At 35.5% G+C, this 288,358-nt stretch overlaps 7 protein-coding genes across 20 annotated transcripts in view; 2 read left to right on the forward strand and 5 right to left on the reverse strand.

Annotated features, from left to right (window-relative positions):
- The first annotated feature begins 7,336 nt into the window (after positions 1 to 7,336).
- On the forward strand, positions 7,337 to 161,665 carry LOC129758503 (oxysterol-binding protein-related protein 9). Of its 2 annotated transcripts, XM_055756009.1 has the most exons (15): positions 7,337 to 7,573; positions 96,282 to 96,410; positions 96,518 to 96,751; positions 96,820 to 96,897; positions 96,963 to 97,013; positions 112,711 to 112,792; positions 112,902 to 113,009; positions 121,771 to 121,867; positions 146,236 to 146,813; positions 146,888 to 146,995; positions 147,062 to 147,236; positions 147,308 to 147,443; positions 147,506 to 147,723; positions 160,140 to 160,245; positions 160,312 to 161,665. In XM_055756009.1, exons 1-15 carry the CDS (start codon positions 7,466 to 7,468, stop codon positions 160,396 to 160,398), a joined length of 2,295 nt encoding a protein of 764 aa, XP_055611984.1. In that variant the 5' UTR covers positions 7,337 to 7,465; the 3' UTR covers positions 160,399 to 161,665. The 2 variants fall into 2 exon arrangements, with proteins under 2 accessions (XP_055611984.1, XP_055611985.1); XM_055756010.1 differs by lacking the exons at positions 7,337 to 7,573; positions 96,282 to 96,410; positions 96,518 to 96,751; ... (3 more) ...; positions 112,902 to 113,009; positions 121,771 to 121,867 and adding an exon at positions 135,862 to 136,983.
- Positions 25,535 to 48,126, reverse strand: LOC129758505 (elongation of very long chain fatty acids protein 7-like). Its single transcript, XM_055756012.1, has 5 exons — positions 47,660 to 48,126; positions 26,789 to 26,885; positions 26,572 to 26,665; positions 26,227 to 26,473; positions 25,535 to 26,155 (listed from the first exon to the last, which is right to left on the reverse strand). The coding sequence occupies exons 1-5, from the start codon at positions 47,724 to 47,726 to the stop codon at positions 25,845 to 25,847; spliced, it is 816 nt and encodes a 271-aa protein (XP_055611987.1). The 5' UTR covers positions 47,727 to 48,126; the 3' UTR covers positions 25,535 to 25,844.
- Positions 71,020 to 72,280, reverse strand: LOC129758504 (elongation of very long chain fatty acids protein 7-like). The gene is made up of 4 exons (XM_055756011.1): positions 71,924 to 72,280; positions 71,521 to 71,858; positions 71,324 to 71,463; positions 71,020 to 71,252 (listed from the first exon to the last, which is right to left on the reverse strand). Exons 1-4 carry the CDS (start codon positions 72,091 to 72,093, stop codon positions 71,037 to 71,039), a joined length of 864 nt encoding a protein of 287 aa, XP_055611986.1. The 5' UTR covers positions 72,094 to 72,280; the 3' UTR covers positions 71,020 to 71,036.
- On the reverse strand, positions 85,904 to 87,487 carry LOC129758507 (elongation of very long chain fatty acids protein 1-like). Its single transcript, XM_055756016.1, has 4 exons — positions 87,092 to 87,487; positions 86,654 to 86,991; positions 86,452 to 86,591; positions 85,904 to 86,393 (listed from the first exon to the last, which is right to left on the reverse strand). The coding sequence occupies exons 1-4, from the start codon at positions 87,262 to 87,264 to the stop codon at positions 86,202 to 86,204; spliced, it is 843 nt and encodes a 280-aa protein (XP_055611991.1). The 5' UTR covers positions 87,265 to 87,487; the 3' UTR covers positions 85,904 to 86,201.
- LOC129758506 (elongation of very long chain fatty acids protein 7-like) lies at positions 92,611 to 112,952 on the reverse strand. Of its 3 annotated transcripts, none has more exons than XM_055756013.1 (6): positions 112,581 to 112,952; positions 93,945 to 93,994; positions 93,690 to 93,880; positions 93,380 to 93,623; positions 93,163 to 93,305; positions 92,611 to 93,104 (listed from the first exon to the last, which is right to left on the reverse strand). In XM_055756013.1, the coding sequence occupies exons 2-6, from the start codon at positions 93,979 to 93,981 to the stop codon at positions 92,922 to 92,924; spliced, it is 798 nt and encodes a 265-aa protein (XP_055611988.1). In that variant the 5' UTR covers positions 93,982 to 93,994; positions 112,581 to 112,952; the 3' UTR covers positions 92,611 to 92,921. The 3 variants fall into 3 exon arrangements, with proteins under 3 accessions (XP_055611988.1, XP_055611990.1, XP_055611989.1); XM_055756015.1 differs by lacking the exon at positions 112,581 to 112,952 and adding an exon at positions 110,310 to 110,515; XM_055756014.1 differs by lacking the exon at positions 112,581 to 112,952 and adding an exon at positions 94,058 to 94,190.
- A 17,266-nt stretch (positions 161,666 to 178,931) lies between the features above and the next one.
- LOC129756460 (probable Ufm1-specific protease 1) lies at positions 178,932 to 197,121 on the reverse strand. Its single transcript, XM_055753351.1, has 2 exons — positions 196,761 to 197,121; positions 178,932 to 180,581 (listed from the first exon to the last, which is right to left on the reverse strand). The coding sequence occupies exons 1-2, from the start codon at positions 196,887 to 196,889 to the stop codon at positions 180,051 to 180,053; spliced, it is 660 nt and encodes a 219-aa protein (XP_055609326.1). The 5' UTR covers positions 196,890 to 197,121; the 3' UTR covers positions 178,932 to 180,050.
- An 8,215-nt stretch (positions 197,122 to 205,336) lies between these two features.
- The window catches only part of LOC129757811 (probable serine/threonine-protein kinase DDB_G0282963), a 106,307-nt gene continuing 23,285 nt past the window's right edge, over positions 205,337 to 288,358 (forward strand). For 3 of the 11 annotated variants that reach the window (XR_008739815.1, XM_055755116.1, XM_055755120.1), the window contains exons 1-17: positions 205,337 to 205,998; positions 233,363 to 233,939; positions 274,336 to 274,397; positions 275,676 to 275,749; positions 278,268 to 278,722; positions 278,798 to 279,043; positions 279,183 to 279,260; positions 279,378 to 279,596; positions 279,697 to 279,802; positions 279,892 to 280,602; positions 281,621 to 282,481; positions 282,821 to 282,921; positions 282,992 to 283,094; positions 286,735 to 286,853; positions 286,980 to 287,090; positions 287,173 to 287,266; positions 287,329 to 288,069. Coding sequence is in view for 10 of the 11 variants with exons in the window: in XM_055755116.1 (XP_055611091.1) it covers positions 233,862 to 233,939; positions 274,336 to 274,397; positions 275,676 to 275,749; positions 278,268 to 278,722; positions 278,798 to 279,043; positions 279,183 to 279,260; positions 279,378 to 279,596; positions 279,697 to 279,802; positions 279,892 to 280,602; positions 281,621 to 282,481; positions 282,821 to 282,921; positions 282,992 to 283,094; positions 286,735 to 286,853; positions 286,980 to 287,090; positions 287,173 to 287,266; positions 287,329 to 288,069 (4,159 nt within the window). In the remaining variant the exon portion in view is untranslated. The remainder of the gene's footprint in view (positions 205,999 to 233,362; positions 233,940 to 274,335; positions 274,398 to 275,675; positions 275,750 to 278,267; positions 278,723 to 278,797; positions 279,044 to 279,182; positions 279,261 to 279,377; positions 279,597 to 279,696; positions 279,803 to 279,891; positions 280,603 to 281,620; positions 282,482 to 282,820; positions 282,922 to 282,991; positions 283,095 to 286,734; positions 286,854 to 286,979; positions 287,091 to 287,172; positions 287,267 to 287,328; positions 288,070 to 288,358) is intronic. The other 8 variants (XM_055755121.1, XM_055755124.1, XM_055755125.1 and 5 more) reach the window with 8 other exon arrangements.

The raw sequence follows: 288,358 nt of genomic DNA on the forward strand, positions 1-288,358 counted from the left end.
TGTCTTAAAAATATCAAATGTTCTAGAAAAATGTGCCAAATAGAACAAAACAACAATGCTGTTGTCTCAACAAATTTAAAAAATTCTGTTTTTCTAGTTATTGAACTTTGTTCTAAAAATTTAACAAAATGTTATTTGAAGATCTTTGTTTATCACTTTATAATGATTCACACATGAAAAAATTATAATAAAAATATTTAGCCTAATATGTCAATCGTTAGAGTATAATACGAACTTCCTAATGCCATAATTACATTTTTTTTATTAAGGCTATGATCATTTAGTATCCGGGCACTTTATTTCGATGATAGCTACGTTATTAGAGCTCGGATATGCAAAACTTTAGCAGCGTTGTATTGGTTATGAAAAGGGCTATCTTGCCTATTTTTGCCAGATTATTAAATTAATGTGTGTTTGGGGTATTTACGATGCGAAAAGACATGGTTAAAATAATTTTGCACAAATTTGCGCCTTTTGCGCACTTTGCGCCTCGAAAACTCTTCATTTTCGACTTGAAAACTCATAAACTCTTGGTTTTTTCTGATTCTTTTTTGGACCGAATGGTTAAAAAGTATAAGGAACTACTCTAGAATCCACACGAAGTTCAAATCAAGCATCGGAATGGGGAACCCTTGATCTTTAATATGGTAAAAAGTCTATGGTCATTGGCGATAACTGAATGCAGACCCCTTGAATAATGCAATTGATCCATTTCCGTCAGTCAAAAAGTGTTTTCCGACTAGTAGACACCTAGTAAATAACTAATAGTGAACAGTTCCTTAGATTGCAACATGTGCAACCGGCTTTTACGCAATGTGACAGATGTGTCCTGATGGACGAAGAAATTTATGTTAAAACCGGATTTAGAGATCAAATTTTTCGAGTTGCCTACTAATGCAAAGGTTCCAACCAGATTCATATTGCTTTTTCCAGGTGAGTTAGTGTAAAATATCATGATTTTGCAAAGGTTTTACTTCTGTGGTAAAAATAATAGATCAATACATGACTGACACAAGTGTGCAAAGACAAAAAAGAGGTTTTATGAAAAAGTAAGATTATTTCTTGAAATCATCGATAAATATATTTTTTTTTATATTTTTATATTAAATGTCATATTAACACCTTCATTTCCTCCATAGAAAGTTTTTTGATCAAATGAATAGTTTTTAAAATATAATCGTTTGTAACTGCCCGGATACTAAATGATCATAGCCTTAGAAAAAGTTTTTCCAAATGTACATATATTATGGGTATAATTGATCCATAGAGTCCTTAAAGATATATTTATCATCTGGATGAATCTGTCCAAAAACTAATGTTTATCCAGTAACTATCTGTTAAAAATTACTAAAAATGCTGTATTTATCTAGAAACTAGAAAATGGCGCCTGAAGGTATGCAATCCCAAGTAACCAAAAGTTCCATATAACGGTCTCTTAGAAGCTTACTCAGCCCTGTTTTAGGGCTGTATAGCATTCTACTCAGCTTAAAATTTAAGTTCTTATCGATACTTTAAAGTTCCATAATCGAAGCTGAGTAGAAGGCTATTCAGCCATCGCATGAGACTTAAAAAAAAGGATTTTTTTCAAAAAGAATGGTAGGTATTTACTTTACCAGTCTTTCATTGAAATTCTATTCATTTAATTTTTATTATACTTTTCTCGTTACTCTTAATGAATTTTATACTTACTTGAACAATTTTCATGAAGATTTGAACCTGGACCTTTTTGGTGAAAACTCAACACGCTACCTCTGTGCCATAGCCAATGCTTTGATTGATGTTATCTAAAACTTCTATTTAAAGTTAACTCAGGTTTATCACCTTTTCCGAGTAGGCTTGGGATTTACAATGTAAACATTTGCATCCATCAAATTATGCATCCTTTATTCTCAAAGCGGACTCGCATGGTTCATGATAAAACGTAAGTTTTTAAATGTTTGATTTAGCTTTTTGTGAAATGTATGCCTTACTTTTTTCTTTCAAGTTCTAGTTTAAAAAAGAAGAACCCCATACGGTTGGATTACAAGTTTCTATTTTCAACAATCCGATAATGAAGTGCTGCGAGATCTCTTTCAAGTTGAAAAATTTCTGCAACAGCAAATGGAAAGCCAAATTGAGCTCGTAAACGAGTATGATTTTTTAAAATGAGTTTTATTTGTTCTGTGCCACTAACGATAATTTTTAATTTTAGATTCTTGTTGGGTGAAATAAAAAAAAACAGTTCTTCAAAATGGGCCTGAAAAAAATTCAGAAGGCGCACAGTTTTCAGTTTTTCTCATTTGAGTGCTTCTCGTGCAAGAATAAGCTTCTCCCGGTACAAACCAGTGGAGACCTTGCTTTAGGCTGCTCCGCTTCTTCTGTTACAGCTTCCCGCCATGAAGAAAATAAAGGAAAATTTAGAAACATAGCAATGTAAATGAGAAAATATGATTCGGTGTGAATATATACTATCATTGAAAACAAAATTTGAATAATAATTTGATTTTTTTGTTTGTTTGGCTCAAAAACTAAACTATGGATTATTAATGTTCCAAAAGTACAGAATTTGTGGAAAGCTGGTGCAGAAACTTATTTTGGATTTAGTAAAGTATTCGCTTAGTATCATTTACTTATGAACCTGGACTTTTCCATTTCAATGTTCTTTTCCTAACATCATTTTTGTTCCAATCGCCGACGGAGACAGTAAAACAAACCATTCTTTTATTTTTTGTTAATAATTTATACGTTTGCATTGAAGTTCTTAAGAAGTTCCTCATGGAACCAAAACGTTCGTAACAAGTTCTGCATGGAACTGAAAAGTTCGTAAGAAGTTCTTCATGGAACCAAAAAATTCGTAAGAAGTTCGTAACGAAGCACGATAGTCCAAATTGAATCCTGGATTTTTAAAGGTACTTGGAACGCACAAAAATGATCTATGCTACTTTTTTAGACTTTTTATGTTCGTTCAGAAGTCCGATTCAAGCTCTTATATTCAATTCTCTCGAAGACCTTTTACTCAGCCAAATGTGAACTTTTAATGCACAGGATTAAGTATTTATGAGACTTTTGGTTACTTGGGAATGGCTCTAGGGTAGTGGACAAACTTTTAAAATTCTCTTGGTCTGTTACTTACAAACTGTGAAATGAGAACTAATATGACAAAAAAGAGTTAACGGGCCTTTTATCTCCGAATTTAATTAGATTTTTGCCAAGGGTCAGGGCACCCTGGATTAAGGATCAAGTCTCCTCTAGTAAAGGGTCAAGTCTCCTGTAACTTAAAAAATATCACAATTTTTTTGGTTTCACGAAAATGCTTGTAGTTCATCTGCGAGTTCGTGTTTCTTTCTAATTTTTGGAACATATGAACTAAAAATACGCTGTCAGAAAATGTTAAGGATGGCAAGTTGCTAAATTTCCCCAAAAAGATATGATGAAAATAATAAAAGGGGATCAAGTATCCTCATTCTCCCCTATATGAAAAACTTTACCATTTATTTTATTTCAAATATTATTCAAATTTTGATTTAATGTTTAATGAAAGCTCATCAACGCCCATAAACACTACACATACCGACACTTTGTATACATATTTATACCGCCGGGGGTCAAATGACAAACACTTTTTCCGTTAAAACTATCTTTTTTCTCAACCGATTTCTACAAAATTTATAGTTTTGAAAAACTTGTAACGTGACTTAAATATGATTCTTAGACAATATTCAGCTAAAGTTATGTATTTTAAAGTTATTCGAAGTCGTAGATTTTTTTTTTTTTTGAAAAAACATACATACTTTGAGAAAAAGGCTGTAGATAAGTCAGTTATTAAGTTCTCAAAAAAAATCACTAAGTGCTTGAAAAAGCTGAAGTTAAAAGCTGTATGTTGCACATATGGAAATTTTTTTAAGATCATGGCCACAAAAAAATGTAATAAAGTGGTGCCAACGAAACCTGAATAAAGGATCGAGTTTCCTTTAACATTAAAAATGCTTCAAGTTCATCCACAGATTCACGTATTATTTTTATTTAAACCATTAAAACGACTATAATCGAAACAAAAGAATCACGTATCAATCTAACTTTTGAAGCATATAATCTTGAAATTGTATGCTAAATGCTACATTTATCTTAAAAGATATCATGAAAATAAAAAATGAGATCAAGTATTCCCATCTTCTCCAATTTACTGAGCTTAGGGAAAATAAACTTTATGTGATCGAAACCGAGAAGAAATGAAAATAAATCCTTCTTTTGTATTATCATATTAAACATATCAAATCATATCAAATTAAACATACGGGATTTTTGACGTAAACTCAGCCCTTGCTGCATCATATCGATTCTACGTAAGCTTGTAGTAGCTTACTATACTTCCATATAATAGACATATGAATTTCACGTAAAATCGACGTGGAAAGATTGAAATCCGTTTTTTGCAATTCTCTCAAGCGTGTGATAGTTACCCAAGCTACCAAAAGTGGCGTACTTTCTTAAACATGACACTCCTAAGTTCACATTTGGCTGAAAAAAGGATTTTCTCGATTTCTATGTACCTATAATCCGTAAAAGTTACCCTGGAACTTCCAGCGCCTTTTGAAAGGTATAAATACTGAATACGGAACTTCTAAGCGCTTTCTATGCGACATTTTTCAAGAAGGATCCAAACGTTCACTAAGCTCCTTCTAATGACCTATTCTTATGTGAAAAGGGTAGTCAGATGACTTGATGTTTTGCTGCGAGCATTTATTTAGCGTCGGAGGACGAGCAGTAGTCCACTCTGGACGTCCTACAGGACTCAAGGCAGCGTAAAGGTAACTAATGTTGTATTATTTCCCCGTCAAAATTTGATTTAAGCTTCGAAGCAACACGAGGAAAAACAGGGAGACGATTCCAATCAGGAAGATTTTGGAGGTGTCGGAGATTAATGCAGTCAAGCGGCCCCAGATAGGAGATTGTTGTTTACACTCGTACTCACTGGTACTCAATTTCGAATTTTCTACTGATCATAGCAAGGTGAATTATTTATCGTTTTGATCATTAAATTTTTATCATTGAATATTTTTCAATTTCTCCAGGATTCCTCCTACAGAACTCGGTGGCAAAAGGTCTCGAAATAAATATTCTTTTTTATAAGTGGAGTGGTGTGACAGTGTGACTAACAAAAGTTAAAGTAAATCTTATTTACGATGAAATTGAGATTATTTTCATTTTATTATCAATGGTAAAGACGAAATAAAATAATAGAGAAGATCCAAGTATAATTTCGATACTAAACACATTTCAGGTAGCTTTCATCCTCATGTCACGTGGAACACACTAAAAATTCACGTAATTTGCACGTGATGTTCAAGAAGAAAAAAATCCTATTAGGGGAACGTTTACTTATTTTATTCGTACAAGTTAAGTGAAAATCAATTGGATAAAAATTATGTAATTTTTTACGTATTAGTTAAGTGCAGATTATTTTGCGTGTGAAGATCGTATTGTTTAACTCCTCTGATTATTTATTTACCTACCAGTACACAAACAAAATCACTGTTTACTTTATCATCAGCACGATTCCATGCAACGATCATTTCAAACTACGATAGCGCTATTGCACACGGAAAAACTGAGTTATTCATTAAATGTATTGCGATTACACATTCAAAATAACTAATTGATTGTTGTTCAAAATTTGTATACCCCCAATTCAGTTTTGGGTAATTTTGGGTCACCAATATACAGAGGCAAACTAAAACTTTATTATTCAGCTCTGTATAAAAAGTTTGCTGTTGTTGGAAAGCTTTGAACGGGGATGTCGAAGCGAAAAAAGAAAAAAAACATGTGAATTTTTTGACGGAGCGGTGAAAAAACAATCCGAAATTTTTAACTGAAATACTTATAGAATGTAAATTTTGTTTCCAGAATACGTTGGTTGAGTTTGTTTGTGCTTCAGGACTATAGGTAGGTAAGTGTTAAAAATCTTTGTATACTTCAAATTGGTTAAACATTTTGTTCTTTTGTAGAACGGTACGAAACGAAGAATAACTCCCGGAACAGGAATAATTTGTCAGAAGAACGGGTCTGGTCTTCTCGGATAGCAATCGAAATTTGATGGAAGCAAATCATATAGGCTCAGTCGCCTTCGAAATACTTGTTCCCAAACTACCAACGCAAATCATCCGAATCACCATCAGATAACAAAGGAAGAGGACGAGAAAAGAATGGAACAAACTCGAGATTTGTTGGACAATCTTAACTAAAAAATTATAAGAGTAGTGCCAGGAAAAAATTTCGCTAGATCAGGTAAAATTAAACAACAACAACATTCTGATAAGGGCTTAATTGATAACTTATTTTTTCTATAGCTATTGGAATCGGATAAGAATGCGTAGTTTAGTGCTCAGGGTAAGTGCTCGTCAGAGAAAAATTACCTCTGGTAGAAGCTATCCATGGGCAACATAATGTAAAAACCGAGGGAATACGATTTTCAAATATTCCGTACTACATGGGCTGACGCCAGACGCCGGCTACTTACTTTTATTTGGTACGCATTTGGATTTGAATTCTGATCAACAAATAATGAGTATTTGTTATTTTTTTTTTAGTGGCGCTCCTGTATCCGATTACAAAACCTAGGCACTTAGCTAAGAAAACGACATTAGAGAATTTTCCCCTATCAGGTACTATGGAAACGGTCCAAGGTGGCGGTGTCGTGTGAGAAAGCGGTGGAACCCCCGTAAATTATCCTCCCGTATAAGCTTGCAGACGATGAGTGGCCACATTTTTGGGTTCTTCCATATGGAACGCGGAAATGGTCATATGTTCGATTGTCCCTTTCCGCTCTTTTCCAAGACAGTAAACCCAATTATAGCGATTGTCCTTAAGCAGGCAAATTGATACGTTTGATACGTTACGTTAAAATTCAGAAACTGGAAAGTTTAAGCTTTGACGCGTTTAAATAGTGTATATGTATAGCTCTAAATGATGTACTTTTACTAAATAAACAATTAATTTTCGAAAAAAGACTTTTTTTTCCAAAATATTCATTCCATTTTACTTTTGCAAAGAAAATTTCAAACTGCATGGGCATCCCCATGTCAAAATATACAGAATTGACTAACTGGATGAAAGCTCAAAATGAATAAAAGCTTTTTGCTCACGCTCTGCGTAAAGCGCCCAAACATAAAACTAAGTGGAGACACTTTTCCCGAAACTGTGTAGAATTTTATACAGAATAGAGTAACTTTGGTTACCGTGCACCAGCAAAGTTAATCAGCGTACTAGTTACCAGCACGACCCCCTCATTGGAAACGCGCCACTGCTAGTTCGACTTTCTGACAGGGGCAGTCACGGTCGGGTTTTTTGACAGCGATTTGTGTAATTTCTGTTCGGCAGTGCATCAAGTAGTGTTTTGCTGAGTCTGTTTTTGAAAATTTTGTACAATTTCATTGAGTATTTTCTGTGTCTTGTCGAATCTGTCGTGAATCAGTGCTCGATAATCGAAATGGCCATGCTCGAAGGAACACTTTCCAAGTGGACTAACGTCGTCAAGGGATGGCAATACCGCTGGCTGGTATTGGACGAATATGCTGGACTTCTGTCCTATTACACGGTATGTAACAACATAATTGCTTTATCCTTATCATTATCTCTTATCGACGGATTCGCGGCGAATTTCACTCACCGGAGAAGGTATTGTTGCTTTCGCTTGCCTTGAAATTCGCAAATATTCACTCAGAAGAAAAGCGTTATCATTTTGACAATTGAACTTTGGCCTTACGCTTGATGCCTTCCGTCAATGATTCAATGAAACAATCAATTCTCACAAAACTCCAGTTGTATGAGAATGACCCAAATGTGTTATTATCGGGGTTCCATCGTTTCAATGGACCATTTTTTTTCCTATTCACAAGCAAAAACTTACATCCGACTAACATTATATCTAATTTTAATTGTAATTTTTTTGAGTAACGATTTGCTTTCTTTAGTAATACATAAGGTTAAGGAGAATACAAGGAAAGTATTGCACAGAAGAATAAAGGTAATCACGATGCTGTTCCAAAATGATGCACCGTGCACTATGATACCCTTCCTGCTCGACGTGGTGTGCCTGGGAATTCAAGCTGAAATTTGGGACCCTGATTTTTAAATTGTAGAATAAATCATGTCCTAAGATCGTTTTGCGTACCTAGTATTGCTTGGAGCATCCCATCAAAAATACATGAAAAAGTCAATTAACCTTCCAATAAATAACATCAATTCCTCTAAATTTTTTAAAATAGAGTTTCAACTAATTATAAGGTGTACGTTATTGATACGAATGTTTCAATGATAAACTTTCATCAGTTGAAGAAAATATCAAAAGCAGATATACAAAACCGACCTCAGTCAAAAAATGAGAAATTTGAGCCTGTACTGCTACATAAAATTAACTTCTTTGACAATTTTCATAGAAAAAAAATACTTGATCAAATGATGCAAAAGAGTTTGATCTAGTACCTGGCCGTGTTTCATCAACATCAATCATACCCTGTTTGAAAATGAGTTTCATTTTCGCCCAACATGCGATTTCATTATTTTTTAAACAGATGTTTTATGGAAAATATCGTAAACTACCTTTCCTTATTGGAGTTTTATTTCAAATAATCGAAATGCAACACCAAAAATGTTGTAAATTGATAGAAACTAGAGATGAACCGAATAGTGGTATTCGGCGAACGGCCGAATACCGAATATTGACCTTTTCAACTATTCGGCCAAACGAATATTCGGTCGAATATTCTATTGAGTTTTAATGAAAAAAACCAAAGCGATTATTTCAATGCTTTCTATTTCTTCCATATTAATACCCCTCATGTTTTTTGTCGATTATTTTCAACCAGATGATATTATAGGGTGATGTATTACAAGATATTTTATAAGAAGAAGTCTTTCTGATAATTGAAAAGACATCAGATGACTAGTCGCTTTTAGGGCGTTTATCACCAAAGAGATTGCGTTCCTGTGAAATCTGGGATAAAACATGTCGAAACAGGTGCCAAGCTATTTGAAATTGCTTTTCTGATATTGAATTAGATGAAGGTCGAATTTGAGCTAAATATCTTCAAAAAAGTTGTTGAAAAGATAGATAATCTTTAACTTTAAGCATACCATATTTTCAACCACACGTATCCACACGATCATTCATTCAGGACGGTTGGTATGGGTATCCCAGAATATATTCAGAAAATCTGGAATAAACTATAATCAAAGTATAAAGCGATACCATTCAGCATTCTCCTGTACAATCTACAGTGAAAGATACGCGGATACACCTTAGATGTTTTGCTGGAACCATAAGTTTTTAATGGTTGTGTAACTTTTACAACATAACTTTTGGATATTTTATAAATTATCCAAAATAATTTGAAAAATTTACAAGTCTGTAGTAGATATTCGGCCTATTCGGCCGAATACTTAGCTCAACTATTCGGTGAGCCGAATATTCGGCTTAACGGTTTTTTGGCGGTATTCGGCGCCGAATATTCGGCCGACCGAATATTCGGTACATCTCTAATAGAAACTTTATTGCTAATGTGTTTGGAAATAGAAAATGTGTGAAAATTTCATAAAAAGAATGCTTCAAGTGATTTCATTCTTTTTTAACGCCACTGTACCTATGTAAGCTAAACTAAACATGTTTTTGATACTACTGTTTTAAAGCAAGTCATCAAAATATGAATGTAGCTCTTTAACTAGGAGAAAGGCGATTGAAAAATGACCTGAAACGAACACTGTTTAAAATTGTTGTTTTATCTCACCATGTAAAAGGGAAAGAATGGTAACTTACTTACCATGAGACTTGCGTTTGTCAGGTGGTAGAAAAAATACGTTCGTTCGAAATCCAGAATGCAATGTTTAGTTCGTAGTCACGACGGTACGTGAGAACTGAAAGCAGATTGTAAATCAATTCATTTTCCTTCATTCAGTCAAGAATTCAGATCTTGCCTAGATGTTCCTGTTTCAGAGATACAACAACGCTGTGAAAACATTAAATTCTTTAATTTTTAGAAATTTGAATAGATAAAATAACAACTTTTTCAGACATCATTTAAGAAAGTCATTTGATATTTGATATTAAAGATTTTATCAACTTTGCAGTCTTCACAACTATTAGACTTATATTTTTTTATATTTACGATTCAATTTAGTTTACATTTTCTTTAAAATTGTTTCAGAATTCCTTTTTTGCAGATGTGTAAAGGAAAGACAAAAAGAAAACGTCAATACCGTGAAAGCACCAATGGCCGCACACTTTCAACTTTAATCTTTATTTTCTCCGAAATTCAACAACGAAAATTTCCATGTTTCGCATTTTCTGATACCTACGCTAAGTATCTTTCACTTGCCATACTAGAAATAAATTTATTTTGCTTTTTGAGGTCAGGAAAAAATAAAAACAAACATCGTTTTTGCCGGATGCCATTTTGTCTGTTGTCCTCAGCAAAGTGAGCTCCTATTTTATAATTCAGTTTTTTGTGTTGAATTCGAGCACTTTGGCAAAAATTTTCGAAGGTAAGTTATTTGAGGCTGTATAATGAATCAATTGTGAAAAAAAGTGAACAGTTTGAAGGTTCTGTTGCGGAAAAAATGATAATTTTGTTGTGCACGGCCAGTGGTACACTTGATTTTTGAATGTTTCTATCGCCGCGCACGGAAAGTCTTCTAGTATTTATCAGCAGTTAAACATAGAGACGTTCACAAAGGTTGCATAAGATTCACAGGCAAGTTTTCAAATCAATGTTTTCCATCATATAACCGGCTGAAAAAACACAATTTTTGAAACAATATCAGAAGAAACGATCATCTAATGAAAATTTCTACAAAATGTTGGAAATTTGAGGTTAGATAGCAATTCGGATCTGTATAATTTTATTTTAGTTGGTCAGTTTCCTCGTGGATTTTCAGACAGCTCGCCGAATCTGTGATGTTGTTCCAATATACTGCCCCATAACAGTCCCATATGGATAGGAAACGCTAACAATATGGGACTGTTATGCGAGTAGGGGCAGTATATCTTTCGGCCAAATAATGCCATGAAAAATTGGCGTCTCATACTAATTTTGCTCCAGACTAGTTTCACAAAACAATGGAAACAAATCGTTGTTTGATGTGTAAATCTTGAAAATCCTTACCTGAGAATATTCGCAATGAGCCTGAGAGCCATGTAAACAACATTTTAAACTGTTTGGATACCTTATTCACTGTTTAAACCAAATTAAGAAGTGCGCGGCCATTGGTACACTTGTGAGCGGCGATTGGAACGTGCGCGGCCATTGGTACACCAACACTTTTTACAAATTCGCGTTTTTTGTGACGTTACAATGAAAAATCTCTCGCTTTTAAATTTTTCCCTTAAGTACGTAAGTTTTACTACGTGTCAGTGCCTTTCTTTTCAGAATCGCACAAAAACGATTTTTGCACGGCACAGAGAACATTCATCATAGCTTAAATGCGCGGCCATTGGTGCCTTCACGGTAACTTCTCTCTCAGAACTCAAAATTTCTCGCAGTCTTCGACAAAGTTGAACATTGATTTAAGACCTTTATTTTCAAAATATTGGTATTGTTGTATAGAATTTTAAAGATTTTCCAAAAATGTGTATTAATTTATTAAATTTTGATCTATTTTCAAAAGTTATTTAAAAAACAAGAGCTGATAAGAAAAAAAAACTAAATGGCTATTTAGAATCAGCAAGCCAAAATTATTTAAAATAAGCTCTTATATTATTTGCGCCTTGGAAAATGTTTACTTTATTGCCTTGTATATAATCATTGTGTCCTAAGTTCAATAACACAAAAAGATGAAATAACTCATCCACTCCAGAAGAGTTATTTGGCATTAGTCCAAGATACCAAAATCATCTGGTCTCACAGTGTTCGAATCGAGTTTAACGTTTATTTTATCCCAAAAATTTATGTAAATGTCTTAAACACGTTGCCAAAAATAAGACAAAAAATTAAGAACCCGGTGCATTCCCAACAGTCAGGAAGATCATAACTCCAAAAAGTTCATTGCCTCCACCGAGCAAACATTGACAGGAACCACAGGGAAGTAGCCAGGCCATTCGGGGTGCCATGCCTGCGCAATACTTATCGCGTTAAGACTCAGGACCGGCCCCCTATCAACGAAAGTCCATGCATTTTTCGCATATGCAAATCACTCTTTTTTTTTTTTAATATGTCTTTATTTGTATCAAATCATGATTACACTTATATTACATTATTGCATTAAACTAGGTGTTCAGCTCAATAATGAACTGTTCATAGCCCTATAAGTAACTAGATTATAAAAATTTATTTATAAGATTTAAATTTGCTGAGCGCAATCAAGTTTTTAATGTAGGAGAACATCCTGTAATAGCAAAAATATTTTATACTTAAAACTAAACACTTTCTTAAAATTAAACTAAACATAAAGAGAACGAATCTCTGCGATGGAAGACTGCATCGATTTGCCTCTGAAGTTGGAGATGATTTTGTTGGCCATCTCTTCGATAGATTCAATGCCTGCAATCCGATGAAGATCTTCGGTGCTGTGCCAAGGTGGAAGCCGCAAAATCATTTTCAGAACTTTGTTCTGAATCCTCTGGATGACTTTCTTCCTCGTCGCGCAGCAGCTAGACCAAATCGGAACTGCATACATGATCGCTGGTCGGAAAACTTGTTTGTAGATGAGCATCTTATTTCGCAGACACAACCGGGATTTCCTGTTGATGAGAGAATAAAGAGATTTAGTGTATTTATTACATTTAGATTGAATATCTTCAATGTGATTTTTAAAAGTAAGATTCCGATCAAGTGTAAGTCCCAAGTACTTCACGTGATCAGACCATTCTAATGAAACCCCATTAAAAGTTATGGAATGATTTTCATTAGGTTTTAAAAAATTTGCTCTTGGCTTATGGGGAAATAAAATAAGTTGAGTTTTGGAAGCGTTAGGAGAAATTTTCCACATTTTCAAGTAATTCAAAAAGGAATTTAAATTTTGTTGCAATCTACTGCGTACCACCCGTAAATTTCGACCTTTTGCTGAAAGCAAAGTATCATCAGTAAATAATCTTCTACCTTTTCCTTCTGGTACATTAGGAAGATCAGAAGTAAAAATATTGTATAAAATTGGCCCAAGTATACTGCCTTGAGGGACACCAGCTCTAATGGGTGTCCTTTCAGAGTATGAATTTTGATAGCTTACTTGTAAGGTTCGGCTAGTCAAATAATTTTGAATAATTTTGGTGAGATATACAGGAAAATCAAATCGAGCTAATTTAGCTACTAAACCTTTGTGCCAAACACTGTCAAAAGCTTTTTCAATATCAAGAAGAGCAACACCAGTTGAATAACCTTCAGATTTGCTAGCGTTAATCATATTAGTTACACTCAAAAGTTGATGTGTAGTAGAATGTCCATGACGAAAACCAAATTGTTCATCAGGGAAAATGGAATTCTGATTAATGTGAATCATCATTCTATTCAAAATAACTCTCTCAAATAGTTTACTTAAAGATGGAAGCAAACTAATTGGTCGATAACTTGAAGGCTCTGAAGCACTTTTTCCAGGTTTCAAAATTGGAGTTACTTTGGCATTTTTCCATTTATTGGGAAAATAGACCAAGTGAAAACATTTGTTGAAAATTTTAACTAAAAAATTTAAAGTGCTTTCAGGCAACTTTTTAAGAAGAATATAGAAAATCCCATCTTCCCCTGGAGCTTTCATATTTTTAAATTTTTTGAAAATCAATTTAAGTTCATCAATATTTGTCTCACAAGAACTTTCAAACACATTTTGCTTAGAAAGAATATCATCAAATTCTAGGGAAATTTGAGCATCAATTGGACTTACAACGTTTAAATTAAAATCATGAGCAGACTCAAATTGTTGGGCTAATTTTTGAGCTTTTTCTGAATTAGTTAAAAGAAGTTTATCCCCATCTTTCAAAGTAGGAATTGGCTTCTGGGGCTTTTTCAAAATTTTAGTTAATTTCCAAAATGGCTTTGAGTAGGGTTTTATGTCCTCTACTGCTTTAGCAAAATTTTCATTACGAATGAAATTTAAACGACGTTTGATCTCTTTTTGAAGGTCGCAATAAATTAATTTCAAATAAGGATCTCTAGTACGTTGATATTGGCGTCGACGAATGTTTTTCAGTCGTATCAAAAACTGAAGATCATCATCAATTAAAGGTTGATTGAATTTATGTTTAACTTTAGGTATTGAAGCGGCTTTAGCATTGACTATTGCAGTTGTCAAATTTTCTACAGCCAAATCAATATCTTCTATTGAATTCAGTGGAACGTTTACATCTAAATTACGTTCAATAAAATTCATATATCGCTCCCAGTTAGCCTTTTGAAAGTTAAAAGTTGATTTTAAAGGGTTTTCAATGGGACTTTGGGATAAAGAAAATGTTACTGGAAGGTGGTCTGAATCGAGGTCCGCATGAGTAACTAATTGACTACAATGCTCGCCTAAATCCGTTAGAACCAAATCAATTGTGGAGGGATTTCTAATTGAAGAAAAACAAGTATGCCCATTAGGATATTCAACAGTATAATAACCTGCAGAGCAGTCATTAAACAAAATATTCCCATTTGAATTTGATGAAATATTATTCCAAGATCGGTGTTTTGCATTAAAGTCACCAATAATAAAAAATTTAGATTTATTTCTGGTGAGTTTTTGTAAATCTCCCTTCAAAAAATTTTTCTGTTCACCGCTACATTGAAAAGGCAAATATGCGGCAACAATTATAATTTTCCCCATAGAAGTTTCTAATTCAATTCCAATTGTTTCTAAGACTTTTGTATTGAAAGAAGGAAGAAGTCTAAATTTGAGACGACTATTGATGACAATAGCTACACCCCCACCTTGTCGATCAAGTCGATCATTTCGTAAAATTTTAAAGAAAGCATTGCTTTTCAAGTTATTGTCTGGCTTTAAAAAAGTTTCAGTGATGGCAGCAATATGTATGTTTTGAGTTTTCAAAAATAAAAAGAACTCGTCTTGGTTAGCCAGCAAAGATCTAGCGTTCCAATTCATAATATTTAAACATCTATTTGGATCCATGAGGGAATCGTAAGGTCATAATAATTTTGTTAGCATAATTAAAAGAAGTTTGGAAAGCTTCAAACATTGAATTTGCTTTCAACATAAGTTGCATCATTTCCATTAAATTTTGATGCAAAAATTTTAATTTTTCCTCAGTAATCTCACCCAAATCAACAAAATTGATAGAATCAGAAGAGGAAGGAGAAGAAAAAGTATTTGAATTTCGGGGATTTTCCCAAGCCTTCGCATGAACGTTGAGACTTGGTTTTTTCCCATTTTTATTAGTTAAACCTGAAGAGGGCAACCCATTTTCAACCACCTCTGAGAACGATAAACAACGAGTCTGGGGCGCAGAATCAGCCCAGGTAACATTAAAGTCATTTCGGGTATTACCCAGCCGTGATTCCAATGTAGACCGAGGCTGAATGCGAACAGGCAGGTTGTTTGCCGGCCCGACGTGTGAAGACGAAAAAGAGGAAGGAGGAGAAGAAACTTTTCTGGAAACTTTGGGATTTTTCCTAGAAGCAATAATTTTTGCCCTGATGGGACAGTCTAGCGAATTCGAGGAATGATTACCTGCGCAATTTGCACACTTAAAAAATTCTGTTTTTGGCTTATCACCACCAAAAAGGCATTTAGATTTTTCATGATCGAATGAGCCGCAAAACATGCATCTGGCATTCATTCTACAATTTTTAGTGCCATGACAAAAAGCTTGACAACGACGACATTGCGTAATATTTTGAAGAAAATTGGTAGAAGATTTACGAAAAGGTTCGAATTTGACTCGACAATGAAACATAAGACGAGCCTTTTCAAGAATTTGCAAATTATTAACCTGATCCTTTTTAAAATGGATCAAATAAAGTTCAGGAGCAAAACCAACACTACTGATATTATTCGTGTTGGTTCTTTTCCTCATTTGAATTACTTGAATTGGAGAAAAACCTAACAAAGAATTTAATTCAGCTGTGATCTCATCCGGTGTCTGATCGCCAGTGAGACCACGAAGTACAACTTTAAATGGACGATCACTTCTAGTGTCGTACGTAAAAAATTGGTGTTTTTTATTATTCAAATAATTTAAAACCTTTTGAAAATCATTAAAAGATTCCGCCAATATACGAGCAGTTCCCCTTCGACCGATCTGAAAAGAAATCTTCACATCCTTGACGGAAGTGACGATTTCTTTTCGAAAGGCATTGAAGTCAGGAATCGTGACCGTTATTGGTGGAATCTTTTCGTTTTTAAGAGTATAAGAAGAAGGTTTCTTAGTACTCTTATCAGAATTAAATATGAATATTTCCTCATCACCGATGTTATGAAGGACATCGAATGAATTGGAAATTTCAACTTTTTTGGCAGATGGCCCTGGATTAGGTTCAGCAATCCGTTTTCTTCCGGCCCTTGAGCCGGCCGAAGACTTCCCCATGCTGGAAAGAAAAGAGAAAATATGAATAAAAGAAAATGAAAATAATTTTAGCACTGAAAAGTGCTGATTGAAATACAGGTAAGGAAAAATAAATAATGTAAAATGTTCCTGCAGGTACACAGCAACGATACGATGCTCCGGCGTACGTGTTGACGGCTCAACGGTACAGATGGAAGTGTGATATGCAAATCACTCGGCGACAAGTTTCGTATGCTGTGAAGCAGGATAGTCAGAATGAAAAGGTTATCGTGAATAACTTTTTTCATCTTGTGCATCATCTGCCTTCGGAGACACAATTAAGCTTAATAATATTGCAATTCCAAGTTGAATTATGGGCGTTAGGCAGCTGAATTCCAGAACATCGGGTTTAACAGAATTTTTCGTACATCACATTTCGGGCATTCATAATTCATGTGGAAAATGTTAAAGTTGGAACATGAGCGCTGTGATAATTTGAAAAAAAAAAATGGTCGGGCTTACGCCAGACCATAACCGACCGCAATAAAAATTTAATATAAGAACTTGAATTTCATGTTATTCTCATGCGACTGTGAATAAATTAATATGATCGATTATAATGACATACCTCCTTTTAGAGCCAACAAAAAGTGGATTTTGCCAGAACAAGTGATAACAAATTTCCATACCACTTAGAGTTAACCAATTGAGATGAAATAAATTTTCTATGACAACTTTTAAGGCCATTTTTAACCAAAAAAATCACTTAACTTTAGATTGCTCAACCTTGAATGTTAAGCACAGTTTTGTCCATCTTTGACAACCAGCCACCGACCGTGGCGTAGTAGATAGCGTTCAAGTCTTCTAAGCCAATAGTCATTCGATCGAATCTTGTTCACGGCAGACATAATAGTTTTTTTTTCTGTGGGCGAATAATATAATTAGAGTACAGGTTTGAAATTCAAAGTATCAATACATAATATGAATAGTAAAATTGAGATTGAAAAATTTTTCTATTTCATATCGATTTACTGTTCCGTATGTGATCTTAATATGATACTAGCTACGAACTTCGTTTCGCTAGCTGGGTTTAAATTCATTAGATTTTTTACGAATTTCCTAGATGAAATTAAAATACGTGGGTTTTCTATCTAATGGGGGAGATAAGGGCATAGTCCTCATGATTGCCCAGTTTTTCTCAATAGGGCGGAACTGGGGGCAGTTGGGTGAGATAAGGTTTTTCGGAACAAACTGGACCCTCGATAACGCGCCAAACGGTAATTCTGGGCAATTTCAGATGCAAACCACAATGGATTTTCTAAAAAACTGTGCAGATTTTTTTTCCTTTCGGTTTTTATGTTGATTGTTTGCAAATTACAGGCGATTTGCGGAATGTCAAAAATACATACGTGAAGCTGACAAAATTCCCGACACGTGAGCGCCAAGAATTTCTAAATCCGTCCACCAGGAGCGACACAATATGAGCAAAAGTTAGTTCCAATTCTGAATGAAGCAAGCTTTACTTACGGGAGGGAAACAGGATGGGATAAAGGGAAGGGAAATGAAGGGTAAGGAGAGGAAAAGGATTAAAAAAAAAGTGTTTGCGTATCTGATGCATGGAGCAATATGGTAGCGCATTAATCGAAGTGTGGCATTATAAAAGACTTTACGTAGACCAGAAAGTCATATGTCTGCTTATCCGAAGGAATACTCCATATCTCATGTCAATCTTCTTTATAGTGTAGTCCAGGCATGTCAAACGGGGGTTCGCCGCGTAGCCCCGTTTTAAATTGTCACAAAAACACCACTGATTTTTATGTAAAATATTACTGCAAAAAAAACTTAAGCTGAATGTACCGATTTAACTGATTTTGGCTGCGGCCCTTTACGTCAGAGAGAATTTTTAATGCGGCCCGCACACCTAAACGAGTTTAACATGCCTGGTGTAGTCGATGTGAGCTACGAAATTTTACTTTTCATCTGTTTGTATTCCTAGGTAGTTAACCTGATGTACTCTTTCGATTGCACAATAGGGTGTCCCAAAATTGCATAACTTCTGGGAATCTGGGGGCTCACCCTCCAAATGGTAGATTAGGATGTGCAGAACAAACTTTTGTATGGGGCTGACTAAAAAAAATCATGTTTAGAGGTTCCGCAAGCGTGATCTTTAAAAAAAAGTCCACTTTCAAAAGATTTGATTTTAAATAAATTCTGGGTCCAAAAATTTTCATAAAATTTATATATTTTATATTTTTTTAATTTTGTTTGAGTTTAATCAAGCAATCCAAGTGATCCATCCTTAAACCATCCAAGTGATAAATTGAATAAAAAATATCCTCAATTGTGATTTTTGTTAAGGGTTAAACCATGAATAGCTCTTAACACAATGATACAAACAATATATTTTGTTGAGCAAAGTTTAAGTGCACAAAAATCCGCATCTTTTGATGGCATTGGTATAAAAAATATTTTACGTTTGGTACACATTTTGCTCAGTTGAATCCAAAATTTTTGGACCAAAAAAATTTTTTTTCTTGGAAATAGCCTGCTTGTTTTACATTTTGATACAAATTTGGTTCATTTTTCATTTTTTACGTGTAGTATTAAACTCAAACAAAATTTTAAAAAAATATAAAATGTATAAATTTTATGAAAATTTTTGGACCCAGAATTTATTTAAAATCGACCGGCGAAGCTCCTACACATGGTCAAATTTCTCCTGAGAGTGACTGGCAAATTTCGTCACACTTCGATCGGCTGCTGACGACAGGTACAACTAATTGAACGACTTGCTGGCAGAGAGCAACAAAAGCAATAAAAAACTGAAAACGAGCTTGCTGGCAGGAGCAACAATAATAATGAATGCGTTTCTTTTTCGTCTTCAGTTCGGTCGACGACTCGTTCGAATGCGATTGGTCAATGCTGACTATAAAATTTTTTTAGCTTCAAACGACTGGGGGTTGAATGACTGGCAAACGAAGTGACTGGTCGTTAAGGAACAGTCAATTGAGTTTGACGGACCAAGAGACTCAACAGTCACAGTCATTTGACTAATGACGATGAATAATGCCTGAATAACCCTAGTACTCACCATTCCAATAGGACACTGAATCATCCGCAAAAAGTTTGAGGCGACCATAGCGTAGGTCATTTTTCATGTCGTTGATGTACAGTATGAATAATAAGGGATCCAATACACTGCCTTGGGGGACCCCTAGTTTATTTTCCCTGTATCGCGAGTAGGATGAACCATATTTTGTTCTTTGCATTCTGTTAAATAAGTAGTTTTGAAACCACTCGAGAACTGTTCCATTGGAACCAACTCTTCCCAATACCTTTATTAACTGTAGGAGATCGGTTTTAAAAAAAACTCTCTTGAAATCTAGAAACACCGCAGCTGTATGAATACCGTTTTCGATGTTAATCTTCCAATTTCGTAGTATTAAATTTACTGCAGATTCTGTTGAATACTGTTTTCTGAATCCAGACTGTTCGGCAATCAATATTTCTTTGGACTCAATAGAACGTAGCGACTGCCTTTTTACTGCTAACTCTAGCACTTTCTCTTGTATTTCCAACATGTTTATCGGACGATATGATTTTGCCTCTCGCATATTTTTCGCCTTTTAAATACAAATAACAGTCGAACACTTTCACGTATTTGGTATCAATCCTAATCGCAGACTCGTATTTATAATATGTCTCAATGCATTGGCTAAAACCGGTAATGAGTCTTCAAAAACTCTTAGACATACTTACATTATCAATCCCCGCTGTGGGTTTCATGTTTTTCACTATTTCGTCAATTCTTACTGTTTCTAATGAACTGAAATTTCCACTATCATAGATAATCTGATCCAAACAGACATTATTAGAACTTACCGGAATGCTATTATGAATTTCTATGACGCTATCAATAAACAAGTCATTAAACTTTTGTGCAATTTCAGATTCGTCGATTATTTCAATTCCGTTAAACGAGATCGAATTGAATTTGGAAGCATTTGAACTAATCAATCGTTTAATTGTTTTCCACAGCAGTTTTCCATTAGTTTGGTTTCTGCCCAATTCATCTTAATAGATTTGTTTTTAGCTTCTTTAATTTTTGGCGAATATTCATTTCTCACAGTTTTTTATCGATACCTAGGTTCTTTCGCATTTCGATCTTAAAAATTGCTAACATAATTTGTCTCTTCGTCTTTTCAGTTCTCTAAGATTTCGGGAGTACCATTTAGTACCAGGTTTTTTTAACGTTTCGTTGATCCACAAGTGTATTTACAATACCTTTTTATAATGAATCAGGCTTAGAGGATAGCATCCTTGTCTTCTAAGCCAACGTTAATGAGATCGAATCCCGGTCGTGAAATAACCTGGCACACATTGTATGATGAAGGTTGGCAGATTAAGCATTAGTGAAATGCTTGCAAGTACACCTTGAAATTGTACGCCTCAATGATGCAGCACATGCATGTGGATGGATCTTTCCAAGGGACCTTCAGGTATCAGAAAGGTTTTGGCTTAAAACAGCACGTTATCCAAACAATCGGGAAAATTGTGCCTAGCCTTTTTTTTAAAGTAAATCATCATTTAACTGTTTCATTAAATGAAAAAAAAAACAAAAAAAAAATTATATATAAATAGATATATGTATATTTGTTTTTTAGATCTATGGAAGGGTTTTATATTTATTAGTTTTCTCAAAAATATCAACATATTGTGTAGAATAATTAACTCGATACAAAATAAGTGCATAAATCCTGGGTTTATTTTAAATACTAAACAGTTTTAAGCATTTTTGTTTTTAACTGCAACATAGATACGCGATAATGAATAAAATATTTTGATGCTAGCTTTGGATAAAGCATCTATTGATTTTTCATCGAGTGCTAAGATCACCTGATGTTTACCGTTAACCCTTTCCTTCCCACGGGGTTTTTCACGTTTTAAAAATAGTTATATTGATTTACAGCTAAAGTTCTAGAACAAAAGATGCATAATTTAAGCCTACTTTAATGATCCTTTCGATAAATTTGGGTTTTGAGGTGGATCATATGTGCTCCATTGGGAAGACAACAACACAAAGGGTGCAAATGAAAAACAGGAAATTATTGCAAAAAAACATGGAATTTCATCACTTCATTGATCACAAACTAAAACAATCCTATTTGATAAAAAACTTCTTTGGTATACGCATCCCTCGAAAGTCTATTTATTGAAATATTTGAAATTTTCATTTTTGCATTGAACAATGGCCGCCATGACACTTTGCGCAAGGAAAACAAAACATGCTGTTTTTCGAGAAAATCACGAGCTTTTACAAATATTTCGAGACATGTGGTCATTTAAGCAGATGAAATAAGTATCCTGAAGCGAATTTTTTTGTTGACGAAATGATTTTTATGAATATTGATAAGAAGCTTCACAAGAAGAAAAGTACGTTTTGTTCCCAGTGTATCACCAGTGATCCACTTTACTTATCCAAAAATTTATATGTTTCAGTTGAAATATAAGTAAACCACCATTTGATTCTGCTTGCATATGCAACCTTCTGCACGTCAGTATTTTTTTTTGTAGGAAATTATGAAAACTTGTCGAGTTATTGAATAACAAATGACGACTTGATTTAAATTCGAAAAAAATCCGACTTTTTTGCAGCTTTTGATCTGCCAAGCAAAACCTAGCGAACTATTTTTCTTCAAATTTTGTGCAATGTTTCTTCACTCATATCTACACATTCGGTGAAAAAATGGTGTTGATCCAAAGCGCCCAGTTCAAATGCGAGCTGTGCAAAGTTGTGGATCACCTGTGCTACCATGGGAAGGAAAGGGTTAACTTTCGGACCAATTTTAATTACTTTCCAGTCAAAAACGTTGATGTTGGGGTTTTGTCTAGAAATGGTTTTGAGAAAAGCCTTGGCACCATTCCGATCCAATGGTGGACATGCCGGTACAGTATCAACCGCTCGACACAATGGCGGAATAGGCGTAAACGGTAGTATTACGAAGTTTCGTGTCGTCCGTTTCCTATTTATTTCGGCCAGAGCTGCCTTGAGCCATGCAAGGCTCGCACCATTTGCTGCATGAAACCAACCGGTACCCGAAAGATATCCTGACCCCATAAATTGAGGTTGGAAATTATCGGTCGGGATCTTTTGGATAATTGTAACGAGTTGGTACTCTACTCCGTCAAAGAAAGTTTGATCGGTTTCGAGACCAACACATTTAATCATCACCTTAAGATCATTTATGTCCGTCGTGCGTTGTTTTTTATCACCGTTTTCAACCGGTGATATCGCCTGGCGTTTCGCTCCAGAAGTAGTAGGGCTCTTTAACAGAGCTTCCTCGGTTGCCACATCCATGAAAAGGTCTACCAAAGCAAAAAATTTCAGCCTTAAAACTTAATCGGTTTGCGTTAGCACCGTATCAGAAATGCTTACCATTCTGAGCCATTGTAGGAACAAGAGCGGGTAGCCAAGATAGATTACACCAAACTGTCTTAGAAGAAATGTCTCGCGAAACTGGAAACGAAGAGCTAATCAAACCTCGTTTGAACCTAGACCGAACTTTCCAGATCAAAAATTTAATTGTTTTTGAGATAATAAATTCAATCTATACAATAAGACTTACACAGCATGCACCATAGAATAGAATAGCAAAGGTATATTGGTGCAACTAATCAATTTGGATTCAAACAAATTGATAGAAATAAGAAAGACGAAAAAAAATAATAATAAGAAAATCATTGTGTCAAACATTTTAACAAAATGTAAATTTGAATATTTCAAATTATCTTTGAATACAAAGATTTTTCAAAAATAGTATTAGCGGGTGATATTTTTATAACCATATTCTAAAATATCATTTGAGATTAATGACCCAATTTGGACGAATTATGCCTTAGTTTTCAGCTTCCAAAATCAGAATTTCTTTTGAGATACATACCTTAATAATAGCAGTATATGTGATAGGCGAAAACATCGCAACCGAATTTTCGGAAATAAGAACAAACGATTTTTTCAACGGTCACTCATTTATCCATATAGGCAATTTGTTTACGAGAGTGTACCTACATAAAACATGGGTAAGAACACACTGAAAGATGTACACACTTTAGTTGAACGATGATCTCGGATAAATTTTATAGCATCTGAGTAAAAAAAAAAAAAAAGACACACACCGTCTTAGCCGATCTAGGCTTTAGAGACTGAATAAATGACGTGGACAAACTTAAGATTAACATTTAACATCCAGTACCGAGATGGGAATCGAACCCATGCCATCAGTGGACCTAGCGATTACCGTCTTACCACGCTAACCACTCGACCACCGAGGCGTACTGATCTGAGTAACGTGCTTCTTCCAACGCATTACTTGTACGTAACTTAGTGGTAGAGGATGAATCCCATAAAGGTAGGACACTCATTGAGTCCTATTGTTTCAATGGCTACCTCGTACATTGCTAATAATCAAAACTGATTTCACTTTTTGTTATCAAAACTCCATGGATAGTAGAAGAATTATAAATTCTTCATGGTTCAAAGGAAACCCTAACTATAAACTTTCACTAAAACACTAATTTGACAAAAGTAGTCACATTTTACACTTATAAAATAACAAAAATGTTAAGCCACTATCAGCGCGTTGTGCGAACGTACACTTACGACGTTGACACAAGTGTATTTACAATACCTTTTCATAATGAATCAGGCTTAGAGGATAGCTTCCTTGACTTCCAAGCCAACGTTCATGAGATCGAATCCCGGTCGTGAAATAACCTGGCACACATTGTATGATGAAAGTTGGCAGATATAGCATTAGTGAAATGCTAGCCAGGTACACCTTGGAATTATACGCCTCAATGATGCAGCACATGCATGTGGATGGATCTTTTCAAGGGAACTTAGATTGCACTTGAAGATTCTACATATATATGTGTGTGCTCGTAGTGCTACCGGTAAACAACTGTAACTTCAACCAATAGTGCAGGGGTATCATGTAACATAGCAAAGTAAAAATAGTAACGCGGGGTAATACGGATGGTTCATTAGAATCACTTTTTTTGCACGTATATTCAAAATTCTAAAAAAACAGATTGATTTCCTCATTGCCATCTTTTTTCTGAACTTTTTTTGGACCTGTAAATCGGCTATCAATGTTTGAAAAAATCAACTTAAGGAAAGTTCACGAAAGAAAGGTGACACCTGATTTGTTTTAGAAAAAAATCAAAAACTCAGTAAAAAATATCGTAAAAATGGAACATTTCAACAGATACAGATGTTCGTGATTTAAAAAAAAATAGATTTGAAATAGTTTTGCACAACTTTGATTGCACTTATGGTAGCCATTTTTGATTTATAACTTTATATATAAGAAAAAAAAATTACAATATTTCTTTGAAGCTCATAATGTTTTATTTATTACCTGGATAAAGCTTTTTTTTCAAATTGTTTGCTGTATTGTGATGACTATAAGCTATTTTTTGGTAACGTCTTCGAAAAAATACGCGTATCTAGAATTTAGGAAGCAACCAGCAGATTCCTCCTTATTCCGGTTTCCTGATCTCTTGTTCCATCCAGATTTCGGTAGATCTTCAAGAAAATAAGCTTCTCTGAACACTTCAATTATTTAAAAAATGGGAAACTCGCACCCTTCCAAATCTCAATCCATTTATGGAATAATAACATTTTCGCACATTATTTGTGCAAAATTGATCCACTCAACCTTTGCCATCTTCAATCTAACTTTTTCAACATTTTAACACGTGTATTGCTTAAAGCAGAGTTTAACAAACCATTCAACTAAATTTTCACAATTCTAGCTATTATACTTACTGAATAACATTTAATAACCCGTGTCAACTTTCTTTCGTGAACAGTCCCTAGTACAGATGTAAACTGAAGTTGAACGATTAGACACATAGTTATCCACAATGTTTGCATAAACAGGATGTTGATTTACAAGTAGGAATTACTCACAAAGCAGACAAAAATCGAAGAGTACAGCAGATGGAATAATGTTTCTTTCGTTAAAGTCTATCTGGCATAACAACATCAAAAAAATAATTTGTTTGGTGAGATAAAATAAAACGAGTAAGCAATTAACTGGCATCAGGTAGTTCAATGTCATATATTGAGCGTTCTTAATCTTAATTACACTTGAAACATTCTTGACACGATATTACAAGTTGTTTACTCTATCCAACTTAAAGTATTAGTGTTTTTTTTCCTCTGTGATCTCACTACCCATCACTGCCTTTGATGTTACATCAGTCAAGTGCTAGTTGAAGTTCAAATATTAACTAGTAAATTTCACTTTTTCTTATTGACAAACATGCATAAAGCAATGTCACCGCCCTAGGAGAAACGCCAAACCACACCACAGCTAAACCATTTGAGAGGTTTTCGTCTTTAGCTTTGTTTGACGCGGCGTGTCTTCTTGATGTAGGTTTTCAGATAGAAGTTGGTGAACAGACTGATCAGGATGACGAGATTGATGGCATGCAGCGTGTAGATGAATTTGTTGGCCGTGCAAGTCGGTTGCAGTGCAGCATACACGTGGACCAGCATCGTTACTAGCTGAACGAGCTGAATGATGGTTATGAAGGGCTTCACTCGATTTGTAACAGGATGGAAAAATTTATACGACGACAGCAAGTAGTAGGAGTACATAATAATGTGGACGATCGAATTCAGAACCATGATTGACATCTCCTGGTAAGCTGTAATTGGATGATTGATAAAGTTATATTATGGAAACGCACTTTAAACGAATTTGTATCGTTCATCTTACAAAGGCTGAGCTTAAGACTCCACCAAACAATTAGGAAAGTGCTGATGTGATGATAGACGTGCAGTGCTGACACCTGGTTCTGTTTCTTGCGCAGAACAAAGAAGATTGTTTCAATCAGCTCGACCATTCGCAGGCACATCGCCAGCCATCCATAATAGACGGCGTCATAGCCATGTTCGATATCGTTGACGGACATTCTTGGCGTACATCTTCCGATGAAGCTGAATTTGAATCCTACCTTAATGTACTGTAAGGAGTGTCGAAAAAAGAAAATAATCAGCGACTGAATAGAAGATTTTTGTCGGAATAATCAGCGGCTGTTTAGTATTCGCCAAACATACTTACATTCATCACCAAATAAGAACAAGCCATGACTTGGAAGACGTTATAGGCGGCTATAACCAACTTCAAGTTGTAGGGTTTGCGATTTTCCATGTAGCTGAAAGCAATAATTAGCAACCTTTTGAAAGCGTTCGCTCTTTGTTATGCGCCAAAGCTACTGACTGCAGTTTTCGATTTTGGCCTTTTTTCAGGTTTTCTTCTGAACATAATCAATACTCACTTAGGACCCCATTTGTAGACTAAGTATAAGTAGATGGCAATAACGATTGAACTCGGCACCGGCGACGCCATCAATGGGAATTTGTCGATCGTGTCCTCTGAAAGCATAAAGAGTGTGGGTGAATAATGCGTATTGTGATTTCACTTCCTATTTGTTTGAAGCTTTTCGTATTTTTCTGAATACTGGGATAGATTTCTGATTTCAGACTTCAGGTAGATTTTAGATTTGAGATGTTTTTCTGGTATTACAATTAAATTCTGATTCCTATAGAGCCGAGTCGTAGAAAATTGAAATTCGATAACATATTTTTTTTTTCAATGTTCAATAATTTAAATACGCCACAAAAAATGTGTTTTGAAGCTTTTGGCTCAATTTAGATTTTTTAACCCTTATAACCCATGACCCATAAATCTCAAATTTTGAAGATTTTCAATCTTTCATCTGAAAGATCCGTGGTATTTGACAAATATATGCTTTCATGAACGAACATGTTTGCTACTGATAATGTTAGCTGAAAATATTCCAAAATTCAAATCGCAAAGCTTCATATAACTTTTTTAATGAGATTTCAAAGTTATAACCATATCAAAAAATATGTTTTCATTCGAAATCTTTTTTTAAACATAATACTGATAAGATCATGATGAAAAAATATCTTGATTTCGGTTCTCGTTTTACCACAGTGGTCCTTTTTCGAAAAATTTTCATTCATGTGGAGTAAAAATGACCCTCCGTAAACGGCTTATATCTCTGTTAGCGCAAAAAACGCAATTCAGCATGCATATTGGGTACTCAGAATAAAATTCCCTAGCATTTGAATATAAATGATAGTGACGTCTTTTGACGCAAATTTGTTCTGACTAGCTAAAGTTGAGCAATTTTTGTTGATGAAACTTACAAAAATAATGGTAAATACAGAGGTAGCTGTAAGACCAAAACGATTTTGTTGGCTAAAAAAATATTACACGACACGCATTGAGTTTAAATCTTCAACATATTCTTCACATGGGACACACCAGGTCATTTTTTTAATTTTGGGAACAAACTTCGACTAAAACCTGTTTTCTAGGTAAATTGGACCACGAAAAAGCGTTTTCCAGCGTTTTTTTTGTAGAACAAAGAATTTGAATTAGCTGCAAAACTTGTCAACTGTAAACAAAAGTCTCAAAAAATGTTTTTGTTTTCTAAAAAAAAAAATTCGAGCTTTCTTCAAGCCTCAACTTTGATCTTATGCTGTGCGTGTAGGAAACAAAATTAGATATGTCAAAAGCATGTTCGTTCATGAGACTCCAACCTATGTCCAATCGATTGGTAAAGTTGAATTTAAGGTTTCATAAAGTAACATTTTTAACTTTTGTCCACTGGTCACTGCACTGTGGGGAGGGGGGGAGGGTGTCTTAGGGGTTTTTACCCTTCCCACCATAAAGATTTTTTTCATGTATATTTTTCAGTTCAAAAAATAAATTTACCGTTGTAATGGGAAACTGCTTAATACAAAAAGGTATTAAAAATAAATGTTAACAAACATGCCAGAGAATAGTCTTGACTCCGTCGGAATTTAATCCTATATAACTCAGCCTTCCAGATTTCCCGATTTTATTGAGGTTTGCCCGGTTTTCGTGAAAATCTGCCTGGATATGGTTCGGATTTTTTAGGTTTTTTTTGCAAAACTAAGCTAGAAACTCGAATATAGTGATGGCAAGTTTTGATTTTTTGGTTCAAAAACGAAATTTTCACAGTGTTTAACACATTACTGACCGCAAAGAAATTTAAGCCAAGATTCGCAGAAATTCGGCATACTTTATTTCGAAATTCACTGGAACAAATTGTGTTCAATTTTGTAGACTAGAATTTTATCATAAAACTTTTAATATTTGAGTTATCTTTCTAAGAGTAGCACACTCACGGCAAGCGAAAAAAACGAGATTTTTCGTTTTTAGTCCGCAATATGTTAACTTTAATATAAAATTTAAAAAAAAGAATGATGTTAAATAACATGAAAATGAAGCTGATGAGCTTTGACAAAAAACGAAAATTGAAATGTTTTTCTTACATGTTTCTCATGTAATTTCTTCGAATAATGCTCGGATTTTGCTCAAATTTGTTCGGAATTTGCTTGGTTTTTGGATTGAAACATTTGAAATCAAATACGATTTTCAAAAGAATTGCCCGGAATAGACCGGCTCGGATACATGCTAGGTCAATTTCAGAATGTTTATATCACTCTAAGCCTGAGACATTTAATCTTACGATACTATATTACGTTCATAAATTGAACCTAATTTTGCAATTCCACAAACCTTTTGTATTGGAACTTAAATCATGATGCTCAATGCTCAAGATTTTTTTTAGAAGTCTATCTAATCCTGTTCAGAATTTGAAATCAACCATTTAAATTTAAAAATTCAATCATCAAATACTAATTTAACAAATCAGCAAGCTGGAAACCATGTGACAGGTAGCGACACTCAACAGAATAAGCGAGTTCAGGACGCCAAAATTTTCAAATCAACCATTGAAACAAAGGCATTAAAAATTATGTTCCCTTGAGTTATCTTTAAAATTTCATAAATAAGTTATAAAAATGGTAAGACCTTTTAAATTGAACAATTTTTTTAATGTTAAAAATCTTTGTATAATTGTAAAACAAAAAAAAAATCCGGCAATAACCGCACAACTCTGACCAAAATCCAGGTATTTTAATAAAAAGCTAAAGATAAGGTGAAAAATAAACAATCGAAACATGATTTTTAACCAAGGCACATCAGCAGTGTTCGAATCTTATCTTACAATTCCAAAAAATGTATGCAATTTATTTCGTTAAAACAAGTTAAAAGAAATAATTGATGCAAAAATCATATATCTCGTGAACTAAATTTGAGTTTCAGGTATGAATTTAGCTGAAATTGTGAAAAAATCCGGGCAAAATCCAAGTTTTTTCCCCCGATATCCAGGCAACCGGACCAGACCGGGTGATTCCATTTTTTTTTTAATCCGGCCAATTCCGGTTAAAACCTGGCAAACTGAAATGCTCACTTTACGCGATCCAATATTTCAATTGATGGCGACAAAAGATTCAGAGCTTGAAATTTAAAACTATTAAACCTGCGCTTGAAATTCCTTATTTTTTTTTTTTAATAATTTCTTATTGATTGTTCAAGAGACTAAATTTCTCAACCTATACTTTGTCAGATTAAGCTTTCAATGATGTATTATAAATATTTGAAGTTATTGTTGTGAACTTCAAAAATGAATGGCTCTCTCGAAACAAAGTTAAATATGTTCTTCTTTTAAGCAAATTAAATTCAATGATCAAAAATGTGTTTTAAATAAATTCTCTTAATTGCAATAGTTTAAACGAAGTTTTAATTCGTAATTTAATTTTAGTTCGTTTTCTGGTGTTTCAAAAATATTGTTTTCAAATTTGTAAACTAGATTGCTCAAAACTAATTTTCAAGTAAATTTCTAATTCAGAGTATAGAAAATCATTTTAAATAATTTATGATTGACTAACCAGAAAAACTATTGATTAGACGTTTTGATTCTGATTATTTATTAAGTTGAACCGATTGAGTTTGTTTGATGGGCGTAAGCAGGAAATTATTTTAGATATCAATTTGCCGTATTTACTGTGCATTTTTGGTATTGTTCCTAATACTAAAAAATCCCTACATGGAAGATTTTAAATTTAGCTGTTATTATAACAGAGATCACTTTATGAAGAAATAATAGTTTTTTTTTGGTTTTATATAAAAAAAAAGTCTTAGCAGACTGTTTAGTGTATTCTTTTACCCTATAAGTAAGATAATTTCCTCAAAAATTTTATATTTTGTCGAATAAAGAGAAAATAACTGTGTTTTTTTTATTTTAGTCGAGATTTCCGGCAATGTTTATCGGCCACAATGTGGTAGATTATCCAGGAAAAAAACAAAGTTGATCATTGATCTAAAACAGTGATTTTTTTAGTAGTCCCTACCGCCCCATGGGGGTGTTGAAAGCTTCCAGGGGACGGCGAGCTCAATTTTGAATTTTGGGGGGCATTGAAAGGGGTAAAATCGTATCAAAATTCACATTTTCACAAATTTCGGAAAAATTTATAATATAAATTTTTGCAATAAAAAGATGAAATCACGATTAACTGAAAACTAAACGCCACATTTAAGCCGTGCCAGACTGAATAAAAAAACGATTATTTTTGAATCTTGCACAACAGTTTTAAAATGTGTTCACGGCTTTTGGCAAGTTTGTCAAGCTTATTGAATACGTAGATGTAATTTTACAGAGCTTGTGAAAAACTTTTTTATACATATTTTTGTAAACTATCATAGCTTTCAAATATTTTTTGTGCTCAGTTAAATTTTGTGTTATGTTCAGTGAATCAAAAATCGCCTACTATCGAATGATAATGACATTGTCGCAACTTGAACTTTTCATGACAAAAAAATTTAAATCTTTGTCGTTGTCGTGCGCTCGCAACGATAAAGACAAATTTCTTTGCTGATGGATCCCGATAATATTTTTTCAGAACATTCGTTTGTTGCTATTGAAAAATATAAGGATAAGCGGTTCCGAAAATACCAACTAAAGGGTATCGGATCATAGCTTGCGAGATATTGGAAGAAAGCTCTTGGCCTCTTCATAAACGAAATCGCTAGGAGAAGCGATTCGGGGACACTAGGTCGTGGCCATGGCCAATCTGGCCGGTTCCGGAGCGAAATATGTCAAAGTTATCGGATCGAGACTTGCGGCATATCAATAGAAAGCTCTTGGTCTCCTCATAAAGAGAATCGATAGGAGAATCGAATCGGGGACACTGGGTCAAGGCCATGGCCAATCTAGCCTGTTCCGGAACGTAATGTGTCAAAGTTATCGGATTGAGACTTGCGACATATCAATAGAAAGCTCTTGGCCTCTTCATGAAGAGAATCGATAGGAGAAGCAATTTGGGAACACTGGGTCGTGGCCATGGTCAACCGCTTCTCCAATCGATTCCCTTCATGTTGAGGCGAAGAGCTTTCTATTGATATGCCACAAATCTCGATCCTATAACTTTGACATATTTCGTTCCGGGATTGGCCAAATTGGCCATGGCCACGACTCAGTGCCCCCGAATTAATTCCCCTATCGATTCCCTTCATAAAGAGACCAAGAGCTTTCTATTGATATGCCGCAAGTCTCGATCCGATATTTTTAACATGTTTCGTTCCGGAACTGGCCAGATTGGTCATGGCCACGACTCAGTGTCCCCAAATTGCTTCTCCTATCGATTCCCTTCATGACGAGACCAAGAGCTTTCTATTGATATATCGCAAGTCTCAATCCGGTAACTTTGACATATTTCGTTCCGGAACCGGACAGATTGGCCATGGCCTCGACCTAGTGTTCCCTGAATCGATTCTCCTATCGATTCCTTTCATGAAGAGGCCAAGAGCTTTCTATCAATATGTCGCAAGTCTCAATCCGATAATTATGACGTATTTCGTTCCAGAACAGGCCAGATTGGCCATGGCCACGACCCAGTGTCCCCGAATCGCGTCTCCTATCGATTCCCTTCATGTTGAGTCGAAGAGCTTCCTATTGATATGTCACTAGTCTCGATCTCTTAACTTTGACATTTTTCGTTCCGGAACCGGCCAGATTGACCATGGCCACGACCCAGTGTCCCCAAATTGCTTCTCCTATAGATTCCCCTTATGTTGAGGCCAAAAGCTTTCTATCAATATGTCGCAAGTCTCAATCTGATAACTTTGACGTATTTCGTTCCGGAACAGGCCAGATTGGCCATGGCCACGACCCCCTGTCCCCGAATCGATTCTCCTATCGATTCCCTTCACGAAGAGATCAAGAGCTTTCTATTGATACGCCGCAAGTGTTGATCCGATAACTTTGACATGTTTTGTCCGGAACTGGCCAGGCCATATTGGCCATGGCCTCTACCCAGTGTCCCTGAACCACTTCCAACATGGTTTCCCTTAAAGTTAGGCCAAGAGCTCTTCTCAGATAGGTTATGATCTGGTCACATAATTTTTCATTATTACGAAATCAGATAGATTACCCACATAAGCGAAGCTGATTGTCCCAAGTTTTAAATTTCAGGACAATTTCACATTAGAATTTGTCATTATCTTCTCAACGATGCGACAATCCTTGATTACCTTTTTCATTTTGTCATGCTACACATACGGAAGAGACAAAAGGTTGTCGCACAGAGAGAGAATAAAGACAAAACCACACGTCTACTTTGTCGCTTGTTTTAAGACAATATCAGGGACAATTTGATTCACTGGTTTTGTTGAAGATAAATAATAAAGAAATTCTTAAAATGTGGAAATTTTTTGAAAATTTTTAATTCTTTAAAAATACCCTTAAAATGTCAGCGTTCTATGAAATAAATATTATTATATGGAGAATGAAAATAGTACACAAGAAATTGTTCAACTGTACACAGATTTCTTGCTTGAAGCGTTAAAAATTTAAATTGCATTTAAAATTTGCATATTTTGTTCTCCTTTAGATTGTTTGAATTTTGTAAATTGGCCCCGAAAAAAAACTACTGATTCAAAACTTTCAATTTAAGTATCTTAGTATCTTAGTCCTTGTGTTATCCGCGAAGTTTTTTTTTCGACTATTTTTCGATAGATTATAATGAACCAAAAAAAAATGACATGTCAGTTATTCGTCATTCAGATGGTTAAGTTTTTTCTGGCATTTCTTGTATTGTATTGTAAAGGCAAAAGGCAAAAGTGCAATATTATTAATAGGCAAAAACTAATATTTGAGGCAAAAGTGCAATAGTATTAATAGGCAAAAATAATATTTGAGTTTTTTTTTTTCATTTAGATGACAATTTTTCCCTGATATTCATCTATCACCTAAAGTTTTATTAAAAAACATGAGCGGACCGGAAAAACCGAACAGAAACAAAAAAATTGGAAGAGTTCAGATTATTACAGGCATTTCTAAGCCTGTTGTTCAAATACTAGCAAATAAAACCATTAACAAGGGCACTATTTTTGTTCTTGAATATTGACAGCTCTTGTCGACATGGCCAACATAGGATTCTAATCAATATGACTCATGATCAAAACCTAAATGTGGTATGATTGAAGAAGTTTGGGACGACTTTTTCAGAAATTTCATGCCATCATGCCATCATGCCAAATCTTTTTAAGTTGTGTCATCTTACTTTTAAATTTGTCATCTTTCTTTATAATCCACATTATCTAAGTTAGATTAGCTTTTAATATCCGATCCCAGTGCTATCCGAATTTTATTAATAATATCCATGAAATCTGTAAAATTCATCTAAATTGAATATTGTAGTTTTTTCGAAATTCGTTTTCTAAATCAGTAAAGTTATGAATTTTCTTATAAGATCTTATTTAAAACTTAATGCAATGATCTTATCCGTTTGTAAGAAAAAATCTGTGCTTCGTACAAAAAATTCTCGAAAATAAGCACCGAAATGGAATTTTAAGTGAATAAATTTTAATAATTTCCAATTTTGAGGAACCAGTGATTTCTCTTCAAACTAAAAATATATTTTCACGCTATTTGCCATCGCTGTGGTATAGCTTCAAAATTTTCATAGTAAATTATGAAGAAAACAATCATCTGTTTGATAGAAAAAGAACTTGTCTCGAAAAAACGATTCAAACTGTTATACGAACCAAAAAAAAGCCTTTCGAATTTTTGTTTTTAATAAAATTAAAAGAGAAGCAAATAATGGTTATCCAGAAAGGGAAAATATAAGAATGCTTTAGGCTAAGGTAGCCGGATAGCCCGGCTTTATCCGGGTTTGCCCGGTTTTATTCGGTTTTACCCGGATATTTAATACCTAAAATTTTTTACAAATGTCCGGTCCAGCCCGGTAGCCCGGATTTTATTGAAAAAAGCCCAGATTTTGTCCGGATTTTGCCTTGATTTATTCACTTTATTTGCCAAAACCAACAAACAAGTGTGTAGTTATTTTTTTTATTTATGTGTCCACAGCGAATTTTTTAGCAAGTTTTATAAAAATAATCATAAGAAGCTCTTTGAATGTCTAAAATACGATTAAAAAACTGCTGATTGGAAAAAAATTCAAGTTTTTTTTTATTTGTGTTAAGTAATTCTTGGATCTTAACCAAATTTGCCCGGATATTGCCCGGATTTTTGGTCGACATTTTAAAATCAAATGCCCGCTGAAAAAATTCTGGCAACCGTACTTTAGGTACAATGGAAAACCCTCCTAATGGCGATAAAGTAACACTCAGGTTACTGGATGATGAGTTTTCTAATATAAAAAGTGTGGAGAATTTTACCTGGGATTGAAGAATTCAAGATTAAGAACTGGAATTTGGACTGAATTCGTTTGAAAATCTGTGAATTAGCTGAACTTTGCTCATTGTCAACGTCTAATTTTAAACGGAATTTGGAATTAAAAAATTTGGGTTTCACCGTTTGAAGCGAAAAATAAGGTCTTCGGGGAAGTATAAATTATACAAAAAGGAATTTAAGTGAATAAATTTCGATTCAACGTCTAACGCTAAAAAGAGAGTTGTTTCCAAAAGAAAAATATTTTTCTTTTAGGAATGATTGTTATTAGAAAACACTTCAAATTTTTTTTAAATATTACAAAGTGTTTGACAATTATTCGTGTTTGATAAAAAAAACGAATAAAAAAAAGATGTCTCTGTTTGGAAGAACTAATGTTTGCAAAATGTTAAAATCAATTTAAAAATTCCCATAAAAACTAACCAATTAGTAATGTACCTTAACAATTCCAGCTGGTATTGTCTGCTTTGCATTTGAAAAATTAATTTAAATTTATTTCAAACATTTCAAATAAACAATACACGAATTCGTTTTTTCCTTCCTTTTCAGTTTTTATTCGTAAAAAAATTGTTATCATTAAAAATCTATTTCTATTTAGTTTATTTATAGAGGATTTTAACCAGCTTGGTCATTCTTCCTCTATCATTAAAAATTACATTTAATTTTAACTATTCTCTGTAACTATTCATGAAGCTTTACAAATTGTAAGTAGATATGTGATATTTTTAAGGGCGGCTTGCCGAAAGAATTTTAAATTCGAATTCACCCGTTGGTTCAAAAGGTCGTTCAACCCTGTCCTAGACTAAAGTTGTTAAAAAAATACTAATAACACATTCCACCGTGACGTGAAATCGCTTTACCGGACTTTTCTGCACTGTTATCATTCTAGAAGTCTACCAATTTATTTGAAAATGAAAAAAAATTGTAGCAAACGGTCGCAAATTGAATTTCCTTCAAAATGAATATAATTTGGTCATTTTAAAATTTAAGTTGTTTTAATTGTGATTGACTACTTTTGTGACGTGAATTCACGCTAGAATTAACCATTTCGGACTTTAGTACTTACATCTTTGATTTCCTGTTCTCTCTGTGGAAATAGAATATCGGTGTCTTCGAATGAGTTGTAAAGAAAACAATTACCAACAATTTGATGTACAGAGCTTCTCGTTTGAATAACAACGAACGAAGTTATGCTTATTTGAAGTTGTGACGTGAATTCACTCAGTTCAAACAGAACAGGGTAGTTGACTGAATTCACGTCACGAAATATGAAGTTATACTGTGGTTATACTGAACCATTCTTTGGAGTCTTCAAATTTTATGTACACTTTCAAAAACGATATTTTGTTGTTCCGACTTTAATGTTAATGCCAAAAATTAAATAAGGACTTTTACAACCATAGATTTTCAGTATCTGCACCTAACTTTTTCCTTATTTTGATTGGCACTTGAATACCAACATATTGAGGGATCATATGTTAAAATTACTTATGTATTCATTTAAAGATTCACCAAATAAAACATTTTATTTTTTTTTTCAATCTTTTAATATTTTTATTTGAAAATAATGAACTAATTGAAAAAATCAACTAAATTATGCTCAATTTGTAAAAATCCGACCATCTGGAGGGTCAAAACAGCTTTCAGAGAACATTTTTCATATAAAATTTAACAAAAAATCAAATTTTGTGACGTGAATTCACTCATTCGCGCTGTTGTAACTCAGCTAGATTCCAACCGATTTCTATAAATTTTAAAGTTTTAGAATCGTCTTATCATTTTCAAAGAAAATCTCATTTTTTTATTTAAAAAAAAAAGTCAGAGTTTTCTCGTAAAATTGAAAATTTCCCTTTTTTTGTGACGTGAATTCACTCATTTGCGATTGTTTTTGTTCGCTTTTCAAACATTGGATATAATCAAATTCTTTTTTTTTTTACAGAATGAAGCCGTGTTTTTTTGGCTCTTGAACATACTAAAAATATTTCCATAAAAAATCATCTATATATTAAAATTCATGATTTTGTTAAAATCGTCAAAAACACCACTTTTTTCAACAAAAAAACTGATTTTCAAAATCATCTAAAACATGTGTAAAAAAACTTTTTTCTCTTTTTTCCGTTGGTTTTGTGTGATTTGAATTTATCAAAATTATAGACCATTTTGAGATTTTTTGATACGCGAACGGATAAAAATCACTTTTGAGCGGTACAAGCGCGTGGAATGTGTCTTATGCCATATTCGGGTTCTGTGCCCCCAAATTATTCAATATCAGGTCTCAAGTTCTTGGCACCTCGAAAAAGTCATTTTTAACCTTCCAAAGCCGTTCGCTAAATTTCCGTTTCGGGGAAATATGAGTTGTAATTTGATTTCGTTCTCCTAGCTGTAAATGTTAACCGATTTTGATGATATCATATTCATTGTGTAGGTAATTTATTCTAATTACTCAACATTTCAAAATAAAGTCGATATGTATTACCAGGTTTTCAGAAACTGGTTCAGAAAGTTAAAAGTCCGAAAAATCAATTTTATTTTTAAAATACTCATAACTTCTGACAGCTTTTCTGTATTTAATTATTTCATTGATGTTTGAAATTGTCAAGAATCCATCTATCCGACAATGTATAGATATGTTGGGGTCCAATGAAAGTTTTTACCGCTATGACAGATCTTCCGGTAGAAAAAAGTCTTACTTTAAAAAAACGACATCCGGTTTTGGCTTTGCTTAGCTGTATTTCATTTCTCAATGAACCGATTTTAAAAACTCAAATTTTAGTTTTTTGGCGTTAATTTGATCATTATTTTCATAGAACATACTTGGTCTGTCAAAACTACCAGTTCATCAGTATATTGGAATGATGATAAAGAAGTTTGAAATGTGCGCTTCGGGTCATATTGACCCGAACGGCTTTGGAGGGTTAACGGATTGTTCATAAATGCATACGAAAACCTTCAAAATCATGCAAAAAGATTATATTTATCATCATTAACAAACATTATTGATGTTATTCAATTTTGTTCAAAAAGTTAATTTGATCAAAAAATTGTATCAAACTTATGAATCATATATTTATCTATGTGAGAATTAAATGTAGGGGAGAGTGGGGTATTATGGGCCACTTTTTTTCTTTGTTTAATAACTTCTTTATTATAAAAGATAAAATGAAAAAAATAAATGGAAAGGTTTTCTATATTTTTGAGGAATCATTAGGCATTTTTTGTTATTTTTTAAATACATTAATTTCCCGAGTTTCGACTGTTTTGAAAAAAGTTATTTTTTTTGGATTTTGAAAAACTGTGGGGAAACGTGGGCCACCTAATCCAAATTGACTAGATAACGTGCAATGTTTATGAGTTGACCCAAAACTGAAATTTCATAATTCATTTAGTTATTTCAAAGCGATTTCAGATGAGGAAACTAAAAAGAGAGTTGTGTATGATCGAATAGATCCTAAAACCTGGCTCGCGAACGTCTCTGCAAAATTCCATATATAGGATTTTTGTTCGTCTCTATCGCATTAGAAAAAATTGACAAAACATTTTCCATAATTCTTCATTTGGCATAAGAATACTTTACAAATAGTAATAACTATTTTAAGTTCTGAACGTGTGAAAAAACACCAAAATAAAGGTGGCCCAAGATACCCCACAAAATGTGGCCCACGATTCCCCACAAGCAATGATTTGGAAATTGGTTGCGTTTGTGTGACCTATTTATGTTTCATCAAAATTCCTTCTCCATGTGAAAGAACATGACAAAACCAAGATCATAAGCGTTTGAGCATATTTTTGTTATGTACTTGAGGTCTCGCACGGATGCAATTTTGCGGGTGCTTGTTTAATTATGTAAGTACATTTTTCTAGGCTAGTTCCATAAAAGCAGCATATGATACGTACATAAGTCATCAATATATAGAAAAACATGCGTACGCAAAGCGATGATGATGACAGTTGGAGTGGGATTTTTATCTCAACACACAGCTGAGATATTTGAAGTGGCCCACGTTTCCCCATGGCCCACGTTACCCCACTCTCCCCTACATATTAAATTATAGGCCTCAATTTTGAAGCAATCACGAAAAATGGAATAAATGTGGGTGCCAATTCTCAAGTCGATCGTGGTAAATAGTTCTATTTTCACACCATCTAAACCATGCCAACCGTCGATCAAGTTACATAAAAACATCAGCCGAACGATTTTTCACTTATTGCTGGGCTATAAAAGTAAAACATACATGCTCCCAATTTAATCCATAAATACACCCACCAGTACACAGAGCTCATCAATTGTCCATCTATAAAATTTGATAACAGGTTTTACTTTCAACCAAGTCAAGGACGCTTGCCAAGAGATTTTCGGCCGTAATGAGGTTGACTACTACTGGCAATATTTCGTTACATACTTATAAATTTTGGATCTACGTTTCGGCACCTGAGATTGCACGCCTGCCAGAAAACAACTTTCCCATCGATGCACTCTCACGTTTCGAAGGGTAAGCCTAAGTGACGTAAACAAAAACTCTTTAATGCACTCGTTTTTAACTATCGTTTCGGCCCAAGGCTCATGAACCGTTGTGGTTGATCATTTTCGATTATTTCCAATGAGTTCTGATTTTTAAGTCAAAAACATCCATTGGTGAAGTTTAGAACAGTAAGGAGTTTAGATAAATAAAAAAATTTATCTCGACGAATTACCAATTTTTACCATTCAATCGTCATTCACTGGACATGACGTTGATTGTTATTTTCTCGCAAAACAGTATATAGAAAATGCAAATTTGTTTAATTGTTTTACATTTTTTAAACTCTCAACGAAATTTCCTTAGGAAATATTGAAACGTAGTAATGTTTGTTTCTTAATCAATTCCATCAATTGAATAATTGCTGCAATCGGCGTGTATTAAAGGTTTCGGTTTTTTTAAAGGTTTTCTAACATCAAATTTATTTTCAATATATTTATTACTGTTAAACTATTAATGCAGTTGAAATGTAATTGTTTATAAAGCATGGTTATAAAAAAACTTCCAGTCATCGTAAACAATCTGCAAACGTGCCCAACCACAGAAAATGCCGCCTTCAACAACTCGGCGTAGTTCTTCGAGGTTGTGTGTTGTGTACGGAAGTTGCTAATTCCAACGAAAAAAAAATTCAGCAATGCGTTCCTGTTGTTTCAATCGTCGACAAGCGGCTCTCGATTCTCGTGAATAAAATTAAATAGGTCATCGCTGGTAAGTGTATTCTAATGCTTCACTTTGTCAGACGATTGAACTTATTACGTCCGTCAACCTTCAAAAGAGCGAAAAACTAATCGTTAAGTTGACATTCGTGTAGACCTGTGGTCAATCGAAAAAATATCGTTTAAAAATTTTTCAATATACCAATTGATAATGGGGGATTATTCTTTATTCAAAACTATGTGAAATTTGAAAAGCTTACATTTATCGACTGCTCATATCCAATCACAAAATTACTAATTAATTATTTGTCTATTTTTTTTTACATACAACTGTATTCGGTGTTTTATCGACCTCGAATTCCTTGCCTTAGCGGCTCAAAAAGCCAGCACTCTACCAAATCAACTCTTACCTGAGCTACATAATAAACTTCATTAATTTTCCTAATCATTCAGTTTACAACTTCTAAACTGATGTTGGGTTAAAACTTCGTATTTCATACTTATCGAATTCCACTAAAAGTGATTAAAAAATACATTACACAATAACATTAATGCACGACTCAAACTCACAATAGTGTTCTTGGCATTGATCGTGGCATTATAAAAGAAGAAAAGCCAAAAATCGATACTGCTTCATGAGACGGTTTTAACAGCTTTTTTCCATGATAGCATTACTCAGGTTTCTGGAACTTTTTAATTCGAGCTTCAGGGTTGCTAGCGAACCAGGAATACCGCGAAAAACATTGGAATTTCATCGCGTCACCGGGAAACTGGGAAAAAATCTGAAATTTTGGCACATCACCGGCATTCCAAAAACATTTTTAAATTAATTTCTTGCAGATAGTTATACACTGAGGTTTTTTTTACGCGGGTTTTTTTACACGGTATTTTTTTACGCGGCTTTTTTTACGCGGATTTTCGAATTAACGCGGTTTTTCAGAGAAAATATTCTAAGACTTTTTCAAAGGAAAACACTTAGAATCTTTTTGTAGTTGGGAAAATCTTAGCTCTGAGACTAAGAACGTGATACATGAGATCTGAGACCTGAGACCTGAGACTTAAGACTTGAGACCTGAAACATGAGACCTTAGATTTGAGACCTGAAATATGAGACTCGAGATCTGAGACTTGAGACCTGAGACATGAGACATGAGACCTGAGACATGAGACATAAGACCTAATACATGAGACCTGAGACATGAGACATGAGACCTTAGACATGAGACATGAGACCTGAGACATGAGACATGAGCCATGAGACCTGAGACATGAGACATGAGACATGAGACCTGAGACATGAGACCTGAGACCTGAGACCTGAGACATGAGACATGAGACATGAGACCTGAGACATGAGACATAAGACATGAGACCTGAGACATGAGACATGAGACATGAGACATGAGACCTGAGACATGAGACCTGAGACATGAGACCTGAGACATGGAACATGAGACCTGAGACATGAGACATGAGACGATCTGAATTCCACACTGTCAAATAAGCCTCACTATATTCTACTATTTTATTAATCTAATTGATTTTGTTTTTTATCTTAAAAATAAACTATCATTGTTCGCAAATTTTTAAATAATCATGGTTCTTACGCGTTTTTTTAGTAACGTGCTTTTTTGCGCGAATTTTTTAATTAAAATGGATTTTTTACGTGGATTTTCGAATTCCGGGGTTTTTTTACGTGGATTTTCGAATTAACGAGGTTTTTTTTACGCGGATTTTCGAATTAACGCGGTTTTTTTTACGCGGGACGAAATACCGCGTAAAAAAAAACCTCAGTGTACCTCAAAAACATTTATTTTCGTATATTAGTAAACAAACAATGTTTTCATCGCTTTTATAAACCTTTTATGTTATCTAGTTTTCTAAAAAGAGTTTCAGTTGTCGGCGTCAAATGGTTCAATGTTCGATATACAGATTAAGCATTCCAGAATTATTTTCGCATGTAGCCGGGCCGGACAAATCCGGTCAAATGTTTTGAAAAATATGTTAAAAATGGGAAATTGATTTAAAATTTTCTACTGCAAAAACCGGACAAAATCCGGAAAATTCAGGCGAGCAAATTGCAAACAATAATTCAAAAAGTTAAAGGGTGACGAAGAATGATTTGAAAGTATTTTTTTTTTTTTTTTGTGAAAACACATCAGCAGTGTTCAATTCTTATTAAAGGTAAACGAAAAAAAAATTGGTTCATTTTAAAGAAACAAACTTAAACAAAACCGATTTTTGACGAAAAATTTAAAACCGGGTTTGATATTTTTGTTCAATTTTTCAAATTGTATGAATAAATCCGGGCTGTTTTCTATAATATCCGGGCATCCCGACCGAACCGGACTTTTCTCTAAAATTTCTTTTCAATCTAGGATGCTTTATTTATAAAGATGTTTCATAAATTATTTGATAAAAAAGCTGATATTTTGGCAGCGTGAAACCTTTTTAAAGCAGAGTTTCATTTTTCTAACGAAAGGAATATCTTTTTTTGCTACGAAAAGACATTGTTTGTCAATGTTGTTGTCGTTGTTATTGCTGTTGTGTGTTTTTGGCCTGAGAAACGATTCACTACGATTTCTACGTTAAGCTCCTGCTTAAAATTTCCTGATCTAAAAACTTGTCTTATGATAAAAATAAATTGAAACATGTCAGAAAGAACCGGATTTCCACAAATAAAAATATCGCAATCGCTCTGATATATGAAAAAACACTGAAAATATCTGAATATTAAGAAAATTTTTGTTTAAACACGTTAACGTAGAATTAGTAATTGATTTACAAATCAATTTAATTTCAACCTGTTTCACGACAGTCTTATACAATTTAAAATTAAACCAATCTGTGTTTTTCTCAACGAAATTTTCCTTTTTTTATTCCTGAATTTCTAAATCTTGATAATTAAATTAAAATAAAGTTTTCTCGTGCTTGCCCGACACTAATGAATAAAATAACCAGCAATTTTTTTACAATGAAATAAGGACGTACGTGTCCTACAATTCTTAAACCAATAAATTTCTATCAAAATGTGGTATAATATATAACCAGTTTGAGCGAAAAAGTTCAATAGACACATTGTACGCGCTTGTACCGCTTACAAGTGATTTTTCCGTATAATTCAAATGACACTAAACCATCGGAAAATGAAGATTTTTTTTAATGATTTTTATGATTTTGAATATGAAATTTTTGTGAGGACGAATTATCAAGCTGGTTAAAATACTTTATACATAAACAAAAATAAAATAGAATATAAAAAGTGTTAGTTTTGATAACTTTTACAAAATAATTAATTTAAAATATATGGATTTATATTTTACCTATTCATACAATACGTTTTAAAGCCAACAAATACTGCATAATTGTGTAGAAATTTATTTTTATATCCATTAGGTTGTTTTAAAATGCTACCATAAACAGTGAGTGAATTCACAAAAAAGGAAAAAAAAGGTTTAATAGGAGAATTTGACAATTTCTAACAAAAAGAATATACATCTATTTTAAAAAGACGAGACGATTCTGAAACACTGAATCTAATAGAAATCGGTTGAATTTTTTTTTTTGTAAAAATTTATAAGGGTAATATGCTGTAAAAAGCTGTCATATGGTCGAATTTTGTTTTAGTGAATATTAAAATATAGATTGGGAGAAATAGGAGTAATTTAAACGTATGATTCCTTATTCCTTCGTATGTTGTTTTGTGAGTTCGAGTCAAATAAAACAAATAAAAACAAATAAAAAAAATAAAAGTTAGTACTAATCAGAATAACATTATATCACTTTTTTAAGTGAACATAAAATTTGAAGTCTATAAAGAATAATTCAGAATAACTTGAAGTTTCGTAAAATGAATTAAATCCACGACATTTTTTTGTTAAAACTGAATAAATTCACATCTAAACTTTAAAGAGGAATGACCTGGTTTGTTATTCAATCAAAAACTTACACCCTCAAATCAAACTCTACTCCAATAATGAACTTCCATAGAGATGAAATTTTCGGCATAAGAGTCTACGACGGACCGGCATTAACAAGTTTTCTTCTATCTGGCATTGTCCTTCCAGTGCAACCGCATTTCATGTGTCTGAAAGAATCCAAAATAAAACATATCCCATATCCCTTCACAAGACAAAAGAGGATGGAAACAATCATCCAGCAAAGATATTGTCGAATGATGTACCGAGCGCTGTGTATATGTAAACAGGCATTAAAAAACGCATCTTTGTTTACAACTGACGGCTAAAAACCACCAGCCAAGATGCCACGCAGTAAACAGCTGTGTGTGTATGTAAAACCGAAATAGAAAACGGTCATTCTATTCACGAAGGAGAAGGCTAATGCAGTGCGTTAACCTGTTGATTGGCCGATGCAGAAAGACTATGACAAAAAAAAATCTTTGTCCGCTAACTGTCTCAGTTGGGGCACTGGTTAAGATATCGGACTGGCAAGTCGAAATAAGAATGATGCGTTGGGTTCGATTCTCATTTTATTTTGGAATAAATTATCCAATAAGTTGAAAATCCCATAACATGTTTTCTTGCTTAACTTGAACGTAGTGGTTCATCATTTTGGTTGGGAGCTCGAGTCTTTATACCAGTAGTGCTTTTCCAATCATATCGTCTTTGGTAAAGTACATTTTTCAGCGTATTTTTGGCATACGCATATTGCATTTCGCATTGAAATATTTCTAGAGTTTGTTTTGATTAGGTCGTATGAACCAATGTAAACAAAATTGAGTTATTGGCTGCAAACGATTGATAAATATGTGTTCTAAGTTATGTAGAAATTTGGTTTTATTCGAACAATGAATAACTTTGAAAAATTGATTTGAATTTAAGACGTATAATGACTTAATTATTTTTGCGTGCGATTTGGTTTTAACGACGTTTTGCGCTGCATTGAATTGTCGTGTAACCAAAGGTCGCAAAAACACTTTTCGGCGAAGTGGTTTTTACGACAATATGCATTTGCGCAGAAAGTACGTCGCCGAGTGTCCAAAAGTTGGAAAATTTGTACGAAAATGGTTTGTGAGCGTGCTTAAAGTCTAACTTCTTCGTTGCTGTTGCTAGGTAAGTTCAAAAAACATTTCTATCATGGTTGGAAAACTTTTCAGACTCGATTTTTTTTTAAATTACACTGCAGTGGCAGAGGGTGCTACCGCAATTATCGGGTTCATATATGAGGTCTATAGAGAGTAAACGTCTGTCCAGTCGGATATGGATACATTCCTGATGCACACCGACTTTCGCAGCACCGATTCTAGGCTGCTGCAGCGATGAAGAGGATGTAGGCTAGGCAGATTTAGATAATTAAGCAAGACCCGCTCCATAATTGTTGTGCAATTCGGATATTCTGCAGAGAGCATATCACCGCGGGGATCCTGATAACACTCCAGGTGTTCAAAAGTAAGTCCTGTTTCTTTTATTCTTTATATTGAAGTACTTTGAAAATTGGCACATCAAAAGTTCCTTCTAATCACATGTCAGTAATTGTGCAGATCTCCATAAGAATGTTAATAGTGGTACTTAGTAGTACTTGAAGATAGTTAGCAAGAATAAGTGAAGCTTTAGACAAATGAAATCGAATTTTAAGAGAAAATTCATCAACATGCAAAAAGACGTTTCAACCAAATACGCAACGCAAAAGGTTGTATGTACATGTTTACAGAAACAATCAAATCTATGCCTGTATTTAATACACGAGCGTATTTCCAATCTTTTTCTGCATTGTATACGAAATTTCGAAACAATTCTGAGCGATATTTTTAATATAAGAATTAAATATGTTTAGCAAATCTTTAACAGCCATTTTCTCGAAACACGGCAAGTGGCTCATACGACCTAATCAAGAAAAACTCTAGATTTCACCTCTTCTTGGGGTGTACTTACATAAAATTGTGGGTAAATTTTTGTCTACAACTTGTTTGAAAATACCGATATTTTATCTCCAAAAAGACAACTTGAAGATACAGTGATTTGTGCTGAAGTAAAAAATGAACAAGTTTAGCTTGAATTCATATAACAAAAGTAATCGACCCCAACACATACACTTAAAATTATATTTTGTCCGTATCATATACGTTTTAAAGGACATTCAATTTACGGCCGTTTGCTACTATTTTTTTTCTTTCAGAAATTGGTTGACATCGAGAATGATAACACTTCAGAAAAGCCTAAGTAAATTCACGTCATGGTGGATGGTGTTTTCAGTTGTTTCTTGTTGCAAACAATGAAGTCAACCCTCCAGGTTTTGTCTTGATCTTCTGCACCGTTTTTATCTTTCGTCAGAGACTATTATTGGTACAATTATTTTCATTTTTTTCAGTTTAGAATCAATATTAACAATCTGAGTGAATAATCAGAATGCAAAATTGAGAATCAAAATTTAGCATTTAGGTTCTGGATTTCAAATTAAATTTCTGAACCTAAATAAAAAAGTAGACTTCCAAGTTCGAAACTCAGCATTAGATTTCAGATCTACAACTAAGCAGCATTAACTTCTCTGATAATCTAACTTAAAAAAAAGAAATTACTAGGACTTAAGGTAAAGTCGTTAAAAATAGAGAATTCGGACGCAGAACTCTGATTCAAAATCAGATACTTTGCTGTGAATTTCTTTTTTGTTTTTTGGTTAAGCGTTTTTTTCAGCACTATAACGAACATTTTAGAATGACTGATTATTCAAACTTCATTCATGACACTACCTCAAACCTTCATGAAACAATAGACTCTGTCCTGGATGATTCAGACTCATTCAAATAAGTCGCAAATGTCGTGTTTTAAACTTATTTCTGCTAGGTTGTCCTTCAAAGATGTTTATTTATCTCAATTTTACTTTTTCAGTTTCAGTAACATGCTAGACAAACACTAGATTGAAAGCATTGACGCCCTTCCCAAGAATGATATTATTTATGGAGCGCCAAACTATGACTTTTTTCTTGAGATGCATTGTTTCTGCCAAGCTTCGTGACGAATTTCCAATATCTAATCGTGAACTAGAATAAATCATCATGTGTATGCGTACTATTCATGACACAATTTTCTCTTCTATTTGGATATCGTGCTGATGTTAATACATCACTTTTCGGAAGAGCTGTCACAAATGCGAATTTAATATCAAATATTTGACCCTTTGAGCCAAACTAAATTTTTAAATATACCTTTGCAATTCAAAACCTTTGCTTTACTTATAAATTAAAAGTTAATTGATGCTACAGCAAGTATATAATTGTGAATTTTTGATTAACGTTAATTCCAATGGTTTTTTTTTCATACATTGGAAATAAGGTGTTAAATGTACAAATCTACCACACACAAGCTAAATTAAACAAATAAAACCTATTTCATCAATTCACTTCTAGAACAAAAAGACTTTCTTACCTACGCCTTTTACGTTTATCAGATCGTAAAAGGTAAAATCCGTGAGATTCATCTGTAGAATATCCATTTTGGTGCTGTCTATATTTTTGTCTTCTACTCGATAACTTGCCAATAATTGTAATCTTACTAAATTACAATGTTAAGTATTGTTTTCAGACGATAGCTATAAACATTTCTCATGTACGCACACAAAGTCACTCACACGCACACACAATTAGACCAATTGATTATTTTTGGCACGGTGTGTGCTTAACGTCTACTTCCGGCGAAAGCGATCGACTAAATAAAACATCGCACCGTATCTGCTAAGCGACGAACCCTAGATTGTGCGATGATGACGCGACGCGACGCGACGCTAGTCTCAACTATCACCTACAACAACAACTGGTCACAACACATCTGCACTCGGCTCGTTTTTGATAAGTACTGACTTCGATGGCTGAGCCCGGATCTCCCAAAAGAGTCCGATCGACTGCCGTACGTTTTCCTGTGCCGGTTTGTCGAACTTATTGCCCAGAATGAAGCAGACAGGCAGGAAGGCAGGCAAGGTAGCTCATAAAGCGAACACGTCAAGTATTGGTAACTGAACCAAAGCGACGCGACGACCAACGACGGCGCAAACGCAAGTAGATTGCGGCCTAAGTGAGCGGTATGTGATCGGACTTTTTCTCCCGCGGGAATCCTGCTGCTGCTGCTTCTTGGGCCCATCAATCGTGTGACTACGTCAGCTGCTCGCTGAAAAGCACGCATCAAACACAGCACGTGCATATCGAGAGCCATTCGAATTAGCATTCAAAGAAGACACCCGAACGTTTTAGAACTGACTTGACAGCGGAATTATGAAGTCTCTCTCTATTTGTGCCAAATTTTAATTCAAAAACCTCAAACCGAGAATTGTTCTGATCATCGGAATTTCACATCCGTCAATCGAGCAGAATTATTAATTGCACGCCCTGAATTATCGATTCCGAGCCTGAAACATCCATACTCCATCAGACTTTAATTTGTCGTAAATTAATTGTAGTTCAATTTGATTGTGTGGTAAAAGCTAGGTAGCATTCACAGTCAATTATTTAAACTTAGAATTAATGCTTAAATGAACTACATCCTAAATATGTTAAGCGGGACAACTTCATATTTATAGAGTACTTCTGAAAATTCAAAACCAATGCATAGTTTCAAAACAGGGTCCTTTTAACTTTACAATTTACATCAAACAATCTTTTGAGGACATGACCATCACCTAAATATGATTCTTTAACGCTGAAGTGGTCGAGTGGCTGATGTAGCTAGGCTTATTGGGCTAAAAGTTGCCAGCCAAACAATGCGGGGAGGCCTAGTTGTGGAAGACATTTTTTTCTCCTTATTTACAGACAAATATTTATGCCAGTTCATATGAAGCTATTGCGTTCGGCTGCATTGGATATTTGTTGAATTATTTGTGTATTTAGTACTTAAGTGGATTGTTCTATTCTAACTATTGTGTGGCAGCCATAGGTACTACAATGTTCATAAGAATAGAATCCAAAGAGTTCAAAAACGATTTCTAAGGTACCCCTTGAGAAACCTTGGCTGGCCAGAACGTAATAAAACTGAATATGTCCAGAGAACAAATCAAAAATAGACTTAAGTTAGTTTTTTTCATAAATATATTGTAAACACCACTAAAGATAAAAGGCTGAAGTCTAGGATCTATCAATAGTAAATAAATAAAAAAATAAATAAATAAATAAGCGATGCAAGCAAACTGACGGTGAAAAATATGTGAAATTCAGAGATTTCACATATTTTTTTAAATTTTGCACATATTTCCTTAATAATATATTTTTAAGTCAATATAAATTTCAAATTTCTTACTTTGAATTAGCAAAAAATGATAAAATTGGTACATGTTAATAGATTTTTCTCAAGAAAAATTTCAAAAATAATAAAAATATGTTTAATGAAATTTTTTTTTTTTATGGCGTTTAAATAGCTCGGGGAGCTGACGCTGGAAATGAAAATTTGAATAATTTGGAGAAGAAAATTTAAAGTTTAGAGAAGGCAGCGTAGAATAGTAAGCGATCTTGAGACGTTGGTTAAACCATCAAGCACTTCATTATATCCATGGAATATGGATAAAATGCAGTTCAAGATAATAAACCAACCCCTCCCGATACCAGTTGGAGGAAGGACATGGGCGGGTTCGAGACTGGCCTCTACATACTCCCCACGCATCTAACTACATTTAATTTTTGTGTTATTAAAGGAATCATTTTAACTTATCTTATATGTTTTTCCTTCCTTCGTCGTCGTCTGTTGAACGTCTGCTTCGTGTCTCCGCCCCAATTCCACTGGTATGTGTGATGGGTTTCGTGATAGTTGTCTCGGGGTCCAGTCATCATATGACTCCGAATCGTATGCGCAGGGGTATATGAAAATAAAAGAAAGAGAAAAGGAGAGGAAAGAGAAATATAAAGGAAGGAATTAGTTCTTGCATGAAGTAATTGAAGTGTTATTTGCTGTTTTTCCCTAATTTTTTGCCTTTCATTTTCTAAATTTTGAAATTTTTGTTTTTCTTTTTAGAGTTTTTCCATTTCATTGCTAATCATACTATTTTACCAAAATATGGATGTGAGAGTTTGTTTTGCTTTTTGGAGCAAGCCTATTTCAAACTAATAAAAATTCTAGCTCAAATTAATAGTAGAAGTAAGCTACCTTATTCCTATCACAACATCACAAAATCATGAAAATTTACCAGAATATGGATATAAGAGCACATCTTACCGTACCCTACCTACCTCACATAGTTGAATGTTAAAATCCATCATAATTTACAAAAAATCTACATAGGGGTTCTATTAAAATATACCGCATGCCTATTGTAAAATGCTCGAAATCAGTAATTAGGACTACCTACTCATTGTTATTCTTCAAAACCGTACATTCTAATATATACTTCCATAGATGAATTTCAAACTAAACCGAAAAACGTAAAGATTTGCTAAAAATGAATAATTAAATAAAAAGCAAAAAAAAACGCTTTACCAAATGAAATATAACATTTTCCAACAACAGCATTCCCATCCAATGAGCCTCTAGTTCTTGTAAAATGCTTGATTTAAGAATAAGCCAACGAAATTCATAAACCGCAAATACACACTTACTAGAGCATTGGGGAGGCGAATACCATAACCTTTACCTAACATCGTAATACTTTTCACACGTTTTCTCTATTTTTAATTCTACAAGACTAAACCATCTAACTACCTAACCAAACGAATTATGCCCTATTGAAAGTATCAACTTTTATTATGGTAAATTGTGATACTTTCACTACCAAATGTTGCGATTGTTCTGCGGAAGGGAGGGCAAGTGTTTCAACTCCCATTCATCTTATCAACATGGATCATGAAAAAAAAATAGACATCTTTGAACCTACTGCTGAATTTAAACTAAATAAAGATGTCCAGCTCCTCTTCTAATTTAGGCCATATTATGACACCATGTTTAACAAGATTGTGTGTAACGACACTGTCAGGAAAATGATGGGTTGATCCATCATTTTCACAAACATACACACCGCAGCCGTTAACCCATTGCAACTTAGGGTACGGAATAAAAATATGTTTAATGACATTTGAATCAAAATATTTAAAATAAACATCACAAATAACATCACAGAATTTTTGGGTAGAATCACAGAAATTCAGAATTTTTAGCTTAGCTTAGCTTAGCTTGATTGACTACTCACATCCACCTTGAATCATTGAACCCGAAATGCTCCTTAAGATATCTGGATGAAGAATTTATAGGAATTATAGTATACTCTGTGATTGGTTCCTTAATTTGGATTAAATACAAGTCAATACATTTCGGATTCCAAGTTCGCAGGCGTGGCTCAGTAGAACAAGTTCCACATCGCCAATGGTTGCTACTCCGTGATTGACCGAGGCCATCAATTTTACTCAGAGGTCAAATTAACGGAACCTGGGATTGGCTACACATTCTCAATGCACAAAACTGATGCTCTCTCTTTAAACATCAATAACGGCGCCGGCCACGTCCTAGTAGTCAATTTATAGGATAGAAAAAATGAGAAAGGGATAAAAGAACAACTTTGTGCTTAAGGACCGAGGTCACCTCTGCATTCTTGCAAAAAAATTTTGTAGGGAATGTGGGGGAAAAGAAATAATAAGAAAACATTTTTGACTAGTGTTATACTGATAGCTTTTTCTCCTGAAATATAATTTATATTTATTAAAACATTTTAACCAGGTAAAAAACAACATTTTTGAAAGGTGATAATGACTAAAACACATTAGAAGTCAATCTATAAAGTTGATTTCCATTTTCATATCTCTAATAGTTGTTTTCCAATTATATGAAAATTTCGAAATGATATTCAAACTGATGTTTTAAATCATGTTTCGTAGGGATTTAAAAACCAATAAAAATGTAACAGTTTAAGTATTTTGGAGAAAAATTCCGAAAAAGATTGTAATAACTAAAATGATGAATAGAACCATATTTACCACTTTTTTCTAGAGAAATGGAGAGAATGTGATCACATATAAAAACATTAAATGTTGATTATTTAAAACAATTTCAATTGAAAAATTCAGGTAACGACTTTCCGCATTTGATCAGAAATATTAGGATTTAACGTGTTCCCTGTTTATGATTTAATCATGATATAAAAGAGTATCGATGAGTCTTCAAAATTTTGAACATTTGAATAAGGAAAAAATTTAAGAGAAATGTCAAAAGAAGTTATTTAATAAGTCAATCCATGTTTTAAACATTAAAAAGAACCAATTTCGTTGAAAATATAATTTGAATAACGATTGGTTTGAAAACATTGAAAATCATTTCATCAAAACAACGAAATGTTTTATTGTTACATTTTTAATTTGACAAAAATATTTGTGAATAGCTTTCCGCATTTAAAACATTGTAGTATTTAAGGTTGATTTACAGTTTTGACTAACTGACTATTAAAAAAAATGAGAATACTTAGCTTTAACGTTTTCCGGATACCAAACATGAATAGATGACTTCGAAAGTTTTAATCCTCGATAAGTATGATCTGCCGACCGCATTCCAGAAAGACAGGATAAATAAACATTTGAAATAAGGATTTGAGAGCACATGAAATTTTTTCCACGAAAACCAATCACAGAAATTCAGAGTTTTTTTTCGTAAAAACACAGAATATTTTCGGCAACCTTGCCGTTAAATTTGTAGGTTTTCAAACCGGAATAAAAAATGTCAAAAGTGTCAAAAATTTACGATTTGAAACTTTGGTTAAACGAACAAATAGCTAATCCATCTTGGCTGAACCTTTTTGAATTACGATGTATTTCGTTAATAAAGTTCATAATAACTTTCTTTTTGTTAACCGTAAATGTTCAAACTTGCCAAGGTCGTTTCAAATAAAGAAATTCCAAAAAAAAATTTAAATTACAAAATATTAGCATATTTCGATTAGGTTCACTGCTTTCAAGAAATAATTAGCATTTTAAACTTTTATTACTATTGAATTGAATTTATATTCTGAATTTTTCGCATTCTGAATTGTGATAGGTACCTAATTCTACTTCTGTCCCATGCTTTCTGCTGTGGATTTTGAGTGCAGATAAATTATCATCGGCTCTTTTACAACTACAACAAAAATCCAATATAAGTATTGAAGTTGTTTAGTGTATGATACAATTAGCTTAGCTTTAGCTCACATCCACCTTAAATCATTGAACTTGAAATGCAATAAGAAAAATGGTTTAAAATCAATAATCAATAATAATGCATAATAAGTTTTGTAAACTTTTTGATGTTGTTTTTTTATGATCGGAATTTTCATGTATTTAAAATTCCATGGTCACGGGCGTGGCTCAGTAGAACGAATTCCACATCGCCAATGACTTGCTACGCCGTGATTGACCGAGTCTATCAATTTTGTCCAGATGTCAAATGAACGATGCCTGGGATTGACAGCACATTCACAATGGACAAAACCAATGCTCTCTTTCTTTCAATATCAATAACGGCGCCGGCCACTTCGTCAATAAATAGAGGAAAATTAGAGAAAAGGTTGATAGAAAATATATACATGCTTTAAAGTCTGTTTCACATAGAATCTGGTCGCATCTTTTCATTTACTGCAGCGCCCCTATTGACAGTGTTTTGATCCGGATGGTTTGTTTACTTAGTGGTGAAAATTTCATCAAGATTGAAGCACTCAGTCAAAAGTTATCGACGATGGAAGGCGAAAGTTGAGAGAAAATTCTTCACACTCACGTAGAGAAACCGACGTGGTCAGGGGTAAAGATCGCTAAATTCCTGAAATATCCAAAATCGATTGTAAATTCGGTGCTGCAACATTACCGGGAGACCCTTGCGGTGGATCGAGCAAAACAAACCAGGCGTGAAAGTGGAACATATAACCGGAAGCTGCGAGCAAAGGTAATTCGATCAGTTCACAATAATCCTGGAATCTCCTCGCGTGATTTGGCGAAAAAGTTCAAGACGAACCACAGTACAGCTCGACGAATTTGTTTGCGAGAAAGCTTGCGGTCGTATCATGCAAGCAAACACCCCAACAGGACGCTGAAACAAAACGTGGTTGCCAAAACCAGGGCAAGGAGGTTGAACGAGAAGGTGTTGACCAAGTACAACGGATGCATTTTGATGGACGACGAAACTGACGTCAAAATAGATTTTGGACAAATACCCGGTAACAAATTTTATCTTGCGAACGTAAAGGGAATGTTGCGGGTAGATTCAAGTTTGTTTTCGCAGATAAGTTTGCTCGTAAGTTGATGATTTGGCAAGGGATCTGTAGTTGTGGGAAAAAGACTAAGATTTCCATCACTGGGGACACAATGAATGGAAATGTTTACAAAGAAGAATGTCTCCAGAAGAGGGTTTTGCCATTCATTCGGTCCCACAAAGGTCCGATGAAGTTCTGGCCGGACTTTAGCAAGCTGCCACTTTATAGTATTGAAAAATCTCTTGCTGATTTGAAAGGAGCTCACATAAAATTAATTTTCTTTGCTTTTAATGCCAACAAGCATTGATATAACTCGATTCTTCCTTGCCCCAAAAAGACTAAACGCAGACTCAACTTGACTAGCACATATAGAATAGCTGGAATTATATTAATAAAAGCAGAATATGCAAAAAAGCTTTGCATTGGTTAATACTAAATATTCCAATTTAGTTGATAGTGGATTGCAACGAGACGTTTAGGAGAAATTTCTTATTCGCACTTTACAAACTATTCAATACTGTTTCATTTCATTTTTAGTCCGTTTTGAAAAAAGATAGGATAATAAATTTTACGAAAATATATGCGAAAAAAATATCTTGATAGATAAGCAAGTCCTAGCAATTAAAATGGTTTTTCATATCTTAGAATATTTTGAATACAACAAGGACCATCATTCAATTTTCATGTCTCTTCCAACAATTGTGTAATTGTGTATCTCACATTCCACAACTACAAAACATCAATAGATTCCTTTATAAAGCTGAAATAATGCATCAAATTCTGATTAGGTATGAGTTTTGAATTCCAATTCTGAATTCTGTTTCTGAATTCTGTTTCTGAATTGTAATTATGAATTTAGATTTGAATCCTGATTCTTAATTGTGAAATCTGATTCAGAATTTTTATTCTGAATTCTGATTCTGAATTCCGATTCTGAAGGCTGGTTCTGAAATTTGATTCTACCGGATAAGTTTTTCAATGACTGTCCGCCAACTTCATCATTGATATAAGTCGCGAATGACATAAAGATGTTAAAAAACCGACTAGGTATAATCGCAACACACAAAAAATGTTTTGATCCGTGTAATCCAAAATATCAATGTTTTTGTTTGACAAAAATTTGTGTAAAACTACTTTTCACTGCTGCAGTGCAACATTGAACACCTCCGGCGAATCCGGCGCTGATTTATCGCTTCACCTGACCATCATCTTGGCCGGAGAAATTTCACAGAGTTCAAAGGATAAACAAAACTTCATAATTACCGCGCCCTTACCGTTGACTCGACGACTGGCTCGCGGATGCACTGACCCTGTTTTCACTTTCTTTTGAACAATTTCGCTCTTTATTGCACACTACTACATAATAGGTACGTGGTGTTGTGATGCTGTGTGCGAGTGCCGGTTGCCTCTTTCCCTACCGGGTATTATGTGGTAATACTTTTCGTTTTCCGCTAAGGGCATCTCAAAAGCTCAGTTGGTTGTTTTGTATTCCTGATAACTGGTTTTCCACTTTGACACATTTCTAAATATGCTTGCGAGGCAGCACAAAACCAGCTGCCGGTTCTATTGACACAAATGGGTTGCGCTTTTGGGTAGACAATCGAGAACCGATTCATGCCCCTGTCTCCAAAATAATGCCAAAGAATTCTAATTCGTGTGACCTAGACGTAAACCACTTTAGGAAGAAGAGAGTATTTGCGCTTTTGATATTATGTCTTTCTTTATCTGTTTAAGCAGTAGTTTTTCAAAATGAAATCCCAATTTCCTTGGGGAAGTTTTTATGCGATCGATTAATGAAATTTACAAACGTCTTTTTATGATGAAAACATTAATCGTGACAAAGAAAAACTTGTGTTGTCGTTTTTTTATACGAAATTTTAAAGTTGTAATTCAAACTAAAACATAACCAGCAATGATGCGACATATTTATAAACAAACGTTTAACAACAACAAGTACATGTTTTGCTATAGAAGTTTTGTTTTTAATGCAAAGAGTGAACCAGCAGAATTTGACGCATGTCGCTACCCAAGAAGCATTAGAACTCGAATCAACGCAATTAAATATTTTCCGGCTGCGACGGCGTCTGCCATTGACCTCACCAGGGAGTGACGACACTATGCGATGCGTAGCAGGTAGTATTTTACATACTGGGTTTATCAAAACAAAAAAAATTACAAGTTCAGGGACAGTAAAAGGGTATTTTCCCTACTTACGACCATGGTGCTTCCTAACTCACTTAGAGATTTATTTGTTTTCGGCGGACTGAAATTCCAATGAAGAAGGTAATTATCTGCAGAGTCCACGTTAGATGTAATTGGAATAACCAGAATGCCAAACCACTTTAAACTTTGAGTACTGGTAACATTCACTAGTCAATGTTTTTTTCGTTTTTTCGATAACCTTAGAAATTAAATCTTATGACGATATTAGGGAATTGTTATAAACTCATGATTTTCTTCGGAAAGAATTATTATTTCATGTTAAAGTACTCTTACAATAATTATTATTTTCATCCCGGCAAGTCGTTTGACAAATTATTGAATGGCAACCCTTATTGGTTTTCACTTTTTCAACCTTTGTAAAATCTAGGTTGTCCTCAATTTAATCAATATTCAATCAGTAAGAACTTTTTTTTTCAAATAATTGATCTCAGTTGATTTATTGACTAACTTTTCAATTTATGAAATTTTCTTATTAACTAAAAAGGGTGTCCCACATCAAATGCCATCACATAAAAATTACGTATCTAGTTGATTGATTCTTTTCAAACTTTCAGACAATAAACTTTAAACTATTTGTGATATTTTGGTCTATTTACTTCTAGTTCAATACCATATTTTTACAGTGAAACATTATGCCAAACTGTACTTGAATCTACTTACAACATCTGAAAGCAGCTTTTTCTGTACGAAATCGTAATTTTTTCCTCAAAAAAATTTCGTAATTTTTTCCTCAAAATTGAAGTTGTTCGGATCATTCGGTTAACTTTGAGGATAAGCTTAAGCATATCAGATTCACCGGTTTTATCCAGACTTGTCCGGGTATTCAGGAAAAAAATCGAGACAAGTCAGGTTCGTTTCGGATACCCTGTTTTTGAGGAAAATTGGCGGATTTATTCTGTTTTATTAGAGATATTGAAAAGCCAAAAAAAAAGAAAATGAGCCGCCGACCGTGGCCTAGAGGATAGCGTATGAGTCTTCTGAGCCAGAGGTCATGAGATCAAGTCTCTGTCACGGCATACAAAGTACTCTTTCTGTGGGCTGGTGGTGTTAGCATTTGTAAGATGTTAGCCATTGTATCCTTGAAAGATGTACGCTTTAGTTTTAAGTAGAATTTAGATCTCTTCAAAGAAACATGAAGTTTCACTGAGATCCTATATGTGTGTGTTCGTTTTTTAAATCAGAAATACTCTAAACGTGGAGATCTGGTGCTATTAAAAAAAATATTGCCCGAAAATTTACTTTCTGAAACCTTGTTTTTTGGAACTCGTTATTCCAAAATTCCAACTCGAGTTATTTTTTATTCCAACTCGAGTTATTTTGAAGCATTTGATTTTGTGTTACTGGCTCACATTTATTTGGTTATTCTGAACCAATTTTCTATCCAACAACCGGTTTTAATTTCAATAATTGATTTAATCGGTCATGATTCGCAGTGTCAGACTCGCGTTTGTCAGCCCATAGAAAAAATACGTTCGAACGAAAACGGCAATGCAACGTTTTGTTCGTTCGAACGAAGTTCGAAAGATCGAACTGTTCTCATTCATTCGTTTTTTTTTTAAATTTCATACGAACTGATCTGTAAAATCAGTAAAAAACGGTATTGTGAAAAAAAAATGTCTCAACCACTTTAAAGCAAAAAGCTGATTAAAGAATGCTTGAAATAGTTTTGTATTGTTTAACGCCATTCACATATTGTAGGGGAGAGTGGGGATACTTGATCCCCTTTTCTTATTTTCACCATATCTTTTTGGAAAAATTTAGCAACTCGCCGTCTTTGACATTTTCTGACAGCTTGTAACTTCAAGTTCCTATGCTCCAAAAATTAGAACGATACTTGAACTCGTTGATGAACTAGAAGCATTTTCGTTTGAGTAAAAAAAATGCGATTTTTCTGAAGTTAGGGGAGACTTGATCCCCTATTGAAGGAGACTTGATCTTTTATTCAGGAAGTCCTAATCCTTGTATAAAAATCAAATAAAACCTCAAGATAAAATGTTGATTGACTATTTTGGTCATGTTTGTTCTCATTTCACAATTTATAGCAGACATAAGAAAAAAATCTATAACTTTATCTCAGCGCTAATAACATTGCATACTTAAAGGCGCTATTTTTTATAACTAAGAAAAAATTAATTATTTTTGCTCTTTTCTTCAGACAATTGGTTGATAAATATTAGTTTTTGGATAAATATTAGTAATTTCGTAATCAGCAATCATAACGATCAATTCAGAAGAAGAATATGCCGTTTGGAAGGGGGATCAATTGTACCCAACTCTAGGGGATCAATTGTACCCATAATCAACATTTTAGAAAACTTTTTCTGAAAAAGTTGAGAGTTTTCCATTACTTTGAAAATATGGCATTATGAAGTTCATTTTACGCTCGAACGATTATACATTGGAGCAAATATTTTTTTTCATAATTTTCCCATGTAAGGAACATTTTAAAGTGATGAGAAAAGATCTTCAAGTTACATTTTGTGAAATTTTTCAAACAAAGTTTAATTACTCAAACAATTATTTTCTTAAAAATTTTAAAACTACAAGCATTGTTATTTTGCTCATTTCGGCACATTTTTCTAGAACATTTGATCTTTGTAAGACATTCCAGTTTCGAGATATAGCTAAGGAATCAAGTATCCCCAGGGATCAAGTATCCTCATTCTCCCCTATATATTACTTCTGTAAATGTCGCGAAAAGAAGTGCTAGAAGAGGGACAACATGACCGAAAATACACATTTCCTCTGACTCTAGTACGCATCAAGGTTGCAGGGAGAAAAAAATTGTGTTTTTGCGAAAAAAAATTCTGGCTTTCTGTGATTTGACTCAGAAATTCTGTGATGGAAATAGCTTTAAATTCATAAAATAGTCATAAAAATTAGGACTGTTTTTACATTTCACTTGAGAAAAATAAATTGAAATTAAATATCCTATCATGGTTTTCCAAAATACGGTGAAAATCAAAAATTGTTAAAAAAAATTAATAGGAGAGAGTAGGGTATTTTTTTTCTTTGCTCCATAACTTCTTGATTATAAAAGATAAATTAAAAATGATAAGTGGCATTGGTTTAAATGTTTAGCGCATGATTTTGCAATTTTATTCATATTTTAATAAATTTGTTTCCCCGATTTCTGACGGAGAATTGCGGGCCACCAAATCCAAAATGACCAAATTCTATGCAAATTTTATGAGTTAACCCAAAACTGTAATCGTTATTTTTAAGCAGTTTCAGGTCAGGAAATAGAAAGAAAAAGTTCTGAAAGATATAATTGTTTCGAAGACCTGGCTCGCGAACGTTTTGGCAAAATTCCTTTTATAGGATTTATGTTCGTCTCTATAGTATTAAATAAAATTAACAGAACAGTTTTCATAACTCTTCATTTGGCATAAGAAAACTTAACAGACAGAGAAGATGTATTTAAAGTTATAAATGTGTAAAAAAAACCAAAACACCAAAATATAGGTAACCCAAGAAACAAAGAGTGGCCCACGTTTCTCCATGGACCACGATACTTCACTCTCCCCTAATTTTTGAATTATGTACAATATTTAAAAATTCAGTGAAATCTGTAAACATGTCTAAAATTCTATGTTCAGATTCTGGATGAATGATTCTGGAATTTATTTAAAATTCTGTGAAATTATAGATTTTTCTGTGATTTCGGCAACTGTGGTACGCATTCCTCTATTAAGACCATTAGAGGTGGCGATTTTAGCTAGCAGCGCAACTTGGGGTCAGAATGATACCCAAATCACCTTAACTTTATAAATGACAAAAAAAGAAAATCTATCAGTAAAAATTCGAGAGATCAATGCAATTATATGGAGGTTAGCGATCTTCAATTAGCGGAACCAAACATACGCCAAGATTAAACTGCTAACAAAAAGTTTGCAGTCTAACTAGCGATTAGTGGATTTGCGCTATTGTACAGAACACTGCCTATTCAGTTGCGTTATTCGACTTAAAATGTTATTATTTCACCGAATCGATAACTGCTATTCTCATTTTAAAATAGTCATGCATTAAATGGTTTAAACTCAAAAAAATGTAAAATAAAATGAAAAATTACAAAGTTTTTAATTTCCAAAATGTAACAATAATGTCTTTCGAGCAAAACAAAAACTCTCGTTCCAATGTCAATACAAAAAAATCTCAGGCTCTATCACAGTGACACCGTTTTGCCTGTTTCCTGTGAGCAGAGCAAAGTTTATTCTATCCAACTAAATTTCAAAGAGAATGTTAGTATATTTGTTGATCACATATCTTTCCCGTAGACACAACAAACCATTCATGAGGTTTCAACGAGTATAATTTCTTTGCATAACCAATTTTCACTTGAACCGCTTCTAGTAAACTGCACGAAATAAATATCCTTTTATACATATTTTGAGCGTTTGAAGTCATATACCTAGTATTAATTGTAAAACTTATTGAATTTAAGTTCATCTATCCTAGCGGTCGGGAAACCCCGGGGTAAATTACCCCGAATGGTATATTATATTTTTGAGGGTAAAAATGAAATTTTTTGTGAGTAAAAAGTATAGGTTTTATTTTTGCTTTTTTATAAACCAGTTATCAATTTTGCAACTTAAACTTTTAAATTCCTCGTGAATTATTTATCACGACGATTTCAAATAACATGCTTTCAAGATTGTAAATTTTATCAAAGAATATGAGGAATAGAGATATACTAAACACGCGACTATTGGATGAATTATTTCAGAACGTTTAAGATGGATATACTGGCCTACATTTTATACATAAGTAAGATAGCTCTCTCTTTCACGGAAAACTTCTATGGTTGATCAAAAAAGTATTTTCGTAGATGCATCCTGGGCTGCATGTTGCATATCAGTCATTTTTGAGAGTATAAATATATTAAACAAATGTTTGCAAGGAAAGGCTGTTAATATAATTAAAGCCATGGGCGGCCAAGATTTTCACCAGAATGGGCTTATTTTGAAGCTAGCGCACAGCAGATTTTGATTTTTTTTCTTGAAAATTTCGCATTATGCATCCGCCAGGGCTCAATGTACATAAAATTGAAATGAAGTGAAAAAATGTTAAGAAGTCTTTAGGATTCAAAAACCTTATGGCCTGCAGGCCAAATGGATTTCGACTATTGAAGACCCGCGAATTTATGGATACGTTTTTTTCTTTCGATGTACTTAAAAAGCCCAAAAGCGGATCCATGATGTGAAATTTTCATGAAGAATTACAATTTCTGCTGTCCGATAGCTTCAAAATACTTTGGCAATTTTGGCGAAACCCCATGATTTAAGCGGATGAAATAGTGTCGGTGATTGGATTAAAACTGCAATATTTGAGAATGAAAGTAGAACACAACAAGACAGCTTCTTTTTCAAGGTTAGCTTTGTTTTTGAAAAATTGCGAAAATATTACTTTTGCATCAAGAATACAATTGTAATACATCTTATCAAACTCAAAAAGCGGTTTTCAGATTACATACACGTACTGTTAGTTGAATTGCAGATCCTTTTGAATGTAAAATTTCTATGATACCAGAAGAATTTCCAGGTTTGTCAGAAACAATTCTTTTATTTCGATCTTATACTGAAGCACATATGCAATTTGAGAATAGACCCCATCTGTAGTCTTTTTGGATGTTAGAGGCTGTAAGGGCTTTCAAAGTCTCTCGGCTCCGTTAAACTAAATGGTTTCAGCCGTTTCAAATAAACGAATTGTAAAATAAACAAGGCTTTCCCACTCTAATGAACATAAAAACGATGAACAGAAATCAATTGAATACCTAAGACTATGTTCGAATCGCTCTTACATCAAAAAGTCTTAACTTTGAAGTAATTTTATCAAGCAAAAAACTACTTCATTTCTCCAAAACGTGAAGAAGGTATGTTTTCAATTATTCATTCTTTCATATTTTTTTTTCAAACCTTATTTTTGTCAATGGGTTTTAAATTTTAATTATTGCTAAATAGAAGCGATTCTGCGAGACCTCTGAAGAAGCTCCCAAGCATCTTTGAGCTGTGAAGGCCTTTTAATAAGAACGCCATTTTTTTTTTTGAATATGTAGCATGTTGAGAACTGAAAATGTCAAGGATACCATAAATTGACGCCAAATTGTACCATTGAACAGTTTTGTACAACGATTGTACAACTTCGCAAACTAGGAACTTTATCAATGATATTTTTTTATGTTCCCTAGACTCTCATAAACTTTGTCCGAGTGACTTTGGATGGTGTTTTATTGGAACAAATTTTTGGCAAACAGTTTTGCGATTCCGCTTTCCTCGTTGCGTTTAATTGAAATTGAATTTAATTTACTCTAACCAAGGACAAAGGCATGAACTCTTTGCGTGGCTCTGTAAGCATTATGGCAGGAAACATTTTATTGATTTATTCGATTCAAACCATTCCACTTGAAGACGGGTTTTGGAAAAAGGCTGCAGGTGTTTCAATTTAAAATGTAATACGTGTTCTTGTTAAGTCTACTTGATTCAGAACAAAGTTATCAAATCTGGATAAATGGGTATTAAAAAGATGATATCTTTATTACTATACAGACCGGAAAATTTGTCGATATGAAAACCGATTCAAATCCCAGACAGTGAATTGAAAGCAACAATGTTTACATTTCTACAACGGGCTTCCGATGTTGAGCGATCATAATTCAGCCCTTCAGCTTCAGTGAAAGCGTGTCAAATGTCCTTTGTCACTCTCATTTATAAAACATCTTGGCGAGAAACCGTCATTAGGGTTTCGACTTTCAGCTTGAGCACCGCAATAGGACAGCTTCCAACAAGTTGCTTATTTTCATAGGATTTTCGAACTACCATCTCAAGTAGACTATAATAAGATTATTCAGCTGAACGTTACCAATATTGCTAGTAATAGAAATTGCTAAGCGCCTAAAGGTGAAGAAATTCGTTTAAAAAAATATCTCTAGTTGATAACTTTGACGTAAACATGCATTTGCTTATTATGACAACCGCTTACGAATATTTTCAATGCACTAAAATTGATCTTTTAAAATATGTGACTTTTTATTTCAAATTTTATTTTAAAATAGATACTGATAGTTTGAAGTTTGTACGATGTTCACTTGTCAGCGAAATTAAGTTATTGTCAAACTATCGAAAATTCCCAAGAATCGGTTTGTTAGCCAGACTGAAATAATCTTTTCTTAGTAAATGAGACCTCGGTGTTCAATGCCAGATAGGAAAGTTGATTGTTGTTACCTTTACATTCAGTTTCAAGTTTGTTGAATTTATCTGTAATTGTTGTATGTTGTTGTAGTAATAGCAGTTTGTTTGTGATCAAATACGCAAATCGAGAGTGATTTGTGACATACGATCAATTTAATTCACTTTATCGTTGCATGTGGTTGCATTACCGCAACGAAATTTGTAAGTAATTTGTGCAATGTTTTTGCATTTCGTGTTTCTATGCTTTACTGGGCTTGTAGTTGTAAAAAACGCTTATTTGTCTCGGCAACAATACAGGGTCAACTGAAATAATAAGCTCATTCCGGTCCAATAATAAGCTTATTTAACTGATAGCGAGAGCTAGTGGGTGGCGAGATCAACTATGAGATACTGCTCAATAAATGGATATTAATTGATTGATACGCCGCCGCCAGACGATAAATGGAGTTTGCCTTTGTACGATGTATTTTAATTTCTCACACTGAATACGATCTACAAATTGTCAAATTTTCTTCAATGCTAATTGTATAGCATACCGCATACCTTCATAAGATAAGCTAATATTTACCACTTACTTTGGTATACACAATTAGCCAGCAGCCAGTCTGTATAGATCAAATATCAATATCTTACTGACCGGAGCAATCAATCATAATTGCTGTATGATGATCGTCTCGGAATTTTGAGATATTCAAATATTTGAAAGACCAAAATTGCAAAACAGTTGCATAGTTGTTGATTACAAAATGCGATACCGTAAAATAGGATGAATAGGAACATGGAGGTCAATCCGGACAGGAATTATATTGTTATATTGTTTATATTGTTATTCGATTATCAAACAATCTACAAATGGTCTTTGTTTTTCTTTCAGGACCAAGAATTTCCTTGATTCATAGCGTAAAGGCACATGATAGTGCAATTTTCATTGTGTCACTCGAAAAAAATCTTAAATTGGTGACACATTTCAATAAAACATTATTTCGCACACTTATTATAGGTTCTTATTGGCATCATCAAAGTACCTAAAGGTTGTATAAAATCTTTATGTTCAGATTATATTGAATGATTGGCTATTTATTAAACAAACCAAATATAATCGTTTTTCACTAAGTGACACTAATCACGGGGTTAATCGAGAAAAGAGAAAAAAATTATATCAAGATGAAATATTTTAATATTCAATTTTCTCCTATCTAAATAAGATATAATTTAGTACTCGTAGAATGTTAAAAAATCTCAAATTATAACAAAAAGTCCATGTTAGAATGACTAAATTATATAACCCTTTGATAGCATTATATCAAGATTATAACTCGATCAGATAGGATATTGACCACTAAAAAAGTAAAAAAAAAATTTTTGGCTTTGAACTCAAGTACTTGTATGCAAATGTTGTATTGTATCCTGCCTTACCCTCAAACTCTACCTCCGAGTTCCACTGTACTCGATTGAAATAGTCTTAAATGGAATATTCTAGTGAAAAACTTTATCGTTTGGAGGTTTTCACTTTCATAATCGCAAAAAATAGGTAAAAATTATACATTTTTCACCTCAGACCCGAAGACCATCTAACCATTGAGTCTTAAATAAATATTATTATTATTATACATTATTTAAATTGCAATAATTTGCTTAGTCGCAGTTTGGCGTACCTCATTTTTCGAAGAGTGAGAGTTGTGATTATAATCTAAACTAAGCTTGCCAGATTGCCCGGTTTTATCCGGGTTTGATTCAAAGTTTCGATAAAGTCTGGTCCGGCCCGGTTGCCCAGATATCATGAAAAAAGTCCGGATATTGCCCGGATTTTTTCACAATTTTCACAAAGAAACCAAAAAAAATCAAAGTTTTTGAGTAAGTTTCGGCAAAATCGATTAACGGTATGGAAATTTTCAACGGTTGTTTCAAATAATTTCGCTGTTTTACTTTTATAAACCTTTAAATATTTAAGTGTTCCAACAAGTTTTTGGAAGTCTGCAATTACATTAATAAAATATCAATTTCATTTTTTTTGCCTTTTTCTTTGCTTTTATGTATAATTGCATTTATATTTTGCCCGGTTTTTGCCCGGTTTTTGGAATTGAAAAATTGAAATCCATGCCCGGATTTTGCCAGTTTTTTTTGAAAAAATGCCCGGAATTGCTAGGCCCGGATGGGAGTTGAAAAAATTCTGGCAACCTTAATCTAAACTCATGTAAAAATGTCGGTAGATTCTCGTGGGTTCCTTTCCAAATGATTCATCAAAATTGGTAAATTTTCGAAACAAATTCACACTTTAAAAATTACTTAAAACTGATATTTTTTTATTTTTAAATTATTTACTCAAGCATCGCAATAGACTAATCTAATAACTTAACGATGGAAATTCGAATTTTCTATAAAAAATGCGGATGTTTTCTTCGAAAAGGGTCTATAGATGTGTGAATTTGTATTGAAAATTAACCAACTTTATTAAGTCACTAGCTGACCCGGTGTGCTTTGCTACACCTTATAAAAATCAATAAATTTCATTATAAACAAATTTTCGATACCTTCATAATGAGAGCTTTCACATCACATGTTTTTCAATAATTGTTTTAAATCTGATATTAAGAACTCATTTTTATTTGCCTTCCTCCCCTGCAATTTGGGGAGGGTCCACGAACTCCCATAACAACATTTTTCGTAATCAAATAACATTACATTTCACATATTGCCCCATTTGCTTGATAAGTTTTCGAGTTATACATACTTTCCTTTTCCCGTTTTTCCTCTGAAAGAAGGAGAGGTCTTGAATCTTTAAAAAAACCTCCATATAAAATATGGTTTCTATTGCTTGAAAATTTGTTTTAAAAACTATGCGATAAAAGCTCTCCCATTCCTGACTCTGTACTGTATGGAATCTCTCCTAAAAAAATATAAACATTTTTCGTACTGGAATACTAAATAAGTGCTCAAGCTTACAAAAAAAATCTGTGCAACTCCTTTTCACCTCTTTTATCCCTACTGGTTTTTAATAACCATAGAATCATTTCCCGTACTCTTTAACTCTCCCCTGTGAAATTTGGTTGAATTTATTTGATGAGCTCTTAAATTTATCGAAACAAACTTTCTTTGCTTTCTTATACCGTTAGGGGAACCAAATCATCCTAAAAATATTTCTTGTATTTTCCAATTTGGTACCTTCTGATAGATTAGCACTCGTTCCTTTTCATGACTCTGGATTTCTTTTCTTCATAAGCGTATTACTTATGACAAAATATTTTATTATATATGGAATCTTTGCTGTCCTTTTTTAATGTGGAGAGGATCTCAAACTATCGAAGAAACATTTTTTGTAACAAAATTTTACCTATTCATTCTCGAATTATTAAACCAATTGTGAGAGTGAGCCCCTTATCATCCCATAACCTCAGAAAAACACTTCGTGTATACAAATACGATCCCATGTTATATATAGCTTCATTCTCGATAAGTTCTCGAGTTATTCAAAATTTGGGTGACTCTCTCCCCACTTTATATCTACCCTCTGGCAGGAGAAGGGGGCCTCAAACCATCGAAGAAACATTGACCGTACAAAAATATGCTCCCATGCAAGTTTGGTTCCATTTTCTCGATTAGTTATCGAAATACTGTGTGTAAAAATGTATGAGTGGCCGTCTTCTCACTTTTTATCGTTCCACTGAATGGAGACAGGGGTGCTCAACCACTGGAAAAACATTTCTTGTGCTCGAATACTTTCTCATGCGAAATTTGGTTTCGTTTGTTTTATTAGTTGTTGAGTTATGCTATAAAATTTCTTCCTACCTATCCCCTACTTGGGAGGAGGGGATCAAGATCAAATATTCCGTGTATTCAAATACACTCCCATGCCCACTTCGGTTCCCTTTGCTCGATTGTATGATTGTTCCCATATCGTATTTGGTCCAATTTGTTAAATAAGTTCTTGGGTTATGCAAAAAAAAATCGTATGTGAGCTTCCGTCTTCCCTAAATGTATCCCCAATCTAATGAGAAAGAAGTCTCAAATAAGCATAGGGGGCATCCATAAATTACGTAACGCTCTTAGGGGGGGGAGGGAGTAAGCTCGAGCGTTACGAATTGTGACATGGGGGAGGGGGGGAGGTATGCTCATCGTTAAGTAACGATTTTTTATCTTAAAAATGTCAGTTTACTTAATTGCAGCTATTTTGATGTCATGCCATTTTCGCAGAATGATAAACATACCAAAATCTGCTTAAAATTTGTAGGCTTCAACATGATTGAAACTGGTTTGTAACCTTTCCCCTTTAAAGAATCTGAGATAGACTCCGACAAATGCGGATTGAATATCCGTGAAATTACCGTTGGAAAACCGAATATCAGGTTCATTTACTCCCAAGAACTCAGTTCAAACTTAAGACGGAAATGTAACTATTTTTTTCTCAATTGAGTTAAAAAAATGCAATTTTGATTATTCCGAGGAATACTACTAAGTGGAATACATTTTGCATAACAAGTTATACTCCTTAAACAAACTAAAGTAAATGGATCATGAATCATCAGTGAACGAGCACAGAGCAACTCGGATTAAGACAATGAATTTATTTTATCGAAAAGTTATCATCATTGAGTACTAAGAAGTGATTTGGATAGATATAAATTTCGTTTTGTAAAACGTTAAAAAAATTATGTTAAAATCTTTTTTTGATCTTCGAAAATCAGTATTTAAAAACATTAGAAGATAGGAGGGGGGGGGGGGGTAATTATCAGCGTTACGTAATTTTCGAATGGGGGTACGTCGTAGCGTTACGATGTGTGACATACGGGGGGGAGGGGGTCAAAAAACTGCATTTTTTGCGTTACGTAATTTATGGATGCCGCCATATAACCATTTTACGTATCCAAATGCTTTCTCATGGCAAAGTTGTTTCCATTTGCTTGATTAGTTCTCGAGTTATGCGAAAAATTGTAAAGGAGCCCACCTTTCTCCTTCCTATCACCCAACTGGAAGTAGTCAGTAGTACCAAATATTTACAGAAACATTTCTTGTGCTCAAATACCCTCCCAAGCCAAATTTCGTTCCATTTGCTGATTAAGTTCCCGAGTGATGTAAAAAATTGTATGGGAGCACCCTCCTCCCTTAAAATTTTCCAACTGGAAGAACGGAGGGTTCTCGAAATATCATAGAAACATTTCTCGTGATCACCTTTCCACACCAAATTTGGTTTCATTTGCATGATAAGTTTTCCAGTAATGCTGAAAATTGTAAAGGAGCCCTCTCCCCACTTTCTATCTACCCACTGGAAGGAGGTAGGGGTACTAAATATTCATAGAACTATTTATCGTGCCCAAATACCCTTCCAAGCCAAATTTGGTTTCATTTGCTCGAATAGTTTTCAAGTTATGCAATAAAATGGGTTGAAGGCCTCCCTCCCCTTCCTGTACCTCCACTGGAAGGAGAGAAGGGTCTGAAAGAATCATAGAATTATTTCTCGTATTTCACTACATGCCAAATTTGGTTCCATTAGGTTGATTAGTTCTCCAGTTATGTAAAAAATTGTAAAGTAGAACCCCTCCCCACTACCTATCTCCCCACTGGAAGGAGGGAGGGATACCAAATATTCTAAGAAACATTCCTTGTACCCAATTACCCACCCATGTCAAGTTTGGTATGATTTGTTTGATCAGTTCTCGAGTTATGAAGACTTATTACTTCTATATGAGAGACCCCCTTCCCCATTCCAAGACGAGAGAGGGGTGCCAAACTAGTATAGAAACCTTCCCCGGCATTCAATACCCTCAGATTCCAAGTTTCACGATTATCGGTTCAGTAGTTTCCGAGTCTATAGGGAACAGACAGGCAGACACACATTCATTTTTATATATGTAGATATAGATTTGGCAAAGAACACACGAGAACCCATCGACATTTGCATGCATTTAGATCATAATCACAACTCTCTCTCCTTGTCATTGTCGATTAACTTTGTCGAAGACACCGATGAATTACGACCAATCCTCTGGCCTGCAGTCAATTTAGACCACAAAAGTGTGGTTCCTGACTCACTGTGCGCTGCCAAAGAGAGTTCTTAATACTCGTCATTCGAATACTCCGAGTGTGCTCAGGTCCTCCTCGAACAATATCCTTACTCCGAAAGTTGTGTTTATGGGGTCTCGTGTTGCCTATTGTCTACCATTCGCCAGCAAAACCGACCATACAGGTATCTTGTAGATTTGCCTAAAAACTGACTTGTGAGAAATTTCAGCTCAAACAGGCTTCATTTAAGGATGCATCAAGCTACGATTTGTTATCCCTTTGAATCATTAAAGCGGGGGAGAAAATTTTGTTGCCAATTTTTTGGGGAATTGACCGTTTTTCGAAAACAGGATGATTTCTATTAAATGTAAAAAAATGAAGCAAATATTTTCTGCTGGGAGTCTCGTCCTTTCAACTTTTATAGATAAAATGATAAAAAAAAAAGATTTTTAATGCTTACCCTAATACCTTACCTGCATTCTGTTAATTGCTCTTCACAAGAAAAAATAATATTTCTTACCATTCATGAAAATTTGGGAAGCCTGAAATTCTTTGTAAGCACTCGAATTCATCCCTTATTTTATTTTTGTAGTATTCCGTCTCACGGCAACTTGACGAACATAATTCCTAAAACTCACTCGGTCCATAGCAACCGTTCTCCAATTTCTCGGACATTCCACATTCGCCAGATCATGCTCCACTTGGTCTAACCATTTCGCTCGTTGAATTCATGAAATGGATCTATCACTGGATTGCATGATATTTGACTAAACTCATGATATCAATTTTGTTTGGGAGTCACATTGACTCAAACAGCAACGGATTGTTATGCTGAATGAGTTCGGAAAGCTTAGGATCTTAAATGAGAATAGGTCATGGAAATTAACCAGTACAAACTCGGTATACGTATGCTAATTGTCCTTAGTAATAAAAAAATCATCAAAGTAAGTTTACTTTTAATAGTTGTTCACCTAACAAAGCAGTTTAATAAACTGAAAATTCCTTAATTTTGGTGTTTCTAAATCTAACATAACGACGGCCAATGCACTCTTTTTTGTAAAAAAAATCAATTGCCCCTAAAGCTATACTTGAATGAACATTATACTCAAAGATTGTTGTCTTCAAAATCACAATCAGATTTTCTTGGATCACTTGTCATCCTTAAAAATAATACTTACATTTTCTTTCAAAATGAAACCATAAAAACGAGGAATATTCAATTCTATATTTCTTTTTTCAATAATTCTTCGCCCGTTTGTTTGTTGATGCCAGCTAGTCGCTGAGCCTTATTTATCGTGTAAGTTTTGAAGTAAAAACTGAAAAACATTGACAATAGAATCAGCATGTAAGGTAGATAAATGCAAATGTAAACTGGCGGTATCAAACAGCTGCTACGCATGGCAAATCCCACGTTGACCAAGATGCTCATCAACTGAACCTGTCGAAAGTTGAAATGAAACCACAAATCAGTATAAAACAATTGAGAACGTGCGTCTTCAAGCTACTTACAATTTGGAGCACTGTTATGAATTTCTTCACGCGGTTTAGTTTGAACGGCAAATGTTTGGAGAAAATGGCAATCAAATAGTAAGAATACATGAACATGTGCACTGTCGAGTTGACTATAATAGTATAGGTCAACATGCTCCCTAGAATGAATAATTGGCGTCAATGGATTTGATTTGAATTAATCGTAACCTTTTTACCTCCGACATATTTAACGAAAATCCAAGCTATTGCAAAAGTACAGGCGTGGTGATACACGTGCAGGAAACTGATTTGGCTTTGTTTCTTTCGTAGGGCGAATAACACTGTCTCGATAAGTTCAATCATTTTTATCACATAATTGAAATAGGAGCCGTACATGAAACCAATTGCTTCGTAATCGTTGGAAAAGTCCGGTAGCTTACAGGTGTAAAGGTACCGAAATGTCCATCCATGTTTGAAGAAATGCCGGATCAGTAGATAACATGCGATCACTTGGAACAGATTATAGCCGATCATAAAGTTTCTCAACTCGAAGGGTTTTCGGTTTTTCATAAACCTAGCAAAATATTAACAAAATTATTATTAAGTGTGGCTTCATTCAAAAGTTGTTTATTAATATACCTGGGAACCCAAACATAAACGGAGCCAAAATAAAACAAAAGTATAGAAATTGGCCACATAGGACTATAAACTAATGGCAATGGTTCTGTTCTTTGGTCTGATAACTTTTCCACTAGCAGGGTGTAGAGATTTTCCAACTCACTAAACCGACTCGTTACGTTCATCTCCATTGTGTAAGGATCTATAATCTAGAGCGTACTGTCACAGAAACAGAAAAAAACCCCAACTACACTTTCCCGGCACAATGGCAAGCACTGTTTATATTTTCGAATTCGGCTTGTCGCGCTTTCGGTAATTGCTTGTTGCACTCGATGGGCGATCCGCTCGCTAGCCGTGGAGTTCGACGACTGAGAAGATGTTTGATGTGCCACAGGCTTAATCTCGCGCATGGAGCGCACGAAGAAAGCGTACTAGGATACGATTTATGAATGGCACGCAACCACTTAGTATGTGTTACCTTAAGGGACCCAAGCACGTTAAATCCGTTTATCAAATTCTTGGCTCAACTTGCTCGTCCTAGGCTTGCTCGTGATTGTGTAGTAATTCGTTCTCCCATCGCAAATTTCGTGGCTATGTTTGTCGAATGAATTTTCAGTGTCAGTGCAGGGGAGTCAGTGTAGAGAAAATATTTTCCTAATAAAATGGTTAAACAAGGTTTGAAAGCCTTTTAAAATCCAATGATTTGCTCATTTTCCTCACCGCTATTAAGTTTCGTTCTAGCAGTAAACCCTTTCACAAATTCTGGTTTAGAACTCAGAATAGGGATTAACATTCAGACTTTAAAAACAGAGATTCAATGTGATTGATCAATAATTGTAGGCACTTAAATGTTTTATAATCATATAATATGTATATGAATATTTAAAAAAAAATAATAATTTTTAAGGAATTCACTATCTTGAATTCCAACTCAGCATTAGATTTTCCTCTGATATTCTTCGTGTTTCACAACTATACCAGGGTGGCCGGGAAACTCGGGATAAAATCAGGAATTTCGAATTAAAACCGGAAAAAATTATTAATGGAATATTTTAACTCATACATTAACCTATTAAATCTTGAAGGTAATTGATTTCATCATGACGATACTTTTGCTCATAAATTAATTTATAAACTAGTTTGTTTTAGGATGGTAAACCATTCAAGAACAGCCCGAAAATGTCGGGATTTTATAATCAATGAGTACAATGCCTGGAAAATTCGGAAATTTCCTTTGAAAAAATGCGATTTTTGAGCTCAGCTCATACATTTGTAGAACAAAGAAATGTCTTTGGAAAAATGTCTTGACCATGAACTATTTAACTGACGCATATTGTGCACTGCTTAACTGAAGTTTTAATACGTTAAGTCTTGATAGTTATTTTTGTAGTGGTCAAACTAATCAAGGTTTTTTTATATTTTGCATCGTTGGAGCACTTTCTTTACGAATATCTGGTAAAAATAGACTTTTAAATCTGAATGAAGAAATAACAGAAAAGAATAAAACAATTTTATAAACTTGCGACTTCATAATTATGATGTGGATTCATACGTTGAGATCACACTGACTGAATTCACATCTCGGAAAGTAAAATTCATGCTTAACATCTATCTTATAAATGGAATTATTACACACTAGTGCAGGATTGATGATTTTCAAATCTGCATTAGGAGTTTTTTTTTTCAGAAAAACACGTTATGCTGAAATACAACTTGAAAAATGAGCAAAAATCCAACGAATATATTTAAAAAGAGGATGAGTGAGATCGGTTTAACCTTCCAAAGTCGTTCGGGTCAATATGACCCGAAGCGCACATTCAAATCATCATAACTCTTCTAGAAAAAATCGCAAAAATTTGATTTTAAAAACCTCCCTGGGGAATCACGAAATACACAATCTGTAGTACCAGGCAACTTCCTGTGACCACCGGAAGTGCTCCCTCAAAAAAATCCGTAATTAGGCTGTTCGGGTCTATATGACCCGAGAGTTTGCGTAGGTTCCCCTGGCCGCAAATATTGACCGATTTCGATGAATTTTAATTCATTGTATAGATAATTTATTCTAGTTTCTCAATATCGAAAAAATAAGTCGAAATATTTTACGAGATCACCTGTAGCTGATTCCGAATGAAAAAAGTCCCGAAAAAGAGCTCTTTTTAGAATGCTTATAACTTGTAACAGGTTCCAAATATTGCGCTGATTTTATAATATTTGGAATTGTCAAGAATAAATCTATCCATGGATGTAAAAGTTTTTGGTGGTCCAAAGGAAGTTTTGGCCGCTATCCCGGAACTTCCGGTAGAAAAAATTCTTACTTCAAAAAAGTCATCCAATTTCGGCTTTGCATTACTGTATCTCGCTTACCAATGGAGCGATTCTCTGAATTCAAATTTTAGTTTTTTTTCGTTAACTTAATTATTATTTTCGTAGAACATAGTCGGTTCCTCAAAAATTTCAGTTGTTCAGTATATTGTTATGAAAATCACATCTTTTTTGTCATTTTTCAAACTCCCCCTCATGTCGGTGGGTTTACGGGATTTTGTTAGCGTGATTTCTCTAAAATTTGAACTCAAATTGGTCACTTTTTATGTACCTAAAGATTCATTAGAATCTCCTCTTTCGATGGACATACTTTTTGTGTGGTGTTTTGAAAATTTGTAGCAACGTTTTTCGAATTTACTGAAAGCTGTCAGATTTCAACCAGTTTGGCCCACATTTTCAGCAGGTTGGTGTACAAATCTCGCACCCCTCACGTAGCCGCGGGAGAAACAAATCCTTTAGCTCTCTTTTTGTCGCTCACCAAATCTACCACCCAATCCAGCAGCAGGAGGAACTGCCGTCTCGCCGCGTGGTTTGTTGATTGATTGTGCTGATGCTGATAACGAAATGAATGCTTTATTGTTGTAGGTATTGCTTGAATCTTTTTTGATATTTTATATTATAAATATTTGATGTTACCCATCCAACATTTCTAAAGTTCACGTCCATGATTCCGGATTCAGATTCAGATTTCAGATTTCAGATTCAGATTTAAGATTCAGATTTGAGATTCAGATTTCAGATTCAGATTTCAGATTCAGATTTCAGATTCAGATTTCAGATTCAGATTTCAGATTCAGATTTCAGATTCAGATTTCAGATTCAGATTTCAGATTCAGATTTCAGATTCAGATTTCAGATTCAGATTTCAGATTCAGATTTCAGATTCAGATTTCAGATTCAGATTTCAGATTCAGATTTCAGATTCAGATTTCAGATTCAGATTTCAGATTCAGATTTCAGATTCAGATTTCAGATTCAGATTTCAGATTCAGATTTCAGATTCAGATTTCAGATTCAGATTTCAGATTCAGATTTCAGATTCAGATTTCAGATTCAGATTTCAGATTCAGATTTCAGATTCAGATTTCAGATTCAGATTTCAGATTCAGATTTCAGATTCAGATTTCAGATTCAGATTTCAGATTCAGATTTCAGATTCAGATTTCAGATTCAGATTTCAGATTCAGATTTCAGATTCAGATTTCAGATTCAGATTTCAGATTCAGATTTCAGATTCAGATTTCAGATTCAGATTTCAGATTCAGATTTCAGATTCAGATTTCAGATTCAGATTCAGATTTTAGATTCAGATTTTAGATTCAGATTTCAGATTCAGATTTCAGATTCAGATTTCAGATTCAGATTTCAGATTCAGATTTCAGATTCAGATTTCAGATTCAGATTTCAGATTCAGATTTCAGATTCAGATTTCAGATTCAGATTTCAGATTCAGATTTCAGATTCAGATTTCAGATTCAGATTTCAGATTCAGATTTCAGATTCAGATTTCAGATTCCGATTTCAGATTCAGATTTCAGATTCAGATTTCGGATTCAGATTTCAGATTCAGATTTCAGATTCAGATTTCAGATTCAGATTTCAGATTCAGATTTCAGATTCAGATTTCAGATTCAGATTTCAGATTCAGATTTCAGATTCAGATTCTGATTCCAGATTTTAGATAATCTTTCTCTATTTTAAAATCAAAACATTTACTACGAAAAGAGGTATCAGCATGAGCACAATCAATCAACAAACCACGCGGCTGGCGAGTTGGACAAATTTGCCCTAGCCATCAAAACGCGAAGAAAAAAAACACGCAACAAGACGGCAGTTCCTCCTGCTGCTGGATTGGGTGGTAGATTTGGTGAGCGACAAAAAGAGAGCTAAAGGATTTGTTTCTCCCGCGGCTACGTGAGGGGTGCGAAATTTGTACACCAACCTGCTGAAAATGTGGGCCAAACTGGTTGAAATCTGACAGCTTTCAGTAAATTCGAAAAACGTTGCTACAAATTTTCAAAACACCACACAAAAAGTATGTCCATCGAAAGAGGAGATTCTAATGAATCTTTAGGTATATAAAAAGTGACAAATTTGAGTTCAAATTTTAGAGAAATCACGCTAACAAAATCCCGTAAACCCACCGACATGAGGGGGAGTTTGAAAAATGACAAAAAAGATGTGATTTTCATTAAAATATACTGAACAACTGAAATTTTTGAGGAACCAACTATGTTCTACGAAAATAATAATTAAGTTAACGAAAAAAAACTAAAATTTGAATTCAGAGAATCGCTCCATTGGTAAGCGAGATACAGTAATGCAAAGCCGAAATTGGATGACTTTTTTGAAGTAAGAATTTTTTCTACCGGAAGTTCCGGGATAGCGGCCAAAACTTCCTTTGGACCACCAAAAACTTATACATCCATGGATAGATTTATTCTTGACAATTCCAAATATTATAAAATCAGCGCAATATTTGGAACCTGTCACAAGTTATAAGCATTCTAAAAATAGCTCTTTTTCGGGGCCTTTTTCATTCGGAATCAGCTACAGGTGATCTCGTAAAATATTTCGACTTATTTTTTCGATATTGAGAAACTAGAATAAATTATCTATACAATGAATTAAAATTCATCGAAATCGGTCAATATTTGCGGCCAGGAGAACGTACCGAAACTACAGGTCAAATTTATCTAAAATAGATTTGTACGGAAATTTTGCTAACGGCTTTGGAAAGTTAAAAATGAGGAGTTATTTTGAAGAATCCGACTAAAATAACAACTTAATTTGATGAAAAAAAGAACGTTAATAGACCATTAAAAGAGAGATATGCCCAGCAAACATGAAATCGTATCAGAAATGATAACTTAAGTCGTTCATAATGGTGCTGCGAATCGCAATTCCCACAGCATAGTGAAAAGATCGTAGAAAATGTCGCCTGAAGTCAGTTTAAATCGGATATGATAGAATGTTCGCCATGTTTATAATTTTTGAATGATTTTGCTCCTGCGCAGGCTTCAAGTGAGAAAATCAACGTCATATTCTCTCTGCAACCAGCAGTGCATCCAGATGGCTACAAATCAGATGAAAATTGAATAATATTGACCAATGAGAGAACTGGAAAATATTGTCGTTGACAACGATTTGAAGGCTATGAAAGCAAAATCTTGCGTTCTCCTGCATTCTTCTGATGGAGTCGTATAACGCCCATTTGGTGTAGTTTTCGTCGCTTTAAGAATAAATTGAATTTATGTATGTATATTAGACTGAGTCGATTTGGGGTCGTTTTTGAATTTCTCAAACCCTGGGGTCTTAAAAGCTTCGTCTTGGTCCAAAACTCATCCATGATTTTTTGTAGAATTTTTAAGTAACGTTTACATGAGTAAATTTGAGCTTTTAGATTTGTATGGGAAAATTGAATATATTGTACTGAGAAATCAACATCATTTTTGTTTCTTCTGTGAAACCTAGCCAGCTGATGATTTTTGTGCCAATCTATAAAACTCTTAAAGGAAATTTTCCACTGATCAACTTCGTTTAAGACCGTAACTCCGAATGTTATTAGGCAAAAAAGTTATTAGCTGTTTAACAGGGGTATGTCTTTTCGCATTGATAAACAATAAATTCAATTGACATCACTTCTAGAGCCTCGCGATGTATTGCATGAAAAGTAGTCATGCAATACCTCGAAAGGCACCATGCAGTGATGTCAATTGAATTTATGGGTTATCAATGCGAAAAGACATACCCTGTTAAACAGCTAATAACTTTTTTGCCCAATAAGATACGAAGTTACGGTCTTCAACAAAGTTGTTCAGCGGAAAATTTCCTTTAGGAATTTTATAAATGGGCACAAAAATTATCAGCTGGCTCGGTTTCACAGAAGAAACAAAAATGATGTTGAAGTCTCAGTACAAAATATTCAATTTTCCCATACAAACCTCAAAGCTCAAATTTTCTCATGTAAACGTTACTTAAAAATTCTACAAAAAATCATGGATGAGTTTTGTAGGTCAACTAATTTCGTGAAAGCTAGTATTTACAAAGATCTTATCATCGAAGGTTGTTTTTATATAAATTGAACTATGCAAATTAACGTGACTTTACTTATTTTTAGCTGTTTCCAATTCAGTTTACGCTACTTTTATCAAAAATAAAAAATTATCATAACCATCGCCCAAGTTCTGATTGATAAAATATTTAACAAAAACTAAATATATCCTAATTTATTGATTTGTGTTATATGGATTAAAACACTAAAATTGTCTAAAACATCAAAATATTAGTTCAATAATCAACAATTAAATTTCAGACAAATGACATAACCTCGAGGTACTAATCTTATATTTTCATATAATTCAGCTCAATTTCAACTTTTTAGAATCCGGAATTGACCCATGCGAAGGAAAATGCGGGAAAAAAAATATTTGGAAGCCATCATTTTATTTGGTTAATTGATGAACGCAGTGAGGGTGTAACAAGATAGCATGTTCTTGTGTGATTCTTGTATACATTATTCGCTTAAATCGCATTCTTTATTAAATGAAAAATGTGAATTTTAAAAGCAAATATCAAATTTGGAAAGGCTTTCCAATTGAAGAATCCGGCACCTAAAACTCAGGCTTTAAAAGCGCATTCCGTAAATAAAATAAACGTCAAACTTGAAATTTAATTGATTTATGAATCGGTAATTCAATCCGAAATTCATCATTCATAATTGTGTTTCAAATTTCAGAATTCAGAAGCAAGAGTTCAATATGAAAATTCAGTATCTCAACTTGAAATTTTGTAGTATTATGTACATGGCATCATATCCAAGATATAGCTAATGTCATGCAAATAATAAAAATAAAGCATCAACCCTTATAATAAGCGCAGATGGTGTGTACATTGAAAAGAAAGTAAAAATTTTCGGTAAGGACAACTAGAATTATTTTCTTAGCATATTACCATCATCAAATATGTAAGCCCTCTCACACTCTTACGTTGAAGTTTCATAAAAATATCTTCATTTTTGTTTAAAAAAAACTGCTAAACATGTTTATCGGCGGATTTTTTTTGAAACAGGGAAAATCATAAAATCTCTATCGGGAAAACCGGGGAAAACGGGAATTAAACAATGGAAACTCGCTGGTCACCCTGCTATAAATTCATCGGTAAAATTAGTTGGTGAAAATAGATGCACTAATAACACTCATAGCAAACAATAACTGGTTTCATAATAACTGATCAACTAATTATATTAGATTATATTTCCAACAATTGGTCTGTTTTGTGTGTTTCTCTGACAACTGTCATGTTAGGTAAAAATAATATTAAAATCCCACATTTGTAAACTATTATTGATATTTTTCAGAGGTCATTAAAATTCGGACAGCATTCTTGTCGTCTTGACGAGAAACCTAAAATTTGTGACAAAGCTTAAAATAAAAAAATTAACCCTGTGTAAAAAAAAACTTTCAAACTCGCATCATTTAAGATCAAATAATTCTTATTTTCAATGAATTTAACAATTCCGTGCAGTCTCAAGCTGCTTAGCTAAACGATGCCTTTATATGCTTATAAGTAGGAACAAAGTTATTTTCTCATATCGTGTAGGTTTTGATTACAAAATTCTATCAAATTATTGACCGGCATGCTGCATCAATGTGTCGTTAAATATTCTTCGTGAATGCAATGATGCAATCATTCTAACGCTCAGGAACACCGTTTACTCATAGATGTTTGTTCAGAACGACCAACAACAAAATTGGGAACAATAATTGAAACATAAATGAATTGGTGAAGAGATGACTTTTAAAGTTTGGGAAAAAATCTACATTTAAAAAATTTTGATTTATCTCGTACTTATGAGTAACATTTAAAAAAAATATTCTTCTTCTAAATGATAAAAAAAATTTAAAAAAATTCAAACTTATTTAAAAAAAACCTTAAAAACTAAATTTCAATTTTGTTATTAATTATCAATACTATCGCAGATTTGTTAAAATTGTGGCGTTATCTGCATCTAAACTTGATGGAATTTACCTCAACACACTTTTCCGATCGCCCTCTTACTCATTCATCTGCAGGCATTCGTTGTTATTTTACGAACGAAGATCCATTTCAAGTTTCCTTTCGCTGAAGCTTCAATTCGTTCGCCACCATAAAGCTCATGTAGATTTGCTTTCGAGTTTTGCTATAATGTTCACCAACATCGGGTAGGTACAACCACCTCAGGTGAATAGGCTATTCACCCAACGGAAATGAAAACCTTAACCGTTGATCTATGAAAAAAGCTGATGTAAATCATTCTTCTTATATGTATGAAATTATTCTGGTTACAAGTATTTGGACCACATGTGTTGTTCAATCATCTTTTCATTCTGGAAATGTTTAGGCAATACATATTCATAAAAAAAGTTAGCAAAACTAAAAACCAAATTTATCTAAACTGTTCAATTTGGATTTCGAAATTTGATACTGTATGAACACAGAAACAGAGTTGCAGTAGCCAGTTTGTCCGATTTCCCCTAATTTCTTGGGTGCAAAGTTATAATTCCGATTGTAGCAATCTACCTTGCTACAAAAAGGTCATATAAACCATACTAATTTTTGCAAAAATAACATGTCCCGGTTTTTGAGGAAATGTCCCACCGTCCCACTTTTTCCTCAAAGTGTCCCGCTTTTTCTTGAGAAAATTATCGTGGAAGACTCAAGCTTCTTCGATTCTACCACTTCAAAAAAGTTGTTCCATGCTTGATGAAATCGCTTTTTATAAAATCTCTCCTCGACCATTTCAACTTCTGTCATTTTTTCTTATCTTCTTTTATCCATTTATGATTTTCAATACTAGAACTGTCCTTACATAAAGAACATGACCGATAAAGCTGTAAAAATTTATTAGGTAACACGTTTATTAGACTGCCCCAAATTTGTATGGGAAATTTAAAACCTGTGAAATGTTATACGCGAGCCTGAAATTTGTATGGGATTTTGGGACATTTTGTTCGAGAGGAACATGAAAAAGCAATATTTCGTCAATAACTTTTGTCTCCTTCGACCGATTTATTTCAAAAACGGGTGACAAATATTTCTTCCGAAAGTTGCATTTCAATTAAAGTTAAGATAAAAAAGTTTTAAGCTTCAAAAATTGGACAACTTATTTAAGGGTGATATTCATCACTGTTTTAATGAAGCGACTAAATGTCAGACCAGAAAACTCAATGTGAAATGCATGCCGTTTCGTCAAATAATGACCGATTTCAACCATTGTTGTTGCGCTCGATTGCAATTATTTAATGTTTTTTTTTAATATTTGAGTTTGGATGATATTCACTTGATAGTAAGGGCGGAAAATGCTTGACAATTTAAAAAAAAAATGCATAACCACAGGGGCTTTGGAACATGACTGAGACATTTGTGATGCAAATAAAAAGATAAATTTTCGAAAAACAGGTCCATTTACAGTCTTCTTTCGTTTTTCTATAATTGTAGCTGTGGTTAAACAAAGTACATCATTTTGTTAAGAGTGTTTTTTATTACAAAAAATAATGAGGTTTACACGTGAGTTTTTTTTCTAGTAGGTTTTAAACTAAAAAAAAATTATATTTCCATATCTTTTTTTTTATTCATAGAGTAAAGGATCGTATTCATCACTGGTAATGAATCGGGGCAGTCGAACATATTGACGCCTCATTAACAGTAATGTATAGGTACCATCGTAAAATAGCCCATTTTTGAAGCCTTATAACATTTATATCTTAACTCTTTACGAAATACAGTCTTCGGAAGATACATTTTTCATAATTTAGGCTTTAAGGAAAACCAATTTGAAAAAAATGGCCGATGGGAACCAAAGTTGTTGATGAAAACTGGTTTTTTTTATTGGCATCACAAATTGTTCAGTCATGTTCCAAAGTCCCTGTGGTTATGCAATTTTTTTTTAATTTTCAAGCATTTTCCGTCCTCAATTCTTTCCGAACTATCAAGTTAATATCATTCAAACTCAAATATTAAAAAAAACATTAAATAATTGCAATCGAGCGCAACAACAATGGTTGAAATCGGTTTTCATTTGACGAAACGGCATGCATTTCACATTGAGTGTTCTGGTCGGACATTTAGTCGCTCCATTAAAACAGTGATGAATATCACCCTTAAATAAGTTATCCAATTTTTGAAGCTTAATAACTTTTTTATCTTAACTTTAATTGAAATGCAACTTTCGGAAGAAATATTTGTCATAATTTAGGCTTTAAGAAAACCCGTTTTTGAAAGAAATCGGTCGAAGGAGACAAAAGTTATTGACGAAATACTGCTTTTTCATGTTCCTCTCGAACAAAATGTCCCAAAATCCCATACTAACTTCAGGCTCGTTGAGCGACCCCTTCCCGTGGTCCGATCTGGCCCAAATTTGGCATGAGATCTTGTACTAGGCCCAGGATCAATTTTAGCCTGCAGCGTATCACTTTTTCAAAAATTTAACCTCAATTCATTGGTTCAACATAGAAAATAATTCAAATATAATGTTTTATAAGACAAGATTCAATAACTCGTTTAGTTCTTAGCATTTAAGGTTGCCAGAATACTGGGCGAGTCCGTGCCATATTATCTTAAAACCGGGCAAAATCCGGGCAAATGATTTCAAAATTTTCAATCCAAAATCCGGGCAATATCCGAGCAAATTTGGTGAAAACAAAGCAATTGTTCATTAAAAATCATAAAGAATACACTTGAAAATATATTTTTAAATCGAAACACATCAGCTTATTTTGAATCGTAGTTTAGGCTTCCGAAAAAACGGTTTATGATTTTTTAGATTCAACTTTCTAAAGAAAGATCGTTTTTGGATGCAAATATAAATAAATAAAATAACTCAATTTCTGATTTTTAGTTCAATTTTGGAAAAAAGTGAATAAATCTGTACAAAATCCAGACATTTTTTTTACAAAAGGCGAGCAATCGGGTTGGACCGAACTTTTCCTACATTTTGTGTCAAATATTCGGGCTAGTCCGTGTAAGACCGGGCAATCTGGCAAGCTTATCTTAGCATCACCATAACAATTGGATTCATTTAAGCATTTGTTTTGAGCACGTTCCAGCGATGTTAATATTTTTCTATTGAAAGAAATATTCTTTAAGTTGCTTTCAAATGATGATGGCTCCGGAGGATAGCTCCGGAATCCTAGCAGAATCCTCTGAATGTACAGCTTAAGGAAAAAGTCTAATTCCAGATAAAATAGAACATACCTAACGAGCGAAAAAAAACCATTTTGATCCAAGCAATAAATGAATGGACGACCTCAATTAAATAGACTTCATAAATGATCAAAAAAGGCTTTTTAATAAAATATAAACATACATAAGTTACATAAACATTTTCAAAAACACCAAGAACAGATTGTCCGCGCCCAATAGTTGCCAGGCAAATTCTAATGTTGTCCGATTTTTTTTTCCAATTTTCCAAATTTTCCAATTCAAACCAATTTGGAGACGGCCCCTTTTGAGGGTGGTCGTCCATTTAAACCGTTGAACACATCATGCGAAAATTCGGACACAAAATCTCAAAAAAAACTCGAAGCTGCCGGTTTGAGAGCGTGGAATAGCGCTAATCTTACGTAAAATTTCCTCAGAAACTCAAATCTGATGTATGCTAAAGATAGTAGGAAGAACCGCTTCATGAGGGGATGGGGGTAGCAAATTTCACGACCAATTTTTTTCTGTGATATTTCTGCTCAAACATCGCACGAATAAAAGAAATTGTACTATTTTAAGAAGAAATTAATCTCCGTTATTTATTGATTTATCGACCTTTTTGATGAAAAGTGATGTCCTTTTAAGCAAATAACATTTCAAGATTATAAAATTAGAAAGTAAGAAGAAATGAAAGATGGTTAAAATTAGCGACTAGCAAAAATGAAGTCTACTTTCATCGATGGTTAAAAGTCTTTGAATTAAGGTTTTTTTTTCTAAAAAGGCTTTCAATTTCTAAAAAATAACTTGTTCTTTGCTCAAATCTAATAAGCCAAATCTACCAAACTCTTGAAAAGAGTTCAACCATCAATAAAAAAATCAATTTTCAAAACTTAAAGATTCTAGCAAACTCGATCAGAATTTAGAATTTTAGTTTGAAATCTCACTTTTGAAAAAAACTGCAATATAAATAATGTTAAACAATACACCGAAAAAATGGGATTCCCTGTAGATTTTTGTAAGTTAAGAAAGCATGTTTCTTAACCAGCAAATATTTTTCATTAATCAGCATCAGCATCTTAATCAGCGAATATTTTTTATTAAACATCGATTCAATCATTAAGATTTTTTTAAATAAAAATCTGGTTCACATATAACACACGAGGTATTACAGGACACGACACTTAACGTTCTTTCTAACGGAAAGGGTTTAAAATTACCTTTCTTGTCGACCGGTTTCGGGCTCGATGTTGCCATCTACAGGATGATGTCCGGCTGGTTACTCAAAACAAAAAATGATTATAATTTTATTGGCATGTTCGGCGGAATGAAAACTAGAGAGAATTTTTATTATTTATTTTTTTATAGAAATCGCGCGAAAAAAAAACAAGAAAAAGTAAAAAGTCTCATTATATCTATATCAGTATACATTCCAATTAACTTGTTTTAGTAATTTTTTTCCGGAAACAGTTTATAGACGGCCGAAATATTGACAATTTAAGTCATCCTGTGCAACGATGGGTCAGAGGACAAATCACTCTAGTTAAAATTTAAATCTTCTCTGAATGCTAAATCATCAATAATTAAATTTGATTTCTGGAACGTTATATTAAACATACAATTTTTAATACTTCCTGAATTCTGGGATATTTGGAAAATCAGGGCTAGAAGTTGGTTACTTTTTAGTAACTTTGTCACTTTTTTAAGCTGGTCACTCACTAGTTGCTTTTTTTTTAATTTGGTCACTAAAGTCACTAGTTTCAATATTTTACTTACAAATCACTACCTATTACCTCCAAAAACTTGCATTTGCATTTTTGTTTAAATTTCATTTTACAGGTCGGCCTCGATTATTCGTATTTTCAAGCTTTGAAATTTATTTCGAGCTTCTATACTTATGTCAACATGCCTGACATGACTGGCGATGCATTAAAAAAGTTTGAAAATTTTCAAAGTTGGTACTAAATAAAGCTTAAAAATGAAAAAAAAAATCGAAACCATATGCGGACTCGTTAGAGGATTAATTTCTTAGGTCCTGAGGTCCTGAGGTGCAAAATTTTTTGTTTTGGCTCAAAATGCAATATAATGTGTAACTAAATTATACGAAGTTAAGGTCTTAGACAAAGTTCTTCATCAGAAAAATTTCCTCTTAATAATTCGTAAATTGGCACAACTGCGATAAAACGCCTTCCAGAGTAGAAAGAAAGATTCGGGATCAATAAACCTATTTTTCAACCTGAGAAAAAAGGAAAAAAAGGTAGGAAGTAAAATCATGTTTGTTTTGCAGAGCAAAATTTTTTCATACAATCCTGAAAATTAAGATTTACTCAAGAAAACTTTTCTTTAATTTTTTTAATTCGGCGAAAAATTCGATGAATTTCGAGCCAAACCGAAAATTCTAAGACCTCTGGCTCTGAGATATTGAAAAAAATGACCCAAAATTGACTCAGTCTGTCTTGAGCCATTTGTTTAACTTTTTTTATTTACCAGGAGCTCAAAAATCCTTATAGAAAACTGTATTTAAAATCACAAATTGATTATTTAATTTATTGGTTGAAGTTTTTGGAGCCTCTATTGATGAAATTTTTGGTTTGATGTGGTCACTTATTTTGCCCTAATTTCATTTGAAAGTTACTATTTTCCCCTACTTGTTTACCTCATGATCGCTTCTAGCGCTGGAAAATGAATTTCTGAATCTGGACACTAACTATAGTATCTGAGTCTGTTTATAACTCTTCACATTTATTCTAAACTCTTATCGTTTAAATTTACCTCATCATGCTGCTATGTTTACAGAAATTTATTGCGTTTTTTGATGATTTTTGTTCATAGAATCGTTCGGCTTAGATCGATAGGCAGAGTTGTAGAAATCCAAAAATAGTTTGATTTGCAATGCCATGTTTGGGCCGTGGTACAGGCAGTGCAAGATCGGAACAGTACAAGTACTTTTCATGGCATTTGCTAGATTTCCCAAAACGGTAATCAATTGGAACTGAAATTATATTTCCGTGTCATTTTCGTGCATTCTAAAGATAATTGCTAATACTTACGATTTGCAGCACAGTGACTAGTTTTTTAAGAGGAATCAAACTGAATGGCAGCTTTTGGGCGTATATCGAAAGAAGATAGTAAGTGTACATCCCAACATGCACTATGCTGTTCACTATTATGGTGTAGCTCAGCATGCTCCCTACAATTTTAATTCTACGTTTGAATCATGCACTATGATTTCGTACTCTTTGAAATACAAACCGCCTCCATACTTGGCAAATCCCCACGATGTCACCAGAGCATAACAGTGATGGTAAACATGAAATGCGCTTATTTGATTGTTCTTTTTCCGCAACGCGTACATCACCGTTTCGATCAGCTCAGACAACTTCAAAAGATACGTAAAGTATGCTGCCCTCAAGAATCCAAGCGAATTCGGATCGTCGGAAAAGTCGGGGGTTTTACATTCATGAAAATAACTCCATCTCCAGCCATGTTTGAAAAATAAATAAATTGCTATCCCACTTCCGATGATTTCGATGGCGTCGTAGACCAATATCAGGTGATACAGTTTGAAAGGCTTCTTGTCAACCATCCATCTATAAATGATAACTTTTTTAGAAAACCATAATCTTCTGAGTTAAACAAATTTACTAAATTTTCAATTTAAAAGTCCAATTTTAAAATTTTCAAACTTACTTAGGAACAATGTTTAACACAAGAATCAAATAAATCACAATACTAGAAACGACCCACATGGGATTATGTAGTAAGGGAAGATTTTTCGCGCGCGGATCGGCTAGATCTTCTACAATGTACGTATACAAAGATCTGATAATATTCGAATCGAAAGTTAAATTACTGGCGTCCATTTTGTTGTTCGATGGATGCTGCAGCTTCCGAGGTAAAACTTAGAATAAACAATGATATACGATATTCCAAAGATGATATGAACTTATTCTCACATCGAATTATTTCAAAATGGTGAACGACACAGTTTATCGTTCCACTAAATTTGAAGAACATAAATAACTTCTGTTTTCTTGGATTCGGCAAATAATCATAACCGGTTGTCAAAATTTGACTTTAAAAATTTTTGTTTGAAACCTTATCTCACAAAATACGACCTTCGGAAATCGGCAAAATGGATCTGAGATCGTCTATTAATTCCAGTTTGAACTTTCAACCATACAAACCGTTCGTCATAACATCAACATGCTTGATTAAGACACTTTCAATCTTCTTTGACGAGAAGATTGTGCAACAGCTGTATTAGCTAGGTACCTAGGTACTTGCATTATGACGACATGTGCTGAGCTAGAATTGAACAGCTATTTCCGTCACGTGGATCATCTCAACCATCAGCTGTGGAGAAAGCGTTTGGAACCCATTATTCTTGGGATGATCATTTGACTACATTGAAAATTTCGGAGTCGTTTTTTAATCCTATTTTCATTAATCAAATATTAGTTTTATTGATAATTTTCACAATGTTTTTTTTTATCACGAAACTTGACTCTTGATTCATTGTGTTCATCTTTTGGAAAAGCGTTTAGAAAATTATAAATGAAAACAAATCGTTCTACTACAAGAGTAAGTATCGGTAAACTATTTTCATTTGAAATCAACTTATCTGAAAATCAATGCTTTCATTCTAGACCAAAGGTTGGCAACCTTTTTTAACCGGAAAAGTCAAAAGTTCAAAATTCAAAAAATATTCTAAGTTTAAAAAAGCTACATAAATTTTTCCTTATTTATTTATGATTTTACTTCAGTAGAGCATAAAATAATCTTTTGGATCACATAAATAAAAGACTATCAATTCTTACAGAAGTTATGTTTCTCTCTCTATATTTTTACGACTTTATCTTAAGTCCTAGTACCTATTTTTTATTGCAAATGAGCCCTTCAGGGATCGAACCGCCCCCCATTCTTAAAATTTTGTACTTTTTTCCCAAAAACTGCAATATTTTTGTGAATATCTCAGAAACCGTAGAAGCTCATCTTAAAAGTTAAAGAACGGCGCATTTTTTTTTAGGTGATTGAGTGATTCTTTTTTAAAATTTAATGCTGAACATATTGGCACCATAAAAATAAAAAAGTGAGGGCATTTTGAGATAGTCGCACTTTAAGTTTTAAAATGCAAAAATACTGAGTCTGGCAAACCTGTACACAAAATTTAACAATAACATTCGAGTGATAACTAACAACTTAATTTTCAAAACAAATCTTAACTTATCTGTAACTTCTACGGTTTCTGAGATATTCACAAAAGAAAATTGCAGTTTTTGGAAAAAAGGAAAAACTTTAAGAATAGGGGGCTTCCATTCGGACGGGGGTGGTCTGATTCATCCAAAACTTTGGATTTTTCTTATTTACATTACAATAAGTCATCCTACTAATGAATGGGCCCTAAATCGAAGAGGATCGATGCTTTTTTATGATCACTTGGTAAGGAATGACCCTAGCTTTTATAATAATTCCTTTCATAATGATATTCAAAACAGCTCAGATTTTATACTTTACGATCGATTTTGGTTTTCGATTTTGGTGCTGACTAACCCATTCATTTTTAAGGTTCTCATAACTATCAGATTTAAATGCTGTATAAATTTTGTAAATCAAGAAACAAAGTTTAAGTCGATGAAATTCTTTACTAGAGAATTTTTCTAAGTATAGTTTTTGCGATCAAAGGAATTATTTAATGAATATTCTACATTCATTCCAATAATTTGTGAATATTCCAGGCAACACTGAAGAATATATCTATCTAAGATATTCAAATTACGTTTGAAAAACTATAACACAAGGTAACGAAATTCACATTTTTTCGAGATGCAAAAAATTACAGAACAAAATTGAATTTATTGAGGAAAGCTGATTCCAAATCAGCAATAAGTTTTTGTCTAGCACCTTTTACTTTTATAGAACTTCAACCCAACTCTTCCACTTTCAATAAAAAAAATCTTAAGAATTCCACCACTTTTTTATCACCACCAATCTTACTGCTTTATCGTCTTCTTTTACACTTCCCTGTTCCGGTTTCTCAGGTTTTCAATTCCAAGTGTCAGTACCCTTCATGTCACAGCATTCACTCAATTCTTTGAATCTGTTGCCCTTGCAGCAACATCATCCTCCCGGTGGAATCCTAGACTGGTTCCATACTGGTCCCGTACTTCCAGCACTGCCAATTTCGATACAGGACGGCATTAGACATTAGACATTGCAAGCTTGATAGAGCGTACCATTCTTTCCCATGCCTCGCCCATAAGGGGGCACCTGGCGGAATGAAGCATCATTTGGTATTTGTATTGGTAAAGGTAGGTTCTAGTCCCATGTAAATCTGTTTTCGCAACAATCTTTCCGCGCCTTGAAAATTCTTCCATTTTCGCTATGAAATTCTACTGACGCACCATGATGAGCAATGAATCGGCGTATCCCCATGATACAGGCTTCCTCAGTCCTTTTATATAGTTAGTAACCACAGGTGATGAATCCCGGTTTACTTCCCTTAACTCCACCTGGGACGCGCAGGGACTGCGCGAAGACCTTGTTCCCACCTCTAACTGTTTAACACACTGTTCTTCAACAGTGGAAGGTCAATTCGCGCTAGTGCGCTACAAGGCAATACTCATAGACGAGACCACTTTAGGCAATAACTCTCATCATTATGACTCGAAGTCTAAACTCTCCTCTAACGACTAGAGAACCGACATCTCCTCGCAATGACTCGAGATTCCTCTTCGAGACTCGAGGCCTGATCTCTCTCTTACGACTCGAGATCCGACCCCTTCTCGCATCGACTCGAAGGTTGATGTACACAGTACACTCTACACGACTCAAGGCCCGACCTCTCCTCGAGATTCGACCTTCGACCTCTCCTCCTGAAGCCTCGAGGCCTGACATCTCCTCTGACGACTTGAAGCCCGACCTATCATCCCCAAAATTCGATGTTTGCCACGTTTATGCCCGTCGTGTGCCGATTGAGAGTAGCTTATCCTAGACTCGCGCCTGTCACAGCACACGCGCGGGACTTAACGCAACTACTCGGACGATTCCCAGCGAATACGTCATCCTACACAAACTCGAATGACTCACCCGGGGGCATCGAGAGCCACTCTGCCCGTGGATATTCCCCGATCGTGGTATAACCCTTTCGCAACGGTTTCCACTGCCTTAGAAGGTAACGTCTTATCCCGGCAGCTTCGATCGTTGGGTATCGCACTACTCAGATACTACCCGAAGGTGTTGCATCCTACGCACGAACGCAGCGTACCCACGGAATCCACTACGCAGAAGATGTTTCCTTATCTATGTAGCTTTGAAGGTTCACTATAACTGGTCAATATGGGGAAGCCACAAGTCCAAATTGGTAGTGATACTGCATGAAGCATCCATGACCAGTCAGGAATTGCGTCATATGGAAGTCCACTTCACCGTGTCTTCTTCCAATCCAGCTCCCGATGTGCGGGATCAGACGATGGGTCCACCTTCCTCTCGCTGAGCTGTCCCTCAGCTGCTGCCTGTTGGACATCGAGTCCTCATTGGCGAGATCTCGTACGTTGGGCGTGTCTTTATTATCGTAACAATAGACATCCTCCTCTAACAAAACCAAGATGGGCATGACGCCCGCCACTACGCAGGCTGCTTCGGACGAGATGGTCCGGTATCCACTGATAACCCGCAGGTTCAGCAACCGCTGAACGCTGCTGAGTCTCTGCAGGTTACACTGTCTTCCCAGGGCCTGCCTCCATTCCGCCGCTCCGTACCACAAAATTGACGTGGTCACGCTTAACAGTATCCTCCTCTTGCTACTTCGAATTGCCGAGGAGTTCGACATCATCCGTGGCCATTGTCGCTCTCTTACACACGTAATCGACATGACTCGTGAAGCTAAGTCTGTCGTCAATCATCACCCTTAGGTAGTAATTGCTCATTTGGACACGATATCTCACGGTCCAACTGCATTGGTACCTGTTTGGGATGAGGTCGCCATTTCTTGTATAAGAAAACTGCATGTTATCCATATCGCGTCCTGTTTGGTGTAATCCAATTAATGCCATCCGAAGCTCTACGATATGGATCTGAAACTAGCGCGATGTTGAACTTTTCCGCAACTGTCATCTGCCGCAACAGCTGGTGTGCTGTGTAGCAGTGGTTAAGGTTAAGTTGTAAGACTATAGATCACCTCGAGATGTACAGTTCTAATCGTAGATCAGAAGAAAAGTGCCACCCACACTTTAACACTCGCTCTTCCTACTTTAACCTTTTCTGTACGGGCTCAAAATGATCCACACCTACGTACGTGTAGGAACGGGCACCAGAAGACAGTCGAGCTAGCAAAAACCGCTCCATTCTAGGTATTACCGGACGACATCCTTCAGTTTGGTTTTTCTTATACTTATACAACATAACAGATTATGATATGAAGTTTTTAAATTCTGGTTAAATAGTTTTATATGACAAATCATTTTCAAAAAACTTCCAAGGCTAGAAATTCTTCTCATCAGAATATCTCAAACTTTACGAAGTTTGCAGACTTGTGTATAAATTTTCTCGAACGAAATTCGACTTAAAATAGATTATCTTTTTCTTAAATCTTCACAAAAAAAACACCAGTTTTGCAAGAAATCGGTTGAAACCCTGATTTTAACAACTTTAATAACATTAAACCGACAAAACAACTGTCAGTGTTTCGATTCAGAACTATAACTCTCATTCAAAGTTATTTCGAAAGCAGAATATAGAATCGATAATTCGGACTACAGTTCAATCATCAAATGTAATTTAGATTTCAAATCCAGACCAGAAATATGACTTGGACACAAAAGTTTAGAATCTGAGTACTGGATCATGATGTTAAGGCATGTTTTAGAATCAGTGAATTATGCACTTTTATTCCACTTGAAAATAGGTAAATATTTGAGCCTTTTATTATGTGACCAGAAAGAGGATGGGCTTATGAGCTGGTGAGAAATGAACAGCTATCTGGTCGTAATAACATGTTGTTCAACGCCCCTCAGACAATGCATTTTTCTTTGCTCATTGTAAGTATTGTTGTCAGCCGATCAGTGCCTCTAGAAAACTAACGTTTACTCAAGTTTATCCAATTACACCCTCCACTGTCAATTAATGTTAGTAATTTCTGTTTCAAGCAGCACGTTGATTAAAAAGGCTTAATTCAATTAGGGTTTCTTTGATAAGTCCGTTGATATGCAAGAAAACTATGTCACTTATGTTGCTATTTTAACTTTTATTAGTCAATTTTTGAAGACTTACATAATATTGCTTTCCAATGTAAGGCAATATAAGCGTGCGGTTGAATTCGTGTTTAGCATTCTTTCTAACTGTATACTGCTATGGATTTTTTTCCTTAAACCTTGAAATTAGCCTAAATTCGACTCGAGACTACATACCTATCTATCACAATAATTCCAATCATCATCATCATCATCTTATGCACTCATTCCTATTAAATATTAAAAGAGTCCCGCCAGACTCGTAACGAAGCAAGCAGATTTCAAACTCTCTACTCCAGCTTTCTATCTACTGCGGCTGAACGTTTCTTCTCGTACGACTTCCGGTAGAAATCTCTAAACAAATATATCAAAACGAAAATATTCGGAATGTACATGGCTAGGAACGGTTTGCTCGTGTTGCACCCAGGCTGCAGTCCGGCGAAGTTGTTGACCGTAAGGAGACCAAACTGGATCTGAAATTGACTGATGTGTCAATGTTGTTTTTATTTAAATTTTGCTCAAATTACTTACCAACTGAATACTGGTTATATATCTTTTAACTTTCGAAGCTATTAGCTTGAAGATAGCTACATCATAGGCTGATATGAAGTAGTATGAGTACATAATTATGTGAACCACACTGTTGACTACGATGGAGAATGTAAGCATACTGCCTATAAAACGAAGTTATAGGTTAAACAAGGCTCAAACAAAGTTAGGAAAAATCACAAATTTCAGAACAACTTACCTCCAATGTACTTGCAGAAAATGTAGGCTATGAAAAAAGTACTGATGTGGTGGTACACGTGCAGGAACGAAACTTGGTTCTGTTTCTTCCGCAGCACAAAGATAATCGTCTCCAACAGCTCCAGAAATTTTATGAACAGAATATACCACGTCATTTCAACCATTTTAACGGCTTTAGGATCGTATGAATAGTCAGTTTCGTAGCACTTGTAGAAGTAATCGAACCACCATCCCGCTTGAAAGCACTGAAAAATAGTTTCCATTCAAAACTGAAATCACGCGTCATAAGTGTATCGACTTAATCCACTCACCATTGCGACCACGTACACGCAGTACACTACTTGGAACAGATTGTAGAACCCGAGGAAAGTTTTCATCTGGTACGGTTTCCTGTTTTCCATGAATTTAGGAACTATCCAGTACACAAGGCTGAGATATGTGAAAATGACCCCCAGCATCGGGAAGGGCGATCCGGCCAAGAACCAGTTAAGGGTTCTCTGATCTGAAAAAAAATAAACAGTCAATGAACTTTTCGGTTTAAATTATTGTATTTTTGTTGATCTTACCGGCATTTTCATAGAAGTAGTAGTTATACGCATCCATCGTTGCGAATTAACTGCAAAAGAAAAACAACACGTATTTAGCTTTTTTTTTGTAATTAGAGACTGTAACAATGTACTTGTTTGGTACAGTTATCGGATTGATTCTTTATGGTTAAAAGAATTTTTAACATCTTAAGAATTTTTTTTCGCATGAAAATGTGGAGGAAAACGGGCTACATGACTGAAACACTTCACAGTTTGATACGATTAGTAGGTATAGTCAAAGACACATCAATAACTTGATTTTCTTCCTAAACGGTGGCCATAAATTACTTGACAATTTTGTTGCGTGATTAGAAATCATTTCATGTTAAGCTTTGAGTGGCTGATTATTGAGATGCTTACATGTAAGCTTCTATTTGGATGGTACTTGTGGGTGAAATTTTTTTGAAACCGAACAATTCCAACTAGGAAACGAAACAAGAATAATTGAAATGCTCTATTTTACAACACTCTCTTGGAGAATTGCCTTTTCGCAAATTTTTGACAGAAGCAAAACTATCGGCAATTAAATATTACACTACATATTTGAAACAAATGGACTATTATCAAAAAATTTAAGAGATTTTATGAACAACCTGAATTCTGGTGAGCTTCTGTCGGTAGTGAAAATATTTTTATCAATTTTGTCAATTTTTTTCAGCAAGGAGCAGTTAATTTTGTTTGAGATCGAGTAGGCCTTGGTCGAGTGCGGTGGCGTTTGTTTTTTTTTCTGCGTACAATTTTGTCGTTTTTCTGTCTTTTTTGAGAGGAAGTTTTGATTTTTGAGACAAATCATCAATTTATGAATGTGATTAATTTTCTGTCAGCAAAAAATTTGTAGGTGGTTGGTGTTTGAGAAATAGTGCGTCTGTAGTGACGACCACTTTTGGAATCAGGTCACTTGAAAAGAAACTATCCCCTGAAATTCGAGTTCAAGCCCTCCGAAGCGGTCTTAAGTTTCCCAGAAAGGCGATGCAGATCTTCAGCTGATAATCCAACTTCCGTTTCATTATGCTTCAGTGAGCCCGTTCTTGTTTACTTATGATTTTTTCGTGAAAAATATTATTTCGTTAATGACTTATTACAATTATTAGATTTTGTCACTTCTTGGCCTTTTTCGTATGGATGCGTTTTCATTAAAAGGCTTAAAAATAACAAAATGTTTATCAGGCTTTTAATCAGGGACTATAAACGAATTCCTATTTTTCAATATTAAGGTGCAATAATAAGCTTCAATCTGTTTAATTTTCACGAGAATATTGTAACAAACAATGGATGATTTGTATGAATGTTCCCTTTTTTCCGGGCCATACTGAAGACATCTTCAAGAATAGTTCAACTTAGAATGTTCTTAGTTGTTATGATATTTTAATATTTGATATTTAAAAATATATATACATGTTGAAACTATTGTATTGTAATTTCGTTAATTTTAAAATTGCTAATGATCATGTCATGATCGATTAAAACTTCAACACGAACATCATGACTCTTGTTTTATCGAAGCTTGTTTTCATGCACTTAGGATACCTCTTTTTCCTCGAGGTCCGCATCTTAGTTCCTTTGAAGGTTGTCAACTGTCGTCAAGTTGTTTTTCCTAATTTGGAACATGCTCACCAACCTAGAACCAAGAAAGTGTCTCGCTCGATAAGCAAAATTGAACCAGCCACATAAGATCTCACTACTGATCGTTTTGTTTTTTTTATTTTGTTGAAAATTTAATAAATGATGAATTAAGTATCTGTTTTTGAAAAAAATGATTAATTTAAAAAAAATATCATCCAACACCCAGTCGTGGGTACACATTTCATCTCTCACTACATTTTAACCAGCAACTGTTAACTTAGCTTGGATTCTAAGTTTTTTGTTAAGTTAAGTTAGAGACCATTATGTTTATGAATCATAAATTATGATGGTTTGCGCTTGAAAAATTATAATGATGCTCTTACCAGAAATAAATAACCTACCACTTAGCTCAGCGCTAGAAAAACTATCGCGTAAGTTGATGAGAATTTAACTCGACTGCGAAAATCCTGGTGGCGTTGATGCACGGTATCAAAACAAACAACCCAGAATCAAATTAACTGATGGAAGAATCAAGGAGTCGCACGTGTTCCAAGATAAAAGCCTCTCAATGAATCATTTACTGTAACCTTAGTGTTAATCCAATGTTATGCTATATCAGTTCGTGGAACCAGTCAAATTGATTGATATGACTAAGCGAAACATATGCCTATTTTCCCGACTACGATTATCAATATTTGATATCATTCGATACGTTTGGTAATTTTCCAATGTACTTTTCTGTTTTTCTTACAGTCAAAGGAGAAAATGATGAAGGGAGTGCGTCGGGGATGCGTCCGATTGAAGGGAGCCGTTGTCGGAATCGACGATCAGGACGTAAACACATTTACCATCACGGTCGATCATAAAACGTTCCACTTTCAGGTAATTAATGGTGACCGACCACTGAATGAACGTCGAGTCTCATTTGATTCAATGAGCTCTTATAGTACCTTCTATAATCTGATTCCTACTAAATATTCCCCAATCAGGCGCGTGACGGAGACGAACGAGAGAGGTGGGTTCGGAGGTTAGAAGACACTATTCTCCGGCACGCAAATCGAAGTCGGGCGCTCTGGGAACAACAGTACAGCAGCACAGGAAGCACCAACAACTCACATGGGACACCCGGTTCCAGTGCCAGACGCGCCAACAACTTGGCACTGTTTGACAAGAAAGTAAGCGAAGCTGACGCCTATCTGCAGCTTATGATCGAACAGACAACGGTACGTTTGAAACAAATTTTATTTGAAAAAATATTTGTTTGAAACCAATTTTTTTTCTTTATTCACAGAAAATCGACAACAGAATACAATCACTTGGGGAAAGTGAGGAAGCACAACATTTGAAGCTCATCCACGACCATGCGAATGTAAGCTTCAATCAATCAAACATATGATAGATGAAGTAAAACAAAATGTTTATCTTTTTTTGCAGGCTATGCTAGACAACATAAAACATTCCATTGTTTTACTACAGATAACAAAGGTAAGTAACTGATCTGGAAAATATCTGGAATACTTCGCATATCTCACAAAAAGCACGTTAAAAAACATTAAAACTTGGGTGTCAGATTTTTTTTTTTTCTTTTTACATTAAGACTATCCTTCAAAATTATTTTTTTATGTTTCGTTATAAACTACTTTGCAGAATCTTTGAGTTGAATTTGTGTGTATTGATAGGACAACTTAGTTTCTAAAAATCGACCCAAAAGGTCAAAAAATTGGTGTGCAACTCGCTGTTGGACCAACGAGTTATCGGATTGATTATGGCACTAGAAAGCTATAAGATATAAATCGATCAATACTGATGTTATGAAATCGCTTGGTACATCTTTGTACCTGAAAATGATCACATTTTCATATGTGATGAAAGGAATTAGAGAAACATGAACTATCAAAGAACGAAAGAACATAAGCCGTAAATATCATGAAAATTTCGAAAAAGATACAACGGCTCACCGACAGGACTTGAACCTGCAATCTCCGCTTCGGTACAACGGCGCGTTAGCCAATTCTAACGTTCACCGTGGTGGAATTGGCTAACGCGCCGTTGTACCGAAGCGGAGATTGCAGGTTCAAGTCCTGTCGGTGAGCCGTTGTATCTTTTTCGAAATTTTCATGATATTTACGGCTTATGTTCTTTCGTTCTTTGATAGTTCATGTTTCTCTAATTCCTTTCATCACATATGAAAATGTATAAATCGATATTTAATGATGCAAATTGAGAAATCTATTTGTCAACAAATTATGCTAATGAGGCGTTTAACAATCATTTTTATGGCAACTAGGGCATGCATCCATCAATATAAGAATATGCACAGAACAAAGTCTTAAAATTATATAGGAATTAAATTGGTTCTGCGGATCATATACAAGATATCTCGTTTTTTCGCTTGTCGCAAGTGTGCTACTGTTAGAAGCTTAACTCAAATATTCTATATTTATTCATTAAACTATCATCGACAAAATTGAACACAACACTTGCCGTAACTCAAAGAAGCTAAAGTTGTAAAATTTAGTTCAATAATTTCTGAGATATAGAAAGCCGAGGTTTGGTGTTTCTCGGATTAGATTTCTATGCGGTCCGTAATGTGTAAATAATTTCTCGCTTTTAAGAGAACATCAATTAAGTCAAAGGGTCCAGTTTTTTATATTCAAATATACGTAGAGGATATTAGATGAACTTTAAAATTTTGTCAAAGGCTCTATGAAAAACATAGTGAAAACTTTAAGCAAAGAATGAGATTTTTTCGTAGTCTAGAATCACGCCAATGTTGTCTTTGATTCACAAAATTTAGAAGGTCAAAATTGAATAACAGATAGCTTTGGGTATCCTTATCCTCACAAACAGATAGAAAACTATCTGTTTGTTTTTTCGCGCTGCTAGGAAATAGGTCTACTTTGTGAGATTTCTGTAAGTCTTGTTTTTTGAGACATCTTTCACTGCAACATTCCAGTTTGTTTCATCTGACATTTTCGACGTTAACAAAAAACAATTAGATACAGTTATAAAATAATTTTCATGTTTCTAAATTGTGATTTCGAAAGGAGCTTCAACTCAAGTTGAGTTTATTTTTTAAAGTTTGCTTTTTTATAACGGATTTTACCTCAACTTTTTTCCGAATCAATCTCGTTTTGTGATTTTTCAATTGATTTACGAGTTGAGGCTCTCCACTGTAATCAACTTTAGCAAAATATCTTATCTACACAAAAACTGTGTCTTTTATTTTATTTTTATGAATTTCCAATGAAGTTCAACGTTCTTTTTGAAAACACTTTTTTTTTTCACGGGAATGCATGCTGCACCTTTCAATCGGAAGTGCAATATGGATGATAATATTCACACGAAGCAAACAAAACAAAAACACATCAACACGCTTGGCACTTGATTATAATTTTTGCCGCACGCGACATGTTACAAATGAAATGTAAATCGGATGCTTGCACACTTTCCGAAGTGAATGAAATAGTAGATAAACTGGAAAACACCAGATTTAATTAGTGCTACTTATCGCTGCAGACAGTTGAACTTGTCAATCGCGGCAGTTTTTATTGAAGGGCCTTAAAATCTTTTCTAAAAAAATCTATGTTTTCAACTAAATTGAAAATCAGCATTAGAATGAAAATTCTAAATCAGAAATAAATAATAATTCAAAATTAGAATTTAGAATCAGGGATATTTTTCCTTTAGTTCACCCATATTTGAAAATTCTATTCTTGAAGGCAAAATATGTTTTAGAATTTAAATTTTTTTAAATGAAAAGAATTTTTTTTCTTTATTATAGAGACTTTCAGCCTCGGGCTGGTTCGTCTCTTTTCTAATGAAAAGAAAAAATCTGAAATGTTATTCACTGTGGTGCAAAAATTAGGAAAGTTTTTTCATAAGAAACACTTTTTACCAATCCTGGATAAGTATTACCGGAATAAAATCATAAGATCCCAAGTAACCAAAAGTCGCATAGATACTTAATCTTGTACATTAAAAGTTCACATTTGGCTGAGTTAAAGGTTCTCGAGAGAAATGAAACAAAGTGCTTGAATTGGACTTCTGAATGAACATAAAAAGTCTATACAAATAGCATAAAACATTTTTGTGCGTTCCAAGTACCTTAAAAAATCCAAGATTCAATTTGGACTATCGTGCTTCGTTACGAACTTCTTACGAATTTTTTGGTTCCATAAAGAACTTCTTAAGAACTTTTTGGTTCCACGCAGAGCTTGTTACGAACCTTTTGGTTCTATGAAGAACTTCAAAAGAACTTCAATGCAATACATAACAGAAAATCAGAGATACCAATATACGAAAAACGAATTGACCCACATATAAATCAACTGTTTTGATCAAAATGGAAAGATGACATCAATTTTACTTATTATTTTAAATATAAATTTCACATTATTTTAAAATTTTGACAATATTTATATCTCATAAAATTTCACAATGTTGCTTAAAAATAAGGAATTATAAGGACAATAAATTTAAAAAAACTGAATGTGATTAATAATGATATCGCAATTCTTTGCTTGAATAAAAAGATGAAAATCTGAATTTTCAACAGAGGTTTTCATTCAGAAAAATTCTTATAAAACTTGACTATCAAATCGTCCACGTGTTTTAATAAATCAATTGATTTAGTTTTAATTTAAAGACCAAATAAAGCTACAATATTCGTACCAAATTTATTTTACATATTACACTCGTATGTAACAGCCTTATCTTTCTTGAGATTCAGCAATAGGGAAGAATACTAAAATATTATGGATACCATTCCTTGAGATCAGATTGTCAAGGTATAATAAAAGATTTATTTATTGACATGTTTGAAACTTTTCACATTTTATGCCTATGCCATCGAGTTTCTATTTCCAATATTTTGTTCTCTCTTCGACGGGAGCAGATCTCATGGCAGCATCAGCAACAGCGAACTCGGCTTTACCAACACCCGGAAGATCCACTAACCAAGGGCAGCTTTTCCTAGCAGAAGCATTAAAATCATCGCATTGATGGACAGGGACACTCTTGAAACCGATTGAATGTAATCAATTTTTTGTATTCAACACGAGAATTTCCACCAGGGACTGCCAAAAAATAATGAACTGAATACTATCCACATACTGGATGATAAATTTAGGGGATGTTTGTTCTTGGTTTCAACTTGGTTTTTGCTTTTTAAAGCCGCAACCTGAAAGAAATGTTTTACATAAAATATCAAAAATCACGGAAACAAATTTAAAACTTACGTAGCCCATGAATGATTGCCGATGCAGAATGAGTGAATGTACAAAATCTGTACGAAGGATTATTTCTTCTGAAGGGTGATAAAACTTCGTCTTTTCATACCTTCTGTTTATAATATTTTAAATGGATTGTTTACATGTTTATCCCGCCTACTTTTAAAGAATAACCCGTAGTTAACTTTAAAATAATGTTTTGAATACAACAACCTAGGCAACAGCTATGGTATAAAGGTAACGTGTTCAGTTCGTATTTAGCAGGATCAGGTTCAAATCTTATAGCAAGCAAATTTTTCAAGTAAGTATTACATTTTAAAAAAAAACCGAAGCAATATAAAGAAATACAAATTTGAGTGCCCTAGATTTGAGAGTGGAAAAAACTTGATCAAACATTTTTTCTATATTTTTTTTTTATTCAAAGCACTATCCCATGGCTGAGTAGCCTTCTATTCAGCTTTGAATATGGAACTTGAAAGTATCGATAAGAACTTAAATTTTAAGCTGTATAGAATGCTATACAGCCCTCAAACAAGGCTGAGTAAGCTTTTAAGAGCCTGTTTATGGAACTTTTGGTTACTTGGGATGACGCCGACCGTGCTCTATAGAATAGCGTTCAAGTCTTCTTAGCCAGATCATATCATGTCATGAGATCAGACGGTACTGTTTTGTTATAATAGGTGTTCATGGATCACAATAATCATAAACGCCAGAAGCCCAAAATATAATAATGGCTTTACACTAACTATTCATTTTGCATTGACTCATAACACAAGAATACTAATAGAGTTTTTGTTTATTAGCAGTGGCAACCTAGTGAGTATCTTTAAATCTTTTGAAACATTGACGTTTGTCGGTTGATGGACAGTTTGTTTTTTCTCGCGTTACGTTTCGGGCACATGACTTTCTTTAAAAAATGCTGCTCTAAAATGTAACCTTATAGTTTTTCACGTCTGACGATTAATGAAAAGAGGTGATGAATGTTATTTTATTCGAAAAAAGACTAGCTATTTCAATAAGTGGAGGATGAAAAACATAAAAAGCTTATTGATTTTCCTCCTTTTCTTTGCGGTTACTGGAAAGTTTTTTCTTCTAAGAATTCGTTTCAATATCTGAAACGATTGGAACCTTTTAATTATAAATCCAAGCTTGTTTAGTTGAAGAAAAGATAGTTCGGAGAGCATTCAAAATTAAGATAAATTATGTCATATGAATTAAGGTTACATTTTCAAATTCAGTTTTTTTTTTAATTTAATTAAACGACTATTTGTTTCAGTTCTTGAAAAATAGTTAAACAATTTTCTATGGCATAATTTGAAACGCAAATTCCTAATCAGTATTTTAAATCAAGTAGAAAATTATCTCTGCAGAGAGGAATCAGAGAACAACTTTAGTTTTCCAGGAAGTCTAAAAACAGATTTAAAATAACAACGAATTTCCTAGCTTTTTGGAAAAATATGTTTGAAAGTAGTTATTATCCTACTTAGTTCAAACAACATTTTTCAACATTGTAGCTGACAGTTGAAAATGACAATATTATCGAAAATAGCAAAAATACATTTGCAACACAGATATTTTATAAAAATATTGAAATAAATAAAAAAAAAAATTTATAAAAATAAATCGAATAAGTTAGAAACTTGTGAGCAGATAATTGTTTCAAAATTTAAGTTTTCAATAACTTATTCCTTTCATAATGTGATCATGATAATCATCAGATTTGAAAACAGTGTTAGAATTTGTTTTTTTATCAAATAGAAAAAAAACCAAAGACATCAAAAGTTTGTAGCTCTGGTAAAAGAAAAAAGATGATGCCTTTCAGAAAGATATTATAACTTGCTTATAGTTTGATTGATTGAAAATGTATTCTCTAAATGTATATTTTATTATAAAAAATTAGTTAACGAGTCTTAACATTAACATTAACGAGTCTTTTAATTTTTTTTCCCCAAAACCTTTTTTGGTTCAAGACAGTATAAACAGAAATTTCAGGAGAAATAATCTTCAGAAATTTCAATAGGAAACAAAGGCTGCTGAAGTATATGAAACATGTTGAAAGTACTCATTGTTGGTTATAATATATTTGCAACTAGTATGTTCTTCAAGAAAAATACAATGAAAAGCTTGTTTAAGTATCGTAAAGAATAAGATCAAACCATTATAATTTCGAAACTTAAATCTTCTGCAATTTGATGATCCACTTAAATCAATCAAAAATTGTTTCGGGTTTTAGTTAAAACTAAATTTGATTTTAGGCAGGGAGTTTATTATGCGAAAACTTGTAATGGTAACTCTTATGATATCTAATTAAATGTTATTTCTGTAGTTATTAAAAAGTCATCTGAACTGAAGAGTTTCAATACGAAATTACAGAAGCATAGGAGAATAGGATTTTAACACAAATTGCATAACACTAGTCAAAAGTGTTTCCTGATCATATCCTTTTACCCAATCCACAAAAAAATTGTTTTGCTAGGATGCAGAGGTGACCTCGGTCCTAAAGCGTGAATTATTATTCTTTCAATCCTTTTTCTATATTTTCCTTCTATCCATTGACTACTAGGACGTGGCCGGCGCCGTTATTGATGTGTAAAGAGAGAGCATAAGTTTTGTTCATTGTGGATGTGCTGTCAATCCCAGATACCATTCATTTGACCTCTTGACAAAATTGATGGCCTCGGTCAATCACGGAGTAGCAACCATTGGCGATGTGGAATTCGTTCTACTGAGCCACGCTTGCGATCATTGAATTTGAAATGCGTTTGTTTTTTTATCGGTTTTAAAAAATTATTTGAAGCTTGACGAAGCTTAAAAGGAACTTTTGATTTAGAATATTTTTCATGTTGCATTTCAGGTTCAATGATTTAAGGTGGATGTGAGTAGTCAATCAAGCTAAGCTAAGCTAAGCTAGATCATATCATGTCATGAGATCAAATCTCAGACACGGCATATATAGTTCTTTTTCTGTAGGCTGATGGTTTTAGCACTTGTGAGATGCTAGCCATATGATATCCTTGAAAGATGTACGGCTTGGAGTTAAGTAAATTAGATCAAGATCAAGATAAGAGTTTTACTGAGATCCTATATGTGTGTGATCTTTAAAAAAAACATAAAATTAAGATGAATATCAATCTTCCCGTAGTATTCAGAATAAGTATAAAAATTCAAAATTAGAAAAAAAAATAAATTTTTAGTCTAGATAAGAGAATTGGTATTTCCAGTAAGAACTCTGAAGTTTAAACCTATTTAAAAAAAACACAATTCAAAATTAACTTTCTATCAAACTATCCTTGTGGGTTTGCTACTAAAATATTGCATTACTTTTTATTGTTTGTAGCGTTAATAAAATCCTGTGATACAGCTCAGTTGGCAGAACACTTGCCTTCTGAGCGAATGTCCAATAGAGAGTGACACAAATCAGGCAACTTTTAAAAATCTCGCACATTGCATGCTGAAATTAGTCCGAAGTGTAGCACAAGGTTCCATGCTAAATTTGAGCCAGATCGCCACGAAAAGGGGTCTGGCAGCGACTTTTAAGTTTCAATTTATAACGAAAAGTTCAATAATTGCCATTAATAAATTTTGAAGCTTAACCATTTTTTTAACAAAACTCTAATCGAGATGCGGTTATTGGTGCCAAATCGTTGTGCGACCACTTCCTCTTGTCCGATCTGGCTCAAATTTGGCATTGGACTTTGTGCTAGGCCTCTAAGCTCAAGTTATTTCAGAAAAATGCCAACTATCACGCTCGCTCTGGGTTCTGAAAAATCAGGACATCCCATTAGTAGGAATTGTCTCTAAATTCCATACACATTTCGAAGTCTACCTTTCTTGTTGTCCAATTTTGTTCAAATTTAACATGTGAACTTTTTCTAAGTTAATGATCAATATAAGCCTTCAGCGCGTATGAAACTCGTCATTTTCCTTGAAGATTTCGCGCACATTTCTAATAAATCGCCATAAAAATCTGTCACACTATGCTGTCAAACTTCAAATCATCCGACGATGAGCAGTTCTGTAAATCTGTTTCAGGCCAAAGAATTATAGCATGTAGCCTACCTTACTGGCGCGAAGCATTCCATGCAACTTTCTTCCTAAGTTCTCAGTTCACCTTTGGCTCATTTGTCGGTCTCCTAAACGTTTAATCCACGTGTGTCAGCTAAGTCTAGCTTGATGGGCATAATTTCAACGCAATGGCAAAAGAATAACTCCTGCTTCAGAACATCAGCCTCGTGTTTCCTATGATATCTGTCTGCATTGTAAATCCAACTAAACCGTTTTTCAACTGTGATGCCCAAAATCTTGGCCTCATTTTGTAGGGCTGATTAAACTTTAATCTTCCAGAGCAAATGGGTTTCGAAACAGAAAGAGTGGCTCCTGATACATTTCTCTGGAGCCATTTCTTATCCTCATAGATTTCGCCCACTTTGATATCCCTACAGCTATCTTTTATTCATTTTGATAATACGAACAGAAGCTTTCACGAGAATATCTTCTGTGTATATCGGGATATTTATCCAGCCTTTTATTTGATTTTTTAAAGCACGAATTTTTTTACATTTGAAATTGAAGAATACGTTGTTTCTACAATTATAACTTTAAATTAATGTGAATTTTGTTAAACAATTTGGTATGTATTTACTTAGTTTTTCGCCTGTTTAGTTGTTTTAAAATTGCGGTATATATTCCAACAAAAGATCAATTGAAGAAATACAAGAAGTAGGAGCATTGTTTATTGACCCAAGCCTTAAAACCACAGCTTCATCAACACTTGACGAGACGTTTTATTCTATAATCTATATTAGGTCCAGGATTTTGGTACCAAATTTTCAAAAAAAAAATCCAGTTGTTTTTTAAATTCATTGGTAATCAAAATTCATTTGCCCTCCATGTTTTGAATTCTGCATCCTGTTTAGATTGCATTACCTTCATTTTTGGTAAAAAAAGTTGAGACACGAATAGGAAACAAATAATGAATAAATCTATTCAAATTCAGAACTCATGTATTACTTTTGTTTTTAATTCTAATCACATTGATTTCATATTCAACATTTCACATTCATTCTCAATTATAGATGCAAAATTAAGATCATGAGAAAAATTACATAAAACCATCTGCAAAATATTGTTTTATATTTCATTTTCGACATTCTGAGACAGAGTTCAGATACAAAAAAAATGCAGCTTCTTAATTGTGAAGTAGAGTTGAGAAATCAAAATCAGATTTATAATTCAAAATTAATTTGATTTTACTTTAGTTTGGTCCAAATTCCCTAGCTTTTGTTAGCTTTAAGAGAAAAATTTCAACAAAAATCAAGAAAAAACACCTGAATCATTTTTTGTTTCATCGAAACACATCAGCTGATGTTGAATCCAAAAATTTAAGGTTCAATTGAAAAAAATAGTTAGGTTTTAGTAATTGAGAGTGCTGATCCAGATTCCGCATTTGATAAACATTGAATAAAAATACGGATAAAAAATTCCGATTTGGAATACACAGAGTGCAGAGACATTTCCAAATACAGTATTCGAATTTTTGCAATAAGCAAATTTGGAAAAAAATGAATTTTCAATCAAGATATGCCATCTAGTTGGAGATCCCAAATGTAAAATTGCATTTGAAAATCAGGAGAGCCCCAGGAAGTGGAAAACCGTCGGTTCAGGTCTTAGTTGGGTACTTTTGTCTGTGGTTGAATTAAAGTTTGGAGTTTCAGAAATCTTCTACTGATTTTTTATTTTGTTTAAAAAAAATACTTTAACCTGATTCTACTTCGAACTTCATATTTGAAGCACGAATTGAGTAGAATAATTCAAAATGCAGAATTTAAATATTCGAGATTGTAAGAGAAGTTCTTAAAGAAATTTGAAATGTGTCTGTTCTCCTAAAAGATGTTTTATACGGTTTCGTTATGAAAACTTTTTTTTTTATTCTTTGTCTTTATTTAAACAACATAAAGTATTTGTTAAATATAATTCTAAATGTCTTAAAAGCAATACCACATTGTATGAAACATATCTATTAGGATAATTACCGATGATTTTGGTGCACGATACAAGCTTAAAAAATGTATATAAAAGGTACCTATGTCACCAAACAACACCACAGATAAGGGTAATGGACTTCTTTTGGACCAGATGATTATTTTGGCCTACCTTGCTCTTATGAATCAATTAATCATGAAAAATTTGAGAAAATATGGATAAAACTCGGGGTTTTTCTTTAAGATAAATTAAATTTTAGAAAGTGATGGAAAGTATTAAAGAAACATGAAAAGAGCTTAAGCCGTAAAAATCCTACCTGTAAGCCGTTGTATCTTTTTCGAAAAAAAATCATGGTAGGTATTTACGGCTTATGTTCTTTCTTTCTTTGATACCTCATGTTCCTCTAATACATTCCATCACCTTCGAAAATTTGATTATTTTCAGGTACAAAGATGTACCAAGACGAATTCATAACATTAGTATTACGATAAATTGCTTTAAAATTCAATTTTGTTTTTTGTTTTTTTCTCTGGGATTTTAACGAATCTCTTTATGAAAGAGATTTAAGCAAGGTGGTCTAAAATAATCATCTGCTACAAAATAAATCCGTTACCCTACTACTGGATTTGAATTTTGATTATGAATTCTAATTTCGAATTGTGATTCAGAATGCTGTTTTTTTTATTAGGCTGGAACAAATATAAAATTCTTCTTTTGTCACATCACCCCCCCCCCCCCCCCTCCCTTCGAAATTAATAAAAAAAATCCGAATGGGGAGAATAATTGAAGTTTGAAGTATTTTATGTAAATTTCGAAAAAAAAAAATTTCGAAAGATTACAATAAAAAATTGCGGAAGATGGGAGTTATTTCACCTTTTGTATTCTTGATTTTATTGAATTTTTCGTTAAGAAAAACTTGATTTATAAATGTTGTGCAATGAAATAGTATGCAGTAATTTTTTATTATCCCTTCTCGCGATGTTCCAACTCCCAGTGACAAAAGAAGGATTTGAGATTTGTTCCGGCCTTATTACCTGGTATAAATCATGTTCAACTTTCAACCAAGTGTATTTAATGGTCTCACATCAAATTGCATCGCTTTGCAAACGCTGTAGAAAATAACCCATTGGGTATTATTGCTTAAAAATTTGCATGAAGATAGCCGTAATTGTATAATTTACAATGTATTTTTCTTTATTTAGAAATTAGATAAAATAAGAGTGACTCGAAAAGCTGGTTCAAATTTATTTTATGCACTTTTTAGAAAAATACTCAGCTTTTCCAACGGGACTTTTGAAAACAATTATGCTGCAACTGTAAGTTTTGTAAATAAACGTTCCTACGTAGTTCTGAGAAGCAACAGAAGAAAGTTACTGGTCCGAATGGTTGTTTTCTTATTTGTTAGTAGGACCTGCACGCGAGAGAGTATAGTTTTAGGCGAAATCTCTATATATACTTCGCTGACGAAACTACGGAACGAATTCATGATCATATTTTATTATGTTAATAAGGCTGGAACAAATATCAATTTCTTCTTTCGTCACACCCCCCCCCCCCCTTCGAAATTTCCAAAATCCCGAAAGGGGGAATAAATAAAGTTTGAAATATTTTAGGTAAATTTCAAATAAAAATTCAAATATCCGAAAGATTACAAGATTAAATTTTAGAAGATGGAAATGCATTCACATTTTGTATTCTTGATTTTATTGAATTTTTCGATAAAAAATACATGATTTATAAGTTTTATGCAATAATATAGCATTCAATTTCGTCGTTGCATACAAGATTTCGTGCAATTTTACCAATTTATTTGTTTTTCGCATTATTTTTTATTGTCCCCCCCCCTCGCGAAGTTCCAACTCCGAGTGACAAAAGAAGGATTTGAAATTTGTTCCGGCCTACTAAAATAAGGCCAAAACAAATATAAAATTCTCCTTTTGTCAAACCGCAAAAAAACGGTTTACAGTTTTGGCCAGAGATGCCAATGTGCCTGATTTTTCAGGGATTGCCTGATTTTTTGAGGCTCTGCCTGACAACCTGATAGGCCATTGAATTTCCCTGATTTTTGAAAATATGCCTGATTTTGCCTGATTTTTGCGAATGTGATGAAAAATGGGTAGTAAGGAACTGGATTAGGCACCATTCCTGAAGTTTAAAAGGGAATATGTAGCTGAATGAAAGCAATCGAAAGATTCCCTTTAATTGTTATTTGAAAAAGGGAATCTGTCTATTGATTGAGTCAAGTAGGCTATTGAAGTGAGAAAATGTGGAGTGATGACCAAAAAAAAGGTCATCACTTTGAGCGAAATTTCCGTTACTTACGTTGCCTGATTTTGCCTGATTTTTAATTCATCAGTTCTCTGATTTTTGAAAAAAAAAATGTTGGCAACCCTGGTTTTGGCTCCATCTGCAAAACTATTGGAGCGATTTTCATTACAAATGCCATTTTGGAATCGCTTAACCCGTTCGAGACCGATTGCACACCGTGTGTGCAATGGAATTTTTATGCCTTTGTCAGAACAATCTTTCATTGAGAGTTTACTATTGCTCGGAAAAATAATATTCTTATACCAATAGAATCCGCAAATGTTAGGCAAAATGTATTGGAAAATTGTTTTGAAGAAAATCAAACGACATAAAAGTTATCTAAGAGTAAAGTACTATGAGTACGAACGTCGTGAAAAGGCCTCCGTCTCGAATGGGTTAATAGCTTTTATGTTGTTTTAAGGTTTGTATACTTTTGGTGGCATCGGAAAATTAAAGATAAGTAAATACAAAAAGGTCCGATAATGATGTAGGTTTTAAATAAAAACCCGATTTACGGTAAAAATTGCTCCTAAAACTCTCTGCAGCTAGATTTTTTCTCTCATTTGCATTTTTTTTTTGGTCAAACTAAGCTGAAAGGTGGTTTTCTGTACCATTTTGACCTATATTCCTTCCATTATTCAAAATATGCCCTGAAGTGATATGAAGCCGAAAAAGTTACTTTTATATCCAAGAACATAAATTCTCCCAACGCTCCGGAACTAAGACCCATTGAAAAATACTGTGCAATTTTGAAGCAGACTTTCAGTGAGCATCTCAAAGAGGTCAATTTCGAGGAATTAATTAATAAAAAGTGGTTTTCTGTATAGAAGAAGCTACTGTACACAATCTTTTATGTAGAATTGTACGATTTTACGAACACGGAATTTATACGAATATGGTATAATTACCACGACTTCACAAATAATTCGAAGTTTGTTGTTTGAATGTTTGAAAAGAATTGATTATCTACGTATTTTTACAGCATTTTTTTCTGTAATGCAACTCGATGTACAAATAATTTATTATTTTATTATCTTCCAAGCATTCGTTCATTTTTCTTGTAGTATCACTCCTAATCTTTCTCCTGGACTTATGTAAATTATGTGTCTAAGAACAGAATATTTTCGGCAATTCACCTAGAGCTTTGCTAATCGATAGAAGAAATAGGTGCAGCAAAAATAAAGAATTCTATCGTAGCATCCAAACATTCCAGAATTTCACTTTCCTCGACCTTGATTCGGAAGCTAAATAAAGCACTTACATGAGCGATCCGCCGATGGTTAGTTATCACTTTATAACACCTGCTTCTCTATCGCAGCCGTGGTAACTTCAGACTAAACGCTGCCTGCACTCTGTATGTCTGTCTATTTTCGTTCTATGGGTTAGCGACTTCTCCAGCCAAGGTTGGCGGTTATCGTAAACCAGATGTAAACCTTTCGGCGGACGCAATTAATGTAGCTACTTACTCGCAATGAGGCGCTCTGGTACTGGTACTGTGAGGAAAAAACAGAAACATTACTTTTTTCTAATTAAAACTCTCCTTGCTTGTGTTTTATCTATTTCGTGACATTGCATTTACTGAGAAAAACCGTATCTTTTTGGAAAATAATCCGGTTAAATGATTTTATTTCAAGAATTGCGAGCAACAGTATGTAAAACATTTATTTTTTGTCATTCTTGCAGCAGTAGTCAATTCTGAAGTAATATGTAGGTAATTAATTCTATGTAACTCACATCAGCCTGGCATAATCACAGCTTCAGTTGCGCACAACATTAATTAACTAAGTATCATTCCGTTAATGAGAGAAATGTTGCGCAGCGCCACAATGGCTTGACCATTCTTAGTTAATGCTTGGGTTGATGAAATGCACGTGAGTTTTGACCTGTTTCCGAGCGAGAATTTGCATCATTTCGTAGATTTTTTTTTTTTGAGAATTGTTTACACAGTTTACATAATCATTTATTTACACTGATAAAAATTTAGCGCCAAAGTGCTGGTGGGCGTAGAATGTTTAGGTTTAGATGGGATAAGCGAAACGCATAGTTAAATGGAAAGTTGAATTTGTTGAAATTCAAATGAAAGGCTATTTTGTTGAAATTGGAAGTATTGGCGAAAGTGATAGGCTCTTCCAGTTGGTACATATATCTATGAGGCCGGAAAAAATATAAAATTCTTCTTTTGTCACCCCCTCCGATTTTTCCGAAATCATCGAGAGGGGAATAAATAAAATTCAAGGTATTTAATGAAAAAAAAATTAAAAATCTTCCAAAAATTCAAACAGATGAAAGAACAAAAGTCAAACTGTAGAAGATGAGAATTGTATCATCTTTTAAATTCGGGATTTTAAAAAACGGCCTTGAATAACTAGATTTTTATTTACTTTGTGCAATTTTTATTGTATGCAAATTGTATGCAATTTCGATTATTTTTTATGTGTATTTTTCAACTCCAAATGACAAAAGAAGGATTAAAAATTGGCAAACTGGGCAAATTTACAAAAAAATGCAAGTTATCAATGCGTTCGACACAAGGGTCAAATAAAATATCGGACTTTTGATGCTAAATTATTCCCAGTAAATTTAAAGGATTTTTAGAGAACTTATGTAAGCTAAAAACGAAAGCATTTTTGAAAATTTTGTGAATTTGGCTTAGTCAGTAACGCTGTGGGTATACCTCAAATAAGAATACAAAACTTAATGTGTTGATGCTTTTGTGCATCTGGAAACAGCATGAATTGTAGTTCTTTTTTCACTTTATTTAATGGTAGATATACCAACCTCCGATTTTTCTTGAAACTGTTGTAAAATAGTTTGATCTAATCTACAATGTTTCAAATGTTTTCAGTCATCGCAAATTTTACAAAACTAGGATTTTTCTCTATTTAGGTATCGAACATTCTGGAACATACCTATAATTGAATCATCGAACGAGAATCCTATTGGCTTAACACATTGCGGACCAAATACGAGATATCTTGTTTTTTCGCTTGACGCGAATGAGTTTTGCTGAGAAGCATAACTCAAATGTGATACATTTTTTAAAGAAACGAAGTACATAGTTGTGTACAACTCTTTCGATTACTCAAAGATGCGAAATTAATAGAATTTGTTCCAGTTGTTTCTGAGATAGAGAATGTCTTCGCGGTCTTTAATGTGTTAAACAATCCATTTATCCAAAGGAAACTTTAAAATGCGATTGTAAACAGAGAACACTCCCATCGAAAATTATTTAACCTTGAGCCACATTTTCATTTTACTTATAAACAAATCAAGCGTCCTAACCGGGCATAAAATTTATTTTGATTTCATAAACACATTTGATGTTGGGGTCGCACGCAAAACCTTATCGAGCCGAATCAGGCTGCAAAAAAAAAGAACTAGGTAGAATTGGCCGTTCACTACTGCGGGACTGAATTCTTCCATACGGTTCTACCAACTTATGTTGCCGTACCCAATTCGTGGCATTGCAGATGGATGGCGTGGAAGAGAGAGAGAAAAAATGTGGGACCGTTTCGCGAGTCTCTTTACCTACCTATTGGCGAAGTACGAATTGATTTTTCCCTCAGCTGATCCGCGAGCTAATCGCAATGCAAATATGAATAATTGACCAGCAGCTGCTTTATTTGGGGCTCATGCTTTTGTTTCCACGTCTCTATTTGCAGAACACGGCCAACCCGATAAACGGTATCTTCACCGGACCGATAATCAGCAAATCCGGAGCGGAAACCGAACCAAGCGACACCGGTAAGTTGATCAGACTTTTCCAGACAAGAGAGCAAACACTTATGGATTTTTCCTTCTAACCTTTTCCTTGGCTTCGCTCGGTTTCTCTTCCGTTTGCTGCCACACTCAGATTTGGTGGCCGTCCCGACGCCGGCCCTAGCACAAACTGACGTCGAGTTGGGATCCGAATGCAGGGAAAACCGGCGACGCAGCAACATAGCACATTCCTCAATTAGTGGTAAGTTTGGATTTTTCTCTTTCGTTGCGAGGAATACTCCAAAATTTTCCCCCTCCAGTGTGTATGTGTGCGTGTCTTTGGTCGGAATCCACAGTGACGTCTTGTTTGTGCAAATTTTCCCAGAGATTTCCCCCATCAAATGACACTAGCTCTATTGCTAGCGACCAGAGAGGTGGTTTGGGAGTATAAGGGGTAGTGCATGCTGAGTATTTCCCTTTTTAAAGATATTAGTAGTTGTAGTGATTTCTCTTTCCCGAAGAACTGAGTTCACTATACACGTATATGAAAAAGAACATAATGTCACACAGTGGTATTAACTGACAAGTACTTGAAATTATGAAAACTTTTAACCCATCAGTATCATTTTTCTCTAGAATCTCTCCCTTATTTAAAGTTGATAAACATGAAAACATGAAAATCCTTTACTTTAGTATATAATTACCAAAACTTACAAAGGGTTTCAACCTGCTGTACATTATATTTTTACCATTATTTTTTTAATTTTAGCATTTGAATTTGCTAAAATTATCTGCCACGACCGTACATAATCTGCATCTTGAAAATGGAACTTAATATGATAATATCCATAATTCGTTTAATTTTGCGAAATCCTTCTTAAAAACACATGCACATGGTTGCTAGCGTACCGGGAGTACCGGACATTTTTTTTTTTGAATTTCACTACTTCACAGGGGAACCCGAAAAAACCCAGGAATTTCATAACATCACCAGGAAACTCATGTTTGAAAATTTTCTAAGGAATTTCAAAAATATTTCCGAAAAAATCGACATTCTCGATACTGTCGATATAGTTTCACCTAATAAACATGTTTGAATGTATTACAATTTTTTTTTAATTTTGAAGCTTTTACGTATTTATTCTTATAAAAAAGAAAACTTTCTGCATTTTTGAATTTTTTTTTTTTCGTTCGAGGTTTTAACTTTTCTGTTATCCAGTTTTCGACAGCCAGTTTTAGTTTTCGACGACAAAGGGTTGAGTTTTCGACATATGTAGATAAGACTGGCAGCAAAATGGGTCATGTCGAATTTCGCAAACCGACCATATACATCATATAGATTGGACCCAAAAAACTGACCTGAGCAAAATTTCAGCTCAATCGGACTTGATTTAGGGTTGCCTCAAAGCGCTCATAGTTTCGATGTTTTTACATTAAAAAATAACTAAAGGAGGGACCAAAGGAAATCGGAAAATTAAAAATTTTATGTTGATGCTAAATGACTTAAAAATGCAGTATCTGGTGTTACCTCGAAAAAAATTTTTTGTGGAAAAACGACATTATTATTTCGAAAATTTCGTAACCCCCTTAAGTAGCTACTAATCATCAGAATATTTGGAAGTTTACAAAAGTTCAGTTCCCAGAATCATTAATTAGTTTAGACGACAAAATCGGCGTCCCAAGATTAATTTTATTTGTATAAAACATAAAACAATTTTTACAAAAATATGTTGTAACGAGATAGAGACTTCCCTAAAAAAGGCTGACGCTATTTGTGTCCAGACCAAATAATAAGATCAAAAATTTAACCCTCATCCGCATTAGATTTCATTACCCTAATCAGCACTTGTGGTGTCAATTTGACACCACAAGCTCAAATTGTTATAACTTTTGGCGTGTTAGACCGATTTAAACAAAACTTACATCAAAAGAAACCTTGTAATGTCAGTAAAATATGTTTAGAACATTATATACAGCTAAAGTTACAAGTTTTCTCGTTATTCAGCATGAAAGAAAAAAAATCCGAAAAAACATGCCTCACGAAAACTGCTGTAGTTCATATATTACATGTCCAAAAAAATATTTGCCTTATGCCTATGAAAGTTGAAGTTAATGCCTACATCATGAAGACAACAAATATTTTTTTGAATTTTTTTTAATGACATGGTCACAAAAAAATCAAAAAAGTGGTCTAAAAAACCTACTTTTCATTCGATTGCTAGTAAATACTGTTTTAGCGATGGTAGAGTTTTAGAAAAAATATGACAACAAACTTTATTAAAATTCTAACATTTTGCTGTTTTTAGATTTTTGATGCAACAAAAATTGAATTTACTGGAATTTTTCAAAGTTTACTACTTTGCGCAATTTTTTTACAAATTGAAATTTCATCTGTTTTTGTGGTCCTCCGTCAGGTGGTACCCGGATTTTCAGTGCTTTCACTTTGTTTGGACCAATCAAAAGTATATTCATTGGGAAGCTAATTTAATCTACATTCTAGTGAGATGCAACAAATCACGCTGTGAGATTTCACAAAAATATGAAAATTATAAACGTAAAATCATTCCTGAATTTCTAGAACTACAAGCACCGCGTCCAGCAAAACGTGTTTGTTTGCTCTCCGAGTGGGTACGGTGGGTGGTGATTTGGGCAGAGAGCGAAGCCGACAGACGAAATAACGATGCGTGTCGTGCATTTCTTCGTCTGTCGGCTTCGCTCTCTGCCCAAATCACCACCCACCGTACCTACTCGGAGAGCAAACAAACACGTTTTGCTGGACGCGGTGCTTGTAGTTCTAGAAATTCAGGAATGATTTTACGTTTATTATTTTCATATTTTTGTGAAATCTCACAGCGTGAATTGTAGCACCTCACTAGAATGCAGATTAAATGTGCTTTCCAATGAATATACTCTTGGTTGGTCCAAACAAAGTAAAAGCACTGAAAATCCAGGTACAACCTGACGGTGGACCAAAAAAACAGATGAAATTTCAATTTGTAAAAAAATTGCGCAAAGTAGTGAACTTTGAAAAATTCCAGTAAATTCAATTTTTGTTGCATCAAAAATCTAAAAACAGCAAAATGTTGGAATTTTAATACATTTCGTAGTCATATTTTTTTCAAAACTCTACCATCGCTCAAACAGTATTTACTAGCAATCGAATGAAAAGTAGGTTTTTTAGACCACTTTTTTGAACTTTTTGTGACCATTTCATTAAAAAAAATTAAAAAAAATATTTGTTGTCTTCATGATGTAGGCATTAACTTCAGCTTTCATATGCATAAGGCAAATATTTTTTTTGACGTGGAATATATGAACTACAGCAGTTTTCGTGAGGCATGTTTTTTCGGATTTTTTTTCTTTCATGCTGAATAACGAGAAAACTTGTAACTTTAGCTGTATATAATGTTCTAAACATATTTTACTGACATTACAAGGTTTCTATTGGTATAAGTTTTATATGAAGTTCATAATAATTCAAACGACTTAAATAGATTTTACTTTTGTGGTGTCAAAATGACACCAAAAGTCGGAAAAGGGAGTTTTTTGTCCAGGCTTCCAGGGTTCGTCCATAAAAAATTTAAAGATGCAATATTGAAGAACTTTTGAATTCATTTAGGGTCCTCGAAGAAATTTTTGTGTTTTGAAGCTTCTGAAAAAAGTCACAAGCCTTCAAACTTGCAATGGTGTCAAAATGACACCCTAATGCGGATGAGGGTTAAATCTGAAGGCTAATGAGTTTTCGGCATTTTGCCGTGCACCCGGTTCTTTGCAATGAGAAAAATTTTGCGAACTTATGCACATGCTGGATACTGTGTGATACGCCCACTTCCGGAGCATTCGCTGGAGTCATCTGCTCCCACAAGATGACGGTGATGACGAGCACGGCTAGAAACTGCGTTTTTTGTTACGCATTTACGCATTGCTTCGTCGTATGCACATTTATTTATTTATTTATTTATTTCGCCGAACATTGTAGTCTACATACACGATCTCGAACCAAATATTATAACGAGAGCCCCGACACACTTTCTGTTTCTTAGCAAGTAGCTTAGGCGCCACTTTCAATCGGAAGACCACCCACCCTTTCTCTGTTTTGCCCAGTTGAATGAGACTCGATCGCGAGTTCCTTTTGATTCCTTATTTTGGGAAAGAAGCAGAAAGGTCTCCAGAAAGGGATTTGTACTTCAACCCTGAAAGTGCTGAAAGGCCGCCCCGAAGTCGAGAAATACTCCACAGACGCTTGTGGAAAGGGAAATTAGCTGTAGTTCGTTACAAAGTGAGCGAACAACGAACAACTTTGCAACCCCCTTTCCAAAATACCCCAATCAAAACATCAGATCACTAAAATCCAGCCAGCTTCATTGCATTACATGAACCGTACTTTTTATTACTGCGTTACTGAAGTTTGTGGTGTATTCACATTTGGTGTTAGGCCTAATTATTACATATTTCTTTTTCCTTAATTTATCTCAACTGGTAGTGCTTATAATGGAGCGGCATGGTGTTTCACCATATGCATGACGTTTTTCCACTTACTGGCATAAGATTCGGATTTTCCAATCGTGGGTGGTGAAGGCTACTTTTGCTGTAGTCTACCAAGATCAATGTCACAGACAAAATTTCAACTCGCGCGGCATAATTTCTGTAAATGTCTGTGCGATTCGCTAATGATCGTGTACAGCGATCGCTAATGAGACATGTCATTCGTATGTGAGTTGATCAAATAACCTTGCTGGGTTTTGAGGGAAACCTTTGCCTCACGTGTTCCGCTTCCTGGCTGCGGCTACCTAGTGCCTTTTCGGCGTATGAACGCTAGTCGAAAGCTTATGAACGTAGCTATGGTGAGGTTGGCGTGAACTAATTTTGAACCAGCTGGCGACCGCGTGGTTTATCCACGAGGTTGTTGCCCGCAGTGATCGCAGCTGACGAAAATTGGTTAAGTCTGCGGAATACAGCAGTGCCTATGCGGCATGCAAAAGCTAGCGAGCTTGGTTAGGACGGTGGCGACGAAACAGAACTGAAGTCGGTATTCCGACTTGGTCAACCCGGGATGATTGGTGTTCCTGATAGGATCTCCACGTAATGGACGTAGCTCCAGAACAACCCTCAATCTGCTGGATTCACACTAACTACACACTGCCGTAAACTTTAAAATGTAGTATGTTTAGACTATACTACACGATGTGGCTTCAATCTTTCGTGTTCAAATAATCAAGGATCAGTGGCTGGGAGATCACTTTAGTCCTTCGGCTATCTGTTCAGATTCATCTTTGTGACCAGAACAACCCGATATGGCGTATAGCCTAATCGCGACGTTCAACAATTAACTTCTCTTTCGCGAGTTTTCGGATAGATCTCGTCTTCCCCTTCGAAAACCAAATTTATAATTCCCTTTCAACTAAGTTTTACAAAGGCATCCCGAAGGAAGTCATTCGCCTAACGCCAAACAAGTTTGTGGCCGATGGTCTTGAGAAGACAGCATCTTAAGTCACGTACTTCAACACAGGATTGCATCGGTCGATCTACTGCATTTGCTGGCGTTCTTCTGGTTAGAATGATCATTATTTCGATGATGAATTGGGGTGGTACTCAGCCGAGGAAGTTATTTATTTTGGAATTCAAAAAATATTTAAATATTTACCAAAATTATATCTACATGTTAAATTGATTTTAACATATGATTTCTGTTTATTGATATATTGTCTTGAGCTCGATAATATGTTCCTATTACAGGAGTTACAATCTTAATAAACATAGTGTTCTAGAAATGTTTATTATAATTCTGCATTAGACAATTCATTGGACTATTTTTTCCATAATCAGTTCGAGCAGAGGCTAAAATAAACAGATTTCTTGTTCTCAACTGGCGGTCGCGAAACGGACAATAAAAGTTTAAATGAATCAGTAGATAAACAGACTGAACGCGCTTATTAATTATGTCGTTTACAAAAGAGATTGCAGCAAATTCTCTTCTTACACTTTATGGTTCTCTATTTATTAGTAAACACCGTGATTCATAGCATAGCTAGTGCACTTGCATCAAGCAAGATGACGATAATTTTTGAGAGCACGGCGAATCCTTGCTTTCCTTTCCCACGATATGTTGACCTCAAATGCCTGAAGCCCTCGAGGTTCTCTGGATCTCACTGGCTCACGGCGATTCGACGTGACCCTCACGCCGGTCAGCTGTTCTAAGCGTTTCCACACTTTTGCTATTGAGAATGCGTCTGTCGTACTCGGAACGCAATCAATAGACGCACCCTGGTGCCAGTTAGCACCCAATACAGCACAAATCACATACGATTATCATTGACCAAGGCAACCGGAACCGGATTCGAAAAGTCGATTGATTCCAACGAAGAGCTGATCCGAATATCGCACCAAACCGGAATCTTTTTTTGCAGGAACTGCAACCGTCCGGAGACACCCGCTTAAGAAGGGACTTGTTCCGGAATATTGAAATCTGGGGGTGTTGTTACTCCGAACAGCTAGAGATCCGGATGCTTGATTTCGGAACCGGGTGACCATTTATCAATTTCACGGCGAGATTATATTCGCTGCCACCATGGAAGACCTCCACACACCAGCAGCAGATAATGCATTCAGTTGAATAACGCGCGGTAGTTGAATAACTCCGGTACTTTTCTGGAAGCTTACACTCGCCTGTGAACACAATGCGGGTTTTAATCCCGAAATCGAACGGAACCGTGGACGCAATTTCCTGTAAAAGGCGAACACGAAATTATTGCGACACCGAGAATGTCATGCGCATGCCAATTTTCTTATAATGTTTAGAATCGAACCAAAATTTGAGGATAGTTTTATAAATATATTTACTTCATAAATCAAAAGAAAAGTTAATCGATGGAGCCTTTAGTGTAAAATTGAAGACATTTTCGCTTGATGCCCTCCATCAAAGTGTTTACAGTGTCATCCGGTACCAGTTTCTCAGTTTTTTTTCCAATTTCTCAACATGTCCTTCTCGTATTGACCTTTGGAATAAAATGGAAAGAATTGGCCTCATACCACTCCAGGACACTTGTAGAATAGATGCCAAATCTGGACAAAATAGTGGAGCTTCGTCGTGATGCTGCAAGAACGGCAAAAGGCGCTTCTCAAGGCACTCAGATTTGTAGATCTCGCCATTTACTGTGTCTTTTGTCACGAAACTCATCAGTCCGCAAGAGCAGATGGCCTGCCAAACGAGATATTTGGAGGCGAACTTCGATATTTTCTTCTTCTTAAATTTGTCGTCCACATCAAACTTGCTCATGCCGGTGAAAAACTCCAACCCCGGAATTTGCTTAAAATCGGCTTTTATATACGTTTCGTCGTCCATCACACAGCAGCCATATTTTGTCAGCATCTTCTCGTAGAGCTTCCGTGCCCGAGGTTAAGCCGTCGATTGTTGCCGCTTATCGCGGTTCGGGAAGTTCTGTATCTTGTATGTATGTATGTCAGCTCTCTTCTTTTCATTCTGGACGTAGCTCTGCGACATGCCGATCTTTTTAGCCAAATCACGGCTTGAGACGTTGGGATTTTCTTTAATCATCCGCTTCACCTTTCCTACCGTCTATATGTTCTTCGGTCCCGGTTTTCTTCCAGCTCCTTTGCCGTGGTCCAACGTCAACCGCCTCGTGAACCGCTTTAACACTCTGGAGACGATTGAATGGTGAGTGTTCAACATTTTTCCCAACTGCCGGTGCGACAGGTTAGGAAATTCCAGGTGTTTGGAAAGAATTTGTTCTCTCGACTCGCGTTGGTTCATCTCCTTCCTCTTTTTGTTAAATCGAAAAACACGACTTCGAGTTTGACAGCATGTAAACAATACACATCAATTAGAAAGTGTGCAAAATTTGGTTGATTTTTACTCAATGGTAAAAAAAGTTATGCCCTGTTAAATGTGATGCAATAATTTCGTGTTCGCCCTTTAATCAAGATGCGGTTTGAAAATTGGTTTAACTTAGTGGATTTCAAACTAACAACCTACCTTTATGGGATGACCCTTTTGAAGTTAGATGCCGTCTATCCCGTCTCTTGCGTTGTAACCCTGGAATCGGGATGAAACGCCGACGCAATTGCCTGCAACACAAGATTGTTGAAATGATGTTTTTGTAATATTGTTGAAATTGTGGATCAAAACAATGAATAGCTACGAATGGCTTTGGACTCGTCACAATATTTTATGAAAACCTATCAATTTGATGTTAAAAGATTACGTGTTAAAAAACTTTATAGTATTCGTGATGATTTCAAACTAGTAATTAAGTTTTGAGAGGCTGTTGTTTGAAATTTTAAGGCTTTACATCAATTTTTTTTCCATTCGCCATGTTTTCATTTTGAAAAATCAATATACCAAAAACCTTGAAAAATCACCAATTTTAACGGGAAAAATCAGGAAAAACTTTGGATTCCAAAACATAAAATCGCTAGCAACCATGAATGCAGTTAAAATGTTTAAGACTGATGATGAGTAAATATAATTGTGAAACTCAAATCTTTGTGTATTTGAACCTTTGTAACCTTAATACCATAGTGCAAAAGAAAATCGTGCAATCGCCCCGAAACTTTTCAAGCTCACTGTGGAAAGAGCACGATCGAAAAACCTAGAAAGCACGTGAATTTTCCTCTCCCACTAGCCCGTAGTCACGTGCTCAGATGACGATGCGTATGTGAGTGTTACACGCATACAAGGCTTCCCATACAAACATACACCAGTAGCACGTCGGATGCATAAAGTTGCTCCTCATTACCTTCTTCTCCACTGCGGAAACAATCAGTCATTATCCTTACTTGGAACGCTTGTTGGTTTTGTTCGACCCAACAAAAGCCAAATTCAAAACACTAATTTTGTGATTTCAAATCAAACTGTTTAGGGTGCTAAAATTTGTAAATATTGGAGTGTGCATGTGTTCTGTTTTGCGGTGCTCTCGCAACACTGTGGATTTTATTGCTCGCAAGAAATGTTCTGACCAAGTGTCGCAAATCTATGCTGACCGAGAGTTCAATGTTTTCCACAGTTCCGGAAACATCTTACTCCAGTTCGGAGGGAGAGGACGACTTCTACGACGCAAACGATGATCCATTCACCTCTAGTCAATTGAACACGCCGACAAGGTAAGTAGTGCCTAAATCCCTAAATGCCACCCATAATTCCATTCCATATCGACTGACTTTATTCCGTAACATGCTACCGAGAACGTTATTCAACAAATTTAGGCTCATCAGTATCATTGTCAAACCGTTTATTTTATTACACATAATCGACCACAATCGCATAAAAAAGCAACCCCCTGAGTTTTCCCGTTCCTATTTCCGTCCGCTGGCATTATTGTTGAACGTATATGTTTGTATTCGCCGCAACGTTTTCATATTGTACTGCGCGCATCCCAACCGCGCTTCTCTCCATGCCAGAATACTTACCTACCACTTGCCTCCATCATCCAATCCAACCTTTCCGTCTGCATGGTGACAAGTTTTCCCACACAACCATTCGTCGTCGTTCGATGAAAAGCTACACCCAAAGTTGGAAGGCTCAGCAAATATTGAATTCTTGAAGAAGATCTTTCAGCAGTTGCTTCTTAAAATAGTTTATTAAGGTTCCAGCGCACACTTATAAGTTCCTTATCAAATCTCGTGATCATATCACATTCATTGATTTTTAAAAATCTAGATATTACGATTTTTGAAAGTAGAACAAAAATTAAAAAAAAAAACTTCATCTTCAAAGTTAAAAACAACAAAAAAAAATCTTGAAAGCAGTGTTCGTTTTTTTTTAAAACTTTAACAATTTCAAAGATGAAGTTTTTTTTTCTCAAAATTCATTTTTCTACCTTCCAGATTCGAAAAAATGCAACACTTTCTCTAGTGAATAAATTTTGAATGCATGAATGAAAATTTCGGTAAAACACATGTGAACATGACATTACGAGTTACACAGTTTCACTAAAAATGAATTCATGAATTTTTATCCACAATTTTATCTTTTTTCGAATACCTTAATTCTTTTTTTTAGAATTTACTTAAGACATTTCCGTGACGATAAGCTCCACTGTTTAAAACGATTTTCTTTTTTTTTTTTTGATTTTTTTTTATTTTAAATTTTTTTTGTTCATTTTTTCCATATCAATCAGACCGAAAACATTGACACTTAACGTATCGGAGGAGGTCAAATGACATTTGACATTTTTTTAGCTTCAAATGACTATAACTCCTAATAAAATTGTTTTTTTTTCGAAAATTTCATAACTTTTTTTATTTTCAAAATGCACGTATTTTTTTCATTATAATACTTTTTTTAAAGTTTGTAGATTTCGAAAAACGTATGTGGTACATATACAGTTGCGTTCAAAAAAGAATGAAATCGCGTGAAGCCGCGCACCCACTTCCAACTTTGACAAGCTGCCATTTCTCTCTCGGTTGATATTTTTGTATGAAAATTTCACACAATCTAGTACAACTATCCAACTAACGCTCTACAAAATTTGAAGTCTTTACAATGACAGAAAACGAAGTTACAGCTATTCCCGTAAAAAAGGGAAATTTGGAGTTCCGTCACTAAATTTCCTGTAACTTTGATGATTTTCATTGAAAAATCTTGAAATTTGGTACAAAGATGCAAAAATGTTTGATCTAATACCAGGTCAAGTTTCGTCAAAATCGATGAACGTGATCAAAAATGGTGTCGGGTACAAAATGAGGTTCATTATCGCCAAGCAGACGATTTCATTCTTTTTTGGACGGATGTTTGTATAGAAAACATCGTAATCCATTTGTTTTTGGTTTTTTCTTTCTCAAAAGCAAAATTTATCACAAATAATGTTGTAAATTGATAAAAACTTCATTCGTGCTTTAATTCGGAAGAGAAAATGATCCAACAGAGTGCAAAATAAGAAGAACAGAGTTTTAGAAATGACCTGCTAATTATACCGAAAAACAAATTTGATACACAATTAAAACAAGTATTCTATTCGCTCTTTTGTTTAAATACCAGGTCTGTTGGAAAAATATCTATTTCTTAACAAAGCAGGAATGAAGTTCCTATCATTTTACAACATTCTTTGTGAAAAATTTTGCTTTTGAGAAAGAAAAACCAAGAACAAATGGATTACGATGTTTTCCATACAAACATCCGTCCAAAAACGAATGAAATCGTCTGCTTGGCGATAATGAACCTCATTTTGTACCCGCCCCCCCCCCCCCTCATTTTTGTACTTCACGCGATTTCATTCTTTTTTGAACGCAACTGTACCTATTTATTCCGCCTAGGGTCAAATGACCCCTAACACTTTTTCCGATAACACTCTCTTGTTTCTCAATCGATTTTTATTAAATTTATAGTTACGGAAAGCTTGTAACGTGACCCAAATATGATTTTTAACAATATTCAGCTACAATCATATATATCAAAATTTTTCAAAGTCGAAGATTTTTTTTACATAACATGCTTTGGAAAAAAAAGCTGTAAGTCAGTTTTTGAAAAGTGAATTGGAAAGTTGACATAATTTGTGAGATTTATAAAACACGAAACACAGAATTTTTGATGACTATTCAATGGTAGCTGTTTTTCGAACTTTCTATCAATCTGCATTTTCTGAGACAATTTTAGCGCATACATTCGACTTTGCACTGGATTTTAAGTATATTAAAGCAAGGTTGTCGCAATAAAATTATTCGCGAAAGAAAGCTTCAAGAGCAAATATTTCAGTTTCTCTTATCAAATCATAATTTTAAATCAAGTCCGAGGAACAAATTATAAATGAAATTCAAATTTAAAATTGGGAGTCAAAATCACTATCAGTCCCAAAGTATGGAACTGAAGGTTTTTTTAAATTTATTTTCCAAATGTTTATTTTAATTTCATATCTTTGATTCAGTTCAGTACCTTTAACAAAAATGTTCAGTTCTCAATACTAAAAAAAAACATGAAACTGAAGAAACAACACAAGACATGAAAATCGCAATAAATCTAATCTCTATTGTTAAATTTGGAAGAGATGAGATTGAAAACATAGAGAATTCATGTTAAGAATATTTTTATTATGTAACTAATTTGAGAAAAGTCTATTGGAAATTGATATTCAGGATTTTTAGTTCATTGAAAGTTCAATTGAATAAAAATATCGTTGACTCAGTTGGAAAAGCTTTAATTTGAATTTCAGATCTAAGACTGGAACTGGAATAAAAATCAGATGAAAAACTCAGTATTACCAATTGGTCCAGTTTCAGCAACTCTAGTAGTTTTTTTTTTCAAATTTTAATTTTCTTTTAATGGATAAGCGGAAAAAGGATGTAGGGTTTTAATCAACACAATTTTTTATAATGATCGAAAAATTCATTCTAGATCGCCCGGTTTGATTAATTTTATTCCCAGCAATCCTAGAAAAAAAACTCAATTTTTCAAATGATTTCAAATGTAGTTTTCATGTTCTTCATTATCTTTTTCAATTAAAATAATACCTAGCATTTATCCGGATATTGCCCGGATAAAATTCTGCAAAACTTATTATAAATTCTTTTAATAGATTTAAGTTAACACGAATCTATCCATATATCGCATATTTATAAAATTCCTCATAAATAATGCAAAAGCTTAAAGTAAGTGCGAGAAATTTGCACACAATCAACACAGGATATGTTTTTATTTGTTCTTCCTATTCTGATCGAAAACTGATAATTATTGTAATTTATTCAAATTTTTACAAAGCTCAAAAAATTATTCCAGCCGCCGTAAAAGCCTTTATGTTTTTGTATTTGTATTAATTTTATTTTAGGAGTTCGGAAAACTATTTGAAAGCTGCTGACATGATTATAAAAATGACTTGTATAGTTTTTGGTCGTTGAGTTATTGATGTTTTTTTATGTAATCACTGGATTAAGCTTAACTTTGTCCGGATTCCGGAATGATTTGCTCATTCCGCATAAATTCGCAAAAATTCTGCAATGTATACTCTAGGGGCCCCCTAAACTTTAATTAGAGTGAAACTATTCGAGATACCGTTTAAAGGGGGCCCCTTGGAAGGTTTATTTTACGTTTTTATTGTAATATTCTAGTTTTTGCTTCCTTTCCTAGATTTTTATACCTTAAAACAGTATGATTTTGTAGAGTAATTTTAAGCTTTTTTCCTCGCGGGACCCTCTGAGCTGGGGGCCGATAAAGCAAATTAAAGTGAATTGAATTTTTACTTGCTTCTACGCAATTCATCAAAGAAGTCCCGAGAAGCGAAAAACAAAATGTGTAGATTGCTTAATCTTTGGATCTCAAGGATTTTTCCCATTTGTATACCGATTCACCTTCAAACTCACTCACTGTATAAATTTCATCGTTTGAGGTCAATAAATTTAATTTGCTAAATTTTTTTCAACAAATTCATAATTCATGCAAAAGACGGTTAGGGCATAATATTAGTTTGCTGACATATTGAAAAATAAAAAGTTTGTTGCTGGCGATTTTTCTTGCAATTGTTGTTGAAATAAGAATCAACTTTCAATGCACCTATGCTGATGGTGCTGCATGAGGAAATCTTAACCTTAAGCTGCAGCAAATTGACACATTCTATCATTAGGTACTCCTATCTTTGGTTGCATGTAGCCCGTCCATAAAATAGTAGCAAAAACTGTAGTTATAGTCGCTGGTTCACCTTGTATTGCACCGTAATGGAAAAAAACGTTAATATAACCCGTTCGATAATGAGCAAAAGAAGTTTAAACCAAAGCGCTTTTTGTTTCTCAACTACATATGTTATCATTGTGGATATGCTTTGATTGGACAATAAGAAGCATTTTTTTCTATAGTGTATCATACTATTTCTGAGCATTAGACCGCTGCAAGCACTGTATGGGAATTTCAAATTTATATCTACATTTTAACACCTCCCATAATTTTTTTTGCTGCCGAAAATAACAATAAAATATTCGGAATCGATTCATTCAGTCCTGAATTTGTGCAACGAGTTTTAATTTTCTTATGGAAATTTGTTAGGAAAACAAAATCACCAGAAATGTACTAAAAGTTCAAAAAAATATAACTATGAATTTTAAATATTCATTGATTCTTGCAGTAAATTTTATGTCAACAAACCACAAACCTTATTTTTACCCCATAAAGATATTCGATGTTAACCACGCAATACCTCGCTAGGCACCCAGCAGTTATGTGGGTTGAATTTTTGTTTTTCAATGCTAAAAGACATACCACTATTAAACAGCTTATAACTTTTTTGCCTAATAAGATACGAAGTTACGGTCTTCAACATAGTTGTTCAGCGAAAAATTTCCCAGAGAGAATTTATAAATCGGCACAAAACCATTAGCAAGCTCGGTTCTACAGAAGAAACAAAAATGATGTTGAATTTTTCAGTACAAAATATTTAATTTTCCCTTCAAATTCAAATTTACTTATGTGAACATTGCTAAAAAATCCAGCAAAAAAACATGGATGAGTTTTTGAAAAAACGGTTTACGGTTTTTTATCGATGATTTCGCACTTGTTGAAAAAAAGAAACTTGATTTTTTGGAGGCAAAATGAAATCTCTCAGTTAGACCAGTAATTTTATGGTTCGTTTGTTATAGAATCTACACCAATGCAACATAAATCAATAGTTCGTTTATTCCTTTTTTTGCTCACAATATTAAAATGACTCTTGGCTTTTCTTTTATTGTTATTGCAACTACTACAGAGATTTCCATTTTCAAGTGCTGATTTGACAGAACCAGCGGGCCATCTAAGGCTTGATTCATTGAAAAATGGGACACTTTATTTTGGTGATAGCTATGTTTCTATTAATCGGACATGCAAAATTTTGACAACGTTGGATTGCTTGTTAAATGTACTATTCTGCCTATTTTTTCGAAATTTAAAACTATCGCATTTCTGAGATATTCAAGATGGAAGAGAGGAAGACAAAAATTGTGCAATTTCCTTCAAAATTCATCTTTATGTAATCGAGAGCTAAGAAATCCGTTTTTATACTGAAAATAATATGCGTAAGTGGTGAACAAGTATAAAAACACTGTCAAGAATGTTCACAAAGTCTACACCAAGTGCTGGAGTGAAGCACATCATCAGGAAAATCAAGGCTTAAATCAGCTTTTTAAATTTTGAATTAGCGAAAACTGAGTGTAGATCGCTTCAAGTGCAGCTAATTTATCTCTGAGAGGCTAGAAGTGTTGCCCAGCAATCGGTCTTGTAAACTTAACCTCAAACAACAAATTTTTGCTAGTTCCACAGCGCGTAAGCTGGAAAGCCAGTACCGACTCATTTCAAATGATTTGTGCTCACATAAGAACTTTTATTAGACACATAACAACTGCATACAAAAGTGGAAATACCTTGAAGAATCGGCTTGTTTCGCTCAAAGATAAGATTCCAGAAGAGGAGAGATCCGGAATTTACAAAATTCCATGTAAGAGTTTTCCAGCGATTTACATCGGCCAAACTCGTCGTAAATTTAAAGTTCGGATCAAAGAGCATAGGAATGCCGCTTAAAACAGAAGGATCAATCAATCGAGCGTGGCTGCCCACAAAACAGAATTTGAACATCCCATTGACTGGGAAGAAGTCAAATGTATGCAAATTTTATGCATTTTTGTATTTTTCAAATACGCAAACCTGGGCGCCTAAATGCTTGGAAGTTTATGTTCATCAGCACTGTTAAAACCATCATCCGCATTAGAGTGTCATTTTGACACTATTGCAAGTTTGAATGCTTGTAACTTTTTTCAGAAGCTTCAAAAAAGAAAAATTTCTTCGGGGACCCTAAATGAATTCAAAAGTTCTTTAATATTACATCTTTACTTTATTTATGGACGAACCCTGGAAGCCTGGACAAAAAAACTCCCTTTTCCGACTTAGAGTGTCATTTTGACACTCCAAAAGTAAAATCTATTTAATTCGTTTGAATTATTTTGAACTTCATACAAAACTTAAATCAATAGAAACCTTGTAATGTCATTAAAATATGTTTAGAACATTATATATAGCTATAGCTGTAGTTCATATATTATACGTCTAAAAAATATTTGCTTTATGCATATGAAAGCTGAAGTTAACGTCTACATCATTAAGCCAAGAAATATTTTTTTAATTTTTTTTTAATGAAAAAGTTCAAAAAAGTGGTCTGAAAAACCTACGTTTCATTAGATTGCTAGTAAAAACTGTTTGAGCGGTGGTAGAGCTTTTGAAAAAATATCATTACAAATTTTATTCTAATTCTGACATTTTATTGTCTTTAGATTTTTGATGCAACAAAAATTGAATTTACTGTAATTTTTCAAAAATGACTACTTTGCGCGATTTTTTTACAAATTGAAATTTCATTTGTTTTTGTAGTCCACCGTCTGTTTGTACCCGGATTTTCAGTGATTTTACTTTGTTTGGACCAATAAAAAGTATATTCATTGGAAAGCTAATTTAATCTACATTCTAGTGAGGTGCAACAATTCACGCTGTGAGATTTCACAAAAATAGGAAAATTATAAACTTAAAATCATTCCTGAATTTCTAGAACAACAAGCAGCACGTCCAGCAAAACGTGTTTGTTTGCTCTCCGAGTAGGTACGGTGGGTGGTGATCTGCTACATCTTCACTCGTGGCATGGTCTCTATCAGAATCAAGTTTATATTTGCTGATTGTTTTACGAAAAATATCATAATTTGGCAGAACGCTACTCCTGTTGTTTACTAAACAAAATTTCCGAGACGAAAAATTTGGTTTTCGATATTTTCAAAAGCTTGAAAAGAGTAGTCATTAGAAAGTCCCAAATTTGTATGTAAAATTTCAAGCTTGTAAAATGTTATGCGCTGCAGGCTTAAATTGATCCTAGGCCTAGTACAAGGTCTCATGCCAAATTTTGCCAGATCACATCACGGGAAGGGGTCGCTCAACTAGCCTGAAGTTTGTATGGGATTTTGAGACATTTTGTTCGGGAGGAACATGAAAATCCAGATTTTCATGAATAACTTTGGTCCCCTTCGCCCGATTTCTTTTCTTAAAGCCTAAACTATGGCAAATATTTCATCTGAAGACAGCATTTCAATTCGACTTATGATAAAAAAAAAGTTATTACACCCATAGAAGAGGTTACAAAAATCCAATGCCTACTTAGCAAATCTCTGTGCCGATAATGCGCTGAAATGTGCACTGTGCCGAAGACGATAAGTTTGAAAAACCGTAACTGGCATAAGGACTCGAGCTCCCAACCAAAATGATGCATGACCACTACATTCAAGCGAAACAAGAATTGGATTCCAATTGGATAATTCATCCTAGAAACAAGAAAATAAAAAAAAACCACAACTCCGTAGCGAGAGTCGAATTCAAACCACCAACGATAGTAGGGGAAAGGTTTCCTAAATGGGCCTATCGGGTTAAATGACCCTACGGCTGTTTGATGAAATGGCTGACTATACAGCTTATCTAACCAATGCATTTTGATGGTGATACGCTTAGAACATAAGGCATGAAAGAATTTTTTGAATTTACAAACTCAAAAAAATTTAAAAAATCATACAAGGTTTTGATACATTTTGATGTAATATTTCGACTTTTAAAAATTATACGTAAAGAAGCTTAAAACAAAACCTTGGTTGGTTTTTGTTTCTTACTCAAATAAACTTAAGAAATTAAACATATTTCAGCTTTTGTGGAGGTTTAATAATGATTATATAGTAGAATAATAGAGTGTTTTTGTATGCCCCCATCATGTTTGTAAAATGCCTCCATCCTAAAATAACAGGTTAAATAGAATAAATATATGATTTTTTTCATTGAACCATCAAATCCAAGCTCTCAATAACATCTTAAGAGAGAATTGAAGATCTAAAAACAGATTTGATAAAGATTTTCTCATGGATGAACTGCCTCCATAGCATGGCAACCCTAACTTTTGTTTTATTCCATAAAATTATAATATATATAGATTTTCATAAAACTTCAGCTTTGTCGTACGGAAATTATTACTTTCTTGCAGTTTCGATGAAATTATACGGAAATATTGCCCAAAAAACAGAAATTTTGTTCAAAACATAAATAGGCGCATTTAGCCCGCACGGTTTGAGGTTCGGCATTTTAGACAACACTTATAATAAAATCATTTTCTTGGAAACAGAAGAAAATTTTAACATAAAAATTACTCCAATTTATAGAAAACAGATGCCTGCACACGTGTATATAGTTTTTGTACACATATTCGATGTGATATTTGATTAAATCAGTGTTCTGCTTAATAGGCGCATATAGCCCGCTCCTCCCCTATGTGTGTTCAATGGAAGTTAGTCGAAACAGGTTGAAATAGGTCGAAACAAGTAGAAATGGATTTTGACAGTTGGTATTCTGTCTCTTTCCAATTGACTTCGATCGATTTCAACCAGGTCGTCCGTTGAACATACGTTCACCAATACTAATGCGTGTTTTGTGCGTAGTACACACGAATTTCCAGACAGACCGTTTTCATTCAAAAATTTTTGGAACCTGCGAAACGATTACATTTATGCTTTTCTAAAATTCAATTTGGGTTAAAATTTCTTTCAAAATTCATTAAATGAGCAAAAGCCATCAAATAGAAAACTTCTATAGCTTTTTTCGCAGAACGCCAAATTATTTGAAGTATTAAGGAAAGTTTGATAATTGATTCGAAACTTTTTTTCTAGAATGTCACGTTTTTGTTTTCAATTTTTGTCAAAAAGCGTTAAATAATTTTAACTTATTTAGAAAAGTTATTTCAACATCAAGAGCTAGCAGAAAAATTGCATATTCAGATTCAGGGCACATAAAAGTTCAAAAGTACCTCCGGCAAGCACCACATCAAACCGTTTGATTGTGGTGCCAGCAGAGATCATGTAGGGGAAAACTGTACAAGACGCACCAGCGGGGTAAAATGGCCCATGTCATTCTTTTTCAAATATACACTAACCTACGCCTTCGAATGATGTTTTTCTTCATTTTTATTGCAGTAAACAAGCTTTTTCATCATTCAATAGATAAAAAGTTCACAAAATCTACTTTAGTTCTTAGAAACAGAGGAATTAATGGAATCAGCGTGAAACTTGTAATTTTTCATAAGTTACATATAAGATTTTATGGTAAAACAGCTTGCGCAATCTGATCAAACTATAGCTTATCGTTTTACCACTCATGTGCTTTTTCGGAAGACTATAAATATTTTGTTGTATTTTATTAACTTCCTACAAATTTTATCCAAAATCAAACATATGAAAATTGGGGCAGAATGCCCACAAGACCACGTGTTTTACGCTCAAATTTTGAATGCTGTTAACTAATGAGAAAATCCGAATATCAAAACAAAATGCCTTTCTTTTCATTTGCTGACTCCCAAATGACGATAACATTGCATAATTATAACAAATTTCGTCCTTGTTCGAGTTAAAACGGTGCACCAATATTCGATTCGAAAAAATTATCGGCCGCCATGTTTGCCGCGACATCACTATTTCAGTCGAAAAAATTGAATTTCGTTGCCTACTTGAAGGCGTTTTATATATAAGGATATTAAAAAGTGTATTTTGAAAAGCGAAATTTTCGATGAGTTTAGCAATACTAAATGATTTTTAGCCAAAAAATGGTAGTTTACAAAACTACGATGAACATGTAACTAAACATTTGGCGTTTCAATAATTACATTCCGTATAATCATTGTTCTATTTCTTACCACCCTTCCTGTTTGGTGCGTTCTGTCCACTAGTTTTGGCGTTCTACCCCGCGGTTTGTTTTCTGGCTGTTTTAGTTTTTTTACAAAAATATAGTCAAAATCGAGTTTTTATAATATTTTTTCTATTCGATAATACGTAGATTTCATCCTTGAATCGTCGTCAACTCTCAATTTGGTTCTTAAATGATTAGTATCGCTATAAATAGCAATTATGCTTAGCTGGTGCGTTTTGTACAGTTTTACCCTAAGAAAAATTAATTGCAGGCAGCACAGCGACAATCCCGACACGAAACACACAGGACCGACCGCCGACCAGAGGTGCCAGGTCGTTTTGTCAAAAATCAGGACACCGCGAAGAAAAAATCAGGATTTTTCAGGACACCACAAAATTGGTGAAAATAATATGCAGATCTGCTTAGGTTGCATAACTAAAGGCGAAATATAGGTGCTGAAGACGCCTCGAATTATGCAACTGAAGCGAGAATAACCTTGGCTGGCCTGCAGTTAATATCGAAAAACCTCATTTAAATGTCATTTGAATCAAAGAATCTCATTGGTTTAACTGGTTAAACTATTTTATTAAAGATTTGTTTGATGTTCTCATCATTTAACAATAAATTTAGTTATAATTAGGATATTTTTTTGAAAATCAGGACAAATCAGGACATTTTAAGAGCCATTTTCCAAAAATCAGGACAATTCAAGCGTTTTTGAAAAATCAGGACGGTGTCTCGAAAATCAGGACAAATCCTGATAAATCAGGACACCTGACACCCCTGCCGCCGACTGAATCCAAACATCTCTCTGTCTAACACACACGCTGCATGTGTGTTAGTGTGGTAGAAACGAATCCTGCTTTCGAGCTGGATCGGTTTCGACTAGTTTCGATCGATTTCAACTTGCTCCGTTGAACAGGGGTGTCAGGTGTCCTGATTTTTCAGGATTTGTCCTGATTTTCGAGAGGCCGTCCTGATTTTTCAAAAACGCTCTAATTGTCCTGATTTTTTTAAAATGGCCCTTAAAATGTCCTGATTTGTCCTGATTTTCAAAAAATATCTAAATTATAACTAAATATATTGTTAAATGATGAGAACATCAAATAAATCTTTAATAAAACAGTTTCACCAGTGAAACCAACGACAATCTTCGGTTCAAATGATATTTAAATGGTGTTTTAAATATTAACTGCAGGTCAGCCAAGGTTATTCTCGCTTCAGTTGCATAACTAGAGGCGTTTTCAGCACCTATATTTCGCCTTCAGTTATGCAATTCAAGCACAACTGCATGTTATTTTCACCAATTTAGTGGTGTCCTGAAAAATCCTGATTTTTTTCTTCGAGGTGTCCTGATTTTTGACAAAACGACCTGGCATCTCTGCCGTTGAACAACGACCAGACCTGTTTCGACCAAAACATCAGCCGATTGAACAACGACCACTTGACAGAAACTAGTCGAAACCAATCGCTACTTACGATTGAACGCAGCTAGTGTCTTGCCCAAGGGATTGCAGTGGAGAGAAAATTCTTTGCATTTGGAAAGGTAATGATCAAAATTCAACAACTGCTTAACAAATTGCAACAATTTACAACAATAAGCACATTTTCACTCTCTCTGAGCTCCGGTTTCTCTCATTTTAACTTAAACCTTCTGATTCTCTCTAACAAATTGCCACAAATTACCACAAATTCCATTATTGGCAGCAAAATTTGTTTGATCATTGACGATGATTCTCCGTTTATCTCAGTCCCCTGGTCTTGCTAATCCCACATCTTAACCAGTGTACTATATGAGCTTCATGCAGGACGGGGATATTTGTCATAGGGTTTCTGCCACCGATCAATCACAGAAAAAAAACGCACAACGGTGGCTTCCCGGCGTTTGGCCTCTTTTCAAGGTAGTCCTTTGTCTTGCGATGGAAAAGGGAAAGGGAACGGGAATGAAGGAACGGGAAACCCATTGAATGAGAACTGTGTTTGCTTACTGCCTGCTATTATATACACACGCTACATATACACAGCTGCCAAAGCCGGGCAGCTTGGCCGGTGGTTGTTTGCCGTTGGAAGAAATGTTTTTGTTGTTGCTTTTGCTACATACACACGCACAGCTTAGCCGGTGGTTGTTTGCCGGTGGATTGAATTGAAGCAATGTTTTTTTTTGTTGCTTTAACTACATACACACGCATAGCTGGCCGTGGTTGTTTGCCGGCGGATTGAATTGAAGGAACATTTTTGTTGTTGCTTTTGCTACACACGCACGGTACTCGGTTCGCTGGCTGCCTGGTGTTGATCGTTTATTTCCATCCTTCTTCGTCTTGTGATGCGATAGGGAAGGACGTGAAAACGTTTTTATTTTGTTTCTTGCAGACATACGCAATTCGGTTAACTTGGAGGGTTAATGCCGGTGGGAGCAAATCGAATCAGCACCGGTCGCGTTATTTTCTTGTACCAATGATTCTATGTAATTGACTACACGCCATTGGCACAGAGGCATAATTGTGGGTGTAGACTTAAAAAATGGGGTAACTTTTTCTAGGGTGATATTCCCTTCCCGTGATCCGATCTGGCCCAAATTTGGCATGAGACTTTGTACTAGGCCTAGGATCAATTTAAGTCTGCAGCGCATAACTTTTTCAAAATTCGGGTCATTTGGGGCACTCTAGTAATCATGTTTAATAACTGCGTAACCTACGATCTGAACTTGTTTTGTTTGTTTGTTTTATTTATTTCTTAAGAGACTTTAAATATATAATTCATTCGCCTCTTTAGGTTCGATCTGAACTTATTGATTATACTTTTAACTGAATCTTATGATGATGACTATGTGTTTGTCAAATTTTGAATGCTGACATTCCAGTGAAAACGTGTTTTAGTGGCTAAAAAATAATCAAGTCTTGTTAATTTGGAAACAGCTGGATCCACCACATCGTCTCCAGTTTCTGCCAAATAAGAAGTTTTGGTCAAAAAAGTAGCGAAAATTGAAAATCCAATAGAATTCATTTTTTTTAAATATATTTAGGTATATTGAATTTCTTTATTTTTTTTTTCATTTTCAAAACACCGTTCGTCATTTTTAAGCTTCTTAGACCATGAAACGATCAACGCATATCTCAAACTAAAATCTCAACTGCATACGATCCATTGTAAGAAGCATAATGTCCTTCCTTATAGTCAAAACGAACGCTGTTTTACTCACGATATGATAGCTGTTCACAAATACTGCTCAGATGTTGAATTTCGTACCCAGCCAAATGATAGTTTCATCATGTTCTACCCCTGGCTATGTTCTTTACTTAGATTTTTTTTTCTAGAGATTGGATCAGTAGTTTTTCGTTGTCGCACTGTCATGCTCATATACGAAAGTTGGTATCCCTGTGATGACGTCATCGCGAAAATTCACTAGTATGCGAAGACATTGACTAGAGCTTTACTCGATGCTATCCTTGAACCGTCGTCAGTCGAGTTGGACAGTTCCTGCTGAAAGAAACATGAATCCTTCCTTCCCGGTCGTTGTTCCGTGGTCGATTGAAGGACTTTTCCTCCAATCCAATCAGGGACCCATTTAGGGGGTGCTCTAAAACAAGCACGAATACAGCCGGGCTGGTGGGGGAAACCTGCCATTAGGCTGCGAAAAGAAAGAAGAAACGAAAAAGCCGCAATTTATTGTAATGCCACGCAATTTTCCGCTCTACCAAAATATGGACCGATAAACGGGGGAATAATTTGTCGAAACAAAAACCGCTCAAACGGTTATATCCTCAGCCAGCAGTGCCGGTCTTGTTGTGTTGTGTTGACAGAGCAAAAAGAAAAATGTAAAGATGTAAAAATTATCATCCGATGAAATCAATCCCAATGTCTTCCATGATGGTACCAATTAGTTCAAAAATATGGAATAAATCGGAAATAATGGTGCTCAATGTTTAGTAAAATTTCTCGGCCCTCTCACTCTCTGGTGGTAAAATTTGGTGTTTTGAATGTGTGGTGCGTTGTTTTCCCGTCACTGATTTAACCCTGCCTGCTCTTATAGTGTACAGTGAAATCTCCCCAAATGCATGTGGCGCTGCCGAGCTTGTGCACATTTTAAGAATGTATACAAATGTCTAGGGTATAGACGTAAAGTCTTTTCATTTCTTTTCCCCGAATATGTGCTGTGTGACATATGAAAACACGAGAAAATCATCATCGAGTGGAGACCAATGTTGCACAGACTATGTTTATATGTATGTTTATCGATCAGTTTATGTTATTACAATTTTCATTTGCATTGGATACGAGCACATTTTCCGAATGAATTCGTCTCGAAGGCAGAAACAGTGAATAAGGGCATCTTGCCCATTTGCTAGTGCTGGCTAGTTGTGATAGAAAAAAAAATATTGTGATTGCAAAATAACACCACGCTTCCATTATATTGAACGAATAACGAGGGTCCACGCCGTGAATGGCTGTATGCTAATAATTGTGTGTGCATAATCTATGTTAAAGACTCAATTTCTGCGAAAGCGATAGACATGTTCCGATCCTTGGCAGAGAAGTTCTCCTTTCGTAGAAGTAGTTCAGTGGCAGTCGATAGGTAAACTTTAATTTATCAATCAATAGATCTATTCTGCTGGTTTTCAGCTGGTTGTGTATGTATGTTTGTTACACGAGCCGCCATAGCGCATAAATTATTCATTCAAAATCATCTCACAGATATCATGTTTTTTCTGATGTGTTTTTCTCATTGTTTCCCAATCGCTTTATTGTAGAACTAATTGTTAAGATATAGTGTCACTAAATCTCGTTTAAAACAAGTCTTTAGTTTGATTTGACATCAATTTATTTAGGAAAAAAATAATAAATCTAAACTAAACTGGAAAACGATCTATACATAATATAAGAAAGGCTGCTTGCAAACAACTTGAGATTACTTATTCCTATTATGTTTTCAAGATTTTTATCGCCGTCATAACTTTTTATTGTTGATCTTATTTTAAGGTCATCCATCGCAGCATTTTTTTTTCAGCGTTAGGTTTTTTAGTTCTTATTAGTGACATTAGAATCGAAACTCTTGATCCTCCTGTGTAAACAAGGTTCCACTGATATAGTAATGGAAAAAGAGAGGCAGCTACCTTTTTTAACTTACATTCTTCGGGGTGACAGATAGAATGGGTTAGGGCAGTGAGTTGTAAGAGCCAAAAGCTTAAAATTTTAAAAATTTCAGAGTTTGAAAGGGCAACATTAAAGATTTACACACAGTTCCATAAACATTAGTTTTATGGAAATAACTTTGAAATCATTAGAGTTTTTTTCTGACTCTCGGATATTTTCTTCAAATGTGTTTCTGATTACCCTTAAGTACATGGATTCTTTTCTGGATTGTCAACTCTTCTAACATGGTTTGATTCTCTATCAATTTAAATGCGTTGGCAAATATCGAGTCAAGAAAATTTTAAAACCATATCAAGATTGAATGAATACTTTGTGTGAAAGATTTTGATATGTTAACATAAGCAAAATATTCATAATTTCTTCGGCAAAAAAACCTTATATAATTAAGAAGTAAAGGGAAACAAATTTTCTTAAAATTATCATGCTTTTAATGACGTTCCTCACATTTAGTATTTCCTTTCCAAAATCCAGAAGTATGAGGCGTTAAATTCAACTGAAATTTACATAGCCGAAAATTTTAATCTTCAAAAAATATACTCCTGACAACTATTACATTTTTCTAAATTATGACATCATGCGCACTTGTTTTAAAATTTTTATCTTACTGAATGAACAATGAAATACATTGTAGATCATATATAAATGTTTGCTAAAGCTTAGTTTACTGGAAAAAAACTTTGGTTTGACTAGTATAAATCTAGAAAAAAATGTGATTCTGTAGCCTTCATTGAAAATTCGTGACAAATAAAACAGAAACAGTACATTTTAACTGAAAAAAAGTTTCGAAACAAATCTAATAAAAATAAATCATCGGTTACCATTTACCAACACTTAATAAAAAAAAAAATGTTTGTAACTGAAAGTTCGTTCAAAATTTGTGTGCTGTTGGTAAATATTGGCTGAAGGCATCACACTTAAAATTTTAAGTGTGTTCAAAGACTCAAAGGTTTACTTTTTTTTAAATAATACAATTTAACTGTGGCTTGTGATATAGCTCAGTTGGCAAGTATGTTGTGTCCTGACCCAATGTCCGCGAGTTCGAGCCCAAGAGTAAACATCGAACACAGTTGTACCGGATAAGTTTCCCAGTCGCTAAATATGGTAAAACGACTATAATCGAAACAAAAAAAAATACAATTTAATTATTAAAAAACTGCTTCGAGTGAATTAAGTTTTTGATTAAGTATTATGGTATCTAACCAGTGATTAAGTTTTCAAATAGATTTTCAGAATTGAAATTTTCATTCATTTTCAATGCTGATTCGTGTTTGAAGAGCTGTCAAAATTTAATTTGTAATTCTCAATTCTTAGTGTTGGAACTTTGTATTTGAATTACATGTATCTATTCACCTTTTAACCCGTTAATTATTAAGTAAGCTTCCTAGACTTTTTCTTTACGTATCCAGGCCGGGCAAATCCGGTCATTGGGTTTCTAAATTTTAAACTCAAGACCGGGTATTATCCAGGCTAATCCAGCTAAAATTATCCATAGAAAGACAAGATTAAAGCTGAAAAATAAACACACACGAAAAATGATTTTCACCAAGGCACATCACCCAAGTAACATTTAAAGTTTTATAGCAGGCTATTAGATCAAGCTTTAGTTTTATAAGGGCTTAAGGAGTCCAATAAATCTATCGGTGTTGCTTGGGCAGCGATGTTCAAATCTTTTCTCACAATTTAAAAAAAATGCATGCAAATATATTTCCCTAAAATGAGTTTTAAATTTGAAATTTCTTAAAAATTGTGAATAATCTGGAATAAACTAGGGCATTTTTTCTCGATATCCGACCGAACAGGGCATTCCCCAAGTTATTCTTTTGAAATACGGGCCAGCCCAGTTAAAACCGTGCATTGTGGAATGCTAATGAGGTGTATATATGTATATTCAGATACATAAAAATTATCGTTTTCAATGAAAATAAATAGGATAGGATTGAGATGTTTTTTCCAATATTTTTATGTTATTACGTGTCAAAGTTGTAAATATTTTCTTTGAATTGTTAATTTATTCTGATACTATTTTGGAAATATCAACAGATCAATTTTCATAGACAGCAAAAAAGTTATTGCGAGTGCCTGAAATAAAAAAAATAAGAGGGTTACGTTGTTTGATAACAAAACAGAGGCTATCTAAGAACTACTTTTTGTATTTTGATAAACTTTGATTTTCCTGTTAGCTACTGCTGATTTTTTGTGTTCGATTGATTAAAAAGTATACACACGTTTTGGAAATAAAAATATAGTTCGATTTTAGTGTTTGTTGTTTTTTTCTTCATTTGATTATGGCCGAAGAATTTTATAAAAACTGTTGACGGTCCCTAGACGGTGTTACAGTTCCAGGGTTGTTTTTTTTTTTTTGTTAGTTGATCACCCAGGTGGTAAATCCTTTTCACGGATTCCATTCCAAGGCGCGGCGAGCCACCGCGTCCCCCCAGTTTGCTACTCTGGGTCCATGGGCGCAATTGGTGACTCATGATACTATGTACCCCTACACCATAAAGTCCACCTGGGGCCTCTGGCCATATTTCCCATCCGGACTCCTCGTGACTCGAGACCCTCTCACATTCCTCCTCTTGACACAATTTGAGGCGTCTCTACCCGCTTCTTCTCGTGTCTTAAGGCCCTCTTTCAGTACGTCTCTTGATCCAATTCGAGACGAGAGCAACTCGCCTCTCCTCGGGTCCGGAGATATCCACGCATCCAACCATTTCTCCGTCTCGACTCTTCGAGACTCATTCTGAGGCCCATCCACTGGGCGCCACATGTTACGGCACAAGGCCCCTCTGTTCGTCGTGAGTCGATCGTATCCGCTAATCGGGGCCAGGAACCTCCCCAAAAGGCAGATCGATCAAAACCCGCTCGAACATTTGGTCGTCCCGCATATCGGGGTCGCGACTACCCGATACACGTTACGACCCCTCCCTCTTGCAACTGAGCACTGGTACCAAGGTGCCCAGTCGCACCACGTTTGTGCCACACTCGGCACGCAGCTCGTCGGCGGGCTGGCTGCACCAAGTGTGACGTGTAGTTCTCTCGGCCATACGCCTACAGGTGACAAGTCTGTAGACACGTTTCCACTCTGCACCACGGGGAGGTGGAACTACTTCGCAGAGCAATTTTTCCAGGGTTCCAGGATTGTGTGTGTACTTATGTGATATGTACTTCAATTTAAAACACTTCCGTTAGTAAAACAGTAAGGATAAAAAGGAAGGGGTGGATTAAGGATGGATTTTGAAGGTGAAAAAGAGATAGGATGAATTTGGAAAAGGTGCTTAATATTCCCCACTCCAGGTTGCACACGGTTACGAAGACCATTTCCTGTTTTCTCCTCTCAACAGCCCATAGCTTAGACACGATTTTTTAAAACAACAGTTTTTCTTTGCATTTACGGTTAATGATAAATTAAATCTTAAAACAGTGAAAAGCAAAAAAAAAGTGTAAAATTAGAATCAACAAATGATTTTTTACCATTTGGTCCTTTTTGCTTGTTACAGCGGAAATTCTCTTCTGGACCTATGAAAATTCGTGTACCAAACCGATAATTGAATGTTGTGAATTATCGGTTTAGCACGATTTAATTAATTTCATTAAAAAATACTTATATATAATATTTGGGCAGTGAGTTAAAGAGCCGCTGCTTTATATCCAAGGAGCCGTATGCGGCTTGCGAACCACAGGTTGCCGACCTATGGGTCAGGGTTAATGTACAAATTGTTGTTGACAGATCTTTGTTAAATTTGTTTGATATTATAATACATTATTAAAGCCTTTGTGTAATCGATGCGTGTACATAAAAGCTATAAGGCAAAAAATTGAAGTGATTTAGCTCAAACAAATAACAGCAAATTTCTATACAAATTTGAGCATCATTAAGCGACCATTTAAAGTTAACCAAATGAGCGCTGAAATTTGACATGGGCCCTTCTGGCAGCCCAAGGATTGATTTCAGTACCTAAAGTTTTGATTCCGGAACATAAATCCGTTTTGGACCATCTTAATGTTGGTACAGCCGATTAAAATCTATCGAATGAACGTTTCCGTTTTGCCAAAAAGTGAACCGTTCGTTGTGAACACTACAAAATATTTTAGCGGAAAACTTTCCCCTTATTATACCTTTTAGTTGATTTTTTAATTGTTCTTCAAGATTTAACAAGTAAAAAATACCTAAATAAGCATTTGGACAATACCTTATTTCTTCGTTTTGGTACGAAATGTCCTTGATGAAAGTATTGCGTGCCAATTGAATCTCATTGAAAAGCTCATCAAAACGGTTGAGGTTAGAATTGGTTTAGGTCATTAGCTTCAGCACAGACTAGTTTGCGATGATTTTAGCTACTTGTTTCATTCTTTTGGTTTGGTTTCACATGTTTTCTCAAATAAATACCAAATCGTAAAAATTTCCAATCCTTCTCGCTTGAGAACAATTTGGATAATTCATCTTATTCGGTACGATCCGATCTTCGTTGGATTAATCCCAAGCCATCGTGTCATTTTGCGGATCATGGGCAGCAGGCGACAGTTTTTCACATAAGAAGCTTATGTTTGACTCCACTTCGGCTTCTTTGGTTTTTTATATGTCTTAAGGCCCAATCTTACATTGACACGATGGACAGTGCTGAGAGGGGATCCCACTTTTTCACCACATTCTGAACTGAGTCAGTCTTCCTACAGGCGTAGAGCACGCATGAGTATTCGGTTCAAAGTTTTGTTCGCCAGGCCCTGTTTCCGTCCAGATTTTTTTGTCAACAAAATTGCTTTCCTCTCCATACTTCCGAATCGCATTTCGGACCGCTGCAATGCTTACTCCTTCTATTTTCGCCAACTTACTCAGCGAAATGTTGAGGAAAGTACTTACAGCATTTGTGCAAAACATTTTTGCGCTTTTCCGGGAAAATTGAAAGTTTGAAACCTACCACCCCACCGACGTTACAGGGGCTCCCTTTATTAGGCCTCAGGGCGGCTCGCTTACCAAAAGAAATCGCAGGGAGTTCGAACTCTAAGATCAGGAAAACCCCAATTATGCACTTCTCTATCTTTATTTAACAATTGCCACAACAATTCTACTTTATATGCGCAAACTAGTAATGACCAGATGGTTACGGACCTTTTAGGGCCAAGCCCTGGTTGTCGCTGTTGAAAATGGCGGATCTACGGCGATGGTGACGCTACTGCTGACGAGGACGAATGAGCGGGTTGGAGGGCTGGTTGGTCGATCCGAAGGGTTCGTAGTGCGGAATCGACAACCACCTTCGACGTGTGACCGTGTACAGGTCGTTGCTTTCCCATTATGGTGGACACGATCGCTTCGCCTTCGTCAACTCGTCGGGCGTCGCTACCGATCGGGTGGTTACCAAGCAGCGCGGGTTACCGTGAATGGCCCTCTGGTTGTCAGGTGTTGAAGCTTCCTGGCTGCATACTGGTGGCTTGTGGCGCTGTCGTCGAGTTTGAAGGCTGCATTATTTGGGGAAAACCATCACTCATCATTTTCCCTCACTGCGATATTTAAAACTACATTTAGTCGCGACCAATTACTGCAACCTCGATGAAAGTGTTATGTGATGCTTACAAAATGCTTCTTATTTTCATGAAAATAATGAAACTGGACTATACTGAATTTTAAGTTGAATTATTAACATCAACACACAGCAGAAACCAACTTTTTAAATGACATCTGGAATGAGCAGGGTTGTATCAAAATCGTGCTTAGGCATATAGGGACACCCTGTATAGAAAGTATCATGTCAAGTTTCAAATCTAGTCATTCTAAATTAGAGTAATTGAAGAACGAAAGTCAAACTGAAGTCTGAGTACTTTTTTTTTTCCTTGTAGGGGAGAGCCCACTGCGACCAGTAATTGATCTATTGTGGTAATTACCCCGCGTTACTGTATGCTATCAGGCTCACCTGCACTATGGGTTGAAGTGACAGTTGATTGCTGATTAAGCATTTTATCCCAATCGGGTATGATATCAAAGATGTATGATATAACCTTCTTAGGGCTGATATGCAACCATATGTCTTGTGCGCTTATTAACTTTGCCCCAAGTACACGCTCTCTCCTATTTAGGAGGGCGCAGCAGTTGCATAGAAGATGCTCTGCAGTTTCTTTTTCGAACCCGCAGAACCGACAGTCATCGTATTGAATAATGTTTATCCGTTTTAGATGTTGTTTTGATGGACAATGTCCGGTCAAGAGACCTGTGTAAGTACTTAACTCGTGCTTACTTAGTTTCAATATGTTTTTGGAGAGTCGTGCGCTTGGTTCAATGAATCTTTTCGCCTGAGCTGCTCCCTCTGCTGTTCTCCAGTTGGAGACAATAGTGGTGCTTTCCCAGTTCTTGAGTTCCATATTCAAGGCACTCCTCGATACTCCGCAGAAAGGTTCAGGTCCAATAAACAGGCCCTGAGACCCTTCCCTAGCTAGCTGGTCTGCTTCTTCGTTCCCTAGGATACCGCAGTGGCCTGGAACCCAGAATAAAAATACTCTGTTTCGTATGGCCAGGTTTCTTAGTGCAACAATACACTCCCATACTAGCTTGGAGTAACATGTAAATGTACTTAGTGCTCGGAGAGCGGCCTGACTGTCAGAGAATATATAGATACTTGTGTACCTGTACCCTCTTTTCAAACAGGCTAAAGTGCATTCTAGAATTGCTTGAACTTCTGCTTGGAATACTGTTGGCCAGTTTCCCATAGGAATTGAGATCCTGAGTCTAGGTCCGAACACCCCTGCCCCAGTTCTTTTATCCATTTTTGAACCATCAGTAAAGAATTTTATCGATCCGGAAGGAACCGCAGGCCCACCTGACTCCCACACGTCCCTATCGTTGATAGTTACATTGTATGGTATGTCTAGGTTGAAAACGGGCTCCATCCAGTCATCATTCTTTACAATAAGTGAGTTTATTTTAAATATCTTCAGAATTTTTAGGTGTCCTGTAAGATCCCCCTCATAGAGAGTTTTATGTTTGGAGAGTCTCAAGGCACTGCGTTCTGCCTCTAGTTCAATAAATTGATGTAGTGGCAGAATATTTAGTAGGGCATTAAGGGCCTCGTTTGATGTGCTTCGCATGGCGCCAGTTATAGCTAGGGTTGCTATTCTTTGAAGCTTCGCTAGTTTCTTGCGGGCCGTAGCTTGCACAGTTTTGGTCCACCATACTAAAGAAGCATAAGAGATTTTGGGTCTGAGTACTTAGAGTATATCATTGAATCCCAAAATCCCAGGATCCGTAAAAGATAGCATTTTAGACCTTGGATGCATAAGCATAACCCGTTATATAGGGTTTTTTTTTTGGCAAAAATAATTGGATGATTCCTATTCCAAATAATGTTCTCATCAGTGATGCAATTATGAAAAACCAGGCCAGATGAGATTTCATAAAAATGAAGTCCTAGTTTTTAGCGATCTTCTATAGAAACTGAAAGATCAAAACCTTTCAATTTCATGAAATATCTTCATATAATTTTGATAAAAATACAGGGAGGCTATAAAGATCCCGCTCTTTTTTATACGTTTTTCTAAAATGTAAAACACTTTCACATATAACTAACTATATTTGGTTTTTGGGAATAGTTTTTATGTCCGGTGGCACGTTTTTTTTTCCTTTTTTTATAGGAATTTAACCCACAAAGGTCATTTTTCGTCGGAGGTGGCACGTTGCGTTTTCTTAATTCCATCCATAACTTTATCTCGTAGCTAGCACATTCAAAAAGTAGTATATGAATTGGAGTCCAAGTTCCTGTACTTTAGAAAAATGCTTCTAGTAAGGTTCTATGAAACCTTAACAACAACATCCGCAAAGAAAATTTCAAGAAATGTTCTAAATTCCCTCCGACGCCCTCAATAAATTCCTTCAGTCAGCAGCGCATGATTCTGTAAATAATAAAGAAAAAGTATAGGGCTCCAAAGAAACGCATGTGTCTTGGAACGAATGTGCCTCATTGAAGCACCCTTACATAAAAAGGCCCAGTAGCCATGCAGATGGTGATGCTGTGCGCATTAACGGCAGTGATGCGCGCCAAAAATCAGAGTTTTTCAGCGGGCACGAAGAGGTTTCGAAAGGATCGAGCCAATGTGGCTCTAGTTTTTTTCCCAGTGTCGCCCATCATCATATCTTCATCCCTTGATTCTAGGCGTACATCTCTCGAAGTTATGATGGCTAGGCATCTTACAAAGGCTAAAATCACCATACCACAGAAAGTGTACTAAAAATGCACACGCATGTTTTGACCGGGATTCGATCTCATGAACCTTGGCGTAGATGATTTGAACTTTAACCAATACGCCAAAGCCGCTGGCCTTCAACAACTAAACTGTAAACAAACAAAAACAACCGATTGTTAAATATTCCATTAGATATCCTTTTTCTGCATTCTAAATCCATGGTTAGGGGATATTTCATAGTTAAGAAAGTTAAAATGTTACATGAAAAACAGTCGCATTCCCATATATCTTCAATCCCCATAACTCCTTTAGTGCTTTATACTATCTCCACCTCACATTTCCTGATATTTACATTTTTGTCAAATCCTTCTCATATTAATATTAAACGGTTTTGTTTAAAACTCAAAAATGACAAATTCATTCACATTTTACTTAACACGAAACATTTGAGAAAATGTAGATGTCTGAAAACAAATAACTATACCTCGATCTTATACTTCAATTGCAGCAACACGCGAACCCTCTCGGATTCCGCTGTTCGCCTATCGGCCGAGGAGCACTTTGTCACCGCAGAAGAGAACACCAGCAACAATGTTTCGCTCAAGAAACAGGACAGTATCGATACTTCGTCCGCTTCGGTGGCCCCGCACGATTCCAGCTATGGTGCGGGTGCTCCTCGTAAATCATACGACTCAAAATCGCTGCCAATACGAAACGATGGAACCCTGGACTACGATGCCTTATACGAAGACGAATCCGATGACGATTTGTCGATGGAATCTCACGGTTCCGTGGTCACACATCTGCTGTCGCAGGTGAAAATCGGCATGGATCTGACCAAGGTTGTACTGCCGACGTTCATTCTCGAAAGGCGCTCGCTGCTAGAGATGTACGCAGATTATTTTGCTCATCCAGACCTATTCCTACGAATAGCCGATCTTAAGGATGCTCGCGAACGGATAATACAGGTCGTTCGCTGGTATCTCAGTGCGTATCATGCCGGGCGGAAAAGCTCTGTCGCTAAGAAACCTTACAATCCCATACTAGGGGAGATATTTCAATGTCATTGGGATACACCGGATATGCGTAAGTATCAAGATGGGTCTTACTCTCCAATACATCGCAGTGGACTAAACATGTGGTTCTTCTAACAATTCCAGCAAGTGGAGACGAAACCTCTAACATCGAAGTATCAGAGGGTCCAGTGCCCTGGTGTCGCAAGGATCAGTTAACTTTTATCGCTGAGCAGGTCTCACATCATCCCCCAAGTAAAAAAATATCGAAACGAAAAGTTCCCCAGCTCAAAACTTAACACATTTTCCGTTTATTTCCAGTTTCCGCATTCTACGCTGAACACTATAACAAAAAAATAAGTTTCTCGGCGCATGTTTGGACAAAGTCGAAATTTCTTGGCTTATCAATCGGGGTGCACAACATTGGTCAAGGAACTGTAACTTTGTGCGATTTGAATGAAGAGTACATTGTCACTTTTCCCAATGGCTATGGCAGGTGAGTTTATAAACGTTTCTAGATTTCATGACCTAAAATTTTATATTTCATACTTTCCTTCTTCCAAAAAGATCTATTCTAACTGTTCCGTGGATAGAACTAGGAGGTACCGTTACTATAAATTGCCCACAAACGGGCTATCACGCCGATATAGATTTTCTAACTAAACCCTTCTATGGAGGCAAACGAAACAAAATCCAAGGAGAGGTATGTTGTAAACCTTTAATTGCTTGAGTAAATTCTCAAAAAAAAAATCAATCCATCCCCAGATTTATGGACCGAACGATAAAAAATCGTTCATCTCGATCGCAGGAGAGTGGAGTGGCCTAATGGAGTATAAATTCAACGACGGAAGCAAGCCATCCAAATTTGAAACTTTTGTTAATGTAAATAGTATACCGATCTTCAAGAAACAGGTACGCCCTGTTAGTGAGCAGTCGGACAATGAATCCCGCAGGGTGTGGAAGGACGTCACCACGGGACTGAAGTAAGTACTTAAACAAACATGGTAGGGAAAAATATAATTTTTTTTTCTTTATTTGGTAAGTTTTGCTAATTTCTTCGAGTAGAGTTAGAGTAGTAGTTCGCTGAGCTCATGAACCTCTCTGTGCAGTTTTGCATAAAATAAGTATTTTTCCATCGTTTTGAGGACGTTGCATTGTAAAGCCAGGAAACTTATACAGAAATTGGGATAGGTTGATGGGTAATCATGACGATTAATTCGGAAAAATGTCAAGAACGTTGATTTGCTTCATAGTTTCTAGTCTCTCTTCAGCAGTAACCTGGAAAGAATTTAACAATGTAATGACGTGTTAGTCCTTACACGAGATAACCTGTCGATGCACTTCGGTCTAGTCCTCACATGTTTTTACGCTTTAATTGCATCAAACAAATGGACTTTAAATAAACAGAGTTTTCTATTGGTGGAGGCAGAGTATGTACTTCTGTAGAGAGTGCGCAGCCATAGACTTTACCACATTGTTGCCTAATCCCACAGCATATTTTCGTGAAAAATGTATCCAAGATTGTTCGCAGTTTTTGTCCAATTGATTTCCTCATCATTCATAAACATATTGGGGAGTGAACCATGGCCAGTTTGCTTTCTAGATTTGATTATGTACAAAGCTTTGGTTTATTTATTTATTTATTTAGATCCTAGGCTTTAGACTTTATCTTATTCTAGCTAGAGTAGGGTTGGCATTCGTCCCGCAAAAGCGGGACATGTCCCGCTTTTTTTGGGAAATGTCCCGCCGTCCTGCTTTTTCCTCAAATGTCCCGCTTTTTTTAGAACACTCTCTGATTCTACAACTTCAAAATAGTTGTTCCGTGCTTGTGAAATCGCGTGAATGACATTCACCGATAAAGCTGTAAAATTAAATAACACTTAGGTATATGATATTTTACTGACTTACACTGGAAGAACCTAAATATAGCCTCAATTTAAACTCATTGGTTCAACACAGGAAATCATTCAAATATATTATTTTTTTTGTGTTTTCCTTTCTCAAAATAAACAGCATTATTTCAAAAATTTTAAGAGACAAGAATAAATAACTCGTTTGGATCTTAGCATTTAAGGTTGCCAGAATATTTTCCAGACATATCCGAAACGAGCGAATCCGGGCATTTTTATCTAAAAACCTTTAAAATTCGGGCAATGGATTTCAAAATTTTCAACCTATAATCTGGGCAATATCTGAAATATTTGATCAAAATCTCGGGATTATTAAAAAAACAAACTTGAAAACAATTATTTTTTAATTGTTGTTTAATTTAATGTTAATGTGTTTAAAACACATCAGCAAATTTTAGTCGTATTTTAGGCTTCCCAAAAACTATTCATGATTATTCAGACAAAACTTGCTCTAAAAGATCGCAAAAATAAAAATTTATAATAATTCAATCTGAGTTTTTTTTTTTGTTCAATTTCCTAAATGAAGTGAATAAATCTGGGCAAAATCCAGGCTTTTTTATATGAAATCCGGGCAACCTGGTGGGACCGAATTTTTCCTAAATTTTGTGTCAAATATCCGGGCAACCCCTGATAAAACCGGGCAATCTGGTAAACTTTTCTCAGCATCACCTTAACAATCTGGTTTAGTCAAGCGTTCTTTGAGCACGTTCTAGCGAGGTTAATATTTTTCTTTTAAATAAAATATTCTTAAAGTTGCTTCCAAATGATGGTGGCTCCAGATGTTCCTCCGGAATCCTAAATAAATCCTATGAGTGTAAAGTTAAGGAAAAAACAAATTCCGGATAAAAAAGACTACCGAGCGGAAATAAACTTTTTTCAATCAAACAATGAATGAAAGGACGAATTAAATTGAATTAACTTGGGAGATGATAAAAACGGCTGTTAAAAAATTTTGAAACTTTCTTCAAATTTCGGATTTTAAATTACTTTGAACTACAACATTTTCAACATGTGTGTTCGCTGTTTTAAAAGATGGAAGTTTTCTTGTAAATTCAATTTTCAAAACAAATTTCATTTATCGGCATATTATTACTTTCTATGAACTACTTATTTATTTTATTTATTTATTTATTTATTTATTGCAAACAGATACATAAAATTAATACATTTTAGTTAGTACTCCAATGGCTTCGCCGTTTAAGGAGTTGTTATTGATCTTAAATTGTATAATCTATGATCTAATCAATAATAAAGCGATAAAAAAAAAATATGTACACAAATTATGAAATTAAACTCAGCAATGAAAATAACTTAAAACTAAATGAACAATAACATAAATTCAAATATATACATGATGCAGGTTAATCTTGATATAATGAAAAAATATTGCACGATTTTAAAAGTGTTGATGATACATTGGAATTAAGAAGAAATTGCTTTATAGAATTTTTGAAATGACCATAATTGCGAAACGGACCACACTTTTCTTCAAGAAAGTTAAAAAGTTGTACGCCTCTGAAGGCTAAAGAGCGTTCTCCAATAGATGTACTGACCGAAGGGCGGGTTAACATATTTCTATTACGGGTTAAGTATTGATGATTGGTACGATCAAAATATACATTGCAGTGTGTGCTATTTGTAATGCTCAGATAAATAAAACAACAAATTTGAAATATGTACAGGCCTCTTACAGGAATTAAGTTATTATTTACATTGTAAAGTTCAGCAGAACGACTGCGATATGGCAGATTATTGATAAGACGTAAGATTTTATTTTGTGCTACTTGAAGTTTATTAATTCGAGTATTACAAGCATTGCCCCAAGAAGAAATAAGGTACATTAATAAAGACTGAAAAAGTGAATGATAAATTATATGAAGAATATTAGACGGAATCCTATGTTTGACTTTACAAACTAGACCTGTTACTTTGTTAAGTTTTTGTAATAAGTTATCGATATGTAAGTTCCAATTCAAACAGTCATCTAAAATGACTCCTAAATATTTACAGTCAGTTACAACTTTCAAACTAGGAAAAACAGATTTAGTAAGAATTAATGGATTAGAATTTTGCCGTTGAGAAGTTTTGAAAGCTATAATGTTAGATTTATCTATATTTAAAGTTAATTTATTTATACGAAAAAAATCGATCAATAATGTCATATCGGAACACAGGTTATTGTCATTTTCTTCTGAGCTGTTATTGTTATAAAATAATGCAGAGTCATCTGCAAACAACCGGAGAACTCCTTTAAGTGGCAAAGCAGCCATATCATTTAAATAAACTATAAAAAACAATGGTCCGAGTACAGAACCTTGGGGAACTCCAATATCAATTGATGATAAACTACTGCGACAACTATTTACATTAACATATTGAAATCGGTTCGTAAGGTAGCTATTGATCAAGGCTAATGGAGCTCCACGTACTCCAGCAAAATTAAGTTTTTCAAGAAGGATTTTCCTGTCAACCGTGTCAAACGCTTTGGATAAATCCAAAAATAGGCCAAGAACGTCTTCTTTTTTATCGAGGTTCAATTGGATGTTATTAATAAGCTCAATAACTGCATTATTTGTGGAAGATTTTTCTCTAAAGCCATATTGCATGGAATAGAAAAAATTGTTGCTGTTTAAAAAGGATTGTAATCTTTTCGCTAATATTTTTTCTAATATTTTGTTAACTACTGATAATATTGAAATAGGACGATAATTATTGCAAAATGAAGGATTTCCGGATTTAAAAATGGGTGTTACTTTTGCTATTTTGAGACTATTAGGATAAATACTACGTTCAAAACAAAAATTAAAAATATCAGATAGAACAGGACTTATGATGTCACTAACGGACTTTAGGACATAGACACTAATATTATCATGACCTGGACTAGTGTGATTGCAAAATGATTTAATTAGGGAGGATATTTCTATTTCATCTGTAGGTGAGAGGAAAAATGTGCTGGCAGAACTGGATAGAGTATTATACTTGTTAATTGTATCATTACTATTTAAGATAATTTTGGATGCCATATTTTTGCCGATGGTTGAAAAATAACTATTGAAACAATTAGCTATGGATTGTTTGTCTGAGATAATTTGCACATTGTTGTCATGAAGTTCATGTACTAATGTGTTGGAATTCGATCGACCTAGAACTTCGTTGATTGTATTCCACGTTTGCTTAGAATTTCGGGAATTAGCAAATTTATTTTCATAATATTTATTCCTTAAGGTTTGGGAATAAAGTTTGATTCTATTTTCAAGATCACGTATTTTACTATCAATTTCATTAACAAATCTACCCAATCTTAACAGTTTTCTTTTTTTATTTCTCAAATTCCTATTAGATTTTATTAATGTAAGAAGTTGATCGGTCATCCATGGGTTGATCTTGTATTCATGAGATTTAATTTGAACTTGTTCTGTGCATTCGGCTAAAGTTGTAGTTAATGTATTGTGAAAGTAATTATAAAAACTATCAGGATTATCAAAGGTACCCATATATGATGGAGAGAAACGCATGGTAAGAAGTTGATTGAGTCTCGGAAAATCTGTTTTATGTCTAAATTTAGGCGTATTTTGATGTCTTTTGATGTTATACGGAAAATGTGTTAGGATAAAATTATGATCGCTTCCGGAGAAAAATATTGTATCATTCAATATGGGATATTGCTCGAAACTGTTAAAAAGAACATGGTCAAGAAGGGCGTTACTATTTGGACGTGTTGTAAAGGAATTAGAAACAAAGAAACCAAAAGATGAGATTAAACTATAGTAGTCGTGAGCTTTGCTTGAAATACTCGACACGTCAACATTCATATCACCTGCTATTATGTGAGGTGCACAATTATGCGTAAATAAATTATTTTCCAAGTGTTCCAAGAATTTTTGAAAATTCTGCGAATCATGTGGAGGTCTGTAGTAAGCTGAAAGTGTTAGACATTGAGAGTTTTCAAAAGATATTTTAACTTGAATGAAATTGAAACTGGAGCCATTACAAACGTGTTCATTGCATTCAATCAATTTAAAACTTAAACCATTCAGAACATATACTGCTAAGCCCCCTCCAGAACCAGAACCTCTACACGAAAATACTCCTTCGTATCCATTGATTTTGTATAGCTGTTTAATACTGTCATTAATCCAAGTTTCACTGATAACTATTAGGTCCGGTTTGCAATTAAGTTTAGTTATTTCAAATTTTAAAGAATCAAAACGATCTATGTTCAAAATGCTTCGCGCTAAAGCTTTAAGCTAAAGAAACTTATACATATGTATAGGAATGGTCATGAAAATGAGGGTTTGAAGTGTTTCTAAAATGTCCCGCTTTTTTCCGACGATGTCCCGCTTTTTTTCGTGAAATGTCCCGCTTTTTATGAACAACACGAATATCTAATGAATATGAATGAACACTGTTTACTTCTAATTTAAATTTGTTCTCTGGTCATATTTAATTTGATAATATCATGATTCGGTACATTGGTTCATTCCTAGCCTTCCTAGCATAATTTCGAATCCGATTAGCTAACTAAAATAGCCTTACGCTACGCAAACTACTGCGGCCTTTGTTATAACATATTTGAGATGTTGAATACGATGAATAATATCTTCCACTGGTCAGATCTTTTGAAAACAGTGTGTCAATCGATTTTCTGCGGGTTTTCAAGGAGTCCAATCCTACCAGCATGCACAACACTCGATACTTCGGCATTTTTGCTTGCTATCCAACGTTCCTCAAGGCATATCTCAGGAACTTCTTTTGAACTCTCTCTATGTAGTCTGTTGATATGAATGTTATAGAATGATTATTATTATTTATTAAGTCAAACTATGTAGACTACAATACTTAAAACTACTTAAAACTAATGTAAGCTATTGTTTTGTTGTTCAATGAAGTTGTTTTTGAATGCCTTTTTTAATTGTGTTTTGTTCATCGCTACGTCTATAATTTCACTTTGTAAATTGTATTTGTACATCATTTGATTAATAGGTTGATGTTTTGCATAGTCTTTGTCGTAAAGTTTAATGTAGAACAAATGTTTATTTCTTAATGGACGGGAGGGTGCGTAAAAATTTAGTTTTGAAAGTAATTCAGGACTGTCTATTCTTTGTGTAACAACATCATTTACAAATGCAATTTGGGAAAATTCTCTGCGTTTACTGAGAGGTTCTATATCAATAAGCTTACAACGAGATTCATACGATGGCAGAGGAAAAGTGGTCCAATTGATTTTACGTAGCGCATATAACAAAAATTGTTTTTGAACTGATTCGAGACGTTGCTCGTGAATATTTGAATAAGGATTCCATATGATGCTACAATACTCCAATATCGAACGAACATAGGATATATAAAGTGATTTTATGGTGTACGGATCTTGAAAGTGTTTGCTGAAACGTATTACAAATCCTAGCATGCAATTTGCTTTATTGATGATATTGTTCTGATGTTCTACAAACGTGAGTTTTGAATCCAGTATGACGCCGAGATCCCTTACCATTTTGCATTTTTGTACTGGTTGATTGCCTAATTTTGTTTCAATGATAGGGTGACTTTGTCTTCTGCTAAATGATATAGAGTTGCATTTTTTAACATTCAATTGAAGTAAACTTTTGTTGCACCATTCGAAGAAAACATTGATTTCGTTTTGAAATGTTTCAACATCTTCGGTTGTTTTTATTCTCAGAAATAGTTTAATATTATCGGCGTATATTAGGTATTCAATCCATTTTAGAATAAAGGAAATGTCGTTAACGAACAGTATGAAAAGGAGAGGTCCTAAATGAGACCCCTGAGGCACACCAGAGGTCACAGCTACAGATTTGGATAATTCGTTTTGGAAACGAACGATTTGTGTTCGATCAGTTAAATATGATTGTAACCAGGAGAGAAGATTTGGATGAAAGCCAATTTTTTTTAAATTTGAAGATTAAAAGGGGTATGTCAATGCGATCAAAGGCTTTGCTAAAGTCGGTATAAATAGCCTCAACATGAAAGCCTTTGCTCATAGAATCGATAACGTATGTAACGAATTCGAGAAGATTTGATGCCGTAGAGCGTCCTTTGAAGAAACCATGTTGTTTACTCGTTATAATATTTTTTACTTGTTGATAAAATTTTTCATTTATTATTGATTCAAAGAGTTTTGGGATGCAAGACAAAATAGCTATTCCTCTATAATTTCGTACATCTGATTTTTTTCCGGACTTGAAAATCGGAATAAAAAAAGATTTTTTCCAAAATTTGGGAACTTTTCTATAATTTAATGACATATTAAAAAGAATCAGAAGAGGCTCTGTCAATTCGGTCGCCAAGTTTTTAAGGAAACATGGGGGAAGTCCATCAGGCCCTGCTCCTTTGGAAGCATCAAGTTTTCTAAGTCCTTCGGAAACATTATTGAAATCGATTTCATTGACCTGAATGTCGCAAGCTAGATCTGGAATGACTGAAAAAAGTTAGAAATTTCTAGTGGATTATTTCCAATGCTTCCGTCAAGTGTCAATTGAGTAGGAAAGTTTGAATTTTTCATCTGCGTTTTAGTATAGCCAAAGAACGCTTTTGGGTTTTGTTTAATTTCTTTTTCAATTTTCTGATTGTATTTTTCAAAAGAACTTTTTACACATGAATTAAGCTGGTTGCATAAATTGATATAATTTTGATGATTTGTAACACTTCTATCACCTCTGTAGACTTTATGAGCTTTTTGCTTCCTATTTTGTAAGTTTTTCAAATCTTTGTTATACCAGACAGGGTGTTTAGAGCTGTAGGACCGTCTTTTTAATTTTGAAGGTACATAACTGTTTATGAGATTAATCATTATGTTATAAAAGCTTTCTACTGCTGTATCGACATTTCCTTCATTCTTCAATATGCTTGACCACTCTATATTATTCAGTTCTTGTTTTAAAAGTTCGTAGTTTGAATTTTGATAGTCTGGCATTTCCTTGTACTCCCAGTCGCGAGGTTTGTCACAGTTATGAATAAAGAGCGAATATTCGATCGCTGTGTGAAATACTTCATTTTTCCATAGTGGATCTGCCGATTCATTTACACAAAAGTCTTCTGTACAGTTTGTAAATAGAAGATCAAGATACGTATTGTTACTATTCTTTACATGATTTACTTGGTTTAAGCCTACAATAGAAGCGTTGTCAAAAATTAGTTGTAAAGCTTCGTTCTCCCCTATAACTGGGAGTAAAATTGCTTCATTTTCATCATCCAAAATAAAGTCAGCGTTACGTTGATTGAAATCGCCATAAATGTGTAGTTTTGCTTCCAGGTTTTCAGCTACTGTATTTTTAAGAATTTGGAAAAATAAATCAAAATAGTGAGAAGTGGCATATTCAGGTGGGAAGTACACGGAAGCGAAAATGTGCACTTCCTTTGCCAATGATGTTTTAACGAAAACATAATCAAATTCTGTGCATGTTTGCGTTGCAATTTGTTCTGAGGGGAAAAAAGAGTCTATGGCAACGAGAACGCCTCCACCTGACTTTTTTTTGGACAATGCTAAATTTCTATCTTCGCGGAAAACATTAAAATTTGAACCAAAAACTTCCTCGCTGTGTACGCTAACGTCCCAGCTTGTTTCAGTAAACAGTATTACTCTATAAGACGAGGCCAGAAGTTTCAAATTAATATCTTTCATTTTTGCCGCGCTTTTCATTCGATTAACATTCTGGCAATATACTAATATTTCCGCGGAAGAAAAGGTTCTAGTACCTATGGACGCCAAACAATATCACTCAACTCTTGACAAATTCTGCTAACCATTCCAACATTATTTAGGCTTGCCGTGCAACAATCAAGTCATATCCCAGGCGGTATTTGTACATAATGTTGCGCATTTTCCGAGAAAAAGTAACAACATTACAATAAGAGTAAGGTTGTCAGATTGCCCGCTTTTGCCCGGATTTGCCCGGATATTTCATACAAAATTTTGGAACAGTCCGGCCCGGCCCGGTTGCCCGGATTTCAATGAAAAATGCCCGAATTTATTCACTTGTTTGGCAAATGTTATAATTTTTTTTTAGTTATGCCTCCATAACGAAGTTTTTTGAGCAAGTTTTATAAAAATAATCATGGTAAATTCTTTGGAAGCCTTAAATACGATATTGAAATCTGTCGATGTTTTATGATGGAAAATTTTTTTTTCAATTTTTTTTCTTGAATTTTGTTGAGTCGTTTCTGGGTTTTGACCAAAATTTGACCGGATATTGCCCGGATTTTTAGTCGTCAATTTTGAAATCAAATGCCCGGATTTTGCCAGGTTTTCGTATAAATTTACCCGGCCCGGATACGTGCTGAAAAAATTCTGGGAACCTTAATTTAGATTCGTTGACTTTTAATCATAACCTGCTGCAGCATTCCGCAATTCTGTGTAGAACATCTTCAAATCATCGGCATACCATCAAGTCACCATTCATCGCCCAGACCCCATTTACCGCCCAAAATCACCCTTTTGTGTGTATTTCGAAAAAACTGGAATTTTTTCTCCAAAAATAAGACCTGTGTTCTGTGTCGGCATCATTGTTCGACCATTTCACTGAAAAAACATCACTTAATTATGCTAACTATAGCCAGAAATAAAATATTTGGTTTTTCGTTTCCGTTCAAATTATTGAATTCGACGCCTGTTAGCGAACTAAGCATAACTGTGATCCTAGGGAAAAAGGGGTTTTGTTTACTAAATAGTACCTATTTGTCCTACAATCGGCTTGAAACGATAGTTTGATTTTTGTAGAATAGATTTGCATCGGAAAATTTTCGATTTTTTCAATAGTTGTTGTTTTTTGAAGCGTTTAGTGATGGGCGGTAATTGGTGTATAAAAAAAAGTGTGGGTTCCTAATTACCGGACACGCACAATTTCTTTGTTTTTAACGCATGTATTGTGTCAAAAGTGTAAATTGTAAGAAGCATTTAGTTTGATTACGTTAGAAAATGATGTTTTATCGCTGAAAGTAACCGATTACTTGAGGCTGTTTGTCGGGAATCATCATTTTGTCAGTCAACGCACTTTGTTAAAATTTGTACAAAATTTGCGGGAAAGATTTCACAAAATGTATTCTCTCAAGATCCAAAATATGGTTTTGACAGCTCGTTACATGGACAATATTCAAAAGAACAGTTTCCGTGTTGTTAGATAGTTTTTCCTTAAGAAAACATTATCGATACCCGAAAAAGTCGAGTGGGCGGTAATAGGGCCAGTTGAACACCTCAACGTTTAGTTAATTATTTTTAAAGGCGTACATTTTTCGCATTCCACTAAATTTTTTATTTAAAGTAAAGCAGTTTTGAGATGTATTGGAAAAGAAAGCGAATAAAAATCTGCCGTCGTTTTTTTATTACACATGTTTGAAGTTGAAAAACCGCTTAACTGGGCGGTAGATGGTGACATGATGGTACACAAGCCCAAACACACTGCTTTTGTTATGGTTCACCAGCAGTCCATTTCCCAAACACCACACAGCAACTCTTGCTAAATCTTCGTTGACCCGTCTGACAAGATCATTTGAGTTCTGGTTCCGATCAACAGCAAAAAGCTGGACATCGTCAGCATACAGTTAGATAGAAAAATGCTTCAATACCGGTGGTAGATCGTTTATGTAACAAGTTAAAAGGAGAGGCCCAAGGATGGATCCTTGCGGTATGCCAGATGTTACAAGTGTTCCTTTTGAGAATATTTTACCGTAAAAAAAACTGTATGTGTTCTGTTATACAAGTAAGCTTCAAAAAACTGAACAGCAGAAATCGAAAAATTAACTGTTCGCTTGACGCAAAGCTTTATACTCAGTTTAGACATTCAAAAGCTTGCCGTGCTTTGAGTGATGTGTTAGAATGTTTTCGGATTTAAAACGGAAATATTTTGGTTACGAAGATCAGGAATTTAACACTAGATTGAATGTCATGATTCCGCAACAAATTTCAGTATGAGCTAGGGTTAAATAAGTAGTAAGGGGAATTTTTATTTCTTTATCAGTAAGGAAAAATTACCTATTACTTCAAGGTTCTAAAACACTCATAATTTTTGTACCATTCACCCAAAAACGTTTGCCCAGAATGACATTTCTCCAGGATGATCCAACCCCCAGAATGCGCCATTTACCAGTTTTTTTTCGATAGAATGGACTATTTCCCTGAATTTTGTTTCCACCCAGAAAACAACATTTCCCAAAATTTCTCACATCCTAAATTTCTTCTAAATTTATACAAGTTGAAATAATTTTTAATTTCAAAATGATTTTTTGAATGAAACACTTAATAATTTTATCTAAACTTGTCGCAATTAAATCTGTCTTATAAAACTTATTCTACATAGTACTAGCAGATACCTCACGCTGCGCTTTGGATCGTGAAGGACATATTAGTTGTCCTTCACGATGTCGCGAGGTAGATGGGGCTGATGGATCACCCCTGGCTTTCTCGCAGATCTAGGAAGCTCCGGCAGATCTCCGGCGGCTCCCGATGTTTGCCAATGAGGAATAGTATTTTTAAACCCTATATTTTGTGGAAACAAACCTGAATTTTGTATTTGATTTCCTGGGAAAAAAAACCTGGTAAATGGTTTCTTCTGTTGAAATTTTCTCTGGAAAAGATCCGTCGGGGAAGAACAAAATCTGGAAAATTTGAAACCAGGCTTCCGAAAAGTACAGCTTTGCTATGACAGCTTTTTTCTTGCCAAACAAACTGTCTCGGTTTTCCTTACCACTCGGTTCGCTGCTGTACCGTCGGTAACGAATCGTAATGCTTCGGCTACATCGCACACGTGCGAGAACCCAGGCTGTATCTGAACAATCTGCTCAAAGCATGCGTTGCCGAAAATGTTGTGCTTTAAGCTGTAGCGAACCCAACCGACAGTTCGGTTTTCATCCCTTCATGCCTCCTGTTTCAAAAATAATTTCATCCTAACTGTCGGCTGCAGGGCGTGACAGTTTGGGCAGGACTGTCACGGGTGACTGTCGTGCCCATACCGTACCCATACCTGATCGTATGCGCTGCTGCTCGGTTTCGAATAGATCGAACGAGCCATCTATTCGCACCGAGCAGTAGCATACGATCGGCGCGTAACGCGATATGTGGTGCCGGTGCAGGTTAGGCGAAAAGGGGAGGGGAGGGGAGGGCGATTGGGGTGATCACCACTCGCAGTAGCTTCAAGCAAAAGGAAAATACGTTCGTTCGAAATCAACTCAGCCCGAGCGAATCTCGGCTACAGTCGGACGGAGTAAGTAGTACTGTCATGCGAAATTCAACGACATTCGCAAGAGTACTGTCGTTCGCCAGTACTTTTCGGAAGCCTGTTTGAAACAACTGGCGAATGAAATTCTGGGGATATCTCATTTAGGGCGAACGTTTTTGGGGAAATGGAGTACAACTAGAATTTTATCTTGTTATCTAAATATCATAATTGTACCTATACGTCAATGAGGAAAACAAGCGCGCGCCTTCTGTAATCATACCCTACCTGTAACGATATCTTTTTGTTTGCTTCTAGAATGAACGATATCGACAAAGCAACGACAGCCAAGTTTCAGGTAGAACAAAAGCAAAGGGAAGAAGCCCGTGAGCGGAAGGAAACTAGTGGTGAATGGGAAAATAAGGTAATTGAATCTTGTGTGCTTCCGATTTGTACATCACTTACTCAAAGGTTTCGTTCTTATTTTCAGTATTTCAAGGCGATTGGCGAATCATGGGTCTACAATAATCCCCTGCTGCATAGGTTAACACTCGAAAGACGTGATAGCAAAAGATAGCAAACTTTTGTAAACTAAAACTTTGGACACCAAAAACAAACTAAATTGTTAACCCATTGAAAATGAATGTTTTCAATAATGCGGCACATCAACAGCATAATTTTTGATTTGCAAAGTGCTTAGTATTTCCCGAAAGAATCAACAAATATCAACTGGCATACTTGTATTACAATGTGTTGTATTGTATAGTTTACTTACCCTTCAGTTTCTTACCGTTATGAGGTTTCTCAATAGTTGTAGCTAGCAATAACTAAGTAGATGCAGGACTTTCAATTCAATCATGTTATGTGTTATCATTAGGCGTATTGCGGTTTGATACTGCGGGGTCATATTTCTATTTTAATATAATTTCATCAGTCAGCTGACCAAAAAAGCTTTAATTCTGCGGCTTCATACATCGAAGCACCCCAAAACTACTTTCATGCATTTACCACTATTTATAAAATCTATTAATCTTCCACTAGCTGGATAAGCATCCAAACATACAGTTCGAAAAAAAAACCCGTTTGTCCATATTTTAAAAAATAAACATGAAATCTTTGTGATATGCACAACAAAAACATTTTATATGCAAAACAAGTTTAATAACTCACGATTAACCAAACGATTATAGAACTAACAAATGCGCTTAATATTCTGAAAACCCCTGTTATAGGACAACTCACAAAAATTGCAGCATACCCCTGCAGTGCATTGGTTAGTGGATGCAGAATTAAACAGAGCCAATAAATAAGCAGCAGGCAGTTACATCGCTTGATGTAACTCATTCGGTGAACGGTTAACACATGAAAAAAAAACAAACGAAAAGCAAACTTATACATAGAAGTACGATTTTTGAGCAGAAGGATACCCAACCTAATGCAATTAAATATATCATATATTGTCTGCATCTACAATTAAACAGCCTAGCCAGATGATAAAAACGCAACGTTATTGAAATACAATGCACTCTAGCAATAAGAACACAAATTTACACCATTTAAACAAATATATAGTTTGCAGTTGCCTAGATTGGTGCAAAGTTGGCGAAATAACCATGTTAATGAAAATTGGCATTTAGGACAAAAAGGAAAGATCTATATATTGAAGAAAAAAAAATTAAATTATTATTTCTGTTGAATCGTGATTAAAATGAGAAAAAAATAATTCCTATTCGAATCATCAATAAATCTGGCACAATACTTTAGTATGCTATCAAGGAAAAAGGTAAATATATTAACAATGACAAGATGCATGCAATAAAGTCTATCAGATTCTAAAACCAAAATTTCTTTTTTTAACATATGTAACTGAGAAAGAAATACAAGTTTTACCGAAAAGTAACATTTTGAAAATTTGGGTACCCAGAGAAAATATCTTTAGTTTCAAATATTTGAGGAATTTTGGACGCAGTCGAATAGAACCTTATCAAAGCATTATTTGGTACGTACGCCTATATGAAACTCACTTGAAAAATATTACAGAAATAATCAAATATGCCTAACACTAGCATCCAAACACATTCAATAAGTGTCTGCTTCTATTAATCGATCCCAGATTTTAACAAGTAAGTCAAGTTCTAGCCGTTCTAGGATTGTCGGTTTACCACTTCTTACTTAATCGCTATACCTCGCTATTATAACAGTTTTCATACATTACACCAATTTTTCATAGTTTTGGAAACCTCATAACGTAATTTAAATATGATTTTAATAAGGCCGGGACAAATATCAATTTCAACTGGAACTTGGAACGTTTTAACCCTTGCCCAACAAGGCAAGTTGGCTCAACTTTTTATAGAAGCTAGCCGCCTCAAGCTTGAAATTCTGGGACTGAGCGAAGTCCGTTGGCCTAACACTGGAGAACACAAGACACAATCCGGGCAAGTCCTGCTATACTCTGGCATGCGAGGAGAACATGCTACTCGGGAACGAGGAGTTGGTTTCCTGTTAAGCTCGCAGGCCTACGCGGCTCTCGTTAGATGGGAACCGATAAACGAAAGAATAATCGTAGCCAGATTTAGAACACGGGTTAGAAACCTTACAATAGTCCAGTGTTATGCGCCAACTGACGTTGCCGATTTGCAGGAGAAAGAGCAGTTTTACAGTCAACTGAACAATGTGGTAGAGAAAATTCCGAAGGGTGACATTCAAATCCATTTGGACGACTTCAACGCAAAGATTGGCTCCGACAATCAAGACCTTGAGCGCATCATGGGACGCCATGGCCTAGGACAGATGAGCGAAAACGTAGAGCTGTTTGTAGAATTTTGTGGCAACAACAACATGGTGATAGGTGGATCGCTCTTCCCCCATCGACCAGCACATATGGTCACTTGGATATCCCGAGATGGCCGAACAGAAAATCAAATTGACCACATCGGTCGAAAATGGAGAAGGAGCATTCTTGATGTCCGCAACGAACGAACCGCAGACATTGCATCTGACCATCACCTAGTCCTTGGCAAGATACGACAGAGAGTTGCGCGTGTCCAACGGCGCGAGGAGAAAGTCGGGTGTCGATACGACGTCCGCCGGTTGGAGAATCCAGAGGTGAAAAGGGCATACGTTGAACAGCTAGAATCCCGAGCCTCGGAATTGCCGACAGCCGAAACAGTCGAAAAACAGTGGTGTAGAATCAAGAATGCCTTTATCACGACGAGCCATGGTACTCTCGGTAAAGTTTGTGGAAGAAGAAGTGAATGGATGTCGGATGAAAATTGGAGGATGGAATTGAGCAGGCATGTACCGGGTCAGCCAAAGCAGCCGCCCGCTTACGATATGCGGAGCTGGAAAAGGCAGTTAAACGAGCTTGTAGACGAGACAAACTCCCTAGCCGAAGAGGGAGAAAGTGCCGCCGCTAATGGAGATATCCGATTACTTTATGACATTTCTCCCCGCCTCAGTTGTGCAAGGACTAATGCAAGAATGCCGCTGAAAGACCAAGCAGGTCAGTTATTAACCGATCGAACAGATCAGCTCAAACGATGTGCTTTTCCGAGTCACGAATAGCGATGGCCAACAGAACCCGCAGCTCGAAACGCCAACAGTAAGCCGCATAAATGGCGTCAACCAGGGTTACTGATAATCGCTTCGTTTGCTTCAAAATTTCCAATCGTTACCGACGCAACTACAGTAACGACGCTGTTAAGCATTGACTCGCGAACGAATCAAAACATACAACATAAGAACGCCGTCTTAAGCCTAGTCCACACTAGGCACCATGAACTGCGATTTTTATTATGAGACGAACTTTGTTGTATGTTGTTGTTGTTGGAAACCTGAGACGGTCTCAGTGTCTCCCGAAGAAAATGGGAGACGCTGAGACCGTCTCGAGACGAACCGTCTTCTAGTGTGGGCTAGGCTTTAGTGAACCATGTACTATGCATTTTCGTTCTGTTTATGTTGCCTCATTGTTTACTCCAGCAATCATTCGCTTCGCTACTGAATGAATTCGTTTGCGAGTTGATTCGGCGCGAGTTGATGAAGATGCTGTTGATTCATGTCCAAAATCAGACCTTCAAGGAAGAATGCTACAAGGGATCAATTCCTGGGATAAAGACTAAGACCGATATTTCATAAAATAATTAACACACATTGAGAGGAAAATAATCCAATTTTGGCATAAATTTGGTTTTTGGACATCTCTTGCGTTCCAAGAATTAAATCGTTTTTCTTCATGAAGCGTTCGCGGCGAAGCATGATCGTCAGCGAGTCGAGTAGATGTCGAAGAATTCGACGCCGTCTACGCGCAATGTTTTCATCAGAAGCGAATGATGGTTACCGATAGTAACTCAGAAAATAACTGATCAATAAAGAGGGGAAGAAAAATAAACTAAGTTTGCGTCGTTCGATGCTGAAAAGTGTCGTTTCTAAAGAAAACAGACTTTCTATGTTGAGGAGTAAAATCGTTGTTGACTAGGATCGGGTGAAAAACCATTCTGAGCGAGGATCAGCAACCTTGGCGACAACTCGGAAGCGCCCTCGCTGGCTGATATAGCAGCGGCAATCAAAAACATGAAATCCAACAAAGCACCTGGGATCGATTGCATCCTTGCTGAAATTCTGAAAGCTGACCCTGCCCTGTCAGCACAAATGTAGCACCGTCTTTTCGCTGACATCTTGGATACTGCAACATTCCCGGCCGACTGGATACAGGTTACCCTCGTAAAGGTCCCGTAGAAAGGAGACCTGACAGAGTGCGGTAACTGTGGCATAACGTTGATCTGTACAACCCTCAAAGTACTCTGCAAAGTGATTCTGAACAGGATCCAGGAGAAAATCGACGCTACACTCCGACGCCAACAAGCTGGATTCCGATCTGGACGATCATGTGTGGACCCCATCACAACGCTACGAATCATACTGGAACAAATCAACGAATTCCAGGACTCTCTTCTGCTGGTTTTCGTTGATTTCGAAAAAGCATTCGACCGACTTAACAATGAAAACATCTGGGCAGCTCTAAGGCGACGAGGGGTCCCAGAGAAACTAGTTCTAGAGTTTGTTTTGATTACGTCGTATAAACCACTTGGCGAGTTCCGAGAAAATCGCTGTGGAAGTTTTGATATACTTTTTCAATTCTAGTTTTAGAACTATCGTTCAGAATTGTCTGAAAACTTGGTATTCATTAAAAGAATAGACAAAGAATATACCTGTGTGTTCGATAAGGACATTAATTTCGTTTTTACTGTCAAAGAGTACTTACAACTTTTCGCATTGATTGTTTGGCGCAAACGTCGTTTTGCAAATTGATGAATTCAATCTTGTTCCTCGATTGCATCTGCACAAAACTTCGCTTTTCCGTTTGAAGTTGAATAAAGTGTAGTTTAAAACAATCGGAAGCACACATATAACAAGGAATTGTCCGCTCAATGCTTCCTTGAATCGATGCTAAGCGGAACTGTCAGTCTGTGGAAAGTTTCTATCGGACTGACACTAATATAGCTACCACCATGTGACTCCGTTGATCGCTTAAGTACAGCCTAAACTTGTCCAACGCTGATAAATGTTCGGGATGCATCTGTTGTAGTAAAAAAAACTGAATGTCTCGGCTAGTACAAATAATAAACATTTATTTTACTTACCCTGCAACAAATCTTATCCAGTTGTTCTTCTAAGACAGCTTCCGACACTGTCGCAAAGGATTTTCTTCTGATAAACCATCGTTTTTCACAAAATTACAACATCAACATGCACTTGCTTCGCAAATGCAAAAGGACCGAAAAACCAATTTGCTAAACTGTTATTTTGTATGTATGTATGTATGTATGGATTTGATGATATTGGCCTAGAGTGTTATACTCTATATAACCACTGCACGAGTATATGTCGAATCAGGTCGAATCTATTTGATTATTCGAAGACACAGTGTGTCTAATACGAGCGATTTTTCATTAAATTGAAAATCTTGCTTTTTCTAGGAAGCTTATGACTTCCTTGATTCTTGATTCATCGAAGTTTTTTATCAGATCGAATAGATTATTACAACTTTCCCAGTCGTAGTGGTTACGAATATGATTGTATTGTATACAGTGAAACAGTGCATGTTCGGTCGTAAAATTTTCTGTACATAATTCGCAAGTTTTTGAATCTCGAATGTGCATGAGTCCCAGGTAGTATGGTGAGTAGTCATGTCCGCTTAGAAGTCGATTTGCTGTTCGAATTTGTCTGTTATTCATTTCAGAACTCCAGTACCACGGTTTGGAATTAAAATTCTCTTGGAATTTATAAAATTTCAATCCTTTTTGATTGATTGCTGCCAAATCCTTATACCACTTATTTGTATCGTCTATAAGTGTCTTTTTATAGTATCGAATCGCATCATCTAATCGAAGTTTGTTTTCTAGGATTGCTGAACTTTCGAGTCCGAGTTTCGCTAGTTGGTCAGCATTTTCATTTCCTCTGATTCCAACATGAGAAGGTAACCATTGTATAGTTGCACGATTTTGTGTTGCTAGAGAACAAATGTCGTGAGTTACTTTATCGAACGTTTTGTTCTTTCGATCCCTTTTTAAAATTTTGCATGCCGCTTGGGAGTCTGTGAAAATAACAATTCTTCGCGAATCGTTCACTTGTACGTGTTCTAATGCAACTCGTATTGCCAGTAGCTCTGCAGAAGCAATGCTCACTTCGTGCGCTAAAGCTAGGCTTATGCTTTCGTCTGTGGAGGCATCGTAAATACCAAGTCCGCAATTTGAGCCACATTTGGAAGCATCCGTATACCATTGTTCGTACATGCAATAATTTGTTTGAATCATTTCTTGAGTGAGTTTTTTTAGAACTATAGGAGATGTTAATTTCTTTTTTTGAGTTGACCCTATTATTTGTTCATTAACCGTAAAATTGAATATGCTACAAGATTTAGTCTGAACATAAAGTTTTTGGAATGTGTTGACGTTTTTTATGTATACTCTTTCAATGAATGAGTACTGCCTTTCTTGTTTCAGTTGATTCAGGTTCAAAGACTGTAATTGTTGAGCAATCAAATCGTTCCTGTAAATGTGAAAAGCAATTCTCTTTTTTGTAATAAATTCGCGTTTCAACGTTAGAGGTCCTTCCCCACTCAGCACTGCCAATGTGTTAATGGGAGTTGTTTTTGTGCAACCCGTTGCTACCCGAAGTCCTTGTCGGTTGGTAGTCTCCAACATGTCACTATATTTTTTTGCAGCATTTCCGTAAAGGATGGCACCATAGTTCAGATAGTTTCCGAAGAGTGCTTTGTGGTACATTACCATGACTTTTGGTGTACCTCCATATTTTATTCCTCCAATAATTTTTAACATGTTCATCCTGTCCATAAATGTATTTTTTAAATTTTTTACATGTAAGCCGTATCTTAGTGTTTGGTCCAGAGTGATACCTAAATATTTGTAGTTTTTAACCGTTTCTAATATTTCGCCTCCAAGAGAAAGAGCGAGAGTTTTGTTTGAATCTTTGAAGAGCATAGCCTTTGTTTTTGAACAATTTAGTATCAATCCAAGCTCCTCAGCTTTTGCTGTGAAATCGTTTATTTCCAGTTGCATTTTTTTAACAGCCTTTTCTAAAGTTTTTGCTCTTACAATTTTCAGGAAATCGTCCGCAAACTGAAGAGTTATGGTGTCCCGGTCGAGGTTTGTATTGTGAAGAGAAGAAGTGTAGATATTGAAAAGGATAGGCGAAAGAACATCACCTTGTGGAACTCCGCAGCTTGTTATGTGTTCTACTTTTCCTTGATCTGTGCAGATGATCATTTTTCTATTTATAAGAAAATTGAAGATCCACGTTATGGTATCTTTTCGGAATCCATAATTCAGCATTATGATTCTCAGTTTATCTACATTTACACTATTAAATGCATTTGAGAAATCAAAAAATACTCCAATTGTTACAAATCCTTCTCTTCTGGATGACATTATAAAGTTTGTTGCAAAAGTCACACAATGTTCCGTTGACATGCCTTTACGGAATCCAAATGAGAAATCAGGTAGAATATTGTTATTTGAACAGGTAAGGTTAACATCTTCAAGAACCGCTGCATTTATAGTCTTGGTGATAGTTGAAAGAAGAGCAATAGGTCTACTCGATTCAATCTGTTCCGGAGGTTTGTTTGGTTTTAGTACTGGTATAATCTTAATTTCTTTTAAATGATCTTGTAAGTTTCCACTAAGCCACATTTCGTTCAATAAATCTATTATTTTTGAAACAGTATTAAGATCCATACTTTTAAGCATACCATAATTTATGGAGTCTATTCCTGGTGCTGATCTAATAGATTTCTTATTGATAATTGCCTTCCAGGACTCAAAAGTTATTATTCTTTGTCGAGTATTTATATCAGGCGAAAGACGTTGTTTAGTTTCTTGTACTCCAAAGTTTTTTGTAAGGAATTTTTCAGCTGTGTCTTTGTTATTTAATATGGGATTATTTTTGGGGTTCTCAACAGGACTCAGTTTTAGTCGCTTAATTAGTTTCCAGTTTTCTTTTACATTGCGTGGATCTATGGTACTAGATAGTTCCATCATTTTATCTTTAATATGTTTTATTTTTGATTTTTTGAATTGTGCTACAGCTTTTTTCCACTCTATGAGATTTGTGGTGCTGCTACATCTATTATAATTTCTTAGAGCATTTTGTTTGGATTCATATAATAGGGAAAGGTCAGGACTCCAGTAATATTTTGGTGTAAATGAATTCATTTTCTTATGTTTATTGCTTATCTGATTCGTAATTACTGCAAGGTCTTTAATTTCTTCAAATTCCCAGTGTTTAATTTGCGATATTTCTTCGGTGATTTTTGTTCGATCAAAATAACACTTTTTCTTTGTTTTAAACGATAATTGAAGTTGTGCTTTTATCATAAGGTGACCGCTTCCACCAAAGCTCTTTTGTAATACTTCCCATTTAGCTTCATTAAACATGTTTGTGGTGCACATTGATAAGTCAATAGCACTGGGTCTTTGATTTGCTATAGCTGGGATGAAGGTGTATTGTCCATTATTGAGTATGAGAAAGTTGGTATTAATGATCGAATCATATATAAGATTGCCCTTATTATTGGTATCTAAACAACCCCATAGTTCATTGTGGCTGTTAAAATCTCCTCCTATAAAGACCTTGGAGTGTGTCGATAATTGGCTAAGTAAAAGTGTAAAAGCGTTTTCTAACTCTTGTAATGTAATTCTAGGGTTGATGTAAATTACTACAAGAACAAGATCAAGGGTATGTATTTTTATACCTAACGTTTCGAATTGCATGGATGAACTTAAGACCAGTCTTTCAAAAGTAAAGTCAGAACGTAGATATATACCAGTACCTCCGAAACCATCAGACCTTGGTGATAATATACGGTGATAACCTTGTATATTCCACCTGTGGGTCATTATTTGATCTGGTTTAACCCAGATTTCTGATAATAGTGCTGCGTCATATTTCTCAGTAAACAGTTCATGAGCAAGCTCGTTTTTATTTGTCTTCAGACTTTGTATGTTTGTTTGTATTATATTAAAGTTACTTTGCATCATGAACTGTTTCCGGTCCACTCACCTGCCTTCATCAATTCTCCCATAATTTGATTTGTAAGCTCTTCTCCAGGCGCTCCATGCGGCTTCAAAATTTCAACCAATCTGGTACTTACTTCCTTCATTGCTTTCCTCCATTCTGTTTGTGTTTGTTTCTTTATAGTTTCCTCTATCTGTTTTCTTATTTTTTCTGCCTCTTCCGTCCTGTAGGGATTGTTCAAACCTGTCCCTCTGCTTTCTTCTCTATCTTCTTCCATTTTTCTCTTCTTCACTAACTCTTTAGCTACTCCTGGCATTAACTCTCCTTCTTCTTCTCTTCTTTCCTTCCCTTTTGTAAAACGATTGTTGGTATTTATGTTATTTCGTTGTAAATTTTCTTTTTGATAGGATCTGGGTGCTCTTCCTGCAACATACGAGTAAGATTCAGCTGGAGTTGGGTATTCTTCTGTACTCCTTAACACGTCGAATTGGTTTTCAGTTGGAAATATGTAAGTATGTTTCGCTTCTTGGTAAGTCATTCCATTTTTGGCCATCGTCGCTTGGATATTACTTTCCTTTTTCCAACGAGGACAAGTTTTGTCTGTCGTTCTATGGTCGTTGCTTTCACAATAGAAACATTTCACGGTTTTACATGTTATGTCAACAGGATGTTCTTCTGTACAGCTTGCGCATTTTCCAGTCTTCGATTTGCAGTTTTTTGATACATGGTTGTATCTCAGACACTTGTAGCATATTACCGGTTTTCTGATGTAGGGCTGTACTCTGAAAATAACAGAAAAAATGTTAATATCAGTAGGTAGAACATTACTCCTAAACACCACTCCTATTTTGTACGTCGGTTCCTTTTTCTTCTCAATGAAACGGTGTAATCTAAAAATAGAATCAATTTCCACTCTGCTTCTGATATTCATTTTGATATCTTGTTCATCCATATCGGGTGGGATCCCTGAAATTACTCCAGTAACAGTGACAAACTGCTTCGGAACGTACGCTTTGTATCCTTGTAGCTGCAAATTTTTACTATTAGCTAGCCTGTTGGCATCCTTCCAATTCCCGACATAAACTGTGACTTTCTGTCTTCCAGTTTTGCAGATGTCTTCTATGGATTTGTCAAATCCATTCTGGTGTAGCATGGCTCCTACTTTCAAACGGTTAATGGTTCTCCTTTTCTCAATATCCGTATTTTCTACCATCACTCTAAAAGGACGACTATCACCGGATTTATACTGGTAGTTTATGAACACCCGCGTCGGTTCATTCCTGATTCTGGATTGTGCATCCGTGGTTTCCATTAAAATTTGATCCATTTCCTTATCCAAGTTTCCTGACCCGTTTTGAGGGTTAGGTACACTTGCAGATTGTGATGCTGCTCCATCAGGAGCAGCATCTGCCACACTCATTTTCGCCTTTTTAGCAGGAATTCACTTTCAATTCGTGAGCAATTATTGTTATCACACTCCAATATACAGATCACGTAAAAATCACACCATACAATATAAAAATTAACGCGAAACAGATTAAAATTTTTGATTTTTTCGTCAAAATATTAAAAACGCCGCAATCCAAACTGTTATTTTGCGTCTTTTTGCATGCACGGCAAAACAGCGCAATGCAAAAGGTCTTTAAAACCAAATTGCACACAAAAATGAGGAAGTCATTATACGTCTTAAATTTAAATCATTTTGTAGAAGTTATTTATTGACTAAATGAAACCAAGTTTTTATCAAACGTAGAATACATGTTTAACAACTGTTAGTGGCCATTAGCTCAATTTTGTTTACAATGGTTCTTACGACCTACACACAAAATTTTCGAGGCCGGAATTTAGCAAAATTTTGCTCAAATTTGACCAGCTAGAAACTTAGCAATCAATTTAGCAATATTTTTAAACTAAAATTTTAGCAAACGAGTACAAAAGTTAGCCGCCGCCGTTTTTACTCAAATTTCTAGCAAAAACCGGAGAAAAAGATTGCCCGGATTCGTAATTTCATGTTTCTTTATTTTTTCTCATGGAGAATCAGGGGAATGTTTGAATATTGAATAAAATACACAAATTTCATTCACTTATAATTTATTTTTCACATTTTTTATATTTTTTTTCACACTTTTCCTAATCTGGGAACTCACCTACTGGCGAACGAAATGCCATGCCACCTTCGTCAAAGAAAGCACCGGGGTGTTTGCCGGATGCAGCTTGTTGAATTTCCAGTTGTAGTCCTTCTTCATTACCGGCCTGTGGCGCGCTTCATGTTGCAGTTTTATCCTGGTAGAAAAAAAAAACAAACACACAAATAAGAAATTGAGAAATTATAGAATCTAAACACTTTAAGATCAGACCTTACCCTGTAAGCATCCGGTGTCGATTCAGCTACCATTTCATCGTGGAGTTTGTCACCACAAGAACCATCAGCAACGAACATCCGGAATTCCGGAACCGCACTTAATCGCGGCAGCTTTTTATTTTTCTTCCTACTGGCGCGGCGGCTGGTGTCTGTGAACAAAGCGGCTGAAAAACCTTCGTTTTACTAAAATCAAGTAAAATGACCTTTTTTATTACTCAAATCAAGTAAATTTAGCTTTTTGCTAACTCAACAGTAAAAAAATATTTTTGCTAACGGGAAGTAACAGCGAAATTTTGCTAAGTGGAGCCCCGAAAGTTTTGTGTGTAATCAAAACAAACTCTAGAGTTCATCTTATCGAAGCACAATACGAGGCATTTAGTGGTATGAATAAGGTTTAGCAATTGCTTCGATAGCTTTTACTTAGCTCGAAATCAATCAAAGCAAAAGTCCAAAGCATTTGCTTAGTTTGGTATGAATAAACATTTTCTAAGCGGATGTGTACTAAAGTCTTAGAACATAGCTTTTGCTTCGAAAAATAGAGCTATCCAACCAGCAGAATCTGAACTTTTCTAAAGTAAAATGAAAGAAGACGATCAGAAAATTAAAAAAAAACGGCTAAAGTAGCCTTGAACTCGACGAAGCGGTTGGTGGGTGTAAGAACGAGCGGATTTTTTTTTGGTAAATGCGTGCTCGTATGTTGATGTTTAAAGAAAAATGAAAACATATTCGAATATTGTCAAACAAAAAATTGCCTATTTATCATAAGCTCTTCCACATGTATTCGGTTCGGGATAATTCGATGTATAAAAAATAGCAATAGGCGCGCATTTTAATTTAGATATTTTTTAAATCTTAGGATTATAACAAAATTAATTAAAAATGATAGATCTGTATAATATTTTAAATTATTACAATTCATTTCTTACTTTGAGCCAATTGGGACTTCTTCCACTATAGCCAGATTTTTTTTAATTTGAAATATTTACTGATTTGTTTAATTTTATCTAAGACGAATGATTTTATACAACGACAGGAATATGAAAAAAGTTGGGTTATCACTTCGAATTTTCTTTATCCATGTTGAAAATGCCTTTTTGAATTGTTTTGAAGTGAAATATTGCTAATTTGATAAATTCATGACGTTATTAAAGAATTTTTTATTGGAAAAGTCTGCTACCGAGCATGCTTAGAAAATAAAGCAATAGCTAGGAGATTTGTCGAGCAATTGCTTCAGATTTGAGCTTTATTCATACCAAACTAGCTTGTTCTAAAAGTAAAAGCTCCTGACTGAGAAAACAGCTGTCAAAAAAAACTTTATTCATAACAACCGAAGCAATTGCTTTAAGCGACTGCTCGACTGCTCGATTTAGTTTAGCAAAAGCAATTACTAGGTTTTTTTCATACCACCCATTGTGCAAGATCTTTCACAATGGTGTCTTGTCCGAATCAATCTCGGTAACTGCTGGAGTGAGACAAGGATGTATCTTATCACCGCTACTTTTTCTCATCGTAATGGATCAGGCGCGGTCTTATGAGGGGGGGGGGGGGGGGGGTGATCGGGGTGATCACCCCCCCCCAAGCGGCAAAAAACCGTTACAAAATACCCGGAATTGCTAGAATTTCTATAAAAACTTGTAACTTTTCTTAGTAGATGTGCCTTTAAATTTTCAAAATTTTCCACTCCGTGGGGGTGTTTATTCGACAACAAAATTTATTTATTACTTAAAAGGCTTAATATTGTAAAAGAAGTCGGTCCACCAAACTCAAGCAGCTTTAACTTGCAATTCACTGGACTGAATTATACCAAATAACTTTTGTTGTCGATATTGAATTTGCTGTTAATGGAATGTAGGGTCAACTTTTTTTATTGTCACTAATTTCCCTCATATTCCTAAATTAACACAAGCAAATTGCAATTTTGTATTTGCTTTAAATTAAAACAATAAAAAAAAATCATTAAACTATTAACGTACGGAAGCATGTGACTTTCATTTTTCTTTAATTTTAGACATTTCTACCATGTTCTACCATGTTTCAAGTGTTAAATTGCTTTTAAAGTAAGAAATTTAAATTTTAGTCAAATTCTCCATCGTCAGCACCATTTTCCGCTTAAGAAACTTATGACTTCAATTGAGCAGCGAAAAATTACCCATTAGATTTTTTTTGTATTTCAGAATATTTTCTAAATCGAAGGAAAATTATCAATTCAGAATCAGGACAAATCATTATAATAATACTTTACTTTAAAGTATAAAAAGCTTATACGTATCTGAAATTGATATATAAATTTGAATTTAAAACTTGGTTTTTTTTTTGGTTTACAGCTGGTTTATTGAGAATTTTTAAACTTTATAAAGTCATATCAGATGTCTAATGCTAACCTCATTTTAAAATCTAAAGCAGTGCTATTTTCACTTGCGTTTACAATAAATTTATGACTTTGGCAAAAAGGAGTTCAGATTTTGAATCACAGCAGAGATTCTCTTTCACGAGTTTTTTTTTCACTCTCAATTTTCCATCATTCTAATATGAATTATAAACTTAAAATAATAATCTTTATTGTAAAATTAAAAAAAAAAATTTTAAATTTTAGATTCAATTTAATTTAATTCTGTTTGAAATGTATCACATCTAACATTCATATTATGGATGACCATTAAAAAAAATGGAAGTACTGCCAAACAGAAATCGAATGTAAAATATTCATAAGAGTTTAAATTCAAAACAATCTTCTCAAAATTTCTAAATTCCGTTAGCTTGAACTTAGAAATCTTGATACACTAGAGATTCCAGCAACAATAAATCGAAAGAAGAGATTACGGGCAGTGTTCCGAATATCACTCATTTTCAATGAATGTTTCTGATTGCACTTCGCAACTGAACGTACAACGGTCGGGTTTCGTTATTGATTGCTACTGGACCTACCCGATCATCGATCGTTCAATTCATCGCTAAAATACAGATCACCTCGTACGATGCTTGCTGTCAAAACAGTGCAGCACCATCATCAAATTGGAATCTCACCAATGCGCAATGCATATGGCGAATCTTGTTGGTCTTCGATCAGGAGTGAATGGATCAGGCAGTGAGTGAGTGATACATGAAGCCGATCATTAGCGTATTTTGTTTGATTTGATATATAGCAAATTAATAAATTTATTTGTTGTTATAACGTTTTTTAACATCAGTATGATCAAAATCAAATTGAAGTTGTGTTTGTGAGGGAAAGATGTTCACTTTCGCCATGTTTTTCAAATTTTACAAGTTCTCTTATTAAACTGTCGTCCGTCACGTTAAAACTACTGAGAATTTATGGTGTGCCGCAAAACTGTTTGATTTTTCTCGTCCTGCAAAAAATTATTTTGAATTTCATATAATTCAGGCAGGTACTGAGTGAGCTACATTCAGAATGGATCAGTTTGTATCTCACTCATCTCCGATATGCGATGTTTGCTAAACCGATGATTCTGCATGATGCGACTCGGTTTGCATAGCTGATAGGAGCGCTGATCGAGATTGCATACCAGCCAGGCGAAGCAGTTGCGAGAGGCGCTATCCCATTATACAATCTGAATGTTTCCAACAGGAAACGCATCCTGAGTGTTTGTTTTGATTGATTTTCGGAAGACTGATTACGGGTTACAACTTTTGCTTTCCTTATGGTTTTTTTGAGCCAAAAAGGAACAACAATGTATTTATAAAAGCTGTTTCAATGTGAAGAAATTGGTGTTCGCAAAAGAGATTCAAATCCATCTCCAGAACCCAAAATCTACATTCACAACTATAACACAAGGAAACAAAATTCAAATTTTCCGAGGTGCAAAGAATTTGGAAACTGATTTAGACTTAGGAGCACTAAATGCAAATTTGGATTTTTTTTATCAGCTCTTGTTTCCGGTATAAATTTTGAAAATATAAGGTAAAAATTCATTGAAAAAATTTGGGCACTTTTCAGCTAAATGATCAATTAATGAGAGTAATTTATTATGACTTCTGGGAGAAAAAATTTTAGAAGTAAGTATTTTTCCTCATTTTGTAAAATACGGGAATTTTGAAAACATTTTGAACCAAAATCAATCTTAGATATTTTTATAATAATGCACGAGTGAAAATGCTTTTCAGCGTTCAACAAAGTTGTGAAAAACATCAAAATTTTAAGTATCAAATAATTCACTAAATAAACCTTTTTGTGATGTTAGCAAAAGCGAAAGAAAAATGTTGAATATATTTTTGTATATTTTATCTAGACAAAATCTGAATTGTTTTTCCGGGAATTGGCCACTTTATGGAATTCTTCCCTATAATCTGTATCGTTGAATGAATAAAGGGTAATGAAAAGATTGAACATTTTTGGTGGTTTTTGTAGGTTAGTTACTTTACTTTATTATAAGTGATCCATTTCACTGCACTGCACTGAACTGCTAAGTTTTAAAATTACTAAACGCTAGAAAATAAGAAATAAGATAAAAAATCTAACAAAAAAATTGAGTTTGAGACGCAAAAATTTTCCAAAATCAATTTGCCTCTGTTTTAATCTTTCCCTTGTGAATTAGATCTATCCCCTTATCATTCCACTACTTTTTCGGCAACAGGGCAATCTATCAATAATATTGAAATTTTAAGTTAAAATTAGCTTAAGGTTTGATATTCTGAATCTGAAAGCTTGACTATTTCAATTGCAAATGATTGAGACAGTTCCCTAAAGAATAGTATTAACTTTCAGAATTAACCCTTCATTTCATTTTTTTTTATTATAATTCAAAATCATTTAAAAAATTTGGAATAATGTGTAGGTATCTACATGAATAATAAAAAAGAATTAAACACTTTTTTTATAATTATTTATTGCATTTATGACTATTTCATTCGTTTTAGTACAATTCAAATTGAAAAAATTGTAAAATAACATTAAATTCAAGAGCAAATCAAACAAAGTTTGGCTCCAGTAGCTTCATACTTCAGGAACTGATTTTGATAATCGTATTTACATAATTTATATTTACATAAGCGCTGATTTTATATATTAAGAACGATTCAACGATAATTATGTTTCCAAATTTGAAAATAATAATACTAAATTTACAAATCACGATTCAGTAAAATACTCCAATGAAGAATTTTATTCACGTTTGTTATGTTTATTAATTAATTTACCGGCCTTATCGATGAAATTAAAATAATTTTGAAGAATTATAAAATATCAGCCATGTGTGTATTAATTTCTTTGGAAAAATTACATTCATAACGTGAAATTCTTTGAAGAGATTTGAAAGTGACAATTTTAAAATACCAGATATACCAACAAATTAAAAAAAAATTATCAACATTTTTCCGCAGTGGATATTATAGATTCGCTGGTTGTTTTATAAAAGGATGGTTAAGGTTCGATAGAAGTATATTGAATTAGTACGTAGAGAAACTTTGATAAAGTTTTCATTATTCATCTCTTGTTTCATGTTTTTAGCAATACATGTTGTTCAGTGAAATTCATGGAGGAGCAGTGTGCAGCTTATATTGTAGACTCATTTACAACTGACCACCCCCCCCCCCCCTCCGCTACCCCTCCATCTCCTTTCGCTCACTCAAATGATCGTTTTTTGACCAGATATTAACGTTCCTTAAAATTGACTGATTTTTGAAAATTTGGAAAATCACCCTCCCCAAGAGCCAGCTCTAGGACCGCCCCTGTAATGGATGAGATTCTGACTGCATCAACTGTGCACCGAACCGAGGATTGCCGTGGAATCCTTCAACAATGGAGCAACTGAACGACCTTGACCTGGCAGACGATATTGTTTTGCTCGCCCAAACACAACCGGATGTGCAGAGCAAACTCGACGACCTCACCGAAAGTTCCAAGGCAGCAGGTCTCAAAGTCAATGTCGGAAAGACAAGTTAAGAAAGTGGAGTGCTTCCAGTATCTTGGTAGCCAGATAACGCCTGATGGTGGTACCAGGAAAGACATCGAAACCCGGATCAGAAAGGCCCGATTTGCGTTTGGGAGTCTTCGAAACATCTGGCGGTCACGCCAGATCTCTCTACGAACGAAAATCCGAAACCTCAATTCAAACGTCAAATCCGTATTGCTGTACGGGTGCGAAACTTGGTACACATATGCGGTAACGACGCGAAAACTGCAAGTATTTGTAAACCGCTGTCTGCGGAATATCATCCGCGCTTGGTGGCCTGGCAACTGGATCTCGAATGAGGAACTACATCGCCGGTGTCATCAAAGAGCGCTAGAAATCGAGATTCGGGAACGTAAGTGAAGATGGATTGGGCACACGCTGCGTAAAGATGAAAACGAGATTTGCAGAGGCGCTAGATTGGAATCCAGAAGGACATCGAAAAAGAGGCAGACCCAGAAACTCGTGGCGGCGAAGCCTAGCCGCTGAAATCCGAACTGTCGACGAGAATCTTGACTGGGACCAGGTGAAGACGCTGGCTCCGGATCGTCAACAGTGGAGGTCTTTTACCACGGCCATATGTACCGGAGGATCGGCGCGGGATCATTAAATAAGTAAGTAAAATATCAATTTCTTCTTTTGTCACCCCCCACCCCTTCGAAATTCCCAAAAAAAAACAAGAAGGGGGAAATAAATACAGTTTGAAGTATTTTATGGAAATTTCGAAGAATTTATCAAATATCCGAAAGATAACAAAAGCAAAAAACACATTGTGGAAGATGGGTGTTTTATCACCTTTTGTATGCTTGATTTTATTGAATTTTTCGATAAAAAATTATTTGATTTATAAGTTTTGTGCAATGATATAATATGCAATTATGTAGCATACAAGCTTTCGTGCAATTTATTTCAATTCATAAGTTTTTTGCATTATGTTTTATTATCTCAATTTATTCCAATTTTCTAATCATCTTAATTTACATTTCTTTTCTACATTTAAAAGTTAGCGGTTGATTTAAAACTTCTGCTGTAATATCTTGAATTTGATAAATTACTCAATCTTGATTTGAAATGTAAACTCTTAATTAGAAAAAAAATCCATTTCGAACGGAGCTTTTTGAAGCTCAGGGTTTGAGAAATTCCATAATTACCCCAAATCGATTCAGTCTAATCCCTGACCATAAGACTGAAAAAAAATTAACGAAGACTTGGCTTTAGATAAAAACGACCGTACCACAAAAAAACTGCAGTTATCCCAAGCTAGAAATTAAGGTTTGATTTTCTTTCAAATAACTTACATACTATCGATGAACATATATGAAAATGTATTTCTTGCGAAAATTAACAATACAATAAATATATCTACAAATAATCAACTATTACAGCACAAACAAATGATACCGTTTCGGAGATTAATATCTGACAAATATCAATAACAAATATTTGTTTCCAAGTTAAAAAAAAATCAACACACTAAATAGTATGTATAATGATCGAAGAGTATTAAAATTGTACTACGAAACCACATTTCTCAACGTAAACGGCAGTGGGTATTATTTTTTTTATAGTCAGCATTTTTAGAGCCGATTCGCAGACTAGAAGATTTTCTTCGATGCTTCACACGGGTTGTTGTGCTTCATCAATTCATTGTGTTTCTAAATGCTTTTACTGGGTTAATACAATATTATGCCTCCAATTTATGAACATCAATGCTTAAAATTAAAATCCGTTAAAACCGTTTGACAAGCGTAGTTCCACATTCAACCAAGTGTTTTGGCGTTCCGAGCTAGACATGCTAGTTTTGAAAAAAAAACCTTACTGATGCGATATTTATGGCTCTTGTTTGTCAAGCGACTTCAGCGTATGTGGGCCCTTGTTGAATATATGTTTCGAGTTATGACCGTTTGGTATGATGAAATCACACATTTATGAACTTGTCCCTACATTCAACATTAAGCGTTGAAACTATCTCAATATATGTATCTACTTCTTGTTGAAGATAATTTTGATTAGTAACATCAAAATAGATTTCTCTACATTCTAACATAAATAAATGTTTCTGCTTTTTTCACCCTATAGAATGTACATAAATATCAAGAATGCATTTAAACTAGTCTAATTGTCTAATTGTACGTCGAATGTTATTGCGATGAATACCGATAAATTTCGCTAAAATATGATCAAATATCCAAAAAGGGTATATGAATATAGAAACTGTTTGACGTACTCAATGTCGGATCATTCCAATTCCGATTTACAAAATTGAGCGTTTTTGTATTGTTAAATTTAGGTGTGATCCGCGGTGTTACGTGCACATTGGAGTTCGATTATGCAGGTTTTTTTTTCTAGATTCATGATATACGAGTATACGATACGCTTCGATATTTTGAATGTTAAGCTTTGGATTACATCACTTACTATCTGGCATTAAACGCCATTTGTGTTGGCTTTGATGATGGGAAGACAAAGGTTGTAGAATGAACTGTCAACAAACTCGTCAACCTTTTGCCACTTTACATAAGTTTTCGTGCAAAGTTCTTCCTTGGTTTTAATCTTACCAACAAAATGGGGATCGACAACCAGAAGATAGACATCTTGGTCAGCGCTGAGGTGGATTCCGGCAATTCCCTTCGACGCGGCGTCCATATCTCCTCCCATCATGATCAGTCCGCCGTACGTTTCGAAATATTCTTTCAACGTGTCGCTGTGCTTGGCAATGCTGTCCTTTTTGGAAATGTGGATCACCTTGCATGAAACGTCAAACAGAGTGTCAATCACGTAAATGGCCTCCAGCGTACCGATCCATTCCCGGGAACCGAAAAACCGTTCTGGCTTATCCTTGATTTCCACCAGCGTCTGCTGAATAGTCGGAATATTGGGCACCTCTTTCGTTAGGTTATTGTTCATGATTATCCAGGAGCAGATCGATTGCAACGTTCGATAACCACATCCCCATCCCTATTAGATTCAAATAAAATTAACAAAAAAAGTGATTAGTTAAGCCGTTAAATGCATCAAACTTTTAATAAATCCGGATAATTCAGCCATCTATTCAAATAAATATCATTTACCGTTAAAAATCACCTTTTAACCTTTCAAAGCTGTCCGCAAAATATCCTTTTAAATCTCTTTAATTCAAAGATATTTTGTTCTTCTGGCCGCATTAATTGACCGATTTTACGTTAACTTGATTATTATTGTAGGATGCCGGATAGATTTGAAAAACTTGGTTATTCTTGATTTAAATCTTTATTCGTTGACGCCTAAAGAGGATCTATATAATCGAATTACTCATACTAAACCATGGTCTGCTTGACTCCTACATTATTTTCATACAACTTGGTTTTTCTTAGCTGGCGAATTATAGACAATGTGCAACTCGAGACCCCATAAACCCAACCTCCGGGTAGTGATCAGATCACCTCTTGTCTCACAACTCCAACTCTCCCCGTCTTGCTAGCTGGGGTGCGAGCTAGCTTAGAGAAGATCGGGTACCCAACCCCGGTGGATAAATTGTTCGCATGCAGACGGATAGAGAGGGCGGCGTCCGGAGTGCAACAACTTCCTGGTGGTGTTCCTGGGTTAGCTGCCTTGCCGGACCTGCCGATCTCTAAATTTCGTGGGCAGTACCCACGTGCTCTCCAACGAATTGAAGAGTCGTAAATTCGACATCGTAGCGTTACAGGAGGTATGCTGGAAGGGTTCCACGGTACGAACGTACCATCTGGCGAACAATACTGGCAACCCTGCTCTCGTGAAAACCTGCTTGCTTAGCCGCTCCGATTTTTCATCATTTTGTGCCTGAAAACCTGCCAAAACTTCGCCGCCCTGCCTAGAACCAAACAAAATTGCACCAACGTAACCAACTCCGTTCATCGTAATATCTTCGTTGGCTTGGATGGTATGTAAAAAAGCTAAGTTTACATTTGCTCTGGCTAGACAGTGGTCGATATAGCGCGCCCGCCACCCCGCCCCGCCTACTGCTATCCCACTTCGCCTAAAGCCCACCAACCTCCGCTGATACCCGATCGACCAACCTGCTGTTGCTGCCTTTGCGCGTCAAATTTACGCCTAATCTGCTGCTGCTGTTGTTGTAAATCCTGCTAAAGTGTTGAATGACTCTGGAAATCTCGATTCTGCTGCCAAATAAAAACATACATTGCTCGTTTGTTTTCATTTGATCCGCCAACCCCTGCTCCATCGACTACACCGATACGTCCCATTGAATAGCAACATCCCGAAGCGATAAGGATAGCCCGATATCTACCCAACATAGCCTAAAGAGAGATCAACCCGATTCCGACAAGGCACTGATTAGAAATTTTGCTGCCAGCCATAAGGTGAGAACACGCTCTATTGTTGCAAATTATTCAGCAAACCAAATAGTCCTTGACAGACGTCAATCAATTCTTGGTGATCATAGCGCCATCTGCATGTCAGTTTTATAACATCTAACGTTTTGATGATCACAGTGCCATCTGGACGCCATTTGCTAAAATCATATATTTGAATTCCTTGTTGCCATCATGACGGATGATAATGTTAACCAAAAAATTCTATCGAAGATGAGTCGCAAGTTCGATGAAATAACTGATCAAATAATCCGTAGCCAGGATTTTATGTCAACTATGGTAGACAAAACGCTTACTAAACTGCAGGTTCTGGCTGATGAAATACGTGAACTTAAAAGGGAAAATACTTGTTTGAAAAAAACCCTTAATGATTCAATCGACTATTCAAAATCTCTGGAGGAACGACTTCAGTCTTTGGAATCCTCAATTAACAACCAGGATAAAGCTTCCGTTGCTCGCAACTTAATTATAACGGGTATCCCTGAAGTACGCAATGAGATATTACCAGAAGTTGTTCAAAAAACTCTATCTGCGTTCAGATGTAGTATCCCTGGAGACTCTATAGTCTCATGTGAGAGATTTAAATCTAACGCTTCAACAAAAAACATACCACCTATTCGTGTTGTTCTAAGAAATCCGTCTACTAAATTGAAGGTTCTTGAGGACAAACGTAGATATGGTCGTCTTCACGTGAGTGAACTTAAGATAGCTACCTCGGAATCTCAACTCTGTCAATCTAACGTTTCTGTTCGAAGTGAAATAACTCCTTTCAATTATGGACTCCTCCAAAAATTGCGATGCAAGCAAAAACAGCTTAATATTGCTTACATCTGGCCAGGTGCTGATGGAAATATACTTTTAAGAAGGACTCCAAATTCCAAACCAATAGCAATTCGATCTGATTCTGATATGAAGAATATTTTAAAGCACTAAGATCGCTAAGTAGTGCGGCCTAGACACAACTCCATATGGCCGATGAATCGCTGACAAATGTTAGTACAAATATCTTCTGCGAATCTGTAGATGATATTTTACCCATCAATCTTCACATGAAAACTAAATTGCTACAGCTGAATATTCGTGGGATGAATAATGTAGAAAAGTTCGATTCATTTAAAATCTTCCTAGACAGTTTGCAAACAAATATCGATATCGTTGTAATAAGCGAAACCTGGCTAAAGAAAAAGAACACTGCTTTCTATAACTTACCGGGTTATAAAGCCGTTTTTTCGTCTCGTTGTGGTCATGGTGGTGGTCTTGCTGTATACGTAAGAGATGGAGTTAAGTTCAATATAAAAAGAAACACTCAAGATGAAGGATATCATCATATCGGAATTGATATGATACTGAATGGAAAACCAATGACTGTTCACGGAATCTATAGGCCTCCAGACTATAATCTGTCTAGACTGCTTAACCAACTAGAACAGATTCTTTCGGAAGCAGATTCCAGTAAACCCACTTTTATTTTGGGTGATCTCAATGTCCCAATCAACAGAATAAACGATCAATCAGTCCTACAATACCAGAGTCTCTTAAATTGTTTCGGTCTCTCTGTTGCTAATAGCGTAATCACTAGACCTTCTAGCAATAATCTGCTGGATCACTGCATAGTGCGATTTAGCGATCTAAATGCTATTACTAATTGCACATTTGAATGCGATCTCAGCGACCACAGGCCAGTTCTCACTACATACAGCAATAAAAGACCTGTACGAAAAGTCACAGTGTTATCACATCGGCGTACCAATTGGGAACAAGTGTCTAGAGACTTTGTTGACTTTCTCAGAACCCCTGACTTACAGAATCGAGATCCTAACGCCACATTACACTCGATAACAGAACACTATCAGCAACTTCTAGAAACTCATACCAGCACTTCGACAGTAACAGTTAAAATGAAAAAAACATGTCCTTGGATGACTTTAGAGGTATGGCGCCTCACAAAATCAAGAGATAAGATCCTAAGTAGGTGGAGACGTAATCCTAGCGACCACAATGCTACTGAGCAAGTTAAGCAGATAAATAAACAACTACAGTGTGCCAAACGAAAGGCAAAACTAGATTACCATGAACAATTGCTGAATACATCCAACACGAAAATTCTATGGAAACGCATAAATGACTTAATTGGTAAAAAAATCAAATCTGATGATCTGGTATTGAACATACAAGGACAATCTGTGAGTAACCCGATAGTCGTGGCTAACGCTTTTAATGACTTCTTCACCTCAATCGGACAGCATCTTGCCAATCAACACCACACATCAGGGAATATCAATGAATATGGCACAATTGAGCGTAGCAGGAATTCCATATTTCTTAGGCCAACTACAGTTGAAGAAGTGATAACGGTCATATCCAAATTAGATTCTACAAAAGCTCCTGGAGTAGACTGCTTCCCCGTTTCAGCACTTAAAACTCATCACAGAGAGCTAGCGCCTATTCTAACTTCGACTTTCAATGATAGTCTATGTATAGGTCAGTACCCTGAATGCTTGAAACTTGCTGTCGTTAGTCCTGTGTTCAAATCTGGCGATCCCAAAGATATTAATAGCTATCGACCTATCTCTGTATTGTCGGTCTTCAGTAGGATCTTTGAAAAACTTATTGCAACAAGACTGGTGGAATTTCTCGAAGGTGAAGGCTTCCTGTATGAGTACCAACATGGATTTCGAAAAGGTGGTTCTACAGAGGTAGCTGTTCTAGAATTAGTGAACAGTGTGTCACACAACTTAGACAGGAAAAAGGAAATACCTGCGGCATTGTTTTTGGATCTATCTAAGGCGTTTGACACAATAGATCACACTTTGTTACTGGCGAAATTAGAAGCATACGGAATAAGAGGCGTAGTCAACGATTTTATGCGGAGTTATCTTCACAATCGACAACAAGTTGTTAAGATTAAAAACACTCTTAGTTCTCAATCCCCGATAACTGTAGGCGTGCCTCAAGGGAGCAATTTAGGCCCATTACTCTTCCTCATTTACGTGAATGATTTACCAAAACTTCCTCTGTGTGGTTTCCCAAAACTATTTGCGGATGACACGGTATTGGAATACTCGAATAAGGATGTACAAACAACAATCAGTGAAATGAAGAAAGACCTTGACATTGTAGACAAATACCTCCAAAATAATTTGTTAACACTAAACACTGCTAAAACTAAGTTTATAGTTTTTCGGGGAACTAAAACTAAACTGCCTCCCCATCCACCTTTGATCCACAAGCAAAACGAAATAGAAGAGGTCTCCAACTTTAAATATTTAGGTGTTCACTTGGATAACCGTTTATCCTGGAAGCTTCATATATCTAACCTTATAAAAAACTGTGCTCCTATCTGTGGAATCATTCGTAAATTTTCATATTTCATGCCAAGACATGTCTTACTGAAACTATATAATAGTTTTGTACACAGTAGATATACGTACGCTATAAGTGCCTGGGGACACACAAATGTATCCAATCTATCGATATTGAAGGTCCAACAGAACAGATGTTTAAAATCTATATTTAAACTTCCTCTCATGTACCCTAGCTTAGAATTATATAAACTGTCAGGTCATAATATCCTACCAATAAGCTGCTTGAGAGACTTGCAAACGTTAATCATTATGCACCGAATTGTAAAAACTAAAAACATCCACCACAATTTTAATATACAACATGTAACACATAACCACAACACCAGGTTTATTGATAGGTTATTTGTTGAAAATTCTTCTACAAGAGTTGGAGAAAGAAGATTAGCCACAACAGGCCCAAATTTGTACAATCGTCTGAGTAGAGACATAAGAAATAGCGAAAGCGTACCCATTTTCAAAGCCCGTGTAAAAAAATTCTTCAGAAATAATCTAGAGCGGCTAATGTAATGTAATGTAAGCTAAATTATACTAAAATCTAATCTTTGTTAACTTAAATAGGAACCTTTTAGAGGAACGCAAGTTCGTTAAGGTTTTCTCTGAAATGTTATCTTCATCAAATAAAGATCTAAGTAAGTAAAAAAAAAAATAATAATAAAAATACGTGAAACGTTTGTAAACTTTAAAATGCATATCAAATAGTTTAGAATTTCAAGCTCTAAATATTTTTTCGCTGCCATTAAAAATACTGAGTCCTGACAAGGACAAAACGTCATCTACCAGAGCTGCGGCAACATACACAAGCTTGGAACAGCTTTTATAGTGATGGGGAAGACAAGAAAGGGCGTGATCGGGTGGTGGCCGATCGACCCACGAATGTGCCGGTTGAAAATCAAGGGCCAGTTTTCCAACATTAGCATCGATCAACGTTCACAGCCCTTACCTCGGAAGTACCGGTGACGACAAAGACGAATTTTATGCGCAGCTGGAGCGTGAATACGTCCGCTGCCCAAAACATGATATCAAGATCGTCATCGAGGATTTTGACGCTCAGGTCGGACAGGAGGAAGAATTCAAACCAACGACCAACGACAACGGCCTCAGACTAATAGATTTCGTTGCCTCTATACGAACACCGCCTCCCACACAAGTACACCTGGAGATCACCGTACCAAACGCAATCACAGATCGACCACGTTTTGATAGACAGCCGGAACTTCTCGGACATCATCGACGTCAGATCCTGTCGAGGCACCAACATCGAGTCAGACCACAATCTGGTGATGATGAAGATGCGCTCAAAACTCTCCGTAGTGAACAACATAAGAAACCGGCAAACTGACCGTCTGCGCGAAGGAATACGATCTTATCGGGCCAGTAAGCAACCAAACCGGACATTGAAGCAGAATTTAGTAGCCAAAGGACGTGTCCGGAAGTTATACAACAAGGTTCTAACGAAGTACTACGGATGCATCCTAATGGATGACGAAACGTATGTATGTAAAGATGAATTTTGGGCAGCTTCCTGGCCAAACATTTTATAAAGCCACTGGTCGGGGTTTCGTTCCCGGCTAGTTCAAATTCGTTTTCGCCGATAAGTTTGCAAGAAAGTATTTGATCTGGCAAGGTATTTGCAGCTCCGAGCGATAAACCCCGGTTTTTGGGACAAACAATACCATGGACTCCAAGATGTACCAGGAGGAGTGCCTGAGAAAACGTATTTTTCCGTACATTAGATCTCACAAAGGACCAGTTAAGTTTTCGCCAGATTTGGCAAGCTACCACTACAGCGAAGAGGTACTACAGTGGCATCGGGACAACGGGTGGATTTTGTCGAAAAAGACATCAACCCACCCAACTGCCCTCAATTCCACCCTATCGAAAAATATGGAAGAATGGTAGGACGACTCGGGATGCAACAGAGATGAGGAGATGGTGGAACAAAATGGCCGCTGAGGTCAGCGAACAGGGTATCCAAACTATGATGAGTGGTATTCCACGAAAAGTTCAAAATTTTATCAAAACAACATCGGAATATTTTTTTATTATTTTTTCTTTAAAGTGCAATAAAAACCCTACATTTTGAGGTCAAAACATTTTTAATCCGTCCAAATTTAAGATGATCTATGTTTTACACCGACTGATGGCCCGGATCTGGGACACAAAACAGCTACCGGAGGAGTGGAAGGAGGGGGTAATATTATTAATCTGTGGTAATATGTCCCATCTACAATTGTAACGGGTCACGAAACAGAAATCACAGTTGCATGTGGAGAAGCGTGTGTGATATGCCCGGCGAGACTCCCCAAGGCGGATCTCTGATGATTTAGTAATCTACTCCCACTGATCGCTCCACGACACATCAATTCAGCCCCAACCCGAAGTCAAAGAACCAATGGGGCTTATTACTTCATTTTGAATGCAAAATCCTCAATCGAACTCCTAACTTTCGTTTCACGATTTCAAAGTTTAGCCCACGGCCCAATTTTATGGATTTCTACCCTAGGTGCTTGCATTTGGTTCGCTTTGGTTCAATTAAATATGTTCCCCCAGCGGGGCGTAGAATAGTTCGATATCAAAGCGTATGGTAATTGGTAGATCTGACCTGCTTGCTCGCTGCGGCAATGAAGAATCCTCTCTCGGCAGCTACTGCTTCGTCGCAATCGATGGCGCGCTTGGTGTCCCGGCTACGTTGGTGCACTTGAAGGCGGCTGAATTCGAATTCTCCCTAATTCTTCGGCGGCTAATTTGACACTTAGACTGTTGCTCGCGCGATTCTTGATGTTGGGTTCTAATTTGGCACACGTCCGGCAATTGACGACCGGCCTCGTGAACTGGGAGGATGCGGATTGACCTCCTATGGCCCGTAGGTGCTCTTGGTCCAAGGGACTCTCTTAATGAGGCGGCGTAGACTTTCGCGGCCCCGTTCACCTACCCTGAACAAACACCTTCACTTGAAGGATTTGTCCTGAACCCTGTAACGATTAGTCTTGGGTGCTTGAGTTTGTATCGTAAGCACAAGTTTTCCTTTTGGAAGGAGAAAATTTGAAAAGTCTCGCACTGGGCCTAGCTTGACGTACCAAAAATAATATTATAATATTGACGTTATTATAATATGACCGCAACTGATCTCCAGACAACGTGTTGGTCGGCTCTCTATATCTTTAAGAGTTAACACTGCAGATATCTACGTCTGCCTCATCCACCGATCAAATAGAGAAAACAAGTTCAACTTTTGGGTCGGTCAAGCTATCAACCAAATTCTAAAACCCGATCATTGCCCCCACACACACACTGGTGTATGTTTTTGTTTTTCAAAATTTTCTTTTTCATTTTACAAATCGGTTCTTGGACTTTTGGTAGGGTCAGAGCCGATGTGCAGTGCTTCACGACCGATCAAAAATGATCGGTTCGGAAACCGACCGCTAGAGGCGCTGATGCCGTTAAAATGTTGTTCCCTAAAGCTCTACACAAGTAATTGCGTTCCTCTCATTGACCGATCTCGAGAGTTGAACGTGAAATTATTCCCATTTGTAACATGGTTACGCAATAAGGGCGACAAATTGGACTGTGAGAACTACCGGGCGATCACTGTTCTAAATGCCGCCTGCAAAGTGCAGTCTCGAATCCTACTCCGCCGCCTATTACCACAAGCAAACAGTTTCGTGGGAAGTCATCAGGCCGGCTTCATGGAGGGACGGTCTACGACGAACCAGATCTTCACATTACGGCAAATCCTACAAAAATGCCGTGAACACCAAGACCCTACGCACCATCTATTCATCGACTTCAAAGCTGCATACGACACGATAGTCCGTGACGAGCTATGGAAAATCATGAACGAGGATGGCTTTTTCCGGGAAGCTGACCAGACTAATCCAGACGACTATGGATGGATCGCAGTGCTGAGTGCGGATTTTAGGTGAATTGTCGAATTCGTTCGAATCGCTCGGGGGGGCTACGACAAGGCGAAGGTCTTTCCTGCATGATGTTCAACGTGGCACTACAAGGTGTTATTCGACAAGCGGTGAGCGAAATGCGGGGCACGATTTTCAACAGAACCAGTCAACTTATCTGATGACATTGATATAGTCGGTAGATCATCTGCGGCGGTGGAGGAGATCTATCGCTAACTGAAACGCGAAGCAGGACGGATCGGGTTAATGATTAATACGTTCGAGACGAAGTATATGCTGGCCTGCGGATCCGAGACCGACCGAGCCCGCTTGTCCAGTAATAACAAGGTCACGATCGACGGCGACGAGCTGGATATAGTCGAAGTCTCTACGAAGTGTCTACACATGAATGAGAAGCATAATATTGATTTGTTGACCAAATGAGTTGAAGATTGGTATGGGTCTTCTGGACAGGTCCAGGAAAAATTCTAGACCCCGGGTTATTGGTTCTGGAGTACGTAGTGTTTTTTAAGCTACGCTGTCTGACAGTGGGGGAAACCACTTAGTACTACGTGATTTTTTTGGGATTTTCGTCCGCGAGAATGATTTATCCCTTACACACAAAATTTTCGAGGCCGGAATTTAGCAAAATTTTGCTCAAATTTGACCAGCTAGAAACTTAGCAATCAATTTAGCAATATTTTTTCACTAAAATTTTAGCAAACCGGAGAAAAAGTTAGCCGCCGCAATTTTTACTCAAATTTCTAGCAAAATCCGAAGAAAAAAACCGCCCAGAATTTTTGTTTACAAAATTTATAATTTCTCCTTTAGAAACGCAGGGAGGTTATCAAATTTAAAATAAAAAAAACACTGATGCTTTCACCATTCACTTTAATTTATTTTCTGGATTTACACTTGTCCACCAGCGTTGTGAATACTTTATCGAACTTTACCAATAATTACTTTTTCCTAGCGCCTGGATCGGGTTGTTCCGGATGTGGGTAGGTCGACCGTTCGTTTCCGGATGTTTCCATCGTCGACCGACATTAAGCATGTTCGGATACTTGGCAACCTCTTCGGTGAATCCCCGGCTTTGATGTTGTATTCGCTGGGAGCGCCATCCTGGTAAAAATGGAAAATTTACTTATGAAAAAGCTCAAAAAGTTTGTTTACGTCTAGATTGGTCTTTACCTGTTTGCTTTCCAGTATAAATCCGCTTGGTCGTCGTCCGCTTGGTCATCAAAATCACCGCTGGCACCGAATTTCCGTAACCGAACTTATGTTTTCTTTTCGGCGGTAAAGGCCGCTGTTATTCAAAAGAAAAGCGGCCAGAAAAATTAATTTTTGCTCAAATCAAGCAAATTTAGCTTTTTGCTAACTCTAAAGTAAAAAAATAATTTTGCTAACGGGAAGTAACAGTGAATTTTTGCTAAGTGGAGCCCCGAAAGTTTTGTGTGTAGGTACTAATGTGTAAAAAATATTTCGAAAAAATATCTTTAATGTCTCGGGAACTTAAAATGTTAAATTGGAAATAAGAACCGGGAAATTGTCTCAAAAACTGAAAAACACGATGATTTTTTTTATTAATCAATAAAAGTATATTTTTGGCCAATTACTCTACAAAGTTTTATGGTGGTATGGTGCATACTTCCTATTTCTGTAGGTTTCCATGTATAGAATTATGAATGTGTACGCACATTTTCGGTTTTTTTAAAAATAAAGTACTAGCTGCCCTATTGAAAAAAAATCATTGACTATCTTGAATTATTTTTTATGATCGGTTAAAGATCAAACAGATTTCAGTTCAATTCCTGTACATATCTAGATCGTCATCGAAATGGAACGCGATATGCAGCAAACAACTCGATTACATATGGGGAAACGCACATTAAGTTGAATCATCCCGCGACCCATGTTTTCTCATCTTGCGGGGCAACACTCAATTATCCAGTGAGACATCAGAATTGCCAAGCAATTTACGGCTGATCGCACATTCATAGTAAAAGCTGAGAACAACAAGCATGCCCACAGCTAGCTGCGGTTCATTGTAGTAGGGTAATGAATCAAAGTGCTTTAAATCCAATACGCGTAACGTTTTTTTTTGTCTTACCCACAGATGGCAAATGACAAATGCCATCGCACAATGTTACGGTACTAGTTCCGAGTAAGTTGCTCTAATTCAATAAAAACATTCCATTACAAAGTTAAACGCCTATAACCATATGACAAGTAATTTAAAATTCTGCTTCAGATGTCTATCGATAAGTATACTTATTCAAACAAAATAGAAGTCTTTGGTAAAATTACAACGGAAATATTAAATTATTAAGTTTGTCACGCATGTCCAGTGTGTTACTAAGCCACTTTGATTCTCGACTGATCTCGTCGTGGAATTATTTGCAACCCGATGTGGCGCAAAATCGGATCAGGCAGCAGAGACAACAGACAGACACATCAGGCAATTAGCACATTGAAATAATTGCCACTTTCGCTATTCTAAGCATCCGTAATGTGGCGACAAACTAGCGTCATTGATTGTTTGCAGCGTGTGGCGTTTGTTTTATTGACTGAGGTTTTCTGAATTTTAATCAATAGGAACTGAAATATGAATCATTTCAATTCGTAATAATTGATTATTCTGGTTCATGATTCACATTAGGAAAATTTTCACACATTCCTGAACCCAGCACTCAAAATTAAAACAATTTAAAAAGAATCATTGGTTTTTTTTCGATTATAGTCATTTAAACATGTTTATATCATTCGCAACGTTATATTTTTTATTCATATGGTTCAGTTTGAAGTAGTTATGATGCTAAATTTGAATGTGTTGACTATTGATTTACTGTAAATTTCACCAATTTTGAATCTATGTACGTATTAAACAAGAGTGGCATTATTTTATTGTCACTACTATGCTCTCATGGCAAATGTGTAGTATGGCAGATGGTTATAAATTATATTTTCGTTCTATTATCTGCACTTTTTAATCCTTAATTTTGTTTTGTACTAGCTGATCCGGTATGTAAAATTAAAGGTTTTTGAAATTTGGTTTTATTTGTACATGTACATAAAACTTTAATATCATTGAGCCGGACATTTTTTTACATTCCATGCCAAATTTGGTAACAAAAACGTACGCAAAAGTTATTCAAAAAGTTTGTATGAGAGCCCACTTTCCTCCTTCCTATGGCTATGATCATTTAGAATCCGAGCAGTAACAAACGTTTGTGTAAAAAAAACTATTCATTTAATCGTAAAACTTTCTATGGAGGAAATGAAGGTGTTAATATGATATTTAATTTAAAAATATAAAAAAAAAATAAGCGTTGTTTACAAGAAATACTCTTACTTTTTCATAACTTTTTTTTTATCTTTGCACACTTTTTTCAGTCATGTTTTACATGACATGTGATTTTACTAATTTTGAAAAATTGGCCAATATAAACAACTTTGATAAGTGTTGTTGAAGATATGGTTAGTCACGTTATAATTAGCAACATTTTTTAGGACAAAATGATTAAAATAGCAGAAAAAACAACATTGAAAAAATGGCAAAATTGATATGCTTATATTTTTGAAGTATTTTTTATTTTTTAAATTTCATCATTTTGTTTTATTTTGTCTATACAACAAATTTATCTTATTTTTATATTTTTTGCAATATTTTTTCGTTTTCATCCGTTTTGAGATTCTTTACTTACCAGATCATTTTGATAACATTAATAACGGTAGTTTACAGCATTTATGGGTTGTACCTCTGTCCGCGGTTTTCAGATCAGCGGTATACTGCCCCTACTCGCAGTCCCATATGAATTTTCGTCATTTTTCTTCTAACCTGATAGTTCGTCATTTTGAACATTGTACTTCAATATAAAACAATTAAAAAACGGACTTTGTTCTAGAAATTACGAAAAAAATATCAACTAGTGACTGTCCCATATGAAATATACCCGCATAACAGTCCCATATGTGAAATACCCAGATGTACTTACCTTACTATGTTTCTTTCGGTGAAAAAGATTTATTGCTTCAAGTCATTTAAACAAGATTCAACTCACTTGATGTTGAATTATGCATATTACAGAGTAAATTTAACTATAGTTTTGGAAGGCAAGCTGAAATAAAGGAAGGATAGTCTTCCTGTGATTGAAGCTATCAAAAACAACAAAAAATCATGATAAAATTCAACTTACAATGTGGAATCCACGAACTTTATTTACAAGTTCAGAAATGATCAAATTTAAGTCTTAGAAGGTAGCTTGGTTAGCAAACCATATTCTGTATGGGACTGATATGCGAGTAGATTTGAAAAAGGTCTCAAATATGCTCGCATAACAGTCCCATACCAAACAAAAATGGTGCTCCAGACCTTACCAGTTGCCAAATTTCGAAAATTTTAGGTCCTACGATTTATTATGACAATCTAGAACACATTCCATTAAACGATTTTTGTTTATGCAGAAAACTGTGGTCCTGATTTGAAAATGTATTCCAAAACAGAAAAAGCTGATTTTCTCGCTTGCTCGTTTTTGCATATGGGACTGTTATGAAAGTAGGGGCAGTATACTGCCCCTACTTTCAAAAAAGTCCCATATGCATAAACAAGCAAGCGAGAAAATCAGCTTTTTCTGTTTTGGAATATATTTTTAAATTGTGACCACAACTTTCAGCATGAACGAAAATCGTTTGATGAAATGTGCTCTAGGTTGTCATAATAAATCGTTAGGCCTGAAATTTTTGAAATTGGGTCATTGGTAAGGCCATTTTTATTCGTTATGGGACTGTTATGCGAGCATATTAACCTTTCTCAAATGTACTCGCATAACAGTCCCATACAGAATATGTTTTTCTCACCAAGCTACTTTCTTAGGTACTAATGTGCATAATTCGACATCAAGTGAGTTAAATCTTTTTTAAATGATTCAAAGCAATAAATCAAAGACTATTTCGCCGAAACATGCATTGAAAAGTAACCAAATCCGTGGCGTTTCACATATGGGACTGTTATGCCGGTATATTTCATATGGGACAGTTCAAAATGACGAATGAAACGACGATGAAAAATGAACATGTCTTTTTTAAGACTTGCATCCGATTATCCTATATTGTCCAATTATTTTAACTTTTTCATGGTTATAATACTTCCCACGATCTGATCTTGTTTATATTTGGCATGTGACCTTCTAGCACAGAGAACTTCTAGTAAGCCAATGATCAACTAGAGGTAGGATTTATCATGTTTGATTCTTCTACTAAGTTAGTACACTTTGGTTCGTTCAATTACTCAAAAATTACTGTTATAGACGACTGAGTTGATTTTGGGTCACTTTTGAATTTCTCAAACCCTGAAGTCTGAAAAGCTTCGTTTTGGTTCGAATCTCATCCAGTTTTGATTTTTTTTTTTTGCAGAATTTTAAAGTAAATGTTACATGAGTAAATTGAAACTTTTAGGTTTGGATGGGAAAATTGAATATTTTGTAAAAAAAAAAACATCATTTTTGTTTCTTCTGTGGAACCAAGTCTGCTAATGGTTTTGGTTCCATTTTAAATTCTGAAAAGAAAAATTTTGGCTGAATTAATAATAAAAATATGTTTTTTAACGTTTTTTAGAAAAAAAAACTAATATCACACGCAGAGAAAACTTGGATTTTGAAACAAAACAAAACTGACTTTGATTCAAAACACTCAGTTTTTTTAACGAAACTCCTGTTTTATTTGAATCAATGAATTCTCGTTCTGATTCAAATGAATAATTTTTGAAAGAAAGAATTAATTTTTTGAACTGAATAATTTTGGAATTTGATTTTAAACAAATTCTTTGATTCAAAAGACATTTTTTCAATGGCATATGTCTTTTGAAACAAAGTAAATTTTCTTTCAACCAAAGAAAAATGTTTTCAACAGAAAGGAATAATTTCTTTAAGTTAAAACTTCAAACTTAGAAGATAATTTGGATTGAGCAAGTACCGAATTTCGAATAAAGTTTAGCCGGTCGTGTTAAAAATCAAAACTAGTGAATCAGAGATAGCTATTTAGAAGGATTCAAGATGAGGAATGCATACCATGGTAAGTGCGTGTTAATCCATTAGTCAAAAAGTGAATATTTAAGATTTTATATAAACTTTTGCATTGTTACAGGACCACGGCTGATTCCGCCCAAAATCCAGCGGTCTGATTATCTTCGGGCCGATCTTCAGCGGCAATCACCAGTTGGATGACCGGAGTTGCTTCCAGAAGTTTATTGAGCGGTCCAAGAAGAATGCCCTCAGGCCAGAATTTAGAATGGAATTATAGTGAACCAGTGTTTGTGTTAAGTTTGTAATAAAAATGAATTTAAGATGTAAATTGTTTCTTTTTATTGTTCAAAATTCACAATTGGAACTTCTGAACAACAGAAAATATTTCTTCCAATTGGAATAAAAGGAAATAGTTCAATGAACCAATCCTTTTAAATCTAAATCTAAATTACATTGTAGCAAACGAAAAAAGACTTTGCATCAAATGAAACTGTTTTTTGTTTCAAAGCATTAAGATTATGACTCAAAGATTTTTCAAAAGAAAAATTCTTTGAAACAAAGGAAAATGTCCTTGAACCAATGGAATTTTTATTTATCCCAAAATCAAAGGAAAAAATCCTTTGTTTTTGCTGCACTTTCCTTTGAAATAAAAAATCTTTTTTCTGCGTGCAACAATACTGTTACTCATACGCAAACAATGAAGTAACAAATTTATTCATCCTGAATATGTTATGCATTCCGAGATATTTATAGATATACATTTGGATCAACATGTGGATCCGTTGATCAGAAATAAATAACAAATATGGTCGGTTACCATAGTTCACGTTTTTTTTTTAAATTTTTGTAAACTAGTGTAATCAATGTATCATAAAAAATATAGAATACTTTATCAAAGCACTTGTTGATCAGTCTCTAATTAAGTATTGTTTCAAATCTACCCAATTCTGTATCAAATATGTGAAAAGCAGAATAACACATCTAGTCAGTTGATGAATGAAGAAAATCAAAGCTTAATATTGTGTGTTTTCACAGATTTCTTCACATATCTACTTTTTTAAATTTAAAATACTCGACTAAAACTAAGGACAGAACAATTTTGCTCATGAATTTGATTTTTTTTTCCCACTAAACGTCCAATCCTATATTTATTATTTGTCAAAACCCCACGGTGACGAGAAATTTGAGAAATTCAGTCAGTTCCATGCCGATGATTCAAGTGCCGTGGTTGAAAAAAGAATATGAATGTTTTGGTTGGTACTACACTGATGTATGAACAATAAGCCATATAAATATAGAATATAAGTATACAAATTCTGTAATGCTCTGCCTGGCGTAACATTGTTTTTTTTTTCACTCAGATTCGTTTCGCCTCGATTGCTTGCTGGCTTTGGAAGGGCACATACAGTATCGAATAATAAGATATTTTTAGAACGCTCCAAGAAATGAAATCGCAAGATTTCCCCTTTTAAAAGCAACCTTCGAAAGATTTTTTCGCTACACTTACCACATCCTGAAATCCGTCACATCCGTAGTGATAGTACTGATAGTTGCCTTTCATCAAATAGGTGCTTCCATCAGGCTTAGGTGGTTCCAGGTTGCTGTGCACGTTGAGTAACAAGTCCTTGTGCTCCATTTCTGCGTATCGCCCTGGGTTGAAACTGGAGACGATTTGATGCCTTTTACTGAGGAGTTCTGCTCAAAGAATTATATCACACATAAATTTAAGCTTCAAAGCTGTCAGCTGAGAGTGCTAATTGGTTAGCAAAATCAAATTTGGAATTTGAAAAACGTCTTCCAAACCACACGCCTCCAAGATTCTGACAAAACTAATTTCACTCGAATGATTTCTGCCACTTTTCCAAACGTACCAAAACAAGTTGTTTACAGAACACACACATTTCACTTTCGCTCTTGTTATTTTCGCTTCTCTCTCTCGCACAAATACTCTCTTTGTTTTCTTTTTTTTGCGTCATGGCTGCAGCTGCAGCATGCAATCAAATATAATAATAATCAATATTCCTCACTCCCCCAAAAAATGGGAGACACACCAAGCGCGCCTTCATGTGGAGAAAGCTCTAACTAATCGTAGAAAAACAAATAAAAATTACCGAAGTTGCCACAGACATAAATTTTTCAAAACAAAACAAAATTTAGGTATCACAGTAATCGAACAGTTGTTGTTAAACATTTTTCTTCGTTGTTGTTTGAGGGCCTCAATAATTTGGTTTTCAGATAAGGATACTGGTGAGTTTTCGTATTGCGTATTTAAATATGGATCTACCTTGATTGCGTTTTATTACCTGATTGATTTTTTAGGTATTCTAAACATCGATTATTGCGGAATCCATCTTTCTGGAGGACTTAGCTCAAATTTGCTTGTGTATGATCCCCTGAATGAGGAAGCCAACCAATTAAAGAAAGCCTCCCCCGAGAACAAACTTAAAAAATCTGGGTGATGGCTGTGGACGTTCACATTCCCAGAACGAATTCTAAAACCCAACGGCGTGAAAGACGCCCTGTTACTTACGATTCCTTGAGTGGCAAGAAAATCAGATCTAAAACATACTTGGTCGATTTTTTTTAAAAAGATTTTATTATTTTAGCTTGCAAAATTCCTTTTTGATAGAACTCCCTTGTGTTGCTTGCCGTCCCGCTAAATCGCTAAATCATGGAAAGATGAATGATACCAAGGACATATTACATGGAACACCCATTTTAGGTTTTGATATTGTCCGTGGGAGAATTAAACTTCTTGTCCATGAATTGGTATGAGGTGCTTTTGCTACTGCTGGTGTGCATTACTTCTAAGATGACAGAATTTTACAACGAAATAAGAATCTTGTACTCCAATAAAACTTAAAACCCCCAAACTTGAACTTCAAACAAAATCTGTTCGCCTAGTTTTGATATCCTGAAAAACGAAATATATGGTACATGCTGAGGGATTTCGGATAAATTTTCTGGCTTGACGGAACCTTGGAATTTGAAAGTTTAATTTTATTTAACAAATTAAAAATAGACCTTCGTCCGTTGTGCTAGAGAATGCAATTTTTTTCCAGTTATTGGTTACTTTGCGACTGCCCGAAACATCCGAGGACCGGAACTTTCGTAGTTTGGAGGTATCTTAAAGTCTCTGGAATTCAAAAATATTATCTGCAATCCCCATAGAATGCCTTGAGGCAAACCAGATCCGAAAAGTCCAAAAGTAGTTTTGTTTCCGGGGGAGACCAGGCAATTTCAGAGCTGGCTATCCAGTTCAAATCGCCCGAGGTGGGTGAGGCATCCAACCGAACGAGATTATGTGCAATTGGATGCAACGGAAGCAGGTACCGATTAATGGTTTTGTAGATATCTGGGGAATTGTAACATATTTATCATAGTGAATATCCGGGATATCTTGATTTTGAATGTTTACCTGTTTAAAACGGGAGTTTTTCAATATCACACATTAGATACATAAGTATATTCGTACTATTCATCGTTATTTGTTAATGAAAACTTCGTTGACAAAAAAATGACTGATTGAAAACAAACTAAGAAATTTCTCGACGAAACACGCCAACTTTACTCTTTTAGTAAGAACTTTCTCCTGAAGGTGGTGTTGAAGTGCATGTCCTTGCTGGACTGTATGAAGCATGCTGAGAGTTACCAATGTTGATTATAATATGTTTGATGCAATTTTTGCAGCAGATCGCATCTCACCTTTTTATTTACATATTATTTTATGAACAAAAAGGTACTGGTTAATTTTACTGACAGGTTAACTGAGGTTAATAAATTATAATCTTCATGCGTGAGGTCGTAGGTTTTTTTTAATTAAAAATTCATAATGGAAGTTTACCATCTTTCTATTTGAACATCTTTGATTTGGTGTTCATGGTCGGAGAGAGAATGAATGACACCAACGACACAAAGGACACAAATAACTGTAATATGTGTAGGATCGAATGTATTGAAGATTTTTCTCTCGGTTATTTTGCATCATGAATCCATGAATGAATTGCATGCATTTGCTGAACACGCACACTATGAGGATTCCAGAGAGTTTCTTTTTGCAAAGTGGGTTAAAGGGAATTATCATTAATAAAACCTTTAAAAAAGTATATAGGACATGCAGAAATTAGTAACGTTTGACTTTAACAGATTTATAACGTCTCACTCTATTTCCCAACTTCAGCATTCGGGTAAGGTTTTTAAAACTTGATCATTTTACAAATTGTCAATCTTCAGCAAAGGACAAATTGTTCATGATTTATGACGTATGACCACAGAGAACAGACGTACAAGCTCGAACAAAAAATCTTTAAAAAAGTGTGTAAAATTTCAAATGCTGACACCCAAAAAATACGTTGAAAATTGACTTGAAACCAGTGTTCCGAAAATCAATCAAAACAAACACTCAGGATTCGAAACCACGCTACAGGAAGCCACCACCGGACCCTAACGGAAACTGTTCTTGGAAGTGACCCCAGTTAATCCCCTCTCCTTTCCTATAATAAGTTGAATTAACAGTTGAGTAGCCGCGACGATTACGGCCCCCTCTTACTAACCCAAAGTTAGGAAAAATACTCCCGGCACATAAAAACTTTATAAGTAAAATGCCTGAATAAAACCTTTTGTAAATTAAAAAAAACACTCAAGATGCGTTTCCTGTTGGAAACATTCTGATTGTATAATGGGATAGCGCCTCTCGCAACTGCTTCGCCTGGCTGGTATGCAATCTCAATCAGCGCTCCAATCAGCTATGCAAACCGAGTCGCATCATTCAGAATCATCGGTTTAGCAAACATCGCTTATCGGAGACGAGTGAGATACAAACTGATCCATTCTGAATGTAGCTCACTCAGTATCTGCTTGAATTATATGAAATTCAAAATTATTTTTTGCAGGACGAGAAAAATCAAACAGTTGTGCGGGACACCATAAATTCTCAGTAATTTTAACGTGAAGAACGACAGTTTAATAAGAGAACTTGTAAAAATTGAAAAACACGGCGAAAGTAAACATCTTTCCCTCACAAACACAACTACAATTTGATTTTGATCCTACTGATGTTAAAAACGTTATAACAACAAATAAATTTATTAATTTGCTAGGTTTCAAATCGAACAAAATACGCTAATGATCGGTTTCATGTATCACTTACTCACTGCCTGATCCATTCACTCCTGATCGAAGACCAACATAATTCGTCATATGCATTGCGCATTGGTGAGATTCCAATTTGATGATGTATTTTAGCGATGAATTGAACGATCGATGATTGGGTAGGTCCACTAGCAATCAATAACGAAACCCGACCGCTGTACGTTCAGGTGCGAAGTGCAATCAGAAACATTCAAAGAAAATGAGTGATTTTCGGAACACTGCCTTTAAGTTGATGTTGACCAAAATTAGTGAACCTTCATATAAGAGAAGCGACATCTGATCCCTCTTAAAATAAAATATGTGGCAACATCGCCGAAATCTTGGACAAAAAAATCCCCAGCACTGTTTTCTGGCTCAATGTTCAAGCTCTAAAGTGAACGCTCTTCAATCCAACAAAACAACATTGAACTCGATGCCCGAAGGATCGCGATAAACGGTATGAATGACTCGAATTTCGTTAATAATAAGTTAGTTTTCTAACTAGGAACACGATGCACCAAAGCATTGAAAAAAATTGCACTTAATCATAAATTCATATGACCAGCTTAAAAACTATCTGTTTGAACTATAACAACAAGCACAATACCTTCCTTGGTTGAGTTTTCAATAAGAAAGGTAAAAGCTCTGCGACAAAATGCTCGGATCGATTGGAATCGATTTTGACAGTTCTTTTGCTCGATTGGAATTTTGTGTTTCAGATGTCACTTCTCTTATACCGTATTTTTTTTCACCTGGAGGCAAACTAGAGGCAACCTAGGTTCGCTCTAACTGCTGTCATCGTGCTCATTTATTGCTCGAGAGGCAACCTAGGTTCGCTCGAAAAAGGGACGGAGTCGCCCTGAGAAAAAAGTCAGTTTTGCGAGAAGTTCACCAATACTCTCAACGTTGTTGTCAAAACATTAAACAGCTGTTTTTGGCTGAAAACAAAACAGTTGAAATAATGAACGGGCAAATGATTATTGCCGCGATTTTGAACCTCTCAGCCAAGCAAAATCGTACTATCTGCAGTCCAGTGCAATCCGGACAGGAAAAACGGCAATCTGGATGTGAAGAACCGAATGAAGAAATCCAGAAGGGAGAACAAAATGACAGCTGCATGTAAACATTGCGCTCGTTCTCACGCACACCTACGTATGGAATAACTCGAAACCCGAAACTTGCTTTTATATTCTGATGGTTCCAGAGCCAAATCCGGAATCAAAAAAAAAATACGCCATTATATACAGGTTCACTAACCAAAATGTATGTTGCATGCACATCTCTAAATACAAACGCACAATAATAATTATTATTCGGTGTTTCTGTTTCATTCGACGTGATGAAAGCTCACGCGAAAATTAAGAATCGTTTGAACTAAACAAGCTACAGCATGTTGACTAAAACCACCTAAAACTGTATTTGTGTATCTAATGATACTTTTGGTTGATTGAGAAAGAGTATTCCGTCATGTGTATCATGGATTTTTTTATTCAACACCCATTTTATTCCACAAAATGGTCCACAGAATACTTAATTTGAATAAGAAAACCTCTGATGCGATCTGTTTGCGGGGTGATAGTGATGAAATCTCGCGTGAGCTTTCATTACGTCGAATGAAACAAAATTTGAAAAATAGAGATATTCACTAAAAAAGCTTCATTATAACATTATCTACCTATGTAATTGATAAAACAATCAATTTAAACCCTTTTAATCTATAAAATTTAAGACTTCCAAAATGACGAATGAAACAAAACCTTGATTGCCAATTTCAATGTTGCTTACGTCCCTTCTTCCAAACGGCGAATGTGCAGAGGAAAAAAACCTAGCACATTCGCTATGGATTCCATGAGCAAACAAGTGTATACAGGTAGAGGTTATCAGAATATCAACCTGGCAATGAATATTATTTCAGATTCTTCTTTTCAAGCGTTCTTAAATCGGTACTCAAGCAGGCTTTCGAACGCTGTAAAATAATGCAGCAAGGAAAAGAAACCGAACAGCAGCAGTAGCAGCAAACATTCAACTAACTGCATCAGGCTGAGCGGCAGCAGCCTGCTGCTGTTAGTCACCCAATCACCCGATTCAGACTTTTATTACGCATTCACTAATAAATTTACCGCTGCACTCGACAACTCAATAAGTTAACATTCACTATGCCGAGAAAATTGAAAATTTACCGGTAATTGCCTCAGAAACATTTGGGCGTAAGTGCAAGTTGAACGAATCAAAGGACGAATGAGACAAATTTCCCCTCCAGCTGGTCGGCAACAGAAAGCTGATCAGCAGCAGCGAGCTGATTTGACCGATGGCGCACCCGATTCACACATTTCATTATGCATTTACTCACCAATTTACCGCTACACTAGATATTAAACAGCCACTACGCCGAGAAAATTGAAAATTTTCCATAGTATTTACATGAGAAACATTTGGACGTATGTGCAAGTTGAAAGAATCAAAGGACGAAAGAAAAGAGACGAATGAAACAAATTTCCCCTCCAAACGACGAATGTGTTCAGACGTATGAACGATTTATGTTCGAATATGTCGTATGTTCCTATATGATTAAAAAATAGCTCTAAAAATTGCAAAAAATTAAATTCATAATGTGGAATATCTGACACAATTAGTTTCCATGAATATTGCGTATTTTTTGAAGGGTTATCGGCGAAGGAATGAAAATAGGATTTGAAAAACACTCTTCAAATTTCAGAAGCGTTTTTCTCGGTTCGGTGTTTCTGTTTCATTCGACGTAATGAAAGCTCACGCGAGAAATAAATAAAATAAGAGCAAACGCACCAATAAGTGAGTATACGCGGCCCGGTTTTGCTCATTTCAGCGGACCGGTTTTGGGATACACACTCTTTCGCGCACCGGGCGATAGCATATTATTTTTAAATTTAGCATTGCACTGAGAAAACTTTTGAAGAAAATCTTAATCTTAAATTAATACGGACCGAGTAAATTTTCGGAGTCGTCCACCAAACGGCTCTTCTTATGTTACATGATCATTTTTGGTCATAAAATACGATGCTTCGAGTTTGTTTATCTGAAATTGAGTGAGAAAGGAAAAAAAAAATGTTATCAAAATTCATAGGTAGAAATTGTTCAGGACTTTTTTCATACAAAATAAATAACTCACCATCAGAACCAGCAATTGCACTTTCTCGTTCAATTCCTGGATAAACCCGAAAAAATGTAACGAAATTGCGAATTCAACTGGTTATTAAAAAAAAATCCATCCACAATTTTAATCTCATACATATTTTTTCTTAAAATGCTTAAATCTTCAACTTCTTTTTCTGTCCAACGTGCTGACTGAAATAGTTGCTGTTCCGAAAAACTGGGTCCCATTAGTTGCAAACTTATTGAGAGACTTCGTTTCGAAAGCCGAATTGGTAGGGACAGTAATGGAATGCCACCCATACGGTTGGATACAAAAATCCTGCACAGCGCACTGGTCTCGATTATCACTGAGTAACAAAAAAAGATTTTTTGAAAATAGTCCAGGGTTTTCCAACTGAATTAGACTAATATTGACGCCCTGAGTCCCAAAATGACCATGGTTTTGTTCAATCAGGTCAGGATATTAGAATACATAAATTTTTAAAAGTCGATTTTTCGCCAAAAAAGTTGACCTGATACAGCAAAATCAATGTGATATTCTAACTCAGGACACAAAAATTAGTCTAAATCAGCTGAGAAGCCCCAGACTATTTTTTGGCTATCATTGAATAAACCTTTCTTTTCAAATAATTTGTAGTGTTCTATAGTTTTGCCAAAAAGTGAACACATTTATTTAATGAATTTTTTGAATTTTTCGCCAAAAAGTTGACCTGATACAGCAATATCAATGTGATATTCTAACTCAGGACACAAAAATTAGTCTAAATCAGCTGAGAAACCCCAGACTTTTTTTGGCCCAGTATTACTCCGAGAAAAATCCTTGAAGCTTCACTCAAGGTTGTGGGAGTCAGTAAAATGTTTACTACACGGAATGCACAATTAAAATTTTCAGAAAGCAATCGTCGGACTTGAAGGGCTTTTCGGAAATATTTCATGGAATCAGTTTTTGCGCAATAAAAAAAAGTTTCCGCTTTCCGTTCGTTTGTTTAATTCTGCTTAAAACGGTAGAATTTTTTCAGTGCATGCTTGATCTCGCCCCTTTCTAGTGAGCAAATTTGGTGATTTTGTCGGTCCCGACGGCAACGGCCCTATTTTGCTCACCTTCATACTAACCCCCGGTGCGGTATGGAAGTGATTAAACTCGTGAGCATTTTCACTTTGCTCGCGATTGCTGCGGATGCCCTAATAATAATATTATTATGATGTTTGTTTCAGTGTCACTACTGTAGCTGCAAAATAAAAAGAGAACCCCTCGTTTTCGAGATGTTTGTTTTCACAGTGCTGGGGCGGGATTATGGAACTCGAAACAATCGAGTTTCGTTCGATTCGACCAACTTTGGCATTACCGATCTCGATTCGAATGAAATGTTTCGCGATGATCTACTACCCGATTTACTCGAAATCTAGTACATTAAAATTTAGAACTCGAACGAGATTCATAATAGTCCTATTTGTCGCTGGTAGTGTTCGTGAAATTATGCTGGTTGTTTCACCAACACTTTTCAGTTTTGGGACAATTAACCTCAAAAACGACCATGTGCGTCGACTGACTGCCCGTTTTTTGTACCGAGAGTTTTTGAGGTTAATTGTCCCGTCTCATCTGTACACGCTCAGCAAGTGTGTGTAAGAAATGTCAAAAACAACTCTATACTGATTTTAATTCGATTCGAGTTCAACTCGAAACGGGTAACTCGAATCGAATAGGATTCATAATTTTACCCCTGGTGTGCGTGTTTAGTTTCATCGTAGCCGTTATTTTAGCACTGGGAACAAATAGGGGAAGCAGGATGAAAAGTTGCATTTGGATTCAGGGTTTCAGTCTAGTGGAAAATGTTCGCGTCGCAAGTTCTGCGTTTTGCTCTCGCTTTCTCGAAATCAATTTTAAGTTATGATTAGTGAAGTTTTTCGGTTAAGTTACAATGAAGATTAATTAAGAAAGGCTTTCTTTTCGGTTTATCATCTCTAAGCTTAGCTTTTGAATTGCGTTCGGGCGTTTTCGAGTTTCGATTTGTTGGGATTTTTAGAAGCTGAAAATTGAGTGCGCACAAGTGCTGAAGATAGGCCCGCAGACATGTTTTTATTTCTAATGATTATTCCGGCAATTTTCACGAATGACCTTTTTACTACTTATGCGGATTTTGTTGAAGTTTGCGGGCACGGAGTTGTTCAGTGATAAGTGGATTTTTGTATTGCTTGAATCTAGCTGAAAATTATGGTTAAGTAAAGTAGAGTTAATTTTAGCTCGAAAAAGCGCTAGACTAGCAGGAATAGAAAGGTTTAACAAAAGTTGCACAAAAGATATCGGTTCAGAAGTGTTTGTGTGTAACAATGGGAAAAATTGAACGTGTGTGAGTGCGAACGCGTTTACCTTTGCATTTTGATTGTCAGAAGAGGACAAACGCACAGGATCATCGAAAAGGATAATCGAATATCGTACACAAATAGAGGGCTGCCAGAAGTGTAAATCTCGGGGAATTGCTTAGTAGGTAAGTTTTGCGGATTAAAAGGTTTCGCACCCTTTATAGAAACATTATTCAAAATATTTTAGTTTTTATTGATCAAGCAAATCGGAATTTTGAAACATTTTCAAAACGTAAGAGCACCTGTATCCGTGGTCCAAATAGCCGGTTTAGACCCAAATTACGACCCGAGCAGCCGCATTGGTGATCCATTATTCCAGTTTCAACTCAACTTTTTTTAGAGCTGGTATAAGGATTGATCCAAAACTGATGAGATTTGGATCCAATTTGACGCAGTTCTAAACCGTTTGACAGTTAATGGAACACGAGTGCAGTTGCCAGTTTTTTCATTGGATCGGATCTAATTTCTTTGGTTCAATTCTTGTATAAATTAGACAAAAGAATAGACCACGAATACAGATGCCCTAAGAGCATCTGTATTCGTGATCTATTCTTAGGTCAAATTTTTACAAGAATTGGATCAACGAAATTAAAGAAATCCAGTGAAAAAAGTGAAAACACCACAAATGTTCCATTAGACCAAGCCCACCAGGCGTTGCTATTTCGGTCGGTATTTTAGACGTTTTGATCGGTTGCGTTTTTATCTACTTACTGATTTTCGCACCCATTGTTTTTATCCAGGTTGGTATTTATGTTTGTTTATTTTCTGATGGCGACGACCGGCTGCGTTGCTACTGTAACAACTTACACACTTAGGGCATCCGCAGCAATCGCGAGCAAAGTGAAAATGCTCACGAGTTTAATCACTTCCATACCGCACCGGGGGTTAGTATGAAGGTGAGCAAAATAGGGCCGATGCCGTCGGGACCGACGAAATCACCAAATTTGCTCACTAGAAAGGGGCGAGAGCAAACATGCACTGAAAAAAATTCTACCGTTTTGAGCAGAATTAAACAAACGATGTCGCAGCGTGTAGATGTTTGTTGATATTTATTTTAAGAAAAAACTGTATCAGATTAAAATTGTGGATGGTTTTTTTTGGAATTACCAGTTAAATTTGCAATTTCGTTACATTTTTTCGGGTTTTTCCAAGAATTGAACGAGAAAGTGTACATGCTGGTTCTGATGGTGAGTTATTTATTTTGTATTTTATACTGTTTTGGAATTTTTTCTATCTATGAATTTTGATAACATTTTTTCCTTTCTCACTCAATTTCAGATAAACAAACTTGAAGCATCGTAATTTGTGACCAAAAATGGTCACTCGGAGTTTCTCGGAGTAATAATAATCGAGACCAGTGCGCTGTGCAGGATTTTTGTATCCAACCGGCCAATATGGGTGGCATTCCAGTACTGTCCCTACCGATTCGGCTTTCGAAACGAGGTCTCTCAATAAGTTTGCAACTAATGGGACCCAGTTTTTCGGAGCAGCAACTATTTCAATCAGCACGTTGGATAGAAAAAGAAGTTGAAGATTTTTTAGAGAAGTATGATTTTAATATAAATATAATAAACAAATAAAGTTGAATTGTTTAGTTTGTTGAATTTTGTTTTTCGGGTGTTAGGGTGTGTTTCGGGGGTGTTAAGAAATAAAAGTGCCCGGCGTTTTGAAAGCAAAATCGAGCTTAATTCGAAAATATATTCTTATCTGAACTTATTCTTATCTGAATTTATTTTATTCAATCAAGTTGTCCTACAATGCAATAAGTTTTTAATCACAATCCAGCAAACGGGTGACACGGAATTGGAAACACCGTAAGGGAAACTCAACGCTTTACCGAAAGGATCAATGTTGAATCGGTCGCCGAAAACAACCACCACCGGTTGAAAGCGGTGTCCTATAGATATGATGACGAGGCCAAGCGAAGCAAACATCCTGCTCGGAAGTTCTTGCTGCATCCGTCATCGGACCCGATTACTGGTGTTCAAAGTTGCTTGGCCTTGCTGCTGCTGTACGGCATGTTCAACCAGGATGTAGACTTTGACGTCACGATACGGATAGCAGCTATCCCGTCAAATAACTGCCAACACCCCCAGGCCCTTTTAAGACCAACATTCATTAAAATTTCAGCAAAAAACTGACGACTCCGAAAATTTACTCGGTACGTATTAATTTAAGATTAAGATTTTCTTCAAAAGTTTTCTCAGTGCAATGCCAAATTTAAAAATAATTATGCTACCGCCCGGTGCGCAAAAGAGTGAGTATCCCAAAACCGGTCCGCTGAAATGAGCAAAACCGGGCCGCGTATACTCACTTATTGGTGCGTTTGCTCTTAATCTTTTCTCCTGTGGTCGGGACGATTTCGTCCTGTATTTTCAACATTTCATTTTATCACAAGATCTATTTAAAAAATTGTCGCACGAAGTTCACAATAGCTGGAAGAACACACGGAACACTAATAACAAAAACACGGATTATGGAACCTGTTATGGGAAGCCTTCCCAGGAGTTTGGCAGCGGAGGCATAACTGCCCCTGTTGCGGAGAACTCGCTCTTTGACAACGCCTTCAAATCCTTGGAAATCAGCAGCTAGACACTGTTGTCATTGCTCTTGAACTGGTAATTTTATCGTACTGATTTAACTTACTTTGAACAGCGATTAAATCTGTCGTGCAAGAAGCTGTAAAACGAACTTAACACGACACACATAGACAAGTTGCGAAAAAAACTTTTGTTTTTTTTTTATTCACGACGGCGAAACGTGATTCAGGAAGAAACGGTCCCGACATTCAATCAAATACCTGAAATCTTGTTCGAAGTTTCTTTCGAATTTCAGGAGAAATTAAGTGCTACGGGAGTCGGTTTGCTATCTCCCAGTGCCACAGGAAAATCTTTTGTTTTTGACATTTCAAGTGTCATTTTGAACTGTTTTCCTGTGATTCAGAGGATCATAGTCCCGAGCGGAATAATTGCAATCTTAGTGTGTACTGCTCGAATGCTATTTCTCGAATCAAGTCAGCGACTGCTGGTGCGATGGTGGGTTGATAGATATGTTGCTGAATGTACTCGATTTGTGGTTTAGCAACCGTTGGGTGGGCTTGGTCTTAACCGTCGAACGATTTAGAAATGCGTCAAATTGGGTTCAAATCTCATCAGTTTTAGACCAATCCTTATACCAGTTCTGTACAAAGTTGAGATGAAACTGATATAATGAATCACGGGTGCGGTTGCTTTGATCGGAAATTTTGTCTGAACCGTCTGTTTGGACCACGGATGTCGGTGCTCTAAAAGCACTGTTTCAGCCAGTTTCAACACAACTTTCTCTAGGAACCGGTATAAGAGCACTTATATTCGTGGTCCAAATGTCCGATTTGGACCCAAATTCCGACCAAAGCAACCGCACTGGTGGTTAATTATACCAGTTTCAAATCATTTTTTTTACTGGTATCAGGATCGGCACAAAACTGAACAGATTTGGGTTCAATTTTACGCAGTTCCAAGCCATTTGACAGTTGATAGATCATGCAACCAAAGTTGTTAGATCCAAGAATAGACCACGGATACAGGTAAAAAACTGCTGGTTAAGACCCAAATTCCGACCAAAGCAACCGCATCGGTTGTTCATTATACCAGTTTCAATTAAACATTTTTTTAGAACTGGTATAAAAGAATTCGAAGCAGTTCTAAACCGCACATAAGTGAGGTTGCCAGTTTTTTCGCTGGAAAATTAACGTTTTATAGAACCGGTATAAGGATTGTCCCAAAACTGATGAGATTTGGACCCAATTTGACGCAGTTCTAAACCGTTGGACAGTTAATGGAACAGGAGTGGTGTTCCAGTTTGGTCACTAAGAGCACCTGTATCCGTGGTCCAAACAGCCGGTTTAGACCCAAATTCCGACCCGAGCAACCGCATTGGTGATCCATTATACCAGTTTCAACTCAACTTTTTTTAGAGCTGGTATAAGGATTGATCCAAAACTGATGAGATTTGGATCCAATTTGACACAGTTCTAAACCGTTTGACAGTTAATGGAACACAAGTGCAGTTGCCAGTTTTTTCATTGGATCGGATCTAATTTCTCGAATACAGATGCCCTAAATGGGGTGATTCTTGTATAAATCACAATTACAAATTAGATCCAAAGATAGATCCGTGGTATGAATTCTTAGGTCCAGTTTATACAAGAATTGGACCTACGAAATAAGATCCAATCCAGTGAAAAAAAAACTGTTAACCTTACTCGTGTTCCATTAACTGTCAAACGATTTAGAACTGCGTCAAATTGAGTCCAAATATCATCAGTTTTGGACCAATCCTAAGAGCAAGCAACCGCATCCCAAGCAACCGCATCCGTGTTCCGTTATACCAATTCCATCTCAGTTTTTTTAGAACTGATATAAGGATTACTCCAAAATTGGTTAGATTTTAATCCAATTTGACCAAGGAATATTTAAAGAAGGTAGCGTCGAGGCAGCCCTGCTTTAGTATTAGTACACACTGCACGTCACAATCACGAAAAATCTGTTAATTTACTAGGAAATTTGCCTTTTTCGTTGATAATTTGAAGAATTTACTGGAAATGTTCCACTTTTAATACCTGTTATTCTAGAAGGATTCTTGCTCTTCAAGATTGGTACGAAAAAAGATGGATTTTCGAGTAATTTTAGTATGAAATAGACCATCGAAGTTCGAAAAAATAGTGGATTTTCCTTACTCCAATTTGCAAAACTTGAAAATTAGTTCAAAGTCTTCCATGAAAATGATCAAGTCAGTGCAGTTTAAGATCCTTATTACAAAAAAGTTATCAAAAAACAAACTTTTATATAAAACCACAATTATTTATTCGCATTTTAGTAAATCGAGTTAACAATAACACTAGTTTACAGCATTTTTGAACTCAGTAAACTGAAGGTCATTTCCAATGTAAAATCGGGCGCTGAATCCGAAAATGAAATTCAAAAAAATCTCAGTAGAGCCGTTTTTGAGTTATGCTCCAAATATGAAATTTCGAAAAAATTAAAAAAGTTCTTGTACTTAGATTTAAATATCTCGGACGGTATAACATAAATTTGAAATCCCTCTTTCGCATATTGAAGTTGAATAAATTTCCTATCGATCATCTGAACACTGTTTTTGCGTATGACCAACAGTTTTGCTGATATTAGTGACTTTATGAGAAGAAAAATTATAAAAAACGCATTTTTTTAAAGAAAATTTTGTTTAAACGAAAGTTTTAGACTCGATGGTAGCTTTAGAAAAATCTGATTTTCTTTTGCGCTAAAAAGTCAATTTAAGACTAAGATTTCAAGTGGTTATTTATCAAAATCGGTTGAAAATTGAAGAAGTTATGGCTACTTTACCATAACTGAAATTTTTGGAGTTTTTAATAATTTAACGAACCGCAGTACACTTATCATAGAATAGGAAGAATGAAATATGATAAATCTCACTCGCTCCAAGGCAAAATTATTTATTAGCTTACCAGAAAGTCACATGCCAAGTTTCAGGAAGATCTGACCATAGGGAGGGGTTGCTTAAGTCTCAAACGTGAATAAAATTTTGAGGTATTTTGCACGGAAGGAACGAAAAATACTGGTTTTTCATCAATAACTTTTTTCATCAATAGCTGATTGATTTTTATGGTTGATTTTATTGAAGCCTAAGTTGAGACAAATATTTCACCCGAAGACTCTAACTCGATTGGATTTGAAACAGAAAAGTTATTGCGGTTCAAAGATTGTATTTTGGTCGAAAATTGTCGTATAAAACGCAATGCGTAAAAAGTACTCATTACGTGTTAGACAAAATTTGCGGCCTTTGAACCGCAATAACTTTTCTGTTTCAAATCCAATCGAGTTACAGTCTTCGGGTGAAATATTTATCTCAACTTAGGCTTCAATAAAATCAACCGTAAAAAACAATAAGCTAGTGATGAAAAAAGTTATTGATGAAAAACCGGTATTTTTCGTTCCTTCCGGCCAAAATACCTCAAAATTTTATTCACGTTTGAGACTAAAGCAACCCCTCCCTATGGTCGGATCTTCCTGAAACTTGGCATGTGACCTTCTGGTAAGCTAATAAATAATTTTGACTAGGAGCGAGTGAGATTTTTCATGTTTTATTCTTCCTATACTATGATAAGTGTACTGCGGTTCGTTAAATTATTAAAAACTCCAAAAATTTCAGGTATGGTAAAGTAGCCATAACTTCTTCAATTTTCAACCGATTTTGATAAATAACCACTTGAAATCTTAGTCTTAAATTGACTTTTTAGCGCAAAAGAAAATCAGATTTTTTAAATGCTACCATCGAGTCTAAAACTTTCGTTGAAACAAAATTTTCTCTAAAAAAATGCGTTTTTTATAATTTTTCTTCTCATAAAGTCACTAATATCAGCAATACTGTTGGTCAAACGCAAAAACAGTGTTCAGATGATCGATAGGAAATTTATTCAACTTCAATATGCGAAAGAGGGATTTCAAATTTATGTTATGCCGTCCGAGATATTTCAATCTAAGTACAAGAACTTTTTTAATTTTTTCGAAATTTCATATTTGGAGCATAACTCAAAAACGGTTCTACTGAGATTTTTTTGAATTTCATTTTCGGATTCAGCGCCCGATTTTACATTAGAAATGTTGGTCAGTTAATCAAGTTCACGATTTTTTTTAAATTTTGTAAACTAGTGTAATCAATTGATGTTAATTGTTCTACATAAGAATTGAATATGGTTAACCGATTGGATAAAAATCATGACAATCAGTTGAACAATCAGTTAACTACCAGCTAGACCTTTTAAAAGTAGATTTTATCTTCGTTTTTGAACGTTTTAGCTTCAAGATGACATTGCGTTCATTATTAAAATGAGAAAAAAACATAATGGCCCTTATTCTGCGCCGCGCATGAGGTGACGTTTGTCACCTCACCTCGAGTCACCGTGAGATTTGTCACCTTATTCCCGGAGTCTGTGTGGGTGAAGTGACAGGTGCTCATTTGTGGGTGAGTGACCAAATGAACTTATGTGTCTAACCGGCTTGGTTTGTTTTGTTTTGTAAGCGCTTTCAAACTTTTAAATTAGTTTTTAATTCAACTAGTAAGATTTTTGGTTCGGAAAAGGCTACCGTCGAATTGCACGATCTAAGCAAGGCATTCAAGCTAGATAAGAAGTTCAGAAGTGCAGCGGATGGTGTGAAAACAACCATGTAGTTGGCTGATACGATGATACCCAGAGGAAAATATGCAAAACGAATGCAGGAGTCGTCGGCTGCTGTCCCGACAAACCGGTATTGTATTGTCCCTGGATAAGAAAGGATTTAACAACAAGTAAGTTAAAAAAAAACAGAAATGATCCGAGCTAATCCGGATATATTTTTTTGCACTTTTCGTAGGGGTGAATTGAAGGTGGCAGGTTTTGTTAGCATAATGGAATGCCGCCGAAAATTGGAAGCAACCGGACAACCTATCGGCTATCAGATGCGGATGCGATCCAGGAAACATGTTCGTCAGAAAGCCTCAGCTCCAGGCTTCTATGGATCCAACTGGAGATGGGCAAAACTGGAGATGATCACTCGTTGAAAGGATTATATTATCATCAACACCTTCATACCAATATTGTGCTATTATTGTAAAATTTAAATTTGGATTTTGATTTCTAAAATAAATAACTTTATACATGCAGAAACAAACTTTAGATTTGGATTTGAAAATCAGCTCTTTAAATCATCTTCATTACAATCATCTTTTTACAAATCATCTTTTTCATTACAAATTTTTTTTTCACGGGGTGAAAAAAATTGATTTTCTTTAAAAAGGTAAATAAGTTTATCTGGGTTTTCTAAAAATTGCCATTGTTGTCTGTGGTGAACTATTTAGAGCCTAACTAAGTTTGCTTTATGAAAAATTTTCATTGAATTTCTATCTTGTCACCACCTGAAAAGGTACCGACAATTGTCACCTAAAATCGTCACCCGAATGCGACGATTCTCACCCACGGTGACTACGAGAATAGGGTAAGAACTCACAAAGTTCATCCGAAGTGACAATCCTCACCTAAACCGACTACGGGAATAGAGTGACTTGGGTGACTCGACTATCGTCACGTCACTCGAGGCGCAGAATAAGGGCCAATGCAATCTTCAAAGGACCAGAAAATTTCATAACATAGTGAAATAGAGGTCTTACAACACAATCAAAATGTAATTGGAATTCATTTTCGTTCTAAAATATGTTTTTCTTTGAAATTTCTGCCATTCGCATATAAATTTTCGATACATTCGTTTTTGTGACGTCACAAAAAAATCCAATATGGCTCTCGACACTACCTTATTTAAATATTCCTTGCAATTTGACGTAGTTCTAAACCATTTGACAGTTAATGGATTACGAGTGTGGTTAGCAGTTTTTTCACTGGATTGGATCTAATTTCTTTGGTTTAATTCTTGTATAAATTAGACCCAAGAATAGACCACGGATACAGGTGCTCTAAACAGAACCCGAAATTCGAAATTCAGATGTTTTTTTTCCTGCCGGAATGTTTTGTAGCGCAACATGTTGACGAAATGAAGTTAAATAGAATATTTTTTGGAAGAATTTATGGGAAAAAATTGGAATTTATCCCGTGTTTATAGTTGCCTCGGTGTACCAATATAGAACGACAAACATGAATGAGTTATGGGGATTTTCATTCACCACTACACGTTTTCTGCGTCATCACGTCACGAAAAAGGTACATTTGTTTACTTTTCTCTTAACCTACAATTTGAAAAACTTCCAAACTTTGTGATCATCAAGATCTTGGCGAGAGCTTTCCAAAAATTACCAGTTTTTGTCAGCCGTCAAAGTTCAGCCGTTCATAAGGTGCATCGCCCCAAAGTTCTGTCATCACGTCACACTTTCATAATCTCGAATTATGTATAGTTTGTTGGGGTTCTTCGGCTTAAAAACTAGAAAATTGAAAATTTATGAAAAAGAACCGTAAAAAAGTCTTAACGTCACGCTCGAATGTGTCATATCCAGGTAGCCTGCACTTTCAACAACGTGTGACCGAAAGTACTTATTCAAAAAAGTCTGGTTTTGGTTTTGTTAATTAGACTCCTTTTGTTCAATGAGAGCTCGTTTTTACTATTAATTCTAGCAATACGAATACAAATTAATTCATGGAGATTTCCATGAAAATTATGAGTATTTTACTGTTATGGGATATAATAAAAATAAAACATAATTATCTACCTAGTTCAGTATGCATAAAGTTTAAGAATTATATGAAGAAAATGTTTTATTCAAACAATTTTGAATACAGTTTTAATTGTCGCCAATGCGATGTAGAATCCCTACTACCTAATTCGAGAAACGATGTGCACGATTTATAAGACAACATGCAAGAGGGGATTTGAAAAAAATCTTGATCTGATATCGAGCGGAGTTTTGTGGTGAACAGTTTCAGAAGGTCAGATCAACATGGCACTGCAATGTACACCTTGTGCTTGGTTTTAGGTTACCACACCTTAGTAGAGAAACTGTGAATCTTGAAAATTAAATGCCGCACACGTGTAGAGTTACCATCTCAATGTTAGCTTGAAGTTCAACGTTGCGAATAACTGAGGACTAACTACCCATTAGTTTGCTGAAAAAAAAACAACACCACGTAAAAGCATTGATACCGAAATCGACTCGAAAGGTACCAATTTTCATATGATCCGGAAAGGTTTTCTGTATCAAAGACTGCCTTTGAATGAAACACGATATGTACACTTTTGCAAAACTGTGTCAAGCAAAAAAAAACTCAGCGCTAGCATTGGAAATATGCTGCGGTCCGTTTTATGCTTGCATGTTTACTCCGAGTTGTTCGTTATTTCAATTTTTATCTCATGATGCTACTCTCTGGCCGCCGTGCTTGGTAAATAGTCCATAAGCTATGCCCGATATAATCATTTCGCGCTTTGGTGATGCTTGGCATTCATTTTCAGTAAGCCCATCATTTAACACTTTTCAACCATCTGGTGCTCAGTGGCGGTGGTTTGTGTTACACTAGACTAGTAAGGGAGTTTATAAAACTGCTGGTAGTGAGCGCACCAAGCTTGAACCACAACGTGAGTACAATATTCGGTTACAAAACATGCTTTTCGTCTAGTTTTTTTTTTCTACTTTTTGCAACACGTCGCACCTCTCGAGAGCTAGCGCAATTCCGTGCAGCTCACACTGCTAATGATTAAAACATCAGAGTAGTAAATCTGTAGTAAATTCAGGCACACAACAAAAAGCCGAAGAGAAATTGTCTGAAACATTAAAGCTTATCAGATTGGAACACACTGCCGATTTGAAGAAAAGCAAATACATAAAATAGAATAGGAGAAAGAGAGATTTCGAGCCTTCTGCGTTGCTTGAAGTTATCAACACTCCGAAAAAATGGTAGCTACTATAGCTTGGAATTGTAATTTTTGCGAAGATTTCCCTGTATTTATTTCCCCAACTGTATTCGAAGGAAAAAAAGACTTCAGTTGGTGTTCTCCTTGCTGGTGTTATGTTTCCTTCTGAGTATTTTTTTTATAGCAAGACAGTTGAATCATGAAGGACGGTGCGTGATCTAACAAATATTTCCGTTTCCGTCGAAAGAAGTCATCCATAACTTGTTTATGTTTACCACCGTTGCAGTGTACAGTGATAGCTTGGTTGGTGAATAATTGCTGAGGACATTCGCATTTATATTACCTTAAAAAAAATAAATCAACCGTTATTGTATTCAACTTAAATAGGCCAATGAATACCCCTTAAACTTGTGCGCTTATCTGAGTAGAATAAAAAGATTGTTTACGATATCAAAATCCTTGACAATATAGAGGAATAACGCTCATTATTAATAACTCTTTGATCAGCTACTTTCTATCAACGTGTTTGTTTACTGATTATTAAACGTTTCATCTGTTCAGCTGTTTTATAAAAGCTTTTTGTTAGGTTGAAATGAGGTAGTTCTAAAGTTCTGTTGCTCTGGAACCTTTTGATGAATAATATAAAAAAAGTTAGATTATCAAGCCGGTTTGTTTTACATTTATTTAATTAATCCAAAAAAATTATCTTTGAATCAATTAAAGTAAATAAATTGTACAACGTTTGTCATAACAAATCATGTGGAAATGAAGAATGCCTTACGGTTTTCCACTGCCGCATGCACGTAACCGTAACGGATCAGCCAGAAATCATAAACGAAATCGAGACACAGATCCGCTATGGCTCAATTTCATGCGCTTTTCATGGTCGAAGCGACCGGTTGGCTGGTCATCATCATCGTTCCTCGGTAAAGTTTCTATTGCACATATGTATGTAAAGTTAGTTTGTGTCCATACATTAGCGAGGCTGCCATCACGATTTCCGAAGAAGAACTGACTGCAGTGAACACGCACAAAATTTTGCGGAGTATTCGTTCACCATTAGATATTTTCCGTTTCCTGAACATATGTGGTTTGAATTATTAACCATTATTCAAATTGTGCTTATTAGTTCATGCGTTTTATTTTCGTTAGCAGTTAGTTTTTTACAAACTTTATTTCTAGATTCTTTTTAACTTAATATTGCAACATTACTGGACAGTTCTATAAAATATTCCGTACCCTAAGTTGCAATGGGTTAACGGCTGCGGTGTGTATGTTTGTGAAAATGATGGATCAACCCATCATTTTCCTGACAGTGTCGTTACACACAATCTTGTTAAACATGGTGTCATAATATGGCCTAAATTAGAAGAGGAGCTGGACATCTTTATTTAGTTTAAATTCAGCAGTAGGTTCAAAGATGTCTATTTTTTTTTCATGATCCATGTTGATAAGATGAATGGGAGTTGAAACACTTGCCCTCCCTTCCGCAGAACAATCGCAACATTTGGTAGTGAAAGTATCACAATTTACCATAATAAAAGTTGATACTTTCAATAGGGCATAATTCGTTTGGTTAGGTAGTTAGATGGTTTAGTCTTGTAGAATTAAAAATAGAGAAAACGTGTGAAAAGTATTACGATGTTAGGTAAAGGTTATGGTATTCGCCTCCCCAATGCTCTAGTAAGTGTGTATTTGCGGTTTATGAATTTCGTTGGCTTATTCTTAAATCAAGCATTTTACAAGAACTAGAGGCTCATTGGATGGGAATGCTGTTGTTGAAAATGTTATATTTCATTTGGTAAGAAGTTTTTTTGCTTTTTATTTAATTATTCATTTTTAGCAAATCTTTACGTTTTTCGGTTTAGTTTGAAATTCATCTATGGAAGTATATATTAGAATGTACGGTTTTGAAGAATAACAATGAGTAGGTAGTCCTAATTACTGATTTCGAGCATTTTACAATAGGCATGCGGTATATTTTAATAGAACCCCTATGTAGATTTTTTGTAAATTATGATGGATTTTAACATTCAACTATGTGAGGTAGGTAGGGTACGGTAAGATGTGCTCTTATATCCATATTCTGGTAAATTTTCATGATTTTGTGATGTTGTGATAGGAATAAGGTAGCTTAATTCTACTATTAATTTGAGCTAGAATTTTTATTAGTTTGAAATAGGCTTGCTCCAAAAAGCAAAACAAACTCTCACATCCATATTTTGGTAAAATAGTATGATTAGCAATGAAATGGAAAAACTCTAAAAAGAAAAAACAAAAATTTCAAAATTTAGAAAATGAAAGGCAAAAAATTAGGGAAAAACAGCAAATAACACTTCAATTACTTCATGCAAGAACTAATTCCTTCCTTTATATTTCTCTTTCCTCTCCTTTTCTCTTTCTTTTATTTTCATATACCCCTGCGCATACGATTCGGAGTCATATGATGACTGGACCCCGAGACAACTATCACGAAACCCATCACACATACCAGTGGAATTGGGGCGGAGACACGAAGCAGACGTTCAACAGACGACGACGAAGGAAGGAAAAACATATAAGATAAGTTAAAATGATTCCTTTAATAACACAAAAATTAAATGTAGTTAGATGCGTGGGGAGTATGTAGAGGCCAGTCTCGAACCCGCCCATGTCCTTCCTCCAACTGGTATCGGGAGGGGTTGGTTTATTATCTTGAACTGCATTTTATCCATATTCCATGGATATAATGAAGTGCTTGATGGTTTAACCAACGTCTCAAGATCGCTTACTATTCTACGCTGCCTTCTCTAAACTTTAAATTTTCTTCTCCAAACTATTCTAATTTTCATTTCCAGCGTCAGCTCCCCGAGCTATTTAAACGCCATAAAAAAAAAAAATATTGCAACATTACTGGACAGTTCTATAAAATATTCATTAAGCCTGCAACGATTCATTTGTATTTTGTGTGGATGTTTTTTTTAAATAAAAAATAGGGGAGTGTGGGATATATTGGGCAACTTTTTTTCTTTGCTCCATAACTTCTTCATAATAAAAGATACAATGAAAAAGATAAATGTTATGGTTTTCTACATTCCTAACTTATCATTAGGCAGTTTTAGTTATTTTTTTTATAAATTTATTTCCCCGTGTTCTGACTGTTAAAATTTTTTTTTTTTTGGATTTTGAAAAATGATGGGGAATTGTGGGCCACCACATTCAAATTGACTAGAAAACTAGTTCATCAAGTTCATGAGTTGACCCAAAACTGAAATTTCATAATTCATTTAGTTATTATAAAGAAATTTCAGGTCTGGAAATAAAAAAAGAGAGTTGTGTATGATCGAATAATTCCTGAAGCATGGCTCGTGAACGTTTCGGCATGATTCCTTATATAGGATAGACAAAATATTTTTCATAACTCTTCATTTGGCATAAGAAATCTTTACAGGTAGGAAAAATGTATTTTAAGTTCTGAATGTGAATAAAGATATAAAAATATAGGTAAGCCAAGATACCCCATAAAATGTGTCCCATGATTCCCCACAAGCTATGATTTGCAAATTGGTTGCGTTTGTGTGACTTATTGATGTTTCATCAACAATTTCTTTTCCACATGAAAGAATATGACATTTTGACAAAACTAAGATCATGCGCATATGAACATTAGACCGCTGCAAGCTTTGTATGGAAATTTCAAATTCTTAAATTTTTACACCTCCCATAACTTTTTTGGTTATTTTTGCTGCCAGAAATAGCAGTAAAAATTTTGGAAGCGATCCATTCAGTCCTGAATTAGCGCAACGAGTTTTAATTTTGTGTGGAAATTTGTATGGGAAAACAAAATTTTTCATTCAAAAATCGCCAGAGATGTGCTGAGCTGAGATGTGCTCCAAAAAATTATCTTTGGATGGAAAATATTCCTTGATTCTTGCAGTAATATTCATGTGAACAAAACAAAACCTAACTTATACCCCAGAAAAATTATTCAATGTTATAAAAAAATTATTTTTAATTTTTTTTTTAATTTTTGCATTTTTTCTGCTTATTTGCAACCGTAGGATGGAAATAAAAAATCTCAAAAAACTGCATTGCATTGGCAGAGAATTTATTGATTTATATAACCTTTGCAATAAAATTTCATGCTATCATTAACAGCTCTAGCAAGCAAAATCCGCAATTTTTGAATACGTAAATGCTTAAATACAATCAGCGGGTGCTTGTTTAATTATGTGAGTATTTTTTTAATTTTTTAAAGCTTGATAAATAAAAGAAGCGTCTGATGCGTGTTTAAGACACATAGAAAAATATGCAGCTGGATTGAGAATTTTATCTCAACACACATCCGAGATATTCAGAGTGACCCACGTTTCCCCATGGCCCACGTTACCCCACTCTCCCCCAGGGTTGATAAATTTTGTCCGTCGCGCTTGACCTAACTAGTTTTTTTTTCATCAACCGAATGGCTCCGTACTCAATTGATCCTCCCTATTCACATGACGGAAAAAGCACGACTATTATAGTCAACATTTCTCCGGCTTGTGATTGACGAAGCTCTTCGCACTTCAAATGAAGAAGGAAGGACGCAAGCAATTTACGAAAGTCCTGTTAGAATTTTTATGTAGATGTAGAAAAAAAATATCTGTAACAAATCCTTATCTCAATTCACATTCTAGGTTCGTGTAACAGTAGTATTCGAATGCTAATTGCAGAACTTAAGCAAACTAAAATAAAAAATAAGAAAAGCTATTTTTTATCAAATTTTTTTTATCAAAATTTGAGAATTAGAAGCAAGTCTTTTTTCTATGTACGAAAAATCAAAATATTATCGAAAAGGATAAAGAAAATGATGTGATGAAATGTATCGACTGCGAGCGTTCTGAAATAAAGTCAACTGACTTCTAACGTGTGCATATTGCTTCACGAATGCCCATTTCAGATGTCATGAACAAAAATGAATGATCAGTTATTCTTTTGCAAACCAAGTTGTTCAGAAAATTATTTTAAAATTATTAATTCAAAAGTTAACCAGACCTCCATCATTGATAGTTTCAAAACTGAATTAACTTCAAAAATTCAAAATGCAGTTTCAAATGAAATGCGTACTATCAAATCGGATCTTCAAAAAGTGACCGCCGGCCATAGAAACACCCAAAGAATTCTTCTCTCCAATGTTTGACACTATCCAAACAGATTTAAAAAAAAATTGAAGATTTGTTACAAGATTTTTACCTCAAAAAAACTATATTTGAAATCCACATCACTTAGTAATTTTTCAGCAGATATTATAACATGGCACATCATAACGCATTGAATGTTAATAGCTTTTCATATGATTTTTTTAAAGTTAGTAGAGAAAAAACATAAATAAGCTACAAAAACTGTTAAATAGTACCGTCTGCAAAAATAAGCTAATTTTAAAATAAGGTGATAATCTGAATACACCCTGCGTAAATTGTCATAAAATGTATCTATTTTCCTGCGATATTTACAGTAAAAGTTTCATTAGTTTCAACGGAAGCTGACAAATGAAAAAAATCCTACGCTCTAAAATGCCCATAATACTAAACTTTGACAAATAATTTGTTAAATTCTTAAACAAATATGTTTTGAAATTTGCTATAAGGTCGGAACAAATTTCAAATCCTTCTTTTGTCACTCGGAGTTGGAACACCACAAGGGGGGTAGAATCAAAAATAATGTAAAAAACAAATAATTGGAATAAACTGCACAAAATTGCATACAATATCATTGCACAAAATCAATAGATCAAGTAATTTTTTTATTGGAAAAACGATAAAATCAAAAATAGAAAAGGTGAAATACCCCCCAACTTCCAAAACTGGTTTTTTGGTCTTGTAATCTTTCGGATATTTGATTTTTTTTCGAAATTTACATAAAATACTTCAAACTTTATTTATTTTCCCCTTCGGGATTTTCGGAAATTTCGAAGGGGGGGTGACAAAAGATGAAATTGAAATTTGTTCCAGCCTAATTTCGTGCTAAGTTTTACAGAAGATTTTTTTTTTCAAAATATTACATCATTCTCTTCATAAAGCCTTTAAAAACCAGTCAAAATGCAAACTAGTTCTATTACCCAATTTAAGAGCTCTCATCGCTTTAAGAGTAATGGTATGTGATAATTAAATGAAGGAAATTCATCGCAATATACATCTGTTATTCGACAGTACTGTCCATGTGTCAAATATTGGAAAATAAGTATACAGGATTTTCTCCGACTTTTGTTCAGGGTGTCGACTACCTGGAAAAACCTGGAAAATCAGGGAAATTCAGGGAATTCAATTTGCATCAGGGAAAATCAGGGAACATCAGGGAATTTTTCCACCAATCAGGGAAAAAATAATGATCCTGATTTTATTTGAAGAAATTGAAACGTCATAGTTTATAATCTGCTTAAAAATTTACTACAGTGTACGTTCTAAGCTCAGCGAAAAGCAAGTTCTGCCATTTCGTGTCGAGTGCTGAAGGCAATTGTACTTAAGTTAATGAAGCGATTGCCATTAACTTATCCTCTAACCAAGGCCGCCTCTTGCCTTGATCCAGCAGTTATCAGCGGCGATACCAAATTGGCCAAATAACGATTTGAGAAGACTTTGACTATACTGACAGATACTGGACGCGTTAGTGCATCCTCGACAGATTTAGCAGTACTGCAGTATTCCGGAGTGATTGCCAGAGGCGGTAAATTTGATAATTATGACCGTAGCAAAGAAAGGGTGGATCATTTTTGGAGTGGAGTGCTAGCAAATGCTAAGTGTCCAGAATTCTTCAACATCGTTAAAATGTTCTGCTGTCTTTCACATGGAAACGCGAATGTTGAACGTGGTTTTTCAGTAAATTCCGAATGTCTCTTCGAAAATATGCATGAAGAATCAGTGGTGGCTAAACGACAAATCTATGATGCTGTGTTTTATGCTGGAGGGATAAAATCAGTCCAAATTTCTAACAAACTTATTCAGAGAGTTCGAAATTCACATGCTCTGTATTTAGTATTTGGAAGACAAAGATCGCCGCAAAAAGCAAGATCTTGAATCAGATCAAACAAAGCTGATGAAGCGTCATCGAGAAGCGGAAGCAAAATCGCTTGAGGTGAAACGGAGGAAAACTTTTTATAACTTTAAGTTGCTTCTTCAGGTTGTTTTTCAAACATGGAATTTTCTGGAAAAACGACTGGAAAATCAGGGAATTTTATTACCACATATGAGTCGACACCCTGTTGTTTCAAAACAGAAACAGAAACAGATAAACTGAATATTAAATGGTACAGAAACCATCAAAAACTTCAACTCTTAGGCTGATGTCATGCTGAAGCTACAAGCAACGCAACACGTTCACACGTTCCAATAAGAAAGCGTTGCAACGCATTGGGATGTCATGCTGGCGCGACATGTCGCTTTGAAATTCCCTACAAATCATCACTTCTCTACATCTGATAATGCTTGGAATCGTCTCCTTTCTTTCGGGAGCCATCAAAAACTCATCAAATCACGACCAGGATTGCAAGAATGCCGAAATTTGAACTGACAAAATTCCTTGTTGTTTTTGCCGGAACTAAGAATTCATGAAAATTTTCTCGCCGATTAAGATATTTTTTAGTTTATTATCACAAGTTCGGACAGATCTTCGTACTATTGTGCTTAAAACCCGGAATCACTGCTTCAAATCGAGAAAAAACAATATTCCCATTGGATTTCCTACTAGTCGCGCTACAAAACACACTGGCATCAGATTTGTCGCGCTTTACAAAGCGACCAGTATGACAGGTCTGCGCTTTTTCCATGGAGATCAAATGAGAGCTGGTTTGTCGTGTGAACGTTGCGTTGAAGGTCGCGTTGCTAGTTGCTTCAGCATGACATCACCCTAAGAAAGCGTTGCAACGCATTGGGATGTCATGCTGGCGCGACATGTCGCTTTGAAATTCCCTACAAATCATCACTTCTCTACATCTGATAATGCTTGGAATCGTCTCCTTTCTTTCGGGAGCCAATAAAAACTCATCAGATTATGATCCGGATTGCAAGAATGCCAAAATTTGAACCGACAAAATTCCTTGTTTTTTTTTGCCGGAACCAAGAATTTATGAAAATTTTCTTGTCGATTCAGATATTATTTAGTTTATTATCACAAATTTGGATGGATCTTCGAGTTATTGTGGTTAAAACCCGAAATCACTGTTTTAAAACGAGAAAAAAACAATATTCCCATTGGATTTCCTACTTGTCGCGCTACAAAACACCCTGGCATCAGCTTTGTCGCGCTTTCCAATGAGATCAAATGATAGCTGGTTTGTCGTGTGAACGCGTTGCGTTGCTTGTTGTTCCAGCATGACATGAACCTTAAAAAGAGCTAATTTCGAAATGTGGTCATTCTGGAAAAAGCTTCGCGGGCCACAAAAAGACAACCACGGGCCACATGTGGCCCTTGGGCCATGGTTTGGCCACCCATGTTTTAGATTTTTTATATTGATTTTTTGCGTTTGAATTGTTCGATTTTATTGTGCTGTCAGTATAATCATAATATTTATTTTAGTTTTTATTTTAATCAAAGGTCTGTTTATTAAGGCATTTTACTTATAAAGTTTCATTTTGCCGAGTGTATCACTTAACTTATCTATTTTAGTAGAAGGGGGAGCCGTAATAGTCGCGGCGACTCAACTGTTAGATTATAATTTAATTTAGGAGAGGGAAGGGCGGGGGGGGACTTCACTATAAAAATTTTCCATCTTGGTACGCTCGTGGCTTCCTGTAGCTGAAGTTCCGATAGCTACTCCAGTTGATCGTCTTCTTGGCCAGCCTTCTGGTAGAGTTTGTCGGACCCATCGCATGAGAGGTTACTCTATTAATGAAACGAAGCCAAGATTAATAGGGTACATATACAGGGGGAAAGATTAATAGGGTACATATACAGGGAAGGTAAGAGGACTAAACGACCGAGTCAGACATTTTAAGATATTTGTAGATAGGGTAGAAATATTCAAGATCAAGTTTTGCCAAGATGTCTCGAATTGGAACACCAGATGGTTTACGTCGGGCCCTAAGGGTATCCAGTAGCCAAGCCCTCGATTGATCAAACCGTTCACACGTCCACACAACATGATCAACGTCGTGGTAGCCATCCCCACAAACACAAACATTGCTTGTAACTAGTTGTATACGAAACAAATGCGCGTCAAGCCGGCAGTGATTTGACATGAGCCGAGAAACCACGCGAATGAGATCGCGACTCATGTTGAAATGCTTAAACCATGCCTTCGTCGGAACCTTAGGGATCATCGTGTGGAGCCAACGTACCATTGTGCCATTATCCCAGCTAGACTGCCAAGCGTTAATCGCTAAAGTGCGAGGTATTGAAAAGTATTCATTGTAAGTTACTATCCTCTCAAAGATTTCACCTTGTAACGCGCCCACCTTAGCCAATGAGTCCGCCTTCTCATTGCCTTGTATAAGACAATGAGACGGGATCCAGGCCAAGGTAATCCTATACGATTTTTCGATCAAAGCGCCCAATACCCCTGAAATTTCCAGCAAGAAATGGGAAGAGCGCTTCATCAGTTTCATCGATCGAATTGCCTCAACGGAGCTGAGACTATCCGAATAGATGAAATAGTGGTCTGCTGGCAGTGTGCGAATGTGTTCCAAGGTGTAGTAAATAGCGGCTAGCTCAGCAGTGTAAACGGAGCATGGCTCTCGAAGCTTGAACGAAGCTACAAAGCCCTCATTATACACTGCGAAGCCAGTCGCGTTGTCGATTCTAGAACCATCAGTAAAAAACATTTTTATAGGATCAATTTCACGTACCTTTGAAGCAAAGATTGAAGGAATGATGTTGGGTCGGACGTGATCTGGTATTCCACGGATGTCAGCGGTCATGGACAGATCGAATTTTATCAAGTAAATGCTAATCGGGTAAAAGTGACTCGTGTCCGAATTTAACACTAAACGTACCGGAGGCGGTCAAATGACGGTTTTTGAACTTTAAACGATGATTACGCCTTATACAATTGTTTTTTCGCAAATTTAACGACAGGACTATTTTTGTTTTTGAAATGCAAGTATTTTTGCGTTTTTAAATTTTTTTTAAGTGTTACGGTTTTCGAATAACGTATGTGGTATACCTATTCATACCGCGAGCGGTCAAATGACGGCAAACACCGTTTTCGCTAAAACTCCCTTGTTTCTCAACCGATTTCTATCAAATTTAAAGTTTTGAAAAGCTTATAACTCGACTCAAATATGTTTCTCAGACAATTTTCAGCTACAATCAATAACTTTAAAGTTATTTACAGTACAAGAAAAATTTTATGAAAAAACATGCTTCAGGAAAAAGGTTGTAAATCAGTTATTAAGTGCTCGAAAAAAATTTTACTTAGTGCCTGAGAAAGCTGAAGTTAGAAGCTATAGGTTGCATATATGGAAATTTTTTTTGAAAATTTTCTAAGATCATGGCCACAAAAAATGTAAAAAAGTTTTGTAAAACCCGTACTTTTCAATCAATCAACCGCCAAAGCTGTTCCTGTTACAGTAGAAAATTGTGAAAAAGTGAATTGAAATGAAGACGTAATTTGTCACATTTTGGCATCTTTAGATTTTTTGAAATACGAAGTACATAATTTATGACGACTTTTCAAAGGTAGCTGTTTTTCGAACTTTTTATCAATTTGGATTTTCTAAGACAATTCTTACACCTAAGCTCAGCTTTGCACTGGATTTTGAGTACGTTAACGTAAGGTTTATTCAATAAAAATATATGCAAAAGAAAGCTTATTTCATACCGGTTCTAGTGGTGTAACTGCATTGGCGATGCAATGCTTGGCAAAAATATGATAAATAAAACAGTCAACTAGTTTCTGAATTTTGAGAAGTCAGCACAAATTCTTGCTTGGCAGACGGGCGCAGTGGGTGGTAATATCTCAAAGCTATTTTGCACACGAAGACGGGTGAAAGGAAACGGAAATACAAACGAGCATTCGCTCAAATTTTCTGGTTTTACTTTCAGAAATATATTTATTATATTATTGTCAAGCATCGCACCGCCAATGTAGTTACGTCACTAGAACCGGTATGAAATTTTCTTTCTTTTGCATATAATTTTTTTGCCTAAACTATACGTTAACGTACTCAAAATCCAGTGCAAAGCTGAATTTGGGTGTAGGGGATTGTCTCAGAAAATCCAGATTCATAAAAAGTTCGCAAAACAACTACCTTTGAAAAGTCGTCATAAATTATGTACTTCGTATTTCAAAAAATCTAAAGATGCCAAAATGTGACAAATTACATCTACTTTTCAATTCACTTTTTCAAAATTTTCTACTGTAACAGGAACAGCTTTGGCAGTTGATTGATTGAAAAGTACGGGTTTTACACAACTTTTTTACATTTTTTGTGGCCATGATCTTAGAAATTTTTTAAAATTTTTTTTCCATATTTGCAACCTATAGCTTCTAACTTCAGCTTTCTCAGGCACTAAGTGAAATTTTTTTCGAGCACTTAATAACTGATTTACAACCTTTGTCCTGAAGCATGTTTTTTCATAAATTTTTTTTTGTACTGTAAATAACTTTAAAGTTATTGATTGTAGCTGAAAATTGTCTGAGAAACATATTTGAGTCGAATTATAAGCTTTTCAAAACTTTAAATTTAGTAGAAATCGGTTGAGAAACAAGGGAGTTTTAGCGAAAACGGTGTTTGCCGTCATTTGACCGCTCGCGGTATGAATAGGTATATACAAAGTGTCGGTATGTTTAGTGTTTATAAAGAAGGATTTATTTCTAATTGCCTAAAAGTATGATAATTATTTACATATTTTACTTGCGGATTAATATCCATGAGCCTTTCCAAATTTTGTATCACCAAAGGATTCATAGTTTCACTTTGAATTAGGAAACGTAGCGATAAATCGAAGAACCGATTTTTCAACGGCATTATTTCCGCCAGTACTTCGAGACACATCGTATGTGTCGACTGCATACAACCCATGGCAATACGCAAACAACGATACTGTATTCGTTCTAGTTTAATCAAGTGGGTTTGCGCGGCGGACCCAAAGCAAAAGCTTCCGTATTCTATGACCGACAGTATCGTTGTTTGGTATAACCTGATGAGGTCCTGTGGATGAGCACCCCACCAGGTTCCAGTAATCGTTCGAAGAAAATTGATTCTCTTTTAGCATTTTTGTGTCAAGTACCTAATATGTTTTCCCCAGAGGCATTTAGAGTCGAACCAGACACCCAAATATTTAAAACTAAGAGATTGAGTTAGAGTTCTACCCATCATAAGGAGCTCTATTTGAGGAGGGGAATGCTTCCTTGAAAAAACTACTATTTATTTTAGTTGCTTTCTATAAATTACTACATGATTGAGAATCATTGTCAAAATAGGGTTATTTAATGTGTAGAACGGTTACTGAGTAACAAAATAAATTTATTTATTTATGTTGTTGTCTTCAGAGATAAGTCGCTAGCATCATTTGATATCGTGAAAATAAAATTAAAAAAAAATTGTTAACGAAATTATTAAACACAAAACGGCTTAATCAAAATGGCAAGTTTATGATAAATTTTCGTTTTATTACAAGTTTTGATAAAAGCTGTTCAATTTCATAAATGATAAAATCAAACCATTTTAAGTTTAAAACTTTCATCTTCTGAAATCTGGTGTTCCACTTAAATTTTGAATTTCGTTTAGTGTTGTAGATCAATTTTAATTTAGTTTTTAGTTTAGCAAGAATTTGAGTTAAATTATTCGACGATATGCACGATAATCGTAAGAGCAAGTTCACTGGTGTTGGGAAAAAGTGATAGAAATTTTGACATTTTGAAAATTTTACCATGCAAAAATGTTTTCAAGATCCTTGGGCGTTGTATTTTTTTACAACACTTTTTCTATTTCAGCCGTATGTGATAGAAATATTGCTATTTTTGCATCACAGCATGCGAAACTACAACACGTGTTGTTGAAAAAATTGAAGGCCACAGATCTTGAAAATGTTTTTGCAGTGCAAAATTTTCAAAAGGTGCAAAAAGTGACAAAATTTCTACCACTTTTTCCTAACACCAGTGAACTTGCTCTAATGAGTTGTAAACAGGCAACATCATTTGTAAGTTGAAAGTTTTACTAGAAAATCACAGGAGCATAGAAAAATATGATTTTTAACTCAGATTGCATAACACTAGTCAAAAGTTTCTCCTGACCACATCCTTTTCCCCCATCCACAAAAAAAATTGATTTGCTAGGATGACCTCGGTCCTAAAGCATGTATTTATTCTCTACTATCCCTTTCTCTTGTTTTCCTCTCTATTGACTACTAGAACGTGGCCGGCACCGTTATTGAAGTTTAAAAGGAGAGCATCAGTTTTTTTCATTGTGAATGTGCTGTCAATCCCAGACACCATTCTTTTGACCTCTGAACAAAGTTGATGGCCTCGGTCAATCACGGAGTAGCAACCATTGGCAAAGTGGAATTCTTTCTTCTGAGCCACGTCAGCGATCATTAAGAGCGATTTCGAGCATATAAAATAACATCGAATAAGCTTACCATCCTTAGAAACAATAATTGATTTTCTACGTTGCATTTCGAGTTTAATGATTAAAAGTGGATGTGAGTAGTCAATCAACCTAAGCTAAGCTAAGCTAAGCTGTAGTATTGCCTTGAATAAGTTTTTTTTTTATCTTTTCTATGTTTCTTGGCATATGTAAAAGCCGTAAGCTTGAAAACAATATACGAAAAGCATCTAAGGATGATTAACAACTAGAAAATCTACTAGCTGTTAGTTTAGATCCAAAAGTGAGAGTATAATTCTCCCACCAGTGTATATTGTAAATATAGTTATAAGGCACACCGGGGTAAGCGGGGACGGTTTTTCGTATATGTTGTTCAACTTTGAAAATAATTAATAAGAAATCATAAGCGGACCAATTTTGATAAAATTGTGTTCAATAGGATGCAGAACATGTTGTTTACAAATGCTGAAGAGTTGAATTGGAAAGATGTAAAGCCAGAAAAGTATCACGAAAATGGTTGTGGATTGATGGTGTCTTCTCTTCCCCCGCTTTATGAGGTTATTGGGGACGATAGAGTTTCCCTTTGATTTTGTAAGAAATTTTCAAGAAACTTGTATTTTCTGGGTTGAATACGTTACTTTATTGCTCTAACATTCCTAAATAAAAAAAAATGCATGGTATTATTAGGAAGGTATCTTTTAACGATTATTGATGGTAACTTAACACTAGAACCGATTTTATCGAATGTATATGCTTATTCCAGAACAACGAGTACTTTTCCAAGAGTTTCATTATCCGAATGCTAAATATAGCTAAATTGTATTGGTTGACGAAAAGAAAAAGTGTAAATATAAAGCTTGCAAAGTCGTCTCCACTCACCTCAGGTAGGGTTGGAGAGAAAATTTAAAAGCGTGTCAATTCCAAGGGTTGCACTAGTTTTGTCAAGTAAATTTTAACATTCTGCATTAAAAGTTTGAAAAAAAATAGTGCACAGTATTACTTTAATAGCCATCGTCCCCACTTACCCCGGTGTACCTTACATTCTATTCGATTTTATTTATTTAGAGAAGATTTTTACCAACATGATCATTCTTCCTCTTACATCTTAAATCCTATTATACGAATAAATATTTACACATCTCATTTCTATTATCTCCTCATTGAAAAGAACGATTTTCGCTGTGCAATATTCATGGTTATTCAGAAAAGAAAATAAATTAAATACTATTGGAAGTAAAGCAACAATATTGGTGAGGGCTTTAGAGTATTAGATATAATAAAGTTTTTTTTTTTCATTATTTCACTCTGAAAGTTTTATGTTGTTTAAACAATGAAACCGAAAGATATTCGACGATTTGACTACCAAATCCTAAAATATATTAAACGAACAGCTGCTTCTAAAACACACTCTAGTCTCGTGCATTTTGGCTTCGTTCACTTACTTTTCCTGCAAGCGTCTGCAAACAGAGAGCTGGTCTATATTTACTGGGCGCATTGAGTCACAACGCAATCTGTTGATGCTACAACACATTTTATTCGTTTGTGAAGAGTGACGCCCCGCGAAGATTGTAGGAAGGAAGATGATGATGATGATAATAATGACGAGGCGAGGTTGATGATGGTGGACCAGCTCAAATTCACAAGCAAACCGTCTATCATCAGGCAGCCGCTTCCACCATCATCCCACTCTGATTCGCCGTTTCTCTGCACGCGCACTAACAAAACGCCAACATTCACCACTTTAAGCCAAATCCATGGCCATTGCACTCCAGCGACAGATCGTTCAAAGTTGCATAGCTTGCGCCTCTGGTCCATTCATGTTCATCCCATTTGGAAAAAGGGCACTCGACTTTCACCATTACTTATAGTTTTAGCATCTTTGAGAAATTTTACTGTTATATTGAAAAAAAAAGGTAAGGATGAATAATTAAAATGTTGTCTTACATATTCCTTTCTCAAGTTATGTACTAAGAAATTAATAAAAAATATTTTATTTCTGTTGTCTTGTCAATTTAAATCTAAGAATTTCAAATTTGAACACCATCAAACATCATTAAATACACACATACATATCTACTGTTTCCTTGGCAAATATCTTCAATTCCCCCTCTTACTATCCCAAAGTTAGGAAAAATACTCCCGGCACATAAAATCTTTATAAGTAAAATGCTCTTATAAAACCACTTGTAAATTTATTAAAAAAATATATCTTCAAAGTTCATGATTCGTAATTCGCAATATATAGTATGCAAGCTTGGAAAAGAGAAAATTTGTCGAACTTCAATCGTATGTGATGTAAAGTTTCAACAAAATAACATACATAGATTGAGACCTAAAAGCTTATGGGATAAAAGTTTTTGTCATAGAATCACAGTTGTTGCTTTGGAAAATGTCTTTCCAAAGGAAAGACTCAATTGAAAGAAACGTTTGGAAAGCGAACCTGGCCTGTTCTATTTTTTTCAAAATCTTCTAATCTTTGTTTAATTTGCTTATTGTGATTCTAACGCCAATGATGTGATAAGAGTATAAAAAATGTTGCAAAAACTAATCTAAATGGAGGTGTCAAATGAACAAATATTTATTTTTCACAGCTCTTTGTGAAACAGTTGAACTGATAAAACTGATAAATCTGCTCAACAATCACGGAATTCGCTCTGAAGTTATACATGAGCATAAATTTGTTCAATTAGAACAAGTTTTGGTTTGCTGATTCTATTCTATTTTTCGACTGATTTCGAAGTGTGAACTGAATTTGACATGAGATTTGATCGTCTAGATATATTTAAGCAAGGTTTTGCATTTTTTTCATTTTAAATTGATTCAATTTCAAGTTTCACCAACGCTAACTGTCAATCAGTGTCCTGCCGAAACCGCCAAAATGATGAGTCTTTGGAACAGTTAAAAGATAGGTGAATACACGCAACAATGCATTGCACATAACCAATGCGAAAAGCTCATCGAACTTCAAAAAGACCAAAGTCGTTTCACTCGGTGAACTCATTCTTCATAAATCAGATTTCGTTCCGAAAACACGTTCGTGTTTGTTGTTAGTCTGTTTTCCCAAATATATCGAATGCAGTATCGTATTGCAAGGTGATTTATTTGGCGATTGGTTTGCATGTTTCATTTATTTCCCGAAGTTTCATTGCAACTAATCTTTTTTTTTCGTTGTTTCCAGTCTGCTTTACTCAACGAGTTCGTACTGTGGGTATCTATTCTCTCTTCTATGCCATCATTTCATTGCTTTTAAGCTGTTAATAAGCGGTTTAGGTTCGAAGATGGTGCAGGACTGCAACTGAAAAGGTGTTGCAAATTTTCCTCCACACTAACTGTTTGAGATTTTTCTTCACGATAAGCAATTTAAGTAATTTACTGTTGCCCCATTAACCGTCAGCTCGAGCGCTGCTAGTCTGTGATTTACTGATTGTTTGAAATAGTATTATTGTAGCGAATTCGCATCAGCGGTCACGTAATAACGCAGACCGTTTCGATGTCTGATTCAGGTTTTTCATCCGAACGTAAACTAATTTAGAAAGCACGTTGGATGAATATCTCGTGCTTTAGCGTTTGACATTCAAATCAATTAAACGTCGCATTTTTTGTGTTTTCTTTTCTATTTTCAGGAAGTGTCTCGTCAGCTTGAGAAGCATATACTAGATCGAGCAGATCAATCCCGAGGGGAATTACATTGGGACGGATCTAACTGGGAGCCTGGCCTAGTGTAGTGAAATTCAAATGCCGGCACAAGGGAAAATAATCGTTTCGTGAGAATGCTAGAGTCTCTTTAGTGCGCCCTATAAACAAGCAGAAAGTTTGAAAAAGTGAAGAGCAAACAACGGTTTTGATAGTTTGCAGTGTTTCGTGGCACAGAGCAGTAGCAGTGGAAATCAAATACTTGGGTGGGGAAATGCTTTTTTTTGTCCAAAATAGCCAAGACAAACCAACCGTACAAGATGGAAATCGTGTGTCTATCATCTCGTCAAATTGAGGGTTTCTTTATCGACTCGTGCATAGAAGGAAAAGCAATTTGATCGATTTCACGGATTTACGCGGAAGAAAGTTTATTGCCCGAAAAATATCTACCGTGTTTGTGTCCCAAGTTCGACCCAGGAGTAACGAAATATGGAAATCGCAATTGAGCCCAGTGGGGGAGGTGCCACAATTGGCACTCTCTTTCAACAAATAGTAAATGATATGAAGGTAAGTCAAGTTTATTTGAATGTTTGAATCAAAGCTTAGTATACCTGTATTATATCACGTGAACGCATAGCGAAATCTAGGAACATAGAACCTGGATTTTTCAATTCCACTCCCTTTTCGAACCCACGCAAGACGGAAATCGAGAAAAAGGCGGAAATGAAATGAAAGAGTAATTTAGAATTTAATCTCTGGGTGAGATGCTAGGGGCACGCTCAGTATAAATTCGGCATCATTCTTTTGTCCTTTACCAACACTTTTTCTGCACGTTCTCTGCATTTTAAGTCAACCAACAGGCTTGCCAGAATCAAGCTGAACAGAATTGAGCACCATATCCAATGTGGAACGGTTTGTGTAGCGCAACCGAATGCTTCCACCACTTGTTTCTTCCTGTCACAAGCAGCAACATTGATTCGCCAAACGTGCGATATATTTAGGGCGATTTAGAACGAACGTGTAGCTGAGGGGGGTCAAAATATTCGTATGCTGCTAGGAACTGTTCCTGATTTTGTTTTTCTTTCAAACCGACACACTTTTGTTGTTATCGATTATTTAACTTTCAGATTCTGGCTTTCTTAAAAATAATTTAGTAGAATGTTATATCAAAATAACTGATTTTCGCAAATTCCATGCTACATACGTAAGAAATTTAAAAAAATATGTAGGTATACAATCTTAGTACATTTCATGTAATATTGAATACACCTTGATGAACACGTTTTTGATAACGGAAGTTATTCAACAAAATGTAACAAACCAGGATGGATAAAAATTAACTTTTTTTTAAAACATAAAAAACGTATTTTTTTATTGAAATCGGATTTATTTTATGTAAGGTACACCGGGGCAAGTGCAAACGGTTTTCACCATAGTTCAACTTTCACATGTCCTAGAAAAATATGTATTTGTTCAAAAATTATCAATTATCGTTCGTTGCTTCACTAAAAAAGTTCTCAACAAATTCCCGTTGGAAGTGGAAATTTAAAAAATGTTGGTAAAAAGTAACGGTGCTTTTGTGAAAAAATTTCAAAATTTGCACTTGCCCCGTTTATGGGGGCAAGTGCAAACGCAATACTTTTTCCAAACTAATTCACAGATGAGTCAGTGTATCGGTCTTAAAATGAATTGAATACATGTTCCGGTACGTTTTATCAACTTTTATTAATATGTTTGCTGTTTTCTTGCAATATTGATAGCTTTTTGAAACTCCATTTTTGGTGACTGTTGTTTTAAGCAAAAGACCTTCATTTACTAAGGCATTACGGAACTTTAAACATCCGCTTCAGATACCAAACTTTGGGTACCCTTCTGACCATTTTAATATAATGCTGAACCATTTTGGTGATGAATTTTCTGAAATGGCTGATGTTACATGGCTTAAAGGTGCGTTTGCACTTACCCCGGTAGTGTCGTTTGCACTTGCCCCGCAGTGTGGATTGACAAGAGCGAATATTATTTTCACAACTTTCGGGGTTAATGAAAATTTATCATAAATTTTCTGCTTTCACTTGAATATCGGTCTGAAACACTCACCTTTTAACGAAAATTCGGATTTGAATACCCTTCTTTGTAGCCAAAATATGCAAAACAAAAACACACTGTTCATGTCTAGTACGTACTTGAATTCGTGTGTGATCAAACAGTGCCGTGTTTTTGGTGAAAAATTTAAAGAAAGTTTAGTTTATCTATGTCAGATTGTTCGTTTGGGTGTAAACAACAATTTCTAGAAGAAGAAATAATTTTTAATTTTTTTGTAACAGAGAAAAGTTGAGCGTTTGCACTTGCCCCGAGTTTGCACTTGCCCCGGTGTACCTTATATAAAAAGCAATTTCTGTATGTTTGTTTGTTTGTTTGTTTGTTTGTTTGTTTGTTTGTTTGTCCTCTATAGACTCAGCTGTCTTAAGAGCTAGAGGTCTGAAATTTGGCACGGATACTCATTAGGACCAGGAAGGATGAAAAATGTTTTCAGATTTTTGGATGACCCCTTCAGAGGGGGAACGTCCATACAAGACAAATATTGTTTTCGCGATATTGACGTTATTTTTCGTCGGATTGTGTTGAAAATTTGCACATGAATGTATTGAATGACGGGCAATTGATTGCAGGTGTCAAATTCTGTGTAAGGGGTCATCCAGAGGGGTCGTCCATATTAACTGTTCGCTGTTTTTGCGATATTGACGTGTTATACATCGGATTCAGATGAAAATTGGTACATGATAGTTTTAAGTGACGTGCAATCGATTTGAGGAATCAAATTTAGTGTAAGGGGCCGGGAAAAGGGGTCGTTTATATTAAATTTCCAGTATCTTAGTGGTATTGTCGTTTCTATACATCGGATTGGGATGAAAATTTGTACATAGGAGTTATTAGGGACAAATAACTGATTTCACTTATCCAAACTAAAATCAGGGGTCGGCCAAAGGGGTCGTCCATGTTAACTATTTACTGTTGATGCGATATTGTCGTTATTATACATCGGATTCAGACGAAAATTGGTACACGAGAGTTTTGAGAGATGAGCAATGGATTTCAGGTATTCAATTTAGTTTAAGGGGTCGGCAAAGGGGGTCGTCCATATAAACCTTTCAATTTTTTTTGCAATATAGTCGTTATTATGCATCGGATTGGGATGAAAATTCACACACGGCAGTTTTCAGAGACGGACTATCGATCACAGATGTCAAAAATTTCGCCAGGGGTAGATGAAAGGGGTCGTCCATATAAATTAATTTTTCACTGTTTTTAGCAATATTGAAGTTATTATACAATGGATTGCTTTGAAAATTTGCTCACGGGAGTTTTGAGGGAAGGGCAATCGATTTCAGATATCAAAGTTTATATAAGAGTCCCCGAAAGGGGTTTAGCTTTTTGGCAATAATTGCGGTGTTATGCAATGATTTGGTCGAAATTTATACACGTGGTTTTTGATTCCTGATTTCATATTTAGTTACAGACGACAGACGAAGTGATTATTACTTAACAATGAATCTGGAAAATGCTTGGCAATTGACTTTCATACAAACTGTTCATGACATATTCCAAGTTGAAAGCGAAACGGAGTTCGTATGGGATCAGCTAGTAGTCAAATAAAACTGAAAATATCATGCAAATGGATAATATTCACCCATTAATGAGTATAAATTCATCAAAGTTGATGTTGGTTGGTCAAAAAAAAAAGTTTCTCATGATTGATCAATTATTTCACACATTTTTCTCTTGAGTTTCTTGAAATGTCTTGATGATATTTATCATTTAATGATCATTACCCGGTTTTCAAAAGAAATAAAAATTAGGGTCAAAAATAACCTCAAGCGTCCAACTTTAATAGTTGTTTATAAAAATTTTTTGTATGGATTTATTTTTAGTTAGTTAAAATAGTAATTTTCATGAAAAAAAAATTCAAAAATTACAAAAAAAAATCAAAACACCTGATTAAACTTTTTGCCGCCTCATTGTATGGAACTGCCCCATAGTGCATAGGTGGCCAAGATTTTCAACAGGCGGACCAAATTTGAGTAATGAGATTTGCCAGCGGCCAAACAAAAAAATTCTAAAACAAAAAAAAATAAATCCATAAAACAGTCTGCATCTGCATAAGAAAGATTCATTATAATTCGTTAATAATTGTTGTTGTCTACTTATTTTGGATCCAAATTCTGTACGTATGACAGACATATTTTTGAGACTTAGCAATGATTTTTACATATTCTGTGTCATATAATTAAGAATTATTTAAAATTAGTCGAAATCTAGATCAATTTTACTCAAGTGTAAGTTCTATTAAGTTTGTCATTATTGATATATGTACCTACTCAAATACAGAACGCTTTGTCAATATTAAGCTGTTCGATTTTGGTTTAATTTTGATAAACATACATTAAACTTTCTTTTGTGTGAAATTTGATGATAATCACTCGACATATTTTATTTTGAGTTTCTTTGAAATCCTTCCTCGTTTAAAATGATCATCTCGTTATGTCAAAATCTACTTGTTATTCATGAAAATTGATTAAAAATATTTTAGTTAAGTCGTATTTGTGTTGATTTTGTAAAAGACCTTCGGTATGTTGAAAGTAATAAATATTTTTTTTAAATGCAATGATTCACCTCGTGAAGTCAAAGTTCGATTGTAAACTAAGTTTGATAAAAAAAATGCTAAGCAATAATTTGATTTTCATTTCCATTTACGATTATTGGAGTTACTATAAAAATATAATTTTTAATATCACGTGAATATGATTCGGTGATTTTTTTAACGATTTTAAATCGATAGCTTAATATTAGAGATGTACCGAATATTCGGTCGGCCGAATATTCGCGCCGAATATTGCCTAAAATCCGAATAGTTAAGCTAAGTATTTGGCCGAATAGGCCGAATATCTTCTACAGACTTGTAAATTTTTCAAATAATTTGGGATAATTTATAAAATATCCAAAAGTAATGTTGTTAAAGCTACACAATCATTAAAAACTTTTGATTTCAGCAAAACATCTAAGGTGTATCCGCGTATCTTTCACTGTAGATCGTACAGGAGAATGCTGAGCGGTATCGCTTTATACTTTGATTATAGTTTATTCCTGACTTTCTGGATATATTCAGGCTTATCCATAAATCCAGCAAAGATTCCAGATAAGTCAAATCTAGCAGGGATGTGCAGATTTCGTTTAAAACTTCCCGAGTTTTGCTCGGGTTTATTCAGATTATTTGCTAAACCAGATATAAAAACTCAAATTCCTCTTTAAGTTTTTTCAGCTTTTGTGTTCAATAACGACGTTTCAAAACTTTCAAAATATACATGAATTTTGCCCTTTTTTATTTTTTTTTTCAAAAATCGTCATGAGAGTCTGACCGTGTGGATACGTTTGGGTAAAAGTATGGTATGCTTAAGGTTAAGATTATCTATCTTTTCAACAACTATTTTGAAGATATCTTGCTCAAATTCGACCTTCATCTAATTCAATATCAGAGGTGCAATTTCAAATAGCTAGGCACATGTTTTATCCCAGATTTCATAGGAAAGCAATCTCTTTGGCGATCAACGCCCTAGAAGCGACTAAAGTCTGCTTCATTTAATATTGGAACAAATTCTTTTGCTCATTGTGGCGCTCCTAGTGGACGGATTTGGAAACTTTTTTCACCCACGTGTCGGGAAATTCATTACCTTTCACCATGTATTTATGTCATAACACCAAACGATAGCATTTTGTAAACAACCGCCATGGAAGCCGAACGGAGAGATCAAATTGTGCACAGTTTTCTTGAAAATCCATTGTTGTCGGCATCGAAGCTAGCTAAACAGCTTAAAATGCCCAGAAATACCGTATGGCGTGTTATCAAGCAGTACAAGGAAACATTGACGACGGCTCGGAAGCCGCATTCGAAGCGTCGGAGTGGAACTGTCGACCGGAAACTGCGTGGGAAAGTCATCAAGGCCGTCAAGAGGAATCCCAATCTTTCAGACCGCGATTTGGCCAATAAGTTCCAGGCCGCTCACAGTACGGTGCGACGAATTCGTCTCCGGGAAGGAATAAGGTCATTCCGAGCCAGCAAACAGCCAAATCGGACGCTAAAGCAGAACAATGTGGCCAGAATCCGTGCTCGAAAGCTGTACGACCAAGTGCTGACCAAGTTCGACGGATGTATTCTGATGGACGATGAGACCTACGTGAAGGCGGACTTTGGGCAAATCCCAGGTCAAAAATTTTATTTGGCAACGGCTCGGGGGGATGTACCCGCAAAATTTAAGTTCGTGTTTGCGTATAAATTCGCCCGCAAGTACATGATTTGGCAGGGGATATGCAGTTGTGGACAGAAAACCAAAGTCTTTCTCACTGACAAGACAATGACATCAGAAGTCTACAAAAAAGAGTGCCTACAGAAACGGATTCTGCCGTTTATTCGTGCCCACGACCGTCCAGTAATGTTTTGGCCGGACCTCGCAAGCTGCCATTACAGCAAAACGGTTATGGAATGGTACGCAACGAACGGGGTCAGCGTAATACCGAAGGACCTCAACCCCCCAAACTGCCCCTAGTTCCGGCCGATAGAGAAATACTGGGCAATCACGAAGCGGAGGCTTAAGGCAAAGGGAAAACTTGTTAGGAACATGACTCAAATGAAGAACTGGTGGAATCAAATCGCCAAAACGGTGGACGAAAAGGGTGTGCGCCGCCTAATGTGCCGTATTACGGGAAAAGTACGAGAATTTCTTCGAAACAGCCATGAATAATTTTTTTAATTTTTTTTATGAAAGAATAAAGAAAATGCTACATTTGTATGAAAAACAAATTATGAATTAGTTAATAAATGACTGAACTACACGCAATTGTTTGTGTTCCAATATTAAATGAAGCAGACTTTAGTCATCTGATGTCTTTTCAGTTATTGGTGACATATTAAAAATCAGAAAGACCCCTACTTTAAAAATATCCTGTGAAACATCATCCGATAATGTCATCTGGTTGAAAATAATTAACTACAAACATTAGGGGCATTAATATATGTAGAAGAAATAGAAAGCATTGAAATAATCGCTAAGTTTTTTAATTAAAAACTCAATAGAATATTCGACCGAATATTCGGCCGAATATAAGTTTGGCCGAATAGTTGAAAAGGTCAATATTCGGTATTCGGCCGTTCGCCGAAAACCACTATTCGGTACATCTCTACTTGATATTATGACACCTTCCATGCTCCTCAAAAGGAAAACTAGAGTCCGCTTGAAAGCTCTCAAAGCTCCCACAAAGCTCCTATAGCTCCCATGTCGTCGCCAAGCGTCACCCATGACATAATACGTCTAACTTCGAAAAACTAAAACCAAAAACAATACAGAATTGTTGTGTTCATTCAAAATTATCTCAGATTATTACCAAATATCGCAATGTTCACTAGCACAAATTTGAAGCCCAAATGATTTCTAGTTGATGTTTAGGATTTTCAAAATTGGACATATTTTACAATTTTTGGAATTTAAAAATTGTAATACTAATTGTTACTTAATTCAGCGATAACGATTTTAAAAAATAACATTATATCAGATCAATGAGATTTCCCAGACTTTTTCGTTCAAATGTTGCTGTTGTAGATTAGGGTACATTTTTTTTCACAAATGATTTTAGACCAAGAAATTCAATTAAGCATGGTTATTCCGGAAAAAGCCTCGGGGGCCACAAAAAGGCGGTCACGGGCCATGGTTTGGCCACCCATGATCTAGAACGAATCCTTCGCCGCCAAACATCATATGCTATTTAAATCATAATTTGAAAAAAGCTTGAAAAGTACAAAAAATGTAATTTTGCGAGATAATTGGGTTGATATTGAAGCGCCTCATAGTGACTGCAAGTCCCTTTCCAATGTCAAATTAATCAAGGCAAAGGCGCACAAAACATGCTGTGATTGAAATTTAGCGGCAAAATACCTTACACGAATTATTATAAAATTTATCCTGATGAAAAATCTTTGTTAGGAAAGATTGAATAGAAGTTGATAAAACCAGGTCGATCTTCAGACATAAATCTCTTAACTTACTGTATCAGATTGTATTTCTCATCAAAACAGAAGAAAATCAGAAAAACATGTTCTTGTCCATTATCTAAAAAATCTGCTCCACCTCTTTTCTATTATACCTATGTCTTGATATTTGATTTCTCATAAAAAATCGAATACTGATGCTGTAATAAATTATGAATAAACCGGACAAGCTGAAGAGAAAAAGCAAACCTAATATTTGGCAACAGCAATATTTTCTTTGTTTCGAGGCAAGTTTGAGATTGTATGATTAATGCGCTCTATGGTCGTTTATCACTGAACCACCCACCATTCCATTTCAATGTATCATATTAAGGATAGCATCGTCGCTTCTTTTTGATAACAGACAGACATAGTTTGCGATGAATATATCAAAACTGACTGTCAAAACAAAAATACAAGGCGCGAGACATCGTTCGACAAAGGTAATGTTTCCGTCAAAACGCGAAAAGCATACATCTAACGGGAGAAAAGTTTTTCTTACTTTTACATCAGTGCGACGATGCTGACGTGCTCGACGTGCTCGGATGTCAATATCTGATCAGCATAATTCGTGTGTATTTGCCTGTGGGAGTTCTGTCATCATTTGAGCCCCGTTTACCTTTTGATAGGATTATGAAACGCTTGTTCGTTTGTGCCTATTCACATTATTGAATCAACCGGACAAAGAAAGTTCAAAACTTTGAAAGCCAACGAAAAATGTTAGGTAGGTATGTCTTGGAAATTTATGGAAAAATGTTATTCAACATTTTTATTGCGTTAATTTACAGAAACTGATGCCCTAGCCTCTTTATATTTTATCTCTTTATTTTTTGACTCAACAATTGATTTTTTTTATTGCACAGTTTTAACATTTTCAATGTCGATAACCTCCAGAATGAAAACTTTTGACTACCTAATCGAATGTCTGTAAATTATTTGTCATTTTTTTTTATTTCGAAAAGTGAAATTGTTAGGTAGATTCTTTATTCGGTAAACTTGTAAGCTTAAATAAAGGTTTTCAAAGATTTTTTTTTTTCAAAATATAGTAACCGATTGAATAATAAAAACTTTGAAAAACTATAGATAAGCTATTATCATTTTGATTATTATTTTGTATTTTCCAACGTTCTTGATGCAGATGTAAAAAAATAGAACAAATCAAATAGTAAATTACAGCTTTTTCTGTTGAATGAGATGAATGAACCAAGAGATAGTGAACAATTTAAAATTTCAATCTCTTCCATCGCCAATACAGACTGAATGCTACACGAGTGTTTTATATGAATGAAAAGACCAAGTGTGTAGGAAGTGAACGACTTCGACTAATTCCCTCGCCACGAAAGCCGGTTTTCGTAGGTTGATCCGTTTTTCAATCGCACAGAGAAGATGTGTAGTAGACACAGAATTGGTTGTTTTGGTTTCGTTCTCAGCTGAATCGTGTACGGTACACGCATAACACTTGCTGTTAGACTACGAAAAAATAACACGATCTGAAGAAACGCGGTGAATGAAGCGAGGCCAGCGATGACGATGCGAATGACGATGATACTTTTCGAGGGCGAACGAATTGCTAAATCAGAACAAATGAACTAGTTGCATAACAGTTTCGTTTTGGGTATGCATTTATCAGACTGCATAACGATTTTTTTCTATATTCTATAATCAGTGAGTCTTGAAAAACAAGACTTCAACCATACAATTCTAAAAGGTGTCCAACATCAAATTGCATCATTTATTCATAAAAAAAATAATTCCCAAATGACCGACTTCAGTTTTGGTTCCAGCTGTAAAATTATTTACCCGATTTGCAGCAATTATACCATTTTGGAATGTATGATAATTTATTCTAGTCCTAACTCATTTGTAGGTGAACCACTTTTCTTGAAAAGTGAAATTTCACAAAGGTCTTATGTCCTGAGGTTGTTTTTAATTAATTTTAACAATGAATTGTTTTACGTTGCTTTACTCGTTTGAGTTCACGATACCTTCATCAAAAACTATAATATTCAGCAGGTACATGTTTTTATCATAACTATACTGCAGGGCCGTAGGAAGAACCGAATCATGGGGGGGGGGGTTTGGTGTCTGATTTTTACGTATGATTTTTTGTTCAACAATGCACGAATACAAAAAAAAATAAAACAAATTATTTTTGTTTCTATAATTTTAAGGTACTTCGGCATTAAAAGTTTTCGTATTAATCGTTACTTTAGAAAAATTGGCCCGAAAACTTAAAGGTGAGCTAAATTCGCTTTGATCGATGGTTAAAATCTTTGAATTTGTTTAAGAGTCTGGTAATCAAACTTAGTTGATTTGGGCATGAAATGTGCTTTTTAGGAAAGTTTCTCATTTCTTAAAAAACTAATTCTATAAGCTTAAATCAAACAAACCCAATATTCCAAACTATATTTGAAATTCGAGATTTGAACATTTGATGGAAATAAATCACAAAACGAAGAGATAATAATCATCAGATTCTCGGATCAATTTTTTTTTATGCAGCTGGAAACAAAATAATGGTTTTAGCTTGAAATTTGGCTTTAAATGAATGTGCAATAATAATACATTTCGAACCAAATACGTGATATCTCGTTTTTCACCTAGCCGCTAGTATGCTCCATTAAAAAGCATAATTAAAATGCTATGAATCTAATAATGATACCTCATTCTACAAAACAAGACACAACACTTCCCGTTACTCAAACATATATATTAAATAAGCAGAATTTTGTCTATTGGTTTCTGAAATATAAAGTGCAAAATTTTGGAGTCCTTAATGTGTTCTTAATGTTAAACAATACACTGGAAAAATATAGAATCTTGTGCAGATTTTTTAGGTGAAGATTTTTCTTTAACAGTAAATATTATTCATAAAGAATCAATTCCATAATAAAAAGCCTGTGGATATTTTTTTTAAATATAATTTGTTTTTTTTGCGGATTAAACAAAATTCTCAAATTCTATCTTTTATTTGTGATTATCAATTGGGTTTACAAACTAATTTTGTTAAAAAAATTGAAATCTGGAAATTTAGTTGACAAGCAATCTTAACACATTAAGGACCGATAAAAAATCTACGACGAGAAACGCCAAAATTCGGCACCCTTTATCTCAGTCACCCCTTGACAAATTTTACAAATTTAGCATTCTAATGTAACGACAAATATTGTGTCTAATTTTATTAAATAAAGTTTAACACTTAAATTCAGTCCATTCGAGTTATACTTCGAAGTGTAGCACTGAGTTTATGTAGATTGTTAAATTTATTTACAAGCTAAACCTTTGTCTGAATTTTGAATCTGCATTCTGGATCTCAATTATGAACCTGAATTCAAAAATTGCGCTTTGAATTTGTATCCGAATTTCCATAAATGAACAAAAAATACGATTCCCGAATCTTATTCCACATCAGAATTTTATGAACCAAGTTTTAAAGCCCTCATTTATGAATCTATTATTTAAATAATGAAATTCAGGTTTAATCTAAATTCACTATTTAAATTATTTATTTTTGTTCTGTATTGTGAATCAGAATTGAAATAAAAATTTACAAAGATTTGAGTTTTTACTTTTCAATTTTGGATTGTCATTTTGAAGCTTTAAATTTTTGAATTTTGTGTAAGAATTAAGTTCAAAAACTTCGAATTGGCATATAAAAAATTTCTCTTTTTTTTCATATCCGAAAAACTATTATTCAAATATTGAAAATGCATATGATCCAAAAAATCATGATTCAAATTTGATATGAAATACTAAACCAAATTTGTACCAGGATTTCAAAGCAGCTTTTCATTTCTAATTTCTTATTCGAACTGAAAATCAAGAATCCCGAACAGGATACAGAATTTCTATCCGTCTATAATCTTTCAATTCTTAAATATTCTTTCTCGAAGAATATAAATTTCACCGATATAGCCGATAAAATAATTGCACAAAATAAATTTACGGTGATTAACTCTTTATTTCAAAGATACAGAATCCCAAAATACGAAAATAGGAAAAAAAATTTGGTTATTGGAATTATGGAATCAGAATCTCTGAAATGGTTTTAATTTAATTCAAAATTTAATATTCAAACCATAGTTTAGATGACCAAGTGAGAAAATTTTGAAAAAGTGTAGCAGAATTGTAACGAACCACCTTAACGAATCACCTAACTAAAATAAGACGTAATAGCCACCAACTCTAATTCATATCAGATAGCGCCATCTACCTGTGAAATAAATAGGCTTGAAACGGTTCCAATATCGACCGCTTGGCTCACGGTTCCTCTCCGGTTGTGGAGCAACGGAAAAACTGTTCCTTGATCCCGGTCATTCCCATCCCCACAAGTAAAAGCGAGACAAAATAACAGATCCCTTTGTTGAATCTTCAAAATCATCTTTGTCTAAATCGTACAATGACTCGGCCACTTTTAAAGAGATCGCTAAGTACGACAGTTCGTTTTTTCGGAAGTGTGATATCGCTTAAGATAACGTTACTTAAAAGTAATATTAAGTAACCGGCAAGTGTAAAATTGGAAAAAAACAAAAGCAATAGTCCAACGATATTTGCGATTATTAAAATATTCGAGCGTATATTGTAAGCTGACGAATTGTAAGTAGGCTGAAAAAAAAAATGTATGGAACCAATTATAAAAACCGCGCGTAAATGTATTCGTAGGATTAAAACGGGTAGTTAAAAAAAAAAGGCTACAGGACCGTCGGCAATACGCTAGTCGTGTTGAGTCTAAAAAGGTAAAAAAAACTGTGATTGGTAATCTATGAGGCATAATAACAGCTAAACGTTGACAGGTTACCCACGTCAACGTGGGTCTTTATCCGGGACTGGAAGTCTCGTCCGTCTGCTGTGGGTCGACAGGATTGACGCTGTTTGCTCGGTTGCGGATTGAAGACCCCCGAGCTGGGCAGTGACAGTGCCTACCACCAAGAACGTGAACCCGAATACAAACCGCTATTATACGTTTAGGCCCGATCGCCACGGACGACTCGGTTGCGGATTGAATACCCCCGAGTCTTCCTGGACCAGTTCCTGAGAAGGCGACGTGCTGAAAAAGTTTGTGCCCGCATCCACCAGTGTCCGGATTGCTCGGCACTATCGATACAGGCGACTCGGTTGCGGTTAGAATACCTCCGAGTGCTACTGTGCCAGTTCCTGAAAAAAGTCGTCCAGAAGAAGATCGCATCGCCATCCACCAGTGTCGGATTCACTTCAACCTACCAATCACAGGAACCGGAAATAAAACAGGTTAGAATTAATAACAACAAATATTGTACCTCAAACAAACCGCTAGGGATTCAGCTAGGAGCTCCACACACCAAAAAGTTGACATAAAAACTAATTGTTGCCATAACCAAAGTACTGTTTTGGCTCCCGAAATACGCCTGGCGGGTAGGCAATCCTCTAGCGAAGTGAGCTTTTTGACTTCTTTTATATCATCAAATTAGAGTTACTAGAATCGGTTATTTCGTTTCGCACAACTTTTCCCTTTTGATTCATAATTATCCCCTGTGTCTCCCGATTGGGTTCCGTGAGTCCTTAATTCGATTTTTCGAGCCAAACAAATTAGCACCCGCCTTGAGAAAGAGTCTCGGCCGGATTTAAAAACACGTGCCAGCAATCTTCCTTCCAGGAAGTGGCGCCCTTAAATAAGTTGCTGGCATTAGTGGCAAGAATAAAACGTTACAAACTGGCGCCCAACGTGGGGCCGGGAAAACTATTTTGAATCAAACGAACTGAAGTGAGGTTTTTTTAGATTATTCTGGAAATTTATAGTAAGTTCATCGAGTTTTGAAGTGAGATTATTTTTTGGTTTCTTGCGTTGAACTTACGTGAATTATTTATATCTCAACGTTACGTTATTACCTACTACCTTAGCTTAGATCTACAAAAAAAAAAAAGTTAGATACATTCCATTCTCTTAAATTTTCAAGTACACACATTATCCAATTGCATAACGTTTTAAAATTTTGGCTCAAGCAATGGAGCAATACCACATAAATGCAAACGACCTTGAAGAAGATGAGCTTAACTATGAGCTACTAATTCGTAATCAGCCCTTGGAAGGCGCAATTGAAAGTCGATACCGAATTTTACGAAATATCTTACGGACAGAAAGTCCTCAAGATGCACTAAACATTCCGCACGTGGGAGTAATGGATGAGTATGAAGATATTCCGTACCAACTCCAACAATTAGGACTAGGCCTTGCCCAAAATCCCACAAAATACATGCGATCAAAACTACTTTCCCGTCTTGTTCATTACCACATGAGAGTTAAACGATATGTTCCACAAGATCCTGTGCAACAAAAAAATGTACAATTATTACTTGACTTAATTTCTCGTTTGACTCGAGAATATTTTCGCATAGATTTTGATGTGGTGGTCCAACAATTGGCGTTAACTTATAGTACAGCGCAAGCTCTTCCTACGATTATAAAACCTAAAATTATAGATGACCGAAAGAATTCGACACCATTTCAAGAAAATCAGTTAGGCAACCGAACCTTTGAATTCTTCGAAGGCACTGGGGAAGGTTCGCAGAAGGCGGCATCGAAAATAATGGTACCTGATCCAGAAGATCCAAAACCTTACACTGGAACGATTCCAAAAAAATTAATTTTTAAATCGATTGTGCACACTCTTAGCGAAGGGAGATGGGCGGAGTTAGGAGTGTCCCGTGAAAATTTAGCTAAACATGCTCCCTTGAAAGTAGAATGGGTTAACGAACATCATCCGTCTAATGTTAAATTGAATCAAACTAAACCCGATCAAATGAAAGTTTCACCAAATACTGGGAGACAGCTCGATGATGATCTAATTGAGATCTCACGAGAACCATCGTTGAGCAGAGCTGGCGATGATCCCAAAGAGAACCTTCAAGATTTAGATTTTTTCAGGCAGGACCCTCCTGTTCCTAGTCCAGTCCCGAAAGTTAGTCCCCTGATGGCTAAGACCAGCTCCAATGAATTTATTCACGTTTCCGAGATCGACGCGTACGTTCAAGCTTACGTGAAAGAGCTTCTCAGGCCAGGCATGGATTATAGCAAACCCGAACGAGAAGAACACTCTTTGACAAAACAGTTTAACAAAATGAATCTAATTGGTGAACAGCACACACAACCTAGCATGGACTACGGAGCTCCTGATCCAATTATCAACACTCGAAACCCTGTTCCTTTTGATTTAGGACCTCCGTTGCAGCTAAGCGACCAACCGCGTTTTAACCTTGAGAATCGATCAGCCCAACCACACCATCTGTCCAGACAGCCTATTCCGAATCCTTACGACCAAGTTACTAATCAACTTTCATTTCCCCAAAAGCGGCGCGAACCACAGTTCTACTCCCATGCGTATCACCCGTCAAGTCAAACGACCCCTCATCGTTTACCACACCAGCAATGTAACATAATCGAGAAGTGGCCAAAGTTTTCGGGAGACACTAATTTAGTACCGGTTTCTGATTTCTTGCGACAAATTGATATTCTGTGTCGTTCTTACGGTATCTCAAAACAGGATCTTAGAATGCATGCACATCTTTTATTCAAAGAGGGTGCCTACGCGTGGTACACTACTTATGAGGAAAGGATCGATTCCTGGGAAACCCTCGAGGCGTACTTGAAATTGCGATACGATAATCCTAACCGAGATCGACTGATCCGGGAGGAAATGCGAAATAGAAGGCAACGTCCTACAGAGCTCTTCAGTGCCTATCTAACGGACATGGAAATGTTTGCTTCACGATTGAACAGGAAAATGTCTGATTTCGAGAAGTTTGAAATCGTGGTGGAAAATATGAAGATTTCTTATAAACGACGATTAGCTTTGACGTATATCACCTCAATCGAACATCTTGCCCAATTGTGTTTTCGTCTCGACGCGTTAGAAAATCAGTTTTACCATTCGGGGGGATTTAAACCAGGCGTGAATCAAATAAGTGTCGATAAATCAGAACGTAACTACTACGAAGATTTCGAAGAGGACGTTTACATGATTCAAAACCAGGTCGCTAGGCCACCTACCAAAGTGGAAATGCGGGAGCCAACACGTGGAGTGAATAGAAATGTCGGACCTAGGAAGTGCTGGAACTGTGAAAGTTCAGCTCACATGTGGCGAGAATGCCCTGAAGAAAGACGAACGTTCTGCCACATATGTGGTTTTATGAACGCAGTTGCGACTAACTGTCCCAATCAACATCGCTTGAATTATAATGGAAACCAAAAAAACTAATTAAAGAGGCTGAGTCTGGGAATCTCTCACCTCAAACCAGTAATCTTCCGATTCCCAATGCTTATCAGTATTTCAACCAAATTTTCAGAATTAGTACTACATTCCATCGATGCCCTCATTTAAAAGTTAGAATTTTGTCTCACGACATTGAAGGTCTGGCGGACACGGGAGCGAGTATCTCGGTAATTAGTTCGATCAAATTGATCGATCAATTAGGTTTCAAAATTCACCCACTTTCACTGAACATTTCCACGGCTGATGGAACAGCATATCGTTGCTTAGGTTATGTAAATATTCCCTTCACTTTTGAATCAGTTACACACGTGATTCCGACGGTCGTAGTGCCAGAGTTAGCTAAAGATCTCATTTTGGGAATCGATTTCTTGAATACTTTCGGATTTCGATTGGTAAACTCTGCTGATCAAACCGTAAACTCTGTTCTTTTGAAACCAGGAGTAAACCCTGAGAATGGTTTTGAAATATGTCGCGTGGAAAATCAACCCGACGGTTGTCCAGGCAGAGCTGAGTTTCAATTGGAACCAATGAATCCTTTTCTTGAGCCTCCTAATGGATCAGAAATCGATGAAAGCCTCGAGATACCGACGGTTGAACTACCGGACAAAATGATCCAACGCGCGGAAGAGATAGAAACTGGCCATGAGTTAAACTCGAGTGAACGGCAGTCCCTATTCGAGGTCGTTAAGACACTACCAGCCACTTACAACGGACACTTCGGTAGAACCCATTTAATGGAGCATGTCATTGAGCTGCTGCCAGAATCCCAACCTCGAAAGGTACCATATTATCGTTGGTCACCTACTATCGAGAATGTTATTGAAACCGAAATAGATCGTATGAAAACACTGGGCGTAATCGAGGAGTGTCCTGGGGCCGTAGATTTTATAAATCCCTTATTGCCTGTAAAAAAGGCTAACGGAAAATGGCGGATCTGTCTAGATTCCAGAAGACTCAATGAGTGTACACGGAAAGACGAATTCCCATTTCCAAATATGATGGGAATTCTGCAGCGAATAGAAAGATCAAAATATTTTACCGTTATAGATCTATCAGAAGCATATTACCAGGTACCGTTATCCGAGTCATCCAAGAACAAAACAGCCTTTAGGACTACGCGTGGAGTTTACAGGTTCTGTGTGATGCCCTATGGCATCCGGAATGCACCAGCTGGAATGATGAGGCTCATGTCTTCGGTATTAGGTCATGACCTAGAACCACTCGTTTATGTCTACTTAGATGACATTATTATCCTTGGAAATTCTTTTGAAGAACACATAAGACTTATCGGGCAAGTAGCTCAACGACTTCGAGAGGCAGGACTCACTATTAATCTGCAAAAGAGTAAATTCTGTCAGACTGAGATCAGATACTTGGGGTACGTTCTATCCGAAAAGGAGCTTTCTATGGATGTCAGTAAGATTCAGCCTGTATTAGATTATCCTGCCCCCAAATCCGTCAAAGATCTACGTCGATTATTGGGATTGGCCGGCTTTCATCAGAAGTTTATCCGCAATTATTCGGAAATCACCACCCCCTTAACAAATCTTTTAAAAAAAGATAGGAGAAAATTTAATTGGACCCCTGAAGCCGAACGTGCGCTTAACCAACTTAAAACGGCTCTAGTTTCAGCACCGGTCTTGTCAAACCCCAATTTTGCCTTGCCATTTGTAATCGAAACCGATAGCTCCGATTTGGCTATCGGAGCGGTGTTAGTTCAACACCAAGAGGGTGCACGAAAACCGATCGCTTACTTCTCCAAAAAGCTATCTAGTACGCAACGACGCTACAGCGCAACTGAGCGCGAGTGCCTGGCGGTACTTTTAAGTATTGAACACTTTAAGCACTTTGTGGAAGGGACATCTTTCATTGTACAAACTGATGCAATGAGCCTCACTTTCCTGAGAAGTATGTCCATCGAAAGCAAATCGGCTAGGATCGCTAGGTGGGCGCTAAAGCTTTCGAAATATGATATCAAACTTGAATATAAGAAGGGATCAGAAAATGTACCAGCTGATGCGCTATCTAGGGCAATAACTGCTATAGAGGTTAAACCAGTTAATGATTATGTCGAACAACTTAAAATAATGGTCGAAAAACATCCTACTCGATATCCAAACTTTCAAATTCATGATAATCGCCTGTTGAAATTTATCCCTTCCGCTTCCGGTTTAGAAGATCCAGATTTTAAATGGAAAGAAGTAGTACCATTTTCCGACCGCCATGACTTGATTAGGTCCGTGCACGAAGAAGCACATTTAGGTCATTTGAAAATATTAAGCAAGCTTAGGGAGCGGTTTTACTGGCCACGCATGTACACCGACGTTAAACGATTCTGCCTTAAGTGTGAAGTATGTCGCGAATCGAAACCCCCTAACTATAACGTGACACCTAGATGTGGCCAACCAAAGCTTTGTACTCGCCCTTGGGAACTTATTTCGATGGATTTCCTTGGGCCATATCCCCGTTCTAAACGTGGAAATATTTGGGTCCTTGTCGTGTGCGATTTCTTTTCGAAATTCACCCTTGTACAGTGCATGAGATCAGCTACCACGCCATCCGTGTGTGCCTTCGTCGAAAATCTAGTTTTTAATGTATTTGGGGCACCTGCCGTGTGCATAACTGATAATGCTCAAGTTTTCAAATCTAATTTGTTTGAACAAATGCTCCGCAAATACGGCACTACCCACTGGAATTTATCCGTATACCATCCCAGTCCAAATCCTACAGAACGGGTTAATCGGGTTATAGTTACTGCTATCCGGTGCACTTTGAATAAGAAACGAGAGCATCGCGACTGGGACGAATCTGTTCCCCAAATCGCAAAGGCAATATGCACAACCGTACACGACAGTACGGGATTCACTCCATATTTTGTCAATTTTGGCCGAAATATGGTTGAAAACGGCCAACAGTTTGATACACTGCTTTGTGATACTGTTGGTAAAACAACGGGGAAATTTGATCGCCCCCAACTGATGGAAAGCGTAGACCAAACTGTCAAGGAAAACTTGGAAAAGGCTTATAAAAAGTATAGCGCAAGCTATAATTTACGATCCAACGAACGACATGTTTTTCAAAAGGGCGAAATCGTCTACAAACGGAATGTGCATCTTTCCAACAAGGACCGAAACTTTGTCGGTAAGTTCGCTCCAAAATTCACCAAAGTGCGAATAAAACAAGTTGTGGGCTCCAATGCATACATTTTGGAGAGTATTGAGGGTAAGCGAATTCCCGGAAGTTACCACGGGTCCTTTCTGAAACGTGTATAGTAATACCCAGCGCTATGACGGTGTCCTTTGCCGAGGCACAAAAACTAGAATCACAAATAAAACACTCGTTCAGAGGTACAAGGCTTCTCAGTTTGTCCAAGGTATTCCTTCCATTGCCATGTAAAATAATTAATTCCGCAGTCAAATGATGATTAAATTTATTTACTCTCTCTCGTCTTATTGGATAACATTGGTAGAATATATGCATTATTTTTATTTCTTTCTCACGCAATTCCAACGATTTTAGTTTTAGTTTAGAAACCACCTAAAAAAAAAAAAAAAAATTAACACATTTAATTTCAACGCAACTTACCTTTTTTTTTATAATCTCGAAAAATATTAATCAGATGTAAATTATTAATTTTCGTCATCCTTATGATAGCACAGCTTGTTTACTTTCGAGGATCTTTGAATCGTCTCCATTGGACACTTAATCAAGTGACAGTTCGTTCTGTAGGGCTGCCCGATATTGTTAGGAGGGTCCAGACGATAACGTCTGAAAGCGAATATCTTTAAAAAAAGTTTAATAGTAAATCGAATGTCGATAAACCGTTAAATTAAAGCGGCAAAGTTATTTATCATGACATTCGTTCAGGCTATAGACCTGATTCAGGCCAATTAATTCGAAAACGGACACGTTTCAAAAATATATCTGAGGTCAGTTCACATAATAGAAAGTATATAATCAGAAATGTCTGATGGTTTCAGTGCGAAAATAATCTTAATCAAAGAAGAATATGAATCTTCGACCTTTCCCTTTTGGTACATAAGGAAGAATGACAGAAAGTAAAAAAAAAAAAAAATATATATATATATATATATATATATAATTTACAAAAAGCTCGAACAAAACAAATAAAAAAAGTTTACAATCCTCGCGATGTTTAGAAGTGGCAACACCCCCGCGAGAAATATGAAGAAGAAGGAGATCAAATTTAAACCTCCGTGAGTTCAAACGCGTAAGGCGTCCGGAGCAAACTTAAAAAAATCAATAAATAAATGAATAAATAAAAAAAAAAAAAAAAAAAAATTTTAACCCTCCGCGATGTTCAGACGTGGCAACACCCCCGGGAGAAAAGTGAAGAGGTAGGAGAGAAAATTTAATCCTCCGTGATTTCAGCCGCGGCAACGCGTCCGGAGAAATTTTTTTTAGGAAAACAAGAACGATTTAAACCTCCGCGATGTTCAGACGTGGCAACACCCCCGGGAGAAAATTGAAGAGGCAGGAGAGCAAATTTAAACCTCCGTGATTTTAACCGTGGCAACGCGTCCGGAGAAAATTTTAGATAAAAATGGCATATAATAATAATGAAAAAGATTAAGAAATAAAAAAAAAAAAAATAAAAACAGAAAAAAAAATGGTAAGAAAAAAAAAAATTTTTTTTATCCTCCGCGATGTTCAGACGTGGCAACACCCCCGGGAGAAAAGTGAAGAGGTAGGAGCAAATTTAATCCTCCGTGATTTCAACCGTGGCAACGCGTCCGGAGAAAGTTTTATAAACAGAAAATTTAAACCTCCGCGATGTTCAGACGTGGCAACACCCCCGGGAGAAAATTGAAGAGGCAGGAGAGCAAATTTATACCTCTGTGATTTTAACCGTGGCAACACGTCCGGAGAAAAATTAAAAAAAAAAAAAAAAAAAAAATTTAACCTCCGCGATGTTCAGACGTGGCAACACCCCCGGGAGAAAATTGAAGAGGTAGGAGAGAAATTTAAACCTCCGCGATTTAAAACGTGGCAACGCGTCCGGAGAAAATTTAGGGAAAATATATTTAAGATAAGTACGATGAATATTATTATAAAGTATAGAAGAGATATTAATAACACAGAATTTGAATATTTAGGAATATTTAACCCTCCGCGATGTTTAGACGTGGCAACACCCCCGGGAGAAAAATTGAAGAGGCAGGAGAGAAATTTAAACCTCCGCGATTTAAAACGTGGCAACGCGTCCGGAGAAAAATTCACAAAAAAAAAAAAAAAAACAATTAAACCTCCGCGATGTTCAGACGTGGCAACACCCCCGGGAGAAAATTGAAGAGGTAGGAGAGAAATTTAAAACCTCCGCGATTTCAAACGTGGCAACGCGTCCGGAGAAAATTTAGGGAAAATATATTTTAGGATAACTACGATGAATATGATTATAAAGCATAAATGATGGATAATGAAAACAAAATATGTAAACCTCCTTGAGTTCTAACGTGGACGCGCGTCGGGAGAAAAATTTAACGAGAAACAGAAAAGAAAAATTCAACCCTCTTCGATGTTTAAACGTTGCAAAGCGTCGAGAGAAATTTGTGGCAAAAATAAATTAAAAGTTTAACAGTAAATTGTAGATTCAAAAAAAAAAAAATCTAAATTTTACCAATTTCAATTTTTTTTGAATTAAGGGTGGGCAAGTGTAACGAACCACCTTAACGAATCACCTAACTAAAATAAGACGTAATAGCCACCAACTCTAATTCATATCAGATAGCGCCATCTACCTGTGAAATAAATAGGCTTGAAACGGTTCCAATATCGACCGCTTGGCTCACGGTTCCTCTCCGGTTGTGGAGCAACGGAAAAACTGTTCCTTGATCCCGGTCATTCCCATCCCCACAAGTAAAAGCGAGACAAAATAACAGATCCCTTTGTTGAATCTTCAAAATCATCTTTGTCTAAATCGTACAATGACTCGGCCACTTTTAAAGAGATCGCTAAGTACGACAGTTCGTTTTTTCGGAAGTGTGATATCGCTTAAGATAACGTTACTTAAAAGTAATATTAAGTAACCGGCAAGTGTAAAATTGGAAAAAAACAAAAGCAATAGTCCAACGATATTTGCGATTATTAAAATATTCGAGCGTATATTGTAAGCTGACGAATTGTAAGTAGGCTGAAAAAAAAAATGTATGGAACCAATTATAAAAACCGCGCGTAAATGTATTCGTAGGATTAAAACGGGTAGTTAAAAAAAAAAGGCTACAGGACCGTCGGCAATACGCTAGTCGTGTTGAGTCTAAAAAGGTAAAAAAAACTGTGATTGGTAATCTATGAGGCATAATAACAGCTAAACGTTGACAGGTTACCCACGTCAACGTGGGTCTTTATCCGGGACTGGAAGTCTCGTCCGTCTGCTGTGGGTCGACAGGATTGACGCTGTTTGCTCGGTTGCGGATTGAAGACCCCCGAGCTGGGCAGTGACAGTGCCTACCACCAAGAACGTGAACCCGAATACAAACCGCTATTATACGTTTAGGCCCGATCGCCACGGACGACTCGGTTGCGGATTGAATACCCCCGAGTCTTCCTGGACCAGTTCCTGAGAAGGCGACGTGCTGAAAAAGTTTGTGCCCGCATCCACCAGTGTCCGGATTGCTCGGCACTATCGATACAGGCGACTCGGTTGCGGTTAGAATACCTCCGAGTGCTACTGTGCCAGTTCCTGAAAAAAGTCGTCCAGAAGAAGATCGCATCGCCATCCACCAGTGTCGGATTCACTTCAACCTACCAATCACAGGAACCGGAAATAAAACAGGTTAGAATTAATAACAACAAATATTGTACCTCAAACAAACCGCTAGGGATTCAGCTAGGAGCTCCACACACCAAAAAGTTGACATAAAAACTAATTGTTGCCATAACCAAAGTACTGTTTTGGCTCCCGAAATACGCCTGGCGGGTAGGCAATCCTCTAGCGAAGTGAGCTTTTTGACTTCTTTTATATCATCAAATTAGAGTTACTAGAATCGGTTATTTCGTTTCGCACAACTTTTCCCTTTTGATTCATAATTATCCCCTGTGTCTCCCGATTGGGTTCCGTGAGTCCTTAATTCGATTTTTCGAGCCAAACAAATTAGCACCCGCCTTGAGAAAGAGTCTCGGCCGGATTTAAAAACACGTGCCAGCAATCTTCCTTCCAGGAAGTGGCGCCCTTAAATAAGTTGCTGGCATTAGTGGCAAGAATAAAACGTTACAGAATTTTGGAATTAAGATGGGTTTTTAAGGATTAGGCATATGTTTTTAGTCTAGAATGTTCCTTTTGATTAACTTTACTCTACTATTATAATTTGGTTCCGAATTCAAAAATTTTAGTGTTGAGTAGAATATCTCGCTTGCTATTTTGGATTCTCATAAGGGGGAGGGGGGGTTTAACCCCCGTTCCTACGGCCATATACTCAAACCTGAAATATGTGAGAAACAAAATAAATTAAATTGAGTTGCCACCATGTTATTCAGTTGATTGATATATGTATAAAAGATACCAGGTTTTTAAGTGATTTCTGTATACATTTCTGGTTTTCACTAGATAAAAAAAATTGAAATTGCAAATCATAATACATTGAATTACGGAATTACTATTGAAACTTCTTTATCTTATATATTAAAAATTTATCACCTTTGATCCCATCGATAGAACTTTTCAAAAACTTCAGACATGTTAACTTTATATTTCAACAATCACTCTGCAAAATAAAAAATGCAGTTTGAAAAGTCCGATTTTCGTAGAATTACTGTATCTCTGGCCACACAATCTTTAGAAAGCTCATGTTTCGTGATATAATAGTGTGACAGTTAGGGCTTGAGATATAGCTCAGTTGGCAAGTCAGTTGCTTCCTGAGCCGATGTCCATGAGTTCGAGCCCAAGAGTAACCATCGAACACAGTTGTACCGGATTTTTCAATGACTGTCCGCCAACTACATCGTTGATATAAGTCGCGAATGAAATAAAGATGTTAAAACGACTATAATCGAAACAAAAAAAAGGTGTGACAATTGATCTATCTTACGCAGAAGATTTGAAGGAAAAATATCATCAGAATAAAAGTTATGGAAGTTTAAAGTCAAAATGACAGTGTGCGTGCTTCCAATTTCTATACAATTAGAACGGTACTGTACATAGATTTACAAAACTTCATCATTTTTACTTAAAAATCAAGCAACTAGCTTAGAAACTTTAGATAAATTTCAAGTTGATTTTGAAGAATGTTTTAATTTAAATATTAAAATAATTTGCTAACATATTAAAATTTAAATCAATATTAAACTTTTCATTAATTTTATAAGGTGTAGCAAAATACTCTGGGTCGGCTAGCAATAAAAATATTAGCTTCAAATGGAAACAATTATCGTACCTTGTTAAGTGCGACTTAATCACTGCAGACAGACAGAAAAAAATGCAGAAAAGCTTGATTTCGGCTTCATTCATGATGACGAAAACTTTCAAAAGTGTTAATTTATTGCGTAGGTCGTCGTAGCTGCTCAGCTTCTCATGATGCACCTCTTCTAGGAATTATTTTGGACTCGTATTATGCAGTAGTGTATTTTTTCTGGAAAGTGAACAATCGAAAAACTTCACACCCGACTGAGGTTTCGCAAACAATACATCACCCTCGGTGTCGGTAGAGCCAACATAAACGAGCAGCAAGAGGCTAGAGTTAAATGTAAATCAGAAGCGGAGGTGTTCCAATTTTCCGCCAACTCACCGCCTCCGAATCGGCAATCAATTGAAAGATTTGTTAGCTTAATCTTAGCGGTATAACGTCCCATGTTAAACCATGTTGGTAAATCTGTATGTATATGTACGTGGTTCAGTAGAGTATAGCACTCGTCAGCGTGTCATATTTAGTGGGTGGTGAAGTACGAAATGCTCAAATTATTCACAACAGTTTTTTTTAGTTCACCTCACTAATCGAGCACAAACACCACAGCTGATGAAAGTATGCCCGAGTGTGGTGATTCAAATTCGTGCAGTATCATAGTCACATTATAATTGAGTTTCTACGTCGAAAGGAAACTCTTAGACGCTATTTTATGCTTCATATATCGTTTTCCAACGCTGCCGGTTGTTCTCTCTTTTAAAACGAAATTGCTTTTGAAGGTAGGTTCACTATGCAGCCGCAAACAACTAAACGGGAAATAATTAATTTCCACGCGGTTGAGCATAGTGCTGACTAAATCTGTGCCAATCTTGCGACTTTCTCTTCTTCGTCGGCTGGCTCAGTCCGACGTTCGTGAGCTGCTGAAGGCTGGTTTTTTTTCTCTGAAAAAGTAATGACCGTGACCTTCTCTCATTCCATGGCGCTATCCACAAACGGATGTGAAGGCCCTCAGGGCTGTTTTAGGCGCTTTTTTGCAGACATTTTCGCGATGAAAGGTTGTTCCACACTTTTGATAAATATTAGATATTTTAGACAAATCTTACCATTCTGTAAGTAAATTATTCTCTAGATTTTCATGCATAGATTTTAAATTTAAGATTGTTTTACTTCTTCAAGGTTTATTTTTAAAATAATGTACCTTTATCCATTCAAATAACCACGTCATCCTTTTGAATTAAATTAATGCTTTTCAAAAGTTCTACAGTTTGAACTAATTTCTCAGATAAAAAAAGTATGAAAATAGAACGGAAGCGTAAATAAATTTCGTGTGTCATATTTGATAAATTTTATTTGCAGAATGAATGAATGTACGATGAATCATTTTTTTAAAGTACTAAACAAGTCTTTTTGATAAGAAATTTGCGGGATATGAGTAACTTTCACCAACCCTGTCAATATAGTCGCTTTCTCCGCATCCTGGAATATCTGTGAAACACTCAACAGCTTATAGTCGAAAGCTCTCTTTATAGAAACTCTCCCAATTGTTGTGTCCAAGTTCCTAAATGGCTATTTTTCAAACAACAATTTAACCTTTTTTTCAACTTTTTTAGATTTGTAGAAACTTGTAACTGCACTTATAAAATAACTTAATATATTCCTACAATCTGATAATTTTAAGTTTGTAAGACAAATTCCTTATATGATATTATATTTTGAAGTATTTTCTACATATTTACAAACTAAAGATTTTTTCTTCAATCCAAATTATTTCTTGTACGTTTCGGTGGCCGAGCTGCTAGCATGGTAAGACGATCAAACCCGTGTAATAAAAACAAGGAAAATCATATTTTCACCGAGAAAATAACGAAAAAAAATTGGGATTCCAAAACAAAAAATTGCTAGCAATAGCAACCCTGAATCACGTCATATTTTTGAATTGTTCAATGCTTTTCGAAAGTCATACAGTTTGAACCGATTTTTCAGATAAAAGAGTATAAAAATAGAATGGAAGCATAAATAAATTGCGTGTTTCATATTTGATTAATATTTTTTTCCAGAATGGATGAATGTACGACGCTAACATTGTTTTTAATATTTTAAAGAACAAAAACAACTCTTTAAGATAAGAAATTTGCGGGATGTAAATCACGTTCACCAACCCTGCCAATGTAGTTGCTTTCATCCCAGCCTGGAATATCTATGAAACACTCAACAACGCCCAACCAAAAGTGCCTAAATGGGTATTTAAAATAAATGTGTACCTTGAATCTTTGAATATTTCATGTGTTCAATCAAATATCTACAAAACATTTTTTTTTTACTTTCGAAGAGACTCAACTATAAAAACTCGTTTTACCACTTATTTAATTTTATTTTTTTGGTTATTTGTGCCAAAAATAGATTAATCTGCAGAACGTTCCGCACTTATTTACTGATCGTGTTTTGAATCCGTAGCACGACGTTTTCAGTCAAAGTTTATCTTTCGCGTGTAAAATTAAATAAGTACCTGAGAGAGTAAATATATTTTCGCCATGTTTACGTATCAATTAGCACTTCGGTGGGCAATCGCAACAAGGCAAATGCCTCTAGCGCGGGGTACACGCAGATCCAGCGAAAAGATAAAACTCGCCAGATCGATAAATACCGTACGCTCGTTCAAGTTGTATCTAATTAACACCAACCAAATAATCGCATTCGTTTCGTCGATTTGTAAAAGCAGCGCCCATTTTCCCATAAAGTCCTATCTGAACTTTGAAGTGCTGGTGGTGTATTCTTCGGCGTATTGCAACGTATATAAACAAGTCGTTAAACCTCAGGGCTAACGTGTAACGATGCGTCAAATTCAATTAGACAGTCAAATTTATTGTGTGAATCGCTTTCTCAAAGAAAATTCGTGTTTGGCTTTTGGAATGTGTCAAGTTTTTCACATCCCAAATTTGAGGCTTTATATTTTGCATCCTAGTCATTACCCCAAAATATTTTAGTTTAAGTTGATATTATCCCACGCTTTCGGGAGAGTCAAGGCAATTTTTTAGGGAGGCTACTACATTACAAAACTGAATCAAGTTATTCCTTATGAAAGCAAGTTATATTTCTGCATTTCACATTTCTGCATTTTGTAATGGGATTCTCAAAGATAAATAAATTTCATTTTACAAATCGATGTAAAGTCGAATGTTCAACCAAAAAAGATTATAGACACATTGATACAGGTACCTAACCGAATAAAGACGAATATTCAAATTTCTCCTACAGAGTACAATCATGAACATTTAATTTAACACTGAACATATTGACATTTTGTATATACCTAAAGCTTAGTTCATTTAGACATTTTCTTTTGCTGAATGCTAATTTCCTAGTTATCCAACATACAAAATTTAAATAACGCGTTTTCGAGATATTTTCGATTCATGAGAAAAAGAAAAAAAATATTTTGCACAGTTTCTTTCAAAATCCATTATTATCAAATCGATAGCTGGAAAAATTTACCGTTGATTATTCAAAAAAAAAATCTGTGCACAAAGTTCGAATTATGCGTTGGAGTGAAGATCAGCAACTACGGTTAAGGTTTATCAGGGAAATCAAGACTCATACCAGAACTTTTAATTTTTAATAAGCGGAAAACTAAGTGTAGATCGCTTGATATCTTTCAAATCTTTCTACGATAAGCTAAATTTAGCTTTGAATCATTAAAAACTAACCTCAAACAACAAATTTATGCTAGTTACGGAGCTCGTAAGCTGGTACTGAGACAATGAGACAGGTGATTTCTGATAACTGTCAAAACTCTGCCCTGTGGAAAAAAAACCCTACGATCTTAACTAATCGATTATACTTCAAGTTAAATCTCATGATGGTTTTTGTCAGATTTTGCCGGCATACATTTCAGTAAAAACCTTTTTAAGTGGCACAAAAATAATCAAGGTTTGTTAATTTCGAATAAGCTAAATCCACCAAATTGCCCTCTGATCAGTAACATGATTTAAAAAAGTATGCGCCGGCCGATGAGAGATACAAAAAATAATGTAGAAATATGTTTTACAAAAAAAACATATAAATATTTATTTTCAATTTTTTGTTTCATGAATAATCATAAGAATACCTTCATTTCCTGCGAGGAAATTATGTCGGTAACACGAATGGTTTCTTTAGATACATTCATTTGTAACTGTCCCATTTCTAAATGAACTATGCTTTATTCATACCACCAGGGGTCAAATGCCCCCCTTGTTTCTCGATCGATTCATACAAAATTTAAAGTTTATAAAAGCTTGTAACGTGATTGAAATATGCCTCACAAGCATCGCACCTCCGAAATAATAACATCACTAGAATCGATATGAAAGGCAATCCTGTGCATTTAGTTTTACGTCGCAAAACCTTGCGTAAACATACTCAAAATCCAGTGCAAAGCCAAATTTAGATGCTAGAATAGGCTCAGAAAATACAGATTGATAACAAGTTCGAAAAACAGCTGCATTTGAACAGTCGTCGGAAATTATGTGTTTTTTTACAAATTTAAAGGTACCTAACTGTAAAAAATTACGTCAACTTTCCAATTCACTTTTCAAAATTTTCCTACTATAACTGGAACAGTTTTGACGGTTGATTCATTAAAAAGTAAGTACGGGTTTTACACCACTTTTTACATTGTTTTGTGGCCAAGAAACAAAAAAAAAATCCTTATGCGCAACATTTTGCTTCTGACTTTAGCTTACTTAAGCAATAAGTGAAAAAAAAAATCGAGTCCCCAATAACTGATTGACAGCCTTTTTCCCGAAGCATGTTTTTTCGATTTTTTCTTAGACTTTGAATAACTTCAAAATAAATGATAGAAGCTGAACATTGTCTGACAATCAATTTTAACGGAAAAGGTGTTAGGAGTCATTTGACCCCTGGTGGTATAAATAGGTATACCTAAGGCTGCCATAATTTTTTCAACACGTATCTGAGCCGGACAAATCCTTGCTATTTTTTTTTTCTAAAAACCTGGAAAAATCCGGGCATTTGGTTTCAAAATCGTCGACCAAAAATCCGGGAAAATTTGGTCAAAACACAGGAATGTCTCAAGAAAAATTAAGAAAAAAAATGACTTTTCTTTTCAGCAAAACTTTTTAGCAGGTTTTAAACCGTATTTTAGGCTTCCAAAAAACCTTCCATGAATATTTTTTCAAGTGCTCGAGAAATTTCATTTTCGACGTTCAAATAAAACAAATTTAGACACAATTTGTTTTTTTTTGTGTGTGTTTGATTTGGCTTATAAAGTGAATAAATCCGGGCAAAATCCAAGCTTTGTTCGGTGAAATCCGTGCAACCGGGCTTTTCCAAAATTTTGTATTAAAAATCCGGGCAAACCCGGATAAAACCGGGCAATCTGGAAACCCTAGATATACCACATACGTTATTCGAAATCAACAAAACTACAAAAAATTGTGATCAAGAAAAAATACTTGGTTTTTTGAAAATAATAATAGTCCTGTAGTGAAGTTTTCGAACAAATCATTAGTTGTAATCATCATTTAAAGTTCAAAAAACGTCATTTGTCCCCTCCGGTACGTTAAACGAAACATGATAATTACGATCAAAATTCGGAATCGTACAAAAAATGAAAATGCAGCATAAAAGGATATAACATTGCTGATCGCTAATTCAAACTTGAAATACCAATCCTGATAAAATTTCAAGCCCCACAAAATTGCAGTTGAGAAAGTCAAAATCAGAACTGGCAATATTCTGCTTTAGAAATAAAATTCAAAGTAAAGTTTTATACTATTTTTCAGAATTTTTTTTTTACCCCACAGGAATTTACTAGAGATGTACCGAATATTCGGCGCCGAATATCGCCGAAAACCCGTTAATCTGAATAATCGGCACACCGAATAGTTGAGCTAAGTATTCGGCCGAATAAGCCGAATATTTATTATTAAAATTTATATAATAACAGAATCGTAAAATTTTCCAAATGATATATGAAATATGCTGTAAAAATGTATGGTTTCAACAAAACATCCTAAGTGTATCCTTGTATCTTTCACTGTAGATCGTACAGGAGTATGCTGACGAGTATCGCTTAATACTTTGATTGTCGTTTATTCAAGATTTTTTTGATATATCCAGGCTTGCCCATAAATCCAATAAAGATTCAAGATAAGTTAAATCAGTCTGGGATGTTCAGAAATTGTTTGAAATTTTCCGAATTTTGCTCGGATTTATTCAGATTATTTGCTAAATCAAATAAAATGAAACTCAAATTTCCCTTAAAATATTTTGAGATGTTTTGTTCAATAACGATTTTTGATAAATTTCAAAATGAACATAAATGTTGCCCTTTTTATTTTTTTTTATCATCCTGAATACCTGGCCGTGTAAAAGCGTGTGGTTGAAAGTATGGTATGCTTAAAGCGATTGTATCCCATTTACCTGAAAACCATTGCCCAGAATGAATTTTTCCCAGAATGACAAATACCCGAAATCAAACCCCAGAATGAACCATTTCCCAGAAAAAAATTCCCCAGAATGCACCATTTACCAGAATTTTTTTTCCCAGAATAGACCATTTTCCAGATTTTTTTTCCCCAGAATGCAACATTTCCCAGAATGGCACAAATCCCAGATTTTTTCCTCTTATATATTTTGTTTTCTAATGAATTCTTGTGAATTTCATATGATTCGAAATTCATTTTTTCAAAATGATTTTCTTGATGAAACTACAACTTTGAAATTTTCCAACTAAATTTATTTTAGAACCAATATTGTGCTTTGTTTATGGTTTATGGTACTTTAATTGATTCAATGCTTATCATGGTCCTTTAAAAAACCGTTTTGGTATCCGACTCCTCACGCTGCGCGTTCGAACTTGAAAGAAGTTTTGTCCTTCACGCTGTCGCGTGGCGGACGGGGCTAAGGGATCACCCCTAGCTTTCACGCAGACCTTGGAAGCCCCGGCAGACCTAGACCAATGTAATGGGGCCGCCGCTTCCGACGGTGGGGCTTTGCCGCAAAAGAATTAAGTTATGAAACCCCATTTTTTTGTAATAATTCCTTTTTTTTTTTTAATAATTTCTAGTAAGGATAAATGTTTTCAATTTTCTGGCAAATGGTTCTCCTGGCGAAAAAATTTCTGGTAAATGGTTCATTCTGGTGAAAAAATTTCTGGGAAATGGTACATTCTGGCGAAAATTTTTCTGGGGGATGGTTCGTCTGGGGAAAAAAATCTGGGGAATGGTTCTTTCTGGCGATTGAAATTTTGGTAATTTTTATTCTGGGCAATGGTTTTCGGGTAAATGGAGTACAACCGCTTAAAGCTTAATTTTTTAAACAATTTTTTTTGATGATATCTTGCTCAAATTGGAACTTCAAATTAAAGTATCGATATCAAATAAGCAATTTAAAATTGCTTGGCATCTTTATCGACATGTTTTGTCCCAGATTTCACAGGACCACAAGCTTTTTGGCGACAAGTCATGTGATGTCCTTTTAGTTATTGGTGACATTTTGAAAATCAGAAAGACCCCTACTTGAAAAAGAACTGGTAATTCAACATCATGATAATATCATATAGTTGTAAATATTCGCACTAGTTTATTTTCATTAAAAGCTCAACAGAATATTCGACTGAATATTCGTTTGGCCGAATAGTTTAAAAGGTCAATATTCGATATTTAGCCGTTCGCCGAATACCACTATTCGGTACATCGCTAATTTTATACTATTCTTTTAATTTGGGTTAATGAATCCCGGTTCCTCGACCGCTGCTTTGTACTTCCCGTGAATGTGTCATTTAAGCCACACAACCAGCCGAGTTCACACACGATACCTTGTAATGCTCCTCTTGGAAACATACTACCTATAACCTTCATTGCGTTAAATAAATGGCAATACTTGTTTCCTTTTTTCGTTCATCAACTTGTGACTGTCCGAAACCTTCAAAATTGAAGCGAGCGTGGCATAATTTTGCTCTAGTTCAAATCAAAATTTTTGTTTTCATTCATCAATTTACAGCAGGTACCGAATATATTTATGAAGTTATGTTCATATGTTTTTTACACTTAGGGTGCTGTTATACTTAGGCAACAAGCAACGCGTTGATTTGCAACACGTTCACGTTGCTTTCATTTAATCTCCATGGAAAACGCAGACCTGACTGAGCGCTTCGGAAAGCGCGACAAGTAGGAAATCCAATGGGTATATTGTTTTTTCTCGGTTTGAAGCAGTTATTTCGGGTTTTAAGCACAATAGTTTAGAAGAGCCGTCCGAATTTGTGATAATAAACTAAATAATATCTTAATCGGCGAGAAAATTTTCATTCCTATTCACTCAAAAACAACAAGAAATGCTGTCGGTTGAAATTTCGGCATTCTTGCAATCCGGTAATCTGATGAGTTTTTATTGGCTCCCGAAAGAAAGGAGACGATTCCAAGCATTATCAGATGTAGAGAAATGATGATTTGTAGTATTTCAAAGCGCCATGGCGCGCCAGTATGACATACCAATGCGTTGCATTGCTTTCTTATTGGAACGTACAACGCAAAGCGACGCTTGTCGCCTCAGCATGACCACAACCTAACAAACTGCTATACCCCCCCATAAAAGCGTTACGTAATATTTGAATGGTCCCTAAAGTGAAAAAATCCGGGTATTTTCCAATGAAATCATCCGAGCAACCGGACCGGGCCGAACTTTTCCCAAATTTTGTACCAAATATCCGGGCAAACCCGGACAAAACCGGTCAATCTGGCAACCTTATTTTAGCAGAGAGCTCCCTTCAGTCACATTGGAGCTGTAGATGGAATAATAACAGGAACGTTTAACGTGTTCCTGCTCAAGGAGTTCATTGATGGGACAGCGGAAAACATGCATTACACAGGAGTAAGATTACGAAAGAATTTGACAAAATTTTATTAATCAATCGTCAATTTGCTAATAAAATAAGGCGTGTCTTTCTGTTCCGAGTAGAGTGGTCGGTTTATACGTTTTTTTGTTTTGAAATCCTGTATTTCGGTATTTGAGAATGAAAAACGATAAAAATGGTATTTTTTCCCAAAACCATATTGAATTCATTAAAATGTTTCGTATAATTGCAGTGGTAGTGACGTAGAACTCCCAAAGTCTATACCGCAGCAGATCTATTAGCAACATTTTCAATTGAGAAGGAAACTTATGTGATATGTGTGTGTACATGTGGACCAGGGTAGCTAAAACTTAATAAAATTTTCACAGCCTTCATAAGTTTTATAAACATTTTCAAATTTTTATGTATTATTACACTATTCAGCTTAGTTTTTTTTTTCATAATGCTAACAACTATTAATGAATAGCAGTATTTTTGTGTAATGAATATATATTTTTTCGGTAATTTTGATCAAGACAACTCACAGTTTTCTCTTTTTTATCGTTTTCAAGTACCAAACTGGACATTTGTACCTATTAATTGAGTAACGGACTTATTTTGGACCAGGAGACCTATTTTGGACCACCTTGTCTAGCTCTCTCATAAAGCAACTAATCATGAAATATTTTAACAAATATAGTTAAAGCCCGGGCGCCGGGCACCTAATGTAATGCACTATATTGTGTCATAATTATTTGCTTCATAAGAGAGCTAGACAAGGTGGTCCAAAATAGGTCCCCTGGTCCAAAATAAGTCCGTTACCCTGTAGGGATAAAAACCTATAAAACACCATGATTTGCGATAATCCTTTAACCCTCATCCGCATTAGATTTCATTACCCTAATCAGCACTAGGAGTGAATTTGACACTCCAAGCTAAAATCGTCATAACTCTTTTTATATCTCACCGATTACAATGAAACTTATATCACTAAAAACCTTGTAATGTCAGTAAAATATGTTTAGAACATTATATATAGCTAAAGTTTCTAGTTTTCTTGTTATTCAGCATAAAAGAAAAAAAATCCGAAAAAACATGCCTCAGGAAAACTGCTGTAGTTCATATATTACACGTCCAAAAAAATGTTTGCCTTATGTATATGAAAGCTGAAGTTAATATCTACATCATGGAACAAAGAAATATTTTTTAAATTTTTTTTTATGAAATGGTCACAAAAAGTTAAAAAAAAGTGGTCTGAAAACCTACTTTTCATTAGATTGCTATTAAAAACTGTTTGAGCGGTGGTAGAGCTTTTGTTAAAAATATCATCACAAATTTTATTCTGACATTTTGTTATTTTTAGATTTTTGATGCAACAAACATTGAATTTACTGGAATTTTTCAAAGTTGACTACTTTGCGCGATTTTTTCACAAGTTGAAATTTCATCTGTTTTTGTGGTCCACCGTCAGGTTGTACCCGGATTTTCAGTGCTTTTACTATGCTTGGACCAATAAAAAGTATATTCATTGAACATTCTTGAATTTCTAGAACCACAAGCAGCACGTCCAGCAAAACGTGTTTGTTTGCTCTCCGAGTAGGTACGGTGGATGGTGATTCGGGCAGAGAGCGAAGCCGACAGAATTTTTGTCAAGCATTGCACTGCCAATGCAGTTACATCACTAGAATCGGTATAAAATTTTCTTTCTTTTGCATATAATTTTTTTTGCCTAAACCTTACGATAACATACTCAAAATCCAGTGCAAAGCTGAATTTAGGTGTAGGAATTGTATCAAAAATCCGAATTGATGAAATGTTTGAAAAACAGCTACCTTTAAAAATTCGTCATAAATTATGTATTTCGTATTTTAAAAAATCTAAAGATGCCAAAATGTGACAAATTACGTCAACTTTCCAATTCATTTTTTGAAATTTTTCTACTGTAACAGGAACAGCTTTGGCGGTTGATTGATTGAAAAGTACGGGTTTTACACAACTTTTTTACATTTTTTGTGGCCATGATCTTAAAAAAAAATTGATAAAAATTTCCGTATGTGCAACATATAGTTTCTAACCTCAGTTTTCTCATGCACTAAATGAAATTTTTTTCGAGCCCTGATGAACAGATTTATAGCATGTTTTTTCATAAAAAATTCTTGGACTTTACATAACTTAGAATTGATTGTAGCTGAAAATTGTCTGAGAAACATATTTGAGTCACATTATTGGCTTTTCAAAACTATAAATTTGAAAGAAATCGGTTGAGAAACAAGAAAGTTTTAGCGAAAACAGTGTAAACCGTCATTTGACCGCTCGCAGTATGAATAGGTATACCACATGCGTTATTCAAAAACCACAACACTTAGAAAAATTTTAAAAACGCAAAAATACTTGCATTTTGAAAATAAAAATAGTCCTGTCGTTAAATTTGCGAAAAAAAAATTATATGAGGTGTTATCATCATTCAAAGTTCAAAAACCGTCATTTGACCGCCTCCGGTACGTTTAGTGTTAATATCTTTCTCAACGAAATCTACATCGTTATCCTCAAACCATCTAAGAGTGGATTTAGCGTAGTGAGCTAACGCCAAATCCGGCCAGAACAATGGTGGAGTCGTATGTTTCTTACACTGTATCAAAAAATTGTCCGTACAGCACGTACCTTGACATCCAAACAATCAAAAAGTGCACTTTTTCAGTCAATAAAAATACTACAATAACATCATTCGCTGCAGAATCTAGTCCTTTTTGTAGATCAGTATTAAAAATGTTTATGAATTAAACCTTAAAAATAATCCAATTCATTTTGTATTGATAGTCCCAAAAACGACGTCAAAAAATTGTCCGTACACTGAGGCCTTTGTCAAATATTAGTCAAGAAAACAGTTATGTGTCAGTCTGTCAAACGCAGAAACGTGAGTTGAATCTCAGCAAAGACAATTTCCAGTGGTCTGAGCGATAAATACGGTAAAATGAACTTTATCTAGCGTAAATCAGTAGATTTTCGTGTTTACGGATGTCAATGGGTATTTTTTTGTGAGAAGCACACATTTTCCTGTTAATTTAATCCACAAAAATTTACAAGAAAATGTCTGCTCCTCACAAAAAATACCCGTTGACATCCAGAAACTGATTGCTGACCTGAAGGATGACGGTAAAAGCTTGTCCGAAATTGCAGGTATAGTAAAACGGCCACGATCGTCAGTTCAGTATGTCCTTCAGAACTTTAAGAAGATCAACTGCCTGGAGACCACTCCGGAAGAGGCCGCAAACTGAAGCTTAAGGATCGCCACCATCGCATCATTGTCAGGGAAATCGTCAGAATCCTAAAATCAGTGCCCCGAAACTAGCTGACAGTCTGAAGAATTTTGAAAACATACAGGTCAATCCTCAAACGGTATGGAACATACTTCATGAAAAAAAATGCCGAGGTCGTGTTTCTCGTAAGAAGCCGTTTATATCTGGCAAGAATATGAAAAAAGTAGCTGGAATACGCTCAAAAGTATGTCCTGGGACCGGAAGAGTTCTGCGGAACATCCTATTCACTGACAAAAGCAAATTTAACATTTGTGGGTCTGACGGACTTGTATCACTATGGCGTAATCCAAATACTGAATTGGATCCGAAAAATTTGCGACCAACAGTTAAGCACGGTGGTGGTCATGTAATGGTATGATGTGGGGTGCTTCCAGCGCAAATGTCACCGGAAACTTGACATTTATTCACGGAGAAAAATAAATAGGTTTATCAGTCATATTGCGCGTCTACAGGAACATAAATATGATTGTTTGGTTCTGATCCGGAAATATGATCAAACCAACCATCAGCTTATACGAGTAATCTCCAGGAAGTTAGTCTTCTTAAAGTTCTGAAGGACATACTGAACCGACGATCGTGGCAGTCTTGCAATTTCGGACAAGCTTTTACCGTCATTCTTCAGGCAAAGAATCAGTTTCCGGATGTCAACGGGTATTTTTTTGTGAGGAGCAGACATTTTCCTGTTAATTTAATCCACAAATTGTTGAAATCTACTGATTTATGCTAAATACCGATTATTTTACCGTATTTATCGCCCAGACCACTAGAAATTGACTTTGCTAAGATTCAACTCACGTTTCTGCGTTTAAAGGACTGACACATAACTGTTTTCTTGACTAACATTTGACAAAGGCCTCAGTGTACGGACAATTTTTTGACGTCGTTTTTGGGACTTTCTATACAAAATGATTTGAATTATTTTTAAGGTTTAAATCATAAACATTTTAAATACTGATCTACAGAAAGGACTAGTTTCTGCAGCGAATGATGTAATTGTGGTATTTTTATTGACTGAAAAAGAGCACTTTTTGATTGTTTGGATTTCAAGGTACGTGCTGTACGGACAATTTTTTGATACAGTGGATATAGTGGCAGCCACGTTTTCTGCAAACACTCCTTTTGGTAGATATCGGCATTTATTGTTCCTTTTGTAAAGAAACTCGCCGACTGCAATCCGCAGGAGCAGATTGCCTGACACACAAGCACTTTCTGGCCAAGTATTTCCACCTTAATCGACTTCTCGCGGTAACTCACATCCTCCCCAATAGCTGCAGTGTAGAATTGTAGTCCGGGAAGAGTACTGGAATCCTCTTTTACACAAGTTTCATCGTCCATGAGAATGCACGCATCTGGCTTCTGCAAAAACCGATGCTACAGCTTCTGGGCTCTGATTTTGGCTCGTGATTTTTGCTCAGCCGTTTGTTTGGACACTTTCTGCTTCTTGTATGTCTTAAGGTTGTTCCGCTTCTTGATCCGCTGTACCATTCCGATCGATGTCTCAGCTTTTTTCGCCAAATCCCGTACAGACATCGATCGATTGCGGTTGATGAGGTTGATTACCTTACGGTCCAAATTTGGGTCAGATGGTCCTGGTTTTCTGCCTCTTCCTGGCAAATCATCGAACGTATAATGTTCCCCGAACTTGTGGATGATGGATTTTACGCTCGCCGGCTGAATTCCGAAACGTTTCGCCACTTTATTCATCGAGATGCCCTTCTCTCGCATCCAAGTGTCCAACACACAAATTTTAACTCCTTTTTTAATTCGCGACATTTTGGGAGAAATGAATATTTCAAACGTAAACAAAGCGCTGGTTCACTCTTGACAGATCAAGATGCTACATACAGGCTAGCACAGTTGTGCGCGTTCACGCGTTAGTAAGTAGAAGGCCTTAATATGTTTATAGTTAATTTTTGATACACTCCAAAAAATATAGGTTTTTCGTTAATAACTTTTTTCTTCTAGCTGATTACTTTTAAGGAATAATTTTCTTTAAGCCTAAATAGAGACAAAGATTTTAATTGAAGACTGCACCCGATTGGACATAAAACAAAAAAGTTATTGCGGTTCAGAAATTGTATTTCATTTTCGGATTCAGCGCTCGATTTCACATTAAAAATGTACGTCAGTCAATAAAGTTCCAGGTTTTTTTTTTAAAATTTTGTAAACTAGTGTTATAATTATCGGTACTAGTAATATTTTCAGGTAGAAAGGCCCTTCCGGTAAATTTAGCCTAAAATGTCATAAACTATTCTAATCGTAAACTGGAAGACAATCCCAATATTAAATTGGAACAGTTACTGCGAGCACAATCTTTGCAAATTTGAATAACAAACAGTCAATTTACTATGACATAACGTCAATTGCGGTTTGAATTGGCACTGGCTGATGTTACAGAGCAGAGAAATACTATCCACAGGGTATGTAATAGTATCTAATGTCTTGACCTGTATGCAGTCAGTCGGTACATTCGAGGAAGTTAGTTTCCGTATCACTCGACGTTTACCATTTACGCCTATCCATATGCTGGTGAACGACGAAAGCAATCATCCGTTTTACGGAATTTGAATAAATGATACCTCACACTGCGTGGGCGTTCTACGCATATTCTAGTCGGAATCATTTGGTTTTGCATTATGAAATGCAAAGATGGAGAAAAGTTTAATTGATTTATGGAATGCTATCGTTAAAATCATCCACTCTATGCTTTATTTTTTGTTGTAAGTAATTTTCCTGTTGTTTTTTCCGTTGCTTTTAATCAAGAAACAATTTTTTTAGTTTAAATGTTCCTTCAAACTAAGATAGTTTTTACTTAAACAGGGGCTAAATATCTATACAGTTTTTTTAAAAGTTCATGCATGATAATATTTTATGATATATTATTTTATTTTGTTTTAAGATCTTGACCATGAAAAACGTAAGAAAGTGGTGTAAAACCATACTTTCTTTTTTGAATTTTTTGTGGTCATGATCTTTAAAAATTCAAAGAAATATATCCGTGTGCGCAACGTATAGCTTCTAACTTCAGCTTTCTTGGATACTAAGTTAGTTTTTCAGCATTTCATAGCTGATCTACAATTTTTTTTCCACAGCATGTTTTTTCGTATTTTTCCGACTTTGAATAACGGAAAACTGAAGTGTTGAATTACTTTACGACGTAAAGTTGTAAATTTTATACAAATCTTGTATGAAACAAGAGAGATAGACAAGGATTGTCAAATTGACACTCAAGGTCGGATTAGAGAGTTTTTTTTCTGGGCTTTCAGGTGCGTTCATGAAAAAAGTAATGATGCATAATTAAAGATTCCATGAATTCATTGAGGATCCCAGAAGGAATTTTTTATTTGGATGCGCCTGAATAAAGATAAAAGCCGCCAATCGAGAGCGGATAAGGGTTAAAACGCATGCCTATGACTATTTATTCCCTCCTTCTCTGATTCAAAGTATTGTATTGAATTATGGAATCATTACTGAAGCTCATATTTTAATTCTAAACTCTGAAGTCAGATTTTAAAACTGAATTAAATTTTAATTTTTCTTTAATCTGACCAGTCAATAGATAAAAAAATATAAACATTATGTAACGATACCGAACTTGAAATGAAATTTTGAATATTTGCATTGGAACAAGGATGCTGCGTTTTGTCATAAAGCAAAATCTTTTCATTTCACTTCAAGTTTTTCTTTCAATTGTCTTGCTGCTTCAAAAGGTTAATTATGCAGATCGCCGCTTCCGCAAAAATTTTATAATCTGTGCAAAATAATCACAATTTACCCTCGTAACGATGGCACTCTGCTGTGCGGCATAGTGTTGTTTTTCAGCAGCGCTGTGTATCTATTTTCACTGAACCGCGAGAAGAAGAAAAAAACATCACAGTTACATAAAGAAATGCATTCATATGCTCCCTTTTCCAGAGTCATACAAGGCAAGAAGAAAGACAACTGTCTTTACTTCGTGATATTTTCGCCATGCGTTCACAGCCATCGAATGCACCTTTTTTTTTTTCATATTGTTCATTTTGTTAGTCTGGGGAGGAAGCCAAACTGGGAAAATAAACAACACAATAATTTCCTTGACTTTGATAGGTCTACTAAATTGTAACTTATGCTTCTGTTTTTCATTTTTTTCTCCACAGAATTCTAGTCCACTTTGGGAAGACTTTATCGCAAAAGCTACTAAACTGCACACTTGTTTACGGTAAGTAATATTATAATTGATATGCATGTTTTAAAATAAAATCATAAAGGTAACGATCATCTGCTCTCATTTTTTTCGATTTTTTCCGGTCGGGGGGCGCGCGAAAAACCTTGAATTTTTTTAATCTTGTAAAATTTTAAACTCGAAAATTTCTCGGCAAAAAATCATTTTTTCGATTTTTTCCGGTCGGGGGGCGCGCGAAAAACCTTGGATTTTTTGAATCTTGCAAAATTTTAAAGTCGAAAATTTTTCGGCAAAAAATCATTTTTTTCGATTTTTTCCGGTCGGGGCGCGCGAAAAACCTTGAATTTTTTTAATCTTGCAAAATTTTAAAGTCGAAAATTTTTCGGCAAAAAATTATTTTTTTCGATTTTTTCCGGTCGGGGGGCGCGCGAAAAACCTTGAATTTTTTTAATCTTGCAAAATTTTAAAGTCGAAAATTTTTTTTATTTCAATGGAATCTGGCCATTCGATGATCTTCATTTACATTTATTCGTTGAGAAGCTCTTCCAACAGGTACATTTATTCGTCGAGAAACTCTTCCAACAGGTGCAATCAAATGATGCTCAAGCGGGTTTTAAAGTTAAAAAAAATATCGTATGCGTTTCATTTCAAACTCGTAGTATTTTAAGCCTTTAATTGCCTTCAAATGTGCTTACAAATTAAAAAACTATTTTTTTATGAAGCAAAAATTTTTCCGTCATCGGTGAAATTTTTTTCAGAATGCACATTGCCATTCGGACGTGAAAATGAACGCGGAATTTATATTCACCACTCTTGTTTGTTTTCCGTTTTCACGTTTGCTCAGTGCGTTTACACTTCGAGCGGAATGTCAGTGAACGCGGAAAAAATATTCCGCAGTGAAAATCGGGGGAATTGAAATAAAATTATTATTAAAGGGCTTTGAACAAGGAAATCAGTTCAAAAAAAATCGTTCAACCATTCCGCATCTATTCCACCTAGTTTCGCAGCCATGAAATGCAGCATAGTCGAGTTTTTGAAGAATATAAGTTTTTTCATTTTCACGTTCGAAAGAACTGTAAATGCACCTTTAAGAAAAAGAAGGCATCCTATTGCTGTGTCGTGAAGTTTAGATATAGGAGTTAAATGAAATAAAATAAGGAAAAAAAAAAATTTTATTTTCAACCTTTGTTGAAAAAATGGGACATTTTCGAAAAAAAAGCGAGACATGTCCGGCTTTTGCGGGACGGATGACGACCCTACATTAAAATCAGTATTTCGACCGCGTTTTCAATGTCATCTCAATTCTCATTTCAGCGCTGTTATACAAGCACTGGCGGCCTATTTGGAAGCGTTTCAAAAAATCGCCGATGCAGCAACGAACTCCAAAGGTAAGTGTAAATAAATAGGAGCGATACTTGTTTCTAAATCTATTCGTAGGTCTGCCAGTGTCGACAATGTTATGTATGTTATACATTTATTTATCTTCTTCATGTTGCCTTGAAAATAATAACTTTGAAATTTTAGTAAGCTACTATAATCAGATATACTCGAGTTCATTTATTTTACAAGAATCTGTCTTCAATGGAATCGTTAGAGTGTCAAGATAGAAAGTGTGAATCTATCCATAAAGAGTTAATGTTACACCGTTTCCGTCATACCTACATATGTAATTATATGTCATCGATCCAAAATTTACTCTAGGCGAGTCTTCTGATTAGAAGGTGCAGCCGCCATACTAGAAATGCAACGACACTCAAGTCCACCGAACTGAACTATTCATGACGGAAAACAATAAACATGCTATTGTTACGCTTTTGTGCGCAATGAGACTTGATGTTTGTCGAGTTCGGCCGAAAGCGCTTTTGGCGGTTGTCACCATACCACCTACCATTATGGTTGGAGTACCAAAGCGCGCCTAACTGTTTCCATATACCAACAAAGAATCCATTTTGAACGACAAACATTCGCCAACATAAAATAAATTGTGTTTACCCATACTTCAGCTCTTTGCATTGCACGAGACCATTGATTTCCGATAGATGAGCTTTGATTTTACGACATCGATAATGGTGCATGTGAAGCCAAGGGTTTATAACAAATATAATTGTAGCTAAAAAATCAGAGCTCTACAAATATTAACACATTGAGATTATTTTCCAATTCTTTATTAGAAATTTTTTAATACCTATTCCACTTAAAACGGCAAAGCTCAGTTCAAGGTTGCATGTTTGTACATTTTTATGGAAAATTTTCGCAGTAAACCACACTACGAAAAATGCTATTAGGTATGTCATAAGAATCTCTTATGAAGTGGCGCCATAAGAAAAAATAATGAAGTTCATTAAAGATTATCTTATGATAGAATGAAGTTAAAGTATGATCACCGGTTTCATTGAGGGGTTGTTGATTTTCATAAAATATGGAAAAAATAAATGTCACATAAAATTAAATTAATTCAGGATTTTTTCATTTCATATTATTTTCTGCTTAATTTGTGTGAAATTACATCATGGTGACAATCAGCTGCCTTTCAGCACCCGGTTCCATGAAAAATTTCATTACGCCTCGGAGCTTTTCCCGGTAACCAAGCTGAAAAGTTGATAAAGCATGTACCTTATTATGTTTACAAATATTTTCAAATATATAAAAATAAATTTCAACTGAAACCGTTTGGAAGATTAAAATCACATTGAAGTGTTATAGAAAAGTAATAACTTAACAACTGGTAAGTGCTTCTGACGACAATGAAATAAATGACTGTGTTGAATTTGTTCATTTTCGCACAATGCTGTTACTTCTATTTTTCTTCAGACCTTTTTTTTTAAATCAAAGATTTGTTTATCAAGGCATTTTACTTATAAAGTTCCCGAGTGCCTAAATCATAATCATAGCTCGATTTTTCATATATTTTTCAAACTCGAGCAGTTTTAGTTCAATCGAAAAAGTGTTTAAAGAAATTATAAAAAAAAATCGAGTTTGGCACCAGATGTACATTAAGACATGAAGAATCGTTAGGTACCCATAATTAAATTAAAATTGATGATTTTGGAACTTACACCCCTCTGATCCTGAGGGCCTGAATTTGGTACTTAGGTACTTAACAAATCCTAGGGTTTTATTCCGTTTTTAGAATCGTTCTTCTCGAACTGTTTAGGAGCGCTTTTGTATCTTGTTAACGTAAAATGCACTCATTTCATCTGTTGTACGAAATGAAATTTTATAGTGATACCTTTTGAGTAAAACTTATTGTATTTCGATCAAAACAAATAACACCAAGATAGCGCTTAGAACTGTGATGTGTAGTTTTGACATATCGATTTTCAATTGCCAGAAAATCACTGATGAAAATTGTGAAAAAATATTATCAGGATGGCGCTTCTCGCTACAAAAACTGTACTCCCATTTTCTGTCGAAAAAGGGTTTACGATTGTTTAGAGTTATAGGCTTATATCGAAAAAGGAATGAATAAACCCGATTTTCTTCCATAGTGTTGAATTAATTATCGAAAATCAGTCCAGTTTCTTACCAAATTTATTTCGATCATACGTTTCGGTGTAGTATATCACCTTCATCAGGGATCCTACAATTTGTGTGGTTTGAAAAGTGTAATGATTTGTGTTTTAAAAACTTATTTTTTGTCCTACTTAAAAATGGTCAATCTTATTGTGCTTTAGTAAAAGCCTATTGTCCGGTCAATTTTATGTTGGATTCCATCGTAATTATATATTCTTACATATTGTTCAACATTGGAGATATCTGATCATAGAATGTTCAATCGGCAGTAAGGCAGATTGTTCGAAGGCATTAAGTGAAAAGTAAGGCGTATTAATTATTGGATTTAAACTGCATTAAATTGTTTGTCTTGAATAAGACGCACCATGAATTGATCGATGTATTTCTTTTTAGGTGCCACAAAAGAAATTGGCACAGCCCTAACGAGGGTTTGCCTACGGCACAAGGCAGTCGAAACACGAATGAAAACATTCACGGCCGCCATAATGGAATGCCTCATAGTGCCGCTGCAGGAAAAACTAGAAGACTGGAGAAAGCAAGTGGCCATTATCGATAAAGACCATACCAAAGAATACAAGCGATGTCGGACGGAACTCAAAAAACGTTCTAGCGATACGCTGCGATTGCAAAAGAAGGCCAAAAAGGGTCAAACAGACAATTTGCATATTTTGGTAGAATCTTCCATGCAGGACGTAACATTGAGAAGGAGTGAACTGGAGGAGGTCGAAAGGAAATCACTACGAGCCATCATGGTTGAAGAGCGCTCGCGATATTGCACCTTTGTAAATATGCTACAGCCTGTGGTACATGATGAATGTGAAGTGATGTCGGAACTCAGTCATCTACAAGTAAGTGCTACGAAGAAAGAGATGTGAACAAAGCACATCATACTTAAGAATAATATTACGGTTGTTTGTTTTTAGGAAGCCATGCAAATAATAGCGGTAGTAACGAAAGATCCGAGTATCCTGCCACAAGCATCGGAAGAGCTTATATTAGATGCGAAAACGAATATAACGCTGTACCCAGATTCACCGGGTGGCTCAAACTCGCAAGGTGGTTGTTCGAATTCACTAGGCTCACGTAAAAGTTCTGTGTGTTCAATAAGCTCCATTAATAGTAGCAGCAGTGGATCTCCCGGACACCAGTTCCAAAGATCTCTGTCGCAGGTAAATGTTATTAAGTGTAATCCTTAGAATTATGTACAAATGTAGCACTTGTTCGCGCATGTTGACAACATTTTGTTTCTTTATCGCTAGTTAGGTTGGTTTGTATTTTTATATTTTTTTTTGTTTTTTCATTATTTAGTATTCTCCAGCGATACGTTTAAAACCGGGTGAATCTAGTGATAGCGGATTTTGTTCATCGCCAGCATTAACTTCGCAGGTTATTTTACTTTTTTATATTAGTTATTATTAGACTGCTTTTCTTTTATATTTGATTAAATATTGTTAGTACGATATCAGCAAATCAAGCTAACATTCCTTTTGCATAATTGTAAAGGCGTCTACACTTGCCGGCCAATCCCACGCAATATCAACTTGGCCACCCCATACACAAGATGGCACTGCCAGCACCGATCGACCGCACACGATATCTTCGGCATACGAAAAAGGACATCAGAGACCCGCACTAACTGTTTACACCTTTCAAAATCCAGAAACAATAGCGGAGAACCAAAAATCTCCTGCAAACATATCGTGTAGGCCTCCATTACCTGTGGTGAGTAATTATTTTATATCTGGTATTATATACGTTTCACACGCTTTTGCCTGATATTAAATTGGCAAACTACTAAACGTTCTAATTTGCCCGTTTACAGAGATGTTCTTCACTAGAAAGACCCCTATCGACAGCGTCCATAAAGAATTCAGTATCGAACGTCCCACGACAATGCCCATCGCCAATACCTGCACATATTACCAAAGGTATGATGCATTTGTTTTTTTTTTTATATTTCATTTTAATCCTAACAAAACAGTGGTTGTTGTAAAACAATACATTCAAAACTTTACAGAGCACCCACAACTACAGCCCACCTACGTCAATATGACAGAACTGGCATCGATGGCTGCCTCGAAAATTACTAACAATAATAACAACAATGCAACTAACCTGCCCCAAACATCTGCTCAAACACCACCACTTCAACCACAGCTTATGGGTTACCAGCAACTCCAGCAACCGAACTCACCGGCTCTTTCGTCCGCGTCATCACTTATTTCACCAGATTCAAGTGCCACTAACGCAATTAGCTCACCTGATGTGTCCGCTTGCAGCACACAGACACCACAGAACACACCACAAACGGGTTCCCCACAAACTCCTGTGTACAGTTGCAGCTCCATGATTATGGTTGAATCAGGTGCTATTAGTAGTAGCGGTGAAGGTGCAAGCGCATCTAATGGTAACGGAAGTGGACTTGTCCTCACCACCCTCGATGGAACTGGAAGTGAAAGTAATAATGACTACAACCTTCAGTCGTCGTCTGCTACACAAGACTTCGATAGTAACTCATCTGATCCATCTAATACTAACAAACCATCTCCATCCACCACAGATAAAGATATCCTTAAATGTTCCGGTTCAGTTTTAGAGAAAACATCGATGTTCGAGCAACAAATCAATAATCAACAACATCAACCTCCACGCAATGAGAACATATATGGTCGCAAAAGTGAAGAAATCTACAGACCGACTGGTATTTTAACACCACAACGTGAATCAGGTTAGTTTACAAGAGCTCTTTGTCAGGTCCAGTAGTTCTCTATATAGCACTTGCGCTTCCCTTGCTTTTAAGACCAACTTGTTGTTAGGACGCATGTTGTTTAGGCGATCTATAAAAAAGTTACATAAATGAAGCAAACATATGATTTTCCAAACTGCATTCATTTTCGTTCCGTTTGGAATGTCCATTATTTTTATATGAAGCATATGATTTTTTTCACATAAATATAACTAATAAACCAATTTGGGGTAACCGAACTTGGGGTTGGGGTAATAAACTCTTAAAGATAAGAGATAAAACTGTTATTCAATTCGATGAGCATAAAGCATCAAAATGATAAAGTGCCTTAACTTTTCTTGCACATCATTTCAATCTTTTACTTCTAGAATAAGTGTAACATAAGAACAACAAGCTAAGCTAAAATGTTCAGTTTGCTTTGAATATTTCGTTGAAATTGTTTATTTAATTTTGTCGAACAAAATAGTTTAATGCTGCTTCAAATTTGTTTCTATAATCAATGATTCGAAAACAAACTGATTCATGTTTGGCAGTTGCTCGTTCTCGTGTTGCTACTCCGAATGATTCTGAAACGAACATTTCAGAAATGGCACAAAACCAATTGTTTCTCGAAGAATTAAACTCCTACTTAGAAAAAAAAAAAACATTAATTGCCACCGGTCCATGAAAAGTTATGCTCGAGAACGATATGTCAAAGTCTTCCGTTCATTTGTTCCTATTTATTTTTGTATCGTTACTGCACGTTCAAGCAATATTGAATAAGTTCTCACGTAGAATCTTTGTCTTAGAATCATTTTCTATATTAAGCATATGTGTTGTTTGTTTGTATTATTTTTTTCTTTTCCATTTAATTATTTCTTTTATGTACGCGCCTGTATGTATGTGACCCTGCTCATTTTAAATTGCCATACACCTATCTATTAACTGTGCCAACGCAACTGCTGGGCTGCCAAACATTTGCTATTCACCACCGCTCTGATGTGCACGAATGCAACCCTAGATCGGATCGACAAAGAGACAATTGAAGAACTGAACAATCTCATTGGTGAACTCGATCTTTTCCAAAAAGAACACGAATTTCGTCTCGAAGAAAGCTACCAGGACCAGAATGTTTTGCTGGAAAACAGTATCAACAGCTCCACAAACATCGCCAATGGAAATTTTTCATCAAACAATAGCGACTCTGCTGGCAGTGAACGACAGGATAAAATTTCTATCTCTAGTTCCATGAACATCGATGGTCTTAACCTTTCGCTGAACAGCAACAGTGTCAATAGCGAGCATCCCTTCGAGTACAGCGATAGTAGCACCACTAAACTCAATATGAATGACCACTTGATGAACACAGACTCGATAGACTATTCGCATGCAGGCTTCGAGAATCCATCGTTCATGCATTTGAACGATTCTGAAATTATTGTGGTCCGTCCAAACAACTTCGGTAACGTAGATATGGAGAACTATAGCAAAAATATGAGTGAAGTTGTCGTTTTACGCTGCAAAGACGGTGCTAAGGTTGATTCCAATAAAATTGAAGAAACTATCAATTCAGAAAATCAACAACGGTTAAGCTCGTTCAAGCTAAATTCGAGATGCGCTTCACCAGCATTGTCAACATTCGCATCCCGATCACCAACACCGTCGTTTTCGATGCCACATTCTAGTGCTACTACACCTACGATGCCGTCACCTCAACATAGTAATGCGTTTGGTGGAAACAACAATAACCACATGATTAGTCATCATCATCTGCAGCATCCTTTGAACGGTAACGAGAAATGCTCGTTGATCTCAATGCCTTCTGATGAGCGTATTAATAGAATTAAGCCTGCAATCACGCCGCGACCTGCATCATTATCTGGTTTGTGTTTTGTTCATTTCTCTCTCCCATCTCACATTTCTCATAAACGTCCTTCGCCCAAAAGATCTACTAATCATCGTTCATCTTGTTATGTTCGTTATAGAATAAAGAAAATTGTTTGCCTGCTATTTTACATTACTAATTCTATGCCTAGTTTTATAGAAATTGAAACCAGTGATATTTAATATAAATTGTCTAGCTACCCTTAGTTGAGCTATGCTATTGGTATTCAATCGTTAAAACGTTTTCATGAATCAATCATCTGTGTGCTGAGGCATCTAATCATTGATAGATGGGCGGAATATCAAATAATAATTAACAAATATCGTCTATTTTTAGGAGTAGCAAGAGTTACCAGACGATCATCTGTAAATACTATTAAACCACCTCCTCCTGTTCGGCGAAGTTCGAGCGTTACTCCTAGTCCCAATCTGGTAACGGTAAGATCTACAAACTCTGACTTGGTATAAAACGTTGGCATTTATTCATCTTCTAACCCTTGTCATTCAGAATGCTAGTAACTTATCGCAACAAAGCTTGGTTTACACATCATCGGAAAGTTTACCACCACCTCCTGCCTACCTGTTGGATAGTACTGCTGGAAATACTTTAAGTAAGTATTGAATACTTATATACTAATACTAATACTTATCTCCCGAATAACATAAAGATGGTAAAACGGCTATAAGTAATTGAAACAAAAGAAATTCCTTCAAAATATTGAATATGGTACCTCAAGAACATAGCTCAATTACTGATACCGACATTTTTGTGTTCAATCTTTCGAACATAACAAAAAGGAATTTTGAATATGTACAGGATTCGGCACTTGAAATGTTACATTGGAATTAACAGATAATTTGATCAAAACAGAAACTTTTTCAAAATTCATTCGTACGATTCGATTGTATTCTCCTTGAGTTTAACCACTCGCTGCAGAAACTCGAGGCACATATCTTACGATCCCCGCATAGCTTATTATGGTTTCTTATCTCAGGCATCAGCTAAAAAGCCCTTCAGAGCTTCCAAACCGTGTCATGTTTTGTAGAGCAAACTTCGATCTTCAATTAACTGTAGACAGTTCAGTTCAGAGGGTTTAGGTCAAACGAACACACCGGCCTCTTCGAGCTCGAAATGAACCCCTTACTATCTCGATTCATAAATAGGTTGATCTTCACCTCTTCAGTTTGTTCGGTTGATTTTCACCAGAGAATTGTGACTATTACGGGTGATTCCGACCCTTCAACTATGCAGGTTTCTGTCGCCCGGGGCCTCCAGTACGTCGGCTTAGAATCGTGATCTTTCTGGTAACCAAAATTTGTCGTTCTTTTTTTCACGAACAGCTGTACGGTGAAAAAAACGGATGAAAAACCCGTTTTTTTTTTTTATTTTTCTTGTGCGGCCCGCGTCAGCTGCGCTTTCGTTCTTTTACCTCATTGTTATTTTAATTATACTGGAGGGTCTGAAGCAATATCTAGATCTAGACCCAGATTATCCTTATTATTTAGGCACAATTTTCCCGTATGTTTGGATAACGGGCCGCTATTAAGCCTACTCCCATTCTGAACTATGTCTTTCAATAACAGGGGCGTCTAAATCAACTCCTTCATCTGCACTGGAGGCATCGCTACACCTTTTGCCTCAACCTGAGTTCGTACAGCTAGAGGCAGAAAAAGCAGCTTTGAGGCTGCAATGAACTGATTCATTACAAACTTGGGAGCTCAAGGGGCACTTAAAAACATTCAATAGGTTCAAAATAAATGATTTACTAACGTCCGTTCAAGATTGGATAGTAAACGAACCAAATTTTTACACAAGTTTCGAAGTTATTGATACGGATAGATCAACCTGGACACAGGGTGGCCCTACAACAAGAATAGGATCTTTTTTTTTACTGATGGCTCAAAAATTACCAACAATGCTGGTGCCGGAATTTATGGCCCAGGGGTAAACATCTCGATTCCAATGGGATGTTGGCCAACAGTCTTCCAAACAGAGGTCCATGCGATTTACTCTTGCGCGGAAATTTATTTGAAGAGGAATTATAGGCACGCTAATCTTCTCAGACAGTCAAGCAGCGTTACGAGCTCTAAAAGCTCCAATGTGCAGCTCAAAACTAGTATGGGATTGTATTAATACTTTAAATCAATTATCAATACAAAACCAGGTAAACCTTTTTTAATTGGGTTCCAGGTCACCGCGGCATAGAAGGAAATGAAAGAGCGGATAAACTGGCTAGGAGAGGATCTGAAGGGTCAATGACTCGTGACCTTTTGAGCTTGTCGAAAAGTGACCTGAAAATATTTACAGACCTTTAAAAGGTCTGCAATTACCGCCTTCAAAAAATTGGCAAACTCAGTAATGATATGTGCCGGTTCTGTAAAACTGAAGTAGAAGTAGCAGAGCACTTAATGTGTGACTGTGGATATCTTATGACACATCGACTAAAAGTTCTTGATAAGCGAATCCTAACGCCTGGGGATATTTGGAAGATGAAGGCCAGTAAGGTGGTGGGATTCATAAGAAACACCATCCCAAACTGGAACTATGTCTTGATTTCGTCTACAACTGACATCTCAATTAATGATGACAGTACGACGTAATAAGACGAATAGTAAATTGGGTTATTCCACAACAGATCAAATAAATTGGTCGCAGTGGATTTGCTCATACAAAAAAAAAATACTGGAAGGTCTTGAAACCTAGGATCTTGTAAAGCTTACTTCTATCCTCTATATTCAAATCTATTGTCAATTCAGTGCTACTACATCAAAGAATTTTATCAAGGTGCTTTTTGACGGTCTTCTCCATATTAGTTGTCGTCACTGTAACTTGACATATCGTTTTTTAGTATTTCCTGGAGAGGTGCAAAGCGGAATAAAACAAATGACACACACGTTATATTGGACAGCTCATGAATTACCTGAACCATGAATCTTTCTGCCGTTTATCAGCAATCACAGCACTGAATAACGGATCGAGGACACTTGTTAACAAAATTAACACTTGATAGCTTATACATTTTATTAGTTAGTTACCCATGTGGTAAATCCTTATCTTCGGATTGTATTCTAAGGTACGGCGAGCCACCGTGTCCCCCCAGTATGCTAATCTGAATTCATGGGTGCAATTGGACGACTCATGATATTATGTACCCCTACGCCATAAAGTTTAACCTAGGGCCCATCCCATCCATACATGCAACTAGGCTATGTTCGTGCTTCTGCGCTCATCGGCTGTACTCGTTTCCAATTCAACTCCAGCATATATGTTACTCCGTCTCTTGTTACGATCCATGACTAAGGACCTCTCCTCTAACGACTTAAGGCCCGGCCTTTACTTGTTACTAGTGTTACTCGAGACAAGCTCTTCTACCACAGCTATCGTGTGCTCGTTCTGTATTCGAGTCCACTACTGGAGACCAGAACTTATTAAACTTATTAATCTTATTAAAGAATTTGTATTAGCTCTTGCCGCGCGTATAGTGACAATAGTCGAGTCACCTTACCGTCACGAGACTCTAATCACCTTATTTCGATAGTCGGTGTAAGCGAAGTGACAGAGGTTCATTTCCAAAGTTCATCCGAGGCGTTCCTTACCTAGAGCTCCAGAAATCGATAGACTCGGCTGTCGTCAACTCAAGCGCGGCACAGAATAAGGGTCATTGTCTTATCCCCGCAGCTTCCGTCATAGGAAACGCACTCTACTCAGATCCTACACTACGTACGCGACTGACCCAACAGCTCGGCATACGAAGAAGTTAGAGTCTTATCTTTGTTGACAGTTTAAGACATAAATTATATATAGATATATAATTATATAGAAAAAAGCTATCAAATGGTATAATTTTCTCCATTTTGAAAAAATGGCATATTAGATCGTTTATCAAATATGGGCAGTAATGTAACCAAAGTGACAAAGTGTCAACGAATTCAGTTTTGTATGCTCGTAATAATCACTATCAAAATTATGTATCAGTTAAATTGCCGGACCCTGTATATTGAAAATGTTCTTGCTAGTTTAAATGTACATAATTCAGTATCGAATTTTAAATACGGGTAATACACCAAAATCACAGTTTCGGAAAAGCGCGTTTAAAGTCTCACAGCTCCATTAGGTACTTTTTCACTCAGCTGACAACTTCATTTGTTTCCATTTGGCACAAAATTCAATACCGAACTGTTCTACGTTTAGATTATCATTTGTGAATTGTTGTGAGAATAAAACCAATATAATTTTGCATGTCGGTTCAGTTCCAGGAAATGTAGCGGGTACTGTAAAGGCATTAAACGAAATCCAGCATAAACCGGCTAGTCCAAGTCTGTTAAGGCGTGCTCAGCAAAATATGCCATCACAACACCAATCTCCGTCGGTAAGTGAAGCTTTATTTCAACACATATTTTCGAATCTTGATTTGGCGAAACATTCGATAAATCACTAAATTTTAATTACATTTATTTTCTTTTCATACGAATTGGAATATTTCAAAAACATGCAGCATTATGCATCTAATGCTCAAATTGCCACGCCAAAGCATGATTCACACACGCCTTATTCTACTCAATCGCCGACGGGTTCCTTTTATTCTGCTGAAGATAGTCCCCCTATGGTACGCTGGGTCCTTGAAAAACTTTGCAGTTTTTTAAATCTACTTTCCTATCTCTAATCTATTTATAATTATTCAACTTCAGACTCGTGGAGCGAAAACATCTCCTCACCAACAGGGCATTTACGCACAACCTAAACAAATTACGAATATGTCCAGTTTCAGAACGAGTAGTCCTGGTTAGCATGTTAAATTATTGCATATTTAGCATAAAACTCAACCTTCTTCTCATTATTTATAGGTCCACAGAAACAAAATAGTGAATTCCTAGCTCAATTGAACGCAAAAATTGCACCGAGCAAACCGCAATCTCATTCCTCTCCTCACCATTATTCACAACAGCAACATCAGCAGTCATTCACGTATACCACTGCTCCGTCAAACGAACAAATTTATCAGAGAAGTAATCTGGTAGATCAACGTTCTTCCTATACCAACAACAATAGTGGCAATGAACGGCATCAAGCATCTTCCCATGGTGGTGGCATCTATGCGTCCAGTAGTCAGCAAATCACCGCCAATAATCATCAACAACTTCAGCAACACCAACAGTACTATCATCAGCAGCAACAAGGCTCAGCGCATAGTCAAAAAGACGGTAAAAATCAAATTTACTCTCCCACTCATTCCCAACAACAGCAGCAATACTACCACCAACAACAGCAGCAGCATCAACATCAGCAGCAACAGGCTCCAGCTGTGCCATGTTACTATCAAGCGCAGCCCCCGCAGAACTACGCAGCGCAAAACATTTACATTTCAACGAATCCTTTCGCTACTGGCAGTTCGGTACACGCTGCTGCCAGCAGTAGTAATAGTAGTAGTTATTCGCCATCATCGTTCGGCAAATCCGTAGCGCCGCCGCGAGAAATGTCTCTGCCCGCTGCCTCTGCTAGTTCAAACTCTAGTAATCCAGGGGGTAGTAGTAATCTTACTACCGGTCAAAGCAATTCTCACCACGGTGGTTCCAACAGTCGATCAAGTAATTCCATTTCACAGTTTATAAACTCTACGATTGTTTGAGGATTGTTGCTTGTGCCTTGTTTGCGAACTTTTGTTTTGTTTTTTTGTTTGTTTTTTATTTAAGCATTAGCTAATTTGTCAAATTGCACCCTATACTGTATATAAATTTATGCTAAGAAGTGGATCTTCAACAAAGATCAAAACTCGGTTCACATACATAAATCTGTATTTATGTATTTTCACCGGAATGTGAGGGGGTTTTCTATGGTTTTACGAATTGTCAAATAGGAAAGAGAGGGAAAACACGT

The sequence above is a fragment of the Uranotaenia lowii genome, chromosome 3 (genome assembly GCF_029784155.1).
Source record: "Uranotaenia lowii strain MFRU-FL chromosome 3, ASM2978415v1, whole genome shotgun sequence".
Lineage (NCBI taxonomy): Eukaryota > Metazoa > Arthropoda > Insecta > Diptera > Culicidae > Uranotaenia > Uranotaenia lowii.

Bases quoted from the DNA above. Each gene is read 5' to 3' on its own strand.
- LOC129758503 (XM_055756009.1), top strand. From the start codon at position 7,466: ATGGCCATGCTCGAAGGAACACTTTCCAAGTGGACTAACGTCGTCAAG. The intron at 96,752-96,819 runs GTACGTTTGAAA...CTTTATTCACAG, and splicing joins TTATGATCGAACAGACAACG to AAAATCGACAACAGAATACA. The intron at 113,010-121,770 runs GTAAGTTTGGAT...TGTTTTCCACAG, and splicing joins AGCACATTCCTCAATTAGTG to TTCCGGAAACATCTTACTCC.
- LOC129758505 (XM_055756012.1), bottom strand. From the start codon at position 47,726: ATGGATATTCTACAGATGAATCTCACGGATTTTACCTTTTACGATCTG. The intron at 26,886-47,659 runs GTAAGAAAGTCT...TTATGCTTTCAG, and splicing joins GATAAACGTAAAAGGCGTAG to AGGACACGATCGACAAATTC. The intron at 26,666-26,788 runs GTGAGTATTGAT...TATTGCTTTCAG, and splicing joins GTCTACAAATGGGGTCCTAA to CTACATGGAAAATCGCAAAC.
- LOC129758504 (XM_055756011.1), bottom strand. From the start codon at position 72,093: ATGGAGATGAACGTAACGAGTCGGTTTAGTGAGTTGGAAAATCTCTAC. The intron at 71,859-71,923 runs GTATATTAATAA...ATATTTTGCTAG, and splicing joins GTTTATGTTTGGGTTCCCAG to GTTTATGAAAAACCGAAAAC. The intron at 71,253-71,323 runs GTAAGTAGCTTG...AACTTTCGACAG, and splicing joins TCATAACAGTGCTCCAAATT to GTTCAGTTGATGAGCATCTT.
- LOC129758507 (XM_055756016.1), bottom strand. From the start codon at position 87,264: ATGGACGCCAGTAATTTAACTTTCGATTCGAATATTATCAGATCTTTG. The intron at 86,992-87,091 runs GTAAGTTTGAAA...TATCATTTATAG, and splicing joins GTGTTAAACATTGTTCCTAA to ATGGATGGTTGACAAGAAGC. The intron at 86,592-86,653 runs GTTTGTATTTCA...TTAAAATTGTAG, and splicing joins ATTTGCCAAGTATGGAGGCG to GGAGCATGCTGAGCTACACC.
- LOC129758506 (XM_055756013.1), bottom strand. From the start codon at position 93,981: ATGGATGCGTATAACTACTACTTCTATGAAAATGCCG. The intron at 93,624-93,689 runs GTGAGTGGATTA...ACTATTTTTCAG, and splicing joins GCGTGTACGTGGTCGCAATG to TGCTTTCAAGCGGGATGGTG. The intron at 93,105-93,162 runs GTAAGTAATTTG...AGTCAATTTCAG, and splicing joins ATATAACCAGTATTCAGTTG to ATCCAGTTTGGTCTCCTTAC.
- LOC129756460 (XM_055753351.1), bottom strand. From the start codon at position 196,889: ATGGAGCACAAGGACTTGTTACTCAACGTGCACAGCAACCTGGAACCA. The intron at 180,582-196,760 runs GTAAGTGTAGCG...TGAATCTAATAG, and splicing joins GTGACGGATTTCAGGATGTG to GGATGGGGATGTGGTTATCG.